Below are 243793 nucleotides of genomic sequence, written 5' to 3' on the forward strand. Positions count from 1 at the left end.
GCAGTGTCCTTAAAACCCCTCTCTCCAAAGGGGAAGAACTCTGCAGATAGAAACACCCTGGCAGTGTACTCTCACTTTCATTCAGTGGCATCAATCGTTTATTTATATTTCTGCTTGTGTGCCTGTTATCCGTCACTTATTACATAATGATTCATGTTCAATCAGGACTTTGCTACTGTTTTATAAGAGAACCCAGTGTGAAGTGGTCCTCACAGTACATGTACTGTAACATTGAACCACTTAGCCCAGAGCCTGCGGTTGCATCGCACAGACTCTCTCTCACACCCTCATAGACGGTCCTTGAGGGTGGAGACGAGAGCACGGATGGAAAAGCCATCTCCACGAAGGTAGTTGCCGTGGCGTTTACTACCCTCCGGCCCTGTTGCCTCATATGAGGTCATGACAGTGGAATGCTCCTGTGAGTGGTGATAAAGTCAGGGCAAAGCATTTGACCTGTTTGTTTGGAGTTTAGAACATATTACTATGGTTTCCTTTGCTGAGGTAGAAGCTGACCTTGAAAGAAACAGTCAGGTAAAAGAAAGGTTTTCACATTGCCTATAGCCATACTGTTACTCACTCTATATTTACTGGATTTGTCCCCTCCTCACTCTCTCTCCCACACACATTTAGAAATAGAAATATTATTGGGACTGGGATCTTATGTAACAAGCAGTTCTTGTAACTCCTGCCTAGAATAAAGGCCTAAAATACTTTTGTGTAAAAATGATTGGAACATGTCTGCAATGACAGGAACACCACTTTTCATGTTAACAAGATGTATTCATAGCAGGTGAACAGTTCATCTATTGTTAGTTTAAAAGACTGCTGCGGATTTATGAGCCAATGACTTTCAAAACTGTAAATCTTCCATTCCACTCAGTGAGCAAAATATCAAGACCCTTTAAAGTGATCACGGGTCTTTAAAAATCAAGACAAAAAAGCGAATTATGACATCTTGACGACCAGAGCCATATCTCTATGGCTCTGTATATGACGACACAAATTATTTCCATTGGTCCCAATTAATGGTAATTCTCTCTTAAAGCACCTTGAAACCTGCATATCCTGCTTTAGGCCCACAAGAGGGATGCCATTGTGGGACTGTCTCAGCAGACTTGTGAAAGCTGTTTTAAAACAGCTGCCTCCTGTAACACCTGTCTGGTCTCTGCTGTGGGAGGCTCTAATTACCGGCTATCAACACAGTGCCATTTACCCTGAAGAGCACAACTGGCTGTTTGTGGAATCATCCGTCTATTATTGACTCAACCTTGCAATGATCCCTTGAATGGTTTCAAGCATCAGGCTTGATCCATTGAGAATGTACACCACAAGTCCTCTCTCTCATTCCCAAGAGTTATTCTTGTGAATCTGTATCTGACTGACCTTGGTATATTTAGATGAATGGTTATGGCTCTGTCTTCTTAAAATGCCTGTGCTCCACACACCCTGCAAGATAGAGTACTACTGCACAGTGCAAACACCCCAGATGGCATATTGAATACACAGCGGTACAAATCACCTCAAGATAAAAACACAATATTCAATATCAGTAAGTTAGACTAAATATTAGCACTTCACATATTCGAGGGTAATAACATTACATCTGGATAATAACACAAAACAAATTATAAGGCTAGAGAAATGTACTGACAAATATTACAACAACACGCAACACCCTAACTTGACAGAAGATAAACGAGGAGAATCAAGAGAAAACGCGACTCCTTGACTGATACAGATGATTTATGCTTTTCACCACTGGGACTGGTAAGTGTGGAAAGCGACCTGTTGAAATCGATAAATGACAAACTGGGCATACTAGAGGTCAGTAATGATGTAAAAGAGTTGAAGGCGAGTCTTGAAATGAGTGACAGAAAAGCTGCGATAATGGAGAGCGATACAAAAAAACTAAAAGGGACAGTCACTAGGATGGAAACAGACGTTAAGGATCTTAAAAAGGAGAACAACTTTCTGAGAGAAGCCTTACTAGACATACAAACTAGATCGATGAGAGAAAAAGAGGGAGAGGTTACAGAAAAAATTGTGAAGGACTTCTTTCTTACAGCGCTTCAAATGCCACTCGAGGCTGTCGACAAAATCCAACTCGAACGTGTACACCGTTTCGGACAAAGAGGACAGAGATATGAGCGTCCAATCGTTGCCAAATTTGCTTTTTTTAAGGATAAAGTAATGGTTAAAAGCCTAGGTAAAAGACTTGCTGGCACAAAAATAGGCATGAATGATCATTTCCCGAGGGAGATTGCAGAACGGCGCAAAGTTCTGTACCCAATCTTCAAGGAAAATAGATTAAAAGGGAAGCGTGTTGCTCTTGTTGTCGATAAACTGTATATTGACAACCAAATGCTCCGCGACACAAAGACTACTCCATGGCTATTCTGAAAGTTCTAATAGAGGAGTCGAATAATGGAACACCCAATACTAGCCATGGTAGGGATTGTAATAATAAAGCACATTTATAGTATGTATAGTATTTTATAAAAAGGATAAGACGGTATTACAAGAAAAGATAACAAGCAAAATAATACATCTTCAAATACAACTAAATTAGAACACAAGTACTCAATCAACATAGTGGAGATAAAAACATAGTAAACAGAAGACATAGAAGGCACAGTATGTGGGTGTTATGTGGGCAGCTTGTCTCTCCCTTTTCTGTTTCCCTTCATCCTTGTTTTGTCCCCTCTTTGTCTGTTGTATCTGTATGTGTGTTTGTCCCCTTTATGTGGGTGTGTCTGGAGTGGATCAGGGGGCGTGCTCAGGATCTGCCTCTCCTGTGCAGCTGCGGGTTGTTTCCAGTGATTCCTGCCTACGCAGCTGCATCGTATTCTCTCATCAACCTGCACTACTTATTCCTGGGCATGGCTCTCCACCGGCGCCAGATCGTTGTTCTTACTAGAGCGGTAACTTGGCTCACCAGTAAAGTTATATTATCTTAGTCTTCAGCCTGGCTTTTTACTCTCCTTAACCTGTCGTTTGTTTTTTCTTCAGTTCAGACATACCTCCCTGCCTGCCTGCCTTCGTGCCTGCCTGCCTGCCTGCCTCAGCCTCTCCTTCCTCCGGAGCCGACTAGCCCACTCTGTTCCTTTTCTTCAGTTGTTTTTTGGACTATGACAAATTGAACTTTTATTAAAAATATTTTTGTTTCCTCCACTCCCTTAGTCGTGTTTGTTTCTCTGAGTGCTGGGTTGAACCATAGCGTAACAGAACGATCTGGCCATGGACCCAACAGAGAAACAGCACGGGGCAAACGAAGACAGCTTCCAACAAGCTATCCAGGCTCAAGGAACGTTGCTAGGACAGCATGACCAATTGATTCGGACTCTTGTGGAAGATAATCATCAACTGCTGAACCAGGTGACTCAGTTAACTACACAAGTCTCTAAATTGTCTGTTATCAGTTCTCCATCTCTCTCTGACCCCCAGTTTGATGCACCCCAAGTTGTTTCCTCGGGACATTATGCAGGCTTCGCTCCGTCGGGAACCCCCTGTCACGTCGCCTGAACCGTTCAATGGAGAATTGGACAAGTGCCGGGGATTTTTGCTTCAGTGTGACTTGATTTTTCGGCAGAGACCACTGTCGTTTTCTACTGATTCCTCTAAGGTACATTATGTTCTGGGGCTGTTAAGAGGGAGAGCTCTGGTTTGGGCTGAGGCTGTGTGCTCAGATCAAACTTTGACTGGATTGACTTTTGCTGATTTTTCTGCTAAATCGAAGACTGTTTTTGACCATCCTGACCATGTGGGTAATTCCTCCAAGATACTTTTTAATTTGAGGCAGGGTTCTAACAGTGTGGCAGAGTACTCCATTGAGTTCTGGACGTTGGCAGCGGACTCCAAGTGGAACAATGTGGCACTTCAAGGAGCATTTCTAAACGGTTTGAATGAAGCCATTAAGGATGAACTGGCTGCTCGTGATGAGCCACATGATTTACATTCTCTCGTTTCCCTGTCCATTAAGCTAGACAACCGGTTGCGGGAGAGGCGTCGGGAGAGAGGCGGTCGGCCACATCTAGGAGGACGAGTTCCCCAGCCTTCAACCACTCGAGTCTCGCCTCCCGGAGCCGGCAGCTTCTTGTTCCTGATCCCATCCCGAGCACAGAGGAGGAACCAATGCAAGTGGGTCGAGCTCAACTACCTCCAGCAGAGCGGCAACGGCGCCTCCAGGCAGGTGAGTGCCTGTACTGTGGAGACGCCACACACATTCTGGCTACATGCCCTAAGCGACCCAAAAGACAAGGCTCGCTTGTAACGGTGGGTCTACTTGCGAGCCCAGAGTTAGATCCGAACCCGTCATTCCCCGATTACAAGTACCTGTAACCTTACGTTTCCAGAGTCATTCCCTGCCACTCTCAGCTCTCATAGACTCAGGTGCAGAAGACAACTTTATTAGCCACCAGTTGGTTACACAAGCTCGTATCCCCATGGAGCCACTACCTACCCCCATTCGGGTCACAGCCCTTGATGGGCGCCTCCTCGCGGAGATAACTCATCAAACCTCCCCCGCTTCCCTAGTGATTTCTGGCAATCATTGTGAAAGCATTCAGTTAAGAGTTATGTCTGGCTCAGCTACCTCCCTAATCCTTGGCTTCCCCTGGTTGGCTCTTCACAACCCACAAATTGATTGGACACGTCACACCATTCTCAGTTGGAGCACTAACTGCCATTCAGAGTGCCTTAGATCAGCGGTTCCCCCCACTAAGTGTAACCCAACTCATCCCTCAGCTCCTCTCGATCTGTCATCTGTCCCCAAGGAATACCATGACTTAGCGGAGGTTTTCAGTAAGGACAAGGCTCTGTCTCTACCACCACATAGGCCTTATGATTGCCCTATTGAACTGCTTCCTGGTGCTCCCTTGCCCTCTAGCCGCTTATACAATCTGTCCCGACCGGAAAGAGAGGCAATGGAGCAGTATATTGGGGATTCTCTGGCCTCGGGCATAAGCCGTCCCTCGTCGTCTCTTTTGGGTGCAGGGTTCTTTTTCGTGGAAAAGAAAGACAAGTCGTTACGCCCCTGTATCGATTTCAGGGGTTTAAACAACATAACTGTTAAAAACAAGTATCCCCTTCCACTCATCAACTCAGCTTTTGAACCTCTGCATGGCGCCACAGTTTTTTCCAAGCTCGACCTCAGGAACGCTTATCACCTTGTCCGAATCCGAAAGGGAGATGAGTGGAAAACCGCTTTCAACACTCCACTGGGACATTTTGAGTATTGGTCATACCCTTCGGGCTCTCAAACGCCCCTGCTGTTTTCCAAGCCATGGTGAACGATGTTCTTAGGGATTTTTTTGAACCGTTTTGTCTTTGTATACCTGGATGATATTCTTGTTTTTTCCAAGTCTCCCGAGGAGCATGAGTCACACGTTCGTCAAGTCCTTCAACGGCTCTTGGAGAACAAGCTGTACGTCAAAGCAGAAAAGTGTGAGTTCCACAAACAGTCTACATCGTTCCTTGGTTTCATAATTGAGAGCGGGCAGGTGAAGGCGGACCCCGAGAAGATCCGGGCAGTGACGGAATGGCCCACACCCACCACCCGTAAGCAACTTCAACGATTTTTGGGCTTTGCAAACTTCTACCGTAGATTCATTAAGGGTTTTAGTAAAGTGGTGGCACCCCTTACTAGACTCACATCCCCAAAAGTCCCTTTTCTGTGGTCCCCTGAGGCGGAGCAGGCGGTAGGGGTTTTGAAGGAACTGTTTTCCACCTCCCCCGTGTTGATACACCCCAATACCTCTCTGCAGTTTGTTGTGGAGGTGGACGCGTCGGACTCAGGTGTGGGAGCAGTCCTCTCCCAGCGCTCCCCCACTGACCAAAAGCTTCACCCCTGTGCTTTTTTCTCCAAGAAATTGTCACCCACAGAACGGAATTACGACGTTGGAAACCGGGAACTGCTGGCGGTCAAGCTAGCACTGGAAGAATGGCGGCACTGGCTGGATGGAGCTGAACTGCCGTTTGTGGTCTGGACAGACCACAAAAACTTGGCTTACATCCAAGTCACTAAGAGACTCAACTCACGCCAAGCCAGATTGGCCCTGTTTTTTTGTAGGTTTAACTTTATTCTTACATACAGACCGGGGTCAAGAAATGTTAAACCAGATGCTTTGTCCCGCCAGTTTGCTGACCCTTCGGAGACCAGCGAGCCTGAGGCAGTCCTGCCTTTCTCATGCGTCGTGGCGGCAGTACAGTGGGAGATCGAGTCTCTTGTGAAGACTGCACTTGCCACGGACCCGGGACCGGGTGATGGACCTCCCAACCTACTCTTTGTTCCCGAGACGGTCCGGTCTCGGGTGTTGCAGTGGATTCACACCTCCCGTTTTGCTGGTCACCCTGGGATGAGACGCACGTTGGCGCTGCTTAGGAGACATTTTTGGTGGCCTTCAATGGAAACTGACGTTCGGGCTTTTGTGGCAGCCTGTTCAACCTGTGCTCGGGGCAAAGCCTCCCATCAGTCCCCTTCGGGGCTGCTGCTACCCCTCCCAGTTCCCAGCCGTCCCTGGTCCCACATTGCCATGGATTTTGTCACCGGCCTACCCAAGTCTGAAGGTAATGATACTATACTTACCATTGTGGACAGATTCTCTAAATCTGTCCACTATATAGCATTACCAAAATTACCGTCTGCCAGTGAGACAGCGGACCTCCTAGTCCAACATGTATTCCGTCCCCATGGAATACCTGTGGACATCGTATCTGATAGAGGCCCACAGTTTACTTCCCCGTGTTTGGAAGGTTTTCTGTTCTGCTTTGGGTGCTTCCGTTAGTCTGTCCTCAGGGTTTCATCCCCAGACCAACGGTCAAACAGAAAGAGCCAATCAAAACCTCGAAGCAACCCTTCGTTGTGTGGCTGCTCAACATCCATCATCCTGGGCCAAACATCTGCCTTGGATAGAGTACGCCCACAACTCCCTCACCACCTCTGCCACCGGTCTTTCACCCTTCGAGGTTACCATGGGTTATCAACCCCCTCTGTTTCCTGCTCAGGAGAAGGAATTGGCTGTTCCTTCGGTTCAGGAGAACCTCCGCCGCTGCCAGAGAGTGTGGAGCGACGCTCGGGAAGCATTGCTTCGGACCACCGACAGGAACAAGACGACAGCGGATAGGAGCAGGACCTGTGTTTCATCCTGGTCAAGAGGTTTGGCTGTCATCAAAGAACGTACCTCTTCGTACCAAATCACGCAAGCTGTCTCCTCGGTACCTGGGTCCGTTTGTGGTGGAGTCCATCATTAACCCCCGCTGCGGTTCGTTTGAAGTTGCCTTCAGCCATGAAGATACACCCTACTTTCCACGTCTCCCAACTGAAACCTGTGTCCTCCAGCCTTTTGTGTCCGCCAGCTGATCCACCTCCACCTGTTCGCCTCATTGACGACCATCCGGCCTACACCGTCAGTAGGCTCCTGGACTCTCGGAGGCGGGGTAGGGGTCTCCAATACCTAGTCGATTGGGAAGGTTATGGACCAGAGAAGAGGTCTTGGGTCCCTAAGCGTTTTGTGTTGGATCCTCAGCTGATCACGGACTTCCATCACGACAACCCTGACAGGCCTGGTGGGTCGCCAGGTGGCGACCATTGAGGGGGGGGTACTGTTATGTGGGCAGCTTGTCTCTCCCTTTTCTGTTTCCCTTCCTCCTTGTTTTGTCCCCTCTTTGTCTGTTGTATCTGTATGTGTGTTTGTCCCCTTTATGTGGGTGTGTCTGGAGTGGATCAGGGGGCGTGCTCAGGATCTGCCTCTCCTGTGCAGCTGCGGGTTGTTTCCAGTGATTCCTGCCTACGCAGCTGCATCCTATTCTCTCATCAACCTGCACTACTTATTCCTGGGCATGGCTCTCCACCGGCGCCAGATCGTTGTTCTTACTAGAGCGGTAACTTGGCTCACCAGTAAAGTTATATTATCTTAGTCTTCAGCCTGGCTTTTTTACTCTCCTTAACCTGTCGTTTGTTTTTTCTTCAGTTCAGACATACCTCCCTGCCTGCCTGCCTTCGTGCCTGCCTGCCTGCCTGCCTCAGCCTCTCCTTCCTCCGGAGCCGACTAGCCCACTCTGTTCCTTTTCTTCAGTTGTTTTTTGGACTATGACAAATTGAACTTTTATTAAAAATATTTTTGTTTCCTCCACTCCCTTAGTCGTGTTTGTTTCTCTGAGTGCTGGGTTGAACCATAGCGTAACAGTGGGTATGTGTGGATGAATTGTGATGGAAGGTGTGGTGTGCGTTTTTGTGTTTGAAAAAGTGTGGCGTTAAGTGAGTGAGAAAGGAAATGGTTGTATATCCCAGAACCAACGTGTGTCTGTGAGCAGGGGTTGTGAGAAAGAGCTTTCAATTTTGTGCAGATGAAGGATATACATTTTAAAATATAGTACACATCTAATCTATTTTTTTATTGTCCTATCATGATGGAACGATCCCCAACCCTATACCCTAGACACCCACCTGAGCGAACCATACACCAAAGAGAAGGCCCCATCTGTTTTATGGACCTGCTGTGAGTTGCCTATAGGCAGCCAAAACAGACAAATAAATGCAGTCAGAGACCTACTTGAGCAGCACCGCCCCCTCAAGATTCTGAGCCTGCCTGGCAGGGTTGGTCTTACAAAGCCAGAGCCCCTTGATGGGAGAGCATAATATACAAGGAAATTCTCAAAGCTGCTAATGAGAACCTTGACGACCTTGTACCTAGCCAGTGGGGATTCCGGTGGGGTACCCCCAACTAGGTAGTGGCAGTGCTGGCAACACTGGCTGCAGTAACCCATGGGGAGGGGGTCACACTCGGACAATCAGAGAGGGGGCTTATTATTGTGGCCCAGGGGGCACAAAATAATCAAAGGTCTGACTGCACGGAGATGCTTGGGGAAAATGGTTACAACGGGGGACCAGTGTGTTTGTGTCTCAGGTGAAGAGGGTGGATCTGATCTCCATCACCTAGGACTTGACATAGATTAAATAGATTAATCAAATCTCACATTGTTATCAATTGTTGCTCAATCTTGCATGCTTTCTCAAACAGCTGTAACTGTATAAGCATTCGTAAATCAGGGCCTTTCTTAGCAGATAATAACAAAAGAAGAACAATATTTACATGGCTCAAAGAGAAGGAATATAATATCTATTGTTTACAGGAAACTCATTCAACAATTCTAGATGAAATTGTGTGGAAAAAGGAATGGGAGGGGCGAAATATACTTCTCCCATGGGCAAAGAAACTCAAAAGGGGTGATGATATTAATTAACAGTAATTTCGATCCGAATGTGCAAATTGTCCAAACAGATACGCAAGGTAGATGGATTATTTTAAATATGTTATTGGACCATAAACAGATATGGCTCATTAACCTTTACGGACCAAATAATGATGATCCACTCTTCTTTGACAATATATATAATAAATTATCAACCCTGCAAGCAATTCAAGACTCTATTATTATGGTGGGAGATTATAATACCGTTTTAAATAGCTCAATGGACCGTAAAGGAAACCACACTACAAACAATCACCCTCATGCTCTTAAGGAATTGGTGAATGTCATGGATACATTAGAACTAGTAGATATATGGAGGCTTAAATATCCTGATCTATTGAGATATACATGGCGGAGACTCAATCAAGCTAGTCGTCTTGACTTCTTTCTTATGTCATTCTCGTTGGCACCAAAAGTTTAAAAAGTGTTGATATGGGACAGAATGCGGTCGGACCATCATATAATTGGCATATACATTACTCTTACTGAATTCGACGTGGGCGAGGATATTGGAAATTTAATTAAAGCCTATTGGATGATAACTTGTTTTTAACTAATTTATAACTGTTTTTTTCCGACATAACATAGGTACAGCAATTTAGGTCAACAGAGTCCATACTAACAAAGGAAATAGGTATATCAGAACACATAGATAGCAATAAAAACTGTAACATAGAGGCTCAGAATAAATTAGAGGAAAAACTAAAAGAAATGGAGAAACTTATTCAAGAATTAGTCCCCTGTAGCCAGTTGGTAGAGCATGGCGCTTGCAACGCCAGGGTTGTGGGTTCGTTTCCCACGGGGGGCCAGTATGAAAAATGTATGCACTCACTAACTGTAAGTCGCACTGGATAAGAGCGTCTGCTAAATGACTAAAATGTAAAAATGTAAGAAAGATCAAGTGTAATATATTATAAAAATAAAGCAAACTGGATGGAATATGGGGAAAAATGCACCAAATTGTTTTTTAATCTTCAACATAGGAATGCTACCAAAAATAATTTACTGAAACTGGCTAAAAATGACGGAGTCACCCATGACTCACCAAATGATATTTTGAAGGAGGAAACAAAGTACTTTAAGCATATGTTTTCGTTTCAGTCACCTCCATCTCCTCTAACTGATGCTAATTGTAGAGATTCTTTTCTATTGATAATGTAAAATTAACAGCCATACAGAAAGACTCATGTGAAGGTAAAATTACAGAGGGGGAACTTCTGGATGCAATTAAAGACTTTAAGTCCGGGAAAACTCCAGGGTTGGATGGCATACCAGTCGAGGTATACCAAACCTTTTTTAATATACTCAGAGAACCGTTATTAGCATGTTTTAACCACTCCTATGTAAATGGTAGATCATCAGACACTCAAAAAGAAGGTCTGATTGCATTATTACTGAAACAGGATACAAGTGGAAAATATAAAGATCCAATCCATTAAAAAAAATTGGAGGCCCCTTACACTTCAGTGTTGTGATGCAAAAATTCTAGCAAAATGTATAGCGCATATAATTAAAAAGGTATTGTCAGACATTATTCATTCTAAATCAGACAGGTTTCTTACATGGAAGATACATTGGAGATAATATAAGGCAAGTACTGGAAACAATAGAACACTATGAAAAATCTGGGAAACCAGGCCTGCTATTCATAACAGACTTTGAAAAGGCATTTGATAAAGTACGACTGGGGTTTACATATAAATGCCTGGAGCATTTTAATTTTGGAGAATCTCTTATAAATTGGGTTAAAATCATGTATAGTAACCCTAGGTGTAAAATAGTAAATAATTGCTATTTCTCAGAATGTTTTAAACTGTCAAGAGGAGTGAAACAATGTTGTGTAATTATGGCCATCGAGATGTTAGCTATTAAAATCAGATCCAACAATAATATCAAAGGATTAGAAATCCAGGGCTTAAAAACAATGGTGTCATTGTACGCTGATGATTCATGTTCTTTTAAATTCACAACTAGAATCCCTCCACAGCCTCATAGAGGATCTAGATACATTTTCTAACCTCTCTGGATTACAACCAAATTATGATAAATGTACTATATTACGTATTGGATCACAAAAAAATACAATTTTTACATTAACATGTAGTTTACCAATAAAATGGTCTGATGGTGATGTGGATATACTCGGAATACATATCCCAAATGAAATAAATGATCTCACTCCAATACATTTTAATAGAAAGTTAGCCAAAATAGATAAGATCTTGCTACCATGGAAAGGTAAATACCTGTCGATTTTAGTATTATCCCAGTTTACCTATTTGCTTATGGTCTTGCCTACGCCTAGCGAATAGTTTTTTTAATTATATGAGAAAAAAATATTCCATTTTATTTGGAACGGCAAGCCAGACAAAATTAAACGGGCCTATTTATATAATGAATATGAATTCGGAGGACAGAAATGATTAAATATTAAAGCATTAGACCTATCACTAAAAGCTTAAGTCATACAAAAGTTGTACTTAAATCTGAACTGGTTCTCTAGCAAATTAGTAAGATTGTCTCACCCAATGTTCAAGAATGGCCTTTTTCGCTTTATTCAGATTACAACCTCTCACTTTCAGTTATTTGAAAAGGAAATAATCTCCCAAATATCACTATTTCTAAAACAAGCCATAGAAAGTTGGTTGCAATTTCAATTTAATCCTCCAGAAACTACAGAACAAATAATGCAACAAATATTGTGGTTAAATAATCTTCGTAAATGATATCATCGGTAGGACTGGTGGAGTTATGTCGCACATGCAGCTAACAGAAACATATGGAAATGTCTGCTCTACCTAAAATTACAACCAAATAATTGCAGCATTACTGCAAAAATGGAAGAGGAACGTGGAAGGGGGAAAAGTAAGGAACTTGTCTGTCGGCCTTGCATTAAATAACATAAATTGGTTAAAGAAAACTGTGATAAATAAAAAAGTATACCAGTTTCATTTAAGGACCAAAGGATTGACAGCCGTCCCATATAGATTGCAAAATAGTTGGGAAGAGATTTTTGACGTACCTATCCCATGGCATAGTGTTTATGAACTGATACGCAAAACGACGCCGGATTCAAAACTTAGAATTTTTCAATTTAAATTATTATATAAAATTCTTGCTACCAATAGAATGTTATTTATATGGGGGATACAATCTTCTCAGCTCTGCAGATTTTGCTGCGAAGAGACAGAATCATTAGATAATTTGTTTTGGTACTTTCCATTTGTAGCTTGTTTTTGGACACAGGTTCAGGAATATAAAGATCCAGTCCATTTAAACAATTGGAGGCCCCTTCAATGTTGTGATGCAAAAATTAATGTAATGGCTAAAGAACTGCAATATTTACCTGGAGCTAACTTTGCAGATAGCATTACTGGGTGATCTGAAAATTCATAGTCAACCAATCAATAATATCATGTCTCCTGAGTGGCGCAGTGGTCTAAGGCACTGCATCGCAGTGCTCACTGTGCCACTAGAGATCCTGGTTCGAATCCAGGCTCTGTCACAGCCGGCCGCGACCGGGAGACTCATGGGCGGCACACAATTGGCCCAGCGTCGTCCAGGGTAGGGGAGGGAATGGCCGGCAGGGATGTAGCTCAGTTGATAGAGCATGGCGTTTGCAACGCCAGGGTTGTGGGTTCGATTCCCACGGGGGGAGAGTATAAAAAAAAATATGTAATCACTAACTGTAAGTCGCTCTGGATAAGAGCGTCTGCTAAATGACTAAAATGTAATATAATAATACTTTTAGCAAAAAAAAATATTTTCAATTTACAATCTGTAGAAACAATGAGAATAGAAAGGTTCAGAACTTTTGTAAAACATCACAGTAAAGTTGAAGAATATATGGCAAATAGAAATCCAATATGGTTGGTGTTAAGAGATAGATAGGTGGTGTTGAATGGAGTTGAAGGATGGGACTAATAACAACTAACAACAACTAATAACAACAAGATAACTAACAATGTAAGCATACTGTGTCCATAATAAGTATCTAGGTTATAGGTTGAGAGCTTTTGTGAAAGAGCACAGTTAGAAAGATATGGCATATAGAAGCAAACCGGATGGACATCATGAAAATGATCGGAGAGGTTGAGGGTAGAGGAAGTTCAGGAGTAAAAACAAACAAAATTGAATTATTGTCAAATTGACTGTGTCCATAAAATGTATATAGTATGTATAAGCTGGAAGTAGAGGCCTAAACATTGTTGTTCACTAGTTTACTCCAATTAGGGAAGGGGTGGTGGGGTTGGAAAGTAATAGGGAAATATATATTTTTTAAGGATATGTGTATGTACAGTGAGGGAAAAATTTTTTTGATCCCCTGCTGATTTTGTACGTTTGCCCACTGACAAAGAAATGATCAGTCTATAATTTTAATGGTAGGTTTATTTGAACAGTGAGAGCCAGAATAACAACAACACAAATCCAGAAAAACGAATGTAAAAAATGTTATGAATTGATTTGCATTTTAATGAGGGAAATAAGTATTTGACCCCCTCTCAATCAGAAAGATTTCTACCTCCCAGGTGTCTTTTATACAGGTAACGAGCTGAGATTAGGAGCACACTCTTAAAGGGAGTGCTCCTAATCTCAGTTTGTTACCTGTATGAAAGACACCTGTCCACAGAAGCAATCAATCAATCAGATTCCAAACTCTCCACCATGGCCAAGAACAAAGAGCTCTCCAAGGATGTCAGGGACAAGATTGTACCCCTCACAAGGCTGGAATGGGCTACAAGACCATCGCCAAGCAGCTTGGTGAGAAGGTGACAACAGTTGGTGCGATTATTCGCAAATGGAAGAAACACAAAATAACTGTCAATCTCCCTCGGCCTGGGGCTCCATGCAAGCTCTCACCTCGTGGAGTTGCAATGATCATGAGAACGGTGAGGAATCAGCCCAGAACTACACAGGAGGATCTTGTCAATGATCTTAAGGCAGCTGGGACCATAGTCACCAAGAAAATAATTGGTAACACACTACGCCGTGAAGGACTGAAATCCTGCAGCGTCCGCAAGGTCCCCCTGCTCAAGAAAGCACATATACAGTGGGGGAAAAAAGTATTTAGTCAGCCACCAATTGTGCAAGTTCTCCCACTTAAAAAGATGAGAGAGGCCTGTAATTTTCATCATAGGTACACGTCAACTATGACAGACAAAATGAAAAAAAATCCAGAAAATCACATTGTAGGATTTTTAATGAATTTATTTGCAATATATGGTGGGAAAATAAGTATTTGGTCAATAACAAAAGTTTCTCAATACTTTGTTATATACCCTTTTTTGGCAATGACACAGGTCAAACGTTTTCTGTAAGTCTTCACAAACTGTTGCTGGTATTTTGGCCCATTCCTTCATGCAGATCTCCTCTAGAGCAGTGATGTTTTGGGGCTGTCGCTGGGCAACACGGACTTTCAACTCCCTCCAAAGATGTTCTATGGGGTTGAGATCTGGAGACTGGCTAGGCCACTCCAGGACCTTGAAATGCTTCTTACGAAGCCACTCCTTCGTTGCCCGGGCGGTGTGTTTGGGATCATTGTCATGCTGAAAGACCCAGCCACGTTTCATCTTCAATGCCCTTGCTGATGGAAGGAGGTTTTCACTCAAAATCTCACGATACATGGCCCCATTCATTCTTTCCTTTACACGGATCAGTCGTCCTGGTCCCTTTGCAGAAAAACAGCCCCAAAGCATGATGTTTCCACCCCCATGCTTCACAGTAGGTATGGTGTTCTTTGGATGCAATTCAGCATTCTTTGTCCTCCAAACACGACGAGTTGATTTTTTACCAAAAAGTTCTATTTTGGTTTCATCTGACCATATGACATTCTCCCAATCCTCTTCTGGATCATCCAAATGCACTCTAGCAAACCTCAGACGGGCCTGGACATGTACTTGCTTAAGCAGGGGGACACGTCTCGCACTGCAGGATTTGAGTCCCTGGCGGCGTAGTGTGTTACTGATGGTAGGCTTTGTTACTTTGGTCCCAGCTCTCTGCAGGTCATTCACTAGGTCCCCCCGTGTGGTTCTGGGATTTTTGCTCACCGTTCTTGTGATCATTTTGACCCCACGGGGTGAGATCTTGCGTGGAGCCCCAGATCGAGGGAGATTATCAGTGGTCTTGTATGTCTTCCATTTCCTAATAATTGCTCCCACAGTTGATTTCTTCAAACCAAGCTGCTTACCTATTGCAGATTCAGTCTTCCCAGCCTGGTGCAGGTCTACAATGTTGTTTCTGGTGTCCTTTGACAGCTCTTTGGTCTTGGCCATAGTGGAGTTTGGAGTGTGACTGTTTGAGGTTGTGGACAGGTGTCTTTTATACTGATAACAAGTTCAAACAGGTGCCATTAATACAGGTAACGAGTGTAGGACAGAGGAGCCTCTTAAAGAAGAAGTTACAGGTCTGTGAGAGCCAGAAATCTTGCTTGTTTGTAGGTGACCAAATACTTATTTTCCACCATAATTTGCAAATAAATTCATAAAAAATCCTACAATGTGATTTTCTGGAAATAAATATCTCAATTTGTCTGTCATAGTTGACGTGTACCTATGATGAAAATTACAGGCCTCTTTCATCTTTTTAAGTGGGAGAACTTGCACAATTGGTGGCTGACTAAATACTTTTTTCCCCCACTGTACATGCCCGTCTGAAATTTGCCAATGAACATCTGAATGATTCAGAGGAGAACTGGGTGAAAGTCTTGTGGTCAGATAAGACCAAAATGGAGCTCTTTAGCATCAACTCAACTTGCCGTGTTTGGAGGAGGAGGAATGCTGCCTATGACCCCAAGAACACCATCCCCACCGTCAAACATGGAAATATTATGCTTTGGGAGTGTTTTTCTGCTAAGGGGACAGGACAACTTCACCGCATCAAAGGGACGATGGACGGGGCCATGTACCGTCAAATCTTGGGTGAGAACCTCCTTCCCTCAGCCAGGGCATTGAAAATGGGTCGTGGTTGGGTATTCCAGCATGACAATGATCCAAAACACACGGCCAAGGCAACAAAGGCGTGGCTCAAGAAGAAGCAGATTAAGGTCCTGGAGTGGCCTAGCCAGTCTCCAGACCTTAATCCCATAGAAAATCTGTGGAGGGAGCTGAAGGTTCGAGTTGCCAAACGTCAGCCTCGAAACCTTAATGACTTGGAGAAGATCTGCAAAGAGGAGTGGGACAAAATCCCTCCTGAGATGTGTGCAAACCTGGTGGCCAACTACAAGAAACGTCTGACCTCTGTGATTGCCAACAAGGGTTTTGCCACCAAGTACTAAGTCATGTTTTGCAGAGGGGTCAAATACTTATTTCCCTCATTAAAATGCAAATTTGATATATAACATTTTTGACATGCGTTTTTCTGGATTTTGTTGTTGTTATTCTGTCTCTCACTGTTCAAATAAACCTACCATTAAAATGATACACTGATCATTTATTTGTCAGTGGGCAAACGTACAAAATCAGCAGGGGATCAAATACTTTTTTCCCTCACTGTATATGTATGTGTATGTATGTATGTATGTATGTATGTATGTATGTCTATGTGTATGTAAGTATATATGTGTGTACGTATGTGTATATATGAATATATATATATATAAAAAATTTACATATGGGGGATAGGAAGTGATGCAGACAATTACATTGATGGAAGTTACAATCTATCTGCAATATTAAAGCAGATCTACCCCCTAAAATAAAAAATTATAAAATAACCTCACATTTCCCTAATCACCTTTATTAATACACTGAAGTCCACCACAGCTCATAGCAATATATTATACAGTCCATATTGTCATTAGACTATAGCCTGTCTACAGTTGTCACACCCTGGCCTTAGTTATCTTTGTTTTCATTAATATTTTAGTTAGGTCAGGGTGTGACATGGTGAAGTATGTGTTTTGGTTTGTCTAGGTGTTTGTAGGTTTAATGGGGTAATGTCTTGTCTAGGTGTTTGTATGTTGATGGCTGCCTGGATTGGTTCTCAATTGGAGACAGCTGTGGTTTATTGTCTCTAATTGGGAGCCATATTTAAGGCAGCCATGGGCATCATGTGTTTGTGGGTAATTGTCTATGTTGAACGTTTGTTGCTTGTCTGTGCACTTACGTTATTTAGCTTCACGGTCGTTTGTTGTTTTGTTAGTTTTGGATAGTGTTCGGTTTCGTGTTTTTCTCTCTTCCAAAATAAAGAGATGTATTTTGCACACGCTGCGCCTTGGTCCAATATCTCACAAGAAGACGATCGTGACAACAGTATACGGTAAGTCCAAAATAGCCACAGTGAAGATGCAGAGCGTTCGTTTGCTACATTTTACAACCATCCACAGCAGTATTTAATGCACCAGTCAGGAGAGGTTTGCAGGACTAATTTGTGTTGTAAAAGTAAAAAAGGGAGAGGCTAAATATAAGTGTGCATTACATTTCAAGCTGCATAAACCTTGAAGTCTGTAAATGTATATGGCTGCAATGGTCAATGGTTTCAGGCAGGCCATGCCAGTGAGAGCACACTCCAGGCTTGCTCCTCAGTCTGTTCCAGGGCACTGGCAGTGATGGATGGTTGTCAGGCCCCCACCACCAGCCCCCTCCCTGGGGTCATGCTGCTGGAGGCACTGACCCTCTGGAGCCCAGCCACCAGCACTCTCATTTCCATGAAGCTCAGCTCTTATCCCATACATCTTAGACACTCGTAAAGTCTCAAATCCCTCAAATGGAGCCAAATACGGGAGAAAATCATAGAGGATTGCTGATTATTACTGAATGACTGCTCTGCCAAGACAAGCAGTCCTTTGCTGTGTTATGCTGGCTCTTACTTTTCTCCAAGTTTTTGGTGCATATAAGACATTGGCCTACTTTTAGTTGTGGTAAAGACTTCAATTTATTGGACTCCTTTTTGATGTGTCATTCTACATTGAAACAATACTTAAGTAATAAAACCCAACTCTTTCTATTTTGAGACCAAGTATATTTAATTGAGCCTGACCACATCACTATAAGTATATACTATATTTTTACAATCTCAATGATGATATTGATCAAAGATGGTTTTCACAAACCTTAGCTACATGTGTGTATCCACTTAAATCAAGCTAGAGATCTGCATCGAGGGAAGTCTGGTCAAGTATCCATTTCCTAATTTAAAACGTGTTGTGACTGTGTACGTTGTAGGTGTAAACACTTGCTTGCTATTGTTGACTCTCTACATGGTGCAGTTAGGCTGTCAGGGGTGAGCAGTAGGTCATTCAAGGTCACCCCCCCCCCCCACATGCTGATTGGCTGAAAGCTGTGGTATATCAGCCCATATACTACCAGCCTGGTCTCATAGACTAGACGTAACATAGTAAATGTAAATCCGGGACACTCAAATTAGTATGATATGTTACGTTTGGTATGGTTACATAAGACAGATGGTTAATTAAGTAAAAGAAGGGTGGTTGGTTGGGGTGGATGGGTGAGCGCATAACGCGAACGTCTAGCAACCTAAAGGTTGCGAGTTTGAATCTCATCATGGACAACTTTAGAATGTTAGCTACTTTGCAACTACTTAGCATGTTAGCTAACTCTAACTCTAACCTTAACCCTTTTAGCTAACCCTAACCTTAATCCTTTTAGCTAATCCTTCCCCTAACCCTAAACTTAACCCTTTAACCTAACTCCTAAACTTAACCCTAATCTTAAACCTAACTCCTAACGCTAACCCCTAGCTAACGTTAGTCACCTAGCCACCTAGGTAGAATTCGTAACATATCATATGTTTTACAAATTGGTAAAAGATTGTACATTAATTCGTAAAATATTGTACATTTTGCAAATTCGTAACATATAACACAAATGAATACATACCATATGAAACGTAACATATTGTATCATACTAAATGGAGTCCCGGATTTACGTACAGAATAATACGCAATGCTCTGAGACCAGGTTGATACCATGGGTATTACACAAATTACTTGTTTACTGTTCTAATTATGTTGGTAACCAGTTTATAATAGCAATAAGGCACCTTGGGGGTTTGTGGTATATGGCCAATATACCATGGCTAATGGCTGTATTCAGGCACTCCACGTTGCATTGTGCATAAGAACAGCCCTTAGCCGTGGTATATTGGCCATATACCACACCTCCTCTGGCCTTATTGCTTAAATATAGCCTGTCTAGATGTGTACAATGTCATTGAGTCCTTGGCTATTTGGGCCCAGTAGTCTGGCAGAGTATAGAGGAACAGCTGTCCAAACATGAACATTTGGTGAAAAAGTTCATTTACAAGTGTCAGGTTACAGGCGTGGTTAGCATGGCATCTGGTTCAGCAGCAATGGGAAGGAAGAGTGGCTGAGCACTCCTGCTGTTTCTGAGCCTGAAATAACCAAATTCAGTGGGGTTTCTACTTTTATCATCACATTTCTGCTACATATTATGCATATGTTGTGGTAGAATCCACCTGCCACATTCTTTGTATACAAATGCCCACTGGTTAACTGTCGCTCACAACTGGCACTCTGAGGGTTATCATGCAGAGGCCCAGAGTGATCAACTAGACACTACAACATGGTCCTATTTTCACATTATGTGACCTGTGTCATGTGTCTCCCGTGATATTTTAACGTAGACCAAGGTGTTCTCGTTGCTGGTAGACTTAGTCTTGGCGTGAGAAAGCAGACAGTGTTCCAGCAGTGAACAGCATGGGGCTTGCCTGATCATAATCACTGGTGCAGGATTGACAATGACCTGCCCAACGGGGCTGTAAATCTCAGCCTACTGATTACTGGACAACTGTGGGACTGGAGAATGGAAACTTAACTCCTGCTAACGGGGCAGAAGGCTGCAGTATAACCCTAAGGGGGTGGTAAAGTTCCACTGATTATCACTACATGCAGGCTGTGTGGCAGTGTGTTGTTGAGGATGTAAGTACGCCTCTTATGCAATATTTTTGCCACACATTACATAAAGAATTGATTAAACAATGTTAATGCTGCTGGGTTAGTAAAGATACCTGAAAGGTTTTGACAATCACTGGAAAAATTACTCATTCTATCTTCTTTGTTCTGTTTCTTTCAACTTGGTGTAATTGTTTTTCCTACTTTTTCATATTTCTCGCTGAGGAGAAAACAGGAATTGCGCACCTCTTTTGAGTGGTTATATATGTTGAGTTAGAGTTTTGTGTAAAACTCTCATGTGTAAGAGGGCAGATTATTTCTCTATCACTTGATTTATTTTGCTGAATTTTGTGATAGCTAAGTCCTGGGTGGAAAATTGATGAGCAACAACATCTGACCTGGCATGGTTACCATCTTTATCAAATGTCTGTGCTATTATAGCAGAAATGAACTAGAATCAGACCCAAAACAGTAGCGGAGCATGGTTTAAATGAAATAAAACGGGATAAATATGGTTCTAATTCCTTGTGGTGTTTTCACCTACTTCTACCATTTTGGGGATTTGTAGTGAGTCGCTTTTTCCCCTAACTGCAGTCCCTGAGTGTAATGTTAGGAAGCAGTGCTGGCTGGATGGGACGAGGGGACAGGATGGATGGGGCTCATGTGGTCTTTTGTACAAAAGAAAGAGAACAGATCCCTTAGTGTGATCCGACCTCACGCGTTTTTAAATGTACATTTCAGAAAATGTTTCTCGGGCAATACTCAATAGCCTTGTTTATACCTGCCGCTTACAACTGGCGTGTCCTTTGTCCTGATCTTGTCCACATTATGATTGTGCCCACATTTTCAGCCAGGTGTAGACAATTAGAAGAACCCTTGTGATCTGATTGAGATCAGATCTTCCTGACCACCTCCGGAGGTAGTCAGTCAGGCACGCATTGTGTCTGGATGGCTTACAAGTGTAGAAGGATCTGGACAGTGAAACGATTTAAATAATTATACCGCCCTCTAAAATTATTGACAGGTGGCAACATTGACTTAGGACATCAATATGTGTCTTAAAATAAATAAATATAATTTGGAAAGAATAGCAGTGAAATCATTAGCATAAAGGGGGGGACCAGGACATCAGAGTGGTATCCTACAAAGCAGGTTCGAGGCCTTAGCGAGGTAACTTTGGTCAACTCGGAGTTCAATTTGGGATAACCGGTCATACGAAAGTGGCTCACCTTTTAGCCAGGTACATTTCTATGGCAAAGAATCCTTCAGAACTAACCTGCTTGGGGCAGGCTAACTCAGGGCTAACTCCACTTACCCTGAATGAAATGACTAAGGCGTGAGTTAAGAACCAATGAAATCAGATTCCATCTCTCTTGCAACGATTGTGTCATAATCCCCTTCATTTTATTAAATATTTTATTAAATAAATGTTTTTTTTGTATATATATTATTTAAATGTTAAAATATATAACATTACACAGTAATACTTTTGTATGACTAAATGTGCATGTACACCCGGGCCCATCTACTGTTGCTAGCCCCAATTCTGACTTGTGCTCTGATATCTGCTTCACTGATTTCTGCTCTCGTAAAAGCCTGGGTTTTCTGCACTGTGATGTCACGAGAGGCTGTGTCCTGGAGGGACGTTACATCCCCCTGAGGTGGCTGCAAACCCAGACAGCTATGGCTCCATCTGCTGGTATGGTGTTGAACTCCACCCCTCTATGGCCAATCTTCCCACGCAGCTGAAACAAATGAGGAGCTGATGAGCTGAAGGTTTGGGAAGGGAAGAGACACAGTCTCCAACCTGGGCTCTCTGGAGGACAAGAGTGCTGCACGTCCACTTCCATGAGGAATATAAGGATTTGGAGATACTTACCTTTGGGAAATACTCACCTTTGGATATATGCACCTGTGGAAATACGTGAGAGACATTTGGAAGGACTTTTTGCTGGGTTGGCCACTAGCTGCAACGTGGACTACAGTAAGGCTGGGGAAAAGTTATCTGAGCGAGTGAGAATTGTGATTTTGGATGTGGAAGAGACATCCCTGAACTGTTAACCCTTAAAGAGCCACAAGAGAACAGAATTTTGTTATATTTTCGTTAATTTCCCAAGACCTATAATAAAATCCTTGTTTTGTTTGAACCTTGTCTCCTTGCACTACTTGAGCAACCCCGCTGAAAGCTGTGTAGCCTCTCGTGACGTCACAGCACGTTAACACTAGAAGCTTCCTACCTAAAATGTATCAATTGAAAGTGTGGGTTCACAGCTCCAATCCAGATGTGTTGGTCATTACTGAGACGTGGTTAAGAAAGAGTGTTTTGAACACTGATGTTAACCTTTCTGGTTATAACCTTTTTCGGCAAGACAGATCTTCCAAAGGTGGTGGAGTGGCAATCTTTACCAAGGAACACCTTCAGTGCTCGGTTGTCTCCACCAAGTCTGTCCCCAAACTATTTGATTTGCTGGTTTTAAGCATTAAACTTTCAAATAGCTCTTTGTTGACTGTTGCTGGGTGTTATCCTCCACCATCAGCACTGGCCTGAACCCTAAATGCCGTAAACTCTCTCCTGGCCCCTTACACTAAGTCTGAATTTGTCCTGCTAGGTGACCTAAACTGGGACATGCTTAAACCAACTGACCAAGTCCTAAAGCAATGGGACTCCATAAATCTTTCTCAGATTATTACCATTCCCACAAGGTATGACTCCAAACACCCAGAAAAGGCTACTCTCCTTGATGTTATCCTCACAAATAATCCTGATAGGTATCAGTCTGGTGTTTTCAGCCTGTGTTCATAATGGCGGCTCAGTGAAACGACATGTCCTGATTTGTCATAGACGCTTGCTAAAAAACTTTAATGAGCAAGCCTTCCTTCATGACCTGGCCTCTGTAAATTGGTATAGAATCAGCTTGATCCCCTCTGTCGAAGACGCTTGGACCTTCTTTTTTGATATTTTCAGTGGTATTGTTAACAAACACGCCCCCATAAAGAAAATGATAATTAAAAACAGGTTCAGGCCCTGGTTCGACCTGATCTGACAGAGTTACTCCACCTCAAGAATTCCATTTGGCGAAAGGCTCGGCACACGCATACTCAGGCTGGCTGGCTCTCGTTCAGGCAAATGAGAAATAAGTGCACTCAGGCTACCCGGAAGGCCAATGTTAGTTACTTTAAGGAGCAGTTCTCTCTCTGTGGGTCTAACCCCAAGAAGTTCTGGAAAACAGTTAAAGACCTGGAGAATAAACCCTCCTCCTCACAGCTCCCCATGTCCCTTAATGTTGATGATGTGGTTGTTACTGACAAAGAGCACATGGCTGAGCTCTTTAATCACCACTTCATTAAGTCAGGATTCCTATTTGACTCAGCCATCCCTCCTTGCCCACCCCTTCTAATGCGACTAGCCCCGATGCGCCTCCCTCCTTTTCCCCTGCCCCACTATAAAGTTTCTTCCTGCATGCGGTCACTGAGTCCGAGGTGCTAAAGGAGCCCCTTAAACTTGACCCCCAAAAAACATCTTAGTCAGAAGGTTTAGACCCGGTCTTCTTTAAGCCTATCTCTGACCTTTTTAACCTGTCTCTCCTCTCTGGGGAGGTTCCCATTGCTTGGAAGGCAGCCACAGTGTGTCCTTTATCTAAAGGGGGAGATCAAGCTGATCCTAACTGTTATAGACCAATTTCTATTTTGCCCTGTTTATCAAAAGTGTTGGAAAAACGTGTCAATAATCAACTGATTGGCTTTCTTGTATGCTCTCTGGTATGCAATCTGGTTTCCGCTCAGGTTATGGATGTTTCACTGCAACCTTAAAGGTCCTAAATGATGTCACCATTGTCCTTGATTCTAAGCAATGTTGTGCTGCTATTTTTATTGACTTGGCCAAAGCTTTTGATACGGTAGACCATTCCATTCTTGTGGGCCGGCTAAGGAGTATTGGTGTCTCTGAGGGACCTTTGGCCTGGTTTGCTAACTACCTCTCTCAAAGAGTGCAGTGTATAAAGTCAGAACATCTGCTGTCTCAGCCACTGCCTGTCCCCAAGGGAGTACCCAAGGCTCAATCCTAGGCCCCACGCTCTTCTCAATTTACATCAATAACATACAGTGTGGGAAAAAAGTATTTGATCCCCTGCTGATTTTGTACGTTTGCCCACTGACAAAGAAATTATCAGTCTATAATTTTAATGGTAGGTTTATTTGAACAGTGAGAGACAGAATAACAACAAAGAAATCCAGAAAAACGCATGTCAAAAATGTTATAAATTTATTTGCATTTTAATGAGGGAAATAAGTATTTGACCCCCTCTCAATCAGAAAGATTTCTGCAAACCTGGTGGCCAACTACAAGAAACGTCTGACCTCTGTGATTGCCAACAAGGGTTTTGCCACCAAGTACTAAGTCATGTTTTGCAGAGGGGTCAAATACTTATTTCCCTCATTAAAATGCAAATCAATTTATATAATTTTTGGATTTTTTTGTTGTTATTCTGTCTCTCACTGTTCAAATAAACCTACCATTAAAATTATAGACTGATCATGTCTTTGTCAGTGGGCAAACGTACAAAATCAGCAGGGGATCAAATACTTTTTTCCCTCACTGTAGCTCAGGCAGTATGAAGCTCTCTCATCCATTTATATGCAGATGATACAGTCTTCTAATCAGCTGGCCCCTCCCCAGATTTTGTGTTAAATGCTCTTCAACAAAGCTTTCTTAGTGTCCAACAAGCTTTCTCTGCCCTTATCCTTGTTCTGAACACCTCCAAAACAAAGGTCATGTGGTTTGATAAGAAGAATGCCCCTCTCCCCACCAGTGTGATTACTGCCTCTGAGGGTTTAGGTAGTCACCTCAAACAAGTACTTGGAAGTATGGCTAGACGGTACATTGTCCTTCTCTCAGCACATATCAAAGCTGCAGAGGTTAAATCTAGACTTGGTTTCCTCTATCAAATCAAATCAAATGTATTGGTCACATACATATGGTTAGCAGATGTTATTGCGAGTGTAGCGAAATGCTTGTGCTTCTAGTTCTAACAGTGCAGCAATATCTAGCAAGTAATATCTAACAGTTCCACAACAAAAACCTAATACACACAAATCTAAGTAAAGGAATGGAAAAAGAATATATAAATATATGGATGAGCGATGTCATTATCAGAGTGGCATAGTCTAAGATGCAATAGATAGTATAGAATACAGTATATACATATGAGATGGGTAATGCAAGATATGTAAACATTAAAGTGGCATTATTAAAGTGACTAGTGTTCCATTTATTAAAGTGGCCAGTGATTTTCAAGTCTGTATGTAAGCAGCAGCCTCTCTGTGCTAGTGATGGCTGTTTAACAGTCTGATGGCCTTGAGATAGAAGCTGTTTTTCAGTCTCTCGGTCCCAGCTTTGATGCACCTGTACTGTCCTCGCCTTCTGGATGATAGCGGGGTGAACAGGCAGTGGCTCGGGTGGTAGTTGTCCTTGATTATCTTTTTGGCCTTCCTGTGACATCGGGTGTTGTAGGTGTCCTGGAGGGCAGGTAGTTTGCCCCCGGTGATGCGTTGTGCAGACCGCACCACCCTCTGGAGAGCCCTGCGGTTGTGGGTGGTGCAGTTGCCGTATCAGGCGGTGATACAGCCCGACAGGATGCTCTCAATTGTGCATCTGTAAAAGTTTGTGAGGGTTTTAGGTGACAGGCCACATTTCTTCAGTCTCCCGAGGTTGAAGAGTTGCTGTTGCGCCTTCTTCACCTCACTGTCTGTGTGGGTGGACCATTTCAGTTTGTCAGTGATATGTACGCCTCTGCTGTTTCCTGAAGTCCACAATCATCTCCTTAGTTTTTTTACATTGAGTGAGAGGTTATTTTCCTGACACCACACTCCGAGAGCCCTCACCTCCTCCCTGTAGGCTGTCTCATCGTTGTTAGTAATCAAGCCTACTACTGTTGTGTCGTCTGTAAATTGATGATTGAGTTGGAGGCGTGCATGGCTGGGCATGGGTGAACAGGGAGTACAGGAGGGGGCTGAGCACACACCCCTGTGGGGCTCCAGTGTTGAGGATCAGCGAAGTGGAGATGTTGTTTCCTACCTTCACCACCTGGGGGTGGCCCGTCAGGAAGTCCAGGACCCAATTGCACAAGGCAGGGTTGAGACCCAGGGCCTCAAGCTTGATGATGAGCTTGGAGGGTACTATGGTGTTGAATGCTGAGCTATAGTCAATGAACAGCATTCTTACATAGGTATTCCTCTTGTCCAGATGGGATAGGGCAGTGTGCAGTGTGATGGCGATTGCATCGTCTGTGGAATTATTGGGGCAGTATTTTATCGATAGGAGTGGGAAAAAAGGTGCTTGTGGTTGTGCATTGATAAGCACACCAAAGTCGGCATTAACGTTAAGTAATAAAATAAAGACGGCACTTCTAAAAGCCTATTTCATACCATAGCTTGCTGAATTTGCAAGATAACTTTTCTTTCATTTTGATTTTGTCACAAATGAAAATGTGGCACTGACTCACCCATGGATTGATGTTTCAGCATTGTCTCAAGAGTTTGGCGTTCAACTAGCCATGTTCGACAATGCACAGGCAGTTACAAGCCTGCTAAAGTTAGCGGCAGGCGTACGAGCAATGTCCACCATCGTAGTACGGATGAAGCCTGAGCTGCAATGTGAAGCTAACCGAGGCTGGTTAGCTTTAGAAAACCCTGAGTAGATCTAGCTTGCTTCGTAGGATACCCCTCTGGACACCATTTGGACATAGTGGACAAAAATTTGAAAATGTAGGGACAATCAGAATGTGGACAAGATCAGAAGACAGGACCCATGTTAGCGCCTGGTATAAACAGGGCTTTTGACATCACCTCTTCTGGTCACCCACACCTCTAAATCCTTGTACGGTGAGTTTTTTAAGGTGATGATGCCAGTAAATAGCTCTATGCCGAAAAGTTGAATAATTAATTTCCAATACTTCATAATCTGTCTGTACCAGCAGCAGTGGCGATTTTAGATGCATGCCAGCAAAGGCACTACACAACACTAAACAATACATTAATTGCACTATAACGGTGACAAACTGTTAGGGCCTACACAAAGCTGTCCCAACAGCAGGCCCAACAGCAGTCCCAACACCTTACCACTGCTACACCTGGCTATCAGCGGAGCCTTGTCTGGCAGCGAAACAGTTCATTCAGCCTCATTACTCCCTTTTTAAACAAATGTGGTTTCTACTGACAATTGAGATGTACAAACTATGGCATAAGGGGACGACGAGCGGATAAGAGGCAATCCGTAATTTCGTCTAAGACATTAATGAGCGAGCTAGGACGGACGTAGTCAATATAACTATTTGTTCAGAACTTTTGAAATGTACAGCGACAGAATTCAGAACATGGGCTTACAGTATTCTCCCTGTACACCAAGTCAGAACCATAGGATAAATAAAGGGGCATAAGCAGACAATGAAAGCTCTTACAATATTCAATGATTACATTTCTCTAAAACATGCTATAGGCTACATGTGCACCACCAACTCAGAACAGTAAGCTAAATTATGAGGGGAAAAGGGACCATATTATTAGGGTGAGGCACATGGGCTACTAACAGCTTACTACACAACATACACTTAGTATAACTTTCTTAGCTACAGTATACATATCTCCCTGGCATATTACATCATTTATGCAGCAGCATACAATACATTTTTGGACCTTGTTCAGGAAGGTGGGGCGGCAGTCCTTCTTGAGCACATTTTGTCATTAAACTTTGTCATCAAAGTCTGGCATTCTCTGGATTGATGGTTCTTTCAAGACAACTGAGAACTCTGGAAAAAAAACAAAGTCGAATCATGATGACGTCAGTGATTTCCAGGTCGGAGCACTAGAAAGAGGCCCGAGTTCCCAACTTGCAATTCCGAGTTGGATGACCATTTAAAACGTATTTTCCAAGTCAGAGCAAATTTTTTTCAGAGTTCCCAGTTGTCTTGAACGCACTGAAGTCTGAGATTTCCCAGTTCCCAGTTGTTTTGAGCGCGGCAGAAGTCATGCTGGATTGACAGCATGGCCAATGTTGAATGTTTATCCTTTTAAGCTTGGAAAAGAGACCCTTAAACCCAGACTTGGACCACACATCCACTCCACTGAATAGCAGGCTAGTGATTGCTTTGCAATGCTTGCAGTTTTCCACTGATTCCTTCCAAACCAGTCATTGTTGAATTTGCGATTTCCAACTTGTTGTGTAATGTTTGTCCCATGAACAATGAGCACCGATACGTTTTATCTGTAATTTCTCCTCATTATTTCTCTTCATATGACAAGGATTGAAAAGGATTTGCCAGTAAATTGTCAACTTGATTCATGATGTTGACTACTAGCTTGCTAGCTAAGATTTTGAAAGTATGATGTTGACATGATCAGTCCAATCAAAGCTACTGTATATATAACGTGATTTGACGTCATTTTATCTGTGGCCAATGACCTTGACCCTTCTTGGATGGGCACTTCTAATGTAACTCTATGGCAGCACCCAAGGGGCTTGAATTTTCGAGCTCTACCCGTAGATTTTGCTGTGACATAGTGTCCCCATGAGTGACAGAACACTGAGCCAATCACGGCGCAACTAGAGAACATTACCAACCCCTACGCTCCGTATTTTCCACTGGCTGCCCCACCACAGAAAGCACTGAGCTAGGCTGGAACACCTGCATTTTGGAGCTGCCTTACTCAAGTTAGCAAAAAAGAGACCAAGTTTGTATGCGGCTTTATTAACTCAATTATTTATTCATTTTACATTGTTTGCAAACTGATCTGTGACACGTATTAATGCCAAAATAACATGCAAAACAGGTACACACCTGCCCTGAATGACGGGTCACCATTGACCAGCAGTTGTTGCTCAGCATCCGGGAAGTCTTGTCCCTACAGATAGGTAAAGGGTGAGAGGGATGGTAGGGTGGAAAGTGATGCGCTCTGAAACAGATGGGGATGGAATGGGATGGGGGCAACTTAGATATGGGTGGGATCGGGGGAGTTAATGGGAACATGGTGGGTAGTTTTTAAGCCAAGTTGTGGGCCCCCTCTCAACAGTGGAATATGATGTCATCGGCTACATATTCTATAAGCAGACATATGAAGTCTTAATACAGGCCAATGAAAATAGATGCTGACCTGAAACTCATTTATAATGTACAGTACATACTTCCATATGTTGGAAGGGAACATTGTCTCGCTCTGTCAAGGAAACTGAAATTAAATGATTTACCAGTACCACACAGGGGGCATGTTTGAGTAATGAAGAAGACTATATGCTTTGTTACATAGTAGTTTCAATTAAATGTATTACACAATTACATTTATTTTTATTTTAGTCATTTAGCAGACGCTCTTATCCAGAGCGACTTACAGGAGCAATTAGGGTTAAGTGCCTTGCTCAAGGGCTCAACGACAGATGTAAGAACAATAATATGTTAATCAACACATTCACTAATGTCTTAGTAACTGGGCTGTGGGAAATTATTGTCATTTAGAAATATATGGCTTCATAAATGTGGCTTCTCGTTTGAGCATAACTTTGACAAAACACTTCTAAAAACATGTTTCCAACAGCTTTGCATTTATTCACCCTCTTATATAGTCTGAGAGCATGTTTTACTTTAAGCAGTAGGACAGGAGTCATGGAGCAGGAATGCACTTGGACTGATTAATTGAATACTGAAGAACATTGGAAATTACTCAAGATTGTCATAAGCGTCAGTGAATGCGGTGGGCGAAGTCAAACGCAGGACACAGAGCTTACTGGAAACGTACTTTACTGAAGAGTAAACTGAGTACATACAATCTCCAAACAGGGAGGAAAATAACCTGCTCACTAACGACTGCCGATGACGAAATACAAATCACACACAACACACAATGAAAGCCAGAGGGTTAAATAGGGAAGACAATACAACATAATGGGAAACAGGTGTAGACAATCAAGACTAAACAAGTCAAACACAGAAACGTAGATCGGTAGCAGATAGTACTCCGGGGACGACGAACGCCGAAGCCTGCCCGAGCAAGGAGGAGGGGCAGCCTCGGCTGAATCCGTGACAGTACCCACCCCTTGACGCGCGGCTCCAGCCGTGCGCCGACCCTGGCCTCGGGGACGGCCAGGAGGACGCGGAGCAGGGCGAGTCGGATGATTCAGATGGAAATCCCTCAACATGGAGGGATCTAGGATGTCCCTCCTAGGGACCCAGCACCGTTCCTCCGGACCGTACCCCTCCCACTCCACGAGATACTGCAGGCACCCCCACCCGACGCCTCAAGTCCAAGATGGAACGGACTGAGTACGCCGGAGCCCCCTCGATGTCCAGTGGGGGCGGAGGAACCTCTCGTACCTCAGACTCCTGGAGTGGACCAGCTATGTCCACCTATAGATGAGACCACGGCCGTTGTGGAACGGGTAGGGGTTGTAATTTCCCTCTGGGCAGGTATCTAGGCGCCTTACACTGGGCGCACACCGAGCAGGAGGAAACATAAACCCTCACGTCCTTAGCTAAAGTGGGCCACCAGTACTTCCCACTAAGGCAGTGCACTGTCCGACCGATACCGGGATGACCAGAGGAGGGTGACGTGTGAGCCCAATATATCAATCGATCAAGAACCTCGAGCGGCACGTACCTCCGACCCTCTGGACACTGGGGGGAGTAGGATTGGCACGTAACGCCCGCTCGATGTCCGCATCAACCTCCCACACCACCGGTGCCACCAGACAAGACTCCGGAAGTATGGGAGTGGGCTCAATGGACCTCTCCTCTGTGTCATATCGTCGGGACAAGGCGTCTGCCTTAGCGTTCTGGGAACCTGGTCTGTAGGTGAGCGTAAACATAAATCGAGTGAAAAACATAGCCCACCTTGCCTGACGAGGGTTCAACCTCCTCGCCGCCCGGATGTACTCCAGGTTACGATGGTCAGTCAAAATGAGAAAAGGTTGTTTAGCCCCCTCAAGCCAATGCCTCCACACCTTCAGGGCTTGAACCACAGCTAACAGCTCCCGGTCCCCCACATCATACTTGCGCTCCGCCGGACTGAGCTTCTTAGAGAAGAAAGCACAGGGACAGAGTTTTGGTGGCGTACCCGAACGCTGAGACAGTACAGCACCGATCCCAGCCTCGGACGCATCCACCTCAACTTGGAATGCCAAAGAGGGATCCGGATGTGCCAGCACCGGAGCCGAGGTAAATAGGTCCTTCAGATCCTAAAAGCCCTGTCCGCCTCAGCCGACCACTGCAGACGCACCGGCCCCCCCTTTAGCAGGGAGGTAATGGGAGCTGCTACCTGCCCAAAGCCCCGGATAAACCTCCGGTAGTAATTGGCAAAACCCAAAAAACACTGCACCTCCTTAACCGTGGTGGGAGTCTGACCGCGTTTCGGCCGTGCGCAATTGGCAATCTCCATCTCCACACCTGACGCGGACAAACGGTGTCCCAGGAAGGAGATGGACTCTTGGAAGAACAGACATTTCTCCGCCTTCACATACAGGTCATGCTCCAACAGTCTACCAAGCACCCGACGAACCAGGGACACATGCTCGGCTCGTGTAGCGGAGTATATTAGAATGTCATCGATATACACCACTACACCCTGTCCATGCAGGTCCCGGAAAATCTCATCCACAAACGATTGGAAGACTGAAGGAGCATTCATCAAACCGTATGGCATGACGAGGTACTCATAGTGGCCCGAGGTGGTACTAAATGCTGTCTTCCACTCATCTCCCTCCCTAATACGCACCAGATTGTACGCGCTCCTGAGATCCAATTTTGTGAAGAAGCACGCCCCGTGTAATGACTCCATCATACTAGCAATCAGAGGGAGTGGATAGCTGTACTTGATGGTGATCTGATTGAGACCACGGTAGTCAATGCACAGGCGTAAACCACCATCCTTCTTCTTCACAAAAAAAGAAACTCGATGACGCAGGGGAAGTGGACGGCCGTATGTATCCCTGTCTCAGAGATTCGGTGACATATGTCTCCATAGCCGCCGTCTCCTCCTGAGACAGAGGATACACATGACTTCGGGGAAGCGCAGCGCCTACTTGGAGGTTTATCGCACAATCCCCCTGTCGATGGGATGGTAATTGAGTCGCCTTCTTTTTACAGAAGGCGAGAGCCAAATCGGCATATACAGGCAGAATGTGCATGGTGGGAACTTGGTTCGGACTTTCCACCGTCGTTGCCCCTATGGAAACACCTACACACCTTCCCAAGCACTGATCAGACCATCCCTTGAGAGCCCTCTGTTGCCATGAAATATTGGGGTCATGAGAAGTTAACCAGGGAAGCCCCAACACCACGGGAAACGCAGGAGAATCAATCAGATACAAGCTAATTATCTCCTCATGGCCCTCCTGCGTTTTCATCCTGAGAGGCGCTGTGACTTCCCTAATCAACCCTGACCCCAAAGGGCGGCTATCTAGGGCATGGATAGGGAAGGGCACATCAACTGGAAAAATAGGAATACCTAACTTATAGGTAAACTGACGATCGATAAAGTACCCAGCTGCGCCTGAATCTACTAGCGCCTTATGCTGGGAATGAGGAGAAACCTCGGGAAACACAACATTAATACACATATGCGCAACAGAGAGCTCTGGGTGAGTTGGGTGCCTACTCACCTGGAATGGCTCATCAGTGCGCTGCCTACTGCCTCGACTCCTGGGAGACCCTCCCCAGTACCGACCAGCAGTGTGTCCTCTGCGGCCACAGTTGGTGCAGGGGACGGCCCCTCTCCTGGTCTCCCTCATACCAGCACCTCCGAGCTCCATAGGGGTAGGCTCGGAAATGCTGGGGGATGGAATGGACGGCCCCGGATCCGGACGTCCACGGGTAGCCAACAGGGTATCCAGTCGAATCGACATGTCCACCAGTTGGTCCAGGCTTAGGTTGGTGTCCCTGCAGGCCAATTCCCGACGCACGTCCTCCCTCAAGCTACATCGGTAGTGGTCGATGAGGGCCCTCTCATTCCATCCCGCGTTGGCAGCCAGAGTTCCGAAAGTCCAGTGCGAATTCCTGCGCGCTCCTCTTCCCCTGTCTGAGGTGGAATAGACGCTCACCCGCCGCTTTACCTTCTGGTGGATGATCGAATCCCGTCCTGAAGCGGCGGGTGAACTCCACATAGTTGACAGTAGCGGCGTCTATTCCCCCCCACTCGGCATTGGCCCACTCCAGTGCCTTGCCGGACAGACAGCAGATGAGGGCGGACAGCAGATGAGGGCGGACACGCTCTCGTGTCCCGAGGGGACCGGGTGGATGGTTGCCAGGTAGAGTTCGACCTGGAGCAGGAAACCCTGACACCCGGCAGCTGTGCCATCATAAACCCTCGGGAGTGAGAGCCGAATCCCACTGGACCCCGGAGGTGAAGCGATGGGTATTGATGATGGTGGTGGTGTAATCGGAGGAGGTGTAGGCAGACCCCCTCTCTCCCATCGCTCCATGGTGTTCACTACACGTTCCATGGCGGTGCCGAGAGCCTGGATCATGGCCGCTTGTTGTTGTACGCGTTCTTCCATTGATCCTGCTGGCACTGCTGCTCCTGCTGACTCCATGTCAGTGGTGTGTGATTCTGTCATAAGCGTCAGTGAATGCGGTGGGCGAAGTCAAACGCAGGACACAGAGCTTACTGGAAACGTACTTTACTAAAGAGTAAACTGAGTACATACAACCTCCAAACAGGGAGGAAAATAACCTGCACACTAACGACTGCCGATGACGAAATACAAATCACACACAACACACAATGAAAGCCAGAGGGTTAAATAGGGAAGACAATACAACATAATGGGAAACAGGTGTAGACAATCAAGACTAAACAAGTCAAACACAGAAAAGTAGATCGGTAGCAGCTAGTACTCCGGGGACGACGAACGCCGAAGCCTGCCCGAGCAAGGAGGAGGGGCAGCCTCGGCTGAATCCGTGACAAAGATTTACACAGGCACGTCATTGACAAAGTGTGTTTCAAAAATTGTCAAAGACTAATTATTTTAACCTAAAGCATTTAATAAAGACATTTATAGTACAATATTATGGGGAATGGAAATTACAGGGCTACTTACACAGTGATGGAAAGGGATCACAGCAGTGATTGAATGAGGGTATGAGGCATGAGTTGAGGTGTTCAGAAGCTTGACCAGTGCAGGACAGGATTTGACTGGGAAGACAAAAAACAATAACACAACACACTACACAGTAAGACAAAAGAGCTAAGAATGAGTTAGTCCAAGCAAGGAGCAAAATCATTGATGTGTAATAATGTGATTGTGTATGTGATTGACTCTACATACAGTAATGAGAGAAAATTGATAGGGGTACTCACAGTGCTTGGAGGGGAAACATTCAATGTGCCAGTGGATGAGCAGGCACATGAGACATGGCTTCAGTTCATGTCAGGAGAAAGTTGACAATGGTAGTGGAGTGGAGTGGTCATCACCTCTTACATCAGGGAACAGGAGGGGACTTGGCTGTAAACACAAATAGCAGATACATTCCATTACAGCTGTGCCATCGTACGTTTGGACAACGACTTTCTCTATGAAGTTAAACTCAGACATCTCAAAATTCATAAAGTCAAACACAGACTGCGCATCTCGCCCACTTGACACATCAAAGTAGCCCAAGAAACATTCCTGAATAAAGCTCTGATCATCCACATACCTGACGATAACTGACAACTGCAAGCAGACTGTGTCCAGCAGGTCAGGACCAAGCCTGACCTGCTGAGGAGTGACGGACTCCATCCTAGCTGGAGGGGTGCTCTCATCTTATCTACCAACATAGATAGGGCTCTAACTCCTCTAGCCCCACAGTGAAATAGGGTGCAGGCCAGGCAGCAGGCTGTTAGCCAACCTGCCAGCTTAGTGGAGTCTGCCAATAGCACAGTCAGTGTAGTCAGCTCAGCCATACCCATTGAGACTGTGTCTGTGCCTCGACCTAGGTTGGGCAAAACTAAACATGGCGGTGTTCGCCTTAGCAATCTTATTAGGATAAAGACCTCCTCCATTCCTGCCATTATTGAAAGAGATCGTGATACCTCACATCTCAAAATAGGGTTACTTAATGTTAGATCCCTCACTTCAAAGGCAGTCATAGTCAATGAACTAATCACTGATCATAATCTTGATGTGATTGGCCTGACTGAAACATGGCTTAAGCCTGATGAATTTACTGTGTTAAATGAGGCCTCACCTCCTGGTTACACTAGTGACCATATTCCCCGTGCATCCCGCAAAGGCGGAGGTGTTGCTAACATTTACGATAGCAAATTTCCATTTACAAAAAAAAAATGGCGTTTTCGTCTTTTGAGCTTCTAGTCATGAAATCTATGCAGCCTACTCAATCACTTTTATAGCTACTGTTTACAGGCCTCCTGGGCCATATACAGCGTTCCTCTCTGAGTTTCCTGAATTCCTATCAGACCTTGTAGTCATAGCAGATCATATTCTAATTTTTGGTGATTTTAATATTCACATGGAGAAGTCCACAGACCCACTCCAAAAGTCTTTCGGAGCCATCATCGACTCAGTGGGTTTTGTCCAACATGTCTCTGGACATACTCACTGCCACAGTCATACTCTGGACCTAGTTTTGTCCCATGGAATAAATGTTGTAGATCTTAATGTTTTTCCACAAAATCCTGGACTATCGGACCACCATTTTATTACGTTTGCAATCGCAACAAATAATCTGCTCAGACCCCAACCAAGGAGCATCAAAAGTCGTGCTATAAATTCTCAGACAACACAAAAATTCCTTGATGCCCTTCCAGACTCCTTCTGCCTACCCAAGGACGTCAGAGGACAAAAATCAGTTAACCACTTAACTGAGGAACTCAATTTAACCTTGCGCAATACCCTAGATGCAGTTGCACCCCTAAAAACGAAAAACATTTGTCATAAGAAACTAGCTCCCTGGTATACAGAAAATACCCGAGCTTTGAAGCAAGCTTCCAGGAAATTGGAACGGAAATGGCGCCACACCAAACTGGAAGTCTTCCGACTAGCTTGGAAAGACAGTACCGTGCAGTACCGAAGAGCCCTCACTGCTGCTCGATCATCCTACTTTTCCAACTTAATCGAGGAAAATAAGAACAATCCAAAATTTCTTTTTGATACTGTTGCAAAGCTAACTAAAAAGCAGCATTCCCCAAGAGAGGATGGCTTTCACTTCAGCAGTAATAAATTCATGAACTTCTTTGAGGAAAAGATCATGACCATTAGAAAGCAAATTACGGACTCCTCTTTGAATCTGCGTATTCCTCCAGGGCTTAGCTGTCCTGGATCTGCACAGCTCTGCGAGGGCCTGGGATCGGGAGAGACACTTAAGTGTTTTAGTACTATATCTCTTGACACAATGATGAAAATAATCATGGCCTCTAAACCTTCAAGCTGCATACTGGATCCTATTCCTACTAAACTGCTGAAGGAGCTGCTTCCTGTGCTTGGCCCTCCTATGTTGAACATAATAAACAGCTCTCTATCCACCGGATGTGTACCAAACTCACTAAAAGTGGCAGTGATAAAGCCTCTCTTGAAAAAGCCAAACCTTGACCCGGAAAATATAAAAAACTATCGGCCTATATCGAATCTTCCATTCCTCTCAAAAATTTTTTGAAAAAGCTGTTGCGCAGCAACTCACTGCCTTTCTGAAGACAAACAATGTATACGAAATGCTTCAGTCTGGTTTTAGACCCCATCATAGCACTGAGACTGCACTTGTGAAGGTGGTAAATGACCTTTTAATGGCGTCAGACCGAGGCTCTGCATCTGTCCTCGTGCTACTAGACCTTAGTGCTGCCTTTGACACCATCGATCACCACATTCTTTTGGAGAGACTGGAAACCCAAATTGGTCTACACGGACAAGTTCTGGCCTGGTTTAGATCTTACCTGTCGGAAAGATATCAGTTTGTCTCTGTGAATGGTCTGTCCTCCGACAAATCAACTGTACATTTCGGTGTTCCTCAAGGTTCCGTTTTAGGACCACTATTGTTTTCACTATATATTTTACCTCTTGGGGATGTTATTCGAAAACATAATGTTAACTTTCACTGCTATGCGGATGACACACAGCTGTACATTTCAATGAAACATGGTGAAGCCCCCAAAATTGCCCTCGCTAGAAGCCTGTGTTTCAGACATAAGGAAGTGGATGGCTGAAAACTTTCTACTTTTAAACTCGGACAAAACAGAGATGCTTGTTCTAGGTCCCAAGAAACAAAGAGATCTTCTGTTAAATCTGACAATTCATCTTGATGGTTGTAAAGTCGTCTCAAATAAAACTGTGAAGGACCTCGGCATTACTCTTGACCCTGATCTCTCTTTTGACGAACATATCAAGACTGTTTCAAGGACAGCTTTTTTCCATCTACGTAACATTGCAAAAATCAGAAATTTTCTGTCCAAAAATGATGCAGAAAAATTAATCCATGCATTTGTTACTTCTAGGTTAGACTACTGCAATGCTCTACTTTCCGGGCTGAGTCACTGGCTTGCTGGTGCTCTTTCATGCCGTCCCTAGGAGGGGTGCGTCACTTGAGTGGGTTGAGTTACTGACGTGATCTTCCTGTCTGGGTTGGCGCCCCCCCTTGGTTTGTGCTGTGGTGGAGACCTCTGTGGGCTATACTCGGCCTTGTCTCAGGATTGTAAGTTGGTGGTTGAGGATATCCCTCTAGTGGTGCGGGGGCTGTGCTTTGGCAGAGTGGGTGGGGTTATATCCTTCCTGTTTGGCCCTGTCCGGGGGTTTCTTCGGATGGGGCCACAGTGTCTCCGGACCGCTCCTGTCTCAGCCTCCAGTATTTATGCTGCAGTAGTTTATGTGTCGGGGGGCTGGGGTTAGTTGGTTATACCTGGAGTACTTCTCCTGTCTTATCCAGTGTCCTGTGTGAATTTAAGTATGCTCTCTCTAATTCTCTCGTTCTCTCTTTCTCTCTGAGAACCTGAGCCCTAGGACCATACGTCAGGACTACCGGGCATGCTGACACCTTGCTGTCCCCAGTCCGCCTGGCCTTGCTGCTATTCCAGTTTCAACTGTTCTGCCTGCGGTTACGAAACCCCTACCTGTCCCAGACCTGCTGTTTTCAACTCTTAATGATCGGCTATGAAAAGCCAACTGAGAGACCTGAGCCCTAGGACCATACGTCGGGACTACCGGCCGTGGTGACTCCTTGCTGTCCCCAGTCCGCCTGGCCTTGCTGCTGTTCCAGTTTCAACTGTTCTGCCTGCGGTTACGAAACCCCTACCTGTCCCAGACCTGCTGTTTTCGACTCTTAATGATCGGATATGAATTGCCAACTGAGATTTATTCCTGATTATTATTTGACCATGCTTGTCACTTATGAACATTTTTGAACATCTTGGCATGGTTCTGTTATAATCTCCACCCGGCACAGCCAGAAGAGGACTGGCCACCCCTCATAGCCTGGTTCCTCTCTAGGTTTCTTCCTAGGTTTTGGCCTTTCTAGGGAGTTTTTCCTAGCCACCGTGCTTCTACACCGTGCTTCTACACCTGCATTACTAGCTGTTTGGGGTTTTAGGCTGGGTTTCTGTACAGCACTTCGAGATATTAGCTGATGTACGAAGGGCTATATAAAATAAAATTGATTGATTGATTGATTGACCATAGGTCCCAGAGCGGTGGGGCAATTTTCACCCCCTGGGGCCCAGAGTTTTTCTTATATAATAACCTAACTAGGAAAACTCTGGACCCTATAAGGTATGACAGTGATTAATCAGTTGTAAAAAGGTTTTATATGGGCTATGATGGGACCAGTTTTTCCTAATCAGATCACATGGTTTTAAAAAACTCCTGAAAAAAACTCCTGGCCTGGGGGGGTGAAAACCCTGTCAAACTGCAGCTACCTTATATTTGTTCATATAAATTATATTTAGACTAGATTAAGAGGGGGATTTCCTCTACCCACACACATTGACAACAACTGATAGACAATAGAACTCACAGGGCTGAGCTTGCTTTATGCATGTTTGCAACTGTAGGCCTTACAAAAAATCTGTCATCACTATTATGTTGATTGATTAATTCCAGTTAATAATTTGGGATTAAAAACATATAGGCTGCCTAGCCAGCCCAATTTTGAATATAAACTAAATGTCATCACATTTTCTCCCGACACACAAATGGACTATAAATACGTAAAGTTACCAATTAGTTGACACTGACCAGATGGACATGACGCATAGGCTGTATGCAGCGGCGCTTATTAGTAGCCGACAGTTGATCAGACTGAAAAATAGTCTCGTTTTCATCCCATACAGCATGTCAGATTTCTAATGTTTAGGTGTAGCCTAGGCTGCTGCAACATTTATGTAATTAGTTTTTGCTTGTGTCTGTCCGGAGTGATTATGTGTTATCATCTTTGCTAAATAAATACCGGAGGAAAGTGGAAAGCCTAAAAGCGCACGCAAAATAAATTGCTGTATCAACCTCTCTCTTTAATCTAACGTTTAATGGATGATGCGACGGAAGCTATCAAATCATTCGGAATTGTTTTCGACATTGTTGATAAAACAAGTTTACTGGAGAACGGAGACCAAGTAGAGACTTTTGGACAAGGTGGATAATTGTATAATATAAGGCAGTTTATTCAGAGGTAAAGATATCTGAGAATAGCGTGCACGGACCCGTTCGTCAATCTCGTAGGGAGATATCTGAGAGAGAGCCCCTAAACATTGTGTGCTGACATTTTATACAATAAAATAAAGTAGGTTGATTCTAGTAGTTCTGATCTTCTGATTGGTCCTGATGAGTTGGTCGAGGTCACCTCCATTGCATTGGCTCTGAGTCGGGTTCTCTGTCTTCAGATGTTCAGCCTAAGAGAAGGGGGTTTTTGTGTGTGTGTGTGCTTAACAATGATGATGTGTGTGTGTGTGTGTGTGTGTGTGTGTGTGTGTGTGTGTGTGTGTGTGTGTGTGTGTGTGTGTGTGTGTATGTGTGTGTATGTTTAACAATGATGATGTGTGTGTGTGTGTGTGTGTGTGTGTATGTGTGTGTGTGTGGGGGTGTGTGTGTAGTGTGTCCTCAGCGCAAGAACTCATGAGTTGGGAGAACTGAGAGACCTATGGCGTGGGTGTTGTCCATAGCCACCTGCTGATAAGGCCGACAAGATAGAAGTCTCTTGTGTATTGTATTAAATACAAAGGCCCAACACAAGATGGGTCATGCACAAGATTTTAGCCAGACCAAGCTATAACATTATATATTTACTACGACAAATCCCTCTCTTCACCTCTCCCCAGAGACGTGACCAAGTAACAGTAAAGAAGGAAAACTTAAGACGTGACACAAGCTAACAGTGTAATTGGCAAAATAGGGAAAACTTTATCAGAAGATAAAGTTTTGATTCCCCCTCTTCACGTCTCACAAGAGACGTGACAAAAAGCTTAAATGCTGCAATTGGCAAAATAGGGAAAACTTTATCAGAAGATAAAGTTTTACATTCCCCCTCTTCACGTCTCACAAGAGACGTGACAAAAAGCTTAAATGCTATTCATCATCCAGATATCCTTGGTCAGCATCGTCAATAGCAAGCAAAGGAAACATCTGACCGTTATCTGCAGGATGTGGATCAATAGCGGTGGTTATAATCCTGGTTGTCAGCGTCCGTATGCATGGAATGCAACCGCATCCACAAAGCACTAGAATTGCAGCAAAAACAGAGATGGATACAAGTATAGAAGAAACAAGCGTTTTATATTTACCAAACGCATCCATCCAAGAGTCCCACATTGAAGTATCCACCCCTGAGTGGCTCTTCATTTTGCCATTAAGAGTTCGTAACCCTTCCAGGGCGACAGTCAAGCTGCCATCTGTGGCTGTGTTGTTGGGAATAAAGGTACAACATTGTTCACCAAACATAGCACATACTCCTCCTTTTTCAGCCAGGAGCATGTCGACAGCAATACGATTTTTGGAAAGCCATGAGAGAGGTCGCAGCCAACTGGCCATGCACCGCCTCAAAACCTTGTTGTGTCCAATTGCCTAATTTTTGAACATTAAAATGGACATAATTGATTCTGTCAACATTTTTATTAATCGTGCACCACCAGCAAAATGAAGATTCAAAACCTGCGGCTACTTGGTCAATCAATTTATACTCATCTGGTACCCCCTAGGGACCCCAATTGCATCAATGTAGGTTGGGTCCCCATGAGTAGGAGCCCACAGCGCGCCTGGTCCTGGTAGGAATTAAGTCAGACACATGGGTCACCAGCTCCTGAACACCTGTTGGATACACAGATATTGGTAGCAAAAGAGAGACTAGTGCACAGGTGCCTGTGGCATTTCCAGGCAGTCCATCAAACAGATGAACGCCTCCACACCACCACCAGACATCAGCCCTGGAAACAGGTTTAAACTCAGCATTAGGCGTATAGATAAACCGACACCATCCAACAGGTACCATACCCAACAATGGTAGACCTTTCGTGAGATTAACACAGGTAAAGTTAGCTCTAGCCACCTGATAGGAAAAAATTGGTTTCTTAGTTGCTTTAGTAACCAAGGGATGAACTACGTCCCATAGTGTACAATTTGCGGAAGGGTTGTCATGTTTCATGACAGACAGGAAGCATTCTGGCGTAATGGCGGCAGGGATAATGCGAAGCAATGGCCGTGCCCCCATACAAACCACACAACTCTGATGAGTCACCTTTGCCGCTTCCTCAGTCAACAAGAGCCAGTTGTTAGAAAGGCCGGAGACACCTGTAGCGGTCAGGATTGCATCATCCAAAGTAGGTGGAGTGGTAAGTAAAATAATATAATTATTCTTATTACCATTTTCATTAATAGCCTGTGCTTTTGTGTTATTAATATGACAAATTCGAACATTCCAATGGACTGGTGCAGTGGTACAGCTTACATAAGGAGCAAGTCTAAAGTCCTGGCAGCCTAATGCAATACCAGGATAGATAGTAAATTTGAGTCCTTTAGAGTTTTTTGTCAAAGTCAAGAGTTTCCTCCATTGTTTTCCTAATGTAGTAGAGGTGCAACTGGACCAGTCATAATTAGTCTCACATACCAAGTTTGTCCAAGTCCAATCGCTATGGGTGACCCCCACTGTCATATACCAGTCCCAGTCACGGTAGTAGGTAAGTTCTCTGAAGTCTACCCACGGCACTGTCGCAGTAGTGGTAACATTAAAGGGTATACATAATGTGGTGCTTCTATGCAATTGTCTGGGCCCACAGGAAAGGGTGTTAGAGACAACTTGTCGTTTATTTACGTGGTGGCTGTGGCTTACATTCTGATCTGGGCTCAATGTGTCGGAGTGCAGGTCGGTCGGACGTATGGTTGTGCCATTGAATGTGTCGTTAGGTTTACTAGTGGGTGTAATGGGTGTCTGTGTCATGTGCTGTACTGACCAGAGTATGATTCCTAGAGTAACCCCAATAGTTACAATCAGCAAAACAAGGAGTGGAGCAGAGCACCCCAGTCTCTCCCATGGTGGTCTGTCCCTCCTCTGTCTTTCCCCTCCAGTATCTGAAGATGGGAGTCTCCTCCACATATTCAGATAGTGTTGGTGTCAAGAATTTGATCCGAATTTAATGTGATTAAATCACTTCTGACTTCAGTCAGGGTTCTGGAAGGAGTTGGTGCTGGTGTACAATGTGTCAAGTGGTGCCAAGGTGCGCCTGATTTACCTTTGACCTGGACTGAGTGTGAAGTAACCTCCTTCACTTCGTACGGTCCAGTCCACCTGGGATCTTGCCACTTTCTTTTGTGAACCTTGATCCTTACCCAGTCGCCAACCTTTACCTTCAGCGGCGCCGGATCTCCCGTCAGCTCCCCCTCTTGGACCTTGTGAATCTGTCTGGAGAGAGCTGCAGAGAGTTCCGCTAGTTTTCTCACATATTCAGACATTACAATTTGTTGTACATCAAGGGCGGGCATATGACCTCCCTCCCTTGGTGGACCAGGCATGACTCTACCAGTCATAATCTCATGTGGAGAGAGATGGGTGCCTGCTCCTGGAGAGGCTCTCATGGCCATCAACGCCAGGGGCAGAGCTTCAACCCACGTCAACTTTGAACCTGCACATACCTTGGCTATCTTAGCCTTCAAAGTTTGATTGGCACGTTCCACGAGGCCCTGAGATTGCGGCCGGTACACAGACCCAAACTTGTGCACAATGCCGAACCTCTCCTCCACCTGTCTCAGGTGTTGGTTACTGAAATGGGACCCGTTGTCGGATCGAATTTGTCTTGGAACCCCATACCTTGGTATGAGTTCAGTCTGCAGCCACTTAATAACTGACCTAGCATCCTCACGTGCTGTTGGTATTGCCTCAACCCATTTGGAGAATCGATCTACCATTACCAATAAGTACCTTTTCCCATTAGTTACATTATCAGCCCCCATGTCAGTGTAATCTATGCTAATGTCCTGAAAACATGCATTAGGTACTGGGTATGAACCCATGGGTGTTTGGAAAGGTTTCTTTGGGTTGTGGCTGCCACAAATGCTGCACTCATCACAAAACAAGTCTGTCATGTCCTTAATGTGTGGGTGCCACCAAATATGGGAAACCTTCTGTAAAGTTTTGAGTTTCCCTTCATGGGTGGGCCCATGAGCCTCACGTATCAGCTCGGGACAGAGATTAGCTGGGGCCACCAACCTGCCGTCATGGCATCTCCAAAGTTCATCAGGTCCTTTGGTGGCTCCCATCTGTCCCCATACCGAGTGCTCATACGGGCCCGCTGTGAATTGTAGTTCCTTTATGTGTTGGTCTGTGAGTTCTGTTCTAGCTGGTTGAGTCTGCAGCACCATCTGTCTTTGAGTGTAGCCCCCAGCTTTCTTGGCTGCTTTGTCAGCTGCGTCATTTCCCTCGCTGACTTTGTTCTTGAGTTGCTGATGTCCTTTGCACTTCATGATGGCCACCTGCTCAGGTAGTGAGACTGCTTTTATCAGTCTCTCCATTTGTGCCTTGTGTTTGATCGGAAGGTTTCCTGTTGTGGTGAAGTTACGTCTGACCCATTGTGGTCCATCTGTATGGACTGCTCCATGAGCATATGCTGAGTCAGTGTAGATGTTCACAGTCTTTCCTTCAGCCTTTTCCAGGGCTTGAGTCAAACCAATGATCTCAGCTAGTTGGGCTGAGGCAGGTTGTGGGATGATGTCTGATTCCAGGGTCACGTGTGACCCGTCTGGAAGCTGCTGTACCACTGCATATGCTGCTATGTTCCCTTCTTCTCCTCTATAGCAGCATCCATCGGTGTACAACCATAGATCAGGATTGGTAAGGGGTTCGTTTCCCAAGTCTGGTCGCAGTTTCAGTTCCTGTGCCGCCCTCTCTTCGCAGGAGTGTGCCAACCCTTCTTCTGCATTGAGTGCGTCTGCCATGTTTTTGTCGGTGTTGACAAAAGTAATGTGTGATTGGGTGCATTTATTCTGGATTTTGTTCTTTCTTTCAGCGCTGAACGTGAATTCCTTGCTCATCAGATATGCTGCAACCCCATGGTGCGTATGGATTTCCAATTTGTGGCACATTACCAGGTGGGCGGTTTTTTCAATAGCTTTTGCCACTGCAGCCACGTACCTGGAACATGTTGTCTGACCTGCTTCAATATGGTCCAACTTAGAGGAATGATACATCAGTACTCTTCTCTCCCCCTCTTGTTTCTGAAAAAGGATGGAAGAAGTGAACCCCTCCTTTTCAGAAACATCAAGATGAAATTTGTTTTTGTAGTCGGGTGCTGTCAGAGCTGCTGCCACCGAGAGATCGGTTTTTAGGAGAGCAAATGCTGTTGATGCTTCAGGTGTCCAGGTAAGTGAGGAGTGTAAGTTTCTTGGTCCTGCTTCTCTCACTATTTCTCTCAGTGGTTCAGTCCTGGATGTGTAGTCAGGGATGTGGGTACGGCTGTACCCTGTCAACCCCAGGAAGGACAACATGCCTGACACTGTGATGGGACGTGGATGATGGAGTATGGAATCTCGGTGGGATTTCGAGAGACCAGCACCTTCTCCTGAGATTTCTCTGCCAAGGAAAAGGACAGTTCTGCGACAGGACTGGACTTTGCTCATTTTGACCTTGTAGCCTTTTACAGCCAAGAAGTCAAGTAGGGTTTTTGTCATTTGTAGACAGAGATCAGATGTGGGAGCCCCCAGCAAAAGGTCATCTACATATTGGATGAGTATCACTCCTTCAGGGATTTTCAATTCGGCCAGGTGTGTCTTCAAGATATGATTGAAGATTCCGGGAGAACACCTGTAACCCTGTGGAAGAACCGAATACGTATACTGTTGATGTTCATATGTGAAGGCAAAGAGAGGCTGTGAAGCCTCATCCAGTGGAATGCTGAAGAAGGCATTAGCCAGATCCACAACGGTGAAGTATTGGTGTTTTGGTGAGAGATTACTCAGTGTAATGTGAGGGTCAGGGACAGGTAGGTCAATGGGTGCAGTGACGTCGTTCACTGCTCGGAAGTCTTGTACCATCCGGTATGTTTCGCCTCCTGTTTTCAAGACTGGTAAGATTGGTGTGTTCCATGGAGACACAGTGCGATATATGACACGAGCTCCCAACAACCCATCTATGGTTGGTTTGATCCCCATGGTCTGTTCAGGTTTCAGACGGTACTGTGTTCGGTAGATAGGAATTTGTTCAGGGTTGAGTAAGGTGATGGTGACTGGTGCCACCTGTAGTTGTCCAACATCAAATGGGGTGTGTGTCCATATGCCTTCATCAATGGTGGAAAGCAGTGCTTGTGATGAGGGGTGGTCTGTGTAAGGTTTACCATGGTGTCTTGGGAGAGTCAAACGTTCAGGAAGGCAATGTTCCTCTGTGTCAACTGTCATAAACCTCCACATGTTCTCAGTGGTGGCTTTGGTTATTCCTGGAGTTTGGGTGGGTTCCCACTGGAGTTTGGATGCTCTTCTGATCATAGGCCCGAGGCTCCTTGCCTCAAAACCGTGTCCAACTGCCAGTGTAACATGGGGAGCAGATTCTTCGCCCAGTAGGTACCAGGATTTCAAATGGGAAGGTAGGATAACCGGAGCAGCCACTCCTTCTTGTCCACACACTATGGTACAACATCTGATTGTTGGTGTCAGGTGCATCATGTTTTCATCCCAGTCATCGGTATATGGGTTGACATCATTGTCAGTCACATTAAGTGTACAGTGTATTTCAGCTTGAGGAGTCTTGTATGGGTGAAATGTGTAAATGAGTTGTCTCAGCTGGTTGAACTTGAATTGAACCTCAGGGGTTCCTTGGCCGGATTCGATGCACTTCAACCAGTATATTTCTTGGGTCAGGGAGAGCACTGGAGTTGGGATGATGGGTAGCATCAGCACCCTAACTGGATGAACTGGTGTGGAGGTAATGGGATCAATGGAAACCTCCACACCCTTTTCGGTAAGGTAGATTGAACATTTCAGTTTGCACAATAGGTCCCTTCCTAATAGGTTGATTGGACAGTTGGGACAATATAGGAATTGATGCTTCAAATTGGAAGGGCCCCATTGGAAGAGCAATGGTATGGTCTTGTTTTGTGCTTCGGGTGTTCCTGATACCCCCACCACCTGTATTGATTCCGAAGAGAGTGGTTGACGAGGTCTTATGGCAGAGTACGTACATCCTGTATCTACCAAAAATTGGTGGGTAACTCCCTCCACTTCACACATGACAGTTGGTTCAGTGTGGAGTGGAAAATGCTGACCCCCATTCCCGTTCTGTGGTGGTGGGCAGCTTCAGGGCCAGGGAGGATATTCGTCTGACATGCCCTGGAAGGTAGGAGCTGGCTGCTGGTTAGGCTGTTGGTTCGGGTGTTGTTGTGGGTGGTTATATGCTGGTAGGGCAGCATGTGGCTGGTACATCGGTCTTGGGCCTCCTCTTGATCTGAAGGCATAACCTCTACCCCTGTTTGCCAGCCAGTGTTGCTGTTGCGGACTAGGTGGTAATGGACACCATCTGACAGAGTGTCCATATTGATGACAATTGTAACAGGCCCCCCCATTACCTTGTGGCCTTGGCCGTCTCCATTGAGTCTGGTATTGTGGGGGTCCTCCCCTTCCTCTACCTCTCCATTGTGGTGTACCTCTGCCTCTTCCCCTCCATTGGGGTTGATGGTTAAATTGTGGGTGTTCCTTACAATCACGCCTAAAATGTCCAGCTCCTCCACAATTGTAACACAGGTAGTTCCCTCCTCTTGGAGGACCTAATGGGGTGCCCTGCTGAGGCCATGGTCGTGGTTGTGGGCCAAAAGTCATGGTGCCTGTTAGGCTGTATAGTGAGGTGGGGCCAGGAGTGGTGCTGGTACTGGCCTCTGGGGAAGCTGCTTCAGTGGCCACACACATCGTATCTGTTTTCTTTGGTTGCACCCTCCTGCTCTCCACTATTGCCCATGTCCCTATTCTCAGCTCTTCCTCGGCTTTCTCAACTGCCACCTCTAGTCCTTTCTTCATAAAGGTGTTGCCCTTTAGACGGGGCACCCCCGCTAAAGTAACCTGCCTGTGTCCATTTGAGTTTCACTCCCTCCCACACTTTCTTCACTGTCTTATACTGTTCTTTCCCTCCAGCTCTATCCTGTATTTTTTGATCTAGATATTCATTAAACTTGAGTTTTGGGACGGTAGTGGTTGCCATGGTTATACAGTTTTTTTTTTTTTTTTTTTTTTAGACTATCTTGGTGCACTTAGCCCGTCACTGGCCGAATCCAGCAATGTATTCTTGGCGCTGACTGAGATTTATCTCTGATGTCCCACCCTCGTACACAAAAAATGTTCAATACTTTATTATTAGGAATTATTTTGCAAAAGGTATTATTGTTTTTCAATTATTCGAATTATTATATATTTTCCCAAAAGGTATCAGAACCGTCCTTTTGGAAGAATATATTAACAAACCCGAGCGCTCCCAAAACAATCATCAATTTAATCCCAGGAATTATTTGGCAAAAGTTATTATTGTTTTTCAGGTATTCGAGTTATTATATATTTTCCCAAAAGGTATCAGAATCGCCCTTTTGGAACAATATATTAACAAACTCAAGCGCTCCCAAAATAATTATCAATTTAATTTTAGGAATTATTTAGCAAAAGTTATTATTGTTTTTCAGTTATTCGAGTTATTATATATTTTCCCAAAAGGTATCAGAATCGCCCTTTTGGAACAATATATTAACAAACTCGAGCGCTTCCAAAATAATTATCAATCTAATTTTAGGAATTATTTAGCTAAAGTTATTATTGTTTTTCAGTTATTCGAGTTATTATATATTTTCCCAAAAGGTATCAGAATCGCCCTTTTGGAACAATATATTAACAAACTCGAGCGCTTCCAAAATAATTATCAATCTAATTTTAGGAATTATGAAAATACCAACACCACAAGAGGGAAAAAGTTCAAGTCAGCCTTTAGCGCAGCGGCTACATAACAGGCAAAATAGGACTCGGTGGTCCTCTTAAAAGTTATCCACTAGTTAGTCTCATGAAACGGCCAATCTTACACAACATTCAGGTTATCATTTCAACAATTACATTTTCATTACATATCAGCATCAACACACGAATTCAGTTTAAGTTCCTCACAGTACATATAGTTGAGTGCCACGTCAACCAATTGCCCGACTATCTGAACTTGTATTTTTATTTTTATTTTTTTGATTCTCCTCAAGGAGACTCCCAGTCGTTTAAACCATTCAACTGGCGTCTAGTCGGGAGAACCTTTTCTGGACTTGGATTCTCACGGAATTAACTCAACCCGACTATCTGAATCTTTTTATCAAGTCACCAGATCCTTCTCTTGTGGATCAAATAAAAGGGGTCCATCGCTTGTGGACCAAAACCTCTGTAATAGGCTCCTCACTAGAAAGCCGCATTTCAACAGAAAATAAAACCACTGTAACTAGACTTCTTCTCTTAGAGTCACATTTCAACAGTAAAAACCTAAGATTTCAGATATCAACAGTAAAAAATAAAAGGGTCCGTCTCTCGTGAACCACAACCTCTGTAACTAGACTCCTCCCCTAGAGAGTCACATTTCAACAGTAAAAACCTAAAGAATTCAGATATCTTTACATATGTGCCTTTTGAGTCATAATAGATATGTTATAAATTTTACAGTAATCCATACTCACGCCCAGTACTACTGATCATAATTTAGTTTATCCTACAATACAATATGCAGATTTTGTTTTAACAGGTTCTGCTTACCTTTGTATTGACGGCCGTCTAGATCAGTTTCCTGAGGCGAGCTGGATTCCCGGCTGCTCCTGCGGACAGGTCACCTGTCCTTTCAGATCCGTCTCTTACTTGTCTCCTGTCTCTATCAACTTTTATGGACCGAATTCAGAGTTAGAAAACCATCCTCTGCTACCAAGTTTTGTTGATAAAACAAGTTTACTGGAGAACGGAGACCAAGTAGAGACTTTTGGACAAGGTGGATAATTGTATAATATAAGGCAGTTTATTCAGAGGTAAAGATATCTGAGAATAGCGTGCACGGACCCGTTCGTCAATCTCGTAGGGAGATATCTGAGAGAGAGCCCCTAAACATTGTGTGCTGACATTTTATACAATAAAATAAAGTAGGTTGATTCTAGTAGTTCTGATCTTCTGATTGGTCCTGATGAGTTGGTCGAGGTCACCTCCATTGCATTGGCTCTGAGTCGGGTTCTCTGTCTTCAGATGTTCAGCCTAAGAGAAGGGGGTTTTTGTGTGTGTGTGTGCTTAACAATGATGATGTGTGTGTGTGTGTGTGTGCGTGTGTGTGTGTGTGTGTGTGTGTGTGTGTGTGTGTGTGTGTGTGTGTGTGTGTGTGTGAGTGTGTGTATGTGTGTGTATGTTTAACAATGATGATGTGTGTGTGTGTGTATGTGTGTGTGTGTGTGGGGGTGTGTGTGTAGTGTGTCCTCAGCGCAAGAACTCATGAGTTGGGAGAACTGAGAGACCTATGGCGTGGGTGTTGTCCATAGCCACCTGCTGATAAGGCCGACAAGATAGAAGTCTCTTGTGTATTGTATTAAATACAAAGGCCCAACACAAGATGGGTCATGCACAAGATTTTAGCCAGACCAAGCTATAACATTATATATTTACTACGACAACATCCCATAAAAGACAGTCGAAAGTTCGGTATGTTCAGCAAGTAAAGCATCGTAACGTGCAATTACCTCTGCAAGCTCCTTGTAGTTGCCCTTGTAGGCGGAACTGTCCCTCTCGTCGTGTCCTCTAAAAGCAAATTCTTGCATGCCCAAAAACGCAGTGGTGTTGATAGGCCACTTGAGAACATCTGTTTTATCTTACTTTCTCGTTGTGTTCCGCGGTATTAATCCGCAGACCTTCGTCATAATCGATGCAGCTTTTTCCCAGAAGCATGAATCTGATGTGGGCATTTATATGCTCCCTGCTTTTGTTTAGCTGAACGGTCGATGTTCTTCAGGTCACTGTACCCACCTTTTGACCAAGGCTCAGACTTTCCAAAAAGCAGGCAAGGCCAGAAATACAGGCGGCTTGATGAAAGGCTCCCTGTTAACCAGCTATACTTTTGATACCAATTGGTACTGAACGCCCTCACCTTTTCATCCTTCTTCATGAAACTGATCGCACCTTTTCAGTGTACCTCAGAGAATTAAAGGGGTTCTTCAACAAAAGATCCACAACATTTTCGGCAGTGTTGGCCATTCTACCATTCTGGCGAAGAAATCTGCACACTGCACAAAATTAATTTGATTGAATATTATCCCCAAAAATGCTAAACTATCACTCTTCACTCTTTATCTCTATGCACAATCCAACACACTAGGTTCATTCTCTGATCCTAATTCTATGATTGGATGGATGACATGTCAGTTTATACTGCAAAAGCTTTGATTGGTTGGAGGACGTACTCCAGAAGTGGTCATAATTACCATGTATGTCTATGGAAGGGGGTGAGGCCTACAAGCCTCCTAGCTGTCCCCCGGCTACACAATGGTGCTACCCCAGACAGTGCTGTTGAAGTTACTGTAGACCTTAATTGCAAAACAGTGTATTTGAATCAATTATTTGGTGACATATGAATATATTTAGTATAGTTTTATCTAAAAAGGATATCTTTTTTAATGTTTCACTATTTTTATTTTTATTAAATTTCACTGAAGAGGATGGTCCTCCCCTTCCTTCTCTGAGGAGTCTCCACTGGTATAGTGGTCATCTCAAACTTTTGAGAAGTGCAGCGTCACATACAGTCAGTATTCTCAATGTGTACAGTAACAGTATTGCTGGGCGATGTATTTAAAAGGATTGCTCATTCTGTGGCTAAAGCACCGACCCTTGGCTGAAGTCTTCTACCACATCATGTCATGATGGTTGAGAGAGTATTACTCAATCTGACCATACCATGAAGGCAAAATACTGATGAGTTATTATGATGGTCTGAAGCAGACGACATTACTCATGCTGCTATTTTTGAGGATTCCAATGACTGAATGTACATGGTTTTGTTATTTCATTTCTGACCTGTGAAAATATGTACATGTGTTGAGTCTCTACAATGGTTGTTAGACTTTTTGTGCCATGATTTAACTAACAGTAGGTGAATTGGGGGAATTGTCTCAGAGTCGATAACTAAATAAAGATATTGTGACCATATGACCCTATAAAGTGATGAAACAGCAAACAGATATACTGTACTTACATCATACATTCTATCAGTTTACAGTGCATTCGGAAAGTATTCAGACCCCTTGACTTTTTCCACATTTTGTTATGTTACAGCCTTATTCTAAAATTGATTAAATTGTTTTTTTCCCTCATCAATCTACACACAATACCCCATAATGACAAAGTGAAAAACAGGTTTTTAGAAATGTTTGCAAATTTATTTAAAATAAATAACAGAAATACCTTATTTACATAAGTATTCAGACCCTTTGCTATGATACTCGAAATTGAGCTCAGGTGCATCCTGTTTCCATTGATCATCCTTGAGATGTTTCTACAACTTGATTGGAGTCCACCTGTGGTAAATTCAATTGATTGGACATGATTTGGAAAGGCACACACCTGTCTACATAAGGTACCACAGTTGACAGTTCTTGTCAGAGCAAAAACCAAGCCATGAGGTCGAAGGAATTGTCCGTAGAGCTCCGAGACAGGATTGTGTCGAGGCACATCTCTGCAGCACTCCACCAATCAGGCCTTTATGGTAGAGTGGCCAGGCAGAAGCCACTCCTCTGTAAAAAGCACATGACAGCCCACTTGGAGTTTGCCAAAAGGCACCTAAAGAACTCTCGGACCATAAGAAACAAGATTCTCTGGTCTGATGAAACCAAGATTGAACTCTTTGGCCTGAATGCCAAGCATCAAGTCTGGAGGAAACCTGGCACCATCCCTATGGTGAAGCATGGTGGCGGCAGCATCATGCTGTGGGGATGTTTTTCAGCAGCAGGGACTAAGAGACTAGTCAGGATCGAGGGAAAGATGAAAGGAGCAAAGTACAGAGAGATCCTTTATGAAAACCTGCTCCAGAGCGCTCAGGACCTCAGACTGGGCGACGGTTCACATTCCAACAGGACAATGACCCTAAGCACATAGCCAAGACAATGCAGGATTGGCTTCGCGACAAGTCTCTGAATGTCCTTGAGTGGCCCAGCCAGAGCCCGGACTTGAACCCGATCAAACATCTCTGGAGAGATGCTCCCCATCCAACCTGACAGAGCTTGAGAGGATCTGCAGAGAAGAATGGGAGAAACTCCCCAAATACAGGTGTGCCAAGCTTGTAGCGTCATACCCAAGAAGACTCAAGGCTGTAATCAATGCCAAAAGGTGCTTTAACAAAGTACTGAGTAAAGGGTCTGAATACTTATGTAAATGTGATATTTAAGTTTTCTGTTTTTTATAAATGTGAAAAAAATTATAAAAACCTGTTTTTGCTTTGTCATTATGGGGTATTGTGTATAGATTGATGAGGGGGGGGGAACTCTTTAATCCATTTTAGAATAAGGCTGTAATGTAACAAAATGTGGAAAAAGTCAAGGGGTCTGAATACTTTTCGAATGCACTGTATGTTTAATATTTTGATATTTTGATACCGGTATTTGGGATACAGTAGATAAGACCTAGTAGCCTCACTTTGCTCCCAAACCCCTATTTTGCTGGAAGGCTTAAAGTTGTAATGACAATGGTTGCGGTCAGAGTTCCATAGCTTCCACACACTAATTGGGTAAAATGTTGTGCTCATTAGAGTGTAGCCCATAGTGTGGCCATATGTCCTGACATCCTGACTGTTAAAAGCAGTAGGGGAGATGAGGTTAGAAGCCATCCTCAGCAGGAACACACCAACGCTGCTTCAGTTCCACGAATACTCTACTTTTTATAGCACTGTGAAAAAAGACCCCAAGACCGCTGCGAGTGCATGTGTTAGTAGAAATGTGTAAACGTAAAAACTTTATAAGAGGCTCACATTTATTTTATTCAACCCAAATTGAGGTGTAGTCATGCTGCTTTTCCCAGACAATAATGTTGATTTCCCTTTGATGCTACTTTTACTTGATTTGTGTGATTGCTTGTTTCATTCAGACATAGCTGTTTAAGTCCTAATGATGTTCCTCCACCCATTTCCAATGGTTCAGACTGCATAATGACTTGGTACTAGGTATACATGTTCTACTTGGTAACTAACTACACATGTTCTATAGGTTTTATAAATGTTTGTCTAGAAGCAGAAGGTGGAATAAGTAAGGCCCTAATGTGTGCTTATCACAGAAGATATACTGTACAACAGTGCTTGGAGATGTTGGACCAACCAGTTGGACCAATCAGTTTGTCCCAGTGGCTGAGATATTGTTTAATCACACCCTAATTTATTGCGTTGGATGAATAGCAACCTGTTTGAAAAGGTTTGATTTACTGTACATTATCTTCTAAAACACAAGAGGGCACTCTTTCTCCAAGTATCACTGGGCAAAAACTGGTTGAATCAACTAGTGTTGTCATGATACTGAAATGTTACTAATGATAAGATACCAGGCCAAGTATCGATACTGAGTTGGATCGTGAAACCAAGGGGGAAAGATTCAGTGGCCTAGTGTCCTGTTTGTCCACCGTCCCCCGTCCCCGTCCCCGTCCCCCGTCCCTAGTCCCCTGTCCCCCGCCCCCCGCCCCCGTCCCCCGTCCTCCCTCATCTTAAATGTCACCGACCTCCACTGCATAAGATGGTCATGTCTTCTTCCATCCTGACTGTGATGTAAGATACCTGCCTTTTAATCTTCTCTCCCATCTTCTCTACATAATAGAGGTTAGGTTAGTCATATAAATCAGTGGTGCGACTGAGGGGGAGTAGAAATGATTGACCTTGTCTGAAATATTTTCCCTGAGGGGCAAGAAGGTATGGCAACACGGAGGAGGAGAAGGACATAATGTTATGTGCCCATTGATTATTGACGAATATAACTATAAATGCCTCATGAGCTTAGTTCAACTGTTGTACCCCAACAGAACCCAAAATATAAGCTTTTTTTACCCCAATGTTTGTAAACAAAGTAAATGTAAACAAACACCGTATATTGATATCATGGATGGTCAGTCCTTGCATCCATAGCTCTGTCTATGAATTTGAGAGTGATTACATTTTTCCAGCCCCAACCCTCAGCTTTTTACCGTAACTGTGTGGGTTTCTCGGCCCGCCTCTCTAGGCCCTCATCACGCCGGAACCTGTCCGTCACTCCTGGATCCCTGACCTCCTATTGGACAGCAGCCTGCTGTTTGTGTTCCTGCTTTTCCTCTACCTGCTGGTGGCGCTGTTCGTTCAATACATCAACACCTAAAGGACCGTGTGGCAGTCATCCTGCCGCCTCCATGTCACTGGTAAGTTGTAGTACAGACACACACACACAGTACATTAATACAGTGAGGGGAAAAAAGTATTTGATCCCCTGCTGATTTTGTAAGTTTGCCCACTGACAAAGAAATGATCAGTCTATAATTTTAATGGTAGGTTTATTTGAACAGTGAGAGACAGAATAACAACAAAAAAATCAGGAAAAACGCATGTCAAAAATGTTATAAATTGATTTGCATTTTAATGAGGGAAATAAGTATTTGACCCCCTCTCAATCAGAAAGATTTCTGGCTCCCAGGTGTCTTTTATACAGGTAACGAGCTGAGATTAGGAGCACACTCTTAAAGGGAGTGCTCCTAATTTCAGCTTGTTACCTGTATAAAAGACACCTGTCCACAGAAGCAATCAATCAATCAGATTCCAAACTCTCCACCATGGCCAAGAACAAAGAGCTCTCCAAGGATGTCAGGGACAAGATTGTAGACCTACACAAGGCTGGAATGGGCTACAAGACCATCGCCAAGCAGCTTGGTGAGAAGGTGACAACAGTTGGTGCGATTATTCGCAAATGGAAGAAACACAAAATAACTGTCAATCTCCCTCGGCCTGGGGCTCCATGCAAGATCTCACCTTGTGGAGTTGCAATGATCATGAGAACGGTGAGGAATCAGCCCAGAACTACACAGGAGGATCTTGTCAATGATCTCAAGGCAGCTGGGACCATAGTCACCAAGAAAACAATTGGTAACACACTACGCTGTGAAGGACTGAAATCCTGCAGCGCCCGCAAGGTCCCCCTGCTCAAGAAAGCACATATACAGGCCCATCTGAAGTTTGCCAATAAACATCTGAATGATTCAGAGGAGAACTGGGTGAAAGTGTTGTGGTCAGATGAGAACAAAATCGAGCTCTTTAGCATCAACTCAACTCACCGTGTTTGGAGGAGGAGGAATGCTGCCTATGACCCCAAGAACACCATCCCATTAAAACATTATGCTTTGGGGGTGTTTTTCTGCTAAGGGGACAGGACAACTTCACCGCATCAAAGGGACGATGGACGGGGCCATGTACCGTCAAATCTTGGGTGAGAACCTCCTTCCCTCAGCCAGGGCATTGAAAATGGGTCGTGGATGGGTATTCCAGCATGACAATGACCCAAAACACACGGCCAAGGCAACAAAGGAATGGCTCAAGAAGAAGCACATTAAGGTCCTGGAGTTGGCTAGCCAGTCTCCAGACCTTAATCCCATAGAAAATCTGTGGAGGGAGCTGAAGGTTTGAGTTGCCAAACGTCAGCCTCGAAACCTTAATGACTTGGAGAAGATCTGCAAAGAGGAGTGGGACAAAAGCCCTCTTGAGATGTGTGCAAACCTGGTGGCCAACTACAAGAAACGTCTGACTTCTGTGATTGCCAACAAGGGTTTTGCCACCAAGTACTAAGTAATGTTTTGCAGAGGGGTCAAATACTTATTTCCCTCATTAAAATGCAAAACAATTTATAACATTTTTGACATGCGTTTTTCTGGATTTTTTTGTTGTTATTCTGTCTCTCACTGTTCAAATAAACCTACCATTAAAAGTATAGACTGATCATTTCTTTGTCAGTGGGCAAACGTACAAAATCAGCAGGGGATCAAATACTTTTTTTCCTCACTGTATCTACAGGACCGTGTGGTGGTAACCCTATAGTCATCCAGCAGCCTCAACATCTCTGGTTAGTAGTATTACAGACACACACACCAGCACGCAGTCACACACACACACACACACACACACACACACACACACACACACACACAGCCACCTGCTGCCTCTAACTCTCTGGTGAGCAAACACTCACACACACTCAATTCTTCAGTCTGTTTATGTTGTCTCATCTCTGCAGAACTTCCATCTGATGCACTATCACCTGGCTATCTTCATCACTGATGCTGGCCAGGAAACTGGTGCGGACAATAGTTTCAGAGGTACTACACCATCTATCTGTCTCTATCACTCTCTCTCTCGTTCTCTATCTATCGCTATGGGCAAGGAGGCTGGTTATTACATTAGAAATTACAAAAAAGCTATTACATTATTGGCAGTTATTATTGTCAGTCTGCCGACAGACCCTTCTCTGCTGCGCATAATGAGTGACGTGTTTTCCGTCAGTGAGGAGGCGGTGCCACAGCTCTAACAGCGGTATGATACTTGGCTAGCGGAGATAGCTAGCTGACAGACATGGCAGATGTGAGGGGCAAACGACAGCAGCTACTCCTCCATCTAAGCCAAAGAAACAGAGACCTTTGGAAAGCAGACAGGCGAAAAGGGAAAGCGATAGAGCCCGGGCCAAGACGAGGGTAAACCTTATATCCCTTTCAGTCAGTCAACTTCGGTACAACATACTATGGGGAGTCGCAGTCTCGCGACTTTGGTTGAAGGATCTATAATCACGCCTGACAAGGCCAATGAAATCCGTGCCCGCCCTGGAAGCCCCGCCTTCAAGTGATAAGCGTGAAGCTCGGATTCATTCCTTCAATTATTCCGCTCTTCAGCTCGGTGTGAAGAGGAACGATTCATGCTACTTAAAAAAACAATTGGAAAACAAGACTATCTTATGTTGCGCCAACTAAACTGTCCTATAGTGGTGGAGAGTGCTCACCCCCTGGATGTTGTGTGCTTAAGTTTGTACTTTGTTCTCATAACTAGTTATTCCTCAATTTGCTAGCGCAATGAGTAAGATGCCTAAGAAAGCAACCCGAGATGACAATGGCTAAGTCGAGATCATGCCCGCAGTCATGCAGGCATACTATTTCTCTGAAAGATACTCATGATTTATGTATAGTTTGTCTCGGCTTGGAACACGCTCAGGCGGCCCTCGCTCGAACAAGTCTGTGTGTGCATTGCCACGTACTGTGTGCAAACTCCCTGGGAGGCGTGTAACATTGTTGAGGAAGCTTGGAGTTACTGATGGCGACTTTCCTTTCCCGGATGCCGGTACCTCGGCTGGGACCGAGGGGCAGCAAGCGGAGAGGGACGTGGGGCTTTGGTCGGAACATGTGGAACTAGCACCCCAACAGGAGATAGTGAGATGGCTGGTTACATACAGGGCCCAGGTTCTGATGACAACTTGGTGTCTCTGGACGGCTCCGGGGGTTTCTCGGGTGACGAAGAATACTTAGTTCTGGGACATCCACCTCTTCACGCTATGGGAGTAGCAGGGGAATCCCTGGTATCCAATGCATCGTTCATAGAACTGTGCCGTAGGGTGGCAATGTGTTTGGAGGTGAGGTGGCCGTGTTCACCCCCAAGGTAGTCATTAAGGTTTGGTGGAATGTACCTGCCCCCTGTTTCCGGATTTCGTCAACGAATTGACAACAACCTGGTCCAACCCGCATTCAACTAAACTGATGCTACATGGGTGTGCCCCCTTCATGGATCTGGAGTGGATGGAGGGGGCAGGGCTGGTGCACACACCTCTGGTGGATGGCAAGCTAGCTGGCTACCTAGCCTCGTTGGCTAACAACGCCGTGGAAAATGCGAATCCTAAGAAGCAATGTTGCTTTTCGGCTGCTCAGCTGGAGATGGTGCATTGTGCAGAGGGGCTGGCTGCCGATCCCTGTCGTCTGTCACTATGCCGAGTTGCTTGAGGAGCTGGGCACGGCTTTGGCCGCAGGAGAGCCCCACGCAGAGCCCCTGGATAAAGATCAGTTTTACGGCCGACTTCATTCTGCGCATGTCCCAGTGCACTGTTCTGGCGCTTGGGAAGAGCATGGGAGCTACTGTGTTGGCACAGCATCATCTTTGGCTGATGCTTTCGAAGGTGCCGGAGAGGGACAGACAGATGTACCTCGATGAGCCGATATCTCCCATGGGGTTGTTCAGTTCGGCCCTTGAGGCTATGCAGGCTTGGTTCGAGGCCAAAAAGAAGCAAGAAGAGGCACTGCGCGCTTTTCTCTCTAGAAGGTCCTTTGGGGATGCCAAGGGGGGCACCTTCCAAAAGGCCGACAGGCGGAGCTACGCCGGCTAAGTGGGCTGTCCTGGGCAGGCCCAGCACCAGGTGACAACAGTACCCCCAAGTGTCACAGCCAATCGGGGTATGTCACGGATGGCCGAAGCCCCCAAACCCAGAGTGGACCGGGCTTCAGGAAAACGTTTGCATCTAAACACATTGTTTCAACCCAATTGTTTTTCAGATTTCAAGAGTGTTGTGTATTCCACATGTGAGTTCAATAAAATACAGTGCATTTGGAAAGTATTCTGACCCCTTCCCTTTGTCCACATTTTGTGACATTACAGCCTTATTCTAAAATGGATTAAATAAATAAAAATCCTCATCAATCTACACACAGTACCCCATAATGACAAAGCGAAAACAGGTTTTTAGAAATGTTTGCAAATGTATTAAATATAAAAACAGAAATACATTATTTACATAAGTATTCAGACCCTTTGATATGAGGGGGAGAAGGGCCTTGGTCAGGGAGGTGACCAAGAACTTGATGGCCACTCTGACAGAGCTCCAGAGTTCCTCTGTGGAGATGGGAGAAACTTCCAGAAGGACAACCATCTCTGCAGCACTCCACCAATCAGGCCTTTGTGGAAGAGTGGCCAGACGGAAGCCACTCCTCAGTAGAAGACACATGACAGCCCGCTTGGAGTTTGCCAAATGGCACCTAAAGCACTCTCAGATCATGAGAAACAAGATTCTCTGGTCTGATGAAACTAAGATTGAACTCTTTGGCCTGAATGCCAAGTGTCACATCTGGAGGAAACCTGGCACCATCCCTACGGTGAAGCAAGGTGGTGGCAGCATCATGCTGTGGGGATGTTTTTTAGCGGAAGGGACTGGGAGACTAGTCAGGATCGAGGGAACAATGAACGGAGTAAAGTACTGCGAGATCCTTGACGAAAACCTGCTCCAGAGCACTCGGGACCTCAGACTGGAGAATGCGTCCTCAGATTATCCTTTACAGAAAACTCGACGCCTGTTCCGACCAATGGTGCACATGCGCAGTGCCGCCCTGGGTAATGCGAACAGTGACGTTGGGGTACAGGCTACAACTCATTGTATGCCCCCCATGTTTTTGCGGCATCATCCTGTCGACTGTTCCCCTGGCCTCAGCGCCAGTACTACAGGAGGAAATATCCTCCCTTTTCCAGAAACAGGCAGTACGAGTGGTTCCTATGGCTGAAACCCAGGACGGCTGGTGCAGTCGGTATTTCCTGGTTCCAAAAAGGTACGGGGGTTTACACCACATTCTAGACATGCGTACCCTGAACAAACATCTTAGAGTTCGCAAGTTCAAGATGCTCACAAACCAGCGGCTGTTACGGTCCGTGCGTCCCGGCGATTGGTTCACCACTATCATGTACCCCAGTCACAGAAAGTTCCAGAGATTCCATTACGAGGTGGTAGCCTACAAGTTTTTGGTACTCCCGTTCGGTTTGTCCCTCTCGCCTCACGTCTTTTCAAATGTGGTGGAGGTGGCACTGGCACCCATGAGGGGAGTCAAGGGAACAACTAGTGTTACACACATCCAGGCTGGTATCCAATGTTCAGTTTGGACACACCTACTCTTTCAAGGGTTTTTCTTTATTTTTAATATTTTCTACATTGTAGAATAATAGTGAAGACATCAAAACTATGAAATAACACATATGGAATGATGTAGTAACCAAAAAATGTTAAACAAATCAAAATATATTTTAGATGTTAGATTCTTCAAAGTAGCCACCCTTTGCCTTAATGACAGCTTTGCACACTCTTGGCATTCTCTCAACCAGCTTCATCTGGAATGCTTTTCCAACAGTCTTGAAGGAGTTCCCACATATGCTGAGCACTTGTTGGCTGCTTTTCCTTCACTCTGCGGTCCAACTCATCCCAAACCATCTCAATTGGGTTGAGGTCGGGTGATAGTGGTGGCCAGGTCATCTGATGCAGCACTCCATCAGTCTCCTTCTTGGTCAAATGGCCCTTACACATCCTGGAGGAGTGTTTTGGGTCATTGTCCTGTTGGAAAACAAATGATAGTCCCACTAAGCCCAAACCAGATGGGATGGCGTATCGCTGCAGAATGCAGTGGTAGCCATGCTGGTTAAGTGTGCCTTGAATTCTAAATAAATCACAGACAGTGTCACCAGCAAAGAACCCCCACACCATCACACTTCTTCCTCCATTCTTCACGGTGGGAACCACACATGCGGAGATCATTTGTTCACCTACTCTGCGTCTCACAAAGACACAGCAGTTGGAACCAAAAATCTCAAATTTGGACTCATCAGACCAAAGGACAGATTTCCACCGGTCTAATGTCCTTTGCTCGTGTTTCTTGGCCCAAGCAAGTCTCTTCTTATTGGTGTCCTTTAGCAGTGGTTTCTTTGCAGCAATTCGACCATGAAGGCCTGATTCACGCAGTCTCCTCTGAACAGTTGATATTGAGATGTGTCTGTTACTTGAACTCTGTGAGGTGCAATCTGAGGTGCAGTTAATTGCCTATTTCTGAGGCTGGTATCTCTAATGAACTTATCCTCTGCAGCAGAGGTAACTCTGGGTCTTCCTTTCCTGTGGCGGTCCTCATGAGAGCCAGTTTCATCATAGAGCTTGATGGTTTTTGCGACTGCACTTGAAGAAACTCAAAGTTCTTGAAATGTTCTGGATTGACTGATCTTCATGTCTTAAAGTAATGATGGACTGTCGTTTCTCTTTGCTTATTTGAGCTGTTCTTGCCATTATATGGACTTGGTCTTCTACCAAATAGGGCTATACTCTGTATACCATCCCTACTTTGTCACAACACAACTGATTGGCTCAAACGCATTAAGAAGGAAAAAAATTCCACAAATTAACTTTTAACAAGGCACACCTGTTAGTTGAAATGCATTCGAGGTGACTACCTCATGAAGCTGGTTGAGAGAATGCCAAAAGTGTGCAAAGCTGTCATCAAGGCAAAGGGTGGCTACTTTGAAGAATCTTAAATATAAAATATATTTTGATTTGTTTAACACTTTTTTGGTTACTACATCATTCCATATGTGTTATTTCATAGTTTTGATGTCACTATTATTCTACAATGTAGAAAATAGTAAAAATAAAGAAAAACCCTTGAATAAATAGTTGTGTCCAAACCTTTGACTGGTACTGTATGTAAATTGTAAAGTATTTTGTCTGTAATGTCTTTTTTGTTATGCGTCAGACCCCAGTAAGACTAGCTGTCGACATTGGCGTCGGCTAATGAGGATCCTAATAAATAAAATAAAATAAAATAAAACGAATTGCATTCTAAATTGAAGATCATGATTAGTTGATTATTGGAGTCGTGTGTTAACTGGGTCTTGGGCAAATGTGTGTCACCAATCAGGCCCCCGAGGACTGGAATAGACCAAGCCTGATCTAGGTATACTGTACATCTGAGCTGGAGTCCTTCCAGAATCACATACTCATGTACGCGGTCTGCTTTCCCTCCTCCCTCCAGTCTATAGCCTTATTCGCACGGGACTAGTATTACTATAGAACGTCTGCTATGTAATTATTACCCCAGACTAGTTTTACCAAACTGCCCCTATAATTATTTTGTTTCGTCATTCAAAATTGACCGTTATGACGGAAGCCTGGGGGCTCTTCTAGGTGTGAAGATATTTCAAATGTCTTTGAATGTTTTTGTACCTGTAACAAAATGAAACAAAAAGTTTGTTTTATTAGGGAGATAAACAAGAATACAAGTTAGGCTTTGTAACCTTCTAAAAATAGTAAAAGCACAGTGTAAGGGAAACATTCTGATAAAGTACTGAACAGGTAAATTACTGAACTGATATCACCACGACCAAGGTAAAATTCACAAAAAAACTTTTTCTTTACTGGGATCTAAATGAAGAATAAACTACAGTGTATTTGTTAATAGTGTTCACCTGTTATGTAAACATACTTGGTAATAAATAAATGGGTAACACTTTACTTGACACCCATGTCATAATGTCATAACATCTGACATAACTTTTCATAACCTGTCATAATATGGTCATAACACTGGCATGACACATATATTTGTGTCATGCCAGTGACCTATTGTCACAAATATTGCATTATTTTATGGCTGGTTATGACACCTACATAAGAGTTTCAAAACCCACAAAATCTATCACACAAGGCAAAACATTCCACTACACCATAGCCCACTTGTCAAAAGTATGTCTATGTTATATAACATTTTCTGAAATTGACCATATTAAATTAGCATTGTAATTTAGCATAAATTGATGTCAGATGCACCTACCCTAATGCTCTGCATCATGCTGATGACTGGGATGAATGCAGGGGCAGATTTCAGGGCCAGGACAAGACACCCTCTTTTTGACTGATGACTGACATAAGGGCATGTATGTGATATGCCTATCTGGCTTATATGATTATGATGGTCATAATGCTTCTTGACAGTGTCATAAATTGTATTTTCTTAGTCCAAGTAAAGTGCCATAGGATGGTCATAATGCTTCATGACAGTGTCATAAAGTATATTTTCTGCAAATTATTTACAATATGATTTTTTTTAAAAACATGACTGTAAAGAATTCATTACTGTCACGGATTCAGCCGAGGCTGCCCCTCCTCCTTGCTTGGGCAGGCTTCGGCGTTCGTCGTCACCGGAGTACTAGCTGCTACCGATCCATGTATCTATGTTCGACTTGTTTTGTCTTAATTGGTCACACCTGTTTGCCATCATGTAGTTTGTCTTCCCTATTTAACCCTCTGTCTCACACTGTGTGTTGTGCGTGTTTGTTCATGTTTTGGTTGTCATTAGTGTGCGGGTTTGTTCCCTCCCTGCGTGGAGGTTGTTGTTCATTCTTTTACCTTCGAGTAAAGTACGCCTTTTGATTAGCTCTGTGTCCTGCGCCTGACTTCGCCTACCGCGTTACACTGACGCCTTGACAATTACAACAACAAAGGACTTAATAAGTGAACTTTCAAACGAAAGGAAACATCTTGGCAGGGAAAAAACACATTTGAATAAATGTGTGTTTTTACACTCTTATGTAGGTGTCATAACCAGCCATAAAATAACGCAATATATGTAACAACAAGTGTAAATATATGGTTAAAGACAGTGTTATGACCATATTATGACAGGTTATGACAAGTTATGCCAGCTCTTATGACATATTATGACATGGTTATGACCAAGTAAAGTGTTACCAATAAATGTAATATTGCAGTGGTGAAATGGCAGCAGTTGTGTGTTGTAAGGTGCAGGAGTCTCCCTGCAATTCAGGCAGGTGCACCAGCGAGGTTGTCCGTGGTCTGGGATAGCTGATGTAAAAAATCACTCCAGGTCGACGGGAAGCGCCAGGTCCAGCACCTCTCCCCTTTCTTCAAAGGACAGCTCTTGCAATTAAACCTGTAAGCCATAGCTCTCGAGAATCAAGGGGCCATCCCATTAATGTTATTAGCTAGCTAGCTAGTATAGGAGTCAGAAGGGCAAAGGACTGAATGCATGCCAAAGGCAAGTTTTTTTTCCATGACGTAATCACCTAATTTGCATAATTGGCCATGTGCATGTAATTGTGAAGGACGCTGTAGGAGAGAGGAATAACATTGTGGGAGAGACAAAAAGTGAGTAAAAAACACCCTAAATATGTTAAGAACTACAAATGAACTTTCTTCTGTCGATTCTTGTTATTTTTTTGTCACAATTTATGTCACAAAGAGACACTTTGGCGGAGTGACTTATTTTTTATTTATTTATTTTTTATTTTATTTTTTCTTAAGTTTGGTTTGGTTTTTAACCTTATGGTCCACTTAGGAGCCTACAACAAGTCACAGTAAAACCAAACCAACCATAACATAACATAAAACATTTTTTGTATACAGTCCTGGTCAAAGGTTTTGTGAATGATACAAGTATTGGTCTTCACAAAGTTTGCTGCTTCAGTGTTTTTAGATATTTTTGTCAGATGTTACTATGGTATACTGAAGTATAATTACAAGCATTCCATAAGTGTCAAAGGCTTTTATTGACAATTACATTAAGTTTATGCAAAGAGTCAATATTTGCAGTGTTGACCCTTCTTTTTCAAGACATCTGCAATCCGTCCTGGCATGATCTCATTCCGTCAGTAGAGGATGCCTGGTTGTTCTTTAAAAGTGCTTTCCTCTCAATCTTAAATAAGCATGCCCCATTCAAAAAATTCAGAACTAAGAACAGATATAGCCCCTGGTTCTCCTCAGACTTGACTGCCCTTGACCAGCACAAAAACATCCTGTGGTGTACTGCATTAGCATCGAATAGCCCCCGCGATATGCAACTTTTCAGGAAAGTTAGGAACCAATATACACAAGCAGTTAGGAAAGCAAAGGCTAGCTTTTTCAAACAGAAATTTGCATCCTGTAGCATTAACTCCAAAAAGTTTTGGGACACTGTAAAGTCCATGGAGAATAAGAGCACCTCCTCCCAGCTGCCCACTGCACTGAGGCTAGGAAACACTATCACCACCAATAAATCTACAATAATCGAGAATTTCAATAAGCATTTTGCCACGGCTGGCCATGCTTTCCACCTGGCTACCACGACCCCGGTTACCAGCTCTGCACCCTCCGCTGCAACTTGCCCATGCCCCCACCAGTGTTAGTTCACAACAGGGTAGAGGGCATACTGGGGCTTTGGTTTTGTCACCAAAGCCCCATATACTACCCACCACTGTGACCTGTACGCTCTTGTTGGCTCGTCCTCACTACATATTCGTCGCCAAACCCACTGGCTCCAGGTCATCTATAAATCACTTCTAGGCAAATCCCTGCCTTATCTTAGCTCATTGGTCACCATAGCAACACCCACCCGTAGTATGCGCTCCAGCAGGTATATCTCACTGGTCATCCCCAAAGCCAACACCTCCTTTGGCCGCCATTCCTTCCAGTTCTCTGCTGCCAATGACTGGAACGAACTGCAAAAATCTCTGAAGCTGGAGACTCTTATCTCCCTCACTAACTTTAAGCATCAGTTGTCAGAGCACCTTACCGATCACTGCACCTGTACACAGCCCATCTGAAATTAGCCCACCCAACTACCTCATCCCCATATTGTTATTTATTTTGCTCATTTGCACCCCAGTATCTCTATTTGCACATCATCTCTTGCACATCTATCATTCCAGTGTTAATACTAATTGTAATTATTTTGCACTATGGCCTATTTATTGCCTTACCTCCATAACTTACTACATTTGCACACACTGTATATATATTTTCTGTTGTATTTTTCACTTTATGTTTTGTTTACCCCATATGTAACTCTGTGTTGTTGTTTTTATCACACTGCTTTGCTTTATCTTGGCCAGGTCGCAGTTGTAAATGAGAACTTGTTCTCAACTGGCTTACCTGGTTAAATAAAGGTTAAATAAAAAATAAAAAAAGTAGAATGGCCGATTGACCAGTTCCTCAACCCTTCCCAAGGCTGGAGGTTTGAGGAGGACAAAGGGGATCTCCACTACTGTGGGCAGCTGACCACTCTGAATGAATGCATCGATAGATACATGTACCAGTTGATGTATGTACTGCTTCATGACATTGATGAGATCGTCATGCCTTACCAACATGCCAATCTGCAGCTACTGATGGAGGACCTTCAGCACCAGCACCCCAGAGTAGGAGTCTTCCTCATCGAGAACCACATCTTCCCCAAAAACCAACACGAAAACAGTGGCAAGTTCAAACTACCACAATGGAGGGAAATTCCAGGGATCAATATCCTGGAGCATATTTACAGAGAACCCTCGAGAGAAGCTGTTATCAACCCTACCAAGCTGATTGTCAACCCTTGACGTGTAGTACAGACGTCTGTTCACTCTGTGCTGAAGACATTAGGGGAGACCTTCTGGGTACCTCCTGATGTGTGTCGGCTAGTGCACGTCAGAGTTCCCCTACAAGGGAGCCTCACTAAAGATCAACTGCTTGTGGACAAAAAGCTGTGGGAATTTGAAAAGGATCTGGTTCAAAATGTTGACAAACACTTTAAGAAAATCAGGACTATTGATTTGATGATGGAAATCTGATTTTGACATTCTTTTGTAATTTTTGTGAAATGTTCTATTTCATATGAACAACCGTCTGTTTTGCTCTAGCCAAGCTGTGAGGAATTGTTAGAAGGTAAGGTCGGCCACATCCCAACTCAGAACAAAATTACTGTGTGGTAAAATTGAATGGAGTTTTTCTACATAGAATATCATACACAATTATTGTATTATGATCGTCCCTGATGTTTTCCTGAGCTTTCCAATACCTCACTGATGCATTTCAGACACTTCATACCATGTTTCCTTCTGAATTATTTTTGTCCTCTCTTTTTTTTGCCATGTATTTGGTGTGTTATTCAGTGTGTTTCTATGGGCTAATAGCAGTAAAGACAAATTCAATGTTACATCAAAACAAAATTAAATATTTGTTTCTGATATCCCCAGGGGTCTTAAAATACTACATGGTCCATGTTATAACTATCTTAAAACAATTACATATGTAGTAAATACAAAAGTGGCTTAGACCCTATGTTTTTAAAGGATGTAAAGTTTTCTGCCAATTATTCAGCAATTATCAATTTACTGAACATTAATTTCCATTTGACATTCATGTGTACGATTACTGTTTGTGAATGTGTATCATTATTTAGATTACATATTAGTTCCAGGTCCTGTGGGTGTTGTAGATGGTGCAATCAACTTTCCGGGCACAATCCCGGACACAATCGCTGACACAATCGCAGAATACTATATTAATATAATGAGTAATCCAGGAATGTCACGAGTTAAGAAGTTTCTTCTCAATGTCCCCTCCCCTGCGTGACATCTTGACCATTTCTATTCTAATGTATCTCAGAGAACTAATAGGATGTCCAGCTTGTACAAAATTAACAGCAACCAGGATTTTTGTCTCACCTGTCCGTATATTGCTGCGGTGCTCACTGATCCGGGTCTTAAGGCTTCTACAGGTTTTCGATATGTAAGACAGACCACAGGGACATTTCAACATGTTAACAACATTGGTGGACATGCAGGTAATCAGGCCTTTTATCTTACATCTTTGTCCTGTGCTGGGGTGGATAAATGAGTCACAATTGTACGTGAAACTGTATGTAGAAATGGTCAATAGTCAAAATGATTGTATGAACCGTGTAGGAATTACAATCATTTGTATACATAGCACCTCAATTTTAGGGTCTCAAAAGTAATTGGACAAACTAACATAATCATTAATTAAATTGTGAGTTTATTTTTATTTTTTTAATACTTGGTTGCAAATCCTTTGCAGTCAATGACTGCCTGAAGTCTGGAACCCATAGACATCACCAGATGCTGGGTTTCTTCCCTGGTGATGCTCTGCCAGGCCTTTACTGCAGCTGTCTTCAGTCCCTGCTTGTTCTTTGGGGCATTTTGCCTTCAGTTTTGCCTTCAGCAAATGAAATGCATGCTCAATTGGATTCAGGTCAGGTGATTGACTTGGCCATTGCAGAACATTCCACTTCTTTGCCTTAAAAAAGTATTGGGTTGCTTTCGCAGTATGGGCAGCCATACATGCCCATGCCATAACACTACCTCCACCATGCTTCACAGATGAGGTTGTATGCTTTGGATCATGAGCAGTTCCTTCCCTTCTCCATACTCTTCTCTTCCCATCATTCTGGTACAAGTTGAGCTTTGTCTCATCTGTCCATAGGATGATGTTCCAGAACTGTACAGGCTTTTTTAAATGTTTTTTGGCAAACTCTAATCTGGTCTTCCAGTTTTTGAGGCTTACCAATGGTTTATATCTTGTGGTAAATCCTCTGTATTTACTCTGGTGAAGTCTTCTCTTTATTGTTGACCTTGACACAGATACTGTGTAAGTAACCTCCCGAGTGGCGCAGTGGTCTAAGGCACTGCTTCGCAGTGCTAGCTGTGCCACTAGAGATCCTGGTTAGAATCCAGGCTCTGCTGTAGCCGGCTGCAACCGGGAGACCAATGGGGCGGCGCACAATTGGCCCAGCGTCGTCCAGGGTAGGGGAGGGAATGGCCGGCAGGGAGGTAGCTTAGTTGGTAGAGCATGGCGTTTGCAACGCCAGGGTTGTGGGTTCGATTCCCACGGGGGGCCAGTATGAAAAGAAAAAAGAATCATGTATGCACTAACTGTAAGTCGCTCTGGATAAGAGCTTCTGCTAAAATGACATAAATGTAAATGTAAAAAAATACGCCTTTCTTCACCAGGGAAATAATTATTCTGTCATCCACCACAGTTGTTTTCCGTGGTCTTCCGGGCCTTTTGGTCTTCCTGAGCTCACCAGTGCATTCTTTCTTTTTAAGAATGTACCAAATAGTTGATTTGGCCACACCTAATGTTTTTGCTATCTCTCTGATGGGTTTGTTTTGATTTTTCAGCCTAATGATGGCTTGCATCACTGGCAATGACAGCTCTTTGGACTTCATATTGAGGGTAAACAGCAACAGATTCCAAATGCAAATGCCACACTTGAAATCAACTCTAGACCTTTTATCTGCTTACTTGTAAATGAACTAATAATGGAATAACACACACCTGGCCATGGAACAGCTGAGCAGCCAACTGTCCAATTACTTTTGGTCCCTTAAAAGTGCTATAATTCCTACACCGTTCACCTGATTTGGATGTAAATACCCTCAAATTAAAGCTTTCAGCTCATATTCATTATTTAATTTCAACTCCAATATGCGGTGGTAGACAGCTAAAATAATAATAACTTGTTCAATGTCCAAATATTTATGGACCTGACTGTATAGGACCTTCCATCCCCACCTAGGATATGGATGCCTGAGGGTGGAAACGTTGTTATAAATACAATCACCTGGGAGCATGAGCAGCAGTGTGCGGTATTTCCCTTTTTATTTTTAAATGAATTCACCTACAACTCCAGCACCTGCGGAAAGTACCTGGATGTGGGTAGGTTCTTCAGCTTTTGTACATCAATTAAAGAAAGCCATGTAAATACACGCATATTTGTCTAATTTTCAGCACCAATTGGTAGAGTTTAAAATACTCTGATCTTGTATATTATTTAGGGTTAGGAAAGAACTTATGTAATAATAAAAAATCAGTTTTGGAGAGCCTTTATGCACAAAAGATATTGGTGAATCAAAAATACAGTGGTTTGAGTCATCCTTAAAGTTGCCATATTCAATATTTCAATCCATGAAATATTGAAAGGTGTAGTGTACATTAGGGGTTGAACAGTAGTCCTATAAATCTACCCTAATAATCCTCACTAATCATGGAACTGCGATGGCAACGGTCCAGTTGTCGTGAACCGTGTGCCAGGCTCCAGGTTTAAACTGCTACATATGGTCTGCGTTCCATAATGATTCAAATAGGCTACATGTTCCAAATTATTGCACAACTTGTCCAGGAAGCCTGACCATGTGATATCCTGTGCGCAAAGACAAACATAATTATGTTGATATACAGTACATATTGTACAAGACAAATTAGTCTTCCAGTTCAACTGAACTAAAAATGGGTTTATTTTTACTAATTTTGCAATGTAAATATTCAAGTTTATGAATATAGAGAATACTGTAATGTTGTAAGTTGTCAAGTATCTTTCAATTGCACACTTTCAAATGAAAGGGTTTGAATTTGAGGGGAATTGAAGGACTTACAAATTAAAAACCCTGAAAATATGTCTGCTTAATCTATTCCAAGAGATTGTGCACTTTTATCCTGTGAACTTTAGTACTTACATTGGCATATGGGATATACTGTAACATACATTTCCATTGTATATAATGTCAATACAGTGTATTTTCTGTCCAGAATTGTGCAAAAGTTATCAGAAAAATAACTATGTAGATGATACCCCTGCCCTCTACAAGTATTTCAGTACATTCTAATCTTTTAACAAAGGAGCCTGAGTTGATAATGCCTTTGTCGATGTGTATGTAAATACATGTCACGCCCTGGCTCTGGGGACTCTTAAATGTTGTGCCAGGGTGTGGATTTGCTATGTTTAGTTTTTCAATTTTTTTGTTCTAGATCGTTTGATCTATGTTGGCCAGGGTGGTTCCCAATCAGAGGCAGCTGTAGCTCATTGTCTCTGATTGGGGACCATACTTAGGCAGCCTGTTTTGCACTAGTCTTTGTTGTGTTATAACCTCAGGACTTCACGTATCGTTTGTTTGTTGTTTTTGTCGTTAAGTACGTTAAATAAAAGTATGTACGCTTATCACACTGCGCCTTGGTCCGTGTCTTCAGTCAACGAGCGTGACAGAAGATCCCACCATAAGAGGACCAAGCAGCGTGCCCAGGAGGAGAAGATGGCGATGTCGCAGGTGGGCAAATGGTGGTCTTGGGAGGAGATATTCGCGGGGAAAGGGCCATGGGCAAAGGTGAATGCCCAGGCAGGAGAGGAGACTGTGGAGGCGCGCTACAGAGAGGAGCAGCGGCAACGCAGAGGGTACCGGCCGGGGAGGAAGCCCGAGAGACAGCCCCAATAAAAAAAATTGGGGGGGCTAAAAGGGTGGTTGGCGGAGCCACGTACTGTGCCGCGAGTGTTCCGGCACAGTCCTGTACGTCCTGTGCTAGCACCACGCACGTGTCGTGCTAAGGTGGGCATGCAGCCAGGACGGGGTGTGCCGGCTCAACGCTCGTGGCCTCCAGTACCCCTCCTCCGTCCCGTATATCCTGCGCCAGTGCCACGTGCTGTAGCGCCAGTACGAGTGCACAGCCCTGTACGTCCTGTGCTGATGCCTCACACATATTGTGTGGAAATAGGCATTCAGCCAGGACGGGTTGTGTCAGCTCTCCGCTCCAGACCTCCAGTCCGCCTCCACAGTCCGGCCCGGCCCGTTCCGGCTCCCCGCACCAAGCCAATGGTGCGTGTTCCCAGTCCAGCCCGGCCTGTTCCTGCTCCCCGCACCAAGCCAATGGTGCGTGTTCCCAGTCCAGCCCGGCCTGTTCCTGCTCCCCGCACCAAGCCAGTGGTGCGCGTCGTCAGCCCGGTCCGGCCTGTTCCTGCTCCCCGCACCAAGCCAGTGGTGCGCGTTGTCAGCCCGGTCCGGCCCGTTCCTGCTCCCCGCACCAAGCCAGTGGTGCGCGTCGTCAGCCCGGTCCGGCCTGTTCCTGCTCCCCGCACCAAGCCAGTGGTGCGCGTCGTCAGCCCGGTCCGGCCTGTTCCTGCTCCCCGCACCAAGCCAATGGTGCGCGTATCGTATCTGAAGATTATGCCTTTGTTAAATGTTTTTCATGAAGAAATGGAATGTTGGTTGTGTTAGTAGCAAGAGGGAATGTTTTGGGTGTAACGCCACATCCAGCAGACCGGAAGTGTCTTGAAGACTGGGGATTGGTCAGAAGAGGTCAGTTTCATTGTTTATAAATAAGGGGGTTAGGCGAGGGAGACGGCAGAACGGCCATAGCAATTGGAGTAGCCGTTCTCCGGACACCGCGGGTCTGTATTTATGCTGTAAACCTCGTGATTTTAATAAAAGCCTCTCACACGATGCAGCATAACGGACTCTGTGTTGACAGCAATAATTACCACCATTCATCATATACGACATAATGGCGCCCAACGTGGGGCTGGGTTTGCGTCTCTTCCTTGTTTCAGTCAATCGCCAGGCTAACTCTCTCTGAGGCATGGAAAAAGGGTGAGTGTTCTTACCGCTTCGGAGTTTGTTGGATTGGATACGACTTGTGTACACTGGAGAGATGTACCATTTCGACCTTGCCTCGGGTGGCGTTATTGTGGTCGACTAGAGTCTGCTAAAATTTATTCCATCGGAAACGGCAGTTAATTGGAATGTAGAGCATTAAACGGTAGGATTTAAGTTTTGAAAGTGTATATTCCATTGGTAACGGGTGACAATGGTTGGTAAATTCAGATATGCGCATTCATTAGGGCATTGCAGGTTTAGATAAGCCCTCGTGACGAACGGGGCGACCACCAGGGTGGGCCAAAATCCTGGACATGCATTAGGAGTGTTCAGGTTCAGTCTGGGACTGGGGGTTGGTGGGACATTTCTTGGGGATGGCTTACTCAACTTCTGTTCGACGGGATAGTTGCATTGGGGGGGATCGCTCACTGAAATAGCCATACCCACGGCAGAATAAATTTAGGACAAACGAAACAGTACTCAATTAAAGACGCAATGCGGGTTTGTTACATGTTGTAGGCCGCAGTTAGCTAAAGGCTAATGCTAACGGCTAATTGCTAAATGCTAATTGTGTTGCGTGCTACATGATAACTTTAACCTTAGAGGTCCACTGCGATGGATTCAAGCCTCTTAAACTTGTTTGTATGTGGTGGAACTGAAAGTTCTACGCAAATGTGAGCTCTGTTATGTGTAATTGTGTGAGTATAAGGTATAAAATAGTGACGCTGTAGCGTAATGCTATCGTTCTGTTGTGTGGTAAGCATGGGCTTGAATGGATGTGCGCATGCGTTTGATTTTACAGGGCTAAAACTACGACATGTGGTCGCGCTGAGCCTACAAAACAAAATGGTGGGTACAGGTCATAGGTCCCATTTGGCGTTACCCTGCAAGGGAAAATAGACAGAGGAGAAATTCTAACACGATGATTCTAGTTTAAACTGCGGCTGGTTAAAGATGAAACTTGTTTTGTGACCTATTGAATTTATAAATTAGATATATGGTAGCGGATTATAATAAATTGAATTAAATAATTAAATAACGGATTAAAATAAAATAAATGTTTTTGAGCGATCTATTTAGTTCTGAGTTTAGTCTTAGAGTGAATAATGTAGAACGAACGAATATTGAATGGTTGGAAATACTCAGTGATTGCATTAACTGCTGAAATCTTGTGTGTTTCTATGTTTTTTGAAATATGAGAGGAACATGGAACGAGAGAGAGAAGGGGCTGACGTGTGCGTCACGTGACAAGGTGTGACGAGGCAGACGAGAGGATCAGATCAGGCTAGTACACAAAATCATCCTAACAAGATATGTGATGTTATGACAATTTTACATAGATGCTCTGTGTATCACTGGGGTTTGATGGGAATTGTAGTATTGAAGGGTTAGAGGCTTTGTTTTTGGGGAATTGCTTTGAAGTTGACTAACTTCATTTACTTGCATTTGATGGGTTGGGGTAAGATAGCCAACACTAATGGGACATAGGATATAGGAATAAAAATTGGTTTTAATTATTCGTGATTTTTATTTTGATTTATTTGGAGTTGTTAGGGTTATATTAATAATTTAAGGGGGTAAGCCTTAGGCTATACAGTCTAAAATAAGCTAATTTAGAAAAACTAATGGCAGATGTTAGTACACCTTTCTCACATACGGATTCAGAAGAAAGACACCCACCTTATTAGAAGGAAGCTTTCAGTGATCATCCAGCAGGGTGATTATGGCATCAGAGATGAAGACGAATACAAGCAGAAACGACGATGAAGATGGATCAAAACTCCAGAAGGAAGGAAAACCGAGATGTCTGGGAACTTAAAGAAGATGAGGATGATGAAGATGAGAGTGATTGAGAGAGGTCATGCATGGGTGGATATGACTCTGTGATCAGAAGGAAGTTGGCAAGAGAGAAACGAAGAAGGATACACGAGATTTGATCTCTGATGAAGAAAGCGATGAAGATTTGGAGATTAAGGGTGCTTTATGTTCAAGAGGATTTTATCCTACAATGACTGGCAAAGAAGAAATAGGAGATATAGACCGAGGCGTATCAGGCCTGGAGGAAGCGACGACTTTGGGAGAGGTAAGAGAGCTAGAGGAACAGCTCGAGATGCTGAAGATACAGAAGAGGAGAAACTGCTGAGAGGATCCCAAGAATTGGAGAGCAAGAAAGAACAGGACGAAGAGATGCATTGTTTGGAGAAAACTCAATCATACAACGGGGGGAGAAGATTAGAGTGAACCAAATCAACAATTACTGTTACAGCTTCAACTGAACAATATCAAATGCAATTGTACCAGCCAAGGGGGTACCAGTTGATTCATATCCAAAGCCAGTTTCTGGACAGACACAGAATTGATCGGGAGAAAACAACAGAGGAAGATGAAGGAGCAAGTGAAGATCACCTGTTAGTACCTAGGAGATCCGGAAGGGGGGTGCCAGCTGAGAGCATCGATTAGAGAAGAAGAGAAAATAGCCAACAATTGAAGTAAAAACAACCGACCAGAGGACTATGAGAAATAATGGTGAATAGTGTAAAAACTTATCTGTGTTCAGCCTAAAGAGGTTAAACATCTCACTAATTGATAACTAATTAGGATAGGGATTTGAGGTAGTAAAACAGTTAATTACTCTTAAAGTACTAATATTAGAAGATACTGTTATTGCAGTGTTGGGAAGAGAATTGAATTGTACAATAAGATGTACACTAGACGACTGTCTATTAGACAATCTGTCTGGGAAAGTTAAAAGGGGTGACTGTTTATTCTGGGTTACATTCTTACACTAAGAGATTTCAGGCTAGGCTAAAAGGTGTTTAGACGTTTTGCCAAGTCTGTGTGTAATGAGTCAGAAGCAGGTGGGGAACTTTCCCAATCACATATTCTACAAATTTGGTGGTAAGGGATTTTGTGAAAATCAGGGGAAAAGGTTTTAAATGTTATGAGAGAAAAGATTGGATTAAAATAAGTTAGGAGTAGATTAGGGTTGAAGGAACTCTGAGACAGTAAGCTAAGTTTAAAGTTAGTAGTAAGAGAGAGAGAGAACAGTAGTGAAGGACATTTTAAAGTTTAGTGGGAAGATATGGTAGGAGTTTAGATCTGTTAGGAGTCGATGCATTGATAAGAGAAGATTGAGGGTGATTGAGTATCTATAGTTACAGTTCCCAGCAGGAAGATCAAGGTAATTAGAGGTGTATTTGGTGTAATCAAAAGTTTGAAAGTCAGGGATTTAGAGATAGGACTGAGATTTGGGGAAAAAGTGACACTAGTGGTGATAGATGGAAGTACAAGTAAAGAGTTCAAAGTCTTAGGGGAAAACTGGGGGAAAACTAGGAGTAAGGACATTAACACTTCAGTTTATTAGAACAACAGGGAGAAGCAATTTAACTCTTTCAACATTGATAGTTATTAAAGCCATAAATATATCGCATTTGATTATAAGGGAATCAATACAGCACCAATGTTAGGGAAAATACTTATTAGGGTTTAGGATGGGGACGTTTCTCCCATATGGAGAGATAATTATGGAGAATAAGTATTGTTATCAGGACCAGGAGTAGAAGCTGTTGCACCTAGTCAAAGGAGGGATAGTTTGTACAACGATATGAAGTGGAAGAGGTTAGGAGTGACTGTTCACTTATTTGGCGTAAGGTTACAGAGAAAGGTCAGGGAGAATATATGTGTACTTATTTAGGGCAAGCATTAGAATTTGTTCCGGTTCAGAATTATTGGTTAAAGGGCTATGTAATTCATAAAGTAACGCTTATAATGGAAGAGTTGAGGTCTGTTGTAGCCTCCACAGTCATTGAGGGAGTTCAGGAGGAGTAGAACTGAATGGACAGTAGTCACTCCAACAGTAGATAATACACCGAGGATAATGGGAACCTTTGCACTAGAAGTAATTAGGGTTGATACAGCAACTAAGTCAACTACTTTAATGGTAACTTTGGAAGGGATTAATGATACGATGTAGGGAGTATGGCATCGACAACAACTGTTCTGAAATTAAAGGGGGTTAGCAAGAAGGACTCAGGGGTTATGTTACGGATGGAGAGTGCTGTCAATGATAGTACGAATAGGGTTAAAATAGGAGAACAGAGAGTAGTAGAGAGAATATAGATTCATCATGGAGATACAGGATGAGGTCTTTGATTTTAATGACAGACAGGGAGAGGTATCTGATCAGTACCGCTCATTCTTCTGTTGTGGAAATTAGAGATATATTAACTCATTCTGTAAGATCAGTGAGGAATCTTGAAGGTCCATGTCTGTTGAGAATTCCAGCACCAAACGTGTTAGACGGTCGCGCGGCCTCTATCAGGTATGGGTCAGTCTTTTGATTTGTCATGACTGTGGTATTGGCAACAGTCATTGACAGATAAAATAATGTCGTTGTCAGAACAGTGGTTTAAGCCTAGGTTTAAGTAGTGTTCTTGGGTAAATGAATTACCCTATGGGAATTGTTAAATGGGAAAGGAAAATCAGGTAACAACGGAACCATGAAGTATTCAGGTGAAACATTGAGGGATAAAAGTTGTTTAATAAAACATGAGGTAAGGGGTATGTTTATGGGAAGATCAGAGTGTGATGTTATATGATAACTTTGGATAAGCATGAACATAAGGTTAGAGATGACAAATATGATGTAATTTTTGTGGACCAGGTAGTAGAACAGCAGGACTTTGATGGTTAAAAGATTAGCTTTTGCCTATGACTATGGGGAATTTTAGAGATATTTAGAGGGGGTTTGTGATGATAAAGTATATTTATTCTTACATTATGGATGGACAGGATTTGGTTACATGTCAACGTTGAAGCTTCCATATGAGGCTTTTACTATTAAAAGAGGAGTAGCACCGAACACAGATCAATTTGAATCTAGGGTTAAACTAGGATGAAAAGCGACATGTCATAGGCTTCAAGCCTATCATTGAAGAATAAGTCTAAGGGAGAAGGGGGGACTTTATTCATGGTATGGTGTAACATTTGGGAAGATCATATTGATAAATATTAGTTATACTTTGAGTCCAGATAGTTCAGATAATATTGGGGTTATAGAGGCATTGAAGGAAATAAGGGATGCATTTGGAAGACTTGGTTGCAAGATCAATTAGGCCAGTAGGGGCAGTTATGGGTCAGATTTTAGTTTCAGCTTTGATAACACTGTGTGATGTTTGGAATTGGTTACTGATCTTTGAGAAAGCTATGATATTGAGATAGGTTGAAGAATGATGCCTGGAGACAACACTCAGATGCCGGTGTTGACTGTTCCTGATCTGGAGGAAGATGGATGGACTACTGATGGATAAATATCTTTTTTTTTTTTTTTTTTTCTATGAGTTGATTATTTTTCGATAGTTTTCCAATATTGGGGTGATTTTGTTATGATTTATGAATCAAAGGGGGGAATAGGTTTATGTGATTCATACATCATTTATATATCATTTTTTAAAAAAATTCTTAGGTGAAATTGAGGTTTAATTTGAAAGTGTTTGTTTTGCAAAAGATACTGGTTGGTCGTTTCTTTTCTTGTCATTCCAGACGCATTTGGGGGAACATGTGGAGATTGGAATATTCAAACAAAGACAATATGAAGGGACAATATGACTGGAGGAGATGAAACAAGGAGGGTGTGGCTGATTTCATCATCAACAATCCATTCATCCAAGTCAAGACTACGGGGAGATGAAGTGTAGTGGACTACATTCCAGTGTCGGCAATGAAATATAGACATGTGTAATACATAATTGTGTAATAGCCTCAGGGATTAATTTTTGTAGAATGATGTTTGATGTAATTGGATACATGGGAGGATCTTAGATGTTTTTGTTTATTTCGTGAATGTTTAGGGACAGAGAGGCTAGGAAGGGAGAGTTTCATTGTACGGTCCTATGGGTTGACCAGCCGTACAATGGATGTTTATGGATAGGATTTTGTTTGCAGGGGCTTACATGTGTATTTAATTGCATCATACTTTCAAATGCATTTACATGAGTTATGAGGTTATCTGGAGTACCGACGGTGGTTGCCTGGGGGCAGAGGGACCGTGAGAGAATTTTACTGTCTTGATTGATATGGATGGATGGCTGCCAGACAGTTTTTCGCTCTTACACTCCATAGAGATTTCTTCATATGTCATAGTAATGTATTCACACTTCATAAACAGTTATGTCATAGTAATGTATTCACACTTCATAAACAGGTATTTCATAGAAAGGTATTTACACTCTAGAGGAGAATGTGTTTGGTTTAATGTTAAAGATACTCAATAAGATAAATGGTTAATAGTCATAATCCTATTCTGTTTGTTTTCGAGACGTTTATTTCGTCTCGAAGGGGGGAATATCGTATCTGAAGATTATGCCTTTGTTAAATGTTTTTCATGAAGAAATGGAATGTTGGTTGTGTTAGTAGCAAGAGGGAATGTTTTGGGTGTAACGCCTCATCCAGCAGACCGGAAGTGTCTTGGAGACTGGGGATTGGTCAGAAGAGGTCAGTTTCATTGTTTATAAATAAGGGGGTTAGGCGAGGGAGACGGCAGAACGGCCATAGCAATTGGAGTAGCCGTTCTCCGGACACCGCGGGTCTGTATTTATGCTGTAAACCTCGTGATTTTAATAAAAGCCTCTCACACGATGCAGCATAACGGACTCTGTGTTGACAGCAATAATTACCACCATTCATCATATACGACACGCGTCATCAGCCCGGTCCGGCCCGTTCCTGCTCCCCGCACCAAGCCAGTGGTGCGCGTCGTCAGCCCGGTCCGGCCCGTTCCTGCTCCCCGCACCAAGCCAGTGGTGCGTGTGTCCAGTCCGGCACGGCCCGTGCCTGTTCCACCGGTGCCTGGTCCGGCACCGGTCAGCTGCTCCACTCCGGAGCCAGAGCAATCCGCTCCACCGGGGTCCGGTCCAACTCCAGTCAGCGGATCCACTCCGGAGCCAGAGCAATCTGCTCCACCGGTGTTTAGTCCAGCTCCGGCCAGCGGGACCAGATCAGGGGCGCAACGGGGGAGTGGAGAGAGAGTGGTGGTCACGCCCGGAGCCGGAACCGCCTCCGAGGCGGAATGCCCACCCGGCCCCTACCCTCTTGTGTTTGTGTGGCGCGGTCACAGTCCGCGCCTTTGGGGGGGGGGTACTGTCACGCCCTGGCTCTGGGGACTCTTAAATGTTGAGCCAGGGTGTGGATTTGCTATGTTTAGTTTTTCTATGTTTTTGTTCTAGATCGTTTGATCTATGTTGGCCAGGGTGGTTCCCAATCAGAGGCAGCTGTAGCTCGTTGTCTCTGATTGGGGACCATACTTAGGCAGCCTGTTTTGCACTAGTCTTTGTGGGATCTTGATCCGTAAAGGTTTGTTGTGTTATAACCTCAGGACTTCACGTATCGTTTGTTTGTTGTTTTTGTCGTTAAGTACGTTAAATAAAAGTATGTACGCTTATCACGCTGCGCCTTGGTCCGTGTCTTCAGTCAACGAGCGTGACAATACATTTGAATGGATTAAAATCACACATTTCCATCGAAATATTAAAATCAACATATGCCAGAGGCTGGTCTTTGCCATCAGGTAATGCTGCCTCCTTCAGCACATAATGTATCATCCACAGAGTGCATCCCAGCCCCATCAATACTCTCTATCACTACTTCTCTCTGTCTGCCCACTCATTTCAACCATATCTCTGTCTGATGTTTTAAAAAATCATATTAAAATCAACATGATTCAAGTCAACATAATAATTTAATAGTTTTATGAACTTTCTGCTTTCAAAATAAAATTGTTTGAAGTCGAACCCAAGAGGTAGTCACATATGGGCTTTTTAGGTGAACGCTGATGCCGCCCTGTGATAAGCAGTGCCCCCTTTGTCAAAGGCAGGGGCCTCTCCAGGATGCTGTTGGAGAGAGCTGCGGCACTCCACCAACATTCCGTCAAAAAAATAATCTAACATAAATCATGTAGCAGATATAGGATATGGTAGAAAGGGTATGTGGACTTTTCTTAAGCCAACAGGCTGGATATAAAATGTATGACAATGTAATGAGATTGACACTTTTTACACCATGCAGGTTTCTCCAATCAAATAGCCTAACGTAAATGTCGCTCAATCAAATAAAAAAAGGTTCGGACCCTGTTTTTCAATTTTCGCCTAAAATGACATATGTAAATCGAACTGCCTATAGCTCAGGACCTGAAGCAAGGATATGCATTTTCTTGATACCATTTGAAAGGAAACACTTTGAAGTTTGTGGAAATGTGAAATGAATGTCATACATGATGGATCATTAGCTTATACACTAACTTTCACACATCTAGATGACTGGGCGGGGTGGGTGTGGAGCCAGAGACAGCAGGGGTTCAAACTGTAGAACTCAGTTGCAAATAGGCTCACGATAACTCCTGATAAAGTTCGGTAGCTGATATTCAGAGCTTAAATAGCCAAATTGATTAGTCACAGGAATCTGGACTAATAAAGCCAATGCAACGGCCTGTTTTACAAACCGTGGGCCTACAACAGGCCGACATGGCAGGCTACACCCCAGTAAGCACGAGCCGACGTCTTTTGGACATATTTTTTTTGTGTTTTACAAAACGGTAGGCTTACCACAGATGGGCATTCATAAAATTGCATTTGTAAGCACGGACCGACGCCGATGCCTTTTGGACGTCTTTTTTTGGTGCAGTATGGTCCGGCCTTGATTTCCACTGACATTGGTTTTTGGTCCAAATAAGTAATTTATAGACGGCTATGTTTGGTTCCGATTTTGTCCGGTCTGGATCAGCCTTGATTTGGCCCAAACATAGACGTCTATAAATTACTTATTTTCAACTTTCATTCAGAACCAAAAATGAGGCTGATTTCAACATCCGGAAAATACATATTTTCAATGTCTGGAAAATATGTATTTTCAACATCCGGAAAATAAGTATTTTCTACTTTCATTCAGAACCGAAAGTTAACCTTATTTCAATGTCTGGAAAATACGTATTTTTCAACGTCCGGAAAAGACGCCTTTTCAATGTCCTGGAAAATATGTATTTTAAACATATGGAAAATACAATTTCAGCTTTCATTCAGAACCTAAATTGAACCGAAGTTCAACCTCTGGAAAATACGTGAGGGGTGGGGGGCATTTTTTGGTCTCGACTAGGACGGCAGAATGACAAGGACCGGCCCTGGAGGTAGTGCTGCAGGTAACTGAAACAGTCCAAATATAATTGTGGCAGAAATTGCATACTTTAATTTCATTTTCTCATTGGTTGACTTACAGTTAAAACACATTTAACGTACATTACCACCAATGACCAAAGCGGACAGTAATACAAAATTGCAATAACACAAATGTTTTGATGAATTTGATGGCATTACATGTGTATACAGTGACACTGAAATGTTGGTTAATTCATCATACAGCTAATAGAAGGGAGGGAGCAGTCGAAATTCAAAATAAATGTACTGTGCACTATTGCAGCCATGATTTTGCTGTATTTGAATTTGTTCAGCATGTTTATTAATTAATTTTCTATTAATATTCGTCTGCTTCCTCTTTTCCTGTTTCACAAACACCCACTGAATGTGGTTGTTCACATTTTGGGGTGTTTGCATGCATACTACTCACTGAGTATACTTTTGGTTCAACAATAAATAGTTGTTGTTCAGCACAATGTCTTTGTTGCTTCCCTCCCTCCATAGTTTTTAACCATTCAACTTTGAAACACATTTAGAAAGATGGATGGCTAAATCAGAATACTACAGCCTATGGACTAAACATGATTAAGCAGAAAGGGACATTTTCTCTGATGTCCATGTTGTGGCCCTGCTAGTGGAGGCCAACTCCATTCAGCACAGAGTCCAATAAGAGCAATCAAACTCAAACTGTCTTCTACTTCCTGCTTAAGATGGTTTAGTCCAGGCCGGGGGAGGAAATGCTTTCTCATCTGTTTGTTCTTGCAACACAAACGCCATATGGCTCACTGCTTCGATGAAGCTAAGGCCATAAAGTTAAACACACTCAAGTACATTCAGAATAGCACCTTATAGCTGGTTCATGTGACAACAATTACTTAAAAGGATAGAAAAACACTTGAGATAAAATAATATTGGCATACGTGTAGCATTTTCACTATATAAATACCTGCACGCCATTCTAATGCTATAGGACCATCTTTGGCGTGTTCATTGTAATAAATCCAACAAAACAGAACAGATTTTGACAAAACCATGTCCCTACAGTTTAAGATCCATTTCAATACAGTTTAGTTTGTACCACAGATAAGGGTCAAAATATCCATGAAATCCTTAGTGATAATATTGTTTGCCTTGTCTCATGATTAGTGCTTTCTTGGCTTGGCTGGCACGCTCATTCTCCCAGGCCTCCAGGCTGGGGGCCTGATTCTACAGAGGTTGAGGGAGGGGACAGTGGCCTCTTAGGGGAAAACACAGTCAGTTCCAGCCTCCAGCTGGGGGGGCTCAGCTCAGTAGGGGTATCTAGAGATGGAGATGTATATGATGAAGATGCTCTGGTATGTGATGCGGCCCTGTGTGGAGAGGGTGGTGGCCTGCACCCTCAGATGCACCAGTCCTGGCCTCTGCAGGGACCGTAGGGTGAAGATGATGCCCCTGCCTGCCTCATCTCTGATGCCAAACATCTGGCCCCCTGTCCCCACCCCTGCCCCCCCCTCACTGCCCTGTTCCAGGATGGTGAAGGATGTTCTCTCCTGCAACACCCCCGCCTCAGAGAAGGCAGACAGGCGCACCACGTTGTGATTGGCTGGGATGCCGAGGGGGAGGGTCAGCAGCTTGTACTGCAGTAGCAGAGGGGAACCTCCTGAGGCACAGTCCCAAGAGCAGGGTCTGTAGCACGTCCTGCCATGGAGAGAGAAGAGTCAACTGTTACACTTTCAGAGGTACTGATACTGTCGGTTATCAGCTGGCTCTAAAGTTCAGTGACACATACAATACATAACTACTGTACACAGCAACCACTTCATGGTTTTGTGGCACCAATGGTCAGTGACTTATTACATACATAGCTAACTACACAAAAATGACCTTATGGTGGTGTGATAAGTAACTACGGTAACTACAATATTTAAAAAATACCCAGGAAACAATCTGTCTAACTAACCACATATTGCAACACACAGTGGTGTTGATTGAGGCTCCTTACCCTGGGCTCCCTCCTTTCTGATAGGATGCAGGGCAGGGCGTGTCCAGACACTGATGTCCTCCACGAGTGTTGAAGCACATCTGGTTGTGTCCACACTGGATGCCTTGTACTGTACACTCATCAATGTCTGCAAGCATCAGAAAGGAAACTCAGTACCTGTGTATGTTCTTGGCAATGCAAACCTAGTCGTGATGGGTGGTTATGTGTATTGTATGTTTTCTCCATACCTTTGCAGCTCCTGCCGTTGGGTAAGAGCTGGTAGCCTGTAGGACAGAGGCACTGGAAACTGCCTATTGTGTTTCGGCACTCATGTTGGCATGGCTTCCTCAGCAAGCACTCATCCACATCTGTACAGAGATCAATGACATGATGAGGTAAGCACCAGTGGTACCAGACTAAACTCCCTTGCTTGCGACCTTTGCTTACAGACATTCAAGGAAAATGAGAAGCTTCTTCTCCATCTTGTCCACAAACACAGATGCCAATTAGATGACAGAACCAAAGTACCCTTGGTGGTTGGGATTATTTAATAACAACATCTTTATATTGGGAAATACTTCCAAAGGGAATTCTACTTTAGGGGGAGGGACACTCACCGACACATGTGCCATCTCGGTTGGTGTAGCCTATGGGGCAGCTCTGTCTGGTAATGCGGGAAACCCCATGATGCCGTGAGAGGATGGGCCTACCGAGCGATGACACCAGCTGTGGGCGCAGTCTTTCCCTGATGCGGGTACCGTTGGAGAAGGCCTGTCCTCTCTCTAGACCAGCACAGGAGCGCCCATCCCCCAGTAACACAGTGCCTGGTGGGCAGAGGCACCGGAAGCTGCCTGGCACGTTACGGCACTTGTGGGCACAGGGGCTCGGCGTCTGTAGGCACTCATCAATGTCTAAAAGGCAAAACAAGACTCAGACACTACTTATAACGATTTTATTGAACAGTAGCATATTGTTTTGTGTAGTAAAACATGTCTATGCTAAAATGAAGCATCTTACCCAGGCATGGACGGCCCACCCCCTGGGACTGGTAACCTCTGGGGCAAACACAGCCGTACCCCCCAATGCTGTTCTGACAGATCTGGCTGTAGCGGCACATGTGGCTCCCATCCTGGCACTCGTCCACATCTGTGACACACAACGTTGGTAAACACAGGGCTTAATGGTAGGATCATCATTATCATGCCACAAAGGTGTACCTGCATGCAACAACAGTCAGAGTAATAGAGGCATGAATTATTACCCACGCAGGCCCCATTCTCTCCCATTCTCATGCCAGCTGGGCAGCTGTCAAAACACTGGTAGCCTCCCTCTGTGTTGCGGCACTGCTGGTGAGCTGGGCACACATTCCTGCTGCACTCGTTGATGTCTGTTTACAAACAAGCATAAAGGGTTAGAGATTGCATAAGTTAACGTACTGCTTCCATATGATGCTGGTGTGAAACATTTGATTCTGTTGAAAATATCATCAGTGAGCTGCAGGGGCCACTGACCCAGACAGCGGTGGCCAGAGAGCTGGTAGCCAGGGTTGCAGGCACAGCGGAAGGAGCCCAGGATGTTCAGACACTGCTGCTGGCACGGGGAGAGAGACGACTCCTGGCACTCATCCACATCTGAAACACACACCACAGCTCTAACTCTGTTACTAATATGCCTTATAGTCAGCACCCTTTTATAGGATGGACTAGCATGTATTCCATTCAATTGATGAGTGGCTGAAAGAATATCCAAAATAAACTTTTCATTTGTTGTGAATAGACTTGCCTTCACAGCTGGTTCCCATGGTGCTGGGCTTGAACCCTGGTCCACATTTAGCCTGGCATCGGTATGTGCCAACCGTGTTCACACACTGCTGGTTGTAGTGGCACATGTGGGAAGCCTGGGCACATTCATCAATATCTGCAGAGAGGTACCACAAATGTGAAGTGAAACACAAGAACACTGTCTACAACAGTGTTTATACATTCACAGCGATAATATCAGTTCAGATAATCTTGGAACCTAGAACCAGATATTGTGTGCGCTAGCTAGCTGACTATTTAAATGAATGTAAATATTTATGTTTTTCTAACTGTCACAATAGATTGCCTTCTAGATAAAGCATACAAATCAACATGATACCAGAGCCATATACAGACAGATCACCTAATGTAATGACATATCTAAATAGGAGATATAAAATGGTGTGATAAAGTGTACAGCATTCAGTGAGAGTGTTTCCTGGGGCTGACCTTGGCATGTGTTGGTCTTTGGGGAGATGGTGAAGCCGGAGGGACAGGCACAGGAGAAGCCACCCATCACATTGTTGCAGGAATGAGAGCAGGGCGACTCTGCAGCACATTCATCCTCATCTAACGATCCAACAGTTACCGATTATTAAGATTTTCTGCAAGAGTTCATTTTACCGTAATCCATTGTAATAGTATTGTTGTAATACATTATAATACACTGCAATACAAAATAATATTGGTCAATCCAAAAAGGGTATTTTGATTATTTTCATATTAATGATTTGCTCCGGTATACATTGCTTTTTTTTAAGCTTTTTTATTTTATTTTAAAATCACAGAAGGCAAAAGTATACAAAAACATACCAGCACAGTAAGAGGCTGTATCCAGAACAAAACCTTTCGGGCACGTTTCTCCATCACCATCTAAACATTCAGAGCACCACCTTTAGTCCATGAACCAATTAAATCCCAACTTACATTTAAACAACTACAATGACTAAAATGTAACATGTTTGCTACAGTACATCATTTTAAAGTCAAGTGTCTGCCTGTCTGTCTTGTGTAAGTCTGTCTTATGTTAGCACTGACCTGGTAGGAGTAGTGAGGCTGTGATCTGGAAGTCCAGACTGAGAGTGAACATGCTGTAGATGCCACTCATCTGGGACACCTTGAGCAGCTGCAACAGGGGCCCTTGGCGCTCATCTCGGCCCTCGTAGATGATGGAGTGGTTACAGCGCAGCACCATGGGACTGCCTGCTCTCTGGAAGGCCTGGGACGACCATGAGTACAGCTGCCCTGGTCCCGTCTGCACGTACGACTCATCAAACTCCTGCAGGACACAAAGCAATTATCATATTAGAGATATTTTATATATTTTATATATTTAATTAAGAGATAGACTGTCATGGTTAGTCACGGTCAGGGACTTGAGCTGGCCTTAGGATGACAGTGTTGGTCATTACACACCTGCAGATTGAGATGGGAGGTTGATAATGTTGGAGGGACAAAGCCGTTGATAACGATGTCCATTAGGAGAACCCCCTCTGAGTCCAGACCTCTGGCTACATGGGTCAACCGAAGGCTCTCTCCTGGTTACACACACAAACACAACGTTCAGAAACAGCTGGGATTCATAAAATAAAAAATACAAAAACGTGTTGAACATTAACTTTCCACACCCAATATATTAACTTCTCATTATTTACACCCACTTCCTGGAGCACTAACAGAAAATACATGCCACTAGGTCAAAGTACAGAGTAGAAAATCCAGTCAAGCGTTTTCATAACGTCAGTCTACACAGTATCCCGTACAGAAATGTATCTTGGCAATCACACCCTTTTCGCTCTCAGACTCATTTACCAAACTAAGAGAATATCATTAATAGGACCACCAATGAGTACTATCAATTAATTTACCCAAAATATGTTATACCGTATACGGTAACACTTTACTTGACACCCAGTGTCATAACACGTTATGACACTGTCATAACCATGTCATAATGTGTCATAACAGCTGACATAACCCAAATATTTACACCTGTTGTGATATATATATTGCGTTATTTTATGGCTGGTTATGACACCTACATAAGAGTGTTAAAACCCACATTTATTCAATTTAGTTTTTTCCCTGCCAAGAAGTTTCCTTTCGTTTGAAAGTTTGTTTCTTAAATCCTTTGTTTTTGTTGTAATTAATTATTTACAGTCATTACATTTTACATTTTAGTCATTTAGCAGATGCTCTTATCCAGAGCGACTTACAGTTAGTGAATACATATTTTTTTTATACTGGCCCCCCGTGGGAATTGAACCCACAACCCTGGCGTTGCAAACGCCATGCTCTATCAACTGAGCTACATCCCTGCCGGCCATTCCCTCCCCTACCCTGGACGACGCTGGGCCAATTGTGCGCCTCCCATGAGTCTCCCGGTCGCGGCCGGCTGCGACAGAGCCTGGATTCGAACCAGGATCTCTAGTGGCACAGTTAGCACTGCGATGCAGTGCCTTAGACCACTGCGCCACTCAGGAGTTTTTTTTCATCATATTTTAAATAACTTCTAGAAAATACACTTTATGACATTGTCAAGAAGCATTATGACCATCCTGTGTCACTTTACTTGGACTAACAAAATATACTTTATGACACTGTCAAGAAGCATTATGACCATCATAATCATATAAACCAGATAGGCCTATCTCGTACATGCCCTTCTATCAGTCATCAGTCAAAAAGAGGGCGTCTTGTCCTGCTCCGGAAATCTCCTCCTGCATTCATCCCAGTCATCAGCAACAGAGCATTGGGGTAGGTGCATATCTGACATCAATGTGTGCGCAATGACAATGATAATTTAACATGGTCCCAAAAAAAAAATATATATACTTTTGACTGGTACTATATATACTACCTTTCAAAAGTTTGGTGTCACTTAGAAATGTCCTTGTTTTCAAAAGAAAAGCAATTTTTTGTCCATTAAAATAACATCACATTGATCAGAAATACAGTGTAGACATTGTTAATGTTGTAAATGGCTATTGTAGCTGGAAACAGCTGATTTTTAATGGAATATCTACATAGGCGTACAGAGGCCCATTATTAGCAACCATCAGTCCTGTGTTCCAATGGCACGTTGTGTTTGCTAATCCAAGTTTATCATTTTAAAAGGCTAATTGATCATTAGAAAACCCTTTTTGTAATTATGTTAGCACAGCTGAAAACTGTTGTGCTGATTAAAGAAACAATAAAACTGGCCTTCTTGAGACTAGTTGAGTATCTGGAGCATCAGCAATTGTGGGTTCGATTACAGGCTCAAAATGGCCAGAAACAAATAACTTTCCTCTGAAACTCGTCAGTCTATTCTTGTTCTGAGAAATGAAGGCTATTCCATGCGAGAAATTGCCAAGAAACTGAAGATCTCGTACAACGCTGTGTACTACTCCCTTCACAGAACAGCGCAAACTGTCTCTAACCAGAATAGAAAGAGGAGTGGGAGGGCCCTGGTGCACAACTGAGCAAGAGGACAAATACATTAGAGTGTATAGTTTGAGAAACAGACGCCTCACAGGTCCTCAACTGGCAGCTTCTTTAAATAGTACCCGCAAAACACCAGTCTAAACGTCAAATGTGGTCCTCTGTAGCTCAATTGGTAGAGCATGGCGCTTGTAATGCCAGGGTAGTGGGTTCGATCCCTGGGACCACCCATACGTAAAAATGTATGCACACATGACTGTAAGTCGCTTTGGATAAAAGCGTCTGCTAAATGGCATATTATTATTAATAGTGAAGAGGCGACTCCGGGATGCTGACCTTCTAGGCAGAGTTGCAAAGAAAAAGCCATATCTCAGACTGGCCAATAAAAAGAAAAGATTAAGATGGGCAAAAGAACACAGACACTGGACTTTTTCTTTGCATCTCTGCCTAGGTCAGCATCCCGGAGTCGCCTCTTCACTGTTGACGTTGAGACTGGTGTTTTGCGGGTACTATTTAATGAAGCTGCCAGTTTAGGCTCAGCCCAGTCAAAACTGTTCGCTGCTCTGGCACCCCAATGGTGGAACAAGCTCCCTCACGACGCCAGGACAGCGGAGTCACTCACCACCTTCCGGAGACATTTGAAACCCCACCTCTTTAAGGAATACCTGGGATAGGATAAAGTAATCCTTCTAACCCCCCAAATTGTAAAGTGGATATCCCACTGGCTATAGGGTGAACGCACCAATTTGTGAGTCGCTCTGGCTAAGAGCGTCTGCTAAATGACGTTAATGTGCCCTTGAGCAAGGCACTTAACCCTAATTGCTCCTGTAAGTCGCTCTGGATAAGAGCGTCTGCTAAATGACTAAAATGTAAATGTAAATGTATACCATTCCACTAATTCTGCTTTAGCCATTACCACAAGTCCGTTCTCCCCAATTAAGTTGCCACCAAATCAAATCAAATTTTATTTGCCACATGCGCCGAATACAACAGGTGTAGACATTACAGTGAAATGCTTAACCAACAATGCAGTGTTAAGTAAAAATAGATAAGTAAAAAATAAGAAAAGAGCAGAAGTAAAATAAGATAACAGTATGAAGGCTATATACAGGGGGTACCGGTACAGAGTCAATGTGCGGGGGCACCGGTTAGTCGAGGTAATTGAGGTAATATGTACATGTAGGTAGTGTTAAAGTGACTATGCATAAATAATAAACAGAGTAGCAGCAGCGTAAAAGAGGGGGATGGGGTGGGGTGGGGGGGACAATGCAAATAGTCCGGGTAGCCATGATTAGCTGTTCAGGAGTCTTATGGCTTGGGGGTAGAAGCTGTTAAGAAGCCTTTTGGACCTAGACTTGCCGTGCTGTAGCAGAGAGAACAGTCTGACTAGGGTGGCTGGAGTCTTTGATAATTTTTAGGGCCTTCCTCTGACACCGCCTGGTATAGAGGTCCTGGATGGCAGGAAGCTTGGCCCCAGTGATGTACTGGGCCGTACGCACTACCCTCTGTAGTGCCTTGCGGTCGGAGGCTGAGCAGTTGCCATAACAGGCGGTGATGCAACCAGTCAGGATGCTCTCGATGGTGCAGCTGTAGAACTTTTTGAGATCTGAGGACCCATGCCAAATCTATTCAGTCTCCTGAGGGGGAAAAGGCTTTGTCGTGCCCTCTTCACAACTGTTTTGGTGTGTTTGGACCATGATAGTTTGTTGGTGATGTGGACACCAAGGAACTTGAAGCTCTCAACCTGTTCCACTACAGCCACGTCAATGAGAATGGGGGCGTGCTCAGTCCTCTTTTTTTTCCTGTAGTCCACAATCATCTCCTTTATCTTGATCACGTTGAGGGAGAGGTTGTTATCCTAGCACCACACGGCTAGGTCTCTGACCTCCTCCCTATAGGCTGTCTCATCGTTGTCTGTGATCAGGCCTACCACTGTTGTGTCGTCGGCAAACTTAATGATGGTGTTGGAGTTGTGCCTGGCCATGCAGTCATGGGTGAACAGGGAGTACAGGAGGGGACTGAACACGCACCCCTGAGGGGCCCCCGTGTTGAGGATCAGTGTGGCAGATGTATTTTTTTTGTTTTTTTTTTGGGGTGGTGGGGTGGATCAGCTTTAATATTGCAGATAGATTGTAACTTCCATCAATGTAATTGTCTGCATCACTTCCAATCCACCATGTTTTTTTTTTCTCTCGCATATATATATATATATACAAACATATATATATACACACATACATACATACATACATACATACATACATACAGTGGGGGAAAAAAGTATTTAGTCAGCCACCAATTGTGCAAGTTCTCCCACTTAAAAAGATGAGAGAGGCCTGTAATTTTCATCATAGGTACACGTCAACTATGACAGACAAAATGAGGAAAAAAATTCCAGAAGATCACATTGTAGGATTTTTAATGAATTTATTTGCAAATTATGGTGGAAAATAAGTATTTGGTCAATAACAAAAGTTTCTCAATACTTTGTTATATACCCTTTGTTGGCAATGACACAGGTCAAACGTTTTCTGTAAGTCTTCACAAGGTTTTCACACACTGTTGCTGGTATTTTGGCCCATTCCTCCATGCAGATCTCCTCTAGAGCAGTGATGTTTTGGGGCTGTTGCTGGGCAACACGGACTTTCAACTCCCTCCAAAGATTTTCTATGGGGTTGAGATCTGGAGACTGGCTAGGCCACTCCAGGACCTTGAAATGCTTCTTACGAAGCCACTCCTTCGTTGCCCGGGCAGTGTGTTTGGGATCATTGTCATGCTGAAAGACCCAGCCACGTTTCATCTTCAATGCCCTTGCTGATGGAAGGAGGTTTTCACTCAAAATCTCACGATACATGGCCCCATTCATTCTTTCCTTTACGGATCAGTCGTCCTGGTCCCTTTGCAGAAAAAACAGCCCCAAAGCATGATGTTTCCACCCCCCATGCTTCACAGTAGGTATGGTGTTCTTTGGATGCAACTCAGCATTCTTTGTCCTCCAAACACGACGAGTTGAGTTTTTACCAAAAAGTTATATTTTGGTTTCATCTGACCATATGATATTCTCCCAATCCTCTTCTGGATCATCCAAATGCACTCTAGCAAACTTCAGACGGGCCTGGACATGTACTGGCTTAAGCAGGGGGACATGTCTGGCACTGCAGGATTTGAGTCCCTGGCGGCGTAGTGTGTTACTGATGGTAGGCTTTGTTACTTTGGTCCCAGCTCTCTGCAGGTCATTCACTAGGTCCCCCCGTGTGGTTCTGGGATTTTTCCTCACCGTTCTTGTGATCATTTTGACCCCACGGGGTGAGATCTTGCGTGGAGCCCCAGATCGAGGGAGATTATCAGTGGTCTTGTATGTCTTCCATTTCCTAATAATTGCTCCCACAGTTGATTTCTTCAAACCAAGCTGCTTACCTATTGCAGATTCAGTCTTCCCAGCCTGGTGCACGTCTACAATTTTGTTTCTGGTGTCCTTTGACAGCTCTTTGGTCTTGGCCATAGTGGAGTTTGGAGTGTGACTGTTTGAGGTTGTGGACAGGTGTCTTTTATACTGATAACAAGTTCAAACAGGTGCCATTAATACAGGTAACGAGTGGAGGACAGAGGAGCCTCTTAAAGAAGAAGTTACAGGTCTGTGAGAGCCAGAAATCTTGCTTGTTTGTAGGTGACCAAGTACTTATTTTCCACCATAATTTGCAAATAAATTCATTAAAAATCCTACAATGTGATTTTCTGGATTTTTTTTCTCAATTTGTCTGTCATAGTTGACGTGTACCTATGATGAAAATTACAGGCCTCTCTCATCTTTTTAAGTGGGAGAACTTGCACAATTGGTGGCTGACTAAATACTTTTTTTCCCCACTGTACATACATACATACAGTGGGGGAAAAAAGTATTTAGTCAGCCACCAATTGTGCAAGTTCTCCCACTTAAAAAGATGAGAGAGGCCTGTAATTTTCATCATAGGTACACGTCAACTATGACAGACAAATTGATTTTAAAAAATCCAGAAAATCACATTGTAGGATTTTTTATGAATTTATTTGCAAATTATGGTGGAAAATAAGTATTTGGTCACCTACAAACAAGCAAGATTTCTGGCTCTCACAGACCTGTATCTTCTTCTTTAAGAGGCTCCTCTGTCCTCCACTCGTTACCTGTATTAATGGCACCTGTTTGAACTTGTTATCAGTATAAAAGACAGCTGTCCACAACCTCACACAGTCACACTCCAAACTCCACTATGGCCAAGACCAAAGAGCTGTCAAAGGACACCAGAAACAAAACTGTAGACCTGCACCAGGCTGGGAAGACTGAATCTGCAATAGGTAAGCAGCTTGGTTTGAAGAAATCAACTGTGGGAGCAATTATTAGGAAATGGAAGACATACAAGACCACTGATAATCTCCCTCGATCTGGGGCTCCACGCAAGATCTCACCCCGTGGGGTCAAAATTATCACAAGAACGGTGAGCAAAAATCCCAGAACCACTCGGGGGGACCTAGTGAATGACCTGCAGAGAGCTGGGACCAAAGTAACAAAGCCTACCATCAGTAACACACTACGCCGCCAGGGACTCAAATCCTGCAGTGACAGACGTGTCCCCCTGCTTAAGCCAGTACATGTCCAGGCCCATCTGAAGTTTGCTAGAGTGCATTTGGATGATCCAGAAGAGGATTGGGAGAATGTCATATGGTCAGATGAAACCAAAATAGAACTTTTTGGTAAAAACTCAACTCGTCGTGTTTGGAGGACAAAGAATGCTGAGTTGCATCCAAAGAACACCATACCTACTATGAAGCATGGGGGTGGAAACATCATGCTTTGGGGGCTGTTTTTCTGCAAAGGGACCAGGACGACTGATCCCGTAAAGGAAAGAATGAATGGGGCCATGTATCGTGACATTTTGAGTGAAAACCTCCTTCCATCAGCAAGGGCATTGAAGATGAAATGTGGCTGGGTCTTTCAGCATGACAATGATCCCAAACACACCGCCCGGGCAACGAAGGAGTGGCTTCGTAAGAAGCATTTCAAGGTCCTGAAGTGGCCTAGCCAGTCTCCAGATCTCAACCCCATAGAAAATCTTTGGAGGGAGTTGAAAGTCCGTGTTGCCCAGCGACAGCCCCAAAACATTACTGCTCTAGAGGAGATCTGCATGGAGGAATGGGCCAAAATACCAGCAACAGTGTGTGAAAACCTTGTGAAGACTTACAGAAAACATTTGACCTGTGTCATTGCCAACAAAGGGTATATAACAAAGTATTGAGAAACTTTTGTTATTGACTAAATACTTATTTTCCACCATAATTTGCAAATAAATTCATAAAAAATCCTACAATGTGATTTTCTGGAAAAAAAATCTCATTTTGTCTGTCATAGTTGACGTGTACCTATGATGAAAATTACAGGCCTCTCTCATCTTTTTAAGTGGGAGAACTTGCACAATTGGTGGCTGACTAAATACTTTTTTTCCCCACTGTACATACATACATACATACATACATACATACATACAGACATACATACACAGACATATACATATCCTTTAAAAAAAATATATTTCCCTTTATTACTTCCAACCCCACCACCTAACTGGAGTAAACTAGTGAACAACAATGCTTAGGCCTCTACTTCCAGCTTATACATACTATATACATTTTATGGACACAGTCAATTTGACAATAATTATATTTTGTTTGTTTTTACTCCTGAACTTCCTCTACCCTCAACCTCTCCGATCATTTTCATGATGTCCATCCAGTTTGCTTCTATATGCCATATCTTTCTAACTGTGTGCTTTCACAAAAGCTCTCAACCTATAACCTATATACTTATTATGGACACAGTATGCTTACATTATTAGTTGTTGTTAGTTGTTATTAGTCCCATCCTTCAACTCCATTCAACACCACCCATCTATCTCTTAACACTATCCATATTGGATTTCTATTTGCCATATATTTTTCAACTGTACTGTGATGTTTTACAAAAGTTCTGAACCTTTCTATTCTCATTGTTTCTACAGATTGTAAATTGAAAATATACATTTTTGGTAAAAGTATTATTATATTATTGATCGATTGACTATGACTTTTCAGATCACCCAGTAATGCTATCTGCAGGGTTAGCGCCAGGTAAATATTGCAATTCTTTAGCCATTCCTGGACCTGGGTCCAAAAACAAGCTACAAATGGACAGCACCAAAAAAAATTATCTAATGATTCTGTCTCTTCACAGCAAAATATGCAGAGCTGGGAAGATTGTATCCCCCATATAAATAACATTGGCAGATGTGTTGTTACCTTCCCTTACCACCTGGAGGCGGCCCGTCAGGAAATCCAGGATCCAGTTGCAGAGGGAGGTGTTTAGTCCCAGGGTCCTTAGCTTAGTGATGAGCTTTGGTGTTGAATGCTGAGCTGTAGTCAATGAATAGCATTCTCACGTAGGTGTTCCTCTTGTCCAGGTGGGAAAGTGCACTGTGGAGTGCAATAGAGATTGCATAGTCTGTGGATCTGTTGGGGCGGTATGCAAATTGGAGTGGGTCTAGGGTTTCTGGGATAATGGTGTTGATGTGAGCCATGACCAGCCTTTCAAAGCACTTCATGCCTACAGACGTGAGTGCTACGGGTCGGTAGTCATTTAGGCAGGTTATCTTAGTGTTCTTGGGCACAGGGACTATGGTGGTCTGCTTGAAACATGTTGGTATTACAGACTCAGTCAGGGACATGTTGAAAATGTCAGTGAAGACACTTGCCAGTTGGTCAGCGCATGCTCGGAGTACACGTCCTGGTAATCCGTCTGGCCCTGCGGCCTTGTGAATGTTGACCTGCTTAAAAGTCTTACTCACATCAGCTACGGAGAGCGTGATCACATAGTCATCCGGAACAGCTGATGCTCTCATGCATGCTTCAGTGTTGCTTGCCTCGAAGCGAGCATAGAAGTGATTTAGCTCGTCTGGTAAGCTTTTGTCACTTGGCAGCTCGCGGCTGTGCTTCCCTTTGTAGTCTGTAATAGTTTTCAAGCCCTGCCACATCCGACGAGCGTCAGAGCCGGTGTAGTACGATTCAACCTTAGTCCTGTCTTGACTCTTTGCCTGTTTGATGGTTCTTTGGAGGGCATAGCGGGATTTCTTATAAGTGTCCGGGTTAGAGTCCCGCTCCTTGAAAGTGGCAGCTCTACCCTTTAGCTCAGTGCGGATGTTGCCTGTAATCCATGGCTTCTGGTTGGGGTATGTACGTACGGTCACTGTGGGGACGACATCATCGATGCACTTATTGATGAAGCCAGTGACTGATGTGGTGTACTCCTCAATGCTATCGGAAAAATCCCGGAACATATTCCAGTCTGTGCTAGCAAAACAGTCCTGTAGCTTAGCATCTGCATCATCTGACCACTTCCTTATTAACCGTGACACTGTTATACATACAGTATGTATAAATATTAATTATATGGTAATGAACTTGATAAGGCGTCTGTCATCTCAGATTCAGCATATCTAACAGCTTACAAAGTAGGTCAAATTACATAAACTAGCTAAGTCACTCCTAAATGAAAGACAGTCAAGCGTTTCAAATGATCAACTCATTCCCAGACTAAACAAAACAATCAGAACACAGGTGAAACGAAATACCATAATTTGTCACTTTTAAAGCCAGTTGTCTTTTTTTATTTATTTATCATCATCATTCTAGGAAAAAAACAGTACAACAAATTATTGTAAATTATGTCTAAAAACCGTCTTTGGTGAAGGGGAACCCACGGCAGTAGTGAAGCACGATGCCGCTGTTACCTCCTCCATATTTCACTTTGCCTCATGAAGTGAATATTGTTGGCACTGTCAGAGAACTCCAGGTACTGCTCCACGGAGAGGATGAAGTAGCCGTCACACCTGTCCAGTGGAGAGCAGCTGCTGCCTCTCTGATTCAGAGAGTTCAGAGGTTGGGTTAAATGCAGAATAAATTTCGGTTGAATGCATTCAGTTGTGCAACTGACTAGGTATCCCCTTTCCCTTTCTGTCCAGAACCTGGAGCCCTCCTCTCCTTCCTCCTCTGCTCTATGACCCATGCCTGCTTCACCGCCCTGTGCCGTTCCACCTCCAGCACATGTTCCCTCTCCTCCTCCTCCTCTGTGGCACGGTAGCGGATGTTGAAGCACAGAGTCCTGTGCTGTATCTGGATGTCAGTGAAGCACCCACCACTGTCGTCATCTGGGACAAGGTCATGTAGGCGCCGTTGTCCAGGACGCGACCAGCTCCGGTGTGGCCGACCACACCCAGGTCCCCCTCCATCAGACCAGGCTTGATGAAGTAGTGAGTGTCCAGACCGCCCACCGTGAAGTGCAGGCCTGACAGGTAGATCACGTGGTTTAGGACTGCAGCCACACGCTGGCGTCGCTCGCAACCCCAATAATTTCGGTGATGACGACATTATCTCTGATGGCAAACTTGACGCCCTTACCAAAGATGGAGGAGATGGCAGAGAAGCGGGGCCTCTGGCCATGCCACACCCCCAGCTGACCACTCACCGTACTCATAGGCAGCAGGTCCAGAGAGATGAAGTTCTTCAGGTGTTTCTGCAACTCACACTGGATACCCAACATAACCTTACAAGGGTCCCAGTCTTGTGTCGAGTCCTCATCATTGCATAGGTTTGCTCCATGCTCTCCACCTCCGGCTTGGGATAACCAGGGACAACATTCTGGAGCTGGAACCCAAACAGTTGCAACCAACTGCTAATATCTGTAGTGAACTTGGTGACATCCTGTAACTCTCCAACAGGGTAGCTGTTTTTGAAGGAGTAGAGGTGGTGGCTTGGGGTTGATGCTGAGCTCCATCCACATGTTATGGTTGGGAGTAGTCTACCTCCCAGCCACCACATCATACATAGTCCCTCCTCCCCAGGTGGACCAGCTTGGTTAGCGGGTCATAGAGACCGACCTGGAACCCGGTGATCAGCTAAAAGGAGGAGTTTGAGTCTTGGTAATTGTCACTGTAAGGGGTGTAGAGCATCTCCTTGACAATATGTCCTCAGCTACTGAAGATGGCCAGTGGCGTACCAGAGTTATCACAGGCTACATAGCTTTCCTCCCCGCTGTTCAGCTCCATGGTGATGAGGTGTCCCTGCAGGTCATAGCAGAGGGAGGTGATCTCAAAGCTGGAGTGGAACATGTGGGTCACCCTGGTCGGTTTGGTCAGGCCAGCATAGAAGAACTGGAGCTGTGGGCCGTCACGGGTCCTGCCCAGGCCGTCATAGTGGTAGTGAACACTCCGCTCCGACACTGTCAGTTGGAGTTGTAATCAAACATGACATTGCCCCGCAGGCGAAGAAAGCCATCTTCATCCATTTTGTACTGAATTGTTATGCGGTCTTGTAAGTCGTAGCACAATGGCATTAGTCTGGCACTGTTGCCATGACTCAGTATTTTAATATTGCCATTGAGGTCGTAACTATAAGCGGACTATCAGCATCATACTTGTATGAGTAGCGTGTGATGTTGTTATTCACACTGATCCTGGGTTGTGGGTTTGTTTCCCACGGGGGGGCCAGTATGAAAAAAGTGTATGCACTCACTAACTGTAAGTCGCTCTGGATAAGAGCGTCTGCTAAATGACTAAAATGTAAAATGTAATGAGCTATTGGAGGACGGGCTTATTGTAATGGCTGAAATGGAATAAATGGAACGGAGTCAAACGTGGTTTCCATATGTTTGATACCGTTCCATTTATTCTATTTCAACCATTACAATGAGCCAGTCCTCCTATAGCTCCTCCCACCAGCCTCCACTGATTTCACAGATAATGATGCGACCCATGTTGTCATACTGCACTAGACTTCAGGATCTCATACTGGACCTCGATCACTTGTCCGTTGGCATTAAATATCTTATTGTGCTTCATGATGTGTGTAGTGATCATTTGATTGAGGTCATAGTTTATGAAACTGAATTTCCCAAACTGTTCAATCCTTCCAGACACATCAACATAACGGTAAAGGTCAATGGGAAGAGAAGATTGATTGATCATGGCCTGCATGCTGGTGACCCGGTAGTTATTATAGCTGTAGTCAAATCTGCCATTCACCAGACACTCCACACTAAATCTATAGATCTGTCTCATAACCAGAGGGCCTGTCCGTCTGTAGGGGATGGTGCACATGAAGCCCTGGTTCATGAGGTGGTAGTCTTCACCCCCCTCCCCGCCGGATGCCCCTTGACTTTTTCCACATTTTGTTGTGTTACAGCCTGAATTTAAAATTGATTAAATTGAGATTTTTGGGGTCACAGGCCTACACACAATACCCCATAATGTCAAAGTGGAATTATGTTTTTCAAAATGTTTACAAATGTATAAAAAATTAAAAGCTGAAATGTCTTGAGTCAATAAGTATTCAACCCCTTTGTTATGGCAAGGCTTAATAAGTTCAGAAGTAAAACTTTGCTTAACAAGTCCCGTGTAGCTCAGTTGGTTCGTTTCCCACGGGGGACCAGTATTGAAAAAAAAAATGTATGCACTCACTAACTGTAAGTCGCTCTGGATAAGAGCGTCTGCTAAATGACTAAAATGTCAATAATACGTTTTATGGACTCACTCTGTGTGCAATAATAGTGTTTAACATTATTTTTGATTGTTTACCTCATCTCTGTACCCCACACATACAATTATCTGTAAGGTCCCTCAGTCAAGCAGGGAATTTCAAACACAGATTCAACCACAAAGACGAGGGAGATTTTCCAATGCCTCGCAAAGTAGGGCACCTATTGGTAGGTGGGTAAAAAAATAATAAATAGACCTTGAATATCCCTTTGCACATTGTGAAGTTATTCATTACACTTTGGATGGTGTATCAATACACCCAGTCACTGGAAAGATACAGGTGTCCTTCCTAACCCAGTTGTCGGAGAGGAAGGAAACCACTCAGGGATTTCACCATGAGGCCAATGGTGACTTTAAAACAGTTACAGAGTTAAATGGCTGTGATAAGAGAAAACTGAGGATGGATCAACAACATTGTAGTTACTCCATAATACTAACCTAATTGACAGAGTGAAAAGAAGGAAGCCTGTACAGAATAAAAATATTCTAAAACATGCATCCTGTTTGCAACAAGGCACTAAAGTAATACTGCAAATAATGTGGCAAAGTAATGAACTTTTTGTCCTGAATACAAAGTGTTATGTTTGATGCAAATCCAATACAACCCATTACTTATTACCACTCTCCATAGTGGTGGCTGCATCATGTTATGGATATGCTTGTAATAGTTAAGGACTGGGGAGTTTTTCAGGATAAAAAATAAACTGAATGGAGCTAAGCACAGTTAAAATCCTAGAGGAAAACCTGGTTCAGTCTGCTTTCCACCAGACACTGGGAGATGAATTCACCTTTCAGCAGGTAAATAACCTAAAACACAAGGTCAAATCTACACTGGAGTTGCTTACCATGAAGACAGTGAATGTTCCTGAGTGGCCGAGTTACAGTTTTGACTTAAATCTACTTGAAAATCTGTGGCAAGACCTGAAAATGGTTGTCTAGCAATGATAAACAACCAATTTGACAGAGCTTGAAGAATTTAGAAAATAATAAAATGGGCAAATGTTGCACAATCCAGGTGTGGAAAGCTCTTAGAGACTAACCCAGAAAGACTCACAGCTGTAATCGCTGCCAAAGGTGATTCTACAAAGTATTGACTCTGGGGTGTGAATACTTATGTAAATTAGATATTTCTGTATTTCATTTTCAATAATTTTGCAAATATTTCTAAAAACATGTCGCTTTGTCATTATGGGGTATTGTGTGTAGATTGGTGAGAGAAAAAAATCTGTACGTTTCTTGAATTCAGGCTGTAACAACTAAATGTGGAATAAGTCAAGGGGTATGAATCCTTTCTGAAGGCACTGTATGTTTTTGTGAGAACCTGTTGTTGTGTTTCACTGTTCTTGTGTATTATTGGGACAAATTTGGGGACAATAAAGGACTTTGAATCTGAATTCTCAAGTCAGCAAAAATTAAATGCAGTCATGGAGAAATATGCCCTCTGCTGGTTCTCTTACAACGTACAGATATAGGATCTTAATTTGACCACTTTCTAATGGCAAGAAAATAATCCTTCAGCAAGAGGAAATGTGAATTATTGTGTTGATTATAATTAATGGACATTTATGTAGGGGTTGATCCATTTTTAGTTAGGGCAAATTAACGGTCTAAGCCCTGTCTAAGAAGGGGTTCTACTAAGATATATGAAATTGTTTTAAGAAGGTCATACAAGGGATCATTTTGCTACTTGATTTGGAATTTTAAGACCCCTTGAAGTATCAAATGCATTGAATAACATATTCACTACATGGAAGACCCCCCCCCCCAAAATTTGTTTCTACAAAATCTAAAAGGACGTTTGTTCTGAAGTGTCTGTCCTATATCTGAGCGATATAAGAAAGAACAGGAGACATTTGTTATTTCTTTTTTACACGTATTTAACCCCATTAATTTTGGCACTAAACAGTCTCCATATATACTTCCATTAATTTTTTCAACTGCTGGGGTTAAATACGAGACCTTCAGACGAGACTTGTGAGGCCTGTGGGCGTCCTAGAGCAAAACAACTGTACGTGTTCGTGAGAGTCTCACCTTTCCACAGAGGGGTTAGTGTGTAGCCCAAACTGTTCGGACGCTACAGACAGAAGTTGGCAGATCGGCTGTACCGACTTCAGACAAGTCCCAAGACTCGTAGACCAAAACGGAGAACCCCATCATGTTCGTGAGTCTCATCTTTCCATTGAGGGGCCAAACCGTTCGGATGCTACAGACGATTTTGTGAGAAGACCGATCTTCGGGATATCTCATGGTCCAACAAACACCGCTCTAGCTCTGTTATCTTTCACCACAGATGCGGAAGTGCGACATAGGCAGACGCGGTGGATTGAGACGCATCCAATATCTCTAGCTTAAACTGACACATTTTTATGGGGATTTTTTTATTATGCTAATTCGATATCCGCGAGGGCACGGACTTTAGGGGGTTAAAGTGGAAATTATAAACTTGAGAAGCCTGTTTAAACTTTGAATACACTACAAGTTTGCATTTCCTGCGGTGCAGGACATTTCTTGCAACAGGGTGATCCAATTAAGATCCTACACCTGTACAGATTTAAAATGAAAATTCAGTTCAGTAGAGACAAACACTGTTGTAGGACTACATTTAAAGTAGAATAAAACAATTCAGGTTATTTTGCAGGAGGTAATTGTATCTGTTCTTCAGTACTGACCTGTGTCAAACTCCAGCTGGGACTCCTGTCTGAACAGGCCCTGGGTCAGTGAGTAGCCGTTCCTGGCTGCTCCAGTCTGCAGCACTGTGGTCCAGTAGATGGGAGCAAACACAGACACGAGCGCTCGCAGCAATGGACCTGCAAAACATCAGTAGTAAGACCACAGCTTCTATGGAAATACCTCTAAGAAGAGTATGATAGGTCAGGGTACAGACATGCTCAATGACAGTGACTGAGGGATATACACACAATGTCTACACAACTTGGCTAGGTTACTGACTTGATTGGTATTTCTAACAGAATCCTACTGGTTATTGTAAGACATCTCTCCCACTCCCATACTCACCCACACTAGGGGGGATGTTGTCCAGGTGGGCCTGCAGGGTGCTGGTTCCCTCCTCTAGGTTCTCTGTGATGTTAGCCTCCAGGAACGACACCCCAAACTCCCTATCATTCACCATCCCTATCAGGCTTCCCCTGGCCTTACGAGGGGCCTCCCCTTCAGTAACCAAATATAGAGAGAGATGGGGGGGAGAACGAGAGAGGGTGAGAGAGAGAGAAAGAGAGAGAGGGGACTAAGTACACATTAATTTAACTATAGTACTACATTTTTTATTTACATAATATCATTCCATTGTTAAATTCAGCAGCATTTGTTTGGAGTGCAGGAGACCAGTTCAATCAGCCGTACCTGGACAGAGTCCAGTCTGACATCTTCTGGAGTCCATACTGGGACCGTCACATGATCGACCCCCATTGACCGGCTCTGGATTGTTGCATAACCTGATTCGCTCCTGAACACCTCGTCCACACGTGGTGCTGCATGGGCCCCACTCCTCCCAGTTAGAGTACCCTCCCTTAACTGTGGCAGGAGAGAGAGAGAGAGAGAGAGAGAGAGAGAGAGAGAGAGAGAGAGAGAGAGAGAGAGAGAGAGAGAGAGAGAGAGAGAGAGAGAGAGAGAGAGAGAGAGAGAGAGAGAGAGAGAGAGAGAGAGAGAGAGAGAGAAAGAGAGAGAGAGAGCAAGAATCCATTTAGAGAATGAAATAAACAATCCATTGCTTTTCTTGACCAGAGTTGAACGCGACAGAAGGTTTAATTTTCTTGTGTGGCCTTGTGTGTAATTTTAAGAATACTCCTATTTAATATTTTCACAACAGTAGAAGGATGTTGGTGTGACTGTGTTCATGGTCCACACATCACTTACTCTGTACTTTGAGAGAGACGGTTCTCTCAGCAACTCCAGCCTCACTCTCAGCCACACACTGGTACTCCCCTGCATCTCCTCTCTGACACCGATGGGGACAGATAGACATATTATGGCATAAACACATTTAACACAAACACATTATTATTGTTCGATAAGCTGTTGGGGACCCTCATCTTTTCACTCTTCCAAATAACATCATAGAATGTAGTGACATTACCCCAGTGGTAATGAAGGGTTCAGCTAAATGTGAGTGTGTAGTGTGCGTGAAGATTGTGAATTTATATACTAACAATGACCTGTATTAATTGGGCAATTATTAACTATGACATTTATAAATCAAGCTGATGTCTTAAAACATCTTTGTTTAATCCTCTGTATCAACTTTGTGTATGTCTAAAATAAAAGAAAACAGATGATCTTGACTTCCAAACTGATCATCATTACCGGTTAGCATTATATCCTTCAATGAACTAACAATCTGGTATGAGGACCGAGGGATGAGCCTTTTAGGGCCTGCCCTGTTTCAAAGTTTCTAAAAGGGTGTGTCAGCTTACTGACTGGTCAGAAATACGTTTCCATATGCTGAAGTATGGTGTACTGATGAATGCTGCTGAATAAAGTATTGCCGTCCTAAGAAGCCCTGTTTGAGTATTCTTTGAGTCCGTCAGTCAACTCTACAGTAAACATATTTGTTCCATAGACTGCTTTAACTTTTTTTTCTGTTGCATATTTCTGATTTTTTAATGGAACTTACATCCCTCATTAACATATTTAACAGCTGACATTTTCTAAAAAGTAAAGCATAAGGTTTTTCCATTAGCTTGTTTGCAATAACTGTCATTATGACACCAGAAAGAGAGGAAGTATCACATTAGAGCTCTCTGTGAGAAGAAGAACCATTTGTCTTTGAGAAAGTGTCAGCTGCAGGGTGTACTATTACAGCATCAATTATAGAGGTAACAAAGTTAACGTTACAGCCGGCAGAACAGGGAGAGAACCTGGGAACATCCATATCTGAGCTCCCTGTCACGGATTCTGCCGAGACTGCTCCTCCTCCAGGTTCGGGCAGGCTTCGGCGTTCGCCGTCCCCGGAGTACTAGCTGCCACCGCTCTATGTTTCGTTATTTGATTGCTTTTGTCTGTCTGTTACACCTGTGTCCATTTGTGTGTTGATTACGTGTCTTATAAGTTCCGTGTTTTTGCACTAGACTGATTGTGTGTTGTTATTGCTGCCACTTTGTCAGAGCTACGTGTTTGCACTCTGTTTTGTTTCGTGTTTAGTGTTTACGCGTGTGCGTAATTTTCCCTCGCCTCTTGGTGTTATTCGAGGTCGGGTTTTTTCCTCATAATCATTAGACTATTAAAGTCTGTTGGACTTAACCTCTGTGTCCTGCGCCTGACTCCTCCACCACATCCACATCGGTTCTAGTGACAGAACAACACACCACCATGGAGTCAGCAGGAACGGTGGCGGCACCCGAATCCCTGGAAGACCGGATCAACTACCAGGACACCATGATCCGGTAACTCGGGGCCGCCATGGACGAGGTGTCCAACACTCTGCGCCGATTGGTGAATCGAGAGGTGCCCACGCACTCTTACAACATCCCATCACCAACGGCCAGTCCTCCTCTCTCAGCACCGGAACCCAGTGGCATTCGGCTCTCGCTCCCGAGGGCATATGACGGTTCTGCAGCCGGGTGTCAGGGATTCCTCCTGCAGGTGGAACTTTACCTTGCCACCATACACCCGGCGCCCTCGGGATACGAGAGCGTCTCCGCCCTCATCTCCTGTCTCTCCGGCAAGGCGTTGGAGTGGGCCAACGCCGAATGGAGGGGAATAGACGCCGCAACCATCACCTACGCGGAGTTCTCCCGCCGCTTCAGGGCTGTCTTTGATCATCCACCTGAGGGGAAAGCGGCGGGAGAGCGTCTATTCCACCTCCGACAGGGGAAGAGGAGCGCACAGGAGTTCGCACTGGAGTTCCGGACACTAGCGGCGGATGCGGGGTGGAATGAGAGGGCCCTCATCGACCACTACCGGTGTAGCCTACGAGAGGACGTTCGTCGTGAGCTGGCCTGCAGGGACACCAACCTGTCGTTTGACCAGTTGGTGGACATTTCCATCCGTCTAGACACCCTGCTGGCTACCCGCGGACATCCCGAGTGGGGGTCGTCCATTCCACCCTCCAGCACCTCCGAGCCGACTCCCATGGAGCTCGGGGGTGCTGGCGCTAGAGAGAGGAGGAGAGGGAACCCGGGGGGGGGCCATCCCCTGCACCACCTGTGGTCGTGGAGGACACACCGCGGCCAGGTGCTGGGGAGGGTCTCCTGGGAGAGGTGACAACAGGCCACGCACTGGGGAGTCATTTCAGGTGAGTGGGCGCCCCACTTACCCAGAGCTTTCTGTTGGTCACATGAGTATTCCTGTGAGGTTTCCACAGGTGGCACCTCATTCCCAGCATAAGGCGCTAGTAGATTCAGGCGCAGCTGGGAACTTTATTGATCGGGCATTTTGCTGTAGGTTAGGAATTCCCCTTCGGCCGGTAGAAGCTCCATTTCCTGTCCACGCATTAGACAGCCGGCCGTTGGGGTCGGGCCTGATCAGGGGAGGTCACAGCACCACTGACGATGACGACGCAGGGGGGTCATGAGGAGATCATTCAGTTTTATCTGATTGACTCTCCTGCGTACCCCGTGGTGTTGGGCCTTCCCTGGTTAAGCACCCATGATCCTACCATAGCGTGGCAACAGAGGGCTCTTATGGAGTGGTCTGCCCAGTGTGTAGGGAGATGTCTAGGTGTTTCCGTAGAGGCGACCTCGGTAGAGAGTCCGAACCAAGTGCCCGCACTGCGCATGCCCCCTGAGTATGAGGATTTAGCACTCGTGTTCAGCAAATCGAGGGCAACACGGCTACCTCCTCATAGACAGGGGGACTGTGCGATAAATCTCCAAACAGGAGCGGCTCTTCCACGGAGTCATGTGTATCCCCTGTCTCAAGAGGAAACAGCGGCTATGGAGACTTACATAGCCGAGTCCTTGGCACAAGGATACGGTCCTCCACTTCCCCGGTCTCCTTGAGTTTCTTCTTTGTGAAGAAGAAGGACGGGGGATTGCGCCCGTGTATTGATTACCGTAGTCTCAATCAGATCACAGTTAAATACAGTTACCCACTTCCACTGATTGCGACGATGACGGAATCATTACGCGGAGCGCGGTTCTTCACAAAGTTGGATCTCAGGAGCGTGTACAATCTGGTGCGCATTAGGGAGGGGGATGAATGGAAAACAGCATTTAGCACCACCTCGGGTCATTACGAGTATCTCGTCATGCCATACGGGTTAATGAATGCTCCTTCAGTCTTCCAATCCTTTGTTGACGAGATTTTCCGGGACATGCATGGGCAGGGTGTAGTAGTTTACATCGACGACATCCTAGTGTACTCTTCTACACGAGCCGAGCATGTAGCCCAGGTGCGCCGAGTGTTGAGAAGACTGTTGGAGCATGACTTGTATGTCAAGGCAGAGAAATGCCTGTTCTTCCAGGAGTCCGTCTCCTTTTTGGGTTATCGGTTGTCCGCGTCTGGTGTGGAGATAGAGGTAGACCGGGTATCGGCCGTGCGTAATTGGCAAACTCCAACCACTGTAAAAGAGGTGCAGCAGTTCTTGGGTTTTGCTAATTACTACCGGAGGTTTATTCGGGGTTTTGAACAGGTTGCAGCTCCCATTACGTCCCTGCTAAAGGGGGGTCCGGTTTGTTTGCAGTGGTCGGCTGAGGCGGACAGGGCGTTTGTCAAACTGAAGAACCTGTTCACCTCGGCTCCGGTGCTGGCGCATCCGGATCCCTCTTTACCATTCCAAGTAGAGGTAGACGCGTCCGAGACCGGTATTGGGGCAGTCCTGTCCCAACGGTCCGGCACGCCACCTAAACTCCGCCCCTGTGCGTTCTACTCTAAGAAGCTCAGCTCGGCGGAGCGCAACTATGACGTTGGGGACAGGGAGCTGTTAGCCGTAGTCCAGGCCCTAAAGGTGTGGAGGCATTGGCTTGAGGGGGCTCAACACCCTTTCCTCATTCTGACTGATCACCGTAACCTGGAGTACATCCGGGCAGCTAGGAGATTGAACCCTCATCAGGCTAGGTGGAATATGTTCCTAACCCGGTTTGTTTTTAAGATCACATACATCCCAGGGTCCCAGAATGGTAAGGCAGACGCCCTGTCCCGGCGGTATGACACAGAGGAGAGGTCCAACGAGCCTACTTCCATATTGCCGGAGTCTTGTTTGGTGGCTCCGGTGGTATGAGAGGTCGATGCGGAAATCGAGCGGGCACTGCGTACCGACCCTACTCCCCCCGAGTGTCCTGTGGGGCGGACGTACGCTCCGCTCGAGGTTCGTGATCGTCTTATTTATTGGGCTCATACATCACCCTCCTCTGGACATCCAGGTATTGGCCGGACCGTGCACTGTCTTAGCATGAAATACTGGTGGCCAACGTTAGCTAGGGATGTGAGGGTTTATGTCTCCTCCTGCTCGGTGTGTGCCCAGTGTAAGGCGCCTAGACATTTGCCCAGGGGTAAGCTACATCCCCTGCCCGTTCCACAACGACCATGGTCCCACCTATCGGTGGATTTCGTAACCGACCTACCCCCCTCCCAGGGGAATACCACCATTTTGGTCGTTGTGGATCGGTTTTCCAAGGCCTGTCGTCTCCTTCCAATGCCGGGTCTCCCTACTGCCCTACAAACCGCTGAGGCCCTATTTACCCATGTGTTCCGGCACTATGGGGTCCCCGAGGATATTGTGTCTGACCGAGGTCCCCAGTTCACCTCCAGAGTTTGGGGAGCGTTCATGGAACGGTTGGGGGTCTCAGTAAGCCTTACCTCGGGGTACCACCCAGAGAGCAATGGGCAGGTGGAACGTGTCAACCAGGATGTGGGTAGGTTTTTGAAGTCCTATTGCCGGGACCGGCCGGAGGAGTGGTCTAGGTTCATCCCCTGGGCAGAGATGGCCCAGAACTCTCTCCGCCACTACTCCACCAATTTAACACCTTTCCAGTGTGTTTTAGGTTATCAGCCGGTCCTGGCACCATGGCACGAGAGCCAGATCGAGGCCCCTGCGGTGGACGAGTGGATTCGGCGCTCGGAGGAGACGTGGGACGCTGCCCATGTCCATCTGCAGCGTGCCATCCGTCAACAAAAGGCGAGCGCCGATCGCCACCGCAGTGAGGGACCGGTGTACGCACCGGGAGATCGAGTCCGGCTCTCGACTCGAAACCTGCCCCTCCGCCTGCCCTGCCGGAAGCTGGGTCGGCGGTTTGTGGGGCCCTTCAAAGTCCTGAGAAGATTGAACGAGGTGTGTTACAGGTTACAACTGCCTATAGAGTATAAAAATATTAACCCCTCGTTCCATGTGTCTCTTCTCAGGCCGGTGGTAGCTGGCCCACTCCAAGAAGATGAGATAGGAGAGACCCCTCCGCCCCCTTTGGACATCGAGGGGGCCCCGGCGTACAGGGTCCGGACCATCTTGGACTCGAGGCGCCGGATGAGTGGTCTCCAGTATCTCGTGGAGTGGGAGGGGTACGGTCCGGAGGAACGGTGCTGGGTGCCCAGGAGGGACATACTCGATCCATCCCTCCTGACTGAGTTCCACCGTGGGCATCCCACGCGTCCGGGTCCGCGTCCTCCTGGCCGTCCCCGAGGCCGGGGTCGGCGCACGGCTGGAGCCGCGCGTCAAGGGGGGGGTACTGTCACGGATTCTGCCGAGACTGCTCCTCCTCCTGGTTCGGGCAGGCTTCGGCGTTCGCCGTCCCCGGAGTACTAGCTGCCACCGCTCTATGTTTCGTTATTTGATTGCTTTTGTCTGTCTGTTATACCTGTGTCCATTTGTGTGTTGATTACGTGTCTTATAAGTTCCGTGTTTTTGCACTAGACTGATTGTGTGTTGTTATTGCTGCCACTTTGTCAGAGCTACGTGTTTGCACTCTGTTTTGTTTCGTGTTTAGTGTTTACGCGTGTGCGTAATTTTCCCTCGCCTCTTGGTGTTATTCGAGGTCGGGTGTTTTCCTCATAATCATTAGACTATTAAAGTCTGTTGGACTTAACCTCTGTGTCCTGCGCCTGACTCCTCCACCACATCCACATCGGTTCTAGTGACACTCCCTCTCACTCCCTCTCTAGCTAATACTGTTAGGCTCTGACTGAACTCACGCCAATCTGATTAAGGCCAGACTGGCACACTGCAGTTAGGTCACACAACGTTCCATGACTCAGGACTGCAGATGGAGTGCAGATTGACTGCAGTCAGTGGTCCATCCTCTCACTCTTAAGCTGACTTCAAAAATGTTCATAATTTCTTGTACAGACATTTTTTACTCAAGATATGAACTCTCAAATTCAACTAACACTGGATAAAAATATTTCTGAGGGAGGCAGATGGGACAGGTGGGGCAGGTGCAGGGCTGTGTTTACCGTGATGCTGTAGATGGCCAGGGAGCCATTATGGAGGGGTTGCAGGCGAAGGGAGCGGAGAAGGGGTCTGCCGTCATGGAGCCAGCGGAGGACAGGACTGGGGTTTCCATGGACAGGACAGTCCAGCATGGCTGTGCCACCCTGGGCCACAGTCTGAGAGGTGCGGGCCTCTCCCTTCAAAACTGGAGGTTCTAAGGAGACATGACCATAACACATCCCTTACATACAGTGTACCCCTATAAACAAATAGAACAATAGTAATACAAATAGAAACAGTCTAAACTCTGGTCATGTCTTCAAAGTGCTCACCTCTGATGCGGACAAATGAGAGCGCTCTAATGGTGCCCACACTGTTCTCTGCTAGGCACACATAGGTTCCCGCATCACTCATGGTCACATTCTCTTTGACCAAGGAGCTTCTGCCTGCCTCATCCACACTGGAACCTGAGAGAGAGAGAGAGAGACACGTTTGCAACAATCAAGATCATTATTACTACAGTGCATTCGGAAAGTATTCAGACCCCTTGACTTTTTCCACATTTTGTTGCGTTACAGCCTCATTCTAAAATGATTTTTTTTTTAAGATCCCTTCATCAATCTACACACAATAGCCCATAATGACAGGTAAAAAAAAAAAAAATGCTAATTCATTTTCTACAATAAAAAAAGAAATACCTTATTTACGTAAGTATTCAGACCCTTATCTATGATACTCGAAATTGAGCTTAGGTGCATCCTGTTTCCATTGGTCATCCTTGAGATGTTTCTACAACTTGATTGGAGTCCACCTGTGGTAAATTCAATTGATGGGAAGGTCCCACAGTTGACCGTGCATGTCAGAGCAAAAACCAAGCCATGAGGTCGAAGGAATTGTCGAGGCACAGATCTGGGGAGAGGGTACCAAAAATGTCTTCAGCATTGAAGGTCCCCAAGAACACAGTGGCCCTCTATCATTCTTAAATGGAAGAAGTTTGGAACCACCAAGACTCTTCCTAGAGCTGGCCACCCAGCCAAACTGAGCAATCTGGGGAGAAGGGCCTTGGTCAGGGAGGTGACCAAGAACCCGATAGTCACTCTGACTGAGCTCCAGAGATCCTCTGTGGAGATGGGAGAACCTTCCAGATGGACAACCATCTCTGTAGCACTCCACCAATCCAACCTTTATGGTAGAGTGTCCAGACGGAAGCCACTCCTCAGTAAAAGGCACATGACAGCCCACTTGGAGTTGGCACCTAAAGGACTCTCTAAAAGGCACCTAAAGGACTCTCAGACCATGGGAAACAAGATTCTCTGGTCTGATGAAACCAAGATTGGTTTCTCAAATGACTGCCTCGCCTGGTTCACCAACTACTTCTCAGATAGAGTTCAATGTGTCAAATCGGAGGGCCTGTTGTCTGGACCTCTGGCAGTCTCTATGGGGGTGCCACAGGGTTCAATTCTCGGGCCGACTCTATTCTCTGTGTATATCAATGATGTCGCTCTTGCTGCTGGTGACTCTCAGATCCACCTCTATGCAGACGACACCATTTTGTATACATCTGGCCCTTCATTGGACACTGTGTTAACAAACCTCCAAACGAGCTTCAATGCCATACAACACTCCTTCCGTGGCCTCCAACTTCTCTTAAACGCTAGTAAAACTAAATGCATGCTCTTCAATCGAACGCTGCTTGCACCCGCCCGCCCGACTAGAATCACTACTCTCGGCGGGTCTGACTTAGAATATGTGGACAACTACAAATACCTAGGTGTCTGGTTAGAGCGTAAACTCTCCTTCCAGACTCACATTAAGCATCTCCAAACCAAAGTTAAATAAAAAATTGGCTTCCTATTTCGCAACAAAGCCTCCTTCACTCATGCTGCTAAACATGCCCTCGTAAAACTGACTATCCTACCGATCCTTGACTTCGGCGATGTCATTTAAAAATAGCTTCCAACTAAATTGGATGTAGTCTATCACAGTGCCATCCGTTTTGTCACCAAAACCCCATATACTACCCACCATTGTGACCTGTACGCTCTCGTTGGCTGGTCCTCACTACATATTCGTCGCCAAACCCACTGGCTCCAGGTCATCTATAAATCACTTCTAGGCAAATCCCCGCCTTATCTTAGATCATTGGTCACCATAGCAACACCCACCCGTAGTATGCGTTCCAGCAGGTATATCTCACTGGTCATCCCCAAAGCCAACACCTCCTTTGGCTACCATTCCTTCCAGTTCTCTGCTGCAAATGACTGGAACGAACTGCAAAAATCTGAAGCTGGAGACACTTATCTCCCTCACTAACTTTAAGCATCAGTTGTCAGAGCAGCTTACCGATCACTGCACCTGTACACAGCCCATCTGTAATTAGCCCAACAACTACCTCATCCCCATATTGTTATTTACATTGTTATTTATTTTGCTCATTTGCACCCCAGTATCTCTATTTGCACATCATCTTCTGCACATCTATCACTCCAGTGTTAATACTAAATTGTAATTATTTTGCACTATGGCCTATTTATTGCCTTACCTCCATAACTTACTACATTTCCACACACTGTATATATATTTTCTATTGTGTTATTGACTGTACGTTTTGTTTTTGTTTATTCCATATGTAACTCTGTGTTGTTGTTTTTTATCGCACTGCTTTGCTTTATCTTGGCCAGGTCGCAGTTGTAAATGAGAACTTGTTCTCAACTGGCTTACCTGGTTAAATAAAGGTTAAATAAAATAAAAAATAAAAATATTGAACTCTTTGGCCTGAATGCCAAGCGTCACGTCTGGAGGAAACCTAGCACCATCCCTACGGTGAAGCATGGTGGCAGCATCATGCTGTGGGGATGTTTTTCAGCAGCAGGGACTGGGAGACTAGTCAGGATCGAGGGGAAGATGAACAGAGAGATCCTTGATGATCCTACTCCAGAGCGCTCAGGACCTCAGACTGGAGCGAAGAACCCCAAATACAGGTCTCCCAAGCTTGTAGCGTCATACCCAAGAAGACTCGAGGCTGTAATCGCTGCCAATGGTGCTTCAACAAAGTACTGAGTAAAGGGTCTGAATACTTATGTAAATGTGATATTTTCGGGGTTTTTTTTTATACATTTGCAAATATTTCAAAAAAACAGTTTCTGCTTTGTCATTATGGGGTATTGTGTGTAGATTGCTGAGGGGAATAAGGCTGTAACGTAACAAAATAAGGAAAAAGTCAAGGGGTCTGAATACTTTCCGAATGCACTGTATATACCTATGACTACATAATATCAATCATAACAGAACATGGAGCCTGTGGAGGGCAGTGGTGTACCTGGATAGGGGCTGTTGTTAGCGGTCCAGGAGATGACAGGGATAGGGGTGCCCTGGGCGTGGCAAGACAAGCTGAGACTTTGGCCTTTGTTCAGGGTCACGTCACCAGGTAACTCTTTGAAGGCGGGCCTCATGTTGACGGACAGGCGGGTGTCCTGTCTCACTGTGCCTGCTGTATTGGTGGCCACACAGGTGAACACACCACCATCACCTGGCTACAAGGGCCAAAACATTGATCAGAACCTTCACCTAAATCACCTTGATTAGACATTGTAAAGTAGAAATGTATCTCTGACCTCTGCCCTCTCAATGATCAGCTCTCCTGATCGCAGAACAGTAAATTTGCCAGGCAGGTTGGGCACGGTGTTATCGTCCTTCTCCCATGACACCCTTGGCTCTGGCGAACCCTGAGCCGCACACGGCAACAAGGCCTGGAAGCCCTGGATGACAGACAGCTCTGGCTGACCAGCAGGAATCATGGGCGGGACTAGAAGAGAGAGAGACTCAGTTTATTACCGGCAAATCAGTTACGCCATTCTATGAGACACTGTTATTCCTAATGTCAGGTTAAATTACGGTTAAATCTGTCTCATGCCCTCAGTTCCTATCCACTCACTCATTATGACAAGCCTCATGTCATGGCTGGCCCTGCCAGCGAGGTTTTTGGCAGAGCAGGTGTACAGGCCAGCATCACTTCGTTGTGAGGCCGCGATCCTCAGGGTGCCGTTGGCAAAGAGCTGTATGTGTGCCCCCTCTGTGACGGGCCTGCGTTCCCTGTGCCAGGACACCTCTGGCTGGGGCTGCCCGTCTGCCACACACTCCAGGCTCACTGGCTGGCCCAGCACGGCCGTGTACTCCACACGTGGAACACTCAGTACTGGAGGAACTGGAGCAACACCATCACACATAGTTGAACCTTTCACTATTGAGATATGCATTTCTTAATTTCTATGGGGCCCACAAGCATTCAACTAAGTATCAACAAGTGCCTCCATGCTTTTTGGACAAAATGTCTATGCTCTGTAGAGGTGTAGTGTGTTACCTTGCAGCACTAGCCGTGTCCTTCCCATTGCTGTGCCAGCTTCATTCTGTGCCAGGCACTGGTAAGTGCCCGCATCACCCAGTGTGACCCGAGAGAACTTCAGAGCTCCATTTGAGAGGAGAGCCAGTCTGTGACCTGTAGAGCCATAGAAAGAAGACATCACTATTCTGAAGCAGCAGAGTATGTGTCCATTGTGTTATATAATGGCTTGAATTCTGATTATTTTTTAAATTTAAAATGTTAGTCTTTTAGTATTTGTGCAGAGCAACTTACAGTAGTGAGTGCATACATTTTAATTTGTACTGGTCCCCCGTGGGAATCAAACCCACAACCCTGGCATTGCAAGAGCCATGCTCTACCAACTGAGCCACACAGGATCAAGCATTTAAAAGAGGACATTCTCACCAGTTAATATGGGAACACCCTCTCGTTGCCAGGTGATGGAGGGTCGAGGGAAACCTTGCACCTCGCAAGGCAGAACCGTCCCATGATGCAACACTACTTGTACTTCCTCTGTCATGGGCCTGATCTCAGGGGGCTCTGTGGGAGAAGGCAAATCCATTGACATGGTTTATCACATACAGACTAACCATTGTTAAATGGTAAAATAAAGACACTAGAGAGTTACAAAGCAAAAACATGAACCACTACTGTATAACCTCAACAACAATCCACCAGAGGACCCACCTTGCACTGTGAGAGTTATGTGTTTGTGGGCCACTCCTGCAGGGTTCCGGGCAGAGCAGGTGTACCTTCCTGCATGACTGAGGGTAGCAGCTGTAATCTCCAGCACCCCTGGGTCCAAACAGTACAGTACCACAACTATGAAGACCAAAGTACTAACATGACAGAATCACTGATGGCCACAACACAATGTTACACTCTGAGCAGCAGTTGGACCTACCTGTGGGCAGGACCCGATAACTCCCCCCTCGGGAGCCCAGCTTGGCTCCACTCTTGGTCCAGCTGACACTGGGCTCTGGGCGGCCCTGGGCATGGCATGGCAGCACCACAGGGGCCATTTTGATAGCAGTGACTGTTGTGATGTCATCTTCAATGGTGGGGGGGACTAAAGGGAAAGAGAGAAGACATCTCAGTCTGTTTTTATCTTAGATGAAATGGCTCTCTACAAATGTCGGAGTAGGAACTAAAAGCAACAATACCTTGTAGGATGACCTCAATGACACTGCGCTCCTCTCCAACCTCATTGGCTGCTGTGCATTCAAAGTATCCCTCATCCTGATTGGATGGAGAGGAAATGACCAGAGATCCAGAGGAGAGTAACCTTGAAACAAAACAAAGTTACACACAATACTTCAAAATGAATCCTTTGTATTTACGTCCATTGTGTTATAATTCACAGAGGACAGGTCATTCTGCTTCACGTACCTGTATGTGCCAGGCTGCTGGTTGAGGACTATGGGAGTGCCGTTCCTCTTCCAGGTGACTTTAGGTGCAGGCATACCTGTGGCCTCACAGCTCAGCACGGCTCTCACCCCTGTGGTCACCGTCACGTTGAAGGGACCAGGGTTGATCGAGGGACCAACTACAGGGACCCAACATGAGAAAGACAGAGAGATATGTATGGCATACAAACCAATCTGACTCTAATGCATTGGCTGAACACCTGTTCCAAAATGTTAATGTAAAAAAGTAAATCTACTGTATTATGGTGTGATTCTGTTTTTCTTTGAGTTGTATTTATTTACCAAACACGTGTAAGTCCATCCCAAGGTGATCTGATCCGGCCTGATTGGACACGGTGCAGTAGTAGCGGCCAGCATCACTCAGTTGAACAGCCTTTACATGCAGAGAGCCTTCAGACAGCATGGTGTACCTGGGACACACGACACACACAATCAGTCAGCTCACCTGACAATCTACAGTCATACAGAAGATGACACATTCTGCTTTATGTGTAAAGACAGTATCCCAATAACCTCTATCAGCTAAGTTAGTGGAACAAAAAAGCAGGAAGCCCTTACTTGTTGTTGTCAGGACCTATAGGGATGCCATCTTTCCTCCACAGGATCGTAGGCGAGGCCTCCCCCTCTACTTCACAGGGCAAGACTGCATCCTGACTGATATGAGCAGTTACCACAGAGCTGCTCTCTCTGATGACTGGTGGCACTGGGGGGGGGGAAGAGACATGAAAAGATACATTATAATTGATTGAGGTTTATACTGAAGATCTATTCCATATCACTGAATGCATGATCTCAATCTTCTGTCTAACTCATCATGTTACCAACTCACAGAGGATCTCCACAGTGAAGAAGAGGTTGGTGCTTCCAGCCATGTTGGTGACCACACAGCTGTACTGGCCACTGTCCTGAGGCCTAACGTCCTGGATCTCCAGGTACTGACCCCCGGCCAGCCTCTGGATACGACCCCCCAGCTGGGACCAGGAGAGAAAGGGAGAAAGAGGGAAACAGAAAGAGCGAGCCAATAACGTTATGTACTATATTGTGTGATTCCTGCCACCCTCTGTTTCCATGACGTCCAGTCTGACCTGTAGTTTTACGTCGTCCTTGTACCACTCTATGTCAGGTGGAGGGTCACTGTCAGCCTGGCACTCCAGAGTCAGGTGTCCTTTGGCTGGGACTGACAACGTTCTGACATCATCAGAGCCAAGAAGAGTTGGGGGAACTGGAGCAGGGAGACAAGCGTTGATGATCAGGATTTGATTTATAAGTACCTTGTTATCTATTGGCAGGGTTGACAAAATATGGCTAGGAAACACATGTAACACCTTGAACACGGACCCAGTGGTTCGTTCCATCCTCGCCTGCTGCGCTGCTAGCCAGACAGGTGTAGAGACCTGCATCCTCCACCTAACAACAGAGATATATCTGGTATTATCTGGTGTTCACCATAATACAGCAGTGAGTTCTGAATATCAACTAAATGCGGTTTCATTACGTTTGTGACTTACTTTCACTTTGGTAATCCTGAGGAAGTGTCCGTCCTCCTGTACTATCTCACTATCTCCCTGTAGGGGGCGCCCATCCTTGAGCCAGCTGAGGGTAGGAGTGGGGACGCCCTCTGCAGTACACTCCAGCTCCAGAGCAGTGTTCACAGCCACCATTAACTCCTCTGGAGAGCTGATGTAGATCTTTGGAGGCTCTGTACAAGAATATAAAATGACACCATTGTTAAGCAACAAATATTAACATGACATCCCTTTCCTGTTGCTTCAGTGGAGCTTTAACTTTTCATCTGTGTGTAGGTGCTGTTTGGGTGAATGGAGAATGTTTGTTCTGTCTGCTCACCCAACACAGTGAGGTTGAAGCTCTTGGTGCTGCTGCCAGCCTGGTTGCTGGCCACACAGCTGTAGAGGCCTCTGTCGGAGAGCCCCACGTCAGGCAGCTGCAGCCGCGTCTCCTGGCCGTCAAGCAGGAGGTTGCGATGCAGGGACAGGGGCTGGCCGTCCTTTAGCCATTTCAGGGAGGGAGGGGGGACACCTTGCGCCTCACAGGTCAGCGTCACCAGGGACCCCCGCACCACTGTGACCGGCTTTACAGGCTCCACACGGTCCACACCTGGAGGAACTGAGATAGGCAGGCAGGCAGGCAGACAGACAGACAGACATCAGTTTACAGATATAGCACTTAGAGCTCAGTGGTGTATTCATCAAAAGGAGGTGGGGAGTATAGGTTAGTACCTTGGACCTGTACATCAAAGTTAAGCTCGGCGAGGCCAGCACGACTGCGTGCCACACACGTATAGACCCCAGAGTCTGACAGCTGCACTGGAGAGATCCTATACACACACAGAGGGCACACACATTCACTTTCACTTCACCTGAAACTCAGGCACACTTACTAAAACAATATCCTGTTTAGTCCTTCATTAAGTCAGTTTTGTGAGAGAGCAACCAAACTAGACATTTGCCATGTATATAATCTTACCTGAGTACGGTGTCTGCGGAGAGGAGGCGGGTACGGGGAGAGAGGAGCAGGGGGCGTCCATTCCTGAGCCAGCTCATCTGAGGTGGAGGGTTACCCGCTGCCTGGCACTCCAGGGTCACCACACTGTCCTGGGTGGTCTGCACCTCTCTGGGGGCACTGGTCTCACCCGAGATAGAGGGGGGCACTGTGGGGAATTACACAATAATTATTACCAAGAGTCCAGATAGCCTCTGGGAAGCTCAGTAGTCATTTAGTTAGGACATATGTTGTTTAACAGGTAGATAAAAGACAACTGACCCAGTACAAGGAGGGTGTAGATCTTGCTCTCTTGGCCAGCAGGGCTGACAGCCAGACAGGTGTAAGTCCCAGAGTCCTCAGGCCTCAGACTTCGCAGGGTTAGAGTGCTCCCATCAGGGGATATGCTGTAAGACAGGACACAAACATTGGTGATTACTAAGCAGGGCTCGACATTCAGGTAAATTTGCCAGTGGCACACAGGTCCAGTGCCAACTGAAAGCTACTGGGCCGGGTAAAAAAACAACAACAAATAAACTATTTTTTATTGTCACATTCACCAGATAGGTGCAGTGAAATGTGTAGTTTTAAAGGGTCAGCCATAGTGGTACAGCGCCCATGGAGCATATTAGAATTATTAACCCTATTCAAGGTCACATCGACAGATTTTTCACTTTGTCGGCTTGGAGATACATTCTAGCAACCTTTCGTTTACTGGCCCAATGCGCTAACCGCCCTGCAGCCCTGTCAACATCTGACAGGAAAGCAAATTTCAGCATTATTTCAATAGCAGGTGATTTTCTGATAGATGAATTTGTATTTTTAAGGTAATGACTAAAGGATTTCACCCCAATACTGTGTAAATGTGTAAACTGTGTTAGAGTTATAAGAAAATAGAACCACTAACAGGGAAGATGTTAGAAACTGTTGGGGACGAGCATTCCATAGTAAGGGAACCTGGCCTCTGATAGTAGTAAGACCTGGCCTCTGATATTGGGGGTTCATTACAGGCCGGTGGCAAACTGGTGGATGACAGAAATGGTGACGAGATCACCAAAATTGAGATTGATATCCCAGCTGCAAGGATAAGGTCAGTACTTTTTATTCATGGATTTTGGGGAATTGATATCTTGAAACTGCAGTAGGAAAAAATTAACAGTTTAAATCTGCTGTAGTGAGGGTAGTAATCCGTCGATAATCCATCCGGTATAACCGTTTTTTGACGTTTATCTAGAGAAAACCATGCGCCAGTATTCTAGATAGATATAAAACGGGGGGACAGGGTGTAGATAAAAAGGAAGGAAGTGGGTCCACGATTGACTCAAGGTAATAGGCTAATACCAATATAAACTAGTTAATATTGAGATTGTACAAGATACAGTCTTTACAATATAAACAGGAAGGGAGATAATTATCATTGTGTGAGATAGATACATTAAACAAGTCAAAAGTCATAAACAACTGTACATTTGCCATAACTCTATCCGTTTCATGAAACTGGAGCCTTACAAACTCCGGGTTACAGATAGTGTTAACTAATAATCATAAGGTTGTATACGTGTGAGACCTAATGATCCATCGAAAATCGCGATAATTAATTATTTCAAGGAAGGAATATACGATAAAACGTATAAGACATTAAAGTCATCAACTAATTTGACACCTAATAATTCATTAAAAGTCGTAAAATCATTTGACACCTAATAAGTAATTAAAAGTGATAAAATAATTATTCAAGATTCTAAGTATAAGTTATCTAATTTGAATACGTGTGAGACCTAGTAATTTGTTAATAGGCATAAAATATTGTACAAAATACTCAGTAGAGAATAGCAGAGGAGTTTAGCTACCATGGGAAGCAAATCCCAAAGGAGGTCCTGGAGTTAACCGGGGATGAGAGGTATATGGAGTACCCAAATGGAGAAAGGGCAAGCCCAATCTTGCATTAGGAGGAGGAGAATGAATAGTACAGTGGGGGAAAAAAGTATTTAGTCAGCCACCAATTGTGCAAGTTCTCCCACTTAAAAAGATGAGAGAGGCCTGTAATTTTCATCATAGGTACACGTCAACTATGACAGACAAAATGAGAAAAAAAATCCAGAAAATCACATTGTAGGATTTTTTATGAATTTATTTGCAAATGATGGTGGAAAATAAGTATTTGGTCAATAACAAAAGTTTCTCAATACTTTGTTATATACCCTTTGTTGGCAATGACACAGGTCAAACGTTTTCTGTAAGTCTTCACAAGGTTTTCACACACTGTTGCTGGTATTTTGGCCCATTCCTCCATGCAGATCTCCTCTAGAGCAGTGATGTTTTGGGGCTGTCGCAAGGCAACACGGACTTTCAACTCCCTCCAAAGATTTTCTATGGGGTTGAGATCTGGAGACTGGCTAGGCCACTCCAGGACCTTGAAATGCTTCTTACGAAGCCACTCCTTCGTTGCCCGGGCGGTGTGTTTGGGATCATTGTCATGCTGAAAGACCCAGCCACATTTCATCTTCAATGCCCTTGCTGATGGAAGGAGGTTTTCACCCAAAATCTCACAATACATGGCCCCATTCATTCTTTCCTTTACACGGATCAGTCGTCCTGGTCCCTTTGCAGAAAAACAGCGCCAAAGAATGATGTTTCCACCCCCATGCTTCACAGTAGGTATGGTGTTCTTTGGATGCAACTCAGCATTCTTTGTCCTCCAAACACGACGAGTTGAGTTTTTACCAAAAAGTTCTATTTTGGTTTCATCTGACCATATGACATTCTCCCAATCCTCTTCTGGATCATCCAAATGCACTCTAGCAAACTTCAGATGGGCCTGGACATGTACTGGCTTAAGCAGGGGGACACATCTGGCACTGCAGGATTTGAGTCCCTGGCGGCGTAGTGTGTTACTGATGGTAGGCTTTGTTACTTTGGTCCCAGCTCTCTGCAGGTCATTCACTAGGTCCCCCCGTGTGGTTCTGGGATTTTTGCTCACCGTTCTTGTGATCATTTTGACCCCACAGGGTGAGATCTTGCGTGGAGCCCCAGATCGAGGGAGATTATCAGTGGTTTTGTATGTTTTCCATTTCCTAATAATTGCTCCCACAGTTGATTTCTTCAAACCAAGGTGCTTACCTATTGCAGATTCAGTCTTCCCAGCCTGGTGCAGGTCTACAATTTTGTTTCTGGTGTCCTTTGACAGCTCTTTGGTCTTGGCCATAGTGGAGTTTGGAGTGTGACTGTTTGAGGTTGTGGACAAGTGTCTTTTATACTGATAACAAGTTCAAACAGGTGCCATTAATACAGAGGAGGACAGAGGAGCCTCTTAAAGAAGAAGTTACAGGTCTGTGAGAGCCAGAAATCTTGCTTGTTTTATAGGTGACCAAATACTTATTTTCCACCATCATTTGCAAATAAATTCATAAAAAATCCTACAATGTTATTTTCTGGATTTTTTTTCTCAATTTGTCTGTCATAGTTGACGTGTACCTATGATGAAAATTACAGGCCTCTCTCATCTTTTTAAGTGGGAGAACTTGCACAATTGGTGGCTGACTAAATACTTTTTTTCCCCACTGTATGTGGACATTCATTTACTAACGGAGTCGTTATCAGGAGGGGTATGAGAAATCCTGTTAAAGGAACAGGTCACGTGTACGGGGGTAATCATATGACGTCAACACATTGTATTTCGGACAAGCTCTTAGGGATTATTACATTTGGGAAATTTAGAAGTAATATAGGATTATGGTAAAATTGACCATAGTGAGATATCAAATGTGCTAGGGTGAACATTCCAAAGCTGGGTACTTTAATAGAAGAAAATATTCCTGTAGGTTATTCGAATATTGATTGTGTGTTGGGAAATAGCGGTGTGTGAATGTGATATGAGAGTCGTGTGAAAATGAGAAAGAGGTTATCTGAAGTTTGGAGAATAAGCTGTTGACCAGTCTATAGGATTCTATGACTGAGGGGAGGGGTATAGGTAGTAAAGTGATAAGTGCTGGCTTGCGCGCCCAAACACGTAGACGTACGGAGGGGGGGACAGCACATAGAAATAGGATTAAGCATTATAAAAACAATCTATCATTTCGGAGCAGAGGTAATAAAGTAAGGGAATTTTAGTAACGACTCACTTATTCAACAAGAATAGTGGGGGGAGTAAAATTGAGTTGATAGTTTAAAAACTACTGAGAAAAGAGTTGTAATGTGGACAATTGAATTGAATATGGATATGAATTAAATGTATGCTTGTCAACTATAGCAAGTATTTATTTATTAATTAGAGCCTAATCAGAAAAGAAAGTTACATAAATGTAATAGCGGAGAGCGCTGTAAGGGATACAATAATCAATGGTTGCTGTGGAGAAGGAAGTCATAGGGGGTTGAATGTTTGGTATGAAAGGGCTAGCTAGTTAGTGTTGCGAACTAGTGATGTTTAGAGTGGTGATGTAACTTGCTATGCAACATGGAAGTAGTTGTTTACCTTGCTTTGCAAGGATCGTGGATTTTGTGGAGCAACGAGTAACGGTGTTTCGATGGTGAATGTTGTGGATGTGAATAGATGTTTTGTTTGTTTTGACTATAATTTTAAAATAATTTGTAATCTGTTAAAGTACCGTTATATGGAAAGTTAGCGATAGAGAATAATAGATTTTGTAAGAGGGTGAAAGAAAGTAGTGATGGTTGGGCTATATTGAGATATGTAGGACGTATTGGGATAATGTGAAGCACATATCTAGAGGGTTGAATATGGAACGTTCTTTGATAATTGTATTATTATTATTATTAAATTCTATAGTTTGTTTAAACAACAATGAGTTATGCAGACAGTTCATTACTTCTAATAACGATAATCTGTTTATGATACATTGAACAATGGGAGATAGTTGTTACTATTAGGCTGATGGATTAAGTAAAAATGTTTTGTAAGTTCTGGATTTATTAAACAATAGGTTTATATTTTAAAACATCAATGCAACAGGTTGTGATGATTAAATTACTAGAAAGGGGTTATAGGTTTATAGTAGAAGGCGTAGTGAACTTAATGAAACGTGGTATTATCTAGTATCTTCTGAGTGGGAGTTTTCTTTTTTCCAGGATTGATGGAAGTCTCCTATAGTACTATGTTAAGGGGTGAGTAGGAGACAAAGTCTCAAACAAATGTTTTTAATAGATGCATGGGATAAAATAGCAAGGCTTACTTGTGCCGAGTAAGGGATTATATTGGCTAATGAATGAAATATGACATTTAAAGGGGTGACATAAACAATAGAAGGGGAAACAGATATTTCCTATGTTGTTGATCAAGTAAACAATCATTTGTTTTCGTTACTTTGACCAGTGGAGTGTAGGTTGTTTTAAATATTATGCTGATGGGATAGCACCAACTTTATGTAGGTTCTAGATTTGTTAAACAACAAGTTGGTATTTGAAACTAAATTAATGCAATGGGCTGCAGTAATAACATTATCAGAAAAAGGCACAATCTAATGTGAAACAGCTATTACCTATGTCATTGATTCAGTAATGAGACCAGGATGATAGTAATAATAGAAATCTAGGTAGGAGAATTTAGTATAGGGACTAGCTGTCCAGATATAGACAAAAAAGGATGAGTTAAGGAATAAATGCCGAGACGAAATATAGAACGATACGTGTGAGGTTTTGGAATTGGCAACAATTGAAATAGCGCTGCAGAAACCATACCTCACCTTAACAGTATTGGGGGAAAAATTAAATTATTGTGTGACACAGGGGCATGTCGCACAGCGATCTGTCCAGCCGACAGGCCCGAGGGGATTATGATTAATGGGGGAAAATCCTGGTACGCTGGGCCTCAGGCCATCAATTTATAGAGCAATTATCAGCTCCTGTGACTTTAAAACATGAAAATTCAGGAGGAAAAGCATGCATACCCGTACTAATATCAAGCCTATGTCCAGTTAATCTGCTAGGAAGAGACGCTATGACTCAGTTGAACGTAGCTGAAACACCGACTGAGAGGGGTATGTGGTACGGGATAACATGATGGTGAGCGGGGAGGTAGAGCCAGACTATAACCAGGAATTTGGGAAAGTTTGAACCTCAGGAAGGAAGCCAAATGTTAATTTATGTAGATGATATTATATTGGCTAATCCCACTCAAGAGGGATGTAAGAAAGATACACTGCAATTGTTGACCTTTCTGGCAGAACAGGGACACAAAGTAAGCAAAAGGAAACCAACTCTGGCAGGGCGAGGTGATTTACTTAGGACATACCATAACTCAGGAGGGGCGAACGTTAAACTCATCCAGGAGAACTGCTATACTTGAAGCACCAAAACCGTTAAACAAGAAACAAATGATGAGCTTTTTGGGAATGATAAACTACTGTAGAGCTTGGGTACCACATTATGCACTGCATACTGGTAAATTAAGTGATCTTATCTATGGGAAGGCAATGGCAGCCCATGATAAAATCATTTGGAACTCCGAGGCGGAGGAACAATTTATGGAGATAAAAAAGTTGCTCACTTGCCAAACAGTCATAGCTTTTCCTAGATATGATAGGCCTTTTACCCAAATGGTGGACTGTAGGGAGGGATATATGACATTGGTCTTGACTCAGAAACATTGTGATAAAAACAAACCCTTTGCATATTATTTATCTAGGTTAGACGAGGTAACACAAGCAATGCCTCTATGTTTACAATCTGTGGTAGCTGCAGCTCAGGCAGTGCAGGATTCGGCATCAATAGTTTTGTACCATGATTTAACCCTAAGAGTTCCACATGCAGTATCCATACTATTATTGGAGCATAAAATGGCCTACATGTCACCCGCTAGACATTTATCTTGTATGATAATGTTAAATATGCCTAATCTGACCATAGAACGATGTACAACTCTGAACCCCTCCACTCTGGTTCTTATTGCAATAGATGGCAGCCCACATGATTGTATAACTGAAACTGAGAAACTTGTGTTGCCAAGACCTGACTTGACAGACCTAGCCTTAGTAGATGGGGAAGTGACTATGTTTGTTGATGGCTCATCTAGAAAAAACCCTGATGGTACGAATGCTACAGAATATGCAGTTGTAACAGAGACAGACGTCTTGGAAGCTGAATCTTTACCTATAAATTATTCTGCACAACAGGCTGAGATAGAAGCTCTCACTCGCGCATGTCATTTGGGAAAAGGGAAAAAGGCTACTATTTACACCGATAGTGCCTATGCATTTAATACAGTACACGTATTTGCTGCACAATGGAGAAACAGGGGAATGGTAACCACTTCTGGAAAAAACGATACACATGCCCAGTTAATTTTGAATCTTTTAGATGATGTACTCCTTCCAGAGAAGTTAGCTATTTGTAAATGTGAGGCTCATACTAAAGGTACAGACAGCATAAGCAACAGCAACAGAAAGGCAGATGAGGAAGCAAAAAAGGCAGGCCTCAAACTACAAGCACCCACAGGCTTACATCTAAAAGAAGAAGTGAACATTGATAAAACATTACTAATAGAGAGCCAGTTGAGAGCACCAGTGAAGGAAGTGACCAAATGGGAGAAAATAGGAGCAGTCAAGAAGGAGGGAATTTGGCATCAGGGTAATTTACCTATATTACCGAAATCTCTGTTTAGATATGCAGCCATTTTGATACATGGCCAAGCCATGTATCAACAAGGGGGATGGTGAAAATAATTAGAAAGCACTTTGTAGCGTACGGAATAACAAATTCCTTAAAAAAAATTTGTTCAAGGTGTGTTATTTTTGCACAAAGTAATCATCAAGGAAAGCAGAAAGCACCAAAAGGGGAATATCCCCAGGCCAGATATCCATTCCAACAGTTGGAAATTGACTTTATAGAACTTACAAGAAGTGAAGGAAAGAAATGGTGCTTGACTATAATAGACAAATATACCAAATGGGTAGAAGCATTTCCAACCTCCTCCGCTGATGCATTAACAGTAGCTAAAGCTTTATGTCAGGAAATAATCACTAGATTTGGATTGCCAGAAACTATCTACTCCGACAATGGATCTCACTTCGCCAATCAGCTGATAGATAATATTGGACAGAAGTTACATATTAACATGAAGAAACATTGTTCATTTCATCCGCAATCGTCAGGTTTGATTGAATGCACGAACTCTACGATTAAATCACGTTTGAGAAAGACACACATGAGTACAGGGAGAAATTGGGTACAATGGCTACCGATAGTATTAATGACGATTAGGATAACTCCAGATAAAGAAGGGTTATCCCCCTTTGAAAACGTTTTTGGGAGACCATATAATATAACATGCCAATTAGCAGACGCTTTTATCCAAAGCGACTTACAGTCATGCGTGCATAAATTTTTATGTATGGGTGGTCCCGGGGATCGAACCCACTACTCTGGCGTTACAAGCGCTGTGCTCTACCAGCTGAGCTACAGAGGACCACACATAGAATGCCCGAGTTAGGCAGACTAGAAGAGGCAGACATAGAAGTAGAAGACACGTTAGCAGAACATATGAGGAGACTGTTCATTAATCAAACACGTATGTCAAAGGTTTTGTGCCACACAGGAGAACTAAAGGAGAGGGTAACCCACTCTATCCAACCAGGTGACTGGGTGTGGATACAATCCCTAAAGAAGAAAGACTGGAAGCAGCCCCATTGGGAAGGCCCCTATCAGGTTCTATTGGTCACCGCCTTTGCCATTAGAATAGCAGAAAGAGCAACCTGGGTCCATGTTACCCACTGAAAAAAGGTAAGAACACATACAAGCACCCCTGAACACACGCAGAGTTAGAGAGCAGAACTGGACCACTAGGGTCCGCGGATCACCTCTGTTAATGAAGATCTCTTACCCCGACCTATCATCACTGTAGTGTATTCGTAGGGAGTGAGTATGGAGTGGTACCAAACAGAAAGACTAAGGGCAGGAGAGGTTTGGCGGTTTTGGGGAATATGGGTAACCCTGAGCTGCATCATAGTCTCGGCAATGGAGAAGAGCAGAAGTAAAATAAAATAACAGTAGGGAGGCTATATATATATACAGGGGGGTACCGGTGCAGAGTCAATGTGCGGGGGCACCGGCTAGTTGAGGTAGTTGAAGTAATATGTACTGAGTCATCTAAGAATCTCTGAGTTTGTCACGTGACTTCCGTCTCGCTTCCGCATTGTCTCCGTGCTGCTCTGCTGTTTGTTGCTACTTGGCTACCTGCCAAACTATTCACGTTTTACTTTTAATAAACGTTTAATCAATCTCTGTGTTCAACAAATTTACCAACTTTTTAGTTTTGTCCTCACTCATCTTTTTTCGTTAAACTTTTTCACCCCGGACGTTTATCCCGAGACAGAAGAGTCATTTTCCTGTGCGTTCTAGCTGCCAACTTTACGTTATTTTCCTTTTTTCCATCGCAACTTTTTTCCCTTATTCAACTTTTTCACTCCGGACGCTTTATCTGGACATGGTTCATCAACATCTTCAACAGCCGAAGCTAAGTAGTAACATTAACATGATGTCTTCTAATTGCAGTCGCTGTACTCATAATATACAGGAGAATTCTCGCCTTACGGCGAGAATAGCTGTGCTACAAGCCCAGCTTCAGACGCAATCGTTAGGCAAGGGTAATATCAGTGTAGGAAAGGAAGAAACAGCGTCTGTGCCACCAGTAAGTACAGACAGTAACGTTAGTATAAATCCCCCCGCACAGTCCCCGCAGCCGGACAACTTTCTCATGGCTTCTGGAGGGAAATACTGTTGGAATGCTCAACCGGTGTCGCTCATTCAGCCGACAGAAACCTTCAACCGGTTTTCCCCATTATGTAGCGAGTCGGAGTCTGAGTCTGAGTCTTCTCTAGTCTCTACTCCTCCCGTTACGGGGTCTGAGACTCCGAAGGCTCCCACCATTAGCTCTGACAAATTGAAAACCCTAGTCATTGGCGACTCCATTACCCGCAGTATTAGACTTAAAACGAATCACCCAGCGATCATACACTGTTTACCAGGGGGCAGGGCTACCGACGTTAAGGCTAATCTAAAGATGGTGCTGGCTAAAGCTAAAACTGGCGAGTGTAGAGAGTATAGAGATATTGTTATCCACGTCGGCACCAACGATGTTAGGATGAAACAGTCAGAGGTCACCAAGTGCAACATAGCTTCAGCGTGTAAATCAGCTAGAAAGATGTGTCGGCATCGAGTAATTGTCTCTGGCCCCCCTCCCAGTTAGGGGAAGTGATGAGCTCTACAGCAGAGTCTCAGCACTCAATCGCTGGTTGAAAACTGTTTTCTGCCCCTCCCAAAAGATAACATTTGTGGATAATTGGCCCTCTTTCTGGGACTCACCCACAAACAGGACCAAGCCTGACCTGCTGAGGAGTGACGGACTCCATCCTAGCCGGAGGGGTGCTCTCCTCTTATCTACCAACATAGATAGGGCTCTAACTCCTCTAGCCCCACAGTGAAATAGGGTGCAGGCCAGGCAGCAGGCTGTTAGCCAACCTGCCAGCTTAGTGGAGTCTGCCAATAGCATAGTCAGTGTAGTCAGCTCAGCCATACCCATTGAGACTGTGTCTGTGCCTCGACCTAGGTTGGGCAAAACTAAACATGGTGGTGTTCACCCTAGCAATCTTATTAGGATAAAGACCTCCTCCATTCCTGCCATTATTGAAAGAGATCGTGATACCTCACATCTCAAAATAGGGTTACTTAATGTTAGATCCCTCACTTCAAAGGCAGTCATAGTCAATGAACTAATCACTGATCATAATCTTGATGTGATTGGCCTGACTGAAACATGGCTTAAGCCTGATGAATTTGCTGTGTTAAATGAGGCCTCCCCTCCTGGTTACACTAGTGACCATATTCCCCGTGCATCCCGCAAAGGCGGAGGTGTTGCTAACATTTACGATAGCAAATTTCAATTTACAAAAAAAAAATGGCGTTTTCATCTTTTGAGCTTCTAGTCATGAAATCTATGCAGCCTACTCAATCACTTTTTATAGCTACTGTTTACAGGCCTCCTGGGCCATATACAGCGTTCCTCTCTGAGTTTCCTGAATTCCTATCAGACCTTGTAGTCATAGCAGATCATATTCTAATTTTTGGTGATTTTAATATTCACATGGAGAAGTCCACAGACCCACTCCAAAAGTCTTTCGGAGCCATTATCGACTCAGTGGGTTTTGTCCAACATGTCTCTGGACCTACTCACTGCCACAGTCATACTCTGGACCTAGTTTTGTCCCATGGAATAAATGTTGTAGATCTTAATGTTTTTCCACAAAATCCTGGACTATCGGACCACCATTTTATTACGTTTGCAATCGCAACAAATAATCTGCTCAGACCCCAACCAAGGAGCATCAAAAGTCGTGCTATAAATTCTCAGACAACACAAAAATTCATTGATGCCCTTCCAGACTCCTTCTGCCTACCCAAGGACGTCAGAGGACAAAAATCAGTTAACCACTTAACTGAGGAACTCAATTTAACCCTGCGCAATACCCTAGATGCAGTTGCACCCCTAAAAACGAAAGACATTTGTCATAAGAAACTAGCTCCCTGGTATACAGAAAATACCCGAGCTTTGAAGCAAGCTTCCAGGAAATTGGAACGGAAATGGCGCCACACCAAACTGGAAGTCTTCCGACTAGCTTGGAAAGACAGTACCGTGCAGTACCGAAGAGCCCTCACTGCTGCTCGATCATCCTACTTTTCCAAATTAATCGAGGAAAATAAGAACAATCCAAAATTTCTTTTTGATACTGTTGCAAAGCTAACTAAAAAGCAGCATTCCCCAAGAGAGGATGGTTTTCACTTCAGCAGTGATAAATTCATGAACTTCTTTGAGGAAAAGATCATGACCATTAGAAAGCAAATTACGGACTCCTCTTTGAATCTGCGTATTCCTCCAGGGCTTAGCTGTCCTGGATCTGCCAGCTCTGCGAGGGCCTGGGATCGGGAGAGACACTTAAGTGTTTTAGTACTATATCTCTTGACACAATGATGAAAATAATCATGGCCTCTAAACCTTCAAGCTGCATACTGGATCCTATTCCTACTAAACTGCTGAAGGAGCTGCTTCCTGTGCTTGGCCCTCCTATGTTGAACATAATAAACAGCTCTCTATCCACCGGATGTGTACCAAACTCACTAAAAGTGGCAGTGATAAAGCCTCTCTTGAAAAAGCCAAACCTTGACCTGGAAAATATAAAAAACTATCGGCCTATATCGAATCTTCCATTCCTCTCAAAAATTTTAGAAAAAGCTGTTGCGCAGCAACTCACTGCCTTTCTGAAGACAAACAATGTATACGAAATGCTTCAGTCTGGTTTTAGACCCCATCATAGCACTGAGACTGCACTTGTGAAGGTGGTAAATGACCTTTTAATGGCGTCAGACCGAGGCTCTGCATCTGTCCTCGTGCTACTAGACCTTAGTGCTGCCTTTGACACCATCGATCACCACATTCTTTTGGAGAGACTGGAAACCCAAATTGGTCTACACGGACAAGTTCTGGCCTGGTTTAGATCCTACCTGTCGGAAAGATATCAGTTTGTCTCTGTGAATGGTCTGTCCTCCGACAAATCAACTGTACATTTCGGTGTTCCTCAAGGTTCCGTTTTAGGACCACTATTGTTTTCACTATATATTTTACCTCTTGGGGATGTTATTCGAAAACATAATGTTAACTTTCACTGCTATGCGGATGACACACAGCTGTACATTTCAATGAAGCATGGTGAAGCCCCAAAATTGCCCTCGCTAGAAGCCTGTGTTTCAGACATAAGGAAGTGGATGGCTGAAAACTTTTTACTTTTAAACTCGGACAAAACAGAGATGCTTGTTCTAGGTCCCAAGAAACAAAGAGATCTTCTGTTAAATCTGACAATTCATCTTGATGGTTGTAAAGTCGTCTCAAATAAAACTGTGAAGGACCTAGGCGTTACTCTTGACCCTGATCTCTCTTTTGACGAACATATCAAGACTGTTTCAAGGACAGCTTTTTTCCATCTACGTAACATTGCAAAAATCAGAAATTTTCTGTCCAAAAATGATGCAGAAAAATTAATCCATGCATTTGTTACTTCTAGGTTAGACTACTGCAATGCTCTATTTTCCGGCTACCGGATAAAGCACTAAATAAACTTCAGTTAGTGCTAAATACGGCTGCTAGAATCCTGACTAGAACCAAGAAATTTGATCATATTACTCCAGTGCTAGCTTCCCTACACTGGCTTCCTGTTAAGGCAAGGGCTGATTTCAAGGTTTTACTGTTAACCTATAAAGCGTTACATGGGCTTGCTCCTACCTATCTTTCCGAGTTGGTCCTGCCGTACATACCAATACGTACGCTACGGTCACAAGACGCAGGCCTCCTAATTGTCCCTAGAATTTCTAAGCAAACAGCGGGAGGCAGGGCTTTCTCCTATAGATCTCCATTTTTATGGAACAGTCTGCCTACCCATGTGAGAGACGCAGACTCGGTCTCAACCTTTAAGTCTTTACTGAAGACTTATCTCTTCAGTAGGTCATATGATTGAGTGTAGTCTGGCCCAGGAGTGTGAAGGTGAACGGAAAGGCTGGAGCAACGAACAGCCCTTGCTGTCTCTGCCGGGCCGGTTCCCCTCTCCACTGGGGTTCTCTGCCTCTAACCCTGTTGCAGGGGCTGAGTCACTGGCCTGCTGGTGCTCTTTCATGCCGTCCCTGGGGGGGTGCGTCACTTGAGTGGGTTGAGTTACTGACGTGATCTTCCTGTCTGGGTTGGCGCCCTCCCCCTTGGTTTGTGCTGTGGTGGAGACCTCTGTGGGCTATACTCGGCCTTGTCTCAGGATTGTAAGTTGGTGGTTGGGGATATCCCTCTAGTGGTGCGGGGGGCTGTGCTTTGGCGGAGTGGGTGGGGTTATATCCTTCCTGTTTGGCCCTGTCCGGGGTTTCTTCGGATGGGGCCACAGTGTCTCCCGGACCGCTCCTGTCTCAGCCTCCAGTATTTATGCTGCAGTAGTTTATGTGTCGGGGGGCTGGGGTTAGTTGGTTATACCTGGAGTACTTCTCCTGTCTTATCCAGTGTCCTGTGTGAATTTAAGTATGCTCTCTCTAATTCTCTCGTTCTCTCTTTCTCTCTGAGAACCTGAGCCCTAGGACCATACGTCAGGACTACCGGGCATGATGACACCTTGCTGTCCCCAGTCCGCCTGGCCTTGCTGCTATTCCAGTTTCAACTGTTCTGCCTGCGGCTACGAAACCCCTACCTGTCCCAGACCTGCTGTTTTCAACTCTAAATGATCGGCTATGAAAAGCCAACTGAGAGACCTGAGCCCTAGGACCATACGTCGGGACTACCGGCCGTGGTGACTCCTTGCTGTCCCCAGTCCGCCTGGCCTTGCTGCTATTCCAGTTTAAACTGTTCTGCCTGCGGTTATGGAACCCCTACCTGTCCCAGACCTGCTGTTTTAAACTCTAATGATCGGCTATGAAAAGCCAACTGAGATTTATTCCTGATTATTATTTGACCATGCTTGTCACTTATGAACATTTTTGAACATCTTGGCATGGTTCTGTTATAATCTCCACCCGGCACAGCCAGAAGAGGACTGGCCACCCCTCATAGCCTGGTTCCTCTCTAGGTTTCTTCCTAGGTTTTGCCTTTCTAGGGAGTTTTTCCTAGCCACCGTGCTTCTACACCTGCATTACTAGCTGTTTGGGGTTTTAGGCTGGGTTTCTGTACAGCACTTCGAGATATTAGCTGATGTAAGAAGGGCTATATAAAATAAAATTGATTGATTGATTGATGTGAGTAGAGTTAAAGTGACTATGCATAAATAATTAACAGAGTAGCAGCAGCGTAAAAAGATGGGTTGGGGGGGCAGTGCAAATAGTCCGGGTAGCCATGATTAGCTGTTCAGGAGTCTTATGGCTTGGGGGTAGAAGCTGTTGAGAAGTATTTTGGACCTAGACCTGGCACTCCGGTACCGCTTGCCGTGCGGTAGCAGAGAGAACAGTCTATGACTAGGGTGGCTGGAGTCTTTGACAATTTTGAGGGCCTTCCTCTGACACCGCCTGGTATAGAGGTCCTGGATGGCAGGAAGCTTGGCCCCAGTGATGTACTGGGCCATACGCACTACCCTCTGTAGTGCCTTGCGGTCGGAGGCCAAGCAGTTGCCATACCAGGCGGTGATGCAACCAGTCAGGATGCTCTCAATGGTGCAGCTGTAGAATTTTTTGAGGATCTGAGGACCCATGCCAAATCTTTTCAGTCTCCTGAGGAGGAATAGGCTTTGTCGTGCCCTCTCCACGACTGTCTTGGTGTGTTTGGACCATGATAGTTCGTTGGTGATGTGGACACCAAGGAACTTGAAGTTCTCAACCTGTTCCACTACAGCCCCGTCGATGAGAATGGGGGCGTGCTCAGTCCTCTTTTTTATCCTGTAGTCCACAATCATCTCCTTTGTCTTGGTCACGTTGAGGGAGAGGTTGTTATCCTGGCACCACACGGCCAGGTCTCTGACCTCCTCCCTATAGGCTGTCTCATCATTGTCGGTGATCAGGCCTACCATTGTTGTGTCGTCTGCAAACTTAATGATGGTGTTGGAGTCGTGCCTGGCCATGCAGTCATGGGTGAACAGGGAGTACAGGAGGGGACTGAGCACGCACCCCTGAAGGGCCCCCGTGTTGAGGATCAGTGTGGCAGATGTGTTGTTACCTACCCTTACCACCTGGGGGCGGCCCGTCAGGAAGTCCAGTATCCAGTTGCAGAGGGAGGTGTTTAGTCCCAGGATTCTTAGCTTAGTGATGAGTTTTGAGGGCACTATGGTGTTGAATGCTGAGCTGTAGTCAATGAATAGCATTCTCACGTAGGTGTTCCTCTTGTCCAGGTGGGAAAGGGCAGTGTGGAGTGCAATAGAGATTGCATCATCTGTGGATCTGTTGGGGCGGTATGCAAATTGGAGTGGGTCTAGGGTTTCTGGGATAATGGTGTTGATGTGAGCCATGACCAGCCTTTCAAAGCACTTCATGGCTACAGACATCAGTGCTGCGGGTCGGTAGTCATTTAGGCAGGTTATCTTAGAGTCCTTGGGCACGGGGACTAGGGTGGTCTGCTTGAAACATGTTGTTATTACAGACTCAGTCAGGGAAAATGTCAGTGAAGACACTTGCCAGTTGGTCAGCACATGCTCGGAGTACACGTCCTGGTAATCAGTCTGGCCCTGCGGCCTTGTGAATGTTGACCTGCTTAAAAGTCTTACTCACATCAGCTACGGAGAGCGTGATCACATAGTCATCCGGAACAGCTGGTGCTCTCATGCATGCTTCAGTGTTGCTTGCCTCGAAGCGAGCATTGAAGTGGTTTAGCTCGTCTGGAAGTCTTGTGTCACTGGGCAGCTCGCGGCTGTGCTTCCCTTTGTAGTCTGTAATAGTTTTCAAGCCCCGCCACATCCGACGAGCGTCAGAGCCGGTGTAGTACGATTCAATCTTAGTCTTGTATTGACTCTTTGCCTGTTTGATGGTTCATCGGAGGGCATTACAGGATATCTTATAAGCATCTAGGGTTAGAGTCCCGCTCCTTGAAAGCGGCAGCTCTACCCTTTAGCTCAGTGCGGATGTTTCCTGTAATCCATGGTTCTGGTTGGGGTATGTACATACGGTCACTGTGGGGACGGCATCATCGATGCACTTATTGATGAAGCCAGTGACTGATGTGGTGTACTCCTCAATGCTATCTGAAGAATCCCGGAACATGTTCCAGTCTGTGCTAGCAAAACAGTCCTGTAGCTCAGCATCTGCATCATCGGACCACTTTTTTATTAACCGAGTCACTGGTGCTTCCTGCTTTAGTTTTTGCTTATAAGCAGGAATCAGGAGGATAGAGTTATGGTCAGATTTGCCAAATGGAGGGCGAGGGAGAGCTTTGTATGCGTCTCTGTGTGTGGAGTAAAGGTGGTCTAGAGTTTTTTTTCCTCTGGTTGCACATTTAACATGCTGGTAGAAATGAGGTAGAACGGATTTAAGTTTCCCTGCATTAAAGTCCCCGGCCACTAGGAGCGCTGCCTCTGGATGAACGTTTTCCTGTTGACTTATGGCCTTATACAGCTCATTCAGTGCAATCTTAATGCCAGCATTGGTTTGTGGTGGTAAATAGACAGCTATGAAAAATATAGATGAAAACTCTCTTGGTAAATAGTGTGGTCTACAGCTTATCATAAGATACTCTACCTCAGGCGAGCAAAACCTCAAGACTTCCTTAGTATTTGATTTTGTGCACCAGCTGTTGTTTACAAATATACACAGACCGCCACCCCTTGTCTTACCGGAGTCAGCCGTTCTATCCTGCTGATGTAGCGTATAGCCCTCTAGCTGTATGTTGTCCATGTCGTCGTTCAGCCACGACTCGGTGAAACATAAGATATTACAGTTTTTAATGTCCCGTTGGTAGGATAACCGTAATCTTAGGTCATCCAATTTATTCTCAAATGATTGAAGATTGGTTAATAGGATTAATGGGAGCTGCAGTTTACTCGCTCGCTGTCAGATCCTTACAAGGCACCCCAACCTATGTCCAAGATATCTCCGTCTCTTCCTCATGCGAATGACGGGGATTTGGGCCTTGTCGGGTGTCTGTAGGATATCTGTAGGAAAAAATCTTTGTCCAATATGAGGTGAGTAATCGCTGTCCTGATATCCAGAAGCTCTTTTTGGTTATAAGAGACGATGAGAGAAACATTATGTACAAAATAAATTACAAATAACGCGTAAAAACACACATAATAGTACAATTGGTTAGAGGGCTGTAAAACGGCAGCCATCTTCTCCGGCGCCACCCCGCACCAATTACGCTATGTACTTACCATTGCTAAGAAGTAAAAGAGAAGCGACCCGACATACTGACCGTCAAGGACAAGTGACCTACAAAATAGGAGTCAGAGAAGGGTGGACGGCAAGATTCGAAATTAAGATTAGGGATCTTATCGGCGCGGGTAAGCAAGCAATTTGGGATTATAAAATCCCATTATATTTATGTTCAGCTCCCTCTGTGGATTGTCCCTGGCCTCAGGTGTTTAGACACACTTGGGGACGGGGATATGAGACCGGGCGGGACGTCCAGATGGGGGATAATAAGGTATAAAGACATCCCCACGGAGATGGTAGTGACAATAGCAAAGGTCACTGAAGAGGACATGAAAATAACTTACTGGGCTTGCGCGGATGAGTACGAACGGGATACCTGTCTGCGATTACAAAGTCCCCAGGTCCTGTCATTAATCCATTAATAGCACCAAACCGAGTAGATCAGTCAAGGGAGGACGGAATCAATTCGACTAACCCGACCACTATGAAAGATGTTGTCCTCCAAGAAAGGATCCAAGGGGAGGTAGAGGGTATCCCTGATGAAAATCTCTGGTTAAAGTGGATGAAGTACACCGCCAGGGCCTTGTGGCAGACCAATTGTTATGCATGTTCCATTGGGCGACCGACAATGTTGACCGCCCCAATGCCACAGGCAATGTTTCCCTGTGTATTAGACCTGGGGTCTAATCAAAAAGAACCCGATTGTACAGGGATTGGGCTAGCAAAGTTGATTTACTCGGCCAACCCACCTAGGTTCACTTTAACTCCTGGCAAGTACCAGTGTTACAGACATAGAAATGGATGTAAGGAGATAATTAATGTGACTGATTTAGATAGGGAAGTACAGGAGAAAGTTATGAACCGTACCATCCCTCTGACTGATGTGTGGTGGGCCTGTACTAACAAAGGGAGCATTCGACAGACATTACCAAAAGGGTGGGGAGGTACTTGTGCCCCAGTATTGTTGGTCCAACCTGTAAGAATTAGTCATCAGGGACCAATTACAGGAGGAATAGTCAGGAGGAGAAGAAATATAGATCAAGAAGGAAATAGCCCAATTTGGATATATGGTATAGGCGTCCCCAGGGGTGTTCCAGACGAATACAAAGCTATGAATCAAATAGGGGAGGGCTTTACCACAACGTTCTTCTGGTGGGTGACCATAAACAAAAATGTGGATTGGATTAATTATATCTATTACAACCAACAACGATTTATTAACCAGACTAGGGATGCAGTAAAGGGGATCTCTGAATAGTTATCCGCCACCTCACTCATGACTTGGGAACATAGGTTAGCTCTAGATATGTTGCTGGCAGAAAAGGGCGGTGTCTGTAGAATGGTGGGGGGCCATTGTTGCACATTTATTCCTAACAACACCGCACCGGATGGGACGGTCACCAGAGCTCTTGCAGGATTGACTGCTCTAAGTGAAGAATGGGCTGAGAACTCAGGAGTTAATACATCTTTGATAGGGTGGTTTGATTAAATGTTTGGAAAATGGAAAACCATAGCAGCCACCATCTTGGGGGCTGCTATCGCTTGTATGGGTATTCTTGTATTATGTGGTTGTTGTCTTATTCCCTGTGTCCGAGGGTTGGTGAGTAAGGAGGTGGAGAATGCAGTGTCTCAACAGATGGTGAGATATGGACGGACTCCGGACTCTGACCAGTGGAATGTGAAATACGATCCTCCAGGCTTGGTGGAGAACGAGGACCTTGACCCTAATTGGATGAAACGTTTATTGGTTCTGACGTATGAAGGTCATAGGGAAAATCTCAAAAAGAAGACAGATGATTGAAAAGTAGTTAATAGAACTATTCTCTGAGGTTAATCATGCTTGTAAATACATTTATCCTGAGTGTGAAAAATGTAGTCAAAGGGTGGATTGATAGATGAATTTGTATTTTTAAGGTAATGACTAAAGGATTTCACCCCAATACTGTATACATGTGTAAACTATGTTAGAGTTATAAGAAAATAGAACCACTAACAGGGAAGATGTTAGAAACTATTGGAGACGAGCATTCCATAGTAAGGGGACCTAGAAACTGCTGAACTAAAACATTCCATACTGTGGAAAGTCACAGGCCGCCTAAAGGTGGGCGGAGCAAAGTTCCTTTGTGTGAAGGCATATAAAAAGCCTGTGTGTGTTTTTAGCGCCAGAGCGCTCTCTGAATAAAATAGCTGATCCATTGCAGACTGGAGAATTTGTTTAATTCTTAATTAACTAGAGCCTTACAACCTCTGGGATTTATTCAAAGCTTAAGTATTAGAGATTCTCGTGACATTTTCTCTTTCATTTGCGAGCTAAGCAAGTAGCCTATACAGGGTTCATACATTCATTGGCAAGTCAAATTCAAGGTCTTTCAATTACCTTTTTATGCACTTAATTGTAATTTTCAAGGACCGACATTTTATATTTCACTGTTGTAATAGCCTATAGAAAAAAAGTATGCAAACAAAGTATGCATTACCACTTTAAGCATAATGCATTTTTTACATTCCAAAATATGTCAGAATAATGTGGCCATTGCCTGACTAAATAGACATAATGCTTCCGACACAAACGCACAAATTAAGTCTTGTCACACCCTGGCTCTGGGACTCTATATGTTGAGCCAGGGTGTGTTCATTCTGTTGTGATTATTTCTATGTTGGCTAGAGTGACTCCCAATCAGAGGCAACGAGTGTCAGCTGTCGTTGGTTGTCTCTGATTGGGAGCCATATTTAAATTGTCTGTTTTCCCTTTGTGTTTGTGGGTTCATGTTCCGTGTTGGTCATTGTTACCGTGGACTTCACGAGTCGTTTCTTGTTTTGTTTATTGTTGTTTCTATTATCACTAAAGATAATAAAGTTAACCATGTTCGTTCATCACGCTGCGCCTTGGTCTATTCAATACGACGATCGTGACAGAAGAACCCACCAAGTAAGGACCAAGCAGCGTGTCCCGGGGCAGAACTTGGACTGGACATGGGAGGAAGCGCCGGGAAAGGCCCTGGCGAAAGAGGAGCAGCGGCGTCAGCAGTGTCAACGTCGGACAGGCGAGAGGCAACCCCAGAACATTTTTAGGGGGGGGCACACGGCATGGACGACGGGGCTGACGGAGGCAGAAAAGGGGCGGATTCAGAAGGCCACCAGGTTACGGGGGCCACTGGTCAAAGCAGGGAAGGAAGGTGTAGAGGCACGGCGAGAGGTACTGGGGTGTGTTACCAGTCCGGTCCGGCCCGTTCCAGATCCCGAGGTAGAGCCAGTGGTGTGTGTCCCCAGTACGGTCCGGCCTGTTCCGGCCCCTCGCACCAAGTGTACGGTGCGCGTCGCCAGCCCGGTCCGGCCTGTCCCTGCTCCACGCACCAAGCCTACGGTGTGCGTCGCCAGCCCAGTCCGGCCTGTCCCTGCTCCACGCACCAAACCTACGGTGTGCGTCGCCAGCCCGGTCCGGCCTGTCCCTGCTCCACGCACCAAACCTACGGTGTGCGTCGCCAGCCCGGTCCGGCCTGTCCCTGCTCCACGCACCAAGCCTACGGTGTGCGTCGCCAGCCCGGTCCGGCCTGTCCCTGCTCCACGCACCAAGCCTACGGTGTGCGTCGCCAGCCCAGCCCGGCCTGTCCCTGCTCTACGCACCAAGCCTACGGGGTGCGTCGCCAGCCCAGTCCGGCCTGTCCCTGCTCCACGCACCAAACCTACGGTGTGCGTCGCCAGCCCGGTCCGGCCTGTCCCTGCTCCACGCACCAAACCTACGGTGTGCGTCGACAGCCCGGTCTGGCCTGTCCCTGCTCCACGCACCAAGCCTACGGTGTGCGTCGCCAGCCCAGCCCGGCCTGTTCCTGCTCCACGCACCAAGCCTACGGGGTGCGTCGCCAGCCCAGCCCGGCCTGTCCCTGCTCCACGCACCAAGCCTACGGTGTGCGTCGTCAGCCTGGTAAGGCCCGTTCCTCCTCCACGCACCAAGCCAGGGGGTGCGAGTCGTCAGCCTGGTAAGGCCCGTTTCCTCCTCCACGCACCAAGCCAGGGGTGTGCGTCGTCAGCCTGGTAAGGCCCGTTCCTCCTCCACGCACCAAGCCAGGGGTGCGCGTCGTCAGTCCAGCACAACCCGTGCCTGGGTCACCGGTGCCTGGTAAGGTACCGGTCAACTGCTCCACTACGGAGCTGAAGCTAACCGCTCCTGCTAAGTCCAGTTCAGCTCCAGCCAGCGGGGCCAGACTGGACCAGGGGCGCTATGGGGGCTTTATTGGAGGGTGGTGGGCAAGGCCGGAGCCAGAACCGCCGCCGAGGAGGTATGCCCACCCAGCCCTCCCTGTTTTGTTCAAGTTGAGGCGCGGTCGCAGTCCGCGCCTTTAGGGGGGGGTACTGTCACACCCTGGCTCTGGGACTCTATATGTTGAGCCAGGGTGTGTTCATTCTGTTGTGATTATTTCTATGTTGGCTAGAGTGACTCCCAATCAGAGGCAACGAGTGTCAGCTGTCGTTGGTTGTCTCTGATTGGGAGCCATATTTAAATTGTCTGTTTTCCCTTTGTGTTTGTGGGTTCTTGTTCCGTGTTGGTCATTGTTACCGTGGACTTCACGAGTCGTTTCTTGTTTTGTTTATTGTTGTTTCTATTATCACTAAAGATAATAAAGTTAACCATGTTCGTTCATCACGCTGCGCCTTGGTCTATTCAATACGACGATCGTGACAAGTCTATCCATGTGGTCGCTAGTCAGTCTTGCTATTTGAGTCGTTGAAGAGTTATTGGGGGTTTACTGTATCGTGTTTTAAAATAAGAAGGCGACCAAAAATCGCTTTCCATTTGTAATGGAACGCTTTTTATGGAAAACCAAGTTCAAGCCAACATTCGATGTTGTCTTGCTCATAATAACTTCACATAGTTTTACCGCAACACCCTTCAATTGAAACAGCTGGAAACAAACGAAAGCTGATCAGAAATGTAATAATTATGTTGGAGCAATATAACCTCTAAATCGGCTACCATAACTTCAGTGACTTTTCAAGGACCAAATACCCTAGAAGAAATATCTGATTTCAAGGTAGGCTATTCCATGATGACTTAATTGCACATCGCAAATATTCAACCAAGACTTTGAACTTTTTAAATAACTGGTTTGCATACCTATTCTTGCCTTAGCATTTACTGGTAGATATCATAACTTGGAACATCTTTCCTACCCCTACAGCGGTAGGTCTTCGGTGAGCTGCTCCACGCAACAACAAGCTGTTTTTCGAGCTACACGCTCTCTCTGCCAGACAGATTATCGATGCAAGATGTGTGCCGCACGAATGTGATAAATAGTGGCGACCCGTCATTCAGGGCAGGTTCGACCCCACCTGTTTGGCTTTCTTTTTTTGTGTGCCTGTTTTGCATGTTATTTTAGCATTAATACGTGTCACATATCAGTTTGCAAACAATGGAGAAAAAATAAAAATAATCTTTGAGTTAATAAAGCCACATACAAACATGGTCTCTTTTTTGCTTTCTTGAGTAAGGCAGCTCCAAAATGCAGGTGTTTCAGCCTAGCTCAGTGCTTTCTGTGGTGGTGGGGCAGCGAGCGGAAAATAATAATATGCCATTTAGCAGACACTTTAATCCAAAGCAATTTACAGTCATGTGTGCATACATTTTTACATATGGGTGGTCCCAGGGATCGAACCCACTACCCTGGCGTTACAAGCGCCATGCTCTACCAATTGAGCTACAGAGGACCATACAGAACATAGGGGTTGGTAATGTTCCTAGTTGCGCTGTGATTGGCTCAGTGTTCTGTCACTCATGGGGACACTATGTCACTGCAAAATCTACAGGGAGAGCTAAAAAATTCAAGCCCCTTGGGTGCTGCCATAGAGTTACATTAGAAGTGACCATCCAAGAAGGCTCAAGGTCATTGGCCACAGATAAAATGACTTCAAATCATGTTATATCTACCGTAGCTTTGATTGGACTGATCATGTCAACATCATACTTTCAAAATCTTAGCTAAAAAGCTAGCAGTCATCATCATGAATCAAGTCGACAATCTACTGGCAAATCCTTTTCCATCCTTGTCATATGAAGAGAAATTATGAAGAGAAATTATAGATAAAACTGATCGGTGCTCATCGGCCATTGGATATAAACATTACACAACAAGTTGGAAATCGCAAATTCAGCAATGAGTGGTTTGGAAGGAATCAGTGGAAAACTGCAAGCATTGCAAAGCAATCACTAGCCTGCTAGTGGAGTGGGTGTGTGGGTTTAAGGGTCTCTTTTCCAAGCTTAAAAAGGATAAACATTCAACATTGGCCATACTGTCAATCCAGCATGACTTCTGCCGCATTCAAAACAACTGGAAACTCGGAACTGGGAAATCTAAGACTTCAGTGAGTTCAAGACAACTGGGAACTCGTTTTGAACGGTCATCCAACTCGGAATTCCAAGTCGGGAAGTCGGGCCTCTTTCTAGAGCTCCGACCTGAAGAGCACTGACGTCATGATTCGACGTTGCTTTTTTCAGAGTTCAAAGTTGTCTTGAAAGCATCATAAATCCAGAGAATGCCAGACTTTGATGACAAAGTTCGATGACAAAATTTGCCCACGAAGGACTGCCACGCCACCTTTCTGCACAAGTGAGCACAGCACAACAAGGTGAGTCCAAAAATGTCTTGTATGCTGCTGCATATTTTATTTTTTATTTTTGTATTTAACCTTTATTTAACATAAATGATGTAATATGCCAGGGAGATATGTATACTGTAGTTAAGAAAGTAATACTAAGTGTATGTTGTGTAGTAAGCTGTTAGTAGCCCATGTGCCTCACTCTAATAATTTAGTCCCTTTGCCCTCATAATTTAGCCTACTTGGTGGTGCACATGTAGCCTATAGCCTGTTTTAGAGAAATGTAATCATAGAATATTGTAAGAGCTTTCATTGTCTGCTTATATGCCCCCTTTATTTATCCTACGGTTCTGACTTGGTGTACAGGGAGAATACTGTAAGAACGGCCCATGTTCTGAATTTTTTCACTGTACATTTCAAAGTGCTGAACAAATAGTTATATTGACTACGTCCATCCTAGCTTGCTCATTAATGTCTTAATCCAAATTACGGATTGCCTCTTATCCGCTCGTCGTCCCCTTATGCCATAGTTTGTACATCTCAATTGTCAGTAGAAACCACATTTGTTTTAGCAAGTCAGCCGTATCAGCGATGTTTTTTTTTAAGGCAGTAAATGAGGCTGAATGAACTGTTTCGCTGCCAGACAAGGCTCCGATGACAGCCAGGTGTAGCAGTGGTAAGGATTCTGTCACGCCCTGGCTCTGGGGACACGGTTATGTTGAGCCAGGGTGTGTAGATCTATGTACTCTATTTCTATGTTGGCCTGAGTGACTCCCAATCAGAGGCAACGAGTGTCAGCTGTTTGCTGGTTGTCTCTGATTGGGAGCCATATTTAAACGGTCGGTTTTTCCTTTGTTTTTGTGGGTTCTTGTTTCAAGTTGGTTGTGTTTGACCGTGAACTGTCACGTTACCGTCTTTGTTGTTTTGATCGTGTTTCGCTCAATAAAGAGTATGTTTGCCTGCAACGCTGCGCCTTGGTCCTCATCTGTTCCTGACGATCGTGACAGAAGAACCCACCAAGACAGGACCAAGCAGCGTGAAGAGGAGAGAGGATGGACCTGGGATCAGTGGAGTAGGAGTCTCGACTGGGCCAAGCCAAGTGAGGAGCAGAAAGGTTGGACTTTGAAGCAGTGGAGTGAGTGTCTGGCTAGAGACATGGAGACCTGGTCCACGGGTAGGGAAAGAACCCCAGAAAATTTTTAGGGGGGCTCACGACGTCGGGGCAGCAGGAGGCCGCGATAGAGCGGTCCAACGGGTTGGCAGAGGAGGCCGCCAGGTTACGGGGGCCACTGGTCGAAGAGGGGATGGAAGGTGGAGAGGCACGGCGAGAGGTACTGGGGTGTGTTACCAGTCCGGTCCGGCCCGTTCCAGATCCCGGTGTAGGGCCAGTGGTGTGTGTCCCCAGTACGGTCCGGTCTGTTCCTGCTCCCCGCACCAAGTCTGTGGTGCGTTTCGTCAGCCCTGTCCGGCCCGTTCCTGCTCTCCGCACCAAGTCTGTGGTGCGCGTCGCCAGCCCAGTCCGGCCCATTCCTGCTCCCCGCACCAAGTCTGTGGTGCGTTTCGTCAGCCCTGTCCGGCCCGCTCCTGCTCTCCACACCAAGCCAGTGGTGTGCGTCGTCAGTCCAGCACGGCCCGTGCCTGTTCCCGCACCAAGCCAGGGGTGCGTATCGTCAGCCCGGCTCGGCCCGTTCCTCCTCCACGCACCAAGCCAGGGGTGCGCATCGTCAGCCCGGTCCGGTCCATTCCTGCTCCACGCACCAAGCCAGGGGTGCGTATCGTCAGCCCGGTCCGGCCAGTTGCTACTCCACGCACAAGCCAGGGGTGCGCATCGTCAGCCCGGTCCGGTCCATTCCTGCTCCACGCACCAAGCCAGGGGTGTGTATCGTCAGCCCGGTCCGGCCAGTTGCTACTCCACGCACCAAGCCAGGGGTGCGCATCGTCAGCCCGGTCCGGTCCGTTCCTGCTCCACGCACAAGCCAGGGGTGCGTGTCGTCAGTCCGGCTCCGGCCAGCGGGGCCAGACCGGACCAGGGGTACTTTGGGGGGTTGGAGAGGGAGTGGGGATCAGGCCCGGAGCCGGATCCGCCGCCAAGGCGGAGTGCCCACCCGGTCCCTCCCCTGTGGTATTTAGTTGGCGCGGTCGGAGTCCGCGCCTTTAGGGGGGGGTACTGTCACGCCCTGGCTCTGGGGACACGGTTATGTTGAGCCAGGGTGTGTAGATCTATGTACTCTATTTCTATGTTGGCCTGAGTGACTCCCAATCAGAGGCAACGAGTGTCAGCTGTTTGCTGGTTGTCTCTGATTGGGAGCCATATTTAAACGGTCGGTTTTTCCTTTGTTTTTGTGGGTTCTTGTTTCAAGTTGGTTGTGTTTGACCGTGAACTGTCACGTTACCGTCTTTGTTGTTTTGATCGTGTTTCGCTCAATAAAGAGTATGTTTGCCTGCAACGCTGCGCCTTGGTCCTCATCTGTTCCTGACGATCGTGACAGATTCACTCTGTGGTGCTGAAAATAAATCTCTGCTGTTGGGACAGCTTTATGTAGGCCCTAACAGTTTGTGGGTACTGTTTGTCACCGTTATAGTGCAAGTATTGTTTAGTGTTGTGTTGTGTAGTGGCTTTGCTGGCATGTATCTAAAATACTTTTGGGGAGTTTGCCCACCAAGATTTCCATGCTAAAATCACCACTGGTGATAAATAATCGACATAAAGAACAAACAGCTAAGGGAATCCATATGTTTGTTTGTTTTTAATCAATGATATAGCCTAGTTAAAAAATATAATTATTACTATATTTATTTCACTGGCCCAAGCGGGCCACTGATGGGGATGCTCGACTGGGCCGGAGGGTTTCCAAAACCTCCCCGGGCCAGCAGGCAGCCCTGTATGTCGAACCCTGTTAAGAGAATAACACTGATACACATACCTAGGCTGGCAATTGTAAGTGAGATGGACTCACTCTATCTGTTGGGTGTCTGAGCCCTCCAGAGTGGCTCCACTCTTCAGCCAGCTGAGGTGGGGTGTGGGTGTCCCTGTCACTCTGCACTCCAGAGTCAGCTCATCGCCCACTGGGGCACTCAGGTCAGATGGATGGCCAGAGTCCAGGATTGTGGGCGACACTGAAACAAAAGATCAGCACTATGACTCACAACACTGACTCATAGTAGAAAAGAGGCCATGCAAAAGGTATGTGATTCTCTTCACAAAATGTTATTCTCTTGGGTGTAATCTAAGTTACAGTGTGTGGGACAGTGGAGGCTCCTCGGAGGAGGAAGGGGAGGACCATCCTCCTCAGTGAATAAAAATAAAAATAGTGAAACATTAAAAAAGTTATCCTTTTAGATAAAACTATACTAAATATATTCACGTCACCAAATAATTGATTAAAACACACTGTTTTGCACTGATGGTCTACAGTAGCCTCAACAGCACTCTGTAGGGTAGCACCATGGTGTAGCCGGAGGACAGCTAGCTTCCGTCCTCCTCTGGGTACATTGACTTCAATACAAAACCAAGAAGGCTCATGGTTCTCACCCGCGTCTATAGACTTACACAGCAATTATGACAACCTCTAACCTATCAGAGCTCTTGCAGCATGAACTGACATGTTGTCCACACAATCAAAGGATCAGAGAATGACTCTAGTACTGAATGCATAAGCTACAGCTAGCTAGCACTGCAGTGCATAAAATGTGGTGAGTAGTTGACTCAAAGAGAGAGAAAGACAATAGTTGAACAGTTTTGAACAAATTAAGCTCTTAAAAAATGGAGGAGCGAGAGAGAGAAAGAGAGAGAGAGAGAGAGAGAGAGAGAGAGAGAGAGAGAGCTTGCTACAGTTGAATTCGGAAGTTTACATACACTTAGGTTGGAGTCATTAAAACTCGTTCTTCAACCACTCCACAAATGTCTTGTTAACAAACTATAGTTTTGGCAAGTCGGTTAGGACATCTACTTTGTGCATGACACAAGTAATTTTTCCAACAATTGTTTACAGACAGATTATTTCACTTATAATTCACTGTATCACAATTCTAGTGGGTCAGAAGTTTACATACACTAAATTGACTGTGCCTTTAAACAGCTTGGAAAATTCCAGAAAATTATGTCATGGCTTTAGAAGCTTCTGATAGGCTAATTGACATCATTTGAGTCAATTGGAGGTGTACCTGTGGATGTATTTCAAGGCCTACCTTCAAACTCAGTGCCTCTTTGCTTGACATCATGGGAAAATCAAAAGAAATCAGCCAAGACCTCAGAATGTGTAGACCTCCACAAGTCTGGTTCATCCTTGGGAGCAATTTCCAAATGCCTGAAGGTACCACGTTCATCTGTACAAACAATAGTACGCAAGTATATACACCATGGGACCACGCAGCCGTCATACCGCTCAGGAAGGAGACGCGTTCTGTCTCCTAGAGATTAACGTACCTTGGTGCGAAAAGTGCAAATCAATCCTAGAACAACAGCAAAGGACCTTGTGAAGATGCTGGAGGAAACAGGTACAAAAGTATCTATATCCACAGTAAAGCGAGTCCTATATCAACATAACCTGAAAAGCCGCTCAGCAATGAAGAAGCCACTGCTCCAAAACCGCCATAAAACAGCCAGACTACGGTTTGCAACTGCACATGGGGACAAAGATCGTACTTTTTGGAGAAATGTCCTCTGGCTGTTGAAACAAAAATAGAACTGTTTGGCCATAATGACCATTGTTATGTTTGGAGGAAAAGGGGGTTGACTTGCAAGCCGAAGAACACCATCCCAACTGTGAAGCACGGGGGTGGCAGCATCATGCTGTGGGGGTGCTTTGCTGCAGGAGGGACTGGTGCACTTCACAAAATAGATGGCATCATGAGGAAGGAAGATTATGTGGATATATTGAAGCAACATCTCAAGACATCAGTCAGGAAGTTAAAGCTTGGTCGCAAATGGGTCTTCCAAATGGACAATGACCCCAAGCATACTTCCAAAGTTGTGGCAAAATGGCTTAAGGACAACAAAGTCAAGGTATTGGAGTGGCCATCACAAAGCCCTGACCTCAATCGTAAAGAAAATTTGATGGCAGAACTGAAAAAGCATTTTCGAGCAAGGAGGCCTACAAACCTGACTCAGTTACACCAGCTCTGTCAGGAGGAATGGGCCAAAATTCACCCAACTTATTGTGGGAAGCTTGTGGAAGGCTACCCGAAACGTTTGACCCAAGTTAAACAATTTAAAGGCAATGCTACCAAATACTAATTGAGTGTATGTAAACTTCTGACCCACTGGGAATGTGATGAAAGAAATAAAAGCTGAAATAAATCATTCTCTCTACTATTATTCTGACATTTCACATTCTTAAAATAAAGTAGTGATCCTAACTGACCTAAGACAGGGAATTTTTACTAGGATTAAATGTCAGGAATTGTGAAAAACTGAGTTTAAATGTATTTGGCTAAGGTGTATGTAAACTTCCGACTTCAACTGTATATTTCTACATAAAAAAAAATAATAAACTTTCACTTTCATTTACTTAGGTAGCAAATGCAGCTAGCTAGTTTAGCCTACTCAAACACCCGGCTCAAACAGAGAGGCATACTATGTTAGCTAGCTGGCTATGTCTATCCAACACTGGAACTCTTCCAAGTCAAGGTAAGCTTTTGGTTTTACTAATTTATTGCCACCGGGGCACGCCCGTGTAACTTCTAATTGCTTACTGACTGTACTGCATGATTGTAGTGGGTTTACTAATGCGTTAGTTCTATTAGCTACAGTGGGGAAAAAGAAATACTTATTTTCCACCATAATTTGCTAATAAATTCATAAAAAATCCTACAATGTGATTTTCTGGATTTTTTTTCCTCATTTTGTCTGTCATAGTTGACGTGTACCTATGATGAAAATTACAGGCCTCTCTCATCTTTTTAAGTGGGAGAACTTGCACAATTGGTGGCTGACTAAATACTTTTTTTCCCCACTGTATGTTGACTATGACGTTACTTTAGCTAATATGGTGACAACGATGTAGGCTGTGTGTATCTGTTATGATATAAAGGTTTGGCTTGAAAAGGTTTTTCGCCTGGTCACAGACAGCTGATGTGTTGTGCATTGAAGTCTACAAGCGAAGGGAAAAGGTGAGATGAGTAGAGCGCGTAGATATGAGAAGGAATACAACAAGTTGTTTGTATCTGGCTATGAAAGTGAACTGTCTGCGTGTGATCAGTGGTGTATTCATTCCGCCGATTCTGTTGAAAAATGTTTCTTAAACGGAAGCAAACGGAATGAAACGGGGATAAACATACCTGAATTTGTCCAATAGTAACTCTCGTTTGCAACTGTTGGACTAATGATTACAACTTAGATCAGCTAGATGCGGGCAGGAGTGTGCAAGGCATTATTGAATGTGTTACTGTCTGTCCATGTGTCACTGTCTGTCACCTCAAATCTTTCTCTCGACCTGTGTGCACCTACATTGTAAACTTTCATTCATAGGCTAGTGTCACGCCCAGATTCAGGGGACGGTTATTTGTTGAGTCAGGGTGTGTATATTTCGTGTTGTGTTTATTTCTATGTTTAGTTTCTAGATCGTTTAGATCTATGTTGGCCAGGGTGGTTCCCAATTAGAGGCAGCTGTAGCTCGTTGTCTCTGATTGGGGACCATACTTAGGCAGCCGTTTGGCACCAGTCAGTTGTGGGATCTTGTTCCGTAAAGGTATGTTATTTGTCTACCTTGGACTTCACGTTTCGTTTGTTATTTTGTCGTGTGTTCAGTACGGAAATAAATATGAATGCATATCACGCTGCGCCTTGGTCCTTCTCGTTAATGAACGATCGTGACAGCTAGGTTGTAGCAACCTCATGATGGGTATAGGGAAACTTAGAGTATCATGTTGTAGCCTAAATCTATCGATGTTACATTGAACTGGGTGAATGGAATATGAATGACAGTCATCCAATATGCTGTAATAGAAATAAGGCCATGCTCATAAATAAAAATCAACCTCCCTCATCTTAAACGGCACCGACTGCCACTGTTGTGGGAGATTCTGTAGTCTACCTTGCACTGTGAGAGCGTAGTCCTTCTGAGTCTGTCCCTCCCTGTTCTTGGCCACACAGGTATAGGTCCCAGCGTGAGAGAGGGTCAGAGGACCCAACTCCAGCGTGTTGCCTCGTACTGACCACTGCCACTGCAGACTGCTCTCTGGGAAAGAAATAACAACACAGGTCAGGCTAAACCAGCAGCTGGAGGTCTCATTCATTAAAATGCATTAATACAAGTGTCAAAATGTGATCTTGTCAAAACTGAATTTGTCACAGTTCATTTATAAAACTTCAGCCTCGTACCAATAGGGGTGCCATCCTTCAGCCAGGTAATACTGGGTACTGGGACCCCTGTAGCCTCACATAGCAAGGTGACATGGGAGCCCAGGTTTTGGGTGAGGGACTCATGAAGAGGTCCATCCAGGACAGGGGGCACTAAGGAGGAGAACAGAATAGAAAGAATGAGATGTATTATACTGTGACATCTGATATGCCAGTATAACCATATGTAAGAAACAACAAATCTATTGGCGGTTACATGGGAGGCAAGTCTCACCATGAACAGTCAAGCGGAAGGTCCTGTCCACCTGTCCAGCCACATTGGACACCTTGCAGATGTACATTCCTCCATCAGCCACCTATGGACCATGAACCATAGTCAGCATGAAACAGAACAACACTCTATAAGCACTTTGATGCTTAAAACAGGGTTAATCTCATGCCCTCAGTTATTTACATTTACATTTACATCATTTAGCAGACGCTCTTATCCAGAGCGACTTACAAAAAAGGTTATCAGTGCTAACGCTTCTAAAACAGTTAGGATAGCAACAACTGAAGGTGATGACAGTGTGTTTACCTGCACTCCCATGATCTCTAGCTGATGCTGCTCCACCTTCAGTCCAGTCCTAGCTGCCAGCTGCAGCCCGTTCCTGTACCATGTGACCTCAGGCGCCGGAATGCCCCGAGCTTCACAGCGTAGAGTGACAGATGACCCCACCTGAGGGGTCAGGACCTCTGACTCAGAGTCAAGGCGGGGATTCAGCATGGGCAGGACTGTAAACCCAAGGCAGGAATAAAATAGCCAATATTTAAGTGCTAATCCAGATATTGTAGCAGGTGAAGTGTGACACTGATGAGGGCAGCACAGTACTATAATGTTTCTCACCGTAAACACTGAGCAGGATGCTCTTCTGGTCCTGGCCTGCTGAGTTGGTGGCAGTGCACACGTACTGTCCTGCATCCTCTAGTCTGGCCCGGGGCAGCTGCAGCATCTGACCTCCTACAGTACAGACAACAATACATAGTTCAGAATGCATAGTTTATGTTCAGTGAATTCATCAGAATGACAGTACAGTAAACCAGATGGCAGGTATCAGAGGAAGTCAGCAGAGAACAGCAGAAAGACAGTAGACAGTAGGCAAATCACAGACAAAATGCATTGTGAATTGCTATGTGTTTATTGTGTATGGTTGGATTGAGTACACAGTGAGTTATGGAGTGTGTTATGGGCTCTGGGCAGTGTGTTCAGGAGCCAGCTCTGACCTGGCAGGATGTGGATGCCTGTGCTGAACTGGAGGACCTGTCCGTCTCTGGTCCATGTGATCTCTGGAGGAGGGTACGCCTGGACGTCACACAGCAGGGACACCATGTGACCCTCGATCACACTCACCTCCTCCTCCCTGCCAGCTACCATCCTTGGGGGAACTGGAGAGGAACAGGAATATATCAGCTCACACTCAGCTAACACTTACACACATTCACAGGATATCTCTGTCCTTCCTGTGTGAATTGAAGGAACCCGCTTGATGTGGTATTTTAATAGATGTTTGTACTTGTGGGCTCCATCTCACCTTGCACAGTCAGACTGAAAAGCTTTTCCACTGCTCCAACCTTGTTCTCAGCCACACAAACATAGCCGGCCATGTCTGACACCTGCACACTGAGGATCTGAAAGACAGAATAATTAATAACATAACATTATAGACCTGCACCCTGAGACAGAGAGCTGTATATTGATCACATTAGTGACACCAGCGCAGGACAGGGGCCATTCTATTCCAAGTGAAGCCCTGATACTGTAATAGGCAGTGCAGTGCTTTGGTCTATGGGATTCTGACCTGTAGTTGTCTCCCGTCCTCACTGATGATGTGGTGTTGTCCGGAGGGCAGCGGTGTGCCGTCCCTCAGCCAGGAGATGGCTGGTGCTGGGTGACCTGTCACGTCACAGTGGAGAGCTACGGTACTGTTCACCACCGCTCCTATCTCCTCCATGAACTCATCCAACTGGCCCGTTATCACTGGGGGGACTGGGCAAACAGGACGCCAACAGAGAAAAACATTAGGAAATGACAACAACGTTTTCCAGGTTTAGGCATTAAGGCTTTTGACAGTATGAGGACCATAATTGAATAATAAGAATGACAGAATGACAGGGAGTAGTAACAAAGCGTGCCTACCCAGCACCTCCAGGTCAAAGTGCATGCGGTCCTCCCCTGCCTCGTTCACCGCCTGACACGTATATTTCCCAGCATCCTCCTGCTGGACCCGTGGAATCTGGAGTACCTGCCCACCTAGAGGACAACATAACAGAGCATCCTATTGGATCACAGTGGAGCTGATGCTGCAGTAATGCCATACTGGTAGTTGTACCGGTTGGATATCGTAGACCTAGACCTAGAGGGCATGGACCCCCTCTCACCTGGCAGCAGTACCACTCCATCAGCGGTGGAGAGCTTGCGTCCCTCTCTGTACCAGCTGAGACGGGGCGGGGGGATGGCGTTACTCTCACAGGACAGGCTGATGGAATGCCCCAGGACCACCTCCCTTCTCTCTGTCATCTCATCATCTCTGTCCCCTCCCTCTTCCTCCTCTCCTCCCAGACCCCAGGCTGCTGCACCGTTACTCACCCGATGGAAGATGGGAGGAACTGGAGAGAGAGAGAGAGAACGAATGTTCAGTTAGTATCACAAGAGTGCAGTGAGATTAGGTTGCATAGTGTGAATGAACTAATTTTGCCAAAGGCAGACAGTTTGAATCCCATACGTGGACACTCACCCTGAATAGTGACGTGGAAGTCTCTCTTGTCCTCTCCTGCAGTGTTGATGACCACACAGGTGTATTGTCCCTCATGGGAGAGCATGGCATTGTCTATGTGAAGAAGGCGACCACTCTCACGGATACCAGTGTGAGAGTTCCTAGTCAACAACTAGAAACAGCAACAACAACAAAAATATATATTCTAATAAGCAGAAATAGACATCTATGACGCTAAATGAACTTATGTGAAATACAGTAGCTAGATAGAAACACAAACCAACCTGTCCATCTTTGAACCACTCGGTCTTGGGTTCAGGGAAGCCTTTAGCCAGACAGGACAGGGTTAATGAGCCGTTGATCCGGACTTTCTCATCTTGGCCGCCGAAACTCAGAGATGTAGAGTCCCCTTCAATCTGCGGTGGAACTGATCAAATCAAACAGGCAGTCAAAATCCTCTCCTGTATTTACATTGAATTATAATGATGTTAGACTACTGTTAATTACATACACCAGAATCAACCCTCTCCTTGTCTGGTTCCCTTACCCAGCACACTGAGTGAGTAGTGTTTAAGAGTGGTGCCTGCAGGGTTTGAGGCTCGGCAGGTGTAGAGACCGGCACTGTCTCCCTGTGCTGCCCCCAGCCGCAGCGCCTGCCCACCCCGGGTGTAGGTGAGCTGCGCACTGGACACGATGGGCTGGTTGTCCTTCAGCCAGGTGATACTGGGCATGGGAGAACCTTCTACATCACAGGGCAGAACTGTGGGGAAACCCAACACCACAGACACCTCTGAGGTCTCACTGGGGCCCCTGATGGTGGGAGGAGCTGGAAAAACAGGAGGAGAGAGGATGAGAGTGAGAAGAGAGAAAGGTGACTTTCTCAAGTTATTCTGTAGTATAGAAGGTGAATCTGCTTCATTGATAAACATTGTGATTATTTCTGATATGCAGAAGGAAGTTTGTGTTGTTAGAATGAGGACATTGAGAAGGAAACATGAGAGAGGGAACAGTACCTTGCACAGTGAGTCTGAACTGGCGCATCTGTGTCCCAGCGCTGTTACTGGCCAGACACTGGTACAAGCCCTGGTCCCTCAGTCTGACTGCCTTCACCTTCATCACCTGGCCTTGCTCATGGAATTCCACATGGGGGTCCCCATCCTTGGACAGCACCCTGGAGAGGAGGGAAAGGGATCAGTACTCCAAAGCCTGACAGTGTATTGACTAGGCTAATCCACAGACAAAAAGTTATATCTGACACATGATGTATGTACAGATGTAGGATCTTAATTTGAGCGACTTTGCTACAGCAGGAAAATAATCCTGCAGCAACAGGAAATGTGTATTATTATGTGGATTATAATTAATGGGCATTTTTGTTGGGTCTGATACATTTTTATTTTGGGCAAATCAAGTCTGAAATTTCAAAGTGGAAATTACAAACTTTAGAAGCCTTTTAAAAACTGAAATACACTACAAGTTTGCATTTCCTCCATGCAGGAAAATTATCAGCAACAAAAGAGTGATCAAATTGAGATCCTACATCTGTATATGAGTGTGAATAAACAATTGAATGAGATGGGTAGTAGCTATATGGACAAGTGTCAATGTTAGGGAAGACTCACTCTCCATCCCGGCTCCATTCCACTTTGGGGGCTGGGCGCCCACTGACCCGACACTGGAACTCCACCTCCTGTCCTGACACCACTGACAGGTCCTGCACCCTGGACATCCCCGCGATCACTGGTGGGGCTGACTCACGCACACACACACACACACACACACACACACACACACACACACACACAAACACACACACACATAGAGAAGTTAGGCCATGATAGGATGCAACTCAAACTTAGACCTGGAATTGCTAACATATACTTAAGTATCAAAAGTAAAAGTATAAATCATTTCAAGTTCCTTATATTAAGCAAACCAGACAGCACCATGTTCTTGTTTTTAAAATTGACGGATAGCCAGAGGCACACTCCAACACTCAGACATAATTTACAAGTGAAGCATGTGTGTTTAGTGAGTCCGCCAGATCAGAGGCAGTAGGGATGACCAGGGGTGTTCTCTTGATAAGTGCGTGAATTTGGCAATTTTTTTGTCCTGCTAAGCATTCAAAATGTACTTTTGGGTGTCAGGGAAAATGTATGGAGTAAAAACTACATTATTTTCTTTAGGAATGTAGTGAAGTAAAAGGAAAAGTTGTCAAAAATATACATAGTAAAGTAGAGTACAGATATAAAGAAAAACGACTTAAGTAGTACTTTAAAGTACTTTACACAACTGACTTTAAATGTAAAATCAATGGGACAGGTAGGACCCCAACTTGATTTTAATCACTATGAAGGCTCACCTTGTACAACAATGTTGTAGTCCTTTCGGGCCTGCCCGGCTGTGTTACTAGCTGTGCAGCTGAACTGGCCACCGTGCTCTGTCTGGACCCGGTAGATTCTAAGAAGTCTCTTCCCATTCTGTAGATACACTCCAGGGGAGTCCACCACCTATACGCAGCCAGACATACATTGTAAGTGCTTGTTACTGTATGATCAATATTGGACTGTGATAATCTAAATGACCACTTGGTGACACTGTGTTGCTAGATACAAATAACATGGTTGTCATCGACAGGTATCAGTAGAAGTATGGTCACCCATACAACCTAAACGTAAAAATAAAAAAATAAAAAAATAAAAAATGTAAGACGTGTATTTGAATGTCTGGTAGGTGACTCACATTCTGCCCGTCTTTAGTCCAGGTGATTGTGGGGGAGGGGATACCAATGACATCACAGCCCAGAGTGAGGGGCTGCTTCAGGGTGACAGTCAGGTTCAGGGGCTGTCCATCATCCTGGATCTCAGGGGGAACTGGAGGAGTACGGGAGACAGACATCATCTAGAAGTCCCCTTGTTAAGACATTTTATTGTTATCTGAACTGACATCAGTTCTGGATAAAGATGGAGTTGATAAGGTCTCACCATGCACTTTCAGCCGGGTCTTCCGCTCAACAGAGCCTGCATCATTGCTGGCCACACATGTGAAGTCCCCGCTGTGACTGGCAGATGCTGAACCAATCACAAGAGAGCCGTCGTGTGCCACAGAGAGCTCTGATTGGTCAGGGTGTATCTCCAGGCCGTTCTTGAACCAGCGTACCTTGGGAGGAGGTGAGCCTGCCGGTGTAAAGATAACAGAGAGGGTGGTGACAGAAATAAAAGTTACTTCTGTCTGCGCCCCCCTACAGGAGGGCTGAATGGGAAAGTGTCCCAGACTGGAAAAAGCAGGCCCTACATTTATCTGTTGGACAGCAGGACAGATAGAGATTGACAGCCCTATCGGTGGGCTGGGATACTTCAAGGTTAGAAAGTAGCACATAAACGGCAAACACAATATATTGGTAGATACCTGATTTAAAGTGTTAGTGTCGTGATTTACTACCAGAATCATAGCTTGAGGACCCTGGACAGTAAGAATAGTGGTTGGGCCAGAAGTTCTAAGCCTTGATGTGAAGTATAGGCATCTGAAACAGATGTGTTTGGAGCTTTACAATGGGGAAAAGGGCCGGGAGCAGGGGAAGGAGTCTGGGATGGAGTTAGAGGTGGAGCAAGGGACGGAGTGGGGTTAGGAGGGCGCACCTGTACCCGATATAACCCAGTCTGAGGTCTCTCTTAGTAAATAGGACAGGACATACATCGCAGTGTGGACATCCAGTCCAGCTTTTTGCATTAAGAGCAGAGAAGGAAGTAAATCCCTGTCCCATCTCTATTTACAGAACATATCCAAACACCAGAGAGAGAGAAGGCTGTACTGGAAACTAAACACATATTTCATCCCCCGTCCAAATACTAAGGGGACAGAGAGGAACCACAGAGAGGAACCAAAGGTAATGTTATCACCTGGTCCCACGCGGAGCACATGTTTACACGTTAGAGCACTGACTCAAATGTATAATCTCATTGCTGGGAAGAAATGCATACAGATGTTCTGTTTAGATGTAAAAATATCTAATTAAAACCTGTTTCTTGTATTTATCTGCATGAGTTAACTACGCTTCCTTCGATTATCTCTTTCATGTGTTTTTTAAACAAGTACTTCCACTATTACGGGGCATTAAGTGTTCCTGTTGGTAAAACATAATAATTTCCTGATGGCAGAATCTCCTTTCATCTTGCCATCCAACATTCACACAGACAGACACATTTCTATGATACAATGGGGGATGAAAAAGCTATTGTTTCCTAGTTTCCTTGGCCAGACTCCTAGTGCTGCTGCCTGGAGCTGTGGCTGCCAGTGAGCATCGCTGTGAGGGCCCTGTAACAGTGACAGTGTGGGCTCTACAGGGAGGCCCAGTGGAGCCAGCCTCCTCAGTGGAAGAGCACCCCAGACATCTCTGTCCATTATCTGGCAGCAGCAGCCTGTAATTAGGATTCCTCTCCCAGCAGGCCCCCTCGCAGAGTGGAGAGGAAAGCAGATGTGGCCCGCTGAGGCAGCAGGCAGAATGATGTTCCAGCTGTTGTTGTGTCCGCATTAGCCTACTCCTCACCTTCTCAAACATGCCCCGTTACCATGGCACGGCTCCATACAAACAACACCTATTTAAATGCCCTGTCAACAAGAAGCTCAATGGGCCCACGCATAAGAAAGAATGCACACACACACACACACACACACACATACACCCTTTCTCAGCCATTTTGTGTGCTACCTCCCCCTTTGCCAAGATGCTAAAATAGAGACAGAAACAGTATACAAATTAATCAAAGCACACCATTAGGATAGCAGGGGTATTGAAATACACATTTGTTTCCACCGACAAATGAAAGCCTCTGGAGATAGCAGAGCAATGCTTTGAAGGTAACTAGATAAGTCCACACCTTTGTCCTACATTTCATATGGAGCTAGCTTTGGGAATGATGAAACAAAACGGTTTCATCTAAACATACCTGAAAAAAGATTCACCGGATCTGTTTGCTTTGGTCAGGCTGTGTATATTGTGTGTTTTGTCTGACACCAGACTTACACTGTATTTTTCCCTCTATCACGTATCTGTTTCCCGGAAAACTGACATACTGTACATCATAAATCTTATCCTACCTTCAGCAGGGCAGGGAATGGTGACCTTGCTGTTAGCCACTTTGTCCATGATGGCATCTCCAGCCTCTGCGAAGGACGGGGCCTCTGTGGAACCGATAAAGGATATAGCATTATGACAGCACAGGGAATAAGATACACTATATGACCAAAGGTATGTGGACACCTGCTAGTCGAACATCTCATTCCAAAATCATGGGCATTAATATGGAGTTGGTGCCCCCTTTGCTGCTATAACAGCCTCCACTCTTCTGGGAAGGCTTTCCACTAGATGTTGGAACATTGCTGCGGGGACTTGCTTCCATTCAGCCGCAAGAGCATTAGTGAGGTCGAGCACTGATGTTGGGCGATTAGGACTTGCTCGCAGTCAGGGTTCCAATTCATCCCAAAGGTGTTCGATGGGGTTGAGATCAGGGCTCTGTGCAGGCCAGTCAAGTTCTTCCACACCAATATTGACAAACCATTGCTGTATGGACCTTGCTTTGTGCACAGGGGCATTGTCATGCTGAAACAGGAAAGGGCCTTCCCCAAACTGTTGCCACAAAGTTGGAAGCACAGAATCGTCTAGAATGTAATTGGATGTTGTAGCGTTAAGATTTCCCTTCACTGGAACTAAGGGGCCTGAACCATGAAAAACAGCCCCAGACCATTATTCCTCCTCCACCAAACTTTACAGTTGGCACTATGCATTGGGGCAGGTAGCATTCTCCTGGCATCCGGCAAACCCAGATTCGTCCGTCGGACTGCCAGATGGTGAAGTATGATTCATCACTCCAGAGAACGCGTTTCCACTGCTCCAGAGTCCAATGGCGGCGAGCTTTACACCACTCCAGCCAACTCTTGGCATTGCACATGGTGATCTTAGGCTTGTGTGCGGCTGCTCGGCCATGGAAACCCATTTCATGAAGCTCCCGACGAACAGTTATTGTGCTGACATTGCTTCCAGAGGCAGTTTGGAATTTGGTAGTGAGTGTTGCAACCGAGGACAGATTATTTTTACGCGCTACGCGCTTCAGCACTCGCCGGTCCCGTTCTGTGAGCTTGTGTGGCCTACCACTTTGCAGCTGAGCCGTTGTTGCTCCTAGACGTTTCCTTTTCACAATAACAGCACTTACAGTTGACTGGGGAAGCTCTAGCAGGGCAGAAATATGAAGAACTGACTTATTGGAAAGGTGGCATCCTATGACGGTGCCACATTGAAAGTCACTGAGTTCTTCAGTTAGGCCATTCTACTGCCAAAGTTTGTCTATGGAGATTGCATGGCTGTGTGCTAGATTTTATACACCTGTCACCAACGGGTGTGGCTGAAATAGCCGAATCCACTAATTTGAAGGGTGTCCATATACTTTTGTATATATAGTGTAAAGTGTTTATTTAGCATCATGAGTTATGTAAATTCTACTGTAAATCATAAGTGTAAAAGTTAGGTTGAGATCTTTACAAGATTTAGGCTTAGTTTTTGTTTGAAGGTTCCGCTAGAGTAGCATTAGGGTAAGACACTGTGAGGGTTAATCCTAGGTGTGGGGTGAAGATGTTGTGCTATTGGCCTGTGACAATGTGGGTCATGTCTCCTATACCCTCTACTCACTCGTCAACCTCCAGTTCTGGCTTCCTCTAATCCTTCCCTCAGCTAACTTTGACCTCTAAGGTCAAAGAGCACCTCAATCAACCCCCTAACACTAACAGACTGATCCATGCACTGGTCAACTAGAATGGGGTTTATAGGGCTGCTTGCAATCTGACCATATGGTGCTGCTTCCAGAGAAAGCACCTCTAAAGACTACTGTCCTTGTCTATTCTGTCTTTAAACTGGGACAGAGTTTGCTCTCATGTAGTGCTGAGCGATTAGTGCTTTTTGAGGTCGATTCGGTTTCGGTTCCATTATATTTTCGATTTCGGTTTTGATATATTTTTTAAACATTAAGCAGTATGCATTATGTTGGTTGAATGCTGTAACAACACAGAACAAAACAATTAATACAAGTCCATGATGTTAGGTACTGCTTACCACTTAGACCTATTAACCATCATTTATTCACATTACATTACTTTACTTTATTTCAATTGTTGTGTATATTACGTTTGTTTTATTTGATGACTTTATTATTTCATTCAAAGTAATCATCTCTCTATAGAGCTGCTGTCTATACTGTCTGACAAAATCACTATTTTAGTAGTTCTTCAAAGTAAATAAGTCATACTTTTATGACTGCTGAATACCATCTATCAATCACTTAGATCATGTATTTCCAGGTAGAGATACGTCGCGAAGCAACTGTTCTCTATCTCTCTCGATCGTGCATTCTACTGTCTCTTTCTTTTATGTAGCAGGCATAAAAGAAACACAGACCTGACAAGTAGGTGCGCAATGGATTTTGGTCATTGTAGTTAATTACCACGTTTTCTGCGCTAAATTATCTAGAATATTGGCCTGTTGGAAACTACAACTCCCTACTACATCACACAGTTCGGGCTTTATTTGATTTATCTCTAGAGAAACTGTGCAATGTGTGCATTGAGCTCACAGAAAAAAAAATGTAATTCAAATAATTGAACCAAAGTCAGTCAATTAGTTGTTTAAATGTTGGTTAACATCAGTATGAAAATGTATGCACTCACTAACTGTAAGTCACTCTGGATAAGAGCGTCTGCTAAATGACTAAAATGTAAAAATGTTAATCGCTCAGCACTACTCTCACGTAAACCTTGAGGTATCTGCTCTACATATACTATTACAGTTCTTGCTGTGTGAACTTCTTTCACCATGTAATGGTTTGGCTCAGTTAGTTTTCAGTGCTAATGGTAAGGGGTGTTATCAGTTGACGAAAGGATACATGGTTGTAAAGTATTGGGAAAGAGAAAAGCTGCATCACATTGATCAATCAGATCCCTCAAGTTAGAGACTCACCTAGCACCTCCAGTTTGACCTCCATGGTGTCCTGTCCAGCAGTGTTCTTGGCCACACAGCTGTAGGTGCCCTGGTCTGTGAGGCTGGCCCTGTGGATCCTGAGGGCTGCAGTGTCCCTGGCCCCGACAGGACGTCCGTTGTGGAACCAGCTGATCTCAGGGCTGGGCTCTCCCTGAACCACACATGGCAGAACCACTGTCTGGCCTATCAGAGCCTTCAGCAGGGACGGAGCTGTCTGGATCTTGGGCTTAGCTGGGAAACAAACAAACAAGGTTTGTTTCTCATGATATCTATTTGCCTGTTTAGCATATTGGGTCTTAGATGCATGACAGCATCTTGAACAGTGAAGTGAAACAGGTTCTCAGATTTTAAGTTCACGTAGTACCTACAAAGTGACTATCCATAAGGAGGTACCTTGTATGTGTAAATTGTAGTTGATGGACACGTTGCCTGCTGGGTTTTTTGCCGAGCATGTGTAAAGTTTACTATCAACCAGTTGGACATCAGTGATCTTCAGAGAGCCAGAAGGCAGCACGGTGAACCTGGACATGGAAAGAGGTCAGAGGTCAGGCTGGGGATAACACTGTCAGGAGTCACACTGAATATCTGCAACCCTGTTTGTGTTTTTGTGAATATATGCGAGTGTGTGTGTGTGTACACGTGTGCGTGCATGCCTGTGTAGTTCTGGCTGTTATAATACCATTGATATTGCATAATAGTAACTAAACTTCTCAACTGAACTGAAATCCCCAGCAGAATGTCATAACTATATTTGCTTTAACCTACCCAGCTGCAGAAATTGATAATATGCACAAATGTAAACAGTGCTCTGAGATTTATCTGGGATAAGTGTGTCTGCTAAGCAACTAAAATGTAGTTCGCTTAAGTGGAAAGGATCTGGAACCACAAAGACTCCTCTTCAACACTGCACATGTTGCCGTAACGCTCTGCCCCCCTACTGCTTCAAATCCAACCAGTAGCATACATCATTGAAACGGAATGACTGGCTCAGCAGTCAGTCTCTAAGTCACCTTAGCAGAGAGCAGGGAGCCGAGCACACACTGGAGACATGGACCCAACACACAGCCCCATCCATCTCCCCACATCACTCCCCACTGTGGTGTACACTCATCTGTGTCCACAGGCTGACTGGAACAAATTGGGCTAGAGAGGTCTGAGTGCAGCTCCCCAGCCTCCCTAACTGACACAGTGTGGGCTAGTGCTCCTCTCCTCTCCAGCTGTGCTAGCTCTCTCTGTCTGCAGTGTTGGGGCCTGTGGTGGAGGAGGTGGAAGAGAACAGGGCAACGGCAGCAGACACTCAGAACACCCACTGACTGAGTTATTCCAACAATCAGCTCCCCCATGCTCATACCGGCTGGGCCAGGGGATGGGGGGTAAATAGACTCCCTGATGGAGAGAATGCATCTGTCTGCTCCAGTAGCTGAAGGCAAAGGGGGTTGTTGGTGGACGTGTGTTATTCTCATCAGACAGCCAGGGCTGGTAGAGAGTAAAGAGTCAACATGCTCTTTTATGGCAAGAGATCCACAGGGGAACCAAATATCAAACAGGCTTTATTTCTGTCTCTTCTTCCGTCAGTGTTCCTCCCTTCTTCCTGTCAGCACACCCCTCCGCCTCTCCTCCCCCTCTCCTCCCTCTCTCCTTCCTGGCCCCACATGAATCATCCTCATTCTACCACAACCACAGCTTTCAACACTGTCGCTCAGTTCCTCCAGAAACATAGGGACTGGTCATTGCCAGTAAGTCTCCAGTCTGTGCCCTACAGACAGACACCACCAGACAGTGAAGTCTGTACCGAGCGACCATAGACCCAGGCATGTGTGGAACCAGATGTTATTCCTCAGAGAAGTTGTTATGCCTCAACCGTTAATGGCTGCTTTGGATAGCAGCCGGCTTCAATCAACATCCCTTGTAAAAGGAGTTGGTTAGTTAAGTCAGAGGTAAGGTAATCGCCTTGGTATGGTGAGAAACTTGCCCTTTATTGCCTATTTACCATTTTCACTGCTACATTCTTATGTGACCAGTACTTGGAGATGGGACTTCCTCTTACCAGGCAGTGACTGGAGGGATGGGCTGGCCGTTCCTGCTCCATGTGACCAGGGGAGAGGGCCTGCCCTGGACCTCACAGGGGAGGATGACCTCAGAGCCCACCTCGGCAGCCATCTTAACTGTGTTCTCCTGACTGCTCACACCTACGATCTTAGGCTTGGCTGGGGAAAAAGTAAACATTATATATTTTACACTGTACTTCCTCTATCAATGAAACACTTTGAAGAGAGACCATTAACACTGGACAGCCTTTGCAGAAAGTACATTTGCAGTTCTTACTGTTGACACTAAGCTGGATCTCACGGCTGGCGTAGCCCACTGCACTGGTGGCTGTGCAGATATATATGCCTGCATCCTCTGCAGTGGGGTTGAGGATGTGGAGGTAACCATCAGTGTCTGACTGGGCAGAGGACATGTCCCTGGGCAGGGGCTCCCTTCCCTGGGGGCAGAGCAGGCAGAGTGAGGCCCGGGCCCAGATACACACTCAACTGCACTGGGACACATATCTAGGCCAAAGGTTCAAAGCCCAACTTGCTATAATTACAGAGCCGAGCCCCCTTCCCAAACTAAACCAAATGGATGCTCTCTCTGTCTCGCTCTCTCTCTCTCTCTCTCTCTCTCACACACACACACACACACACACACACTTCCCTTTTGAACACAAGATGGCTTTTGCAGACTCACTTTCATCTGACAAGAATATATATTTGGTTGACTCTAGTGCACTAATCTGAGAATGTATGGAACGAGGCTGTGAAAAAACGTTCCATGACACAGGCAGCCGTATAATATATAAACAAGTGTTACATTAGTTTAAAGGTTATTAACATGATGTTAGTGGCCATTCATCTTAAGACGGATGGGCTGTGATTATAATCCCCACTAGATTCCCTTGTGCTAAATTATGCGATTTGTCACGGGCCATTTGTCATATGTGTTTCGAGAGATGGAGCCAAAACCATCATTAGAGAAAAAGTAGCTTCCGAGCAGAAAGCATAACATCCTACCTTGGACCAGACAATAGTTGGCTTGGGAACTCCACTGGATTCACATGACAGGGTGATGGCCACACCCTCATTGGCTATGTAGTGGTATGGACCAGCGCTGATCTCTGGGGGCACTGGGAAAGTAGGTCACAGCTGTCTACTGAGCATGGACAACCATGGAGGCAGAATTATCACTGGATTTAGCTCACAGCATCAGCCTTCAAGGCATTTCTTCATTACAACTTGTTGATGAACCCTAATCTGTGTGTCTGTCATTATTGTCTATGGACAAAATGACTGTTCATCAATGTATGCAGTTGATGAATCACTCTTAACTATAACACTGCAGGGTGATCAAGTTACTCAGAGGTTTTTTCCCATACTAATAGTCAGCATGTTCTTAAGATCATTAAATGACCCCATGACTATAACAGATTGGCATTTATTGGGATGACTCATGTACTGGAGGCAGCTCTGCAGAGTGGTCACTAACTGGCACAGCCACAAAGTCATGAATTTTAAACCTAACCCTAACCTTAACCCTAACCTTAACCACACTGCTAAGCCTAATGCCTAACTCTAACCTTAAATTAAGACAATTTTGACTTTGCAGCTGGCCCATCTAGCTCAGTTCTGCCTCCAGGCCAAGACTTATAACAATAAACGTCAACATGCATGACACTAGAGGATCTGCTATAGCCCTGTATTGACCATTCTGTAAATCTTATCTCCTCTCACCATGGACTTCCAGGCTGACAGATATGTTGACCGACCCCGCTACGTTCACCGCAGTGCAAACATACGTCCCAGCATCCTCTGGGAGTGCCCTCTCTATGTACAGGCTACCATCGCTCCTCAGGAACGTCCTGCCACTCAACCGCAGCTAGGGAACAGCAATGGATTCAATTAGACAATGATAAACACACATTGTAAGAGGTAGTAAGATTGTAAGATTATTTGGGACAGGTCATCCTCACTTGGTTTCCATTGTGGGTCCAGTGTCTCTCTGGCAGGGGTATTCCATCCAATAGCATGCAAGGAATGCTCAGAGACTGACCAATCCCAGTGGTGATGACTGGGGCACCATGTGCCAAAAAAGGGGGCTCTGTTGGACAGAGTGGGGGGATATCGTTACATGAGCAGACAGACAGAGATGCAAAGCAGCAGCTGAAAAAATAATGTAGGATCAAACTGAAACTATTATGGGGAGAGGCAGCAATGGATACTGGTGTTATCTATCAGTCGAGAAAGGTAAGACTGAACACAAAAACTAGTTCATACCCAGTCCACTGACACTGACTCTGGCCTCAGTCCTGATGGTTCCAAACTGGTTCTTGGCCTCACAGACATACACGCCTTCATCATCCAACCAGACACCTGTGGACCAATGTAAAGCGGGGGGAGAATACTGTTATCATGACCAAAGATATATACAGATTTCACTCTATAGGATGGAAATATATCTCCATGCAAACCTCAGTATGAGAAAGGTAACATGTGGAAGTGCTGTATTTAGAGTTGATAAGTGCATACTAACAAGAAATAATTTTCATCAACTTTGTTTCAACCGTCTACTGGCATTGTCTTGGTTTAATTATAATGTCATTAGGGTTAATTGAAAACTGATAAATACAATTAGGTGCAAAGTAGTACAGCTGCCTATACAACATGTCTTACACAGTATATTCTACTTAGACGACATGATGACAGATGAAAACATGATTCAAATGCCAGTGTCTACATGGCTGATGTAACCCATGTGAAGAGTAAACAGTGAAAGGGATGTGGTTCATGCATGTACAATATTTAGCCTACATGCAGTATCTGACCCATTCATTAATAGGACACTGGACTCTCTTACTATAAACAACGCCAGATAAAGACAGAAGCATCTGCTGCCGTTTAAGCAAATCAGGTCAGTATGTAGACAGATGGGGCGAGTGATGGAAGTCCACTTCTCCATTCAAATACTACTGTTTCTCCCTCCCCAATAAAAAAGAACAGCCTATAAATATTGAGGATCTAAGCTGTGGATATATCAATCTCTCTCTCCCTCTCTCCCTCCCTTCCTTCCTGGCCAAGGCTAAAGTCATGGTCAAAAAGATATTATAACCACAGCATACAGTTAAACTCGACTCAACCCTGATTTAACATGGAAATCTCTGTCAGTTCTCTAAGGCCCAAAGTGCCTCAGTTCCCCTCACTGGGGGAGAAAGGGGAGACACTCTGTTCATTCAGCAGTGCCAGCTGTATCCTGTTACGCTCACTCTCTTAAGAAAACGTTTACTGAATCTGATCTGAGGGGCTTCACCTCTTCTATATTTATGAACCCAAAGAATGTCAGCCATGCCAGTCACACACTTGGCGCCAATGGAGGTTGTGGTCTCTTTGGTGCCTGCTGCTTTGGTATGGAATTCAATAGCGGGGTAGTGAAATATTGTAAAGAACAATAGTGGGAAAGGGACATAAGACTCACTCTGGATCAGCAGATGCCCTTTTTCTAGTTGCACCTGGCTACCGCTGCTGTCTGCTTTAGTGAGAATCGGTCTCCCATCCTCTCGACGCCAGGTGACTTTGGGCAACGGGAAACCATGGGCGACACAGTGCAGCGTGACATTCTCCCCCACATCCGCCATCATGTCAACGGGGGTTTCTGAGAACAGAGGGGCCGCTGTGGGAGAAAGAGTAGGGAGATCAGTATGAAGTTCTCTATATTCAAATAGAGTGTATGAAAAGGATAGAGAACTACTCTACATAAAATACATAAATAGTCTGTATTACAACTACTTGGTTTATATAAAGGGTGCAATGCCTTACCGTTATTACTGGTTACCTGAAAGTGGCATTAATTCAGTAAGGCTAAAATGTCTGCCCTCACCTCCGACCTCCAGAATAACGGTAGCAGAAGAGGTTCCAGCAGGGTTTCTGGCCACACAGCTGTACTCCCCGGCATCCTTCTCCTGCACCCCTCGGATCTGCAGCGTCCCACGATGCACGTCCTGCTCAGCAAAAGGAACTAAGCCCACCTGCAGATCACCTGAGAAAAAACAAGAAAATGACACACAGACACGGTGACTTATTAATGAATGCAAATATCAACCTAACAAGTATCACAACGAATCACTCAGTGTCAGTATTTACCTTTGGACCATTTGACCAGAGGAGGGGGGACACCTGTTGCCCGGCACGCCAGAGTTGCATCACCTCCAACTGCCACCATCACAACATGTTTCACCACCCAGATACTGGGTTCCTCTGTAGGGAGGGAGGGGGAACCAAGATAGAGCTTAAATAATAAACATGATCAAAACATGTTTATTATCTACCAAATCGGAAAACAAGTTTACAATGTTATACATGATCAGAATAGCAAAGTCATGTGAAATTAATTTTGTAAATTGACTGGGCAGCGGCCCAGGCAGGAGGTAAAAATAGAAGTATCGCTGCCTGACATTTCACATGCCTTGTACGTCAGCGGAGACGTGACAGAGACAGACGCTACAGTAGTCGAGAGAGAGAGAGACAGCTGAAAGGATGAGACGATGCATCCAGCCAGAGCCAGCATGATGGTGTCTTGACAGATCAGTGTTGTTAAAAATGACACTCCCAGACAAAACTGAGCATAATACAAGTACACACCAGAGAGAAGCTGCCATGGTCCATCAGCGCTGTGCCCTCTGTCAAGCACTCACTGACAGCAATGCTAAAAATACATCCTGATGACTGTTAACTCTGCCCACACAGGGAAGTTTTAACCCGCTGAGCAAGACAGGGGGAAATATGCCACTGTCAATCTGAGCTCTACTCACAGCTAGACAACATAGCCCAAACACCATGGATCAGGTAGAAATTCATTCAAACAGCACTAAACAAAGTTTTCTAACACATAAACCATACAAAAGTGACCGAACTCTGAACTCTGAAAATGTATGCCTGGGGAACAGAAGATAGAATAATCTTGAGTTGAACTAGTCTAGAGAGCACCTGTCATAGCCTTTATAGAGCTGTCTCACTCAACCTATGATAGGACTGGGACTGTATAGACATCTCTACCCACCTGTATAATTGAGAGACACAGTCTGTTTAGCAGTTCCAGCCTCATTTGTCGCAAGACATGTGTAGTTCCCAGCATCCTCAGGGAGGGCATCTCTGATTGTTAGGCCACCATGTTTGGATATATTCATCCTGTATCATGTAAGACAGTCATCAGTCATGGGAATTCATGTTTGTTGATTTAGATGATTACAAATACAGATGTCTCGATGAAATTCATCACTAGCTGTCCAAAGAACAGTTTGGATCGTTTGAGGCATATCTCTTTTAAAAATGTATTTATTGGCAGCCATATAATGTAAATGTACAAAAAATCTGGAATAATATCATTTTGTGGTTAGATGTAACTATAAAATGAAGCAAACGAGATGTGACATTTGTATATTCATAGTAGGCTTTTAAAATAGAATCAAACAAGTCTCTGCAGCTGCTGTCGTGTAGGTGTTGAGTGGGCTGAGAGTTTCTTTACCTTGGCTGATTAGTGAGGAAGATGTTTCCATGACTCCAGAAGAGCTGTGGAGGGGGGGAGCCAGACACTGTGCAGATGAGGCGGACCTCAGACCCCCTGGAGAAGGCTTGGCTCTGGGGGCTGACTACCACAGAAGGGGCCTCTACAGAGACAGAGAAGATCCATAGGAAAGAGCTGATGACTCATGTCCCAGTCATGGCTTTATGATAAGTCATTTATTACAGGCAGCGGTGATCATGGCTAAACTGTGGTAAACCTCTGCTAGTCTGGGGCAGAGCAGGATTAACAGGGAGGGCCTGACGTCATGATCACAGCGGATCACAGTCAGAGACATGTTTCAAAATTTGTTTGGTCGTTTTCAGACGCATTACAAGAGTCTGAGGCCATGCCCATGATAGAAGCCGCAATTTTCAACTTGCATCAATTGGGCTGATTTGAAACATGTTCTGACTGGGAGCGTTTCTGGAGAAGTGGATAAGTCCTTCTACTAAGGCAGTAATGAAAAGCAGATGCCAGAGGCCTGGAAGAGGTATGGAGGAGGCCCTGGTGTGTTAAGTGTTTAAGCAGATAACCGGTGCGTTGCAATTGGGGTGCGGTGAGCTACAGTACCTGGGACGAGCAGCCACACTGTGACTCGACTGTCTCCATGGGCGTTGGTGGCCACACACTGGTACTGGCCGGCGTCCTGGGGCCGCACCCCACTGATCTCCAGGAAGGAGTTGGGCAAGACCCTTACCCTCCCGGAGCGGGCCAGGATAGTGAGGCCTGCCCGCTGCCAGGTCAGGTTGTGGCGCATGGAGCCCTCCACCTGGCAGGCCAGCACAGCAACGGCCCCCACAGTAGAGCTCACGTTCACTGGGGCCTTCAGCACTGGAGGAGGCTCTGTCTCATGGGAAACACAGAATCAACACAGTGAGACAAACAACACACTATCAGCAGGGACTAAACAGTACAGACATAGTATACTGTCAATGTAAACATTTGGAATTACATGTTTTATATCAGTGGAATTTATATAAGCAATATATAAATATGATAAGTATTTTGGAATGGTTTTCAAAGCTTTGACTAGCTAAGTGGTGTGTGTTTGTTCTTCTGACATACCTCTCACAGTCAGCTGTGTGAGGGCTCGTCCCAGTCCTGCGCTGCTCTGAGCGATGCACTCGTACGGACCCTCATCCTCACCTGAGGCATGCGGAATCTCCCATGATGCTTTGCCAGAGAACCTGAGACACATGAACAGTTAGCTGGCAGGTGAGTGATGATGGGAACACGATACTGTCTTACAGCCTCTCTGGCACAGAGACACAGTGAATACCTCTCACCAGAGGTCGGCATTATTTCATGTATGTAATTCAAAACAGTGTCAGAACACTGTAGTCCCATGTAGCACAGCTGGTAGAGCATGGCGCTTGCAACGCCAGGGTTGTGGGTTCGATTCCCACGGGGGACCAGTATGAAAATGTATGCACTCACTAACTGTAAGTCGCTCTGGATAAGAGCGTCTGCTAAAAATGTAAACAGAGAGAGATAATAATGCTTTGTTAACTTTCCAAGATGACACAATTGAATGCGTAATGTACACAAAATCTACTGTGTATACCCGTCTCCTGATTGATGCACCAATGAAAGGCAACAGAGTCGATCGGCACTAATGTCTTGCAGAGCTGGTAACTGCTAACAGTGCACTGTGTCATACCCCATGACCTAATCAGCTGTTTCACAGGGTATTGCGTGCATTTGGCAGTATCACCCAAAAGGAGGGCAAGTCAAGTGTCATAGTGTGTTCAACGAACAGAAGGGACAGACACTCACTGGAACAACTTTTCCTCTCCAAGAGACACTCCACTCCGGGTGAACCTCAGTCTATAGGGAACATCGCTCTCTACCGAACAGCCAATCATAGCGGGCTGCATATAAAAGCTGTTAACCACATTGGGCATGCTCACCGCTGGGGGATCTGTTTCAAGACAAAAAGGAGAGCAGGGAAGAGGTCACACAAAGGACTGGGGCTGTCTGTGAGACACTAGGATGGAGACTGAGGAGAGGGGTCTCTTACCTGGGATGATGTTTGTGTAGGAGACACTGGACAACCTTTGGAAGCGGTTACCTTCCTCATCCTTCCCTGTCACCTTGAGGAAGAAGCTTTGGGAAGGAGTGCGAAATTCTGGGACACTCCAGAGTCCTCGGCTGCCCCTGTCAGAGGGCAGAGGCACAGGGAGGGTGCGTAGGGAGCGTCCTGAACCTGACACTAACTCCATGTGACTCAGCTGACCTGGGGGCTTCAGTCCTGTACACTTCAGCAACACATGGGCTGGAACTCCTATGGAAGGGGGGGAAAGCCAAATGTTATTCAAAGCAATCACATATACATACAAAGATGTAAAATTGCTTGTACACATTACCTTTGATGGGTCTCTCCCTGGTATAGTTGAACTCAGACACTGGTATACTGGAGAACCCAGCCCGGAAGTCCAGATTGCTGACCCCTGTAACTCTCAGAGTGTGGCGGCCACCGCAGCCCACCTGGACATAGAAAGGGGACATTCAGTTGTTGTTTTGTGCATCAGAGGCGACTAAAGCAGTTATCTCATTCTCACTGCAGGATGATCACAACCATGTCAGGAGGATCTACAGTACAGTACCTTCAGAGTCCAGGCTCCAGGTCGGGGGAACTTCAGGTTGACAACACGGGCTGAGTTTGGGATATTCAGTAGCTCTGTGAGGCCCTGCTCTACTCCAACAATGCGACCTAAGCAATTGAAACACATAACAATGTAATTTAAAAATGTGAAATAGCATTTGATGTTAAGCTAAATGGATATATAGTATTATTCTCAAGTAGTGACAACGTTATTTGATATCTATACAGCGAGAATACATAATGAAAGCATAATGTACCAAGGGGATCCCTGAGCTTAATCTGAGGGGCTGGCCCACTAAGTGACACAGTGACCTCCTTCAGGCTGGGGTCAAAGGGCACCTCCCACTGGTTCTCCTGAGCGCTGTCATGGTTGGAGGAGAGCAGGTGGACCTTCAGGGCCTGTACTGTTTCTTCCACCCACTTCAAGACCTGGCAGGAGAGAAGACATCATCTCAGCAAGATAGCAGCACACCTCACACAGCACACAGCTAGAGGACAAACTAGACAGGTGTGGTCTGGAACCTGTTACACTAGACTAGACTATATAGACATTCTGGCAAAGACCTCTACTGGAAACCCAATCAGAGAGAAAGGACAGGAAGGATGTGCATGTGGCCTCATGACCCATCTCTGATTCTGAAATTGTCTGCTTCAACACTGCAAGCTGGTCTTTGTCTTTGGACCATTCTTCCATTGCCAAAGTATGTCTCAAAGGGATCTTCCATAAACAAAAGGAAAGTGAAACAGCTCAACTGTCAAAAAGATAACATACAGTTTTCTGCAATTAAGGCTAGAAATGGCTCAACCTTTTTACTCTGTGTTATCTGTCAAATTGGTTGGGCTTTAAATAGCAGATGTGGCCTGAGAGGACTTGTCTGGTCTGGAGTTGATGGGATTGTGGCGGCTTCACTCTAAAATGAGGGCTATTATCTTTATCTCCGAGAAAAGATGACCCAATGTATGGCTTCTGCTGAGACTGAAATAACCCTGGGTGGCTTGATTGTATTCAATTCCAGTAGTAAACATCACTGAGTATACTTTTCCCCCATGACTATTACTGTAGAATATTTGACAGCTAGAATTTTTATGTTTGCGTTTTCAACCCTGTGGGTGAAATCATGCTGATGGTTAAGATTCCGAAGAAAAACAACCTGTGTCCTTCCTCCTTTACAGGAAAAGAAGAGCATAACCTGTTGTGTAACTGTGTCTCATTCATTTCACTGACTGGACCATCCTTTTTCCCATCTTTTAAGTGCTTAACAAGCAACTGTGGTCTTGTATTTTTTTTGACCCCACAATCGTGAGGGCAGACATTATGGTTGCATTGTGTCTATAATAAAACAAACTGAAAAGATTGCTTCAGTGGCCCCTCTGAGAAAAGGGGCTTATTCAACACATCTTCATATATTTAGGAATAATGGAGAAGATTGGAGTGAGCAAAGCCTTTGATCATTTAATTAGCAGGCCTCCCCTCTCGGTGTACCGGCCCACTGGGTGCTCTCAGCAGCTGGTTCCTCTCAGAGTTTACAACTGGAAACAGCTGTACGGTCTGCCACATGTGCAGCCATCCCCAGCAGAGCAGGAAACTGCTGTAGAGTGACCTACATCTTCCACAAGCCGGTGTCTATTTCATCTCCAGCACCCAGGGAGGACACAGAGTAGACATTCATCTCCCCACAGCCTTAGACAAAGGGACATGGAGACTCAGAGACATTCATCTCCCCACAGCCTTAGATAAAGGGACATGGAGAATCAGAGACATTCATCTCCCCACAGCCTTAGATAAAGGGACATGGAGAATCAGAGACATTCATCTCCCCACAGCCTTAGATAAAGGGACATGGAGAATCAGAGACATTCATCTCCCCACAGCCTTAGACAAAGGGACATGGAGACTCAGAGACACATTGACAGACCTGCTGCTGTCTGGTCTGGCCAAGGTGTGTCTCAAGGAAAATGCTGTGTTCTGATGCTGCTGCTACAGCTGCTCCCTGCCTGGGCCATGGAGAATCTACAGGTCTTTGAAACCTCATCCACTGTGTCTTGGCTAAACAGGCACATGCCGGTGTGTCAGGAAGAAGCATCTCCGCTATTCTAGGAATTGAGACAGGAGGGTGGGCAGAGGAAGGTCAGCTAATGCTGAGGAGATGCACTATTCTTTTCTTCCTCCAGCTTGGTGGTTGTCTACAGGGATTCCTCCTCCTCACACCCCTTTGAACCCTCCCAGTAGACCGCCTGACTGATGGTTTCTCCCATCGTGGTTGGGGAACCTACAGACTACAGCCCTCCTTGCAGACAGGGATCACCAAGCTCCTGCTCTGGGGTTAAGACACCACCACCATTGCGGTGAGGGAAGAGACGGGGTGCCAGGAACCAGGCTATTAGGCCAGATCAGTCCCAGATGGACCCCCGTTCTCCTATTGGATGGGAATGTCAAAACACCTGCCTTGCCTTTCCCCCAGACAACAGTTTAGCACATCTGTCTTCCTGTCTCTGAGAGCAGGTCTAGACCACAGAGAATGGTTTTGTTCACTAACCTCAGGAACATGACAGAGGATACAGGTTAACTGGATTTCATTTATATTTTCACAAACACTCCTGTCCCTTTAACTCACTACTGGGCCCACCTGATAAGGAAATAATTAGGCCAATATTACCAGTGGTTATTTTATGGAAGGAAGTCCTGCTATTTCAGTGAGGAGTGCGTGTGGATCACAGGAGGTTGGTGGCACCTTCATTGGGGAGAACGGGCTTGTGGTAATGGCTGGAACGGAATGGTTCCCATGTGTTTGATGCCATTCCATTCGCTCCATTCCAGACATTATTATAAGCCGTCCTCCCCTCAGCAGCCTCCACTGGTGTGGATTTGAAACACAGAGACACAAACATGCATTGGCCAGGCTACTGCCAAGGTGATCATAGACAGTCTACAGTAGATTATAGAGGGACAGCAATAACACTTGAGCTCATGGCCTGTCCTGTCTCTTTATCATCCTTATTGAGTCTAGGCTGAGGCAACAGAACAGACATCCTCCATACGTATGGATCAGTGCAAGGATGAAACCTTCCAGAGCCCAGAATGATTTCTCTTGGCCAGGTTCTCAGCCCTCTCACATCCTTCACACACTGAGAACTGAGGATGGCCTCCGTGACCATTAGGACCAGAATCAAAGCTTTAGACAACGCATTAGTGTTCTTTTTCTGCCCAAGCTCGGGATTGTTTGGCAGATTGCTCCAGTGATTACAACGAGTTAAGTCTTAAGAGTTGAAGGAGTGTCACACACAAGGTTTCACAATAAGTTGTTGTGTGTGGACTTGGAGTCAGCTCCAGTGGGCAGCTGTGTTGGAGAGGGAGAGGGAAGCCATGACAGATCATATCCTGGGATTAGAGAGTAAAATATAAGCAGTCTGTTTTCTCTCCACATCTCCCCCCGATACCACAAAAGACTGTGTATATTTGATTTGGCAGCAGTTTATTAAACTCATATTAAGGGGGACGATGTTAGTTAGATTTGAGGTACTCATGCGGTTTCTAAGGATTAAAGGATTTACATTCATTTAGTAATAACATGCCACCTAGGAGTTACAATCCCACTGGTTGTAAACGCATCTGAAATATGGTAGTAGTTCTCCATGTGGATCCATGCTAAATGAGTGGAGAGAAGAGCATGATATTTTAAAGGTATAATGGGTCACATTAAAACATAAAGGCACTCCAGCCACTATCCACACTCGGGCCCAGGTTGAGAGGACTGTTTTCTGTTGGGGGTGTGAATGTGGTGCCTCAGCTCCTCACTGTTGACTCAGCATGCTTGAAAATAATATAAATTAGTTTGATGACTCTCCGCTTCTGATTCTCACCTCATTGACCTGCTGCTTGTTCAGGTGAAAGATCTGTCCAGAGCTGGTGGCAGCGATCTCCTCATAGGCTCTGTACCCAGGCTGAGAGCGGTCTCCACAGTCCCCAGTCAGCACAAACACAACCTGGGTGCACACAGAGGACAGGAGTGGAAGGTTATTATTACTTAACTTATACTGAGATTATTGTAATCATACATTGCAATCAATCATTACCTGTGACTGTCGGAGCTGCACCAGCTGCAGCACGTCCCGTTTGAGGTGGTAGTCCTTGGCCCTGGCGTCAGTGAACACGTAGATAAAGGAGCTTGGTAGAGACACCTCCAGGGCCTTCTTTATGGCTCCTATACTCATCTCTGGACAGTCTCCACCTCCCTGAGAGAAGACAACACACAGACCATTGATCCAAAGCCATCACTGAGGGCCTCAATAGGAACAGGCAATACATCACTATGCATAGACCTGTGCTGTGCTATGTAGCCTAACCATAATCTTATTGAAACTATGGGCTTCAAATTCTAAGTAGTCTGCATTTCTATTGTACAGATCCTACATAGCCTACCTCTTTTCTGGTCTACAGATTGATATCAAGCATGTACAGCCTATCCTATGGAGTCTGACAGATGTTCTGGCGGAGATGGTATAGCTCTAACGTTGTAACAGGCTTTGGTTCTGGTACACACCTGGACAAACAGCTCCTGCAGATCCTGCTGGAACTTCTTTGGGTCAGTGGTGATGGACACAGGGCCAATCTCTAGGAGAACACATCATGTGGATGCTATTAACATTATACATGACGAATGGCTGGATAATCAAAGGCCAATCAATAAAAGCCGAATATGAAAGATAAAAAGATAGGTCAGTTGCACTGAATAATTATAGGGTGCTGGATGATCGTCCATGGTTAAATGGTAGTCCATGCTGCTCCCTCATAAAGAATGCCTGTAGTACCCTAATTTATTAGTGGTGGACAATTAAATATCACATACATGCTAGATGATATAATAATATAGCATGTCTGTGGTGGTATTATAATAATAATAAGTCATTTAGCAGACGCTCTTATCCAGAGCGACTTACAGGAGCAATTAGGGTTAAGTGCCTTGCTCAAGGGCACATCCACAGATCTTTCACCTAGTCGGCTCGGGGATTAGAACCAGCGACCTTTCGGTTACTGGCACAATGCTCTTAACCACTAAGCTACATGCCACCCGTTATTATTATTGTGCCATCTCTGGGTCAAAAAGCCCATGATGACTGAGTAATCATTAGTTGTGTTTAGTGCTGAAGTTAAAGGGCCAGTGCAGTCAAACAACACACCACCCTGCATCCCAATGCTGGCTTGCCACTGAAGCTAAGCAGGGTTGGTCCTGGATGGGAGACCAGATGCTGCTGGAAGTGGTGTTGGAGGGCCAGTAGGAGGCACTCTTTCCTCTGGTCAAAAAAATAGATTCCAATGCCCCAGGGAAGTGATTGGGGACATTGCCCTGTGTAGGGTGCCATCTTTCGGACGTTAAATGGGTGTCCTGACTTTCTGTGGTCACTAAAAGATCCCATGGCACTTATTAATCATCCCCAGCTTCCAATTGGCTAATTCCTATCCCCTGTAACTATTCCCCAGGTGGTTGCTGTAAATGAGCATGTGTTCTCAGTCAACTTACCTGGATAAATGAAAGTCAAAAACGTGAGGCTGGAATAATACTGTGAAAATTATGATAATGCCCTTTTAGTGTTGGAGCTGTTTGAAAAGACCGCCTGAAATTTCAGTCTGTTTTGGTGGGATGGAGTTTTGGCCTGCCTGATGACATCACCAGGCAGTAAATTAGTTAATTAGTTAGTAGACCAATAAGAAAGAGAGTTTCAAACCTCTCTGCCAATAACAGCTAGTTTTTAGTTTTCCCCTCCCCACTCAGACAAGTCCCAGACAGTCCTAGCTAAATTCTTGCTTGAGAAATTGCTCTTTGCTAAGAAGATATTTTTGTTTATTTTTTACCATTTTAATTGAAAACAATCACAGTAATGATTTGATATTGAGATAAAAACACCTGCATTGGACCTTTAATACGCTCTGTTGGGTGACCTGGTCCCCTATCATGATGCAGTGTACCCCAGGATGACAAATAACAGCCTGCTAAGATCTGACACTTATTTGGACTCCTTCAAGGGCTGATCGATGTAGCAGTAAACATTAACCGACAAACAGAGAATATATTGTTTGTGATAGAGAATAGGTTGCCATATAGAACAGTCTTTCACTCTAGTGTGAGGGATGGGCCTGGTAGTTTGGGGTGGGGCCAATGTGTGTGTGTGTGTGTGTGTCTGTCTGTTTGTGTGTGTGTGTGTGTGTGTGCGTGCATGCGGCATGTCTGCTTCAAGCTTTGCCATCAAATTGCAAGCCTTGCTTACTAAATATAACTATTACAATAGACATTGATAATACGTGGACGTGTCAGACTGCCTGGTGATTATTTCTTGATCACTCTCTCGCTCTCCCACTGTCTTTTTCTTGTCAGGCTTTTAAAATCTTTGTCCCCACTTCACTCATAAGAGTCCATAAAACATGGACACTGTCACGCCTCTTTGTCAATCACCCAGTTTATTTGCAATCTCAGGAGGTTTACAAGGTCCTCAAAGACAGAATGTGTGGCGTTAGTGTAGCTAGCCGAGCACAACATCCCCCCTCCCAACTTCCAGCCCTTAGACCCAGGCTTGGTTACTGGGGCTGGTAGGCTTTCCGGAGGGGTTGATGGGGGGTGATTGGGGTAATTACGCACAAGCAAGCAGCATATGCTTCTCATCAGGGCTCAAACACCCTCCCCCATTAGGGCACTCTCTATTTTCAAACTCCAGCTTTCCCATAGAGGGAGAGTGGAAGAGGGACGCTTGGGGAATGAAGCTTACCTGTTGCCACATCCCCGTTAGCGCAGTTATCCTGTCCTCTGTGTGAGTCATGTTTAAGCACACTAACTGTAACCTAACTCAAATGTAGTTGGGTTGTTCCACCAAGTCGTGCCTTTTGAGATGTGTAACTTGGTGATTTTGTTGTTGTTGATTTCACCTCATTCTAACATTCTGTCATAGGGAGCACATGTTCAACTTAATACAAAACCTGCTTTACCATCTCAAGGGGTTAAATAAAGTGCCAAATAAAAGTGCCAAATAAAGTGACAGGGTTGACCATAACAGGGTTGACGATTTAATCTTTAATCAGCCATAAATCCCCTTGTGACAGGGGAAATTGAAGCTTGTTGTGTGCAACAGGGAGGGGCAATTGAATGTAAGCGTCACAAAACAAAAAAATGCATCATTAAAATACATCTAGCTTGTTTATCTATGGGTAACAGGATTGACGTGTTATGCTCGACCCACTCGATTTTCCACCACAAAACACCAGAAAATGGCCAAAAAGAGTAGAACCAGCTCACTTGCTTTTACATTATGATTTGACTATTAGATGTTCAATGTTTCTTTTGAAAAATAGATTTTAAAAGGAATAGTTTCAAAATATTAAAACAAGAGTTCAGTTCACAGAACAGGGTTGACCTTAAAATGAGGGACAGGTTTTTTTTTTTGTTAAAATGAATCACTACTCACATTTTAAAAAAACAATCTCCAGAAATGACTTTGTCAAAGCAACGAAATGACTAGGACTTTACAATGATGGCGAAAACTTGGTTAATTGGGTCAAAATCTTTGTGGTATTTTGGCACTTTGCCAAGTCTTTATTCATTTACAAATCTGATTTATTGAATTCTCCATGTGGTCTATATTAAAGGGAACTTCATTGAATATAGCAGGCTTTAAAAAAAAATATATATATATATATATCTTGGTGCACAATTTATAATTAAAATATCAAAGGGATGCAAAAGGTACTCATTTCGTGGAAGGACCCAATTAGTGTCTTATTTTTCTAATTTGTTTATCTTGAAACAGAGCCATAAACATCTGTAATTTGTAGTTTGCTTCCAGTTAAATACGAAAACCAACCTCAGATTGGCTAGTAAATATTAAGATAATTAATGTATTGAGTGAAATGCAGGATACTGAAATCAATTGTTTAATGTCAATTGTTTAATGGAAATAATATAGGCCTATTGTCATTTGTCTTTAAAAAATGCTAAATGTATTACTCTTGTAAGAAATAATTAGGGTTCTGCAACTTTTCATCTTCTATTTTTTTTTACCTGGGTCGTGAAACGGGACGAGGACAAAGTTTTTGATGGGTCTGGTCCTCCGGTTGAGGGTCTTTTCCAGGATCCGAGAAGCGCCCTCTATTACCTGTTTGAGGTCGTCGTACATTGAGCCGGTAACATCGAACACAAAGGCCAGGGTTGAAGCGCTGTCTGTCCATGGAATCAAAGTCCTCCTGGACCCCCTCAACTCGTAGGTCGGCCAGTACTTTGTACCCGCAAATAAAGAGCGCCAAGGAAAGACATTTCAACATAATACCGGTCATTATCAATTCACTGCATCTGTATTTGCTTTCAGAAATGTAACAAACCAGTTAAAACACTAACATAAATCTTTTGGCGGAAAAAAAATCGCCTATAAAAATAAATGTATTGCCAAAAACAACTCAAATGCAAAAATAATTGGAAATGTTGTTTCAATTGAAATGCAGGCCGATCTAGACTAGATGATGTAGCACGTTATTTCCTCCGAGTTACATCCTTGTGCAAAAGTTTGGAGGGACTGAAACGAGCTGCTCCCCTGGAGAACTGGAACGCTGAGCGCTCGGAACGGGGGTGGAGATGGGTGTTAAACGGGTCCTGAGTAGGAACAAGCTGATTTTTTTTGTGTGTAACTTGACCCGGCTATGACTTCCAGCCCCAACCCTATATCCCACATTCTCCTGGCTGGCTACACTTTATCTATCAGCATTGTATCCAGCCAACCTAGCCTGATGCAACGAAATTGTGCACAACTTTTACGCACTTTTACAGTGGAGAATAATTTTGGTCATGACTCAAGAGCATTGTCCAAATGGCTTGGGATTTATTAATAGCAGCGTTTATATTCAGCTGGCATCTAATTTTGTACATGCTACTCTCTGGCAGTAGCCTGTCATAACGGTATACTATCCCTCTGGTGCATGAATGGAATCAGTGGCTTGACATGATACAGAGAAATACTGTACCAGATGTGTTTTCAGAGGAAAGGTTTAGGAAGCCAAACGTCCCTTTCTCTTCAGATTACACATCCTGATAAGAACGGATACTTCGATTGCATCACATGCTGAAGCAGTTGCTCTCAGTAATCTATTTTCTGATATTTTTTTCATTAGATTTATTTGAGCCCAAATAAATATGTAAGTGTCACGCCATGCAAGCCGTGAGACTGAGGTAGCATATCGGTACGTTTGGCGAGGAGATAAGGCAACCTACAAGAGGAAGGAAAGGGCTGCTAGAATGGGAACAATTCAGTGAACCAAAAAATAACCATTGGTGTCAGACAGGAAATAACAGGAAATCCACAGAGATTTGGAGTCACTAAAGGAATTATCATTTCAGGCTCCTATTCCACATTTCTTCTTACCCAAGAAAAGCATATACAAGAGAAACAATACATTTTATAGGATGCTGCTGCAACGCCAAGGCCTGATTGGTGGAGTGCTGCAGAGATGGTTGTCCTTCTGGAAGGTTATCCCATCTCCACAGAGGAACTCTGGAGCTCTGTCAGAGTGACCATTGGGTTCTTGGCCCTTCTCTACCGATTGCTCAGTTTAGCCTGGCGGCCAGCTCTAGGAAGAGTCTTGGTGGTTCCAAACTTCTTCCATTTAAGAATGATGGAGGCCACTGTGTTCTTGGGGACCTTCAATGATGCAAACACTTTTTGGTACCCTTCCCCAGATCTGTGCCTCGACACAATCCTGTCTCGGAGCTCTACGGACAATTCCTTCGACCTCATGGCTTGGTTTTTGCTCTGACATGCACTGTCAACTGTGGGACCTTATATAGACAGGTGTGTGTGTGCCTTTCCAAATCATGTCCAATCAATTGAATTTACCACAGGTGGACTCCAATCAAGTTGTAGAAACATCTGAAGGATGATCAATGAAAACAGGATGCACCTGAGCTCAATTTCGAGTTTCATACAAAGGGTCTGAATACTTACGTAAATAAGGTATTTCTGTTTTTGTTTTTTATAGATTTGCAAGAATTTCTAAAAACCTGTTTTCGCTTTGTTATTATGGGGTATTGTGTGTAGATTGATGAGAAAAATAAATAATTTAATCAATTTTAGAATAAGGCTGTAATGTGGAAAAAGGGAAAGGGTCTGAATACTTTCCGAATGCACTGTATGAGCTTGGCACACTTTGGTCCTCCTTTTGCACCACGTAGTAACTCCAGTTCTTATGGCTCTTAGATCTCCTGCACCCAACCAGATGGATAAGAATAAACAGACATTATTGAACTTGCTGAGGGCCTGCCTAGCCTGTACCCAGCCACTATGTACCCATTCACTATATGACTTTCACCCACACAGTGATGGCACATCAAGAACACATCACTACTTCTTAATGGACTCTTTGAAGTGGGCCCATCTGCTGTAGGAATACTTAAAGTTAGGGCATAAAAGCTTACACTGTGAGCCTATGGTGTTAGACTAGACTATGGATTTGAAATGGAAAGTAGTCTTTACTCATATCTATTAACTGTCATAAAGCACTGTTTAATGAACAAGTTAGTCTTTGTTTCACCAAGTGAGGCCACCAGGCTTTGATGGATAAATCCCTAATTAATGATAACAGGGTAATTTATGTTTATGTTGTACAAAAGCCAGAATCTCCATTGAACAATTACTTCAACCACTTTCTGTCGGAGTTCTGTTCCTGTATCCCCTTTCGAATAAAAGGGTCTTTGAGGGAACCGAGCCAAGATTTATGACAGATTAAATCACACAAATGTAAAGGCAGCCACTTTTAAAATGCATTTTATTCTGTGCTCTGTGTTCTTAAATGTAAATGACAGCACAGGGGGAAATGATCTTTCTCGCTTGAGTAACGCTAAATCAGTGAAGCTGACAAATACCTAATGTTCAGACTGAAATAACTGAGACTGAAGGGGAAAAAGCATCATCACATGCTGGGATCTGTGTTTTCTGTTGAACACACAGGGCAGACTCAAACACACAGCCCGCAAACAGCTTTACAACGAGAATGTATGCCTGTTTGTTCTCAATAGCCGAAGCCTTGAGTACACACAGGGTGGAGTAAGATGCGTCAAAGGAAATAATGAGCCTCAACTGGGATATGTCAACTGTGAAGAACTACACTGTGTTTCTTGGTCATGCCATTCAAGAAGTGGCATTAAACATTACAGAGCCTTGATGGTAGTGCTGATGGGAAAGGGAACACACATCTAACACATTAGGAGGCACATACCACAAACATAATAAATGAAGCCTTACAAAAACCCCTCCCTGCCCACTTTCCCCTCAAATAAAAATATAAAATAAATCTCCTCAGAAGGAAGCGGTTTGTTCTTGAAGCAGGATGAAAAAAAGGCATTCCATTTAAAATTCAGATTTTAAAAAACCCTTAAGCTTCATTTCATGTGAATGAACAGCACTCCAACAAAAGCAACAAATATTAAACGTTACACACCTATTTACACTGAGTGTACAAAACATTAGGAACACCCGCTCTTTCCATGACAGACTGACCAGGTGAATTCAGGTGAAAGCTATGATCCCTTATTGATGTCACTTGTTAAATCCACTTCAATCGGTGTAGATGAAGGGAAGGAGACAGGTCAAAGAAGGATTTTAAAGCCTTGAGACAATTGATACATTAATTTAGTATGTGTGCCATTCAGAGAGTGAATGGGCAAAACAAGATATTTAAGTGCCTTTGAATGGGGTATGGTTGTACTGCAACGCTGCTGGGTTTTTCATGCTCAACAGAATTGAGGCTGTTCTGATGGCAAAAGGGGTGCAACTCAATATTAGGAAGGTGTTCCTAATGTTTTGTACACTCAGTGTATACTATATATCATATATACATGGGTTTATAAATAAGTTGATCTCTCTCCACACTCTCAAATCAGTGCCTGCTGATGTCTCCCGCTGTAGTCTTTCAGGTAGCCATGTGACAGCTCTCCATGTGTCAGCCACACCACTATGGCTCTGTTGAGCGCTGTTCACAGTTCACACACACCTCAAGGGGTATCCTCCAGTATAGTCCACAGGGGAAAACAACCTTTACACTCTCTCTGAAGCTGTTCTTCAGTGCTGTCCATCCCTTGTTTGAGTTCTTGAATGAAGTCCACAGATATATACCATCAACAACTTCATTCCTGGCATGTATACATTCAGTGTCTCTTACCGTCTTGTTCTTGTTTTATTTTACATGTTGTAATATGAGAGGGCTCATAGTTGTTTTCAATGCTTAGAGTGGAGATTAATATGTGCAATTGAGGACAGTATTACACAAGTCCTTGCCCTCCTCCTCACCCTCCTATGTCTCCTTCTGGATGGTGCATGGAGGGATGTTGATGTTTGTAGATGCTTCTTCTCATAGCAGGTGTGATGGCACTGTGTTAGATTCATCTGGGAATCTGTAATAATAATCACTATTGAGTTCAATGTGGCAATGAAATCAGACATGGAAACAAACAGTGCAATATCCTATTGACAATAAGGGACCCTGAACTCTATAACAAGTAAATGCAAGGCTACTTTAAACCCAAGAGGCCCCATGTATCTGTCTATATTGCGCTCAAACACTCTGTCACATGTTGAGCAGGACGTCAGCTACAATTGGTAATAATGGGCAGTGGAATACATTAGATAGAGGGAGGAGACCAGCTAACTGCCCTCTCTCCTCTCTGAGCACTGCAAGGCTGTTTGATCTGCAGCAATCAGCAGAGGTTACTTGAATAATGCATAAGGACAAACTGTGGTCTGACAATGGCCGCTGTGCATTGTTTTAAGACCATGCGAGTCTCTGACCACTATACTATAATGTAATCCTCAAACAGATCAATTGCCCACACAATTCATAGTTTCTCTAATTATTAAAAAAAATATTTTGATTGTATGATATGTACAACCATATGACATTTCCATCACTGGGGTGCTGCATGATTAAGATAAAGAGATTAAGATCACTTCCAACCCCTCCGAAAGACACATACATACACTACCTGTCAAAAGTTTTAGAACACCTACTCATTCAAGGGTTTTTCTTTATTTTTACTATTTTCTACATTGTAGAATAATAGTGAAGACATCAAAACTATGAAATAACACATATGGAATCATGTAGTAATCAAAAAAGTGTTAAACAAATCAAAATATATTTTATATTTGAGATTCTTCAAATAGCCACCCTTTGCCTTGATGACAACTTTGCACACTCTTGGCATTCTCTCAACGAGCTTCACCTGGAACAGTCTTGAAGGAGTTCCCACATATGCTGAGCACTTGTTGGCTGCTTTTCCTTCACTCTGCGGTCCGACTCATCCCAAACCATCTCAATTTGGTTGAGGTCGGGGGATTGTGGAGGCCAGGTCATCTGATGCAGCACTCCATCACTCTCCTTCAAATAGCCTTTACACAGCCTGGAGGTGTGTTGGGTCATTGTCCTGTTGAAAAACAAATGATTGTCCCACAAAGCCCAAACCAGATGGGATGGCATATCACTGCAGAATGCTGTGGTAGCCATGCTGGTTAAGTGTGCCTTGAATTCGAAATAAATCACAGACAGTGTCACCAGGAAAGCACCCCCACACTATAACACCTCCGCGTCTCACAAAGACACTGCGGTTGGAACCAAAAATCTCAAATTTGGACTCCAGACCAAAGGACAGATTTCCACCGGTCTAATGTCCATTGCCCATGTTTCTTGGCCCAAGCAAGTCTCTTCTTCTTATTGGTGTCCTTTAGTAGTGGTTTCTTTGCAGCAATTCGACCATGAAGGCCTGATTCACACAGTCCCCTCTGAACAGTTGATGTTGAGATGTGTCTGTGACTTGAACTCTGTGAAGCATTTATTTGGGCTGCAATTTCTGAGGCTGGTAACTGATGAACTTATCCTCTGCAGCAGAGGTAACTCTGGGTCTTTCATTCCTGTGGCGGTCCTCATGAGAGCCAGGTTCATCATAGCGCTTCATGGTTTTTGCGACTGCACTTGAAGAAACTTTCAAAGTTCTTGAAATGTTCCGTATTGACTGACCTTCATGTCTTAAAGTAATGACGGACTGTTGTTTCTCTTTGCTTATTTGAGCTGTTCTTGCCATAATATGGACTTGGTCTTTTACCAAATAGGGCTATCTTCTGTATACCCCCCTACCTTGTCACATCACAACTGATTGGCTCAAACGCATTAAGAAGGAAAGAAATTCCACAAATTAACTTTTAAGAAGGCACACCTGTTAATTGAAATGCATTCCAGGTGACTACCTCATGAAGCTGGTTGAGAGAATGCCAAGAGTGTGCAAAGCTGTCATCAAGGCAAAGGGTGGCTATTTGAAGAATCTCAAATATAACATTTTTTGATTTGTTTAACACTTTTGTGGTTACTACATGATTCCATATGTGTTATTTCATAGTTTTGATGTCTTCACTATCATTCTACAATGTAGAAAATAGTAAAAATAAAGAAAAACCCTTGAATGAGTAGGTGTTCTAAAACGTTTGACCGGTAGTGTACGTATTCATACATATACAGGTTTTCACTGCTCTACTCACCAAACACTTTATGCCCTATACCAGCCCATCGTACAGTGACAGTGCCTGCACAATGGAGGGGTCTGCCTTGGAACCCTCCTGAAACTCCTGCAGGGTCAACTTGCCATCAGCATTCTGGAATAGGAACACAGGAGAAGAGACAGTGCAATGGAACTGCAGCTGTATCGCAGATCAGGCTACTTTTACTCTATCTTACCAGCAGGGGGCAAAAGTGTCTCTCAAACAAATCCTGAGTAATGTACCAGAGCCTGTTCTAAACGGCTTGGCTGATCTAGTTCAGTACACTTGGATGGTCAGCTATCTTCCCTCCGCCCATATAAATGACTGAGCACTGCTGCTGTGCTCTGAAGCCAATCCTATCGGCTTATTCTGGCACCGGGTATGGAACTGACACACACGCCCAAGCAGGCTCATCTTTCACTAAGCCGAGGACGAGGAGGGCCTGAGTGAGCTGACTGGGCATTAGCACTGGGCTGTGGTGGTGAGGGGGTAACTTTGGTGTTTATAGACCGCAGGCAGTGTTAGTGACACTGGGATGGCTCTGGCTAAGAGGCTAAACTACACGCCCCGCCTCACTGCACTACAGCACAGGGACAACAGTAAGAACACAATCCACATTCAGTCTTTTCTGTTGATTTTGCTAGGCAGTGCATTACAATAGTACTGCCACTTACTTGAAAAACAAAGTGATCTATAAGATGTACAACAAAATGCAAAATAGCTACCAACATACCAAAAGTCAACACATAGTTACATAATGATATCATAACCCATGGTGGTGGTTTTGGGTTACTACAGTGTTTTATTTGTGGAATAGAGATATACCTTGTCCATCATGGCAAAAATACGGTCCACTCTCTTCTCAGGTGTATTCTCTTCTTCTGGTAACTCTACAGTGTTCCCCTGGAACACAAAGGCAAACATACTGTCAATATACATGTCAATGTAAAACACTGTATGTGAATGCTACCATTACCCTTTGACATTGGAACATTTTAGTATTGTATAACTTACCACCATCAGATATATGGCATCTACGATGTTTAACATCTCGTCTCGTGTGATGTAGCCATCGTTATCAAGATCATACAATTTGAAAGCCCCTGTAAAGACAGCAAAAGAACAAATGGTGAATGGCCAGTATTGACTGTCAATAAAGTTGTTTTGAGATTGTGCAGATGGGGTGGATGAGTGTATGCAGCCTTTATGTTTTACTAATGTATTGTATGCTTGTAAATCAGATTGAAAATGAGTGGCTGTGTGTGGGGGAGTGGAGTGGGATGAGGGTTTTGAGATGGAATGAACCCCTGCATAGTCAGAGCCATTTTCCCCAAATATCCAAACCCAGGGCTCACACAGTAGGCAACACCATTTAAGTTAATGCACTACCATGCCTAACTATCTCTTATTTGTAGTCTTCTGTGAGCCTGTCAAGCTCTTTGTTTTGTTCACGCATAACAATAGGATCACAAAGAGCCAGGTCCTGTCACTGAAGTGTCAAAGTGCATCAGGGGGTCACTGCCTAATGTGAAGGGGTCATCTCTCCTTACATCTGAGCTTCTCGTCCAGCGTCCCCCGAGAAGTCACCGACAGGGCCTGGATGAACTCCGAGAACTCTATGCGTCCATCCTATTCAATGACAGAGAGAGAGGGGGGGGAGACAGATAGACAGGCAGAGATAGAGAGAGAGAAAGAGAGAGAGAGGGGTGGGAGACAGGCAGCGAGAGAAAGATAGAGAGAGAGAGAGAAAGAGAGAGAGGGGGGATAATAGAGATAGAGAGAGAGGCAGAGAGCGAGAGAGAGACAATGAATATCTTCTTTCACACTAACACCCCAAAACACTTTGTTTGGTCTACTGCTGAAAAGTGGGACAGACTTGTGCTCCGTGTCTGCTGCTATTTCTGCACTGCACCTGGCTCTCCCCCGAGGCTAAAGCATGTCATCGCTGGTCATTAGCGAGTTGGATGCATGCTGTACGATATTTTGAAAGTTATTACACACTCATAGAACCATTGTATATTAGAGCCAAATACATTTCACAGCTTTCACATCGATTATACATCTGAAATGGACATCACCGGTTTCTCCCTCTGTCCTACAGGGTAAAAGCATTCTCCAGACAGTTTTATTTCGCTCCAGCTTTCTTGGATTCCCTCACAGCATCCTGCCACAGCACTCAGAAGAATTTCCAATTACCTTCCAAAAATTGGGGGCAAATCGGTGGTCTGCAGCTTACTGCTGCGAGGGTTCACTTTGTGCAGTACATGGAAATGTCTGCCAATAAGAGATAGTGGTCAAGTCCAAAATGGAATCATAAAGCAGCACTAACAAAGAGACTGGCTGCAAATTCAGCTCTCTTGATGGTTCTGAAATCAAAGCTCATTCAGCTCTACCAGACTTGCACTAATGTATTCTTTAATAGTGCATAGTATTTTGCTATTCATTCTCTAAAGCAGAATATCTGTGACAAGAGCTGCTCCTAGTAAAGCCTGAAAATTGACACCTTGGATAGGATAGTAACCCTGAGATGAAGTCACTCACTGCTCCTATTCAGAGAGTCTGACCCCACTATTAAGACCAATGTGTTCTCTAACTACAGGGTGCCTAGCACAAATGAAGCCCATTAATAAACAGCAGAACCAGTGTGTGTGTGATTTCCATGGCACAAAGCCCATTACCCACAGGCTATGGCTGCCAGGGGTCATCGGCCAGCCTGGAAGGGCTGTTCTTAACAACACATAGTCCAATTCTCTTTCATTTTCAGGCACCTGTGCTTTGTCAACCTGTCTCACCTCTGATTGGCCCCACAGAAGGTACTCCTTTCAGTGCTCGGATTCCACCTCTAATTAGAGACCATTACACTGCACTACCAGTACCATGACCAGACACTACCAGTACCATGACCAGACACTACCAGTACCATGACCAGGCACTACCAGTACCATGACCAGACACTACCAGTACCATGACCAGACACTACCAGTACCATGACCAGACACTACCAGTAACATGACCAGACACTACCAGTACCATGACCAGACACTACCAGTACCATGACCAGGCACTACCAGTACCATGACCAGACACTACCAGTACCATGACCAGACACTACCAGTACCATGACCAGACACTACCAGTACCATGACCAGACACTACCAGTACCATGACCAGAGACAGCATCCTTGGAACTATATGTTAGCATTTGCTTCCTAACATTGCAGTGACTTTGAAATGCTAATTAAAATCACAGAAAAAGCACATGTACTTGTGGAGGAACAAATGAAGGAATCAACAATCAAAAACCTTGTTTTCATCAAAGACGTTGAAGACAAAAGAAGCAAACTTGGTGGGGTCACCAAAAGGGAAGAACTGCTTGTAGATCTTCTGAAAGCCCACAGCATCCAGCTGACCACTTGGACAGTCCTTTATAAAGCCTTTGTACCTGCAGGAGATGATGATGATGATGATGAGAGGGGAAGGAAAAGAGAACACAAGAGAAGGTTAACAGGATAAGGATACAATTAGCCTGTTGAATATAATATGAAATTATGTTCAATGCTTCAGAAGCAGCTCTTCACAGGCAACCAGCATTTATCTAGTTTAAAACAGCATGCTGTATCAAAAGGTTAGACCCAAAGCTATTTGTCTTGCTAGCAGATAAGATAATGTATCTAATCCAATAGAATAGGCAGAGGGAGTTTACTTCAAATTACTTTCTTCTCTACTTTTGCTAATGTGCATAAATGATAGATCAATCTGTGAGCTTCTAGACTCTGGTGATGATACATCCAGAATGACATAACATTACAGTTAAATACAGAACCATGTTTCATATGCAATTTCCCAGTCAATCAAAGGTAGATAGTCTCGTTGTACAACTCAATAAAGAAACAGTGTTATCAGAGTCGAATAACAAGCCTTTAATGGGTCTGTACAGAGGCAGGGAGGGAGAAGGAGAAGGAGAGGGAGAGTCAAAGAATGAATCAGAGATTAGTATGCTAGTTTAAGGAGATGATAAGTGTAGATTTCTCTCTCCATCTCTTTCTCTGGTTAAGGCATGAGGGTACTTATCAGTCCATATGACTGTGCATCCATATGGCGTCTGAACCAATGTTAGACAGTGATGTTCAGAGGTGGACAGCTCTTCTGTGAGTTCCCATAACTTCCCATGTCTCTGTGTGATTCACCACAGACACAGACTGGTCCTGATGAGGATCTGCTGTAATGAAGGCCAGACTGAGAGTCATGGAGGATGAAGCCCAGGACAGATCCTGGGCTACATTCAGTCCTTCCGTTGGCTCCTTACTCTGAAACTCATACTTTTAATCTGCCCAACAGATAAAACACACTCCTCCATGGCCTGGAATAGGACAGACAGACACAGGGAATCACTGAACATAGGCTGAGAAAAGTTTGAAGAGAAGACCATAATCCTCCCATTTGCATATCCAGATGTGGAGATATGCAGAGAAATTAAAACCCAATGAAGAACAATGAGGAATCAAGTCTAATTGCCGTTCAGTGGGCAGGCAATACAAAGCACATCGTAATCCCAAGATGACCCATTTCAAGTGAGATAGATTTAGTCTGACTCATTTGTGAAATTTCCATTGTCTCTGTAAAAAGTAAATATTTTCAGTAGATTCATTGGGGAACTTATGCAAAAACACAGTTCATGCAAAAACTCACAGCCCTCTAGATTTAATCAGTTGGTTAGTAGTCATTGACTACTAATTGGACATTAAGCAGGATGATCCCTATCTAACTAAACAAAATGTGACGCAGCTCTCTCTAGTTTGATGTGGCCCTGGCTAACTCAGTAGCATATGTAGAGTTCTGCATGGACACATACAGTATAGCGTAGTGTAACGGATGCCATGCTGCCTGCTTAGCGAGTACCGCTTCCTCCTGATTTGGCTCATACCGAGGCTCGAACCCAGGACCTCTGCTTTGTTTCTTACCAGTCGGCGCAACCGAAAAGCTATCTATTCAGTGACGCAAGTGGGGACACTTCAGGCTCAGGAATGAGCTTCGCACATCCCCATGTGATATATTCACCCCCCAAACTTACTCCACAGCGACCCCAGCGTTGAGCTGAGTGCAACTGGAGATCCAAATATCACAGCACCATGTGTAACGGACGTCACGTTACCAGCTTAACTAGTACCGCTTCCTCCTGATTCGGTTCATACCGAGGTTCAAACACATGGGACCTCTGCTTTGCTAGCCGACGTGACCGCCCTCCCGAAGCGTCTTACCAGTCGGCGCCACCAGAAAGCTAGCTATTCAGCGGCGCAAGTGGGGACATTTCAGGCTGAGGACTGAGTTTCACACATCCCCATGTGGTACACTTTCTCCCAGGCCTTTCAGTATAATTGTACTCATTCACATAGAGATAGCCTACACCAGTAGACCAGTGCAATTATGTCACAGTTAGCGAGCCAACATGGGGATATACATGACTGGCAGCTTTCTACCAACACACTGTCATCTGTCATCATGGTGGATGGCTATAAACAGTGTTGTGGACAAGGATATTTAGCTATTTTCCCTTGTTGTTGTCCAGTTGGCAGGGATACTTGGCTCTGTGCCTCTGTTATTGATTGCAGGTGAGCACTAAGCATACTAATGACATTTCCCCATGAATAGTTTAGCATATCATCAATATGGAGGAGACATTTAATGTACAGCACTGGCATTTATCTAACTCTTCCATGTCTGTCGGTGGCTCCTCCACTAATTACACACCATCTGGCATTTCCCCTGTTTAAACTGTCTCTCATCCTTCACACTCAACCATGGTGACTGCGGCTGATCTTCAAGTGGGGAGTCATGCAAAGTTTACGTAAAATAATGGATGGGAGGGAGGGTGACTTAGCTGGCTGCAGTGCACAGCCAAGGGCTTATTCTGCCCCAGTGCACCCAGGCAGCCCCTGAGACTGGTCAGCTCTGTAGCCCCGTGCTGGAGAAGCCAGCCAAGCGTTGTCTTTCTGCTGCTGCTGCGTGTGGACGGGGATGTGGATGGGCCCTTGCTCACTGGCCCTACTAGAGAGGGCAGTGCATCAACACACTGACTGGCTGGCTCATGAGGCACTGACTCCTCTCTCTATCTTACAGCCAGGATCAGGTTGACACAAAGCCAAGGCCAATGAAATAGCGTTAAAGACCTGGCATGTGAGATGGATAGGGAAAGGCAGCATTGGCACGTGATATAGGTTACTGTAAATCATCATTTATTGTTTATGCTAGATCTAGCCTGGGGTAAGATGTATTCAACTCTTTTCTACCACTCATTTACTACAAGAATAAAAACAGAAGCATTTGCAGTGTTGAATAAGGACCAAGTAGGACTCAGGCAGCTACATCATCATTTTGCTTTGAGATTAGTTGGCTGTGTTTTATAGCATTACATGGCAGAGGACATGACCCAATTCCCTGTGTGCTTCAAATTGCAAAAAACTGTGAGGGGGAAAGCCATGCATGCAAAGACAAAGAGTACCTATAAATACTCACATCCTCAACAATAGCACCAATCCTTGACTCTGTAGGAAAAAGTCATTCTATTTTCAGAACTCATCTGTCTCCAAGGCAATGTGTGAAAAAATAACTTTAGCCTCAAATGCAGTAGTGCTATGCAATCTATTAGTGATGGGGGCAAAAAATCAATACAATTACATATATTGCAATTTATAGTTGGATGATTTTATATCGATATTTGACTCCAAGTATTGATTGAAAAAATATATAAATATATACACTACCGTTCAAAAGTTTGGGGTCACTTAGAAATGTCCTTGTTTTCGAAAGAAAAGCATTTTTTTTGTCCATTAAAATAACTTCAAATTTATCAGAAATACAGTGTAGACATTGTTCATGTTGTAATGGCTATTGTAGCTGGAAGGCTGATTTTTAATGGAATATCTACATGGGCGTACAGAGGCCCATTATCAGCAACCATCAGTCCTGTGTTCCAATGGCACGTTGTGTTTGCTAATCCAAGTTTATCATTTTAAAAGGCTAATTGATCATTAGAAAACCCTTTTGCAATTATGTTAGCACAGCTGAAAACTGTTGTGCTGATTAAAGAAGCAATAAAACTGGCCTTCTTGAGACTAGTTGAGTATCTGGAGCATCAGCAATTGTGGGTTCGATTACAGGCTCAAAATGGCCAGAAACAAATAACTTTCTTCTGAAACTCGTCAGTCTATTCTTGTTCTGAGAAATGAAGGCTATTCCATGCGAGAAATTGCCAAGAAACTGAAGATCTCGTACAACACTGTGTACTACTCCCTTCACAGAACAGCGCAAACTGGCTCTAACCAGAATAGAAAGAGGAGTGGGAGGCCCCAGTGCACAACTGAGCAAGAGGACAAATACATTAGAGTGTCTAGTTTGAGAAACAGGCGCCTCACAGGTCCTCAACTGGCAGCTTCATTAAATAGTACCTGCAAAACACCCGTCTCAACGTCAACAGTGAAGAGGCGACTCCGGGATGCTGACCTTCTAGGCAGAGTTGCAAAGAAAAAGCCATATCTCAGACTGCCCATCTTAATCTTTTATTTTTATTGGCCAGTCTGAGATATGGCTTTTTCTTTGCAACTCTGTGCAAAGCTGTCATCAAGGCAAAGGGTGGCTATTTGAAGAATCTCAAATATAACATACATTTTTATTTGTTTAACACTTTTTTGGTTACTACATGATTCCATATGTGTTATTTCATAGTTTTGATGTATTCACTATTATTATTCTACAATGTAGAAAATAGTACAAATAAAGAAAAACCCTTGAATGTTCTAAAACTTTTGACCGGTAGTGTATAAATATATATATTTTTTCTATCATCTTATTTTGTTATTTTATATACTGTATTTTGCATGAGAGCCAGAGATAATTACAGACACCTGTGATATTACGAAGTACCCAAAAGGGCCACTAGATGTCTTGTGATAAATTACATAAAATCCTTGAAGGTTACTACAATTGTGGTAGTTAACTGATAAACTTCTAAAGTTTCCAGCAATATACCCTCCCTTTCCAACCCTAATCATGATAATACCGTATCGTGAGGTCCCTGGCAATTCCCAGCCCTACAATCTAGCCTATTTCAATACTTTATCCATGGATTTCACGTTAGAAGCAATATCCGTGCGTCACAGAACTATCAAATTGAGGATTTAATCAGAGGGCTATATAACGTTAGACGTGCTCCCTGCACTCTGTAGAAAGGTCTTAATAACCAGAGCAGAGTTGGAGCATCAGTCAGACATGAGTAAACAACTCTTGACACAGTATGGCTGCTGCTCAGGAAGCTCCAGCCCAGCCAGCTCCCAGCCAGCTCACCCCTCAGTTACAGTGTACCTGCTCTCCAGAGTCAGACCTGAGTCAGACTGAGCCTGCAGGCTTCAGCCAGCCTTTAGATGGGACCCACTCAGCAAGGCATATGGCCCCTGGAGCACCTGACATTAACACCAGAACACCTGCCAAATTTAGTAAACAGCACATGTTGCAGGTGAATCTGTCACTCACCCACATTTGCAGGTACAGTTCTAAGAGTCTAATTGAGCACTAGACCCAATGCAGACTAGAACTATTTGACTTTTTGGGAGAAGAGAGGGGTAGAAAAGGGTAGAGCAGGAAAGGGAGAGGGTCATTGAAAATCATATGTACTTACCACTGTTGCACCTCTTTCTCTGTAACTGTAAGAAAAAAGGAGAATTTTTAGTAAGAGAGAATAAAGTTATGTACCATGTCTCAGACCATTTAGATGACTTGGAAAAATCCATTGCCAGTTGAAAATCACAGATTCCCATCAAATAAAATAAAATAAAATGTTATTGGCCACATGCACCGAATACAACAGGTGCAGACATTACAGTGAAATGCTTACTTACAGCCCTTAACCAACAGTGCATTTATTTTAAATAAAAAAAGTAGAATAAAACAACAAAAAAGTGTTGAGAAAAAAAGAGCAGAAGTAAAATAAAATAACAGTAGGGAGGCTATATATACAGGGGGGTACCGGTGCAGAGTCAATGTGCGGGGGCACCGGCTAGTTGAGGTAGTTGAAGTAATATGTACATGTGGGTAGAGTTAAAGTGACTATGCATAAATAATTAACAGAGTAGCAGCAGCGTAAAAAGATGGGGTGGAGGGGCAGTGCAAATAGTCCGGGTAGCCATGATTAGCTGTTCAGGAGTCTTATGGCTTGGGGGTAGAAGCTGTTGAGAAGTCTTTTGGACCTAGACTTGGCACTCCGGTACCGCTTGCCGTGCGGTAGCAGAGAGAACAGTCTATGACTAGGGTGGCTGGAGTATTTGACAATTTTGAGGGCCTTCCTCTGACACCGCCTGGTATAGAGGTCCTGGATGGCAGGAAGCTTGGCCCCAGTGATGTACTGGGCCGTACGCACTACCCTCTGTAGTGCCTTGCGGTCGGAGGCCAAGCAGTTGCCATACCAGGCGGTGATGCAACCAGTCAGGATGCTCTCGATGGTGCAGCTGTATAATTCTTTGAGGATCTGAGGACCCATTCCAAATCTTTTCAGTCTCCTGAGGGGGAATAGGCTTTGTCGTGCCCTCTTCACGACTGTCTTGGTGTGTTTGGACCATGATAGTTCGTTGGTGATGTGGACACCAAGGAACTTGAAGCTCTCAACCTGTTCCACATGACCGCATAGGTTGGACTGTCACACAAAAAAAGTATAATTATGATTGCACTGACCACTTTGGGGTTTCTAATCATCAATTTGCACCCACCCTGAGGAATAATGTGTAATTGAATTCAGTACTTTTGTTGTTTAATATGTAGCCTAATTATTTTTGTTGTTTAATGTATAATTGAATTCAGTACTTTTGTTGTTTAATGTGTAATTTAATTCAGTACTTTTGTTGTTTAATGTGTAATTTAATTCAGTACTTTTGTTGTTTAATATGTAATTTAATTCAGTACTTTTGTTATTTAATGTGTAATGGAATTCAGTCATTTTGTTGTTTACAAACTGAATGATTCATCACCCCTGAAGCTATGGAATTCACTAATCTGCTGCATTGCTCTCAAGGACTTCCACATTATTATTATTTCAAAGGTCAACTTAGAAGATTCATGGACAGATGGAGAGAGGGAGAGAGAGAGACAGAGATACAGAGAGAGGTTAGCAGGAGGAAAGTGAGTGGCTTGGGGATCGAGACGTGTTATCATGCCCACAATCTGCGTTAGTATCAACCACTCTCTCGTGGTTCTCCCTCCTCCCTCCATCCTCCAAAGTAACCAAAGCAATTTTCACCATCTGAATTAAATGGGGCATACTCTCTAAAACAAGGGCGGAAAAATCAATGACTGTGTAGTTTAACCTGGTGGTCCTGTGAGGGCGTTCTGAACGTACAGTCGTGGTCAAAAGTTTTGAGAATGACAAAAATATTAATTTTCACAAAGCCTGCTGCCTCAGTTTTTATGATGGCAATTTGCATATACTCCAGAATGTCATGAAGAGTGATCAGATGAATTGCAATTAATTGCAAAGTCCCTCTTTGCCATGAAAATGAACTTAATCCCCCCAAAAAACATTTCAACTGCATTTCAGCCCTGCCACAAAAGGACCAGCTGACATCATGTCAGTGATTCTCTCGTTAACACAGGTGAGAGTGTTGATGAGGACAAGGCTGGAGATCACTCTGTCATGCTGATTGAGTTAGAATAACAGACTGGACGCATTAAAGGGAGGGTGGTGCTTGAAATCATTGTTCTTCCTCTGTTAACCATGGTTACCTGCAAGGAAACACGTGCCGTCATCATTGCTTTGCACAAAAAGGGCTTCACAGGCAAGGATATTGCTGCTAGTAAGATTGCACCTAAATCAACCATTTATCGGATCATCAAGAACTTTAAGGAGAGAGGTTCAATTGTTGTGAAGAAGGCTTCAGGGCGCCCAAGAAAGTCCAGCAAGCGCCAGGACCGTCTCCTAAAGTTGATTCAGCTGCGGGATCGGGGCACCACCAGTGCAGAGCTTTCTCAGGAATGGCAGCAGGCAGGTGTGATTGCATCTGCACGCACAGTGAGGCGAAGACATTTGGAGGATGGCCTGGTGTCAAGAAGGGCAGCGAGGAAGCCATTTCTCTCCAGGAAAAACATCAGGGACAGACTGATATTCTGCAAAAGGTACAGGGATTGGACTGCTGAGGACTGTGGTAAAGTCATTTTCTCTGATGAATCCTATTTCCGATTGTTTGGGGCATTCGGGAAAAAAGCTTGTCCGGAGAAGACAAGGTGAGCGCTACCATCAGTCATGTGTCATGCCAACAGTAAAGCATCCTGAGACCATTCATGTGTTGGGTTGCTTCTCAGCCAAGGGAGTGGGCTCACTCACAATTTTGCCTAAGAACACAGCCATGAATAAAGAATGGTACCAACACATCCTCAGAGAGAAACTTCTCCCAACCATCCAAGAACAGTTTGGTGACGAACAATGCCTTTTCCAGCATGATGGAGCACCTTGCCATAAGGCAAAAGTGATAACTAAGTGGCTCGGGGAACAAAACATCAACATTTTGGGTCCATGGCCAGGAAACTCCCCAGACCTTAATCCCATTGAGAACGTGTGGTCAATCCTCGAGAGGCGGGTGGACAAACAAAGACCCACAAATTCTGACAAACTCCAAGCATTGATTATGCAAAAATGGGCTGCCATCAGTCAGGATGTGGCCCAGAAGTTAATTGACAGCATGCCAGGGTGGATTGCAGAGGTCTTGAAAAATAAGGGTTAACACTGCAAATATTGACTCTTTGTATAAACTTAATGTAATTGTCAATAAAAGCCTTTGACACTTATGGAATGCTTGTAATTATACTTCAGTATACCATAGTAACATCGGACAAAAACATCTAAAAACACTGAAGCAGCAAACTTTGTGAAGACCAATACTTTTGTCATTCTCAAAACTTTTGACCACGACTGTACACTGCTCATAGCCTCAGGACAGACAGGGGGCATTCTCTATACCGACAGGATGCTTCTTAATAAGGCACCACAAACAACACAATTAACTAGATGTTCATGGGCTAGATGTTGCTGTTCCCACTGCCACAGGTCACATTGACACATGGATATGGTGGTGCTGTACTGTTGCCTTGGTAATGAGTGTTCTAATGTTGTATTCACCATAACCTTAGTTAGATAAAAAAGCTAATATATAGAATCCTTCAAGACCTTATCCAGTCTTTGGAGGGAATAATTCATGGGTTTGAATAGTCACAACTATCATATTACCTGAACCTTACACAGTGAGGGCTCTATTTTAACAAAGCTAACGCAATGGTAAATCTAAGCGCTGGAAGTAGTGCTATAGGTCTGGGGGTGGGTGAGAAATATTGTTTATATTTTCACAGCCTTTATTATCAGCGCAATAACTGGCGGTAGCGCGAAATGGCTGGGTTTTGAGAGAGAACATACTAGGCTCCCGTGAATTGTATTGTATGTGTGAGGTAGGTTCTCAATAAGCAAAATATACACTACATAACTAAAAGTATGCGGACACCTGCTAGTCCAACAACTCATTCCAAAATCATGGGCATTAATATGGAGTTGGTCCCCCCTTTGCTGCTATAACAGCCTCCACTCTTCTGGGAAGGCTTTCCAAAAGATGTTGGAACATTGCTGCGGGGACTGCAAGCACAGAATCGTCTAGAATGTCATTGTATGCTATAGCGTTAAGATTTCCCTTCACTGGAACTAAGGGGCCTAGCCCGAACCATGAAAAACAGCCCTAGACCATTATTCCTCCTCCACCAAACTTTACAGTTGGCATTATGCATTCGGGCAGGTAGCATTCTCCTGGCATCCGCCAAACCCAGATTCTTCCGTCGGACTGCCAGATGGTGAAGCGTGATTCATCACTCCAGAGAGCGCATTTCCACTGGTCCAGAGTCCAATGGTGGCGAGCTTTACATCACTCCAGCTTGGCATTGCGCATGGTGATCTTAGGCTTGTGTGCGGCTGCTTGGGCATGGAAACCCATTTCATTAATCTCCCAACGAACAGTTCTTGTGCTGATGTTGCTTCCAGAGGCAGTTTAGAACTCGGTAGTGAGTGTTGCAATCAAGGAAGGACGATTTTCTACTATTTTTCCACTTCACGGCTGAGCCGTTGTTGCTCCTAGACGTTTCCACTTCACAATAACAGCACTTACAGTTGACCGGGGCAGCTCTAGCAGGGCAGAAATTTGATGAACTGACTTGTTGAAAAGGTGGCATCCTATCATGGTACCACGTTGAAAGTCACTGAGCTCTTCAGTAAGGCCATTCTACTGCCAATGTTTGTTTATGGAGATTGCATGGCTGTGTGCTCAATTTTATACACCTGTCAGCAATGGGAGTGGCTGAAATAGCCGAATCGACAAATTTGAAGGTGTGTCCACATACTTTTGGCCATGTAGTGTATATATTGTATAATGACGAAGCTGTAAAACATCATCCTAAATATAAAACATTAATTTACCATCAACATGAAATATCCTTTATATTTATTTTACTATATGAATATGTCTTTGTTGTAAATGTTTTTGCACCAAACTGGTGGCAGTTGTGGAAAAAGTCAATAGAAGAGTTGCAGAGTTAATTGAAAATAATGCCATTGTTGATTTGATGCTTTTTTCATTAATTAGGCTATTTTCTCTTTAACCATATGGTCTATCCACTAGAAACTCATGGACAATATGGACACAGATATAAAAAATGAATACTATATATGAATACATTTTTCAAAGTTATTAAAGTATAAATTATACATTTTGTATATATAGTGTAGCGTACGCCTGCCGTTTATACTGAATTATAGGACAGAATAATTTAAATACGTTTGGAGGAGCGCGTCTTTGGTAACCAGATGAGAAGCGCTCTTTGGAAATGGGGATGGATACCAGCTGAATGGAGTATGCACTGCAGGTAGGCATATGTTAATTGTGAATACTGCAAAAGTCTCATGAGTAGACAACCAATTAGAAACCTTTTATGGATCTAGGCTACTTCGTGAATGCATGGCCAGGATAGGAAAGACCCCAGACGCATTGCTGTTGAACCAGCTTTCGTTATAGAAGGGTAAGGGTAGCCTACTAAGGACTTTGTTACAGGAAAATAACTTAAAAGTTTCTAAATACAAGTGTCACCCAATTAGCTCATCTCTCGTTCCATGATGGGCATATAGCCTACAGTACATGGAAGTATTTTTTTATCCTCATCCAAAATAATAACAGGAGCTGGCTAAAATAATGTAAAGCCTACATAGATAAAAAGGGGATGTCCCCTTACTGTTTTGCTCTTGATCTTTTAATAAAGCTTTGGTGATTAAGATATATTACAAAGCGGTCTCGAGCCAAATCCTTTATCGATAGTCTTGACTACTTGGCGAATGCATTGTGCAGGACAAAAAAGCAGCCTTCATTGTGAGGAGGGTTTTTAAGGACACACCTCAGATATTGCTACCCCTCCAACCTCAGCGCAAGCTCATATAAGACAAATCAATTACCAGTCCTGGCGCTAGGGTTTGAAAATTGCAGGTCGAAATTGCAATAGAGCCCTAAATGTGCAAAGGTCATGTCCAGGAATACCTGTAACTTTCAAGTATATACAGTGGGGGAAAAAAGTATTTAGTCAGCCACCAATTGTGCAAGTTCTCCCACTTAAAAAGATGAGAGAGGCCTGTCATTTTCATCATAGGTACACGTCAACTATGACAGACAAATTGAGAAAAAAAAATCCAGAAAATCACATTGCAGGATTTTTAATGAATTTATTTGCAAGTTATGGTGGAAAATAAGTATTTGGTCACCTACAAACAAGCAAGATTTCTGGCTCTCACAGACCAGTAACTTCTTCTTTAAGAGGCTCCTCTGTCCTCCACTCGTTACCTGTATTAATGGCACCTGTTTGAACTTGTTATCTGAATCTGCAATAGGTAAGCAGCTTGGTTTGAAGAAATCAACTGTGGGAGCAATTATTAGGAAATGGAAGACATACAAGACCACTGATAATCTCCCTCGATCTGGGGCTCCACGCAAGATCTCACCCCGTGGGGTCAAAATGATCACAAGAACGGTGAGCAAAAATCCCAGAACCACACGGGGGGACCTAGTGAATGACCTGCAGAGAGCTGGGACCAAAGTAACAAAGCCTACCATCAGTAACACACTACGCCGCCAGGGACTCAAATCCTGCAGTGCCAGACGTGTCCCCCTGCTTAAGCCAGTACATGTCCAGGCCCATCTGAAGTATGCTAGAGTGCATTTGGATGATCCAGAAGAGGATTGGGAGAATGTCATATGGTCAGATGAAACCAAAATAGAACTTTTTGGTAAAAACTCAACTCGTCGTGTTTGGAGGAAAAGAATGCTGAGTTGCATCCAAAGAACACCATACCTACTGTGAAGCATGGGGGTGGAAACATCATGCTTTGGGGCTGTTTTTCTGCAAAGGGACCAGGACGACTGATCCGTGTAAAGGAAAGAATGAATGGGGCCATGTATCGTGAGATTTTGAGTGAAAACCTCCTTCCATCAGCAAGGGCATTGAAGATGAAACGTGGCTGGGTCTTTCAGCATGACAATGATCCCAAACACACCGCCCGGGCAACGAAGGAGTGGCTTCGTAAGAAGCATTTCAAGGTCCTGGAGTGGCCTAGCCAGTCTCCAGATCTCAACCCCATAGAAAATCTTTGGAGGGAGTTGAAAGTCTGTGTTGCCCAGCGACAGCCCCAAAACATCACTGCTCTAGAGGAGATCTGCATGGAGGAATGGGCCAAAATACCAGCAACAGTGTGTGAAAACCTTGTGAAGACTTACAGAAAACGTTTGACCTGTGTCATTGCCAACAAAGGGTATATAACAAAGTATTGAGAAACTTTTGTTATTGACCAAATACTTATTTTCCACCATAATTTGCAAATAAATTCATTAAAATCCTACAATGTGATTTTCTGGATTTCTTTTTCTCATTTTGTCTGTCATAGTTGACGTGTACCTATGATGAAAATTACAGGCCTCTCTCATCTTTTTAAGTGGGAGAACTTGCACAATTGGTGGCTGACTAAATACTTTTTTTCCCCACTGTAGCTCATGTCAGTGACTGTCTGAATGTGAGTTCCCAATGGAAAGGGAGAGGGATGATGAATAAATGAGAGTAGGTGTCTACCTTTCCTCCTACACGCTCAATCAAATATCCTTTTGGAAAAGAATGCCTAATTTTAAAGGCCAAAATATAAACTCTTTATTTTCCTCTTTCATTAACAGCAACCTAGACAGTGCCATTTCAATGCTAAGCAGTTAAAATAAAAACATTTTATTAGCTTCTCACTGTATGTGCAGAAAATGGTAGGCTATTTATACAGTGCCTGTTGCAGTGTTGTTTTCATGGGCTCTTTTCTTGATAACAAGGTAGTTAATTTAGGTAGATAAGTGACGTTGACAATGTTAGCAGTGTTTTGTCAATTTGAGACAGACATTCCTGACTGTAATACTCTATTAAAGCCTACATCAGTGAAGCTGGGCTATAGCCTAGGCCTGTGTGTGCCAGGCTTTCAGAAATAAGTGTGTCTCCAGTGTAAAAGAACAGGAAATGAGTCTGAGCAGAGTGCAGAGATTAAGAAAGCATTTATTTTGGGAGGAATTTGGAGAGCCTTCAACCAGCATGAGAGAAAATCATCATTAATTCTAACATCCAGACACTGTCTATGAGTCAGTGCTGCATCATTGTGTCCATTACAGAAAGAATGGCCACATCCTGATACTAGTGAGAAACACGATAAACAATAGATTGAAGACTCTATATTTAGAACAAGACATAACCTAGGTCTAGACCTTGTTCAGTGTTCTATATTATGTAGTAGCTGGTCTGCTCTCAAAAAGAGATTCAAGGTTAGTATTTAATATCTATTTACTTCATGTGTATTGTATTGTATATTTGAGATGCATTATTGATGTGTGTGTCTGTTCCAGGAGCGCACATACGAATGCACCTGTCGCTCGTTACCCTGAACAAGCCCACAATAAAGAAGCATACCTTCAGAGGAGAAGCTGATGACACTGACGAAGGCCGATATTTTTGTCTATCTACCATGAAATAAATACTAAAAAGAAACCTTGAATGTTTTTGTTGTTGTTGTGAGGACCAGGTATGTAATAGAATTTTGGAATTCTATTACATTTTGGTCAACGCACCTGTTCTGAGAGCAGTGGTCACAAGAACTTCCATATTATGTAGTGACAGCTTACAGGAATATTGCAAGCAAGGTAAAAAATGAAAGTGATATCATGGTCGCAGCCACAAGCCAGGCTATTCTTTCTCTCCAACAGACTGGTTACAATATTGTTATTATTTCATCAAGTATGGTGACTGACTGGTGCATTTAGTATAAGTGCAGTGTAGAGACATGTTCATCCCTGCTTCACTATGCCTTGCTCAGTGCTTCACAGACAATCGTCATGTGACACATTTAGAAATGACAGAGTCAATCTTACGACTGTCAGGCAAGCCAAGCTACCATTACATTGGCCTCAAAAGTAAATGGCGTCAAATAAAATCAAGTTTTATTACGTAACTCAGTCAAAGGCAATGGGCAGTAATATAATCAGCCTATGAGGAGGGAGGAAAGCAGTGAGGCCAGGGCTAGCAGCTCAGCTCCCTTGCCCTGCAGGGCCTGCTCACACACATCCAGCTTGCACTCTGTCAGTATCAACCTCTGAGCTGAGTCTGACAGCTAACAAAAACACCTATTACATCCTCAAGTCACATGATATCAGACCAGTCATTTGGGAAACCATTTAGCTTGTTCGGTTTTAGGTACAGTAAGCTAAACTGTGGCCCTCTACATTAAAATATGGGTATACTATGTCTTTAGCCATAAAATGCTATATAAAATGCTTGTTATAGTGGCAAATTGCAATAGCTAATAGTGACAGAAGGCAAGCACAGGACATCTCTCTGCTTTCTGTCCTGCACAACCAAACCTGTAAGACTGGTATCATTATAGATAGGCTAATACTTTGAAGTGTCAAAAGAGAATGTCTCAAACTTGGCATTGGATCAAACTGATGTTGGCAATAAGAGTACAAAAGTTGCATATGAGATTTAATTGACTGGCTGTCAAAGTACCTTGGATGCAAAATAAAAAATCAGCAGAACTGCATCCCTAAATTTCGCTAATGCACAGACGGTGCTCATCCTCTAAATTGGGTGTGTGCCTTGGACAGGATGGGAGGGTAAGGCAGCTTCTTTTAATCTTTTATTATGGCACTGAAAGCAGGCCTACAACTTCCTGAGCTCAAAATTGATCACTGAAAACAACTTCCTATGGGAAAGGAAGAAAGTGCCTGCCCATCTTCCGAAAACATCTGAAACCCTACTTCTTCAATGAGTATATTAAATAATCCCACAGCACACACCCCCAGCTCACCCTGACCCCCCCAAAAAATGTTTTAGTTACTTCCCCCCCCCCTTCCTAGCCTGACATTGCTGATAGCTACTTTATTGAAGAAAAATGTACTTATTATGACTGTGATATGTGGTTGTCCCTAGCTATCTTAAGATGAATGCACTAACTGTAAGTCGCTCTGGATAAGAGTGTCTGCGAAATGACTCAAATGTATGTAAATGCTATAAGTCAGAGGAAGGATATTTAAGCTTCTCAACAGGATAGGGAGAAGAGGAACCAGAAAGAGGAGGGAAGGAGACAGAATGAGGAGAGAAATGATAAGGGGTCTAAGTTAGACAAGAGCGGGGTAAGGGAGTGGGCATGCTGGGAGAAAAGGCTGGGTGCCCCTCTGAGCAAAGCTAAGCAGATAAGATCCTAATTATACTAGTTCATTCCCTGCTCAAAGAGGGCAATCAGGGGATGTAGAGAGCGAGAGAGAGAGAGAGAGAGAGAGAGAGAGAGAGAGAGAGAGAGAGAGAGAGAGAGAGAGAGAGAGAGAGAATTAGAAGAGGGAGAAAACAGGAAAGAGAGCTGGCTAAAGGACAGCAGCAAACAGCACATCCCAGCACGAAGCCCAATCTTCCTCACCACTGCAATTTCCTTTCACAGCAGCCTTCCCTGGTTGTGGTGCGGTGAAGCCCACCGTGTGAAAAACACTGTCATTAGGCAGCCATTGGCTGTCAACTCCCACCCAACACCTGGCATGCTATGCTACAGACTAGCCATCCACTAGACTAGATACTGTGAGGGCAACACATTTGAACAGTTAGTTAAACTCTAGTCTGTTAAGTACTAAACAACAAAATATAATTGTTTTTATGCACAATGGATGGCTTGGATTATATGGCTATGAATGTGGATGCATGAATTCTGTGATTAGAGAGTTTAGGCCTAATTAACATAATTCGATTCTTGTTATTTCTGCAAATGCCTCCAGTCCACTTTGCTTACAAAGGTTAAGTGATGTATTGCCAACAATGAAAATATTGTTATTTTGCCTGCATCTTAAAGACCTTTCAAAACACTTCGCCTAAATGTGCATACTTATGGAAATGTATGAAGGCTCCAGCAAGCCCATATTTGCTATCTTTGGCAAAACACCAGTGTGATTGCTGATCCAAAGTCTTAACCCCCATCAGCATTTTCATAGATCTCTCCTTCCCAGTGGAGTGTTCCAAAGATGCTGATTAGGACCATTTCCAGACCTAAACCAATCACAATTTGTGACACCATATAAGTATTTATGCAAAAATATGAAGGCTATATCCACCGAGGAGCTAACATTTAATTTGTGCTGTTGTTTCTGAGGATTAAGAGAAACAGAGGCGTAGATGTCTTACACAGGCTACATGCAAACCAGTTCATATGAGGCACATATTTAGTACTATTTTTATTCACTGTTGCTCATCATAAAACTATTATAGATCTGTCTTGGGTCACTGCTATTAGAGTGCTGTTATGGGTATTAGCCTAAATAGGATTAGTTATTGCATGTTACAATGATTTGTGATCCCCACATAACATATTAGCATTTTCTACAATCCATGTCTGATCTGTCCAGTTGAAAAGAGAGAACAGAAAAAAGCGAGAAGGCTACTCACAGTAGGTCTTCCTGGTCAGTTCTTCCACCACCTCCTGCTTGAGCTTGCTGTTTGACTTGCCCATGGTCTGCACCTTTCTCCTTACTGCCTTGGATTACTCCTCCACGCCTCCTCCAGCTCCACCTTGACACACACTGACTGAACACCCCTCTCAGTCCAGTCCTCGCTGGTCAAACAGATGCAAATATGGGCCAGTTGAGGAAAGCAATACAATTATACCACTGAAACAGTCAACTCTGGAAGAGGATCGAACTCAATCCACCCATATCAGGCTTGTGTTCAGTGCAGTCCACTCTGGATGTGTCAAGACTTCAGCCCTCCAGGGCAGCCACTCCAACCCAAGGGGCTAAGGACTGAATAATGGGAGACTGCTGACTATCTGAGTCTGAGTGTTCGCCTCTCCTTTCTTTAGAATGTTCAGTGGGCGAGAGTGGCGTTGTGATGCGTTGCTACCTTCGTCCTTGGTTACAGGAGTCACCCAGTGTTTGGGTTTTGTGTACGCTCACTCCCTCACATTCTGCTCACTGTTCCTCTCACCCCTCCTTTTCCTCCTTTCTCTCTCTCCCACCCTTTTTTCCCACCACTGTCTCTGTGGTTTCGGGTAACTTACAAGATAATCCTCCCTCTTGATAGCTGAGATAAGGGGGTGGGTAAACTAAAATACAATGAACAGGGTTCAGCCTCAAATGCACTCCCTTTTCAATTACACCCCCAGCTTGAACTCAGATCCCAGCAGGGCATCCTTCAGACACAGCAGCAGAAAATACAAAGTCAAAAGGTCTCTGTGACTTAAAACTGTCATTTAAAATGCAAAATACCGAAATGAGAGAGAAAATGGAAATGTCCCAGTTCTTTGAATCAACGACTAAGGCGGTTTTCCCAGTGTGTTCCCAGCCTGAGGAATTTACAGAGTGACAGTTCACTTTTCTCCTCCATTCTGACTCATAATTTTCCCTACTGCCTGGCCTCACGGTGGCACAGGGTAGCCTAATGATTTCAGCCTCTCACAGCGGACAGGAGATGGATAATGGAATGTATCTGTATCAAAGGCCTGAGGTGGCATTCATTGATGCTTAACCTCAGCAGCTGGCTGAGCCTCAGTACAGGACAGGACACTACGGCACCTTATCTCAGTAAGTAATAGGATCTATGCCTATGTGTTTGTTCCGTTCCTGGCCAGGACTGTCTTCTCCATGCTTGTAACTGTGGTGGTGGTAATCATCCTTGTGTTTGCTCAGCTCTGTGGTCCCAGTTAACCCAGACACTGTGAAAACAAACAGCAGTTTGAAGGTCAGGGCAGTGCCAGGAGGGCCAGACTACTGTGAACATCAGCTCTCCTTAATCCCTGGGATCTCACCCACTCCACACCAATGACAGGAGCACTCGTCTGTGTCAAATGCTGAGCACTTGTTCTCCTCAAGCACTCACTGTTGCCGAGTTTCCACTGAGGATTTACCCCGGTGTTTTACCCAAAAGACTCTTCTGTTTCCATTTACGTGGACTGGCACCCGCGTATCACTGGGGCATGGCTACGACAGAACTGCCCTGTTTTTGGGCCAAGACCAGGTCCTGGGTACTTTTCAGCCTGCATTTACAGTTGAAGTCGGAAGTTTACAACGACCTTAGCCAAATACATTTAAACTCAGTTTTTCACAATTCCTGACATTTAATCCTAGCAAAAATTCCCTGTCTTAGGTCAGTTAGGATCACCACTTTATTTTAAGAATGTGAAATGTCAGAATAATAGTAGAGAGAATTATTTATTTCAGCTTTTATTTATTTCATCACATTCCCAGTGGGTCAGAAGTGTACATACACTCAATTAGTATTTGGTAGCATTGCCTTTAAATTGTTTAACTTGGGTCAAACATTTTGGGTAGCCTTCCACACTCTTCCCACAATAGGTTGGGTGAATTTTGGCCCATTCCCCCTGACAGAGCTGGTGTAACTGAGTCAGGTTTGTAGGCCTCCTTGCTCGCACACGCTTTTTCAGTTCTGCCCACAAATTTTCTTTAGGATTGAGGTCAGGGCTTTGTGACGGCCACTCCAATACCTTGACTTTGTTGTCCTTAAGCCATTTTGCCACAACTTTGGTAGTATGCTTGGGGTCATTGTCCATTTGGAAGACCCATTTGCGACCAAGCTTTAACTTCCTGACTGATGTCTTGAGATGTTGCTTCAATATATCCATATAATTTTCCTTCCTCATGATGCCATCTATTTTGTGAAGTGCACCAGTCCCTCCTGCAGCAAAGCACCCCCACAGCATGATGTTGCCACCCCCGTGCTTCACGGTTGGGATGGTGTTCTTCGGCTTGCAAGCATACCCCTTTTTCCTCCAAACATAATGATGGTCATTATGGTCAAACAGTTCTATTTTTGTTTCATCAGACCAGAGGACATTTCTCCAAAAAGTACGATCTTTGTCCCAATGTGCAGTTCAAAACCGTAGTCTGGCTGTTTTATGGCGGTTTTGGAGCAGTGGCTTCTTCCTTGCTGAGCGGCCTTTCAGGTTATGTCGATATAGGACTCGTTTTACTGTGGATATAGATACTTTTGTACCTGTTTCCTCCAGCATCTTCACAATGTCCTTTGCTGTTGTTCTGGGATTGATTTGCACTTTTTGCACCAAAGTACGTTCATCTCTAGGAGACAGAACACGTCTCCTTCCTGAGCGGTATGACGGCTGCGTGGTCCCATGGTGTTTATACTTGCGTACTATTGTTTGTACAGATGAACGTGGTACCTTCAGGCGTTTGGAAATAGCTCCCAAGGATGAACCAGACTTGTGGAGGTCTACAATCTTATTTCTGAGATCTTGGCTGATTTCTTTTGATTTTCCCATGATGTCAAGCAAAGAGGCACTGAGTTTGAAGGTAGGCCTTGAAATACATCCACAGGTACACCTCCAATTGACTCAAATGATGTCAATTAGCCTATCAGAAGCTTATAAAGCCATGACATCATTTTCTGGAATTTTCCAAGCTGTTTAAAGGCACAGTCAACTTAGTGTATGTAAACTTCTGACCCACTGGAATTGTGATACAGTGAATTATAAGTGAAATAAAATTGTTGGAAAAATTACTTGTGTCATGCAAAGTAGATGTCCTAACCGACTTGCCAAAACTATAGTTTGTTAACAATAAATTTGTGGAGTGGTTGAAAAACGAGTTTTAATGACTCCAACCTAAGTGTATGTAAACTTCTGACTTCAACTGTACATAACACTGGCTAACTGTGAACTTTAACACCTTCTCACAAAGCAACTGTTTTGAATGATGAAGAGGTTGTTGATTCTGCTCACCCCAAGTCTTAAAGTCCTACTCTAGTCTGCTTTTCATCTAATGTATCACCGGATTTACTTAAAAGGCACATATCAATACGTGGTCGACGTATCTTTCGTCCTCTATTGTTCCTGCAAGCAAGGGGGGAGGCTGATGACATCACATCAGACCAACTAATTGAATGGCCTATTCCTTGAAGTTTGGAGTTGTGTCTAAAAAACACTATTTTGTGTAAAACATTTTTTTTACCCTTAAGTACATTAATTTATACTTGGGCTACTGGGCGGCAGGTAGCTTAGTGGGTAAGAGTGTTGTGCCAGTAACCGAAAGGTCGCTGGTTCTAATCCCCGAGCTGACTAGGTGAAAAATCTGTCGATGTGCTCTTAACCAAAGCACTTAACCCTAATTGCTCTGGATAAGAGTGTCTGCTAAAAATAAAATACTGTTTTCAACAGGAAAAGTTCAAAAATAGCTGGGGTGTGTCTTTAACCAATTACACCAAGGCTCACATTAACATAAATCACTGGTGACCCACTGGTGTGGGGATACATTTAAACGGAAAAGCAGCAAAGACTAAGAGCAACTTGCTTGACTTTCACTGGGGTGAGACATGCCCTGCTCCTGTATGCAGCCCTCACAATACAGGGCTGCTCTTGCAAATACTACATAAATTGGATCAATAATACCCTCCTGTAGGTCATTCAATGTAGCATGTAAGTTATCCAAAAACAATCAATTCTGCAAGGTTAAAATAAAATAAAACCTCAATTAGATATAATTGTACTCCTCGTTGAACAAACCTCATGCATTTTGGTTTGAATTTACTACAATATTTCCACTATACGTAGGCTGGGTGATGTTTCTTACAACAAAATAACTTAATAACAAATCAATAAGGAAAGAGAAGGCCAAAATCTGTGAAACTTTTATTGGGCTCTGTGCATTATTTAACTTTCCTTTCCAGGTGGTGCAAAAGTACCGGTTGCAGAGACGGTTCCAGCACTATTGCTTAGCAACACAGTTTACAAATACGGCGACCGTGAAGGAAAGCTGAGCCACTGAGCTCTTCGCTTTGTACCGGTCATTCGGTTACTTCTCAAGCGACTTTCACCGTCCAAGCTATGACAAATATTACCCTTGTAACAGACATGACAGCTTTCTTTTGAAACACTCACCTTCATTTTCAGGCTGGCATTCGGAACTGACTACTGTAAATGGACGAATTATCCTCTTTCCCGCGAGGCTTCTGTACAAGAGCGCGCGTTTCCTGCCGCTCGCTCGCATAGGCATCAGCTCGATTCAGAACATCGCAGTCCGAACCACAGGGCACAATTTGCTATTAACCCTTTATTTCCTGTGCAATTTTCGATAGCCTTGAACTGTATCAGAGGTATTGAGAAATTCTTCAAAATTAACAACAATTGAAAAACAATAGGAAAACAAACCTAATTAGTTTTCCTGCAGATAGAATAGAATAGTATACTTTATTTTCCATTTGGTTACTAACCCCGCAGACACACACCAACGTGGGACCGGGTAAGCTGTGGTGCAGTGCCTTTGGAACAATTATGGGGTTAAGTGCCTTGTTCAAGGGCACAACGGCAGTGGAGCTGGGATCACTTTTAAATCGCATCACCTCGAGAGAGCCATCTAGTGGTGCTGTGGTGTTCTGGATGAGGGGTTACTTTGTCATTACAGTGGAATTTTAAGAAAATAAGGACAGTTAGAGGAGAGATGACTTTCTGTCTGTTGGGTTTGTTGTTGTTGTTTTCCAGCATTTTACAAAAAGCGATGTAAAATGATTAATCCTGGGTCACAGAACTGCACTCCTGGTCAGATAAAATCCCCAAACACATGCACAGTGCAGATCTCCCCATCAGTTTCAATTTCCATATTTGTCAACGGGCTACAGGCAAAATGTTTATTTCAAATGAATTGTTTGGGTTTAAGTGAACTGGGACTGGGTTGACTAAAGGTTAGAAGCTGGAGGCAGTCAGTACATCCTCTTAACATTCACAACAGAGAGGAACACACTGTATCTGACAGGGGCTCGGGCCAGCCTTTTAGTATTCACAACAGAGAGTCCTGCAGTCGCTTACATTGCACCAATATCAGGTATACTCTCAGAGGAATAGATTGAGTAAGATAAACTGCCACACAACATCATCTATGTGTCTCTCAGTATTAGCATGGAATAATTCTTCCAATTGCCACATCAGCTCATTATTTAAAATGATTCATGACCATATTAGCAATAATACAAATATGCTGTGTGTTTTATTGCAATGAGAAAGAACAAAAAGCGGCAAATGCTTGCCTACAACAATGTAAAGATTATACTACTACATTTTACTTGTATCTTCAAAGTTTATCAACACACATTGCCTGAAGGTGCATTGATGCATTAGGAAAGTGGGACTAAACACCTCCCTCTGCAACTGGATCCTGGACTTCCTGACGGGCCGCTCCCAGGTGGTAAGGGTAGGTAGCAACACATCTGCCACGCTGATCCTCAACACGGGGGCCCCTCAGGGGTGCGTGCTCAGTCCCCTCCTGTACTCCCTGTTCACCCATGACTACATGGCCAGGCAGGACCCAACACCATCATTAAGTTTGCCAACGACACAACAGTGGTAGGCCTGATCACCGACAACGATGAGACAGCCTATAGGGAGGAGGTCAGAGACAGGACTATGCATTTTGTCCTCAGTGAACCCTGCTGAGGAAAAAAAAGAGGACTGAGCATGCCTCCATTCTCATCGACGGGGCTGTAGTGGAACAGGTTGACAGCTTCAAGTTCCTTGGTGTCCACATTACCAACAAACTATCATGGTCCAAACACACTAAGACAGTTGTGAAGAGGGCACGACAAAGCCTATTCCCCCTCAGGAGACTGAAAATATTTGGCATGGGTCCTCAGATCCTCAAAACGTTCTACAGCTGCACCATCGAGAGCATCCTGACTGGTTGCATCACTGCCTGGTATGGCAACTGCTCGGCCTCCGACTGTACGCACTACGTACTGGGCCGTACGTAGTGCGTACGGCCCAGTACATCACTGGGGCCAAGCTTCCTTCCATCCAGAACCTCTATACCAGGCGGTGTCAGAGGAAGGCCCTAAAAATTGTCAGACTCCAGCCATCCTAGTCATAGGCTGTTCACTGCTACCGCACGGCAAGCGGTACCGGAGTGCCAAGTCTAGGTCCAAAAGGCTTCTTAACAGCTTCTACCCCCAAGCCATAAGACTCCTGAACAGCTGATGCTACACTGGTTATTATTTATGCATAGTCACTTTAACTCTACCCACAGGTGCCCTCGCACATTGACTCTGTACCGGTACCCCCTGTATATAGCCTCCCTACTGTTATTTTTTTTTACTACTGCTTTTTAATGATTTGCTATTTTTTACTTAACACATTTTATTTTTTTTACTGTATTGTTGGTTAAGGGCTTGTAAGTAAGCATTTCACTGTTGTATACGGAGCATGTGGCAAATGCAAATGATTGGTGTGGATGATGCAGGGTTGGGAGGAGGGGGACCTTGGCTAGTGCTGAGAGACACAGACTGCACTGGCCTGGTTAAAACACTCCCAGCGCACAGACTGGCAAAGCTATATGTTTGTCAAGGGTTGGGCACAGTCAGGAACCAGGCACACACATTTGCCCATCTTTCACCAAAAACCTTATACCATACTGCCCTGTGCACAAGCACACATGATCTGAACTGTGCTCCCAATTTAAAAAAAAATCATATCCACCTCTATCAACATTCATGTCCATACCATATGTTATAGTGAATAACAAAACAATCCAACAATAACATAATATCCAGCCCAGTCAGTTGGATGTGTTATTGAAGCAGTATATGGCTAAACCTGTCTAATAGTTACTGACTGACTTGAATTTCCATGCCTGGCACAGCATGGGGATGCAATAAAATCTTCATCAAGAGGGAATGAGAGCCATGTATTAATTTCTAAATACATTACCCTGGAGGGAAATATTGCACAGATTCTCTCTGTGTAGCCAGATTTTACATATGCTTTATTACATTACAACTGTGAAAAGACAGCCACCCTCCTGCATAAACAAAGCCTCAAACAATTAAAGGAAACATCCATATATTTGAATAAAGTTATGAGGCTATTGGTGATGTTTATATGTGCTGTTGTACTATTTGCTCAGCATCAGATCAATCATTATTGCACTTTCATAAATAGTAAAGGACATAACTTTTCAAATTAATGCACATTTAATGAATCACAGTGACAGATGTACTCCATAAACACAGCAAGAAAGACAAGCAAATACTGAAATAAAAACACCAGGACAAACCCAAATAATTACAATCTTGTATGTTAGACTGAACTTCACAAATGAACACTGCTGACTTACTGTAGCAGGACACAATTCATTAACTTGGTGATATGACAATCATGAGCATTTGGTCATTTCAAAGGGCAATACATAAAAGTAGACTATACACCCTTAGAAAAAAGGTTTCCAAAAGGGTTCTTCGGCTGTCCCCATAGGATAAGCCTTTTTGGTTCAAGGTAGAACTATTTTCGGTTCCATGTAGAACCCTCTGTGGAAACGGTTCTACCTGGAAGTAAAAGGGTTATCCTATCGGGACAGCCGAATAACCCTTTTAGGTTTTAAATATAACCTTTTTTTCCTAAGAGTGTAGGAAGAGATGTTTTAGATTAGAATAGTGATGAAGTACAGTGTATACGTTAAGTTTACAGTAAGGACACCTGATGAAGATAATGTACTATGGGGTAGGAACATAAGTAGGCACTTATGGGCACTTGCTGGAAGCCACAGATTTCAGGGCCAATGTGACAGGGGGTGAATAAGGACAACCAATAAACAAGTATCTCATGGTGGTTCTGTATCAAGGCCATATCCACTCTGCATAATGTTGGAGATCCAATCTTAGAGGGAATCCATGCACATTGGGAGACACTGCTTCAGCACAGTTAACCTAAACATCTCAATCTAGATGTTTCTATCCTTTTTCATTGTCTGGTCTGCAGGTAGCCTACGACAGCACAATGTTCCAAACCAGCAGGACAATTCCTCAGCAGGGTTCACTGAGGACAAAATGCATAAAAGCACAAAAGAAGGAACTCTCAGTCTGGGTCACCGAGGCTAGTGCTGCTCTCCTTTCTTGTGACAGCTTCAGAATGTAGTGGTCAGTGCTATTCATTCTTGAGTGACAAAATATAAGAGGCAGTGGACTAGTTTATCTGATGGCCCTGCCGTACAGAACACACAGAGCACTCAGAATGACATCCGTTCACTGAGTTACATTTCAACCCCATTCTGTCTGTCCTCCCATGCTATATAAACAACTGTTTACAAGCATACGCAGAGTGGAAATTGCTGTTGTACCAACCTGGGGAAATATGTCTATGTTAAATTTAGTGCTTCATAAAAACTGAATCCCCCCTCTCGTCTTTGAGACTAGACTCCCCACTAGTACACTTATCTGAGTTGTGCTGCTATTCCAGGGGGGCAGCAGGTTTCAGTAAAGCAGCTCTGTTGGTATAATGCCTAATGCCCAGCTGTTAATTCAGACTGACAACAGGCAGACATCTAGCCGACTAATAGCAGATGGGACTGGAATCCCAGCTTTATAGAGATAAACTATGCTCACTGTGAGGAAGGAGGGGGAGGGACACAGAAGAGAGAGAGAGAGAGAGAGAGAGAGAGAGAGAGAGAGAGAGAGAGAGAGAGAGAGAGAGAGAGAGAGAGAGAGACAGAGAGAGAGAGACAGAGAGAGGGAGAGAGAGAGAGAGAGAGAGAGAGAGAGAGAGAGAGGTGAGAGAGAGAGAGAGAGAGAGAGAGAGAGAGAGAGAGAGAGAGAGAGAGAGAGAGAGAGAGAGAGAGAGAGAGAGAGAGAGAGAGAGAGAGAGAGAGAGAGAGAGAGAGAGAGAGAGAGAGAGAGAGAGAGAGAGAGAGAGAGAGAGACAGAGCGATAGTCCTGCCTTGACAACAGAGTTCCAATTTGTCAAACACCATAATAGTGCAAAATATCTAAACACCACATTCTTACAGTTGGATAACATTTGGTATGTGCTACTGCATAGCATCAAAAGCATGTGTTGATTCATGTCTTTATTAACAGTAAGTGAATTACTCACAGATTCTAATTTCTCTATTCCTGTTAGTTAACATTTCTGGTTAATTAGAACATTTTCTGGGAACTATGATCTCAAAAGGGGCAATTCTTTTCCCTCCATAATCATGCTGCAGAGAAGGCTGGCTTAAGCTCTGTCAGGGTAAAATAAGTCTATTCAGAATTTAAATCCTCACTGCTAATAAACCAATACCAGGAAAAATATACAAATAAACCCTAGAGAGTGACATGAGAGGGTGTATTTACCCATTTCATTTAATCAAAGGCCTCTAATACAACACAATACCCACTGGGCACAGACGTCAGTTCAATGTCTATAGTTTTGATTTACATTTGGTTGAGTTGTCAACTGACGTGAATTCAAAGTGAAATCAACAAAAAATGACACCATATCATTGGATTTAGGTTAAACGTTGGGTGAAAAAAAGAATAAATGCCATTATGTTGATTAATTTTTTAGAATCTAATCAGTTTTCCACGTTGATCCAACATCACATCGATTTTTTTTGGGGTTGAAAGGATGTGGAAACGTTGATTCAACCAGTTTGTGCCCAGTGGGTAAATTAAAGATGAATTTATAAAAAGTCACTTTGAACTAAACTATTCTGTCTCCACGTTTAAGCAAGTAAGCATTTTGTTGGACAGTGTATACCATGTGTATCCTGTACATACTAATAAAACATGAAACTTGAACTTAAGTGAAATACACTGACCCAATTTAAGAGAAAACTGACATGATTAAGTATGACTGCAAAACAAGCATGTCAAATTTGTTCCTGGATTTAATGGCATTGTTTGGTCTGACCACTGGCTGGCCTAAAATACTTATTAAAATAACTTCTCCACTCATCTATGTTTTATGACAGCATGGCATGAAGTAAGATACAGTAGTCTAACTAATGGGTTAACAATCCCCCTATATACAGTTGAAGTCGGAAGTTTACATTCATTTAGGTTGGAGTTTTTCAACCACTCCACAAATATCTTGTTAACAAACTATAGTTTTGGAAAGTCGGTTAGGACGTCTACTTTGTGCATGACACAAGTAATTTTTCCAGCAATTGTTTACAGACATATTATTTCACTTATAATTCACTGTATCACATTTCCAGTGGGTCAGAAGTTTACATACACTAAGTTGACTGTGCCTTTAAACAGCTTGGAAAATTCCAGAAAATGATGTCATGGCTTTATAAGCTTCTGATAGGCTAATTGACATAATTTGAGTCAATTGGAGGTGTACCTATGGATGTATTTCAAGGCCTACCTTTAAACTCAGTGCCTCTTTGCTTGACATCATGGGAAAATCAAAAGAAATCAGCCAAGACCTCAGAAAAAAATGTGTAGACCTCCACAAGTCTGGTTCATCCTTGGGAGCAATTTCCAAACGCCTGAAGGTACCACACGTTCATCTGTAAAAACAATAGTACGCAAGTATAAACACCATGGGACCACGCAGCCGTCATACCGCTCAGGAAGGAGACGTGTTCTGTCTCCTAGAGATGAACGTACTTTGGTGCGAAAAGTGCAAATCAATCCCAGAACAACAGCAAAGGACCTTGTGAAGACTGGAGGAAACAGGTACAAAAGTATCTATATCCACAGTAAAACAAGTCCTATATCGACATAACCTGAAAGGCCGCTCAGCAAGGAAGAAGCCACTGCTCCAAAACCGCCATACAAATGCCAGACTACGATTTGCAACTGCACATGGGGACAAAGATCGTACTTTTTGGAGAAATGGTCTGATGAAACAAAAATAGAACTGTTTGGCCATAATGACCATCATTATGTTTGGAGGAAAAAGGGGGTGGCTTGCAAGCCAAAGAACACCATCCCAACTGTGAAGCACGGGGGTGTCAGCATCATGCTGTGGGGGTGCTTTGCTGCAAGAGGGACTGGTGCACTTCACAAAATAGATGGCATCATGAGGAAGGAAAATTATGTGGATATATTGAAGCAACATCTCAAGACATCAGTCAGGAAGTTAAAGCTTGGTCGCAAATGGGTTTTCCAAATGGACAATGACCCCAAGCATATTTCCAAAGTTGTGGCAAAATGGCTTAAGGACAACAAAGTCAAGGTATTGGAGTGGCAATCACAAAGCCCTGACCTCAATCCTATAGAAAAAGTGTGTGCGAGCAAGGAGGCCTACAAACCTGACTCAGTTACTCCAGCTCTGTCAGGAGGAATGGGCCAAAATTCACCCAATTTATTGTGGGAAGCTTATGGAAGGCTACCCGAAACGTTTGACCCAAGTTAAACAATTTAAAGGCAATGCTACCAAATACTAATTGAGTGTATGTAAACTTCTGACCCACTGGGAATGTGATGAAAGAAATAAAAGCTGAAAGAAATCATTCTCTCTACTATTATTATTCTGACATTTCACATTCTTAAAATACAGTGGTGATCCTAACTGACCTAAGACAGGGAATTTTTACCAGGATTAAATGTCAGGAATTGTGAAAAACTGAGTTTAAATGTATTTGGCTAAGGTGTATGTAAACTTCTGACTTCAACTGTATACAGTTCTTCATATACATGACTTCTACCTCTCTGTCAACCGGACAGGACCTCCTAGAGTCGACACGGAGCCCTGCCGATCCATCACGACTTGTCTGCCGACGTAATCGTCTGTGGTTTCAACAGGCTTCCCGTTGCGATGACCATGAAGATCCATCTGCTAGCCCTGGCCCGCTAGCACACGCAAACTACAACCGTGCTTCCTGCTCGCTGTGCTGAAGCACCAATTTGAACTGCTCTCGGACTCACATATTGCTGTTCACTGGACCTTATGATCACTCAGCTGCACAGCTGATGGCTGCTGGACTGTTCCTTTACACGGTACCCTGTCCTGTTTATTCTGTTTAGCCTCAGCCCAAACTTTATCGCCATTACCAGTTGTTGTCTTAGCTCTCTCTAATAACCCCTGTGATTGCTTTATGCCTCTCTCCCATGTCAATATGCCTTGCCTATTGCTGTTCCAGTTACTTCTTATTATACAATTTCACTGTAGAACCCCAAGTCCCTCTTAAACTGCCTCAAATAGTTTCTTTGTTCCACCCCCCATACACGCCGAGACCGGCTCAATCGGTGCCTCCAGTGATGCTATCTCTTTCATTGTTACCCAACGCTCAGGTTTACCTCCACTGTACTCATATCCTTCCATATCCTTGTCTGTACATAATGCCCTGAATCTTTTCTACAACGTCCGGAAATCTGCCCCCTTTATTCTCTGTACCCAACGCACTAGAAGACCAGTTCTTAAAGCCTTTGGCCGTATCCTTATTCTAGTCCTCCTCTGTTCCTCTGGTGATGTAGAGGCTAATCCAGGCCCTGCAGCCCCCAGTATCACTCCTACTCCCCAGGAGCTATCATTTGTTGACTTCTGTAACCGTAAAAGCCTTGGTTTTCTGCACATTAATATCAGAAGCCTCCTTCCTAAGTTTGAGTTATTCACTGCGTTAGCACACTCCGCCAACCCTGATGTTCTAGCAGTGTCTGAATCCTGGCTTAGGAAGGCCACCAAAAATTCTGAAATTTTCATCCCCAACTACAACATTTTCCGTCTAGATAGAACTGCCAAAGGGGGTGGAGTTGCAATCTACTGTAGAGATAGCCTGCAGAGCTCTATCATACTATCCAGGTCTGTGCCCAAACAGTTTGAGCTTCTACTTCTAAAAATCCAGAAATAATCTCTCACTGTTGCCGCTTGCTACAGACCCGCCTCAGCCCCCAGCTGTGCCCTGGACACCATATGTGAATTGATTGCCCCCCATTTATCCTCAGAGTTCGTACTGCTTGGTGACCTAAATTGGGATATGCTTAACACCCCGGCCATCCTACAATCCAAACTAGATGCCCTCAATCTCACACAAATTATCAACGAACCTACCAGGTACAACCCTAAATCCGTAAACATGGGAACCCTCATAGATATCATCCTGACTAACTTACCCTCTAAATACACCTCCACTACGGCAGGCCATGCTTTCCACCTGGCTACCACTACCCTGGCCACCAGCTCTGCGCTGCAACTTGCCCTTGGTTTCTCAAATGACTGCCTCGCCTGGTCACCAACTACTTCTCAGATAGAGTTCAATGTGTCAAATCGGAGGGCCTGTTGTCTGGACCTATGGCAGTCTCTATGGGGGTGCCACAGGGTTCAATTCTTGGGCCGACTCTTTTCTCCGTGTATATCAATGATGTCGCTCTTGCTGCTGGTGACTCTCAGATCCACCTCTACGCAGACGACACCATTTTGTATACATCTGGCCCTTCATTGGACACTGTGTAAACAAACCTCCAAACGAGCTTCAATGCCATACAACACTCCTTCAGTAGCCTCCAACTGCTCTTAAACACTAGTAAAAGTAAATGCATGCTCTTCAATCAAACGCTGCTGGCACCCGCCCACCCGACTAGAATCACTACTCTCGACGGGTCTGACCTAGAGTATGTGGACAACTACAAATACCTAGGTGTCTGGTTAGACTGTAAACTCTCCTTCCAGACTCACATTAAGCATCTCCAATCCAAAGTTAAATCTAGAATCGGCTTCCTATTTCGCAACAAAGCCTCCTTCACTCATGCTGCCAAACATGCCCTCGTAAAACGGACTATCCTACCAATCCTTGACTTCGGCGATGTCATTTACAAAATAGCCTCCAACACTCTACTCAGCAAATTGGATGTAGTCTATCACAGTGTCATCCGTTTTGTCACCAAAGCCCCATATACTACCCACCACTGTGACCTGTACGCTCTTGTTGGCTGGTCCTCACTACATATTCGTCGCCAAACCCACTGGCTCCAGGCCATCTATAAATCACTGCTAGGCAAATCCCCGCCTTATCTTTGCTCATTGGTCACCATAGCAACACCCACCCGTAGTATGCGCTCCAGCAGGTATATCTCACTGGTCATCCCCAAAGCCAACACCTCCTTTGGCCGCCATTCCTTCCAGTTCTCTGCTGCCAATGACTGGAACGAATTGCAAAAATCTCTGAAGCTGGAGACTCTTATCTCCCTCACTAACTTTAAGCATCAGTTGTCAGAGCACCTTACCGATCACTGCACCTGAACACAGCCCATCTGAAATTAGCCCACCCAACTACCTCATCCCCATATTGTTATTTATTTTGCTCATTTGCACCCCAGTATCTCTATTTGCACATCATCTCTTGCACATCTATCATTCCAGTGTTAATACTAATTGTAATTATTTTGCACTATAGCCTATTTATTGCCTTACCTCCATAACTTGCTACATTTGCACACACTGTATATATATTTTCTGTGGTATTTTTGACTTTATGTTTTGTTTTACCCCATATGTAACTCTGTGTTGTTGTTTTTATTGCACTGCTTTGCTTTATCTTGGCCAGGTCGCAGTTGTAAATGAGAACTTGTTCTCAACTGGCTTACCTGGTTAAATAAAGGTGAAATAAAAAAAACAAAAAAAACAGTGCATACTCTGTCAGAGGTGAGATTTCGTATTTGTATTTATTATGGATCCCCATACTCTTCCTGGGGTCCAGCAGAATTAAGGCAGTTATACATTTTAAAAACATTACAATACATTCATAACAGATTTTACAACATATTAAGTGTGTGCCCTCAGGCCTCTACTCTACTACCACATATCTATAACACAATGATAGATGTAGCAGGTTTCACCTTGAACGTTCACCAGCCTGGCAACCAGTTTGTCCTCCTCCTCAGGGCCAACTGGAGTGCTGGTTGCCCAGTCTGATCTCCCTTCATCCAACAGGAGGACAGCAGCAGAAATATCCTATTAGATTTGGCTTCAAGTAGTTTCTAAACTGCCAAAACCTTCAAGGAGTTTAAAAGGTTTGTCACTTCTAGAAGGGTTTGGCACCAATCAACACCTAGAAACACCAATCAACACCATTGGTAATCTAAGATTGGATTGTATGCCTAGACTGCAATATTGTTGTAGAGAAAGTACAGACAACTACAGAATATATAAGCATAAATAAAATCTATTTAAAAAAACATTCACCAGCAAAAAATAACTGTGTCTTATTGTTTTTCATGATTTCATTAAATGAAGTGACAGTCCAATAACATCAAAGGAATATTGGAAAGGTAATTTAATAGCGTGACCTACATTAATGGAAACTATTTATATTTCTAATTGAAGTGCAACAAATGATTGTCTTTTCAAGTACATTACTGATGTGCAAGAATTTCATTTTCCACCAGATTGATGCTATTCTGAAATTCTACTCACAAAGCTAAATTATATGGTCCAAGGGTTACTTATTAATTACGCATCAAAAGCACACAAAAAGAGTGTGTAAAAAACGGTCCAAATTGATAGAAGAGATTGAGAAGCTCATTATGCTTCACGGCAAACTGCCTCCTAAAGCACTGACACTTCCAGAAGTAAACCATGGCCAGAGTTGAACTGAATAGATTTCTATTCTAAGTAATCGATCCACCACCAACAGAATCCCAACTGAACCCTGTAGACCAGTGGAGGCTGCTGAGGGGAGGACGGCTCATAATAATAGACAGAATGGAGTAAATGGAATGGTATCAAACACATTCATGTGTTCGATACCATTCCATTCACTCCATTCCAGCCATTACACTCCATTCCAGCCCCTCAGTAACCCCTCAGTAGAAATCACACATAAGGAGCATTCAGTACTGCAGTACACCTGCATTGTGACAATAGGCCTTGTCTGCCCTCTAGTGGTACTATATAACACTTACAAAGAATGCACTTTATGGCCCACAGCATTTATTTATTTTGTATTTTATTTCACCTTTATTTAAGAGAACAAGTTCTCATTTACAACTGCGACCTGGCCAAGATAAAGCAAAGCAGTGCGATAAAAACAACACAGAGTTACATATGGGGTAAAACAAAACATAAAGTCAAAAATGCCACAGAAAATATATATACAGTGTGTGCAAATGTAGCAAGTTATGGAGGTAAGGCAATAAATTGGCCATAGTGCAAAATAATTACAATTTGTATTAACACTGGAATGATAGATGTGCAAGAGATGATGTGCAAATAGAGATACTGGGGTGCAAATGAGCAAAATAAATAACAATATGGGGATGAGGTAGTTGAGTGGGCTAATTTCAGATGGGCTGTGTACAGGTGCAGTGATCGGTAAGGTGCTCTGACAACTGATGCTTAAAGTTAATGAGGGAGATAAGAGTCTCCAGCTTCAGAGATTTTTGCAGTTCGTTCCAGTCATTGGCAGCAAAGAACTGGAAGGAATGGCGGCCAAAGGAGGTGTTGGCTTTGGGGATGACCAGTGAGATATACCTGCTGGAGCGCATACTACGGGTGGGTGTTGCTATGGTGACCAATGAGCTAAGATAAGGCGGAGATTTGCCTAGAAGTGATTTATAGATGGCCTGGAGCCAGTGGGTTTGGCGACGAATATGTAGTGAGGACCAGCCAACAAGAGCGTACAGGTCACAGTGGTGGGTAGTATATGGGGCTTTGGTGACAAAACGGATGGCACTGTGATAGACTACATCCAATTTGCTGAGTAGAGTGTTGGAGGCTATTTTGTAAATGACATCGGCGAAGTCAAGGATCGGTAGGATAGTCCGTTTTACGAGGGCATGTTTGGCAGCATGAGTGAAGGAGGCTTTGTTGCGAAATAGGAAGCCGATTCTAGATTTAACTTTGGATTGGAGATGCTTAATGTGAGTCTGGAAGGAGAGTTTACAGTCTAACCAGACACCTAGGTATTTGTAGTTGCCCACATACTCTAGGTCAGACCCGTCGAGAGTAGTGATTCTAGTCGGGTGGGCGGGTGCCAGCAGCATTCGATTGAAGAGCATGCATTTACTTTTACTAGTGTTTAAGAGCAGTTGGAGGCTACTGAAGGAGTGTTGTATGGCATTGAAGCTCGTTTGGAGGTTTGTTAACACAGTGTCCAATGAAGGGCCAGATGTATACAAAATGGTGTCGTCTGCGTAGAGGTGGATCTGAGAGTCACCAGCAGCAAGAGCGACATCATTGATATACACAGAGAAAAGAGTCGGCCCAAGAATTGAACCCTGTGGCACCCCCATAGAGATTGCCATAGGTCCAGACAACAGGCCCTCCGATTTGACACATTGAACTCTATCTGAGAAGTAGTTGGTGAGTATTTATGATACTGTTTGTGTGAACTTATAAGTTTAGAGCTTCTGTGAAAATGATCATGCCAAATTAACATCATGTTATTTTCTGTGATTTACACACCTATGATGCACACTTACAAAGGCATTGCTGCAAAGGAATTGGTCTGTCAACAAGTCTTATTCAAGAGCTTCATTATAAACATTGCACATACACTGAGTATACAAAACATTAAGAACACCTGCTCTTTCCATGACATAGACTGACCAGTTGAAATCTATGATCACTTATTGATGTCACATGTTAAATCCACTTCAATCAGTGTAGATGAAGGGGAGGAGACAGGTTAAAGAAGGATTTTTAAGCCTTGAGACAATTGAGACATGGATTGTGTGTGTGCCATTCAGAGAGTGAATGGGCAAGACAAAGGATTTAAGTGCCTTTAAACAGGGTATGGTAATAGGTGCCAGCCCAGGCGCACCGGTTTGTGTCAAGAACTGCAATGCTGCTGGGTTTTTCACGCTCAACAGTTTCCCGTGTGTATTAAGAATGGTCCACCACCCAAAGGACATCCAGCCAACTTGACACAACTGTGGGAAGCATTAGAGTCAACATGGGCGAGCATCCATGTGGAATGCTTTCGACACCTTGTAGAGTCCATCCCCCGACGAGTTGAGGCTGTTCTGAGAGCAAAAGGGGGTGCTATACATCACAAGGTAGATCATCTGATGCTAAGCTATATCCTCAAGTTGAATGGTACTACGCCCATTCAAGCTGCCCAATGGGAACAAGCAGGTTAGTGGTGTGGCCCAGCTGGGCGGGGCTTGTCTAGCCAATGGAGTTGTGTGATCACAGAGGACACGGGCTTTGATCTAATACACTAGTGCCATAGTCAATAGCATGGGACAGGCTACATTTAGTAATCTTCACTTCTTTCCCCACAGCTTTGGTTTAAACCATGATGGGATCGGTAACACATGCAGCAGCAGTGGCTTTATGATTGCCTCTGATGGAGGCTACCACAGTGTGGACCTAACCTGGTCCCACTGCAGCAGACAGCAGCTGCACACATTCTTCAGCTGTTACTCATGGACTATTACTTTTTATATTAACTGTTCATCATAAGTAGATTACTCTGCAGAAATGTAATGGTCAGAGTAAGATACAGTATGTCTTTGTAATGCTATTCTAGTGAAGGCAAGGCTGACTGTGTGAAAGACTTGCCTTTCCTGGGAGGCTCTCTGCAAGACTGGAAGCCAGGCCTTTACTATGGAGTGGATCAGTGCCAGATAGCGTTTGGTAGCACCGCCAGGGCCTGCTCCTTCACTTACACTGACATGGTGAGGGACACATTGACATTAATGGCAGTCACTTCCGTGAATATACTATCATGGTTATACTGTAGTAATAAGACTGGTTATGCAGTTTGTTAACAGCATCTATTATACTGGCTGGGTACAACAAACAAGTCTCTGTTAGTCAGGCCCAATTACAACACTCATCCTCATGACTCCTCTTAAGTTCAAGTGTCTTCATCACTGTGATGGGAAGTAAGTAAAACAAATCTTCATATTCTTATATTTCCAGACCTGCATTTGGTGGGAATGATTGTAAGGGCAAGGATACAGAGGCTGAACTTGGTCACTGGCAGGTAAAACTCCACAGGTCCTGTTTGTTTACATTGGGCTTCCTGTATGTCATGTTTACAAGGTACAGTACATTGTGGCACCATTTATTCCATGTCAGTGAGTACTGTAAGTGTATATATGCACATGCTTTGGAGTGGAAGTAACGGAGTTGAATTGGAAAGAGTAAAGTTGCTTCCTTTCAAAAGATTGTTATGATCAAAAGTTCAATTGATTGTCAAATGGATGTCAACTGAAATTAAGGGTATAAACTCAACAAGCAATGTTCCACATTCCTCCTTCACACTGCTGTCTGAGTAGCGGTGTGAGAGGACTCAGCTGGCCTTCATGGCAAAGCAGTGCTCCAGCCCCTGTGCTTGTCCCCCAACACTGTTGGATTTGTCACAGTTGGGCCAAGACACCTCGTCAATGGGAAATGGTGGGGTGGAGGGTCAATAAAACCACTACAGTATATAAAATGACTTTTGACATTCTCCCTCCACTGTATCCCTCTGATTGTCCCCCATGACCAGGGGATGAACAGTGCAGGTAATGTGGAGAGAGGGAGAGAACTTAATTGTAAACCGTGGGTCTCAGTTTGTGGATAGGACTCGGTATGAAACAGAAAGTCCAGCTCCATTTGGTGCCACCACAGCTTGTCAAAGGGGGGATGTGCCAGGTAAAGGCCTGCTTGGGTTTCTACACCTTAGAACGTTCTAGAGACAATTTGAAAGATTATTAGACCTGACATGTCCTCATAAGCTAATGGGCTATAATTTCTGTTTGTCTTCCACCCGCTGCTTGGCTGTGATGGAGTGTTGCAGTCTGGGAAGGTAGAGGATGTGTGTGGGATGTGTGGAGGAGATGGCCCCTCCTGCAGTCTCACCTCTCAGTCTCACCTCTCAGTCTCTCCTCTCAGTCTCTCCTCTCAGTCTCAGGAAAACGTTTCATAGTGCTGTGCTGCCTTTCTTTGATCTACAAATTATTTTGGACATATGAGTCATAATGTCAATCGTGAGACGTACAAGTAAACAATAATGTTTTATTTGTTGTGGTAATAGCTACTTCTTCCAAATGTCATTGTTGTAAATAATCACTAGAACACCCCACAGACCACCACAGTCATGCCCACCTTGACCCCTAGAACCAGTAAGGTGGCAGAACTCTCTGCTTCTGTACCATTCATCAGAATACGCTGGACCAACTCCAATAGACCAAGAGGAAATTCCCTGTTGGTCCGAGGGCAGACACTGGTTTTTGAAGTTCGCAGGCAGGGTTACCTCATCACGTGACCATGCCCAACTCATGTCCGCTACATGAGCAGATAGAGGACACTGAACTGACCTCCAGGACCAACGTCATGCTGGTGCACCAGAATCCCCTGTCCCCTGGAAACAGAGTGCAGCTCACTTACAGCAGTCAGAAGAACTCCAAGAAGAGTAATCACTCATCACCAGGGTATTACGGTACGGAGCTGCTATGGGCTGAAACAGAAGGTATATTACCATCATGCTGTTACACAGTGATAGAAGAATAGATTTGGTAGAATGACATGCAAAATTGCAAATAACATTATTTGGTTCATTTAAGACATACCCATTTGCCTCTCAGTGTTGCTCCCACAGACTGATGTCCAGCTGTTTGGTCCCAGTGGGGTCATTGAGAATCCAGCGATGACCTCAGCGTTGGGCAGTCACACCTTTCGAGTGCTCATCAATGCCCCTCCCAGTAAAGATCAGGATCCAGGATCTGTGCATGGGCCCCGTGGACAACAGCACAGCAACCCAGTCCACCGTCATATTATGGTGAGGGAGGAGGGAGAAGGTTCTCTCTTGCTTTTTCAGTATTCAGTATATCAGTGCAAACTGTTTAGTTGAGTGTACATTAATAAACCTTCATGTTGACATGTACAGTGGGGAAAAAAAGTATTTAGTCAGCCACCAATTGTGCAAGTTCTCCCACTTAAAAAGATGAGAGAGGCCTGTAATTTTCATCATAGGTACACGTCAACTATGACAGACAAATTGAGGAAAATTTTTCCAGAAAATCACATTGTAGGATTTTTTATGAATTTATTTGCAAATTATGGTGGAAAATAAGTATTTGGTCACCTACAAACAAGCAAGATTTCTGGCTCTCACAGACCTGTAACTTCTTCTTTAAGAGGCTCCTCTGTCCTCCACTCGTTACCTGTATTAATGGCACCTGTTTGAACTTGTTATCAGTATAAAAGACACCTGTCCACAACCTCAAACAGTCACACTCCAAACTCCACTATGGCCAAGACCAAAGAGCTGTCAAAGGACACCAGAAACAAAATTGTAGACCTGCACCAGGCTGGGAAGACTGAATCTGCAATAGGTAAGCAGCTTGGTTTGAAGAAATCAACTGTGGGAGCAATTATTAGGAAATGGAAGACATACAAGACCACTGATAATCTCCCTCGATCTGGGGCTCCACGCAAGATCTCACCCCGTGGGGTCAAAATGATCACAAGAACGGTGAGCAAAAATCCCAGAACCACACGGGGGACCTAGTGAATGACCTGCAGAGAGCTGGGACCAAAGTAACAAAGTCTACCATCAGTAACACACTACGCCGCCAGGGACTCAAATCCTGCAGTGCCAGACGTGTCCCCCTGCTTAAGCCAGTACATGTCCAGGCCCATCTGAAGTATGCTAGAGTGCATTTGGATGATCCAGAAGAGGATTGGGAGAATGTCATATGGTCAGATGAAACCAAAATAGAACTTTTTGGTAAAAACTCAACTCGTCGTGTTTGGAGGACAAAGAATGCTGAGTTGCATCCAAAGAACACCATACCTACTGTGAAGCATGGGGGTGGAAACATCATGCTTTGGGGCTGTTTTTCTGCAAAGGGACCAGGACGACTGATCCGTGTAAAGGAAAGAATGAATGGGGCCATGTATCGTGAGATTGAGTGAAAACCTCCTTCCATCAGCAAGGGCATTGAAGATGAAACGTGGCTGGGTCTTTCAGCATGACAATGATCCCAAACACACCGCCCGGGCAACGAAGGAAGAAGCATTTCAAGGTCCTGGAGTGGCCTACCCAGTCTCCAGATCTCAACCCCATAGAAAATCTTTGGAGGGAGTTGAAAGTCTGTGTTGCCCAGCGACAGCCCCAAAACATCACTGCTCTAGAGGAGATCTGCATGGAGGAATGGGCCAAAATACCAGCAAAAGTGTGTGAAAACCTTGTGAAGACTTACAGAAAACGTTTGACCTGTGTCATTGCCAACAAAGGGTATATAACAAAGTATTGAGAAACTTTTGTTATTGACCAAATACTTATTTTCCACCATAATTTGCAAATAAATTCATTAAAAATCCTAGAATGTGATTTTATGGATTTTTTTTCTCATTTTGTCTGTCATAGTTGACGTGTACCTATGATGAAAATTACAGGCCTCTCTCATCTTTTTAAGTGGGAGAACTTGCACAATTGGTGGCTGACTAAATACTTTTTTCCCCACTGTATGCCATTGTAAATAACATGATGTCTCCAATCCCATCTCCATTAGACACGAGATGTAGACATCTTGAAGACCAACGTGTTCAAGGGGAAACAGCTTTTTCACTGGCGCTCAGCTGGAAACATGGCAGAGTTAGAATTCCTGCATAGCAAGGGGAACTTCTGAGCGAAATACTCATTTGTGGACCCTTGATCTGTGGCTCGCCTTTCTATTATACTGTATTTAATGAAACAGGAATTTAGGCAGTTACTGGAGGACAGTTTTTCCTTAATTTAATCATTATTGTCAGGTTTTGTAACATAAAAATAAATACTCAAAGTGTAAATGATTATCATTACAGCAGTCTTTTGTTTAGTTTTTTTAGTTGTATAGAAAACATTTACCAATGTGAATCACAGCAGAACCAATAAGCAAGTCATTATTATGGCACGTCTGGTATAGTATGGCACACAATTTCATTACTTAAATAACGTAACTGTTTGAACTGATTATTTTTTAAATATGAAATAGCAAATATGTAGGTAAACAAACGGAATAAACACATGTAGAATCCACCAGAATAACATTTAAGACAGCATCAACATGTGTAGACTTAAAAAATAAAATAATGTTTAAACATAATATAGTCATCATGATCTGGTGTGGATCTTTCTTTAACATAAGGTGCTTACTATCTGGAAATGGACAAACCCATATCATTAAACATGAAATGTATAACTTTCCATCAGTCATTCTCACTTTTCACTGAAGTACAGGTATAGTCTTCTGGGTATAAAAGGACTTTCCTTCCCACACTCATATCAAGTCTACCTGAAAGGCCCAAAAGCTTTCCAAGGTCCACCTAACTCAGTGCAAAGTGCTCCTTCTCTTTCCATGTTACACCACTAGATATACCAGGGTGGCTTTAGTTTCTCCCACTACCTCCAGCACAGGTTCAGTCCCACACAGCCCTACAGAGGAGCCATGTCCCCTGTGGGGCCTCACTGCTTGGCCTTAGATGTCTCCTCCAGCAGAGACCTCATGTTTCTCAGAGCCTTCTTCACAGCCCGGCCAAAGTTGGCAGCATGTGTCTCTTCACAGCTGTTGAAGGCTGTAATGGCAATGTTGATGTGGTCTGCCATGGGGTTGTAACATACTCCATAGCCATCTGGCACCATTGGACCGAAGCACATCACACAGTCTGTCTTAGCACCAGCCTGAAGAAGAGACAGTGAAAAATTACCTTTCAGGCATTAGCATTTACAAATGTGGTCCAAACCTTATTGTCTAATAAACTAAAATTAGTACCAAACCTTACATTGTACATACAAGTACTATGTTCTTAATCATGTTGCCACTGGCTACAGGTCTGCAACTTGTCTTCTTATATGTTGCATTTTGGGATGCTTAATATCTCACGTAAACAGCTTGCATACCTGGCTGGTGGAGAGATTGAAATGTTCAGCCACAGCATAGGCTGTATCCATGAATATCTCTGGCATGGACGTCAATTCTTCAATCGCCTGCAACTTCAGGCCAAGGAGATGTCTGTCTATGGCCTGGCCATGAATTGCCTGCTCAGTAATGGACATACATAAAAGCACAAAATAAATGTACATTGCAGTGAGTGGGGACAAGCATGGATTATTACAGTAAATGTAGATTTCCATCAAAAACTGATGCAGAGTTCCAGTCCTCACCATATGAGTGGATTCTCTGTGGGCTTGGCATGCCTTGTCCAATAGAGACACCTTCTCTGTGTTCTGTCAACATATAGGAAAAACATACATCATTGCAGTACAGTAACAGTCAGTGGTTAATGTCTATTTACTGTCAACATCCAGGTTTCATAGTTGACTCACCGGTTTAGCTGGGTCCTCCATCGCCTGGACAAATTTGAGCGACTCGTTGGAGCAGGAGCGGATGGTGTCTGTTCGACCAAGTGCAAACATACGCAAGGACGCACTCTCATAGGTGGAACAGCACATCTTATACATTCTGAAACATGAAAGAGCAGTAAGTCTCAAATGTGTCAAAGTGACAGGTTAAGATAACCCAACTGAAGTTTCAGATGATGTTTTGTTAGAGTAAAAATTTAATGAAACCCACCTGAAGTAGGCAAGCTGTAGAGCCATTTGTATAAAAGCATCTGGACTCAACTTGTGCGCCCTTGGAACATTTCTCCCATAGTCAGAAAAGAAGACCACGTTCACATCCAAGTCATGTGACATTCTGGGGAATAAAAGAGTCAGCCAAAGAGTGAGAAACACTTCAAAGACACGTTTGAATAGAAACTGCTAGGAAAACTGAAACAGACTGTACATACATGTTCATATTCTGCTTGGCCGACTCAATATCCTTCTTCACCTCAGGTGTGATGTTGAAACGCAGTTTGGGAGGCATGGGCAGAGGGGTCATGGGAGTGCGTACTACCTCCATCCTCCTCCTGTTTAAACAACACAAAACATTACACCTCAAAGGGCCAATCAGCAGTTGAAACAATAACAAAGCCCCGCCACTGTTTCGGTAAAAAGCTGAGGGATGGGGCTGGAGAAATGTAACCACTCAAATTCATAGACAGAGCTATGGATGCAAGGACTGACCATCCATGTTGGTAGTTTTAACCATGTTTTGAGGCTAAACAGTGTTTGTTTCCCTTTACTTTGTTTACAAACATTGGAGTAAAACATGCTTATATTATGGGTTGATGTGGTACGACAGTTAAACTAAGCTCATGAGGCATTTATAAGTTATATTCTTCAAGAATCAATGGGTATAAAAATTGATGTAGCAACTGCTGATTGCCTCTTTCAAGAGAGGCAGGGTAACATTCAGTAGGCCAGGGTCATGGTCACAGCCTGGTCAAGGTCAGTAGGCCAGGGTCATGGTCAGTAGGCCAGGGTCATGGTCAGTAGGCCAGGGTCATGGTCACAGCCTGGTCATGGTCAGTAGGCCAGGGTCATGGTCACAGCCTGGTCAAGGTCAGTAGGCCAGGGTCATGGTCAGTAGGCCAGGGTCATGGTCAGTAGGCCAGGGTCATGGTCACAGCCTGGTCATGGTCAGTAGGCCAGGGTCATGGTCACAGCCTGGTCATGGTCAGTAGGCCAGGGTCATGGTCAGTAGGCCAGGGTCATGGTCACAGCCTGGTCATGGTCAGTAGGCCAGGGTCATGGTCACAGCCTGGTCATGGTCAGTAGGCCAGGGTCATGGTCACAGCCTGGTCATGGTCAGTAGGCTCCAAATGATAGTTAACCAAGTTTTTAAAAAGATGAGGCACTATCTGAACTTGACAATAGGAAATCTTCAAAATGCTTGCTATGCTCAGGCATAATGCACCTGATCCGGTTGGAAAAATAGCCATTGCAACCAGCAATCTGTGCCGAAGTTCTTCTCTAGAGTACACAGTGACCATAGAAATACTGTGTACCATTAATCAATGAATGAAATATATCCTGTAATGCCTTACATGTACTCAACCACATGATCCACCAAGAAGACAATGGGTGGGCCTTCAGCTGGGGCATGCTCATACACCAGACCACAGGTACCATCTTCACCCACAATAAACTGGGGATTAAATAACAAACATTATAAAAATTGCAAGAGGCTTGTGATTAAAAATATGAAGTACAATATCTGGGAGGATGCAACCTTTGTTCTATAGCTCTAGTCTCAGAGCTCACCTGTAACGTCTTATCAAACCAGCGGTTGCCACTGTTCCAGCGACTCCCTCCACCATGCAGCATCTGGGCAGCGACACGACTCTGGTACCGCTGCTCAGACATCTGTGGCATGGGGGCATCTAGACACACTGTGAATATGCTTTTCTGGATAGCACGGACAGACTCCTTATTTGTCTTGTCTAGGGAAAGAAACGCTACAATAAGCAACCCAACAAGGACCTAGAGGAAATCATAGACCAATTGCTCTAAAACAGTGTGTCCAAAGTGATAGGTTGTTCCATTTACATTTACATTTTACATTTTAGTCATTTAGCAGACGCTCTTATCCAGAGCGACTTACAGTAAGTGAGTGCATACATTATTCTTTTTTTCATACCCCCTGTGGGAATCAAACCCACAACCCTGGTGTTGCAAACGCCATGCTCTATCAACTGAGCTACATCCCTGCCGGCCATTCCCTCCCCTACCCTGGACGACGCTGGGCCAATTGGCTACGACAGAGTTACGACAGAGTTACTCTTACGTCATGGCTCAAGAATGGGTTAGGGTTTTGTTTATTTGGTGGGTCACCCTATATGCTCCTCTGAGCCCTCACTGTCATAGTGATGTCCCCCCTCCATGGCCGTACCCTTGATGAGGTTGTTGTAGGCCTTGCCCCAGGTGTTGCGGTGCTGGGAGGTCAGAATGCCGATAGGCTCCTTGTTGCTCTGCAGGGACGAGTTCCAGACCTTCTCCAGTTGCATGTAGATCTGGTCCACAGTCAGTGGGGAGCCATCGCTGTTATACACATCCAGGACAAAGAACTAAGGCCAGAGGGAGAAGGCTAATCAGCATTTGAGATCTGGTTAAGTGGGTTACAGACAATAAACTAACAATGCAACAACGTGATTGATTTCCTCTCTGTGTTGTAGCAACATAAAGCAGCATCAAAAAGACCAAAACAAAGTTCTAGTGTACCTGGAAGTTATGGACCACAGTGATGTGATTAGGGGCCACTTTCCCGATAGCGTGGTTGACCACAGTGTCTCTCTTTGGTCCAGGGATACGACAGGAGGACAGGATCTGGTAGTACTGGTCCATACACAGAGGCTTCCCACCCAAATACTCAATAGGCAAGGTCTCACTGTGACACAGAGTTAGAGTCAGCCAGGGTGACGAACACGTTAGATGTACAGGTTACTGACAAAATAAAGGAAACACCGACATAAGGTGTCTTAATAGGCTGTTGTGCCACCACGAGCCAGAAAAGCTTAAATGCACCTTGGCATAGATTCTACAAGTGTCTGGAACTCTATTGGAGGGATGCGACACCATTCTTCCACGACAAATTCCATCATTTGGTGTTTTGTTGATGGTAGTGGAAAACGCTGTCTCAGGCACCGCTCCAGAATCTCCCGTAAGTGTTCAATTGGGAGATCTGGTGACTGAGATGGCCATGGCAAATGACTTACATAGTTTTCATGCTCATCAAACCATTAAGTGACCACTTGTGCCCTGTGGATGGCGGCATTGTCATCCTATGGGGGCGTAGCCATGGTAGCTAAAATAATGGCCTGCCCTGCATTTTTATACATGACCCTAAGCATGATGGGATGTTAATTGCTTAATTAACTCAGGAATCACATCTGTGTGAAAGCACCTGCTTTCAATATACTTTGTATCCCTCATTTACTCAAGAGTTTCCATCATTTTGGCAGTTACCTGTATATCATTAAAATAGATAGTATTTTCTATATCAATATTACTAACCTGTCAATCATTTTTTTGAAGTCCAAAACCCCTGCAATCAATTTTGCAGCAAACCTGAGCAGAAAACATTGTTGAATTAATTAATAATGATACCATATATGGTATTTCTTCATCCAACTGACATTCAGCCTTTCAGTGCTCCCCCATCTCATGTTCTATTCACATAATCTACCCTAATTTGCTTCAGGGGCGCCATACTACTGCTATGGCTGACCTTGTAAAACAACACATTTCACTGCACCTATCCGGTGCATGTCAAAATAAACAATTATTATTATTTTATCTCCAACCAGACTTGCTTACGTCAGACTCAGGACCATGATTATTATTATAACAAACATCTGTCTATTTTGATTCTATATTTCTGCATTTAGTGAACTGTCTGTGTCACTCTAGTCTAGTGTCTAAGATGGTGTAATAATAATAATATGCCATTTAGCAGACGCTTTTATCCAAAGCGACTTACAGTCATGCGTGCATACATTTTTTTTTTTAATGTTGTGTATGGATGGTCCCGGGGATCGAACCCACTACCCTGGCGTTACAAGCGCCGTGCTCTACCAGCTGAGCTACAGAGGACCACTGTACAGTACAGTATATTGTTGAATCATTGGCTTTTCATATGAGCATTGGAGTCTGCTGTAGTATCCTCTTCTAGCCTACTGTAGACGTTTGGCACTGTCCGTAATGTCGAAGCAGTACCACATACCGGCAAATGTTTACGTGAATGGTTCAGCTGAAGACAACTCAACGGCTGCCCACTCTTACGCTCATGTGTGCATGCTCTCTCTCATAGTACATTCGCTGACACGTTATGCTCAATAAAAAGCCACGTAAGCCCACAATGTTGACTGTGTACACCATTGGTCACTGTGGTCCAAAAAAGCTGAGCAATGCTTTGAACAGCCAATGTGCCTAAAATAGCCAGCACGAAGGGGAAGTCTGTCTAAAGGTCAGTATGAAACTCAAGCCTATTCTCGAGTTCACAAGAGCTATGGTGTAATACAACACTAAAGTCAATCACTTTCTACTAACTTGCTTTTTAAGAAGCAGTAGGCCTATAAACATGTGCTTTTCATTTATGTGTAGGGCAGCCATAAATACTTTTCAGTGATGGCGGGAGGGCTGATGGAGGGAGGGCATCTAAACTGTCTTGTCACAATGGCTGGTTTCAGTCTCTAGGCCTACAGTACAGTGGTCTCAGACACGCATGGTTCCTTGTTGCTCACCTCATTTGTCCTTGGCGATCTTGGAAGGTCATGCGGGGCAGGACCACCCCAGGGCTGGAATAGACTGCCACAGGCATCCGGGAATCCAGATAGGCTGACTGCATCCACCACTCTGTGAGCTGCATAAACAGCAATGACAATACTATAGTCCAGCAAGTATCAGATCATTTTCTCCTAAACACATTCACAGGTTATGACATATGCAAGGAAGTAAACCTATGGGTAAATGTTAAATGTAATCTTGAAATGTGGGGGAAATGGATGGAATAAACATCACATTTAAGTAATTGCATAATGGATGTAATACAGGTATCTTTTCCTGCCAATCAACACGGATATTTTGTTTTATGCTGCCTGTATCCCTCTAAGGACTTATTCTATTCTTCTTTCAACCTCTTTGGGCCATGCGCTGCCCTACTACATAACCCTCTTCTTTATGTGACCTTCTCTGTTCAACTACAGTATGTACCCACCCAGTTTTCTTTGTTGCTGGCTCTGCGCTCCAGGCTTCTCTGCAACCTGTCCCCCACCCCACCAGGAATGAGGAACTCCTTGACCAGCTTGCGTGTGTGATCCAGCTCCTCCTCACTGAGCAGGGGCTCCAGCATCAACAGGTAGCGCTCAAATGTCTGCCTCAGTGGAGGCACTGGCAGCTTGGGCAAATTGTCCTGGTGGTGCGAAGACCTCTCTGGGAGGATGGTCACTGACGCCGGCTTGACCAGGTGACATGGCTTCACCAAGCCTGACCTTAGCTTAAAAAAAATGTACTGTCTTTGTATTTCTAATAAATAATTTGTTTTGCATTCAATATGACATAATTAAATATCATACATATCTAGGTCGATATTTTGTGTCTTAAAGTATCTAAAATATTAATATCCATAGTTGATAATCCCATTGGCTTATAAAATACATCAGCAATGTTGGTTGACAACCACAGAGCTGATGTATAGGCCTATATCAGCCAGCAACTGTCAACACCATAACACAGAGGGCCATTACAACAGAAACCATAACATAATAAAACAGACAAAACTGTGATTAATAAATCGATTAACAATGTGATTAACATGTATTTACATTAGTTTCAATGTAAAAAGGAGTGATCAACATAATCCTATTGCATGAATCCAAAAACCGTTTGAAAGAATAGATTGCTAGAACACTGTATGATCTAATTTCATGACAGAAATTTGGAACAAAACAAATCTATCAAGTTTAGTAGGTTGTTAGACTATTTGTTTGGACTGTACTTGGCTGTCAAGTTTCCTGACAGCTTTTTAAAGTTAGAATATAAATAGCCAGTTCTGCTACAGTGCGTGAACCCTTGCAATGAAAATGCAAACAAACACCACATCTAAAAAGCAATCTGTAGGCTATTACAAATTGTATGATAGTTTAACCCACTGTTGTATCTTAATCTGATATAGACATGAACCTTGAAACCTTGAAACTGACGGTTATCCATGTTGTAACCTAATATAGAGGCTCTAGTGGTAGTTACAATGGGGTAAATACAGTAAATGCACATTTGATATGATTTTCGTGGTGACATGCAGAGTGGCATGATTTGACATTTTAGGCTACAATAATAACAGTAGCCTAACCTGGTGCCCCACCCTCATTTACAGCAGTAATAGTGAACGCACTGTTCTTAGTTATGGGCGCACAACTGCGCATTCATGAACTAGGCTATAAAAACGTTTGACTCACCACGGCTCTCACAAGAAGACCCAGCATTTTTTCATAGAAATGGCTACGCAAGGCTTTGCTTGTTGTCAATTTTAAAAAACACCTCGAGCTGTCATTTCATGCCTCAAGGACGTAGCCTACGTATGAAGTTTGTTACTTAGAAATGTCGGTGTTCTACGCCCCCCTCCGGACATGATCCAAAACCATATAACCTATGGCTGTTGCAAAACGTTTCGTCTGCAACAGAAACAGTTTACTCCAAACGGAAAACTCAAACGAGAGTTTCTATTGGACAAATTCAAGTAGGTTCCTCCCCGTTTCGTTCTGTTTGCTTCCGTTTGGTTCTTAAACAATAAACGGTTTCCGTAATGAATATACCCCTGGAGAGGGCTAAATTGTTGCCTATATTCAATCGGTCCTCGCTATCTGGGAACCTTGGGACGTCCGTACCCCATTGAAAGAGAAGGCACAGATAAATGTATAAATGTGAAGCATCCGGTTAGCGTTTCAACTCACTACCAAATATGGTGGCCGGCAGTGGGGAGAAGATGGAGCGAGATGGATTTTGGCCGACATTCTGCAAATGTTCTCATCGATTAAACATTTAATCTCCATACAGTTTTCTGTTTCCAAAATTAAAATATATATTTTTTGAACAGGGTGTACTGCGTTTTGTAGACTTTACCCTTTCTAAAAATGGCGTTATTGAGAAGGAGTGCAAGGGCGAAATGAGTTATTGCACACACGAATTTAACGGAGTAGACGTTCCCTAACGGAAATATGCAAATAAATGCTAGAACTCGCCAATAGATCTCACTAGCTCGTGCGTGGCTCTGCCCATCCCCTTGCTTGTTCTGCCCGCTATGATTCATTTGCAGGCTCTGGTCTATCTTGGGTTACATTTTTACATTTTAGTCATTTAGCAGACGCTATTATCCAGAGCGACTTACAGTTAGTGAGTGCATACATTTAAAAAATATATATTTCATACCCCAACCCACAACCCAGGCGTTGTAAACGCCATGCTCTACCAACTGAGCTACACGGTTAGTTAGTGTTTGTTAAAGGTTAAGGTTAGGGTTTAGGGTAGGGACGTCCCGAAGAACACGGATAGCGCTGACCCATATTCAATCATACTGGCTTGATACATATATTCACGCAACTGGATACATTGTAAATAAACGGTATTCTTTAGTTACCAAAATGATACCCCCTTGCGTTGTAGAGGGCCATAATTAAGTATGATGGCACAGAAATTGTGTAAGACATCATTAAACAAAAATGTACTTGGTCTACAGGCCTAATTAAAACATTAGCTTATATTAGCCTATGAAATGCATAACACACCTGTTCATTTTCTTATAATTTCACGGGAGTAATAAAAAATTGTTGGCCAATAAATTGGTGTAGTTATTTTCCATTATCGCATGGTGGAGCTGGTTCTGCATCACATATTTGAGCAAGGCGACATCAAGGCAACAACCTGGTGCAGGAGAAAGGGCCACATCCAACGAATTATATATACACACTAGATTACTATTTGATGCACTGTGTTGAAGCCACCCTACCTCCATCTTCGCACTCCCCCACCGGCGTAAAAAAATATATTTTGGAAGCTATAGAAATACATTTATTGTTCACATTCGTTTAGCCACATTTATTTTATTACAGACACCTTAATGTAAGATACACATACACTTTTGAAGAATATATGAAAATATTTTCCTTTCAGTATAATTTTTTGAGATTACTAATGTTACTGTCCCCAATACAACAAAAATACTTAAATACATGTACTTTTGCCCTTGAAACATTTGACTGAAATACTGTACAAATTCTATTAATTCCTACTGAGGACCGCGCCTACTGAGGAATGCCAATATGGCCGACCGGTGGCTTCAAAGCCCCTCAATGGCCTTCATAGCATCAGCAAACCAGGGTTTACATAGGTAATTACACACATCGTGCGCGCCCTATCCCCAAAGTGCAATATAAATTGAGTTCAACACCTTTTAAAATGAAAGAGAGCAGAACAGTGTGAAGTATATCAATTGTGTATTTTATTTGAGACCACCAATGGTTTGTAGAAAAAGTAAAGTGTGTCAATCAAAAAGCCTCAATTGCTCTAGTCCATGCACCGCTGCCCGCCAATGCTTGTTTACAACACTTTGTTTGTCCGTTTACTACCTGTTCCACGTCCGTTTGCCAGTTCAACAGCTCAGTAAACCCCGAGCCTAACACTGACATGAGGTTGGAGATGTTCGTTGTGTCCAGTTGTTCGGAATTACAACAAGAAACCTCATCAGACCTGATGCGTTTGCATGACATAGGCACAAAGTCTGACAGATAATCGGAATCAGAAGCATCACTTGAATCAATTTTTCGTTTCTTATGAGAACTTTGCGGGCCCTGACCATGTTGTTTCAATGACACGCAGTAGTCTGGGGGGAGATATCCATTCTCGACAGTAGTCACCACATGTGTGTCCAAGTCCAATACAGTCTTTTGGTTGTGTGTGTTTGACACAGGAATGTCCCGGTTGGATGTGTAACGTTCCGCATGACAGTCCCAGCAGATCCCCGAGTCCTTGAGGTTAGAGTCACATTGATAGACAGGAGCCATGAGACAGGCAGGTGCCGTTTGGATGTGAGCTTCGGGCACCATTGCTGGGTGGCAAGACGATTGTGGCGCTGTGCAGTGGTAAGTGTCCAACACATCCGCAGTGTAGTTGCAACAAAACTCACCAGCTAGATCCTCACAGTTCCCGGTAAATTCAAAAGAGTCCTGCTTTTCATCACAGACAGTCCTCATCTCCCCGTTCTGCTGTAGGCAGCTGTACATTTCTGCAAACTCCATGCTCATGTAAAAGTCTCTAGCGTTCCTCAGGACATACGTGACCAGCAAGTTCTTGTGGAGCTTGATACCCCCTCTCTGCATCCTGGAGTTATGGATTTTCCGCAAAGAAATAGAGATCAGATTCTGTGCGTCAACTGCACATTCCATGATAATAAATGTGCACTTTTATTTTTCACCGACTCTAGTGAATAAAATAGACTGTCTTCTGTGCGTAAAAATAGCAGTAATTTGCCTATTATAGAACTAAATTCGTGGAGAAAATCTGAACATGTTTTCTCATGCTTTCTGGGTATGGGCATGGATTTACGCCAATTATTGCTGGGAACAATTTATAGACATCTCACATAGGTTCCTCCCCATCACGGTTTCCACCAACGAAACCCCGGCGTTGTCAAAGACTGACTCGCTTGCCTCGCCTTGTAGTATGTACTGGCCAATGAGAGAGAGGCGGTTCTTCTATACCATTCAAATATATGTGCGGCAAAAGCGCACCTAGATGCACAATTGCGCATTACGCATAAGTAGGAATTCATTTCTCCACAATGATAATAAGTGGTTGTACTTCTGGTATTGCTATTTATTTTGTACATCTTCAAACATTTAAATTAATTAAATTACTTACTATTTCATCTCATCACACATATGAGCTAGTGAATCAGTGCCTGAGATGTGCAGTAATTCATTGAATAATGAAATAATTAATTGTGTTCTCACACACACACACACACACACACACACACACACACACACACACACACACACACACACACACACACACACACACACACACACACACACACACACAGGTTAGGGATGAATCAGTGCATCTGCACCTGGAGGTGATGTCATAAAGTCCCAGTGATTCACGGAAACCTCTTTGTCATGAAGCATTTAGGTCTGGTTGGGAAAGCTCCCTGTTGATAGACTAATCTATCAGACTACCGAGCTGCACATCTGCTGGTAGTAGACAGATAGCTGACATCATACAGAACACCTGCACACGCCTTTCATGTTCTGCCAAAAAGGTTACAGTAATAGAGGTAGGCCTAACCACTAATTTTTTTAAACAATAATAATAACATCTTTAAGGCTATTATGGCCTGATAATACTGTATGTAAACTTGGTAGACATGGGTGCATGTGTGATGGTATGTCTGTCAGTGTAGCATTGTTGTCAGTGTTTGGGTGTGTATTTTTCAATGGGTCCAGAATGAGGGACTCAAATGAGTGTGACTCATTATTGCTTTTTTAAAAGTTTGACACAAGGGATTTCCCAAACCCACAACGTGATCACTCAAATATCTTTAAAATATAACACACTGGCAGAGAAGGAGGCATCGTGAGAACCATACAGCATACTGCCATTATACTAAAGTCAGTGTTGTTCGAGTATTTAAGTGTAATAAAGGATAGGAATGAAAGAAAATACCCAATAAGAAAACTTGAATGCACCTGTGCAATGACTGAAAGCGCTCAATCTCATCCACAGCCATTTATTTCCTTTTTCTTGACACTGACATTCAAAATGTCAAGTCAGGGCACATACACTATGACAGTTGCACACAGTTAACATCACTGTCAGAGTGGGGCATATAACAGCACCAAGCACTACCAGGATGAAGGTCAAATGTTTAACACCATGTCACACTCTCTGACAGACAGAGAGACATCTACAGTGGTGCTAATGCACATATGTGATACGCCCGTCTTGTCTGCCATCCTTGTCTAACTCTAAATTAAATATTGTAATTTAAAGGATACAAAAGCACTCAGATTGTATTTTACACTTGAGCAGCAGTATAAAAATGTCCATATTATAACATGTTAATTACCTTACTTGCCCTTAGCACAATTGACAATAACTCCATTACTTGTTCAAACAGCTACATGATCAAACCAAGGAGAAACAATGCAAGGAAGTATACAAGTGGCCTCAATTTACTCAGTGAGAAAGAATGGGCTTCAGAAATTAGTGATAGGCAAGACGGAGAAACGGCAGCTAGTGACAATGCAGTGCTTCTGTCTGTTTTAACAGAGAAAATAGTCTCAGTGTACTAGTATGGGGTTTTGGTGACACCTTGTGTATCACAAGGGATATAGATTCATAACCATGACGAAATATGTCGATGGAGGGGGAAGAGCAGGATAGAGATGAGGGTGGAGGCAGAGAAATTGTGTTTTATTCATATTTTACCACTCCAGGTCCAGGAAGCATCCTTATGATAGACAGCAGAAGAGACTACCTGCAACCTTCTCAAGAAAAAGTCAGGTATAGAATACTTATTGGAAATTGAATAGCCAGTTGTAAACATGATACTGTATATTGCCAGAATTCCACTTTGTTAATGCTACACTCCCATTTCAAAGCTCTAACAAAGACAGCAAATGTCAACATTTGAGCACCACACAAATGTGCGATAGCATGGATTTTACTTTACCCCGTCAGTAACCGATAAGAGATTGCTAGCCATCTCAATAAACATATAACTAAAATGTATTGCTGTGGGCTCATTATGGAGCCAACACCTCCTTGAATCATAATACATCCCTAAGTTTTACCATCAGTTACTGTTTAATATACAGGATGCAAGGTGTGTTGAAAGTGGCATAGGTTCTGTACGACGCTGCATTCCTTAAAAATAAAAAGGAACACTTAATGAACAGGTTGGATTTAGCTTTAATAACCACATAATGTGGATATACAGTATGATCCAATTCAGACAGAATGTTCTTTGATGTTACATGTGGGAAACAGATGTATGTAATTCAATCCATTCACATATGAAAATGTATGTTAAATTTAACACACGTGCTATGAAAAGGGGGAGAAATCAGTAGAAAGTCTGAAAATGTAGCTTTTTTTCACAGAGCTTAAGCTTTACACAAAATGTTTCCGTGTGTTCTGTATGTGCATGTCACACAGCGAGAAAAATAAAGAAAACACTCTCTATTCCAAACCACATGCAATGGATTTTTCTGAGGCTACATAAATCAACCTTGTGTTTCAGATCTTTATCTCTATACCCTTTATGTTATTCCCAAGATATCCTGTTACTAGTTTCCTCCACAGTTTTCCATTTCCTGTGCGTATGATCACCTTTACAGAATGCCCTGGTTCCCTGCCTCATGCTCTGACTGGAAAACAGGAAAAAGGGTTCAAGGGTGTGCAACATGTAGACTACTACTCCTACACACACAGTCAGGGAAAACCCAGCATGGCAGTACTCCCAATTCTTAGACCAGTACATTGTGTTTTAAGAACACTGAGCTTCCTTGCCTGAACACTGCCAGAAACAACATGAACTGAGGTGATGCCATTGCTAAATGAGGTACATTAATATTTTTCATATTTTCCACACTGCCTGGACATGCTGTTTTATTTCTCACATACACAGTCACCTTGGCTTAGCCAAGCCAATCAGCATAGCTATCACAATGGTTCACTGTTCTAAGGGGCTTAATTAGACGTGTTTTGACATGACACGGTGATCAATACCATGGTGCCCTGTAGGGTGTCCTCTTGACCATGTGCATCTCTGACAGTCAGTCACTTCACTGTCCAAGTGGGGCTCTCTCACTTGCCTGTAGAAGCATGCAGATTTGTTCCTGAGCGATACTAGCTAGCTCCTGCATATTTGATTTAAGCCTTGTTTGCATAACCTCTCTTTCGCTACATCTCCCTCTCCCCCTTTCTTTCTCTCCCTCTTTGTATTTTTTATAGGCATCACTTTAATATGTATGCAAATAGTTGTGCTGCTCAATGCGTTAATTGGTGTGGCCTCCTGCAGTCAGTCAGTCAGGTAGTCAGGTGGGCGGTCGGTCGGTGTGGGGAATGGGTTTGTATTTATGAGGCTGCATCAGTCCCTGCCAGCCTAATGTGAGGGAGCATGACTGTCAGAGAGAGGCTCTGCAGTGCAGCCAGAGTGCAGCCTTGCTGCCACTCTGTGGAAGTCATGCTAGTCACAAACGATAAGTAGAGGCGACTATGTATATGCCAATGCATAGTCCTACTATTCTTTCCACTTCGATACCTGCCTTTATGAAATATTACTCCCTGTCATGGTACAGGACCATACAGTACATACCTGTAGATTGATTTTAAGACCTATCAAAATTAAACAAGAAGCTTTCAGTGACTAGAAAATATTTGAATTATGCATTGAAAAAAAAGTGATGTAATTGCTGCAAAAAATTAATTGCCCAACAAATTGGTGGCCTGTTGGCAAATCTTATAGGAAGGATGGTTCAGAGTAGAGTAGAACTCAATTGTGAACAGAAGAGAAAACATGTCAGCAAGTTGTTTGACTGCTTCAATCATCCTGTCTAAACTGGGCCCAGATGTGTCTGTCTGTCAGTCAGTGGGTTATTCTCCTGGATTGCCCTTCAAGTTGAACATTTAAGACCTCAGTCTTTGACAGTGATGTGGTTTATCAACTCCCTTCATGTCAGAAACATGCAGATATGAACACATTCATAATTTCACATACAGTGCCTTCAGAAAGTATTCATACGCATTGACTTATTCCACATTTTGTTGTGTTACAGCCTGAAT

General features: G+C 44.1%; 4 protein-coding genes and 1 pseudogene across 5 annotated transcripts; 1 reads left to right on the forward strand and 4 right to left on the reverse strand.

The window, feature by feature from the left end:
* Positions 1–66292: 66292 nt before the first annotated feature.
* On the forward strand, positions 66293–66934 carry LOC121584155 (annotated as a pseudogene).
* Positions 66935–81737: 14803 nt separating this feature from the next.
* On the reverse strand, positions 81738–179174 carry LOC121583963 (hemicentin-1-like). The gene is made up of 81 exons (XM_045225706.1): positions 178820–179174; positions 175316–175386; positions 174849–175007; positions 174636–174758; positions 171032–171203; positions 170776–170882; positions 170536–170656; positions 170190–170453; positions 169946–170090; positions 169235–169356; positions 168740–169012; positions 168131–168272; positions 167666–167793; positions 166750–166863; positions 166487–166645; positions 166085–166279; positions 164890–164985; positions 164586–164713; positions 164347–164491; positions 163630–163742; positions 162902–163061; positions 162624–162783; positions 160970–161097; positions 160556–160807; positions 157651–157734; positions 155538–155729; positions 155296–155426; positions 154916–155063; positions 154176–154302; positions 153567–153724; positions 153101–153379; positions 152838–152980; positions 152575–152725; positions 152219–152446; positions 151977–152090; positions 151639–151826; positions 151372–151468; positions 151064–151225; positions 150687–150800; positions 150378–150574; positions 150075–150156; positions 149822–149953; positions 149535–149678; positions 145458–145617; positions 118375–118499; positions 118078–118261; positions 117831–117928; positions 117439–117717; positions 117102–117292; positions 116919–117000; positions 116679–116815; positions 116423–116564; positions 116152–116296; positions 115876–116003; positions 115556–115712; positions 115330–115451; positions 115071–115235; positions 114854–114961; positions 114572–114706; positions 114167–114301; positions 113741–114010; positions 113421–113611; positions 113126–113339; positions 110139–110273; positions 109830–110020; positions 103362–103443; positions 102849–103019; positions 102504–102656; positions 102158–102295; positions 86887–87008; positions 86509–86749; positions 86284–86343; positions 85921–86040; positions 85454–85588; positions 85183–85302; positions 84933–85058; positions 84689–84817; positions 84289–84582; positions 83920–84039; positions 83693–83819; positions 81738–83388 (listed from the first exon to the last, which is right to left on the reverse strand). The coding sequence occupies exons 1-81, from the start codon at positions 178932–178934 to the stop codon at positions 82998–83000; spliced, it is 12486 nt and encodes a 4161-aa protein (XP_045081641.1). The 5' UTR covers positions 178935–179174; the 3' UTR covers positions 81738–82997.
* Positions 179175–182561: 3387 nt separating this feature from the next.
* On the reverse strand, positions 182562–209938 carry LOC121584785 (neuronal calcium sensor 1-like). The gene is made up of 9 exons (XM_041900897.2): positions 209842–209938; positions 205383–206646; positions 193999–194023; positions 188631–188769; positions 186878–186956; positions 186342–186430; positions 186153–186230; positions 185328–185441; positions 182562–183193 (listed from the first exon to the last, which is right to left on the reverse strand). The coding sequence occupies exons 2-8, from the start codon at positions 205444–205446 to the stop codon at positions 185343–185345; spliced, it is 573 nt and encodes a 190-aa protein (XP_041756831.1). The 5' UTR covers positions 205447–206646; positions 209842–209938; the 3' UTR covers positions 182562–183193; positions 185328–185342.
* Positions 209939–228303: 18365 nt separating this feature from the next.
* Positions 228304–236604, reverse strand: LOC121584784 (carnitine O-acetyltransferase-like). Of its 2 annotated transcripts, none has more exons than XM_041900895.2 (14): positions 236407–236604; positions 235167–235445; positions 234694–234812; positions 233465–233518; positions 232673–232838; positions 232344–232518; positions 231716–231894; positions 231499–231599; positions 230359–230478; positions 230142–230264; positions 229895–230030; positions 229733–229795; positions 229469–229606; positions 228304–229249 (listed from the first exon to the last, which is right to left on the reverse strand). In XM_041900895.2, exons 1-14 carry the CDS (start codon positions 236431–236433, stop codon positions 229034–229036), a joined length of 1896 nt encoding a protein of 631 aa, XP_041756829.1. In that variant the 5' UTR covers positions 236434–236604; the 3' UTR covers positions 228304–229033. The 2 variants fall into 2 exon arrangements, with proteins under 2 accessions (XP_041756829.1, XP_041756830.1); XM_041900896.2 differs by having other exon boundaries at positions 235167–235440; positions 236407–236603.
* Positions 236605–238091: 1487 nt separating this feature from the next.
* Positions 238092–239535, reverse strand: LOC121583962 (immediate early response gene 5-like protein). The gene has a single exon (XM_045225915.1). It carries the CDS (start codon positions 239386–239388, stop codon positions 238492–238494), a length of 897 nt encoding a protein of 298 aa, XP_045081850.1. The 5' UTR covers positions 239389–239535; the 3' UTR covers positions 238092–238491.
* Positions 239536–243793: the final 4258 nt, after the last annotated feature.

The sequence above is a fragment of the Coregonus clupeaformis genome, chromosome 16 (genome assembly GCF_020615455.1).
Source record: "Coregonus clupeaformis isolate EN_2021a chromosome 16, ASM2061545v1, whole genome shotgun sequence".
Classification (NCBI taxonomy): Eukaryota; Metazoa; Chordata; class Actinopteri; order Salmoniformes; family Salmonidae; genus Coregonus; species Coregonus clupeaformis.

Excerpts from the sequence above, each read along its gene's own strand:
- LOC121583963 (XM_045225706.1), bottom strand. The coding sequence starts at position 178,934 with ATGTACGACGACCTCAAACAGGTAATAGAGGGCGCTTCTCGGATCCTG. Across the intron at positions 166,280-166,486 it reads CGTTATTCTGGAGGTCGGAG|CGGCCCCTCTGTTCTCAGAA; the intron begins GTGAGGGCAGAC and ends TTTCTCCCACAG. Across the intron at positions 150,575-150,686 it reads CATCCTGCTCAGTGTTTACG|TCCTGCCCATGCTGAATCCC; the intron begins GTGAGAAACATT and ends TTGGGTTTACAG.
- LOC121584785 (XM_041900897.2), bottom strand. The coding sequence starts at position 205,446 with ATGGGCAAGTCAAACAGCAAGCTCAAGCAGGAGGTGGTGGAAGAACTG. Across the intron at positions 188,770-193,998 it reads GAGAAAGAGGTGCAACAGTG|GTACAAAGGCTTTATAAAGG; the intron begins GTAAGTACATAT and ends CATCTCCTGCAG. Across the intron at positions 186,231-186,341 it reads ATGCCATATATCTGATGGTG|GGGAACACTGTAGAGTTACC; the intron begins GTAAGTTATACA and ends TTTGTGTTCCAG.
- LOC121584784 (XM_041900895.2), bottom strand. The coding sequence starts at position 236,433 with ATGCTGGGTCTTCTTGTGAGAGCCGTG. Across the intron at positions 235,446-236,406 it reads GTCTTCTTGTGAGAGCCGTG|CTAAGGTCAGGCTTGGTGAA; the intron begins GTGAGTCAAACG and ends ATTTTTTTTAAG. Across the intron at positions 230,265-230,358 it reads GCCAAGCAGAATATGAACAT|AATGTCACATGACTTGGATG; the intron begins GTATGTACAGTC and ends TTTATTCCCCAG.
- LOC121583962 (XM_045225915.1), bottom strand. The coding sequence starts at position 239,388 with ATGGAATGTGCAGTTGACGCACAGAATCTGATCTCTATTTCTTTGCGG.